Genomic DNA, 277790 nt, shown 5'->3' on the forward strand with positions numbered 1-277790 from the left:
CCCACTTTAAATTTCTATAGCCCACTTTTTATTATCCGGTTTGGTGGGCAGCCAGCAGAGTTGTTTGACAATTTTATACAGCAGAAAATGTTGTTGCTTTGCTGCTCTTATCTGAGCAATTTCAAATTTAAAGAGAGAATTTAAATAATTTCCTCACAGGAGCCATATTTACACTATAATTTTCCATAGTATACCTTTGTCAATTTTTGGCGTAAAGCTGTTTAACTGACGCCTCCTTGGCCTCCATAGTGTATCTGCAACTGCTATTAAACCCAACCCATAATAGTGAGTAAGGAAGAGTGCAGGACAGTATTTTATATTTACTTATTGCTAGGTACTACTTACGCTGTGAAGTCGGGACACATGGGGTTTTCAGAACCAGACAATGAATGAGGAAAAAGACATCCAGTTTTGAAGCTATGTGTAAAGTCTATGTTTAATATTAGCTTTAATGATATACAAAGGGTTGAATATTAGTTTGGTAAAAATGAACAATTGATTAATTACCAAAGCGGCGAGTTTTAGAGGATTTTCATCATAAAAATGTATGGCTGGGCACTATTCAGATGCAATGGATTGAAGGGTTTTGAGGTTTGGAGAAGAGCCAAGGAAAGCTTCTCTTTAAGCCTTAACCAACCACAGTCCCAGAGGCACCAAGTTTTGTTGTTTTTGTGCACAACAAGTGAACACCACGTGATAGGAAATCATTGCTGGTTGTATCAGACTCAAAAGCAAATTATGGAACTACAGAGTCAATATTTGAGCTGTAATCTATATGATAAAAATAAAAATCAGACTGGATAGCAGTTTATGCCAAAATGTGTATTTTTTTTCTGCTATGCAAACATGGGTACAGCTCAGTCCAGACATGGGTTTGACAAGATGAGATCCCTTTCCACAGAGAGAGATAAGAACATGAACATTCCAAACTCTGTGGGTTATACTCGCCAATGAGAGTGCAGTTAACATGAAAGACGTTTCTCCCCTCAAAGCATGGCATAGAGAGTATCTGTTCGTGATGTAATGTAATTCACACAGAAGTATGTGAAAGAGCTGAAGCCATAGGCAATATGTCTCAAAATGTTTCTATGTCTGGAGAGAGGCTGCACTGTAGAATTAATGTGCAGATAAATCTACTCTGGGTGTGCAGATGATACAAGTAAGAAATTAATACATGGGGCATCAGCAACATGATACACCCACTTCCACGAGAATTGGGTCTTGATGTAACAACGCCATAGTCGACTAAAAATATGCCCCGTTGATCGATCACTTGACTAATAAAGGGGGTGTGGCAAAACCTCTCAAAATTATTTAGGATCTGACCATGTATCTGACCCAAGCAGCATGCAAAAGGCTATACTGTAGTTACACTGGAGTTCCCACAAAACTATTACTGAAAATAATGGCAATTTGTGTATCTATAATCTCATGATTCGCCCCAAAATCTTCAACAAACTCACTCCATACCAACTCCTTACTACTGTAGACTAAATCCTTCTAATCTAAATTATACAAGTTAAACTACTATAATCTACAGCCCTACAAGCTCTCCTCCTGCTCCTCCACCGTCTGGCGAACTCCTCTCTGTGTTCCTTTTGGGGACAGGAGTGAGTAGAGCTCTTCACTCTTCACACAGACAGGATTGAACTCTAGCAGCTGCTCCTCTTCTTGTTTGAACCTTTATTCCTCTGGCTCCTCTTTAATCAGCTGAGTCTCTGGGTTTCCCTGGCTCAGACTGGGCTCTGGGATGAACAAACAACTGAACAGAGACCAGAAGATGCTGTCTTCTGGATCTCCTCTTTGCAGCAACACAATTTCTCTTCATACTACGTTATTGTCCTATCAACAAGCGCAAATATCTCATCAGCTGCGGCAGTCAGGCACTCATTTAAAAAGGCTCTCAGCATTTAAGCCTTAAGACATTTTATGATCTAGTTGTGTTCAACTCATTGTCCTGCTTTTGGTGGTGATCGTGCCTTCCGTGACAGGGGCGGCTCCAAGGGGTGGCCTGGGGTGGCAAGGGCCACTCCTGAAATTTGACAGGCCACCCTAGTAGTCAATGTCTGATTGGTCGTTAACTAAAAATTAGCACCGTAATGTTTTCTGCTCGGACTGGATAATTCCTCAGACATATAACCATGCCCTTGTGCATATTGTGAAAGTCACAGTGAAAACAATGCACTCTATGATAATACAGACTGTCACCATTTCAAATCTTTGTAGTTAAATGATCCCTAAATGTATTGAAACAAAATAAACACTCTATGAGCTAAAATCAATTTTTTTGGCGGAGGTAAGGCTTCCTTCTTTGCCCTGCACAATGACAAAAGGCGCATCAGCTCTTCCTCCTGTTCTGCTGCACTGCGCAGGCAGCGTGAGGAAAGACAAACTCATGGAGCTGGAAACTCAGCATTCATTTAAAAGTGAGTATCATGGTCCTTTGCATTATCAGCAAATAGATCAGAGGGACTAGATTTCATAGTGACGAGCAGCTGCTATGAAAAGTGGGGGGACATAAGCATTCATTTTCAAAAGTGGATTCAACGCGTCCCCCCCTTCATGAATGGGTCCAATGCCCATGGCGTATAGGAGTTTGAGTCGTTTCCAATGAGTGACGCCATCGGAGCTTAATGAAACGCAGTTTGGCGGAAATCGGATCAAAACAGCGAGCAGTGTTGAATCAGGGATCGTTTCGTGAGCCATGGCAGAGCCTAATTCTGGGACAGTTCAGAGTTATGTATAGGTTTGTGTTGGAGCTCGTTTTAAATTCGGAAAGCTCTCAAGGAAAATAAAATGGATTTACCAAATTGTCACATTACATGGTGATAACAACATGTTGGAACTGTTACATGCTGTGGGCGTCTAATCTGATCATGTTTTGTGTTCGGATTGTACCGGCTAAAACATATTTATTATTTTATTCAATGATCCCCTTGTAGCATTTGTGTGTTTACTAGATTCATTTACTAGATTTTTTTTTAAATTGTTATCAAACGTTGGCATAGTGGCGCAAATGAAACGCTTTACGAGGCATCGACTCACGTATCTATACAATTGGCTGCATGTTTCGAGATGTCACTGAAACTTAATTTTACTGTCACTGGTTTGTGCTGCGACCTTTGTACGTGGTTTACGGTAATCTCACGCAGGCGGAAGTCAACTTTACAACTTCCTTAGCAACGACGGCACTATGAATGTATGACACCAACGCGTCTATCAGCCATGTTTACAGTTTTAGCGTTGAGGTTTTTTTTTCACTTTTAGGTGCTCCTGATAATATTTGTATTTATCTAAAACATGTTTAAATCTCGGTGCTTAAGTTATTGACCTTTTTCTATGTGTGGCGGGACTCGACTGACCATGGAGTATCTTCCTGTTGTTATTGTGTACTATTTGGGTGCCACTTTGGCTCAACAAACACCCACATATCCTTTCAACATTAGCTCTCAGACCCCAGCCCTCGACTTCAACGTTACCACAGAAGAGTTCACTTCCAGTCCCACTGAAAACGCCACAGTGAACGCTACACTGTCCCCAACGACCACCGACCCCCTTTTCGAAGTCACTGAAGCTGCCACTGACCTGCCTTTGGACGCACCGGGTGAATAGCTTAACTCAACTAAAATGTAGCAACTGTTTCTTATAACCCTTCTTTTCCTGTGTGGAATCTTGCAGGTTGTCTGTGCGACTTGACCCCTGACTTCTGTGACATTGGCTGCTGTTGCGACACAGAAGATTGTGGTGTTGCCAACCTGAGCACAGTATTCACTGGATGTCCTCAAAAACCAATGTAACATTTCAATTATACATATGTATTTTTTTTTTTGCTAAATGCCATGACAAATGTTCAGTTTATTTTTGATCATTTACAGACCTGGAGTTTGTGTGGAGAAATGGCTTATGTTTCGAGCAAATGTGGATTCATCACTTGTCACTGTAACCGACTCCTTGTTTTGTGTCCAGCCTGCAGGTAAACAAATTGACTCTATAGCAACTCAAACACTAGCATAGTTTATTTGTTTTGTATTTTTTCCCAACAGAAAAGCCGGTTTCCTCTACAGAGGCTTCTGCTCACTACCCTGCTTTGGGGTATTCGTACCACTTTGCACCACCAGAACAAATGACAACCACCTTCACTAGAGATTTTTACCGTGTATGCATTGCTCTATTATTGCTTAAAATGCTGTAATTTGAGTGGTAATTTGTTGCATTAATAAATTTATAACTTATTAGGTTGATGATCTGATACTCACATACTTCACGAAGACATCAGCTCGGGGCTCCCTTCGTCAGCCATCTCCTGGTGTTGCATCTACGTTGTGCACTAATCGCAACCCTGCAAGTAAGCCAACCCAAACATGAACATTTTAAACTTGTATTCTCCAGCAAAAACAATTAATGGCCAAATAATTTCACTTGTTTTAATAATACACATACTAATGACCTGAATACAATCTGCCAAATTCTAGAGTTTTTGAGGTCATCAACTTTTTCTTGCTCTCGTGAAGTAAATCTTCAGTCCTGCATCACAGACCCCACTCTCAACGCCCAGTCCTACATCTATGATCTGAATCTGATTAAGGTCGTCATGTTTAGCTTTCTTGCACCAGATATTTCATTTTATTATCAACTCTATTCTGATTAATACATTTGTTTTGTATTTACAGTATCCTATTCTTGAAACTGACCCAGTGACTGACCTACTGGTATGTATCAAACCTTTCAATGTGCTTCACGTTCTCGTGCGTAATTCAACTCTAGGATTTTTTAAATTTCAGATCCCTGTCGTTCCATCATCCAACTGGACTGCACCAAGTAAACTGAACAACTCTTGTGTTGACGTGGTCAAAAGTGTAAATTATTCTCTAGAAATATATAATATTCTCTATATGAAATAACCCATTACATTTCATTATTTTGCTTTCTTTCTTTCCACAGGTGGAATTTGTAATTGGATACACTGAGAGAGGTGAAATCTCATCTTCCAAAGTTAATATTGTTTTAGCAAACTTTGATCACAAACAGTTGCTGTTGCAGACACACTCAGTGCAATTTCAGGTAACAATAACACATTTAAAACAAAAATAACCATGCAGTTACAATACATGCTAAATGTAATCATACATTTTGATTTTCTTCCAGCTCATTACTCAAACACCTCCTGCACCCAGAGAACCAATACCAGCTGTTGGACTCAAACCAGGCTCTCCTGTTATTGGACAACAGTCTGATGACGTCAAGCCTGTGAGTTATTAATCACATTACACTTTTACTTCACAACATATTTTTTGTTTTAATTCCGTTTTCATTGACAGCTCACTGTTATTGGCGTGTCCCAAAATGGTGCGTGCTCTGATCCAAACACAAGGACACCTATCCTCTTCAGGCACAACTCAATAAGTGGTTGTACATTTACGTAAGTTTGTTTGCTTAAAATACTACAGAATAAATATAATGCGTTTTTATTTCTCTGTATTTTTTTTTACCAGTTCCATGGTTAAAAATTGTTCGGATTTGCGCGCAAAGATTTACGACATCCATCGCAGACTCGCTATTCCAGATTCAGTTGCCATGAACTCGGGGTCTCGACCGGACTGGACAAGAATCGTCACTGAAGAATGTCTTATTGATCCAAAGGTACTATATATTTTCAGCCTTCTGACATTTGCAGTACAAAGTAAAGATTCTTACTTCACTGTGGTAGATATACATTTTCACAGCTTTGCATTAATCACAATCTTGAAGTGTTAATAAGAAAACACAAGGATTTGAGTGTTTCCAAACCTAAGTCTAATGCTGGGAATATAATGCAATTCAATACTCTGTTTTCATGAGTGTTAAAGCTGTCACACAAATGTTTTTTTCAGGAGACTTGCGATACTGGCTGCACGCTTCCACACACACTCTCTATCCGACTGCTTTGGGCTCGTCAGGGGCTACTCGAATTTTCTCAAAACTACATCCTGGGAGTCAAATATGTGTTCCAATGTAGGATAATTAAGGTCAGTAGAAATATACTGTCATCCATTTTTTGCCATTTTTATTTATAAGCTTGTAAACCTCTCTCTTTCAGTGTCCTTTCACGACCCTCCTTCCTCTGTCCAATGAAGTGACATTTGTTGACGCCACTCTTTACCCTGAACCCCCTCGAGGTGCAGTACGACCGCAGTGGAAGTTTCCATTTGGTTTCTTCAGCCGAGGCATAGATGAGGTAGATGGACACGTTCTTTCAAACAACAGCGGCTCAAAGAACTTAACATGGATCTTAATAGTCACAATATGGTTTATAACAAGCGTTGTCCTTTAGCATTAGCAAAAGTGACTTTACATTGCTTAAAACTAAAATACAAAACTCATATACATAATTTCTTGACTAAGATACTGTTTTGTACCAACAATGTAGCAGTAATTTATTTTGTACATTTTAAATACATTCAGTTTTTTACAAAATTATTGACTTATTGTGTGTTTTATACATAGTTTCTCTCTTTCCTCTTTTTTATCTTGAAGTCGAGGCTTGTAGTTTCTCTTTTCCTTGTGGCCCGTGGGTTGGACATAGTTGAGAAGGTGGACTATAGCAGCAGGAGTAATGCCTTGTAAACGTGAAGCAGCACCAAGCTGGATGATAACCATGAAATAATGGTTATATAATAATAACTATAGTTAAAAAATTACAAAAGCCATCAACATGTTTTACACTCACAGTGGTTGGTCGGATCCTGTCCAGTATTTCTCGGACCTCGTGAGACAGTGACACAGGCAGAGAGAGGTAGTCTATGTCCGGAGAGAGAGCCATGTTCTCCTCCTTTTGAATCCTCTCAATCTCTTTCTTCTGTTCATTGCAGTGGGGCCTGTAAACAGCTGGGACAACATTAAAGAACATATGTTGTACTGTTGTACAATGAATTAAATTATTTGATAACAAGCAAATGGAAACATCTGTAGTTACCTTCAATCTTGAGTCTCTGGGAAAATTCTATGTAAGGCAAAAGGTGTTCAGGAAAAAGTGAGGATAGCTTTTCAAAGGACACCTCGCTGTACTGCAGAAGTTCAATACCGCTGGAAAAAAAAAAATATTATCACACACACACACCACACACACTCTCTATTATTCAACTAATCAGCTAAATGTCAGCCATTACTCACGTCATAACAGTGCTCTTATTTTCACTTATGTTGATGTTGGGCAGCTTGTGTTTCCATTTGTGAGATGACAGAGACAGTCCATCAAGAGCTGTTAGTGCATCCTGGAGGTGATCTCGAGTTCTCACGGCCTCTTTATAACGGTGCAAGGACACACAGCCCACCTCTTCAAACCCTGACAGACAAAAAAATGGTTCTGATAAGACGTTACAAACTTATGTCCTAAACAAATTCTCTACCTTTGAGAGTCAGACGAAGGTCTGCGTTGTCTGGCCGCAGTGAGGTTCGAAACTCTGCCCGGCTGGTAAACATTCGGTAAGGCTCTGTGACCCCACGGCTGACCAAATCATCAATGAGAACTCCTATGTAGCTCTCAGTGCGAGACAGCGCCAGCGGTGGCTTGGAGAGGGCAGAGCGTGCAGCATTCACACCAGCCCACAATCCCTACAGTACATTGATTGTAAATGCTTTATTAGAATGCTTAAACAGGTAGTCAAAATATTAACTTTATCACTACTGTTTTGACAAAATATTTTAATTATGGTTTAGAACTCATTAGAGTGGACAGACAAAAATGCCCATATTCTGGTATCCCAAAGAAGAGCTCTGAAAATTAGTAGGAGCGTTGTAAAAATAATAAGAATAAGTAAAGGGTAAAGTGTTATAAAGCTACTCTTTAAAGTAGTATTTCTTTCCAAATGTAGTAACTACCCACATCTGCACACACATAATGACCTAGACCACTACCTGAGCAGCAGCCTCTTCATATCCTGTTGTTCCATTTATCTGTCCTGCCAGAAAAAGCCCCTGAGTGCTTTTCACCTGAAGACTAGGGCTGAGCTGAGTGGGACACACAAAGTCATATTGTACGCCATAACCTGTCAAAGAAGAACATGATAAAATAACAATTCAATTTTCTTTCCTCATTGAAAAAGTCCTTTCAACTAACAAATTATAGTTTTGTTGAATAAATGTCACTTGTTTTTTGTGCAACCAGACAATATGTTAAAGTTTTCATTTCATGTGGATAGCCCAATTAATAACAGATATTAACCATAATAAACATGATCAAAACATCTGAATTATGATTCAAGCTGCCCTCCATGTCAGTATTCACCTATGGACTGATTCAAATCCTATTTTGTCACATGAGCGCAATCTTAAACTTAATTGACAGCAAAGAGAAGAATTGTGCATGTGCTAAAAGTGCTGAGGCTGTTCAAACGGTGTACCTGGCGTGTGAATTTGAGCTCTGTGTAAGGCAGGTATCTCTCTGATGAGGCGAAGCTGCATGTCTGGAGGCATGGTCATAGACAGACCCTGAGGATAAACCAGATCAGAGCTCAGCCCCTCTGGCTCCAACCACACCTGGTGACTCCTCCCCGGGAACCGCAGCACACGGGACTCAATTGAAGGGCAATATCTGTGTTGGTACATTAGTTTTCCTTCAGGTGTTTGACGGTAACATTTTTAAGATAATTTTTATTCGTACCTGGGGCCTTTTACATCTTGCTGTATATGGCAGTTAAGATGAATGCTGTCATGCACCACTTGCTCAACAGCAGGATTAGTGTAGGTCAGGTAACATGGCAGCTGCTCCTCTGGCTGTAATGTTTACAGTTCGAAAGATCATTTTCCAACTCTTTTTTTTCTATCTTATTTATAAATGGTCGTGCTTAGTGTGTCTTACTCTGCAGCGGGTTTGAAGATTGAGAAAGCTGAAGGGTGTTGGTTGACTGTCAGGTGGATGATACTTAGCCTCAGAAAAATCCACTGAATCCTTCATAATCCTCGGAGGTGTGCCTGTCCGGAGTCGGCCCATTTTCAGCCCCAGAATCTCCTTCAGTGTGCAGGACAGTCCAGAAGCTGAAGGAGCATCTCCCATTCGCCCCCCAGGAGAGGTGGTACGGCCCACAAAGAGGGACCCAGATAAAAAGGTGCCAGTAGTGAGAACAACAGCGCTTGCAGAGATAGGATGGATTCCCTTTGCTGAAAAATGGTCAAGGTTAGAAAGTCACTATTGAAGAAATTGTAAATATAAACTCTAAAATATATCTAAACCTAATTGTATTCCAGTGACTCTGTGGTGTCCAGGCTTCTCTGTATTTGCTTCTGTTACCAGCAGCTCATCCACAGCACCCTCTAAAAGTGTTAGTTTGGGTGTATTCAACAGTGCAGTCTAAAATTATATCAAAACAAGCCAAATTAATTTTAACATAATAAAAGTAGTTTAAATGCACATGGAACTGAAGCTCTCACCTGAATGAATTCCCTGTAACGCTGCCTGTCTAGTTGGGCCCTAGGACCCCACACAGCTGGACCTTTCCTCCGGTTCAAGATGGAAAAATGAATTCCTGCCCAGTCTCCTGCTCTTCCACACAAGCCGTCTAAAGCATCAACCTCCTTTACGAGATGGCCCTTACCTACTCCTCCCAGAGATGGATTACAAGACAGGGCTCCTATAATGGGGTTAATCGATAGACTCAGTTTGCACTATAACAATAAAATACAAATTCAAATACTCATGACTGAGGCATCTCACCAATGGTTGATATTTTTTGGGTGACCAGGAGTGTTTCAGCTCCCAGTCTGGCAGCTGCTGCTGCTGCCTCGGTGCCTGCATGGCCTCCACCCACCACAATAACATCATAGTGCTGTGTGGCTATGTGACTGGAGTGTCTGTAAACCAGGGACGCACATCTCAGGGAGGCTAGTTTCTTCATGAGCATGTGGCATGCAGCTGCAAAAAAACACAAACACACACACCAAGTAGTACATCAATATGTCTGTGTTATTGCAGGCTATAGGTGTAAATACCTATCCACGTTGGCTGAAACATTGAATTTTCATAAACTCGCATTTGATATACCGGTACGTGGAAACTGGTTAAGAATTAAGTGGACATTGTCTCTAACGATCTACAGTACAAGCAACCGTATAATCTATAGTGGCATTTTTCATTGACTCACTTGTTCAGAATAAAACCGAGAGGTCTCGTTTTGCATGTGTAAAGCGGATGCGCTACAAGGAGGTTGACATAATGACCTCAGATTACAGCCATAATGACGACACTATAAGCGCACCAAGAAATGTTATACTTATTATTGTTTTTATTTTGTGGCATATATATGAAAACATACAATATAAATATACTCTAACAATATAAGTACTAAGCTTTTGTCCCCAAACAAATGTTTGATTCCGCTTTAGACTGCCACGTGTACTGGCCAGGCACATCAATTCATCTCACTGTCAGTGCATTTTAACGTATTTGTGATTCACACGTAAAGCCCGTAAATGTCATTATGAGTTTATAAAAATGTGTCCCGGTGATTCTTGCGTGCATGGGGCCGATGGGGACATGTTGAGGAATGGGTCAAAGGTGGACGTGAACACCCCCTCCCCCTCAGCCTTGTGCCGGTTGGCAGTGAGCAACGCGCGGATTGAGTCAAGCTAACCTACCGAGAGGTGGTGTAGACCGACCGCAGCAGGTTTTCTACAAGAAACCTTAAAGATAAAACTTTGTAAGTTAACAAACAGCAACGCTAGGAAGTTAGTTTTAAAGGGTGCAGCCACGGACATCAAAGTCAAGGCAAAAAAACAGGCTGAGGAAAGTAATTCCACAAGATCTAGCGCCTGAAGCGAGAGTCCGGATCAAAGCTAATGCTAACACGGATAAGCTAACTTGGCTAAAGCTACTGCTAAATAATATATTGAAACTTTGCAATTTTACGATTGCAATTATTTGACAGAACAAGAACCGGATTAGTCTTTTCAATCGCTTGATCAATTCAAATGTTACATATTCTTAAACCTGGGGGATTTGCATTCTAGGCCACAGGCGACCCATATTGAGGTTGTAAGTTTAGCTTTAGCATCTAGTGGGTTGACACCGGCTCAGCAAGTCTGTGTATCTAACTCAGTACGATAGCCTTAAAAAACTTCGAATCGGTAGTTAGTTGGTGTTAAATAGGTTTGCATAAAGTTGTGGCTTTCTAAGCATCGATGCTAAAACAACAACAGACTCCTGGTTCAGGCGGGAGAAAGACGTCAAACGGAACCACAAATCCGGCTGGGATGTCTACCCCTGTCAGCGGCGGGAACAGTGGCAGCAGGACGCCCGCGGGGAGGTAAGCAGCTCCGGAAATTTCTTGTAGGACAGGCCGGGGATTGTCGTGTGACCCGGAGGCCTACCGGTTAGACGCTTTACTAACAGTGGGCGTGGTTGTCAACATGACTTTATTCTGAACCAATGGGGTTGAGTTTAATTTGATTGACAATGAAAAACAACCAATTACCAAGAGTTACTGGTCTGATAACAAATGCAAGATGTAGGCTCGTGTAGCAAATGCTAAAGTACCGAGATCATAAATATATTTTAAAGTTAATTCCTCTTTGTTAGTAACACAATGACAAACAAAAACGGAAACGGTCTTTCACTTCGTAGGCAAGATCTTTTTTAAATACAAGATCTTTGTTTGGATAACACACTGTCCCGTTTGCTCTTTATCTAAGATGGACCGTGTTTACCATGCTCTTGACAGCCCGTTCAGGCTTTGTTTTGAACCCTGTGATAAACGAGGTCTTTTCCGCTGCAAATATGACAATAACGGCAACATGATGGGTTTAGCACATTTTATTACTCCATACCAATCTAGATTTATTGGAAAATTGTAGCTGTTTAACGTTTACGTTTGTTTACGTTTTGATAACATATAAACAGTTTTTCTTTTGTGAGTTTTGAATTTCACATAACATGTGTTTGTGTATATTATATATTATATTATTGAACAGAAAGACAGAATGGTTTATTTATGCATGGAACAGGCTCCAAAACAAGTTTTACTTCTATTTCAAAGCTGACAAACACGTTTATTCTGTCTCCTTCAGGAACAGAAATTCTGCAAAACCCTCCTTTCAGTCCTCTTCTGTAAGTAATTTATTTGCCATAATGAGTCTAAACTAATGTTACTTTTTCTCCGCTATGATGAGATTCTAATTGATTTAAACTGTTTTTGTATGCCTTTTTTATTCTCATTAAATAGGTATTTGAGGGTGTTTACAATAATGCCAGAATGCTTCATTTTCTCACAGCTGTTGTGGTGAGTCTGGTAAAATTTTATACAAAGAAAACACATTTCTGAGTTCAATTTAATCTGTTTGAATTGGCATACTCTTTTTCACAGGGCTCCACTTGTGACATTAGGGTGAAGAATGGCAGTATGTTTGAAGGCATTTTCAAAACCCTTAGCTCTCGAGTGAGTAACACTTTCTTTGGCATGCTATTTCCATGAAATGATTTTGCATTAGCCATGTTTTAACTTTTATCAATTTAGAGTACATTAAATGTGTTATTTTGTACTATTTTTTTTTTAATCTGTAGTGTGAGATAGCTGTGGATGCTGTACATAAACGCACAGAAGATGATGGTTCCACATCAGCCCCCCCTCGAAGAGAAGAAATCACTGACACCATGATCTTCAGCCCTCAAGACCTGGTCACTATGATCTGCAGGGATGTAGACCTCAACTACGCCACAAGAGGTTCGCAATGCAACTAATAACCTTTTAATAATGTGTTTGGAGATAAGTGATTGTGTTCTGTTTTTTAATACATTTTGCATTTGTGCTGTAGATACTTTCACAGACACCGCAATCAGCTCCACTCGTGTCAATGGAGAGCACAAAGAAAAGGTGTTACAAAGATGGGACGCAGGAGACAATAATGGAGAGAGTTACGACCTCGAAAACGACGCTGTGAGTTCATTCGAAACTCTGTTGTCTGCATTTATCCACAATTGAGTTTACTTTCTACACTTGCCATTATCTTTTCTATGATATATAAATATAGATTGGTTTCAAAGTACTATGTACTATGTTATGAATTAAAGTGTGGTTCCCTATTCTGAGCATTTAGAATTATTAGCAAATGTAAACATATTAACACCCAACATGCTGACTGGTTTACATTTACAATATATTGATCTACTATTTACGCAGTCCAATGGATGGGATGCCAACGAGATGTTTCGTTTCAACGAAGTAAAGTATGGAGTCACATCGACATATGATTCCAGCCTCTCAATGTATACGTAAGTTCTGTTTACATGGTTTGCAATCTACTTCCCAGTTCAAAAGAAAGCTTGTAAAGTAAGAAGTTTGTATTGGCTGTTAGTGTTCCTCTAGAAAGAGGGAACTCTGAGATGTTTCGTCAAAGAGAGGCCCGCGCTGCTCGCCTCGCCAGTGAGATTGAGTCCAGTCCTCAGTATCGCCATCGTGTCGGCCTTGAAAACGATGAAGGAAAGAGTGAAGAAGATAAGTACAGCTCTGTGGTGAGGGAAAGCGGTGACCGGGAGAAGGGTCGAGAGAGTCCCCGAGAGCGAGAACGGGGCAGAGACAGTCCTGGAGCAAGCAGCAGGTATTAATTTATTTGTTTTATTGTTAATTACTTTGACATCATGCATATGTGAAAATGTGAAGCATACAAAGCGTCTACAAAGTACTGAGGCAGTTCTCTCCCTAATAGAGAAGGCAAGTACATCCCACTGCACCAGCGCCAGAGGGAAATTAACCGTGATCGGGACAGAGCTGGTGGGCCTTCTCATCGTGGAGGTTACCGATCTACACCTCCATCCTCTTCCTCCTCTTCTCCCAGACCCCCATTACCTTCAGCCACTGGCCCACAGCCTGGCACATCCCCTTCAGAGAGAAGTAGCCCTTTGTCGGGCCGTGGTGGAGCCTATGCTCCACACCATCCCCAGGGCAGTCCCAGCCCAGGCCCTGGCTCTGGACCTGCCAGTCCTTACACTCCTGCTTCACCCGGAGGACCGGCACCCTCCACACCCACTGCTGCAGGTCCAGAGCCAGCCAGCCCTCCTGCTCTCCACACAAACACTGTTCCTCATTCCCACTCACTTCCCCACTCACTGTCGGACGCTGGCCGGCCCGTCAATGGAGGTAAGCTGTAAGCATGTTTGAATAGGAGCTGAGTATAAGCATTTAAATACGAGTTGTGGTTTAATCAAATATTTATTTTACTTTTCCAGTGTCTACAAGAACCTCTCCTAAAGCTCAAAGACCTCCACAGTCTAGTCGATCAGTTCGCACTCCAAATTCTCACTCCCAGTCCACAGGTACAGATCACTCTCAGTACAGCAGCTATTTTCAAATATTAACATTTTAAAAGTTTTTTTCTATTTTTCCTTTTGTAGCTTCTCGCTCTCCTAAATCTGGATCCTCACAAGACCCACCTTATTTGGACACCTCGTCTGTCTCCTTGCTTGCCCAGAAGACCTCAGGTCCTGCACCCCTCTTCACTGTAGATGGTATGAAAATGATTCTGTTTAGTCAACAATGACTTTAGTTCGATTTGCCACCGACTGTTTATGAAAAACTTTTTGGGGGGAAATCTTAACGAGGCATTTGTTTGTACAGTGAATGAGATCCTTTGTGCAGCTGCAAAGGAACGGTCTGCTGAGAGTCCAAACAGCACAGACGATAGCAAAAGTTGTAAAGGTATGCATGAAAAAGGGTTTCAGCTCATTAAAAATTGTATCAACCTCCATTGTCAATTTTTTTGTTTTATTAGGACCATCAGTTCAACAAAGGTCGCAAATTGAGGAGTTGCGCAAATTTGGCAAAGAATTTAGGGTAAGGGCAACAGTCTGCACTGAATACTATATTCAGACTGAAAGTATATTATGCCCCATTCATATATTGTGTTTCCTTATTCTTGACTTATTTTCTTCCAGCTACAACCAAGTGGCGGCAGCTCTCCAGGTTCACCTGCCACAGCGACCCCTCCCACTGTCACTGATGTTAGCCAATCTAGTACAGGAAATTCTCAACTAGACACACCCACTGAGCCCAAATTACAGGCGCCTGCATCTCAACCACTACCCCAAGCATCCCCTGTTCCAGCTGAAGACCCTAAAGACATTGCTGCTACTCCCGGGGCCATGACAACGGCCACCGGCTCTGATTGGCAGTCACCAGCCACCCCTCAACCCGCCAGGACCCCAGGAAGTGACGATAGCAGGTCTGACCCAGAGCGCTCTGAGGGAGTGACTGAGTAAGTCTAAATATTGCCCCAATGTATTAAAATGCCACAAATCTCTCTGACTGTATTTTTAATAATGGGTGTTTATTTTACTTACATTTTTAGCCAAGTAAAGAAATCCACCTTAAATCCAAATGCTAAGGAGTTCAACCCCATTAAAACACAAATGCCAATGGTAGGTATCTTTGTAAATGGGCGGGGAAATGTTAAACGTTCAATTAAAGCTTGAAGTCAAACAAAATGCATGTATTTCAGACAAAACCAAACACGGCACCAACGCCTCCTCGACCCACACCCCCGAGTCCCGGGTTCCTTCAGCACCCCACTGCCGGACAGGGACAACTGTACAATGCTCCCTACCTCTCCTACGTCTCCCAGATCCACTCGGTACCGGTACGTCTGACGTTTCCTCACAGAGACATGTAGACAACGAATGATATACATGGATATGCTTTACAGGCCCCACAGATGTATCAGTACACTATGTCAACAGTTAATCAAGGGAAATTCACCAGAGCCAAAGGTAATGTGCTCGTCAAGCATTGTGTTTTTTTGGTGTGTGTTGGAAACCCATCTTCTCATTTGCTTCATTTATATTTTTTAATTTCATAATTGTGTCTAGGTGCAGTTGTAGCTCAGCGCTCGGATCACACAGCATCCGCAACTCCTCTAATCCAACCTGGTTCAGCCGCTGGAGCTCCTCTGGTGGCATCTCCGTACCCTCAGTCCTACCTGCAGTACAACCCACAGCAGTACGGGCAACAGCAGGTCATCCAGACCATGTCGCCCTACGCCGGTCAGCACATGTACCCCATGTTACAAGGCGGAGCCCGCATGATTGGGCAAGGTGGAAATCCTCACGCACAGGCTTTGGGCCCGCCAGGTGGCCCACAGTTCTCTACACAAGGAGAGGGTCCCCAGGGTCCACAGCAAGGCATTTATGGTGTGTGGAGGTGAACTTGTGTAACAGTTTAGAATTATTTTTGCTAATGTGTTATATCTCTATGAAGCTCCTCAGTCCTTTCCTCACCATTCGGGTCAAGTGCATCAGCCACAGCCCTCTAGCACCCCAACAGGAAACCAGGCCCCTCAACAACATGCTGCTCCCAGCCCCGGACAGGTAAAACATTATATTATAACAATTGTGCTGGTTGGGTTTTTTGATATCCGCATGTATAGGGGAAAAACATGCTATAGTGCTTTCTGTGTCTGTGCTTGGTTTAACCTCATTTAACCTGGATGCTAAATTATGACTCAAATGCTATGGTTGCATATTTATGTACTTCTTGTATTAATTTTAGAATGCCCAGCCTGGTCCTCAGCCTCAGTCCCTGTACCACTCTGGCCCTCTCTCAGCGCCCACCCCTCCCAACATGCCCCCGGGTCACACATCTCCACAAGGATCCTACCCCATTCAGGGCTACAGCATTCACCAAGGGATCCCTCCCACATACCCTTTAAGTCAAATAGCACAGGTATTATTACGCTTCCTATCAAATTGACTAATTTCGTCAATACAAACTGCAGCTGATATCACTTTGTTGTTCAGGCACATGTACAAGGAGCCATGTCTGGTCCCCATCATTCTGGGAGCCACGGACAGCCCCAGTTAGTCATGTTACAGCCTCCTCCTCAGCAAGGTGCCGTTCCCCAGCACCCACAGCACGGGCAGCAAGGAGCACATCAACATTTCTATATAGGGCATCCACAAGGTGAGAAGGAAACTTAACAAAAACACTAGTGTGCAGGTCGTTGAGAAAACATTAAACCAAGTTTCTTTTTCCCACAGCAATGCAGGTACAGACACACCCTACTCAGTTTCATCCACCTGGAAACTGAAGCCCTCTTTCAAACCCTGCCTAAACCCTAAGCTGTCCCAGGAAAGAGTCCCAACAAACCCCCGCTGGATCTGGAGGCAAGACCTAGCATCTACTAAACCAGTATCAGTACCAAGGAGAGCGGAAGACCCCCCTTATCAAGCACCTTATTGTTCTGCTATAATAATTCTTCAATCCAAATCTCAATCTTAGGAAAGGGTTTACCTTTCTGATGCTAATGAAGAAGATGGCAGACAACATCCTGCTCTCCTGTCCATTTCCCCGTTTCAGAAGCATGAGGCCCAATGCTGAGCCGACCAGAAATGCAAAAACACAGACAAAAACAGTGGACACTTTATCTTCCGAAAGTGTTTTTAAGAAACAAGAAAAATAAAAAACCAAGGCGCTCTACCACACAAAGGATTTGAAGAGGGGATTTTTAGCATTTTTTTAATTAGTTCTGTAGTTAAAAACACCCCGACGCCCCTCTGTAGGAAATTTAAAATAAAAATGGACAAGACAAAAAAAATAAAAAACTACAATGACAAAAAAATAAAGTTTAACTCAACTACACCTTTTGTTTATTTTGATTGTTAATTAGTTGGCTCAATTTTCCACATTTGCAATTGACATTTATTCAGGCAGTATGTATTATGTATCTGTGGAAACAAGGTAATTAACCTCCGCAGAGATTTCCCACACATTATCTTGGATTAGCCAGTACAACGTGTGTATTATTTTAAGTGGTCACTAGGGGGACCTAACATTGTCTCTGGGTCAGTGGGACTGGTTTGCCTTGTTTATTTTGGTATTGCATAACATGTCTACGGTAAGTCTCAGTGTGACAGGGCATACAGCTGCTCCCCACATTTCTCCAGTCGGTTCTTGTATTCCAGTTTAGCATAATTTCCTTCTGGGACCCCCTTTGTGCCGTACATGACGCCCCAACAGCAGCAGGCGATCACAGCTGTGCTATCGCTGTCACCTATGAACAAAAGAATTGGAGATAAGAGGTCATGCAATATCACTAAATTGAATTAAAAGGCACAAAATTATGTACTTTGAGCTGCAAATTCCAAATATTTTACTACATTGGGGCTACTGCATTCACAAACACTTTGTACTAGTTAAATCTATAAAACTCATACATCTTCAAGCAATGGCTACAGATGCCCCACTAAAGAATTAAATGTTGGAATAAAAAGTAACCCATTTTAAAAAGGGTCACCTGAGCTGTTGTAAATGTAAAATTGTGTTTCGTACCACCATGAAAAGCCGCCCTATTCATGAGCTCCTCCCAGTCCGCCCCTGCCCCCAGCAAGGCTTCGTATGCGATCATCGGAGCATCGTGACCACTGCGTCCTGCCCAGCCTTTCAAACTGAAGCTCTTGTAGGCTTCATCTCTTTCAGCGGGGCCGTACGCTTCAGGCCAGATAACGGGACCCACCCCGGTCGACAGTCCACGCACATCAAGGTACCTGTGCATAAACATATAGACACTTTCCACACCAACTTGCATTAGTTCAAACACTAAAGGCTTACCACTGCCACTTCTCACTAAAGTAGTCCCAGTCTCGCTCCGTCTCTTCCACAGCAAACTCTCGCCCCTGAACAAAACTCTTAGCGATTGGACAGGCTTCATTGATCAGGCCTAGACCCCAAGTCGTGATCGGTCTTCTCTGGATGGCGTACGCTGTGAACAGGGCAGCAGCAACAGCTCCCAGGAACCCCGTGGGGTGAGGGTGAGTCATTCTGCCTGTCTCAACGGCAACTGCCACCAATGACAGCAGCTGGTCGGGTTTGGGATACCTGTTGGGCATGAATCGAACATGGTCCACTCCACAGAACAAAATGGACATTCATGGGTATTTTATTGCAATCTCCAATCAATAAATAGTAAATCAATAATGAATCTGAATGGTCCAAGTGGCAGAGCTGATAATTACTGCTGCTTAAAGCTTTCAGTTGGATAGTAATATCTCATGAGCCTGTTGTCGTAGATATTGGACTTGACCCAAAATAACTAAAAGTTAAATAGGCCTACATGTAGGATTAAGAATGTCAGATTAAGAACAGGAACCTGGAAAGATTTTGTGAGTGTTTGTACGGAAAAAAAAAGTTGTTGAACTTTACCGTAAACCAATACACATGGACCTCATAGCGGCTCCACAGCCTGTCCCGTCAGGGTTATAGGGCACACGGAAGCCCCCTTCCTCCCCTGGCTTCAGCTGAGATACCCCTGAATAAAAAAAAGTTTATGACATGTGACAGTTGTGATTCTCTAACTCTATAACAATATTTTTACCCAGGATGCTTGACGGTCCTGGTTTCCTCCCGTCCATATCCTTCATCCCCTCCACGTATCGGCCAGCTACTTCATGCAGCAACTCCTCTCCTACTTTACCTGCAAATGGTGGAATTAAGTCTTGTTGTATAAATTACTTAAAACATTTAGTTAAGTAATGGGCCTAATATGAATAATCAATTGACAACATTTAGATTTTAAGTAGGTCAAATCATTTTTAAATCTAGATTTCAGGCTTTGGGGGTTATATTTGTTCTATTTCCTCTAATCTGCATTCTAATTATGTGGCTCTAATTGGATCTGAGATAGTTTTTCCCATTCCCAGGTTTTTGACTTGAGCTGTCAACAAATCCAAGGTAATGTCAAGCTTTAATCTTGTTGATTTGATCGCAGAAAACAAGATGTAGAAGTGAGACACATCAAACGACTCAAAGTTGTTTAAATGTATAATATAATGTATTAGTCTTATACAACAATATAATCACGGTTTTGCAGATACGGTCGCTTTACAATTCCATGCATTCTTTCCATACTCAGTGGTGGTAAACCATTAAAGCCGCAGCTGCCCTGGGATAGACTGGCTGAGGCAGGTTGCCAATCTGCGGTGAGTGAAGTGTCTTGCTTAAGGACACAAACACAGCGGCAGTGGCTCTGGTGCACCTGCTTCTCCCATCTGCACTAGCCAGGCCCGGCCTTGTCTCCTGTGTGTTTGAGGAGGGAAGAAAACTCCAGGAAACCTTGGTTTGACAACTGAACCAGCACTTTGCCCTCACCAGTTGCTAAACCTTCAGCGGTGGCTAAGTGTAGAACCGTGTCATCGCTCACAGGCCAATCTGGAAGCTCAGCCTTAATGTTCTTCACACCACCAAGCTCCTTCAGCTCCTGCAAAGACAAATCTTATTAAGCTATACTGACTATCCAGAGGACGTTTGTCACTTGGGCCCTGGGCCCCCTGCATTGACCTGGTGAATGGCTGGTCCTGACTCATTGTACTCCCACAGCTGGTTCCTGTAACCCAGAGCATCACCGACGCCGCTCAGCAACATGGCGGCTTTGTAGTGCTCCACTGAGGCATGAGTGCTGAGGAGAGCAGACACGTTCATAAAGACTTTCCATAATCATTCTTTCACTTTCGGCTACACATAAACAAAGGTCAGCACAGGCTACTTATTTAGCTCAATTTGCTTATAATACATGGGAGTGTCTACAGAGCCGCGGCGCGCGGCCGAAACTGCTAGGCTATTTCGTGCCGCGGCTCCTGAAACTGCTGGGCTATTTGACCGCACCGGGTTAAGGTTAGCCATGAGGCTATATGGCCGTGCCGCGGATCCTGAAACTGCTAGGCTATTTGAGGCTCTGTAGCCTTTATACAAAGTAATGGGAAAAGCAGCGATAGTTAGTAAAAGAGTAGATTGGGACTAAATAATGATGCAAGGAGGATTTTGAATCACCAAAAACACACCCAGGCCGACCCGTGTCTGTACACATTAAGTGTGCGTTCTTGTGTGGTCTTTACAAACACTTGCTACGATTTGCTAAGTGGCTACAATCCGCTGCTCTCACCGGTTCATCGCAGCGCGTCTCCCGCAGACCGAGCTCCTCCAAGCGGCCACAGGCGTTAGCGGACACCGGTGCTTCGAGACCACGTTACGCTCGTTACACTCCGCACATGTTCAGGACAGTTACACTCTGCAGCAGGAGACTCCGCACATGTTCAGGACAGTTCCCGGGGACAGTTGTGAGTCTATCGCGTGACTCGAGACTCGACATGACAGCAGCTGTGATCCCCTCCTGCCCCTTTTACAGATCACATGAACCTCAACAACTGGGATACTTATTGACTTTCTGTGGTTCATGAATAACACATTCTAGTTTAACAGGGACAAGTGCATATGAATGAAAGCCTGTAATTACCATATAAACATGTCACATTTTAGCAAATACCATTTTCCACTTGTTAGCCTTTATGCAAATGACCTTTCACAGAATTAGAGAGCCTGTTTTTCCCTCTAATTGCAGCAATTTGGATTTTAAATCAACGGTATGACTGCATAGATGGATGAAAATGTTAATATTTCTTTTTACAGATTTGAGTCCGGCATGGATCAATGTGAATTTGTGTTTCAACCTCAGTCAGTTTTGTTAAACCCCCTTCCTATGGCTTTTCTAAATGAGATGTTGATATGATATGTTGATGTAAATATAGGCTCCACAAATATGTATATTAAAATAATTTCCAAAAATGCTAATACATGGTTTAATACAGTGTGTATTAGGTTATACAATGTATTCGTACATTGCTTTATCGTCATTGGGTCCAAACAGTGTCATTTAACATTCATACCTTATTTCATTCCAGGCATAGAAGGCTTCAAATAAAGCAATTACCTCTCGGTGGACACACTGCATTAACAATTATGTTGAATTTGTTCTGCCTAGATAATGGGAATCATGTGCATATTTAGCAGCATAGTCTTGGGGGCTCACAGACGAAACAATGCAAAACAAATGTTGATTATAATTAAGGCTTAAGAAAATATAGTGGTCCTCAAACTGGTATTTTTGTGGTTAAGTCTCAGTGTGACAGGGCATACAGCTGCTCCCCACATTTCTCCAGCCGGTCCTTGTATTCCAGTTTAGCATAATTTCCTTCTGGGACCCCCTTTGTGCCGTACAGGACGCCCCAACAGCAGCAGGCGATCACAGCTGTGCTATCGCTGTCACCTACGAACAGGAAAAAGTCATATTTCACTTACAGCCAAATACAGCCAATTGACAATGTCCTTTGAGTTTTAACACAAACATAAAAGACATTAGTTTTTAAAGTTTCGATCACAGAACACAATTTTGCTCAAAGTGTACACGTTTTCGGGGGATGCAAATTGACTTACCACCATGAAAAGCCGCCCTGTTCATGAGCTCCTCCCAGTTCGCTCCTGCCCCCAGCAAGGCGTCGTATGCGATCATCGGAGCATCATGACCACTGCTTCCTCCCCAGCCGCTGAAACTGAAGCTCTTGTAGGCTTCATCTCTTTCAGCGGGGCCGTACGCGTCGGGCCAGATCACGGGACCCACCCCGCTTGACAGTCCACGCAGATCCAAGTAGCTGTGGTTAAAATGAATAACGTTACAACTTGAATCAGTATAAAAGTGGAGCTAAAGTCGGTACTGAACCATTCTTACCTCTGCCACTTCTCGCTAAAGTAGTCCCAGTCTCTCTCGGTCTCCTTCACAGCAAAGCCTGCGTTCTTCACGAAGCTCTTTGCGACTGGACAGGCTTCATTCAGGAGCCCTGTCCCCCACGACTCCATGGGTCTCCTCTGGACGGCGTACGCTGTGAACAAGGCCGCAGCTACACCCCCCAGGAACCCTGTGGGGTGAGTGTGGGTCATCCTACCCGTCTCCACAGCAACTGCCACCAAAGTCTCTAGCTGCTCCGGGTTTGGATACCTGAAGAGTACTCCGTTATTGCCACTGCACTGCATTGTTTTTAGCCTCATTTAGACTCATACTTTTGCTGTCAGTGCACCAGCAGAAGTAAGAGTTTGCACCCCCTACTGGCCACTGGGTGTTTTGTACGCTCAGAAATAAGGTCCTAATTACTTTGCTGATGTTCGAAACTTATACATTTAACATATCTCTAAGCTGTAAAATATAAGATTTACTGCGAACGGCAAAATATCATGTTTGAATGGAAGTAGTAATTAATAAATTAAGGCATAACATACAGGCAAACCTAAAACAAATACTCCTCCAATCTTATAACAACCTACTTCATATAATAAAAAGACTTTCCATCCAGACCCATATGCTTCAGTTGCTTTGTTTTTGTCTACATTTCTTTAACATTTTCTTTTGTAATAACTCAAACAAAACTATGAGATGATAATATAGCGACAGTTTCCTACCACTCACCTCAGACCAATGCACATGGCTCTCATGGCGGCTCCACATCCTCCTGCTTTGGGACAGTAGGGCACCCGGTAGCCCTCTTTTTGTCCGGGCTTGAGCTGAGATGCACCTTGACAAAAAAAAAAAGACATAAGACTTCACCAAATATCTAAATTCACTTAAAAATATATATTTCTTTTCTCACTATTGACAGTGGTGCGTCCTGGTGCTCTGCCTGACATGTCACACATTCCCTTTTTATACAGAGCAGCCACTTCATGCAGCAGAGCCTCTCCTTCCTTTCCTGGAGACAACATGTTTTAGACCTTGACTGAATCACAATTACAAATTAATTAACACAGGTAAAAAAAAAGACGCACTCATGTTACTTCTAATCATTCTGGATCACTTTTACCTCAGCAGGTCCGCGACGTCACTCACAGGCTGCTTTCTGTGCAGTGCTGAGATGAGACGGAGGAGAGACAGAGGAGGGACAGAAGAGAGACAGAGGAGAGATAGAAGAGGGACAGAAGAGAGACAGAGGAGGGGCAGAGGAGAGACAGAGGAGGGGCAGAGGAGAGACAGAAGAGAGACAGGAGGGGCAGAGATGAGACAGAGGAGAGACAGAGGAGGGACAGAAGAGAGACAGAGGAGAGATAGAAGAGGGACAGAAGAGAGACAGAGGAGAGACAGAGGAGGGACAGAGGAGAGACAGGAGGGACAGAGGAGAGACAGAGGAGGGGCAGAGGAGAGACAGGAGGGGCAGAGATGAGACAGAGGAGAGACAGAGGAGGGACAGAAGAGAGACAGGAGGGACAGAGGAGAGACAGAGGAGAGATAGAAAAGGGGCAGAGGAGGGACAGAGGAGAGACAGGAGGGACAGAGGAGAGACAGAGGAGAGATAGAAAAGGGGCAGAGGAGGGACAGAGGAGAGACAGAGGAGGGACAGAGGAGGGACAGAGGAGAGACAGAGGAGAGACAGAGGAGAGATAGAAAAGGGGCAGAGGAGGGACAGAGGAGAGACAGAGGAGGGACAGAGGAGGGACAGAGGAGAGACAGAGGAGAGACAGAGGAGACTTCACCTGTTGCCAAACCTTCAGCCGTCGCGAGATGCAAAATTGTGTCATCGCTCAGAGGCCAGTCTGGGAGCTTGGCCTTGATTTTCTTCAAACCCCCGAGCTGCTTCAGCTCCTAACAATCCAACATTATAACATCGTCCACAACCTGTTATCTCTCTGAAATAGTACCAACCGCAAGAATGTTTGGTCCAGAGAAATTGAACTCCCAGTCGCCCCTTCTGTATCCCAGAGCATCACCAACACCACTCAGCAACATGGCCGCCTTATAGTGGCCCACCGAGGCGGGGGAAATGACACTGAAAAGACAGGGAAATATAATCAAGAGCGTGTTAATGATCACATGAGTGAAGGGGATGATGACAAAGTTTCCCACTTAGTTTTAATATATCTAGAGCTGTTAATATTATTGGTACATTTACGTATATATTATTTAGATAATATTCCCCTTGAAAGTATAAACTATAGGCCTAAACTATTGTACTGAGCATGTGGAATAGCCTTTCCGGAATTAAATCCAAACTAAAGACCGTAGCCGCGCCTATGACTGAAATACTTTTATCTGTTTTTTAATTTTATGTTATATGTTTTTATGTTTTTATTGTGACTTTCACTGTATTGTGTTGTTTTATGTGTTTTATAATGTCGTAACACAACACAATATTGAACCGGTAAAGCAGTTACTGATACTTCTTACAGATCTTGTCGGTTTACTTAGGTAAGTAATTCATAATACAAAGCTTATATTAAGGTACTTTAGGCCTAATAGCTGACCAAAAACGTTACTTAATTATTTTATTTACAATAAGTCCCACTGAGATTTGGCATCTCTATCAGGGGAGTCCTGGCCCCAAAGGGAAGGAGCTTATACTTATAGTATCGTAGCCCACACAAGAAATACGAGTTTATTTTAGCCAGGCTTCAGCTGGCTTCACGGGGTAAGTTTATCAGACAGTTTAAGTTCTCTATAGCGGACATTGTTGCTAAGATTCTCGCGTCTCACCCGTCCATCCAGGCCAAACGTGCGTCCACTTCCGCAGATGTGAAACTTCCAGAAGAATCTCCCCGAAAATCTATTTCCTGCTTTACAACAACTGTCTTCACGAGCGAGTCACGGCCATGGATCTGGATCTGTTATGGATCTACCGCGTGGATCTATTATAATATCTCTACCGCGGAGAGCCACACAATCACTTCCTCGTTTAGCAGGAACTGAATAAGGAAGTCTCTCCTTTTCAAAATAACGTATTGTAGACTATAAAAAGTCTGGGCCGTGGCTAATGACTAATGACTAACCCTAACCCGGCGCGGTCAAATAGCCCAGCAGTTTCGGGAGCCGCGGCTAGCCTCATGGCTAACCTCAACCCGCGGCAAAATAGATACTTCGAAAAGTCTGATGTGTTTCATGCTCTACAGATGGATCACAGTCATATTTAAAAATTGTAATTCAATAAGAATTTCCATTTTTTATGTATGACCTTTACCACCAGATCCCACCAAATAAGATGTTGTTCCCCAGCTTATTAAACACTGTATGTTTCATGTTAAGCCTACACTGAAGCTGCTTGGGGCTCACATGGTCATAGGCCACATGTGGAAACAAAGAGTGACTAATGATGATTGACCTGCTGCAGGAGATCTGACCTTTAATGAGTCCAGCAGAGAGACACTCGCCAAAGCAGATCATGTTTCCTTTCATTCTTCTAGTTCTTAATGTTTGTTTGTTTGTTTGTTACTTATTTGGTAACCTTTTCGTTAGTAAATTAGGCCTGTCTCAATGTAAGTCTATTAAACTGTTTAACTAACACAAAGGCAAAACAAGTTTATTTGTAGAACACAATTTGTACACAAGGCAATTCAAAGTGCTTCACACAACAGGAACAAATGCAGTCAAAATACAGAAATCACCAAACCGTTTAAGACATAAAAGAGAAGAGTGCAAATTAAATCATTTGAGTCTCATGCACAGCTAAACAAAACTGATTTTAGCTTAGATTTGAACATTGCCAGAGTAAAACCTGTCTCACATCTTCAGGAAGATTGCTCTAGATTTTAGCTGCATAAAACTGATTTTATTAAATGTCATAAAATGTTCAGTCCTGACTCTGGGCATCAGCAGGAGGCCGGTCCATGTTTAGTCCTGACTCTGGCACCAGCAGGAGGCCGGTCCATGTTTAGTCCTGACTCTGGCACCAGCAGGAGGCCGGTCCATGTTTAGTCCTGACTCTGGCACCAGCAGGAGGCCGGTCCATGTTTAGTCCTGACTCTGGCACCAGCAGGAGGCCGGTCCATGTTTAGTCCTGACTCTGGCACCAGCAGGAGGCCGGTCCATGTTTAGTCCTGACTCTGGCACCAGCAGGAGGCCGGTCCATGTTTAGTCCTGACTCTGGCACCAGCAGGAGGCCGGTCCATGTTTAGTCCTGACTCTGGCACCAGCAGGAGACCGGTCCATGTTTAGTCCTGACTCTGGCACCAGCAGGAGGCCGGTCCATGTTTAGTCCTGACTCTGGCACCAGCAGGAGGCCGGTCCATGTTTAGTCCTGACTCTGGCACCAGCAGGAGGCCGGTCCATGTTTAGTCCTGACTCATGTTACAGTCTTCTTCCAAAATTGATTAAATTCATAATTCTTTGTAATATTTCGCAATTGTATTAAACATAAAAAAGCACTCGGCCCTCAGAGGCGACTGTTGTTGTGATTTTGGGCCTTACAAAAATAAATTGATTTCATTTGATTTGACTTGTACATAAGTATTCATAGTCTTTGCTCAATACTTTGTTGAAGCATTATTGGTACTATTACAGCCTCATGTCGTTTTGAGTATAATGCTTTGAAACACCTATTTTTTAGTCAGTTTCTCCCATTGTTCTTTGCAGAACTCAAGCTCCATCAGTTTGGGTGGTGATGGTTCACAGCCATTTACAGATCCCTCCAGAGATGTTCAGTTGGGTTTAAGTCTGGGCTTTGGCCACTCAAGAACATTCACAGAGTCGTCCTGTAGCCACTCCTTTGTTCTCCTGGCTGTGGGCTCAGGGCCATGAAGATGAACCTTCACCCAGTCTGAGGTCCAGAGCTCTGGAGCAGGTTTACATCAAGGATGTCTCTATGCACTGCTGCGTTCATCTTTCTGATCCTGACTAGTCTCTCAGTTCCCCACATCATGACGCTGCCACCACAATGCCTCACTGTAGACCAGGGGTGTCAAACTCATTTGGGCCGCGGGCCGAATTTCGACGCTCAGGCTGGGTCGCGGGCCGAACATAACGTAAAACATAAAACTATTAAAAATATAAGAAATAAATGAAGCAATTGAAGCAATTACTGGATCGATTAAAACAAATTACAAAACGTTTGTTCTCATAAACTGAAATGTATTTAGAAAAACAAGTGTAATTTCACCAATTCTGTGCTTTAGTTTATGTGCATTACAACTTCAGAGTTGATCTACACAGAGATAAACATTTGACTTTATAACAAAATAAACTTCTCAAGATCTAAAAAAACTTTTAAATGTAGTTTTGGCTGTGTGATTTGGCCCGCGGGCCAGAGTTTGACACCTATGCTGTGGAGTACAGGCCATGTGATAAGCTGTGCCTGGTTTCCTCCAGACATGACGCTTACTATTCAAGCCGAAGAGGTAAATCTTTGTGTCATCAGATCAGAGATTTTTGTTTCTCATGGTCTGAGAGTCTTTTAGGTGCATTTTTGCAAAGTCCAGAAGGGCGGCGCCTTCATGTGCCTTGTACTGAGGAGTGGATTCCGTCTGGCCAGTCTACCATACAAGCTTCATTGGTGGAGTTGGTTCTTTTGGAAGGTTCTCCTCTTTCCACATTATGTTCAATCAACTGAATTTACCACAGTTGGACTCCAATCAAGTTGTAGAAGCATCTCAAGGATGATCGGTGGAAAAAGGATGTACATGAGCTCACGAGTGTCATGGCAAACACTGAATTCTCATGTACATGTGCTTTTTTGTATTTATTTTTAATAATGTTGCAAATAATTCAAACAACTTTGTATTGATTGTAGCATTTTGAGGCAAATAATGAATTTAATCCATATTCATATAATAAAATATAATATACTTATATTATATTATATAGTATAGTATCATATTATAGTATATATAACTAATAACTATAAGCAGTTCATTGTGTTGTGATTTGAGCGCACTCCGCCAGATGGCGTAGTTTCTCCACACCACACCAAAAGCACTTCTTGAAAGCTTTATGATTGACGTTATCTGATTGTGAACCTGGTGTCATGAGGTGAGTTCGCCTGGTATTGCAGACAATTTAGTTCAAACAGAGGTGTGGATTATAATGGGAGCTGGAGTTGTCAGGGGAGAGGGGCTGCAGGCGATTTGTCACCGGCTCTGCCTCGAGCCAGAAGAGTGCAGGCAATACGTGGGGCTGATGAAAACAATAACTTTTCTGTGTTTGATTCTAATGACACATAGGGGAGCACCTTTAAAGATCATTTTAAAGTTATAAAATATAGCTTGTAGTGTACATATAGCCTACATACAATATTTGTCTATCTCGTTTTGAATTAACAGCAGCCCCTCTGAAAATGAGCTGGTCTGACTTCTGCAGAGCCAGCTGCTGTAGAGATAGTGAGCCCACTCAGTTGCAAAACATTTTTTGAAAACTGCCTGAGATTAAAACGTTTTGTTTGTTTCATTTTGGCTGTGTTCCTCTAGAGCTCTTTTTGCTATTTCACAACATCAAGGCATCCAATTCAAATTACTACACCCTCCTCTGCTATACTTGAAGAGCCTCTATGTCTGCGAAATCTAGTCGTTTGTTGTTGTTTCCCCATTATGACATATTTAGGCCATGACACTTTCCAGAACATATTTCCTTAGGAAAAAATGCATTTACCATCACCACACATTTCAGCTTTTGCTTCTCTATTTTAAAGCTAAAGGTTATTGCTTTTAGCCTCATTTACCCTGTTTTACTTCACTAACAGAGTGCATCTCCTGACAGCCTCTGCTAGCACCCAAGGGGTTTTCTATACTCAGAACTTGTGGCTTACTTCCATAAAATGTGTCCATGTTTTTTACATGTTCAGAAATATATAAAAAGACCCAAAAGTTACTTCATTCTACAGTAATTCAAATATTGAAATGTTACTTACTTTCATTTTTCACAAAATCCCAATGATGGTGACTGCTTTCAAAAAGGTGATAGCAGCATTAAACCAAAAAAAACAGAAACACAACACTCACTTTTTGCTTGTACGAATTATTACAGAAAAAGAGCTGCAAACAGAGAAGGGGAAACCTATTCTGGTGTTGCACAGCAGCCAAACCAAACGGCATCAAAGATCTTCTCCATTCACTAATTATCAAGCAGGAGACAGTTCTTCTCGTGTGATCAAATCAAATCAAATCATCAAATCAATTTATTTTTGTAAGGCCCAAAATCACAACAACAGTTGCCTCTGAGGGCCACAGGGAGAAATGAATCAACAATGTCTGTGGTGGCGATGAAGTCAGACAATGTCTGTGGTGGCGAGGGACGATGTCCCAGGGTCCTCTGTCCTTAGACTCTCCTTCTCGGCCAGGAAAAACTACAAAAAAAACCTCTTTGGGAAAAAAGCGTAGAAACCTGGAGGAGTTCCAGTGAAGGAGAGATCCGACTCTCACAGACGGACAGACGGACACGAGGGAGACTGGAACTGGAGCCACTCTTCAGGCAGATGAGGGACCGACTGAGGCGAACTGGAGCCACTCTTCAGGCAGATGAGGGACCGTCTGAGTCGAGCTGGACCCACTCCTCAGGCAGATGAGGGACCGTCCACACAGGGCAGGGACCACTTCACCAGGAGAGGGACATCTGGGTCCACAGGTCCTCAGGAGTGAGAGAAAGAAAAAGAAGGCGGTGAACAGTTTGCAAGTGGAATTAAAAATAAATATTGTTTGATAGCATAAGTAGTCAGAAGAAGAGGATAGTGCTCAAGCTGACATACTTCCCCCAGCATAGTTGCTCCTAGGGCAGCGTAGCTAAAGCTGTGGGTTTATGTTTCTGTTCCTAACTAGTCTGACCATAAGCGATTTCGAAGAGGAACGTTTTAAGCCTGGACTTAAATGAAGAGACTGTGTCAGCATATTTAACATGGACAGGAGCTGATTCCATAACACAGGAGCTTGGGAGCTAAACGCTCTACCTCCTACTGTACTTTTAGAGACTCTTGGGACCACCAGAAGGCCAGCATTCTGAGAGCGAAGAGCTCTGTTTGGATGATATGGTTCTATAGCATCTTTGAGGTAGGATGGGGCCATGTCATTTATGGCTTTGTAGGCCAAGAGTAGAATTTTGAATTTGATTCTAGACTCGACGGGGAGCCAGTGAAGAGACTTCAGCACTGGCGTAATGTGCTCTCTTCTTTTTGTTCCTGTTAGTAATCTTGCTGCTGCATTTTGAACCAGTTGAAAGCTTTTTTTGGAGCTTTTAGGACACGCTGCAAGCAGGGAGTTACAGTAGTCTAATCTAGTCGTTACAAATGCATGGATAAGTTTTTCAGCATCGCTTTTAGGCAGGATTCTTCTGATTTTGGCTATGTTGCGCAAATGGAAATAGGCTGTTTTGCAGGCTTGATTTATATGAGCTGTAAATGAGAGCTCCTGGTCAAATAAGACTCCAAGATTTCTTACAGTAGAACTGGAGGCTACACTGACATTGTCCAGTGTGGCTATCTGCTCAGATAGAGCGTCTTGTAGATGTTTAGGGCTAAGCACAATGACCTCGGTTTTTTCAGGGTTAAGAAGCAGGTAGTTAAGTGTCATCCAGGTTTTTATCTCCTTCACACAAGCACTAAGTCTGTCTACTTGATCGCTCTGATCAGGTTTCATTGATAAATACAGCTGAGTGTCATCTGCATAGCAGTGGAAGTTAATGCCATGCTTGATGATTATAATGTTTTAAATGGCCCCTCTCTCTCAGGCCTCAGTGAGCATTAAAGAGCTTCTGCTCTAGAGGGATTGGCTCTGCTCCGCTCAGTGACAGGCAGAAGCAGCAAAGCTGCAGCTCAGGTCCAGTCTGATAGTGGTGAGTGATGGGCTGCAGGGACGGCCACAAGGGACCTCTTTGTGTTGTTAGCTGCTGTGAATCTCTTGAGTAATGGTCAGAGGAAATATCAAAAGGCAAACGACTTAAAATGAAATGTAATTACAAGTCATGAGTATAAGTGAAGCGCTATAGTGTTTCTCAAACTGTGCTACGTGCACCAGGGGTTGTACGCGGGCTGCTTCAAGACCTCAGACTACTTTTAACAAGATATTAAAGACTAAAGACCTTTAGTCATGATTTTTAATCCTATCCAAGATCTGATTTAGTCTGTACTTGTTGAGTGGTTCTTGATGTGAACATTTTGAGAAACACTGCTATAGGTCATGTTTTACAGACCTATAGAACCTACAGAACTCTTAATAGTAATTGGATCTTTAGTATTTAGCGAGCCGCTACACACTAAAGATCCAATTGCTATTAAGAGTTTTGTTGTGATACTTTGTGATCAAAGGCCTAGTTACAAATATTATACTAATGTTTCTGGATTTTAAATCATATTTCACATGAAATTACCATCAGGTGTTTTATAAAGGGTATTTTCCTTTTCCAGTCTGTTGATTGCACCTGTAGCCTTGTAGCAGTTTACTCATGTAATGTTACTCTCAGTATTCTCAAGTTGTATCATTTGCACTCCATTTAAAACATACAATGTCTTTAAATAAGATAACTCAGTTCCGGAAAAGCATCTGTTATGCAGCATGTGTTACTGCCAGTCTTATTCAACCAAAAGGAATGAATCACAGCCTTGAGTTCAACATAATTTCATCTCACAAAAAGGACAAAAAAAAAGAAAAACCCAATTTTTCTTTGCTTCTTGGCTCTCATCTAGCATTAGACCTCTGGCAGAACAGTCCGTGTCAGTGCAGTATTAGGAGTTGACGAGTTAGTCCCAGTGGAGAGAGGCGAAGTTATCAGGTCTTTAGTCCCCAAACGTCTGCTACTTCAACAGCACATCACATAAAGCATTTGCCTGTTATGCACACCCGGCCGCAACGCGCTTAACCAAGAAATAAAGCAAAGAAACAAACAATGTATATCAAAAACACTGTCCAAGCAAAACATAAGAAACCTCTCTGTCTATTCTCTACATAAACATATTATAATTCAACTGTTTTTGCTTGTTCAAATGTAGAAGAGCGGTCCGAAGACGCAGGTTGTGAGTTCACTCCCCCAATTCTTGCCGTTGTCTGTCTCTGAATGTGTTAATTGTGTGTTCAGTTGCTGTCAAAGCTGCACAATCTCTATAATAACAGCGTTACAAGCCCATTAGGCCCGTAGACTTTGCAGAGGTGGAGGAGTTAGCAGGTCTTGTCCATCAGAGCCGAACCACCGAGACCCCCCACTCAAGCTGTAATCACGTAAAGCCCATATCATGTCTCTCCCTTCCCGGCCCCCTCCCGCAATGGGGCTATTACCGTCCCAGTGTTTCCTAGCAACGCTCGGAGGATATTATTGGGGCTGAAGATGGGGAGAGTTAACACTGTTTAGGGGGTGTTGTCGTGTTTATGTGCCTGTAAGTGCAAGTCTGCGTGTGTCTGTAAGGAGTGACATGGTCCAGGATGTGTCAGCAGAGCTCTGTGAACTTTTCCTGCAGCGTGTCGTACGAACCTGTCCTCTGTCCACTAAGGTCAACGAAGAGTTATCACATCGGCAAACAAGACTGCTACGAAACACATTGCAATCGCAGGTTCATTTGACATGTTTTCATCTTGCCATTCAAAAAAGTAATTTTTTCAAGATTTGGTTTAAGGCCTCGCAATTGAACATAATTTAATCAAAATCACAATTTGCAAAGGTGGAATCTTAAATAATAGAAAGTCTTTTACAAAATATCCAGTCTTAGGAAGAGCTAGATAGAAAGCACTTGTTGTACCTGTGGGTCAGACTGAAATTAGTGGGATTATTGTTCGTTTATCAATTCTTATTTCTCTCAATTCTCTTAAATGTTCCTGGATTTTTTTTACAATGTGCACTCAAAACAGAAGCATTCTTTTTTTTTAATCATAAATCTATTTGCAGTCACAGTATTTGTCAGAAAAATCTTGCAGCCCTAATGAGGTTCAGGTAGAGCCGGGCGCTATGACAAAAAATGAGTCACTGTCCTCATGCTGATCAATCAGGATTTTATATTCCATTTGATTTTGTCTTATTAAAAACTAACAAAATGGCTTTCAATTTTAATTTCCTGAACATGAATGATACAAGCTTTTATTAATTGCAAGTATACGCTACATTAACTACACAGACTCAGCTAATTTTTTTTTGTTTTGTTTGTTGGGGCTTAAAGACTGGTAGGATTTATAGAGAACCCCTTAAACTTTACTGCTAAATTATGGGAAAATCTTTATTGTCTCAAAACCTTCCCAAAGCCTCAAAGGTCTGAACTGTGTCAGATTTAACGGCGTGTCACAGGCTTCTGTCTATACAACCGGACAGCTCACAGCTTGTGCAGTGACAAAATGTATGAACGAGTGAAAAGTGAAGCCTTTGTGATCGATAAAGATGTAACGGACCAGAGACAGACTGAAATACAATTCTTCCATTTGAAAAGGTCCAAAATTGAGTTGCCATTTCTATTACTAAAGGATATGTTGTCATTGTATTTGCATTACACGTTTTAAAATGCTTAATTAATTGTTGTATTATTATTTATTTCTTATGTAAGAGAAATGGAATTTGTTTCGCATTTGTATGGTTGTGATGTTACACTGGTTAGAATATGATGGGACTATTATTCTGACTTAACTGAACATAAGTTGGATGCCTGGGAAAAATACCATTGCAAGATATTAGTATACGTATTTTCCGGACTATAAGTCGCACCTTTTTTCATAGTTTTGGCCGGGGTGCGACTTATACATATACTTATACTCCGGAGCGACTTATTGATGTGTGATATGTGATATTATTTGTTATTTTTACACTTGCAACTGCATTTCATACTCAAGTGCAACTTATATATGTTTTTTTCTTCTCTATTATGCATTTTTTGGCTGGTGCGACTTATAGTCCGGTGCGATTTATTGTCCAGAAAATATGGTAGTAGTTTACCTTTTTTTCCACCCCATAATAACCCTGTTGTTCCTTACCAATTATTTAACTGTGTCTTATTATACAAAATCTACATTTATTAGTGTTTTGTTCCTTCACCATAAGCTCTGAGTTGTAGATAGACTGATGCATGTATGTTGAGTAATCTTGATCTATCTTTTTGAAACCTTTTTTTTTTTCCATGGACCACTCCTGAACGACAGGGATTTTAGTAAGTAATTAATCCAGCAATATTAATGTACAGATCTTCTTTGACACATTGTTACGTGTAGTTTCCTCTTTTTCTGACACCTCAGTTCTGCTTTCGTATATTTTCCAATTAAATCCAAATCCCGGTGGACTTTCAACACTGCTGTGTGAATCAAAGCAGTGCCCCTGACATGTCCAATCAATATCCCCTCCACAACAGCCCACTCTGCGCGTCGCTGCACTGTTTCCTGCCAAAGCATTTTCTCTTTTATTCCTTTCTGTCAAGACATTTTCTGAGATTAAAAAGACAATTTGAATTTCATAAACTGATGATGATAAGAGCGAGCTGAGAGAGGCTTATCTCACAGAGCCATCCTTTACGGCATATGTGCTTGTGTTTGCGCTGCCCTCGCCTGCACACAGGATTCATCATAGCACTATTTCTAATCCTTCAACATTTAGGATTTTCATATTATTGCTAAGTTTGCTTATACTATTTTGCTACTATATTTTACTGGATTATTGGAAAAAAATTATATATATATATATCTATGAGGGGAAAAGATGAATAAAGTTGGGCCTTTCAGGAATAGGTTTAGAATGGTCTGGATCTATAACACAACTATAATAAGACCGCATGATGATATTATTAATAAGTATAAGATAAGTATTCTTTGTGTGTAAAATTGCGTTGTCTTTTTTGTGATCATTGAAATCGAGTCCGATATCTTAATTCATTATGAGATAGTAAACATATACATTTCAATTAGAAAGCATCAGTAAAGGATTTTTTGTGACAGCATTTACCCCTAAACTAATATAAGTCGTTGGCAGAGGCAAAGGTTTTCTCTCGTTCTGATTAACATTAACATTAACATTAACATTAACATTAACACCCAGATCAAACGTGACGGATAATTAACTAGACAAACATATTTTCTTCTACAATCCGACGCTGTTTAAGTCTAGATAGCTTTGTCACTGTACAATGATTTCCAACTACAAACCAACGTTGTTTTCTTCTGCCCTTTCTTTTCCCTTTTGCATATATTGCGTATATTTAATAGAATTCAGGTTGTATTGCGGTTCAGTGCACATCACCTGAGGCTGTACGAATGCACTTTTAAAAGGGAAGAAGCCGGGGCGAGCGATGCCACGCTCCCATTACTGAGAACATTTGATTTCTCTGTTTCATACTCACACTTGACTTCGTAATGGCCCGCATGTTTGATAAATAATGAACCCTTTCAAGGATGAACATTTTGCTTTTGGGCTTAATTTGCTTTTTTCTGTTTGCCGGAATCCATTGTTTTGATTTTTCAATATCTGAAGGTTAAGAATTAGAAAAATAGTTTAGACTTTTGTTGTTGCATGCCCTAAATCCAACATTACAAACATTTCTCTGCAGAGGGATCCAGAGGGAAGGACAAGCCTTTGGAATTGATGACAATAATATAATACACCAATATAGTGCAATAAACAAATAACAAAAATGACTTACTGACTAAATAAAGACTTATGCATTTACCACATTTACCTTGTTTACTGTTTAGTAAGCCACACCCCAGAAATGAATAAATGCATTGAAGATACATTACATAAAGGTGCGTTTTGAGACTTTTCCGCACAAATACAGGTTTTTTAATGTCATCAAGATCAATAGGCTTAATACCATACTGTGGAACATTCCAGGTGAAGCAATAACATCTCCATGGAGACAAGAGAAAAGTGCACCTTACTAACATATTCAGACTCAGACACTATAAGCATACATCATTATTAGATTAGATTACTGGTAAATCCTAAAAAAATTAAAACATATTTAGTTGAGAATCTTATAAATGATCATATATAGCCCATGCATTGACTATCTTCAATGAGTTGAAAAATAAAATAAAATCACAATTGCCTTTGCTCACATTATTACTTTCATTGATTTCTGGACATGATCGAAACCATAGTTACACGAACAAGCTTTGTCTTCGGAATGACACATACTGTTCTTCTGTTTATACATATGTTCTATATATCGCCACTCAGAGCCACCAAGGCCACTCTATCCAGGTGGTAAGTCTTCTGTTTGCTTCTACTTTAGCTTTACAAACTGAGCTCTGAACAACAAAAAGCCTTGTGACAATATTCTCTTTGCATGCATAATAATGATAACACTATTGAATTACAGCAGACTGTATAGGGAACGGAAACATTTTAGCAGAAGTAGCAGGTAAAAAACACATCTATGCGCTGAGTATTCCACCTCTTATTGCAGCTTGGGGCGAAAACATTGCACAGTTTCCCTTTATTATGTGGGGCGCGTGCCGGAGCAGAGTTATGAAGTAATAAAATAACGCTGTTGTATACTCTTGCCTGGAGCTTGTGCTTACAGATACTACCCCCAGAATTGTACTTTAGAACACAATTTGGGAAAAAAAACATATTTCATTGTATACATTACTCATTTATGGAACAGGATTAAGTTTAATTAAAGCATACTTGACTTTCTCTGAGACTGAGATGCATAATTTAGAACAAAATGTCAGCAATTTACATTCAGAGTTTGGTGTTGTAAAAGTAGAACTGATAAATAGTTTGGCCATTTTACAGATTAAGAACACGGCCGTTTGAATGTATAATTTATATATTATTTGTAAGCCATTTTTGATCATTAATTTGTTCTTAATGACCATTACTGGGAGGTGGTTTCTGAATCTGTATAGCAAACATTACAAGACAACATATTTTTACATTAATTTAATACTCCTTTTCAAGTCTTTACAAACTCTAGTCCACAAAATCGTTAATTTATCTCCTCCTCCTTTTCCCTGTAAAGCCAGCATTTCCATTTCACGCCGTGTGGTAGAGAGGAACTTAGCACAACATTATCAGGTAGCAGAGGCGTCTCCCGCTGAAAACATGGTGCAGTGGAGAGGTTTTCAGCCTCATCACGCAGCGACCTTGTAGACACATTTCTATTAGACAAAGAACAGAAAAAGCCTGTACATCCAATAATGCAGTGGTGAGCTCGTCCTGAATCCTGCTCTCGACATAAAAACATGGGGGAGATGATTGTGCTTTCAACAGAATTTTCTTTCTTTCTTTATTTGACAGGGACACTGCAATCATACATAGTTACGAAACAAAGCTTGTAGCTGATGTGATGCATACAAAGTTGTGCAGATATAAAAGACATTAAAACACATTTCCATTCTTATAAATGAATCTGTGATACATGTATAAAGCTCATTCTTCCTCACTCACACATTTTCACTCATGCATTATCACTCATTCACTTCCATGTCACTTACAGGTGGGTGCAGTTTTCATGTTCTTTCAGACAGCACTTAAGTCTGGAGGTGAACATTTTTACCTCCAAAATGCACTTTATTTCAAGGTAATGAATTCCAGAGTTTACAGCTCTTACAGGAGAAGGATGATTGTCCAAATGAAGTCTGCACTGTGAGATTTGACCCTTTTGGTTTGAGGAGCCTCTTGTCACTGCTGCTGCTGTTTAGTCTCTGTATTAATGTACTGAGCGGTTCAAGTTATTGATACATTTGAAACATAATTAAAGAAAGCACAGTTTACTGTAACTTTCAAAAAGTAATAAATTAGAATTCTTAAGAATGTGGCAATGGTGAAATCGGACAGGTTTTCTATCCATAATTTTGATTTCCTTGTTGTAAAGTGAACCGATTTTCTTTGTGGCTGAGGGAGCTCTCTCATGCTGTCGTGCAGTATGAGATGTGAGAGAATATCATAGCGTGCATGTACAGCAGGGCCACTTGGTCTGATTAGTTTAAAACAATCTAGATTTATTTGCATTGTTTTGGATATTTTCTTAATTTGTTTGTCAAATTTTAGCTGGGGGTCTAATACCAACCAAAGATATTTGAATTCATCAACCAACTGTATTTTTTCAGTTTGAAGATTGATTAAGTCCTGATAATCAGCGAGAGCCTTTCTAGATTGAAAGCTCCTTACCCTATCTCTAAGGGAGCGCCTAGACACTCATTTCGACCACTTGTAGCCGCCATCTTGTCCTTTCGGTCATTACCCAAACCTCATGACCATAGGTGAGGGTAGGAACATGTCGGTGCACTGTCCAGTAGCCCTCCCATGGACTCTGAGAAGGTCCGGTACTCTGCAACATCAGAGAAATGGAGCATCCAACCCCTCTCGAGGAGATGGGTTCCAGAGCCCGAACTGTGGGTGGAGGTGAGGCCAGCCCCCCGTTCAGAAGCCCCTTATGACGAGTGCTACAACAAGGCTTCAACAGTTACATCGCCTGGATTGGCGTTACCGGTGCCCATCCTAGAGCCAGGCCTGGGGTGGCCGAGCATCTGGTGACAGCCCCACGAGCGACGTGGGGCTGTCCCCCCATGGACCCACCAAGTGCTGGATGATCCGTAAGTAAAGTAAACGTCAGTCCATTTGCTTGCAATGTGCACACTTGAACATTACATTTCAAAATGTTAATCGCTATATATTGGCCCATTGTAAATGTTTATTCAAGTTATTAGTCGAGAGTGCCTGGACCTATGCTCTGAATTGACTTGGAGGATGCCCTTCTGTCAGTTGTCATCTGTGCATAACAAGGTTGATTGTTTTTGCTGGAGTCATTTGCTCTTGTCAGCGCTGTGGAGTGCTCTTGTTGTGGTCAGCTGTTTTCCTGCTCTAGCACTACCACCAGTCGTTCCATGACATGCCTGTTGTGACTATGCATTTCTAATGAGCTAATTTTGAATTTCTCACCTCTTTACCTCGAAACGTTGTGAGAGTATGCACAAGAAGAGCTGTGGACCTTGGTGGCTAGAGTTGCCAATTGCAGTATTATTGTATATGTGGTGTAATCTGCTTTGGCGTGAGCGGAGAGGTTCTTCCCGAGGCTGTTCATGTCTAATGTTAAATCACTCATGCATGTCGCAGCGCTGTACCAACTTGATAGGCCTGGAACATACATGACTGTGAGAGAATCTGTGACAGCCATAGGAGCAGACCTTGAGCGAGAGCATAGGATCAAGGAGCAACTTGAACTGCATGAAGAAAAAAATGCAATCACTTTGATGGATAGTAGTGACTTTTCTGCTTCTCATTTTGATTGACACTTTCATTGAGTAAGGAACAAAGAAATAATTTTAAAAACGCAATAAAAGAACACAGGGGACAGAAATTGTGTCCACTCAATAGACGCACCAGGTGGAAATAGCCTGTTCGCTTGTCCATCAATGACTCAAGAGCCATTAGCTTAATTATAAGGAAGGATGGGAACTACAGCAACTTGACTTCAGCATGCCAGCCAGAGAGGGTTTAGTCAGGGTGTACTAATTTGATGTTAACATAAAAAGACGAAGACGGGAGCGGTTTAATGAGACGGTCTTTTAAATAAGTCCCAGCTCAACAGGCAGTGTTCCAGAAACACACAGAAAGCGACATATTGCATTAAGGCCTTGAGCTTTTCAGCAAATTGAGAGGCAAGACAAAAAAGTAATACAATATATCATAATTACTTAACAAAAACAAGACTCACATGATATACAAAGTACAGACAATAGAGCAAAGGTCAAATTGTGCTTTTGTTTTTTCTAATAAGACAGACGCAAAAACAAAGCAATGCTGGTAGGACGTCCGCCTTCGTCAGAGGTGGCATCCGATCGTGACGTGTGTCTTATCTCTGAGTAATGGTCTCTGGTCTCTGTGTAATGGTCTCGCTTCCTGATTTATTTTTTAAAGTCCTTTATTAGTTTTTAACATATTGTATTTCCATCAAACACACTGCTGAAATCTTTTTTTTAGTTTCTTTTAAGCATGTTTCAGTAATCCTGCTTTCAGTCTGTCTCTGCTGAGCTCAAACACTTGCCCTTTGCTGGTGGCCTGCTTCAGCAAGCTTGAAATCTATCAAGCTCCTCTGTGTTTTTAAAGTCTACACTTCACTGGATCTGTTCCAATCTGTTCTATTTCAGATCATATTTTGCATTGCCTTGACTATGTTTTTCTGACAGCTGCCATTGTAGATGCACACTGCTTTCCCATTCAGTGCGCTGCATAGTGCAGAATTGATGGGTTCTCAATTTCCCGTTGCACGGCAAGAAGATTGATGATTATTTAATAGAGGTTACCAACTGGCATTTAAATCGAAAAATCCTCCTCAACAGAATAATGGGGAGCACAATTGATATAGCGTTGTTTTTGTTTTTGTCCATGTAGCTATTGTTTAACTGTATACGCCAAAATGGAAACTGAATGTAGTTTTTACATTATTGCTCCAACTGTGAAGAGCTTAGCTTTAAGAGATTTAGGACACTTCAACTCAACAACAATTAATACCCTCGGACTCAGAGCCATGTTATTTAAGAAGTGAAAAGTAATCAGTTCAACTGCATACGCATAAGCACATATAAATAAGAGTGCAGCCTGCGGCGTGTTCCTGGTTTTCGATTGTTTACTTGATTTTATTTTTTTTAGATGACAGATACAAACTAAATATTTAGAAGGGTTATAGACTTTTTGCCTGTATTTGTCATCAGACTGTTGTAGCTTTTTCTTATGTCTTACATTTTACTCTTACAGGAGTAAGATGTCTTTATACTTGCCATGGATTCTCATGTATTTTGCCACCCTGATATAATTCACCATGCTGTGATGCAATGTGCATAACCTCTATGGGGTTTTTAAGTGATAATGTCATCACTCTTTCTTCCAGGTCCAGCGTATTCATTATAAAGGCAGATTGGTCATCGTAACCTGCTCCAGGGGTTTTGAATGTATTCATTTTTAGAGATAAATCCATTTTTCCCCATAAATCTAAAATAATAACATATAATTATGATTTAGCAAGAAAACATTTAACTTCCCTAATATGTCTTTAATTCATCAGGATCCCTGTTTCTGCTGTTTTTGAGTCAATATAACTGCAAATTTGGACCCGTGACGACACAATCCCACCGGCCAGTGGTCATGAAGTCTTTAGGTTTATTACCTATTGTTGTATGGTTACATAGTTGAACTTAAATCTCTGATGAATGAGTGTCAGAGTTGGTTGGTGGTCTTGGCACAAAAGAGGACAACATGTGTTATAGTCTGGGTTGTTTTAGTAGTATGTGGGCATCACAATACAGTAACATTAACAAAGAGCATAGCATTCTCCTTCTTATCCTCAAAAGGTTACGTTGAGTTTCCGGGGAATTAACTCAACACAACATCCCCCAGAGTGACAGTAAGTCGTCCGTGGGCGGTTGAAAAGAGAGACGGGATGAGCGGGGGGGGGGGGCGACGGTGGCAGGCAGCGGAGCGCGTGACCATGCACCGTCACACAACACAAGCCGCGCGCGCTAAAGGAATAGAACCGCTATTCCCTCACCCTCCTCCCGCTGTCTGCCCTCTGCTCCCCCGTTTTCATCTCCTCTTGAACTATCTGGGCATTTAATTTTTAATGAAAACGCGCGGGGCTGCCTCGTTTTGTGCTCGCGCGCTCCTCTCTCTCCTCCTCCATCCTCTCCACTCTGCGCTTGTCCGTGCGCCCGCCACCTGTTAGTGAGTCTGGCTCTTCGGTCCGCACTGGGAACCACTTGTTTTATATGAGGAGTTTTAACTGTTGCTGCTAGCACTCAGGTAAGTGCCAATTTATAGTTTTTGGCACGTTTATAATAACAATAATTTTATTTTGACCAGCTTTGTTGTGTTATGTGTATCGTTTTTGTGTGTGTAGGCTGTTATTTTACTTAACTCCAGGCATATTCATCATTATCACAAAGAAGGCAGGTGCAACATGTGTCTTTATGCTTTTTATAGCCCTACCTGATCTGTCACTTCGCTTTCACGTCTTTTACGCACACGCACGCACGCACACACTCGCGCGGGCATAATATGACAATGAAGTTTACTCAGCAGCCAGGCGTCTTAAAATAACTTCTAATTGACAAGGACTCCATGTCACCAAGCTTATGCCATAGATGCGCTGACTACCACGCGTATAATGAGAAAGTGCACACAGAGAGATGCGCTGTACCATCTGCCCGTGTCAGTGCTGGAGCTCGTTATATAAAGGTGAGGCTCTGGTGGACCGCTGAGTGGGACACTGGAGGAAAATGGACAAGTGGGCGCAGGAGATGTGCTGACAAACTACAGGTGATATAACTGTTGTGCTGAGGGTCTGAGGGGGTGCGTAATTTAATTTTAATTTCATCTGAAGGAGCTAAGTGTGGAGAAGGGCGTCACATGTTGCACTGTGGAAAGATATAGATCTCCACCTACAGAAATACAAAGTGCTTTGCTTTCTACATTTACTTTTTTTTTTTTAGATATAACTACTGCCAATTATTTATTTTTTTTTATCACAAATGTAATGTCCAAGTTGCATGCACATCTGACAGATTTTCCTAAACAATGAGATATAATAAACATAAAAAAGAGTCGAGACAGTGTCCTTAATATACAAGGCTCGTATTGGCCATAGGCTCCACAAGAAGAGAGCTTTGTGTTCTAACATCAACACCGTTTACAAAACTTTTATCATTTTTTGCCTATTTCTTATATTGCCAAACCTTTTGTAATACTTACTATGGATGCAATGCATGACCTGTATATGTGACTCCATGCAATTACATAATGTATAACCACAGGGCAGTATGCTGCTGATATGTGCCATGTATATAGAGATCAGATGAAGGAATTATGCATTATGCAGTTCATACTGTTGCTCGAAGGCTGTGGGGATGTGAAAAAATGGACACGGTCAGATTTGTTAAAGAGCATAGAGTATAGAGTGTCACATGACGCGACCATAAGATATGATGAAAGGAGGAGATGAGAAAGACTCCAGCTGCCAGCACGAGGGTGATCAATCATGAGCTTGCTGGGAGCTTCTGCTGGCATCTCCCCCCAGCTGAGTGGCCTCTGCCTGGGCTGTCTCTGCTGGTGGCAGTGCTGGTGCTGCTTGGTGGATGAAGGAGCACCAGCTCTTGGCCACATGTGCCTGCCCTGAGAGGCGACTGACTGTGCACATTATATCAACAAGCAAAACAGCACGCCAGCCTGTGAAAACTCCATTTCCTACAACCAGGGGGATTAATGGCAAGTGAGGCAATGTGGCACGTCTATGTGAAGTGTTTTTCTAGCGATATGTAAATGTGTTGTGGTGTACAATAAAGTGTCAATGCTGGTTTGTCTGAAGATCATTATAGACAGGTAAAAGTTAGTGATTAAATAGTTACATTAATGTTATTACTTGGAACTGTTAGCAGAAACAGTTGAAATTTCCCGCTTAAAACGCCAGTGGTCTTGATCAGTGGATTGTAGATATGAAATATCACACAGAGGCACAGAGAGGTAAATATATTTCCACATTTTCCGCCGAGGCTGACTGTGTCCTATGGGCCTTAGGCTGGAGTGGACAGGGGACAATTGTGGGAGCCAGCATAGGGATGTACAAAGACACATGAGGGGTTCAAATCTGACATATTTTTTTCATTTGTACTTACTAACACTGTAAGACAAATGAAATCAGTCAGAGAAGTAGGTGATGGACACAGTTCATCTAAATCTTTTTCATCTTGAGATACTCCAAATGACAAATGCTCCTTTGTCTTCCAAAACAAATGTTTTACAAATTACAAGTCAAAAGTATACACTACCTCTTCATTATTATCTTTAGTTGAACATAAATCTTTAGAAAACAGATGACTAACAACAATGTTTTGCGTCCCCATGGCTGACATTTTCATTAATGTAACCCCACTAAACAACAGCAGCAAATGACATATAACTGTGACATTAACTATTAATGATATACACAAACTAAATAAAGCGTTATTTTTGCGTCAAAAATACACTCAAAACAGCGGATTGTTTTGTTTCAACCACTTTTCACTAAAGCGTGAATGAACAAAGTCGGAATCCATCCCGTTTGTAAGTGTGATATACCACACCTAAAGTAAAGTTATATCATAAATGCGCAATCAAATATTTGGGGGTTTTGTCCTTTTTTGGCCAAAGAGGCACTGACACAGAGCTTAATTAAGCCACGTGAACTCTGACCAGCTCAGGGCTTCAAAAGTCATTAAAGCAGCCACATTATGCCACATTTGAACCCTGTTAAAAGCTCAATGGTGTTATAAGGGTTTTCCCTAAAATTCCCGTTTTCACCCCTGCTCACATTATTTGAACACAACTGTTGCGAAGGTGTAGGTAGAAAAACAACATAGTTCTTAAATGACCGATATGTCAAAATGTGATCTTGTCTCGTTCTCATTGACCCAATCTTGTACCTTGTCTCGTCTTGTGGGAATTCTATCTTGTCCCTATTAATTACCAGAAAAAACATACAATTCTTGAGTGGGCTCTCCGTGGACACAAGATGTCCAGCTCTGATGCTATCACTCTGCAACAGAGGTCTGTCAAAGTCCTTTCATTCAGCGGAGTGTGTGAAGTTTGCAGCTGGTGCACAGTGGCACTGTGCTGGATAAATCTGTTTCATGCCGAGCCAGTGAAAAGCTGGCTGAGGCTCAGTGTTGTCCTCACAGCGAGAGGCCAAAGTGAACATGACAGTCGACCCTCACCGTCTGTAATTCAGATGAAGGTCAACAGTCAGAGACACCCACTTGCTCCATGTCCCATGGTCTGGGACTGGTCTGGGTCTGTGTCTGGCATCAAATTCATCTGTTTACGAATGGGCGCAGTTGATAGAGAATATAGCAGACTGGTCCACTTGTTGAGCCCAGTTTCAATCACTGACAAGACTAAGCTTGAAAGTCATAAACAAACAAATATCCCTGTGTGTTTACAGTGCAAACATTGCCACAGAATGTATTGATTAGACCAGCGTGAGCAGTTAGCATCCAGGAGAGCTGTTGCTCAGAGGGAGCACAACTCCTCTGGGCTTTTGTCCTCACAAAACCAAAGCAGCAACATATTTTTGCATTGTGATACCTTACATTAACCTTATGGTTGTGCAATAAACAAAGAGAACTGTGGAGTTCATTAGTGAGATGTGAAAACGCTGTTTAGTGCACAGTACAATTTAGATCCAGGAATATTTAAAGATAGAGATAATAAATAAAACTAAATGTTATGATGTCTGAATCTTGTTTGAGATCCAATATTGTGTCTATCTTCAATATCGTGTAATACAATATTTCTAATTTGTGGTTGATACCACACTGGTGTATTGTATTGTATGTACTATTATGTTGTATTGAATAATAAGGCATGTGTTTAATGCTGAAGAGAATTCACTTTTTAACAGTGCAGCTTGTTCATAGCATCAGCAAAAATACCCACAATGTGAAATACAATATTGGGCAATACAACAGTATACAACAGTTGAAATAGAGTGATTGTTAATTCAGGGCCACAGGCAAACATTGGAAATAAGAATTTGTTATTTGTCTGTTGAAATAAAGTTTGTTAATATTTATGGCAGGTCTATGCTCAAACAAAACACAAGATCAAAATGCCAGAAGATTATCGTCCCAGTGAAGAATGACCTTGTGAAATGAATATGTTGTTGTGGCATTGTTTCAATTCTGCAATGTCAAAAGATTTATTTCATTTCAGTGTTGCATTCATTTTGAACCAAGATTGATGCTGTGAGAGAGTGACCCCTGCACAAAGCCTTCTCCAGCTCGTCCCAAACACTCTCACTGGGTTCAGATCGGTATTAGATTAGTTTCTGCTTCTCCTTGACCCTTCTCAAACACACTGACATCTTTTCCATGACCACGGGTTTTGTCTTTCCACATGGTTGTTTCAGAATTGAGAAGCCAGTACTCATGCATCTCGTACCTCTTTACTTAGTTTTATCCAGATGATGACCTGTTTTTTCTTTGGAAAGGCAGTGTACTTTAGGTTGCATTAAACTTATATACAAATAGACTTATTCTCTTATTCTCAGGCGCTACTGTTACTGGTGAAAAGTGCAATCATTGTGATAGTAATTGGCCAATGCCTAACCATTGTGCTTTGTTAAGGGAAATATGTGTATCTGAAGGTACAACTACCATTATAAGTTTGGCGGTGGTTCGATTGGTGTGAAAATTCACACGGTTGTGTTTTTTACATTTGTGATGTGTGAATAGTTGTGTACATGGGCGTGTTTCAGAAATGTGCATATCCACTGACTTCCAATACAAAGTCTTTTTTGACCCCCCTCTCGAAATCAATCTAAAATGACTTGGTTTGGGGGGTGGGGCGGTGAATAAGGTGCAGGAAATGTGTGTGACATTCGGCATTTAGGAATTAGGTATAAAAAATCTGTATTAAAACTATGCTTTTAACATGGAAGTCTATGGGAGGAATCAGTTTGGAAAAATATGTATTTGTTCAAACTGATTGTATACCAAAACAAGCTTTTAATAAATGGGGATTGCTAAAATAGGCAAACAAACTGGCTTACTGCAAAAACTAAAACGTTCCCCAAAGTCCGTGTTCCTACTGTCATTCCACTCACATTGATTGTAGTCAGAGTTTAAAAATAATCATTAATATTGAACTATCGCATATAATTCCAATTTGCTGTACATGGTATTGGGCATAAACTGGGTTAATTATTTATGGTGGTGTATGAACTCAATTGTCAATCAAAAGAGGATCCCTTCAAAGAATATTGGAAAAATAAAAACTGAAAACTGAAATACAAATTTTGTACCAAATCCCAAAATTGATAATGGGTTTTATATATATATATATATATATATATATATATATATATATATATATATATATATATATATATATATATATATATATATATATATATATATATATATATATATATATATATATATATATATATATATATATATATATATATAGTACCTCAATGCCAATATTTTCGCTGATTATCAATATTGTTAGGCTGGTCACAGGGATCATAGTCAGAGGTTAAAAAAAGTATTGCTATGAAACTATTAATATTTATTTTAAAAGAAAGTAAAGTAAACTCATTCAACTGAAGGATAAATAAATAAATATATTTGAATTTGTATGAAAAAATCCTAGTGTGACTTTTTTTTCTTTTCTTAATTGACTGATTGATTATAGTCCATATTCCCACTGATTATCCCCCATTGTAGAGTGAAAATTATAGCACTATAATCGAATGATCACAGTAAGTTGTTTGTGACAAAAAACTGCCATCTAAGGGGTTAATGCATTTTGGGTAATAAGGGTCATAAAGCCAACAATTTAAACTAATTTAGTTAATTTTATTGTATTTCTGTAATTTCTTTGTGATTTGAATGCATTTTTCCTGCTGTGTGAAGCACTTTGAATTGCCTTGTGTATGAAATGTGCTCTACAAATAAACTTGCCTTGCCTTGCCTCACAATTTTATGGAAACACTCCCAGTGTATTCCTTTTTCTAACAAGCACAAGAGTTAAGCAATATGTTCTCAGTGTGTATTTAATAAAACTATATGTTTTCTTGTTTTCATAGACAAATTATAGACCCGAGTTTTAGTCATTCACAGCAACCAACTGAACAGTAAAAAGGTGTTGCCATTGCTATCTTGTTAGCAATGATTTTAAAAATGTTGTCGGAGTCAAGTCAGCCTTACAACAGTATTTATTATGAGATATTATGAGATAGAAAGCTCAAGTCTTGCAGCACAAGGCTAAAAACCTGTGGCGTTTGTCAGTCACAGGACTCTCGTCTCATTTCCATTTACATCCTTTAACATTTGTCTAATAATTGCCAGTGTGTCACACTTATCTGGGATTGTTAGGCACTTCAAATAACATTCATGCTTCAGAAGTTCGCCCACTATTTCTTGAGGGCTAAAGGGAGACCCTACCCCCAGTTTCCCTTATATTGTCTCCTTACTGATAAGTTGAGGATGTTCAGATGTGCTTTATTGAAATGCTAATTTGTGCGCATCCTTTGCGGTATTTTGTCATTTTGTGGGTAATATCTCTATTCTTTAAAGAGTCATAATTATGATGAAGGGTGTTTCTGTGTGTGAGTGATAAAAGCTTCCTCTAACAAGCTCTGCTTTTTCACCGTATGCCAATGAGACAGTTCAATTAGACGTGATGATATCTGGTGTACAACAGAACGAACTCACCAGGCTCTCTCTAAATCTGTATTTTCTGTTGAAGATTGCAGACACTTAAAGTCCTCATCTCACCGGGCAGGGTATTTCCATCTTTGAATATATTCATTATTGAGGATCAAAAATGCTAAAAAATCTTTGATGTTTAGCACAACAAAATTCCCACGTTTAAAGAGAATATTTGTGCATTTCGAGATACATTGTGGGTGTTTAGTTTTGAGTCTTTCACTGCTTTAACAGTAATTGTTTGTGTCTCTGTGTTGCAGCCCTATGACTGTGCGCAAAGGAAAGTCCTTAGCCGTCTCCATCCAGGAGCACATGGCCATCGATGTCTGCCCAGGCCCCATCCGTCCAATTCGGCAGATCTCTGCCTACTTTCCCCGGTTGTCACCCACTTCCTCCTTTTCAGAGCCTGTGTCGCCAAGTCATGGCGCTGCGCCCGCAACTCTGAGCCCGGGCGGCACTGGAGCTCATGGGGGCATGGCTCCAGGAGCAGGAGTTGGATCTAGCAGGAGTCTATTGTCGCCTCTGTTACCGGGGGCAGCGGGTGGGGGGGGCTCGCTGTCCGCCATGAGCAGTGTGGACACCTCCATCGAGATCGACAGCTGTGACAGCGACGATAACAGTGAGTCATCAGCATAGGTTTCACCTGTGGCATTTTAATAAAGCTCCTGCTGAAGTCCAGATGGGAAACGTCACAAGGTTTGCAAAGATAGAGCGGCTCTGGCTCAAAGACAGAGCAGAGATGGCTGTGACTGTGGCAGTAAAGGATGTGCATCCTCTGGCTCGAACACTGCAGCCTTCCAGAGAGACCAGTAATCAGCTGTTAGGCCTGCAGCTGTTTAGCCTGGATTAGCATGCAGCAGTGCATTTACACCCTCCACTGTTTCACTCTGTGAGCTTAAGTCTCATAGTCAAACACAGAAGAGCCTCATGATGCAGGCATCTGGGAGAATGTTGTAGTTGTCATGGTGATGAGATGCACCTGAGCCCAGCCTCGAGATACAAACAAATCACCTGCAACCAAAACACATCTTAACTTCAGAGCAACATCCTGAAATGTATCTGGCTTCATCAACAGACAGATCTTTGGCCATTAGCATAAATAGCCGCAGGTTCCATCTGTTATCTTCAGCCAAATCTGTTACTTTTTTTCTACATTTTTATCCTCGCTTTATTAATATGTTGTTTGTGTACTAAAACAGATCTGATGTTGCAATGCAGGCATACAAACTCTGATAAACGGAAGACATTTAGCCTGATTAAAACTGGGTTCTTATTAGAATTTAGAATTTGTAGCAGTACTGGAGAGGTGGATTTGTCACACTGACTTTTTAGTTACTCTGACTTAATTACATAACCCAATACTTAGATAGTCACTCACAGTTCGTGAGGTCTTACCATGCGCAAGTCGAACCGTCCATTCGTTTTTCCTTCTATATCTCTTCTTCCCACACACAGGTAGTACTAAATCACTACAAAAGCAATTAGCAAACTTACTGACTCGTAATTGCTTTCCAGCTGCCTTGGGGACACTTGAGTTTGACCTGCTTTACGAAAGGGCAACCAGCTCATTACACTGCACAGTACTAAAAGCAAAGGTATGTTAAATTTGGAGCCAAAACTTTGTGTACAATTTTGTGTAATCTGCACCTTGTCCTCAACCCCCTGTTTCTGTCACTTACTAATCAGCTGTTTTCTCTTGTCTTTGCCTCCATAAGGGTCTGAAGCCCATGGATTTTAATGGTTTAGCTGATCCTTATGTCAAACTGCATCTGCTGCCAGGAGCCTGCAAGGTTTCTGTTTTTATCATTAGCACATTGACATTAGCGGTTGAATATGAAATCCATTCTAAACTGTACAAAACTGTTAATTAACTGTATTTTTCCCAACATTGAATGAGCGATAGGCATACTTCATGGTCAAGGTTTTCTAAGTATTTTTATTGTCTAATTGCTAACCGCTTGACTAATAATCTTATTATGCACTGACAATACAGAAAAGTGAGTGATTTTTTTTAATTAAAGTAGCATAGAAGTAATCCTCTACATCATTTTTTTTCTTTACTGAGTCACACTGAACGCTACAGCAGGGAAGTGTCTGAGATGTTTATTTGATTGACATGAAGTGTGCACTTTGTACGTATAAAGAGAGTGTGCTCATGTGTACCAAAGAGTTAACTGCAGCATGAAACATAAAACTTTGGCAGCACTGACTTATCACAAACATGTTTGAAAAGTGGTTTTCTCGAGCCGTATAAATTGTTCATGTTGTTGTACATAAGAAATTTAAAATTCAAAAGCAGTGGCCGACAAAATGGACTGATGTGAAAACTGAGATTTAGAAAGTGATACATTTTTCTTTGCAACTGACACCTTTATGCAGTATGTTGCCTTATTTTACTGAAGTCACGCTTCTTGTTTTGGTATAACAGTGTGATTGTAGGTTATCATTAACAGACCAATCAAAACTGTTGAAACAGATAATAAAAACTATTCATATGGGAACTGTGTCCCTCTAACCTTAGCTGGCTCAATTTACCCAATACCCCAATTTAGACAACCTGACTTAACTTTATTAAATTAATTACCGTCAGTTCCATTGAATGTTCCAGGCTAAGATCCTTTAGAATTTAGTGTAATCATGTATTTATTGTAACAGGGCAATGATGGGAAAAGAGTGGTTGATATAAAGCTGTTTTATACCTGATGGACATGAAAAAGACATTAGTCATTGAGGGGCTGGTGGGACATGCTCAGAAATGACAACAGAGAGAGGATATAAAGGGTGACTGAGGGTGTGCTCCTGTCCCAACTTTGCTACTTGAATAGCTGTAAATGTGGGACAAGTGGCACAAGATGGACTAGTAAAATGTAATCTTGTATTATTGTGTACTTCTTAAAACCTGGGCTTAATGCAAAAAAGAGGCCCTCCAAAAAATAAGCATTTATCACATAGACATAGATAATAAGATGTTTTTTTATGGGAGCCCAGATGTTTCTTTTTCTTTTTTCAACACTCTGGTTTGTGATGACAAGAAATAGATATTTTTAGAGGATTATGACTGTGAAAACCAGTAAGCACTTAGTACTGTCTGTGTTCTTTGTTTCCATTAGGCCAATAAACTGAAAACAAAGATTGTCCGCAACACTTTGAACCCGGTATGGAACGAGACGCTGACCTATTGTGGGATCACCGAGGAAGACATGTACCGCAAAACACTAAGGTCGGTAAATGTTTGTGAAAGTCTTTTTTGGTCCTGTTTACCTGTCCTTTTTAAACCACTACAAAGCTGACTTTTCTTTACTGAAGATGCATTATCACCCACACCTGTCCATCTTCTTGTTTAAAAGCCTCTAAAGGGTCCTCCAACACAACAAAAGATCTCCACTATCTTCTCCTAAACCTGAACCTCTGCCTCGTTTCACTTCTGCTTGAACAGCGTTGACACATTTGGGTCAGACAAAGCACTGCGGGGCGTTTCATTTGGCTGACCCCCTCTAGAGGTGACAAAGCTGTGAATTGTCTCTAAAAGTTTTGGTGTGATTTTAATAGGAACTTGATATCTCCGAGGTACACTGGAAAAATCGTCCAGGTTCCGCGAGATTGTATCAGTGAAATGTGTAGACGTCACATACTACGCTCACGTTTAAAATAGAAATTTATTTTAGACAAAGATTCAATATGCTCTTCAGGGATCATCAGTCACGCGCAGTGTGGATTTATGGGAAAATGTGGGGCTCGCCTCAAGGAAAGCTTTCCGTTCTTGAGTGTCTTGAGCAACATATGGGAAAAACCAGGAGGAAATGCATCAAAGTGAAGCAGAGGTTTTGATTCCCTCCACAGCGGCCGACCAGAACACAGCATAATGGGAAGATTTACCCCTGGTAAAAATGAAATTGCTTTCAGTGTCGCACAAATATGTCAACAACACATTGTACAGTACATGCAACAGAACTGCGAATATCTTCAATATTGGACGTTTAAAAGAGTGCTTGTCATGATACTAACTTGATTTTAAAACAAGGGCTGGCTATTCAAACCTGATTTCAATACTACAATGATAATTAAAAACACTTTCTTTCTTTGTTTCTTTCTTTTCTTTTCTTTTTTACAATAGAATTAGATCTAATCTGATTTAGATCAAGACCAGCCTCAAACTATTCAGGAAAGGTTCAAATTCTAACTCTTGTTCAAATTCGTGTTTAGTTTCAATATCATTTTTAGAATCATTTAGTATTTGAATATCATTTTTGACAACCACAGCCAACATCTGATATCTTGTCGTTAGAGTAAAACATTTTGTTAATGAGACACACTGCATTGTCATTGAAAATTATATGAGCTGAGGGCCACAGATGAAATGACAATTAAAAAAATGATAAAAAATATTGCATTTGTCATAGTTATGAAGGCCTGGAACATTCATTTTAGGTCTGCATAACATCAAAATGTTATTTAGCTTGTATATAGAATTTTTCAAATTGTACTGTCAAAAGTACTACTTTTGTTTTCATTTGGTACATTTTTGCCGAAAGCCTGAGGACCAACAAAAATTGGCTTGTTTTTTGTATCTTTAGCTAAGGTTGCAGGGACGAGTTTACCTGGTGCATGTTTTGTTGAGTTGATGGGGGAAACCAGAGTGCCCAGAGGAAACCCACCTAGACATCTCCACACAGAATCGCTCGGTCGAAGCTGTGATCTTCTTGCTGTGAGGTGAGAGTGAGAGCCACCATGCCTCCCCTTTGCAGAGTTGGGCTGGAAACCCCAAGGTCAAAGTGGGAAACACCCCCAAAGGTGGTAGAGAATGATGGAGGCAAGAGCCTGTGGGACTTCCAGATACAGACCAACCAGACAATGTGGTGGTGGATAAACAGCAGAGGAAAGCTGTGGTGTTTGACGTGGCAATAACAAGTGATGGCAACATCAGGAAAAAGGAACATGATGAACTGGGGGAGAACGAAGAAGAGCTGGAAAAAGCGAGGAAGGTGAAGACAAAAGTAATGCCCGTGGTCATCGGAGCAGTCAGGAAGTGACCTCCACTGGAGGAGTGGCTACAGCAGATCCCTGGAAAAACATCAGACATCTCAGTCCAGAAAAGTGCAGTGCAGGAACAGCAAAGATACTGCCCAGAACCCTCAAGCTCCCAGGCCTCTGGTAGAGGACCCAAGCTTAGAAAAAGGGACGAGACCACCCGCGGAAAAGCTGTTGTAAATTTGCTTCAGCCAGGCTTTATATAATCACTCCTTGTAAGGGAATCAATTTGCTTCCATTATATACTCAACAGTTCTGGCTCTGAAATGCCAGTGAATGTGACTAAACATAATTTGTGACATTATAGTAGGAAACACATTATAACAACACTGGGTATCGCACTTGACTCAATGACCTATGATAATATCACTCTCGGGGCCGGTTCGCGCTGCTGTCGCTCTCATCCATCGCGCCCGCGACGTGTCCACTTCCTCTTTCCTCTGTCGCCTTTTGTTTTTGCTGCTGTTCTGTTTTGCAGTCTTGTCCTCTAATTCTCATTCATACGTTAGCCAAAACCTTTAGCAGAATTAAAAATCTGAAGCAAAGACATTACTTCACTTAATGGCAGTTGGCAGTGCACTCTCCAGACGACATGTTTCTGGGCAGCATCCTTCTGTTAGTGGTAGCTGTAGGATATGCAAGTAACAAGTAGTAGAAGTACAAGTAGCTAGTTAGTATTAGCACTATACTTGTTCATGATGGCGCAGTAGTTACCATTCTCGCCTCACAACCACCAGGTTTCCTCTAAGTCTTCTATTCCAAGGCTTTGTTTTGCCTGGAATTTTTCACAGTAAAACGTCATGGAGACAAGCAATGCCATCAAGTCAAGTCGTTTCTGGCATTAATAACACCTGTAATTTAATAAATGAAATATATTTACCGTGATGTGGTACATATTCATGGTACGGCTAAAAGGGTATTTGAATAGAGCAATAACTTTTTGCCTTGAAAGAAAAAAAAACAAAAAAACAAAACACTTTAGTTCAATAATCATAAAATTTCTGCCCCAAATGATTGGAACTTTAAGGGTCTCTTTTATTGTAAACTCTCGAATGTGTGAAAGATTTAATGTTTAATCTATTTTGTATCGTTCTGCTCTTTAGCCTCACAAAAAGGTCGTCGTTGTAAATGAAATTTGGTTCTCAGTCGACCTACCGGGATAAATAAAGGTTATGTAAATATGAAAGTAAGTTAATCTGTCATTGTAATGGTTGCTAGTGGTAGTGCAGTGGCTGTTGCATTTAACCATTTGCAACATCAATTCTGTAGCTCTCCTTTCCTCTGTTCAGCGCCTGTGCATTTGTTATGTTGCCAGTCCTATCTCTGCCTCCAATGCGCACATTTAAATTAGGTTCAAGTTACATAAAGGAGGCTCCATTTCTTCCATGACAATTGCTTTTTTCATCTCGCCCCTTCATGCTGCTAGTTCTTATTTACATACAACGCAGGAGAAACAACAGCTCTCTTGGCCCCATGGAAATCATAGCATACTGATTCTTGACTCCATTTCACTCTCACGTCCTTATTTGCATAATTGGGCACGTATCTTATTGCTATAATAATCAGTTTAGTATTCGCTGTGCCAAAGCAAACATGGCACCATACCACATCAGCACCAAAATAAAGGCCACGCACTCTTGATATTTTCTTGGACTGTTTTTAGCTTCCATTACAACACGCATTGATTTATTCCCACCCAGTGTTGCATTCATTTTTTCACCATGTTGCTCTGATAATGGGATAGTCTGACCACTGCGCAAAGCCTTCTCCAGCTCATACCAAAGATTCTCAATGGGGATTAAGGTCTGGACTCTACAATTAGAGCCTGATGAACCCATTATCAGCTTAGAACACAGTATGACGTTAGGGAAGACAAGAATCCATCGATGGAATAACCTGGTCTTTCAGTACATTCAGGAAGTCAGCTGACCCCATTCTTTGGGTATATGATGTTTCTTAACTTAGACCTGCCCATTAGACCACATGACCTTCTTTACGGTCTCTTGCAAACTGCCTTTTGTTTAACTGACTCGTGGTTTTACAACGGCTACACAGCTGTTCAGTTCCCTTTGCGTCGTGCATGTGGAAATGCTCTCACTTTCACTATTAAACCCTGAGTTCTGCCATTTTCCCCCCTACGATTTGATTTGGACGAATGTTTAAGTGATCGTTCAGATCGTTCAGTATTCTATTGTATGTGATTGTGTTGTGTCCGTTTTTAACCTATGTTCCTGGAAGACGATGATTCCTCCACGATCCATCCGGTTTTTAATAACAGTTCTTAAGTAGTAGTAGTTTCTCCAATCTCTTTAGCTGTTATCTCTGCTCGACGCATACCAATGATTTAACCCTTTTTAACCAGGCTAACATTTGAACATGATGGTTTCAGAAATGAGACGTTACTCATTGCGTCAGCTTGGGTTAAATAACCAGCTGACATCTAATCACCCATGCAGTAATTATGCAAAAAGAAAGCTTGTACCTATTAACTCTTAATTTAAATCCAGGTGACTTTTTCTTTTTTTTTTGGCCAGGCAGTGTACAGTACCAGTAAATGCTTTTACACATCTTTGGTGACTTCAGCTTGTACACGTGTTTCAGAGGTTTGGTTGGTTGAATGTCATGTTATGCACCTTCTCCGCACTTGCTTTCCCAGAGGAGGAGGAAGAGAAGGTTGTATTTACTATGGCGCCCACATACAAACAGCTGGTACAGATGTAATTCAGGTCAGGTTTGTGTCAACTGTTGCCTTCCATCTATTATTGTCTCACTGCATCATTGCACTTAATTAAATGAGTCAGGGACAGCATTGTATTATTAGCGGTGCATGGTTTCCATTCATGACGGACAAGGGTCAATGACCCTTGTCCGTCATGATTACATTATTATACCAAGGGACGTGGAGTGTTTGGGATGCAAGCAACGCCACAGAGTTAGTCGTAGCTTTTGAATTGGTTTCAAGATGGCTGTTGTTTATGTTTGAAAAATGAGATGGATAGCCAATAGAATTCCTGATTAATCCTCTCAAGAGTAAGGGTTGGTCTGACCCGCAGTCTGTGAGGATTTAGTCTCTCCTTTAATTAGTTGAAATAGAGTGTGGAAGAAACTGGTCACTAATTCTGGATGTACAAGTAAAATGTAAACGGTTTGGTGAAACTTGTGAAAACGTTTTAAGATTTGTTTGTAGTCTATCACATTGTGAAACAGATGTTATTAGTCAGATTAGATGATCTGTAGTCAAATAGGTGAAAATTCATGTCATTATAAGACAATGAACAAAGTGGACATGATTATACTTAATAACTGTATTTTTTTTTTGACCATAAGTACTTCCTGGTTGGATGTAAGCAGCAGGTGTTACATAGAGGTAATGCCACAATTGTTACCTAGCAACCATATTGTAAGCAAGGGCCAAAATCCATATAAATTACACAATAGTTATGATTGAACACTTGAAATGATGTTTTAAACTGTCAGAAAATGTTGTCCTTTTCTGTAAATTGTCCCTGAAATGTTGACGGAATGTCATTTAATTTAGAACATCTTAACCTGTAATTTTCAAATTTTCTTAACAAATTGCAACTTGACTGATGTAAAACTATGATCAATATTTCTTACTATACCACCTAGTAATAATTGGAAAAAACTTGAAAACATCATATGCACTTTAATGTTCTGGGTTGTTATAAAGAATAAAAGCAATTTAAAAGATTTCCAATCCTGTTTTGCTCTGGATTTAGTCCTGATTTTGTCCTGATATTTGAAGAATAGAGTCCATTCAACAGTCTGAATGATAATTGCGTCCTTGAGTGGGAGAACATTTCTGGTATGAAACACTGACTCTCTACCTGTGTCATTAAACATTTCTGCTCTTCTTATGTTTATTCATGTTTTCCCTGTTTTCTCTCTCTCCTCTGCTCCCTGACCCACCCCTCTCCCAGGGTGTCTGTGTGTGATGAAGACAAGCTGACACATAATGAGTTCATTGGGGAGTCGCGGGTGGCCCTGCGCCGCGTGAAGCCTGACCAGACCAAACACTTCAACATCTGTCTGGAGCACCCTCCTCCCGTGAGAAACAGCCTCTCCTGCATCCGAGACAGCCTCATCATTAAAACTAAATGAGAACTTACGAGAGCGTCTTAGCTCCATTTGAATGAAACACTTCCAACAGAGCTACTTAAAAGTCACTCAATATGACTCACTAAATCACAGTTGCCTTGGGTCCCATTAAAAAGATGACCAGAGGGACAAAATATACTTTAAAAAACTGCTCCTTTTGCAGGAAATTAGGGGTTAATTACTCACCCAAACCAACAACCAATCACTACAAATGATTAGAAAATATTTTTTAATTGTTGAAAATTGCTACAGAGGAAGAGGCTTGTATTTTTATAGGAAAAGGTCAAAAGAAAACACAAATGTCTATATAAAGAAAAGGTCATTAGCACAAAGAGGTTAACAATGTTTTCTTTGTTTTTCTTCTTTGTTATTCAAACGCATTAATGAGAGCCTCATGTGGTTTTTATTTGAACTAAAAAACAAAACTAATAGGATGTCCGCATAACAATGTACACAGAATATAGTGAAGTCTAGTGACATAAATAAGAGATAAACCACAACAGAATATCTGTCTAGAAATAGCTTTTTGTGTCGGCTAAATGTCAGGTGGGTCACTTGTGAGAAAGGCTGCTCGGAGAGTACAAGAATAAAAGGAGGAAGCGTCGATAGTGGGATCGAGAGGGACTGAGAAACAAATGGATTAAAAAATAAAAGCGCTGCAGAGAGGGGGCAGGAACAGAGGGCAGGAGCGGGTGAAAGGGACCATGCCGTGCTGTGTTCTTGTTCTTTGGGAGAAGCCTGGGGCTGTCAGATTTACTGTGGGGCCACTGGCTTTGAGAGATCAAATATACCACACTGCAGTATCAACACTCCATTTATCTCATGTATTAACTGTCATATAGTTTATACATTTGCAGCATTGGCTATTTGATGAATTGGATTATATAAATAAAATGCAATGTACTGTAAGATAATTGAAATAACGATGCCGTTTTCAATCTAGTCTTGTACAAGTCAATTTAGGTGTTTTAGGCTTTGTTATTAGTTCACAAAGGTTAAACCCTTTCTATTTAAACGTTCAGCTATCAGAAAAAAAAAAACATTGTATATGTAAATGTATCTGCAAATTAGGGGTATATAATTTTGTTTGGTATTGCTAAAATATAGTACAAATGAGATCAGGTCATCTTGACCCGAAGATAGCAGGAGGGAAACATGGCTTTAGAACAGCTTTATCAGACGGTAAAATGAAGCTCACCTACATCCAGGGGCAGCTCATTCAATTCAGCCTTAGCTGGAGCCAGCAGCAGCACAGACCTACTAAAATATAAATGCATCCCACAGTACCAAGGTTGGGCACATCACACTTTGGATTGCTTCATAATATACACTTACATTGTGTTGATTCTTTTTTACAACAATATATTGTTCTCAGCAACATTTAGTGTGAATCGTGTGCAGCCAAACTCTCCTGGTTGCTCTGCTAGGTTCAGGGGCCTGTCTGCTCTTTCATGTGTGGTGTTATAAATCCACTCACATATTCTTGTTGTGCCTCCAGCTGCCTTCACCAACTGCCATGAGCTCCGCACTGCGAGGAATCTCCTGCTACTTGAGAGAGGTGACCAACTCATTTGTCTGTTTTTTCTGCCTTTAACTTAAGATTCATGCCAGTATTTTAATGCATCTCTGACTCTGCAGAAAGGTGCATGTCCACAATAATGCACTGCTTTGTCTTGTTTTTTATCTATTTCCAACATAGATTAGAAAAAGATCATCCTTTTAGTGTACTCTGATACTCGTCAATATTAAAGAGAAAGTTATTCCTCTGGTCACATTTTTTATATATACAGTACATGTGTAAAAACTATTTCTAGTGATAAAAAAGTATGAACATGGAATTTCATACAGGCCAACTAACCAAAACAGGAATTTGGTAAATTAGCAGAGTGTTCACCTATCTGGCTCTTGTGTCCTTGTACAAGACACATTAACCTGCCTTGTGTAATGGGTGACTGGTTCCTTGAATTATGGCACTTGACTGACCAATGGAGGTAGAAATGGCTTAATAACTGTAACCATTGTAAAAGCGAGCATTAGTCTGGCCTGATAATCTAGCCACTGCCATTTAGAACTAATCAATGCAGATTAAAAAGCTCTTGTAGGAATTAAAAATAGCCACTGGCATGTCATTTGAAGTGGGTGTACTCTTGGTTCCTTCACATCTCCCTGAGATGACTTTGCTGCTGCTGCTCCTCCATCACACTTGTGCTAAAGGTCAAACCGGGGCTCAAGTTGTCGCTCTCAGCTCAACAGATGCAACAGATGTGCTTCTGTTTGTTTCCCACTTCAAGGTTGTTAGATGCCTCCTCCTCTCATCTCCCTGCAAACTCTTTTGTCTCCCTTATTTTCTTTCACATCCGCCCACAAATTTATCTTTCTCACCATCTTTCCCATTCGTCAGTATGTGTGCCTGGCGTTCCATTGATGCCTGTTTATTCCCACCTATTTAATGAGTCGAAGTCTATCGATCTACGAAGGGCTGAGCCGTTTTAGTGCCGGATACCTGCTGCAAATTATCCACACTAATTGCAACTTTGAAAGTGTCTCGCTCATTGACAGCAGATGGTTTGGCTTGCTGTTGGCGAGTAATGATATTTCTCCACAACACACACACACACACACACACCAACAACAGCACATGCCAAGATTTGAAGAGGAAATTAGTGAAAGAAAATGTCCATTGTGACAAAACAATTTGGTGGTGGCCCGGGCCATGTGGTGTATTGATTGCTTTAGTCAGATCCTGCTCACCCCTGAAGATAAGACTTAATGAGAGATTGAGAGATACAGACGACAGAACACACGTGGCGTTGGGGATGAGTGATGGCACATGAAAATGACATTAAAGGCAATAAAAGCATAATTTCACTGTAGCGTTATAATAACTCAGCGCACCTGCAGTGAGGATGAACTGCCAAAGAACGGACACGTGCCGTCCTCCTATAAATAACATGTATGTCTGTGCGCGCTATTGGCCCGGAGTATGAGTCATGGGGCTACGAGAACATCGGCTTCCTCCTCGCCCTCTGTCGCTTTTTTCATCTGTCACTTCTGATCTGCCCGCTTGTCACGCCTGTTGTCAAATGCTGCGCTAACAGTTTGTCGTCTGATGAAATGCATTGTCCAGGAGTACAGGGAGGAATTGAAGTGGAAAGCGATAGATCGAGGAGGGTTACTTGGAAGTTACACATTGGTCTTGTACATTGCACCACGGGGAGAAAACGACGGCGCAGACACACAGTACATCTGGGTTTGTTGTGGGAAGGAAATCAAATTACCTCTGCTGTTTGACAGTTTTCCCCTCCAGCTTAGAGGAGCAAAGAGATATTCAAAACTGAGTCATTGTCAAGCGAAACCTTCCTATTTTTTACACTGAAATTAAACTGAAGCTCATTATTTATGGCTCAATTACAACCAAAATAAATACTTGCTGAAGATTATTTGGAATTCTTTATCCAGGCCTCTGACTCATGCAAGAGGATCTTAGCCATCTGTAAATCGGGCGTAAAACAGGACTAAAAGTTTGCTATTTCCGGCAATTTTGTCAATATTCAAACTGTAAGAGAGAGATAGCAGCGGCAGTAGAAGCATTTGAAGTAAAGGTGCAAAGAATGCCTGTGGGCAAATCCATCCATCAGCATTTTCTACTTCTAGTGGAGTGTTCAAAGTTCAAAGACACACCAAATAAAAACAGATCGGCAGAGCAGGAAATATGAGCTGATGATGTAAATGTGGAGCGTTGCGGTACAGCGAGCAAACAGCAATAAATGCTCATAACGAATGACTTGTCAGTAACAAGCCAAGGACAAAAATATTAGGCCTATATGGAATATTAAATCATTAAAAATAGATTTGCAGAGGGGTTTTAAAAGGATTATGTGTCATTTCAGCAGACTGACTCAGAATCAGAATCAGAAAGGGGTTTATTGCCAGTGAACAGAATTCACAAACTAGGTGCTTGCTTTGGCATGAAGGTGCAACATACAACAATGAATATATAATAGTAATAAATAATAATAATAATAATAATAATAATAATAATAATAATAATAATAATAATAATAAATAAATAAATAATAGTGGCAAAATATATGGAAAGAGTATGCATAAAATTTTGAATTTACAAATCAAATCAAATAGACTTGGTCTGAATATATACACAATTTACGGTTATCGATGTGCAATAAGTGGTTATTGGTTTGAATGATAGTTAAAGTGGCAGGTGATAAGTCCTCAAAATATGTCTAGATATCAATGAAAGAACTGTAAAAAATTTTAATTTCTTGTCTGGATACACTTTAACATTTGGAAACATGGCCACCGTTTTCCAGAGCCTCTTGAGAACAACATGTTTGCTGTGGATGTGTAGATAGTAGATACGTTTGGCATATACTGTAAGTCTCTACTAAAGCTGTTCAATCTCAAACTCAGAGCAGATGGAGAGACAGGGAGACACAAGCCTCTGTTCAGCCTGTCCAAATGTACATAGTCAAGACGCAAGGCTTCAATGAATCACTGTCTTTTTTGAGCTGGGCTGATATACAAGCCAGTGACAGACAGTAAAAATCATTTTGTCTGACATTAGTGAGCGTCCCCTGATTCATGAGGCCAAACAACATGGCAGTTTGATTCTGTCAAATGATTTGCTTCAAACAGAACTTGCTGTAAAGGCATCTACAGTTTGAGCCTGTAAGGGATCTGGAATACTACTGCTGTTGTGGTTTATGGTTACACGGACAAGACAATCCAAGTTTGCGTTATTGTTTGATGATCAACAATCCTTTTTTTCCATTATTGTCTATTTCTGTTTTGACATGTGTTCTTTCCTATTTCCAGTGGGAGACAGAGCAGCAGAGGAGTCTGGAGGAGAGAGGGCGTCTGTTGCTCTGCTTGCAGTACCTTCCCCCAGACGCAGAGGGCGACACGAAAGGGGACAGGGCTCGCGGAGGGCTGTGTGTCGGGGTCAAGCGCTGTGCACACCTTGCGGCGATGGACGTGAATGGCTTTTCAGATCCTTATGTCAAAACGTGAGTAATTCAATGAGAAAGATTATAACACAAATGATTATTATCCAAACAAATATCAAAGCATTTTCTTTTTGGGGACTCTCAATTTGAACATTTTGGAATGTCTATGCCACACTTGATTTTCCAAACACTTAGACTAAACATGTTGAAATAGAACACACATGCACACACAAATAAAAACAATAACGGAGGTAAATAAACAATGGCATTCATGCATTTGGACAGTGTGACTATTTAGACAATAGACATATAACAGGTGTTTTCTAATTCATATTTGTTTGATGGGAGGGTCCTGTGGGAAATATTTGTATCCGATTTACTTCAAGTGACAGTTTGTTGAGAACATTTTAACGGACACGAAGCGTACAGGAAATAGCGCTGATATCTAAAACAATGGCTTCAATAAGCATCATTTGATGGAAAATGCAGAGACAATTTATACGCAACAGACATAATTTTCTGATGTTTAATTAATAGTTTTAGTAAATAAAGGTGTTATGAAGTTATTATTTGTCAAATCATAAGTAAAAAGTTACATAGTTACATCACCAAAATTGTCAAACCAGGGAAAAATAGGCAAATGTTTTGGTGAAAATCCAGTGTAACGTGTCATTTGTGGCAAGTGATCGCAGATAGAATTCGCTGCACTGGACCTCTTGTGTCTGATGGGGCTCTAAGCATCAGCCCAATCTGCTTATATATGTCATATTAACCAAGTTTACGAAGTTGATTTGAACTGAACTGTAAAACCAAGTGTGCGTACTACAATAAAATACTACTATGGGTCTTTTTGGTCACATAAAGACCTTTTGAACTGTATGCTGCGTCTCATAATTCCTCCTAAAGACACGGCTCACAAAACCTGATTGAGTGCCACCGGGTCCATATATGTCCCATTCTCTCATGCTCTGCTCCACCATCATTTCGCATCTCTACCTGTGTCTGAGCCGTAATGGCCGCCAGCTCATATTGACCCCATGAATCATCGGCCTGCATTCTTGAGTGACAGACGGCGCCCGAATGTAACTGAGACAAATGAGGGCAGCTGTCGCACAAGTGGGACCCATTGTGACACTGCCTAGCCGTTCATCATTGCAGAGTTTGCATTGATAGCCTTCATGCAGGTGATGTAACGGTATGGACACTGGCGAGACACGAGCTGAATGCGATCGTTAGGGCCACGGAAAGGATCTCTGCCGCCTCATTAAGCGCTGCTGAAAAAGGGCGACGGTGTGCTTGATCGTGGCGTGTTGTTGTCGTGGACGGTCACAGAGGTCCAAGTGTTAAATGATGAAACCTGGGAGAGAATGGACAAATAAAGGTGACATTGGTGACCCCGGCAGTCAGGAAAAACAGTGTGCGTGTTAGGACTGAGGAAAGGTTTTTTTTAAACATTGAAGACCATTTTTGCAGATGACGAAACCCCTTTGAAATCTATTGTAAAGAAAAAAAATATCTGCAATGAATGAATAGCTAAATTAAACATTCACGTTGATAAATAATTGTCAATAAAGTTAAATATATATCATTATGCTTCATGGCAACTAAAATCATACAACAAATAAGAGTAAGAATGAGAATATAAGTGCAAATAAAATGTACAGACAATGGACATCGAGCCCAAATATATGAGCCATCTTTTTTTATTGTTCAGAGATAAAAATAGGGTTGGAATGATTATTTTCAAGTTAATGTGTAACTCCTTCCCTTTTTGCAGCTTTCCATCAGCTAACAGAACACAGTCAACTCATAAATTTATTTTACTTCTGCATTTGAACGATAAATACTACATATGACGCAATTAAAGGCGTGAAAAGCTTGTCCTTAAAGCCAAGCTGCAATCTTTAATCTACATCTGCAAATTTCATGTCAGATAGATCAACCGAGCTCCACTGTACCTTCAAAACTTTCCTTGAATGTTTGACTGCTCCTAGGCACACGGCAATTGGATTTAAAAACAGCAAGTGGAAATGAAATGGAGTGGAAGTTGAAAGAAAAATGTCTGTTCACCCCCAGAAACTGTCCTGGACCACGTTTAAAACATTCATACCAACTATTATTCCTGTATGAAGTGGCAGCATGTCATTTTTCTTCCAATAACATGACATTTAACGCCAATGTTATGCCTGTAATAAGAGTAATCGACTGACACTATTCTTAGCCTGCCTGTACCTTCTCCACTTATCCGCAGTATAAGCAGCCTGTTCCCTTTTGGGAGCACGTATTTTGCCTTTGGTGCATAATTTTTATTTTTTGGTTCCCAGATGCTCAGTTGTGTTTGGGAGTGTGTGGGAGCATATGGTCCTCGAGCTGAAGGTGGTGGGTGGAAAGCAAATGTGTGCCTTGGTTTTTATCCAGCTGGTTTTAAGACGAGCAGAATTTAACAAAAGACCGTGATGAGGTGGCGTGGGAATTACTGATAAGTTTAGTGCGTCACAAGCATAAATAACCCCCAACATCGTCATAAACAAGGCTCACAGTCTTGTATTTCCAGGAAGGTTAAGCAGGCAAGTAAGATACAAGTTCTTAAAGGAGACACATTGTGAGTCAGCAGTGTTTAGTCAATGTTTTATTTCAATTGATTCCTGCATATTTGACTCATCCTGTATTGTCCTGTATCTGGGGCGTGATTGCTCAGAAAAGTCATGTTTTCACCTACCCTCTATCCCCACTAGGGCTGTGTTCAAAATATCTGAGTCACAGTAGCGATATTTTTTTTAATTTAAAAAATATTTATTTATTTTTTTTTAGATTTTTGTGGCCCGTAGGCTTTAAACGAGGTGGAATAGTACTTTTGATCTGCTGTTCGTGCTGCGCTCCTCTTGGCCAAGGTGAGAAGGAGCTGTGGACCTGATCAGAAGCTGGTCTGTGAAGAAGATGCTGCTGCAGCATGTTCATAATAATGATAATAATAATAAATCTTTTATTTATATAGCGCTTTTCAGGGACCCAAAAACGCTTGACATATACAAAAAATGGGGGGTATTTACAGACAGGGGGGACAGCACGTACAATACACAATAATGAACAGATAAAATAAACAAGACAGGAGAGGTAGAAAGAAAATGATGGGGATGTAACGGGGGGTAGAAGTGTAGACAGTGAGGTAGAGGAGGCTAGGGGTAGGGGAGGTCATAGGCTTGGGTGAAGAGATATGTTTTTAGGCGGGATTTAAATGTTGTGAGTGAGGGAGAGTGGCGGACAGGTTGGGGGAGGGAGTCGGGGTGCTGCTCGGGAGAACGCTCTGTCACCAAAAGTTTTGAGTCGGGATGTTGGTGCAGCCAGGGTGAGAGAGGAGGAGGATCGGAGAGCTCGGGAGGGGCGGTGGGGGATGAGGAGGTCAGACAGGTAGGGGGGAGCAAGGTGGTGGAGAGCTTTGAAGGTGAGGAGGAGTATTTTGAAGTTGATGCGCTGCTTGATGGGAAGCCAATGGAGAGAGCGGAGAATGGGAGTGATGTGTTCACGGGACCGGGTGTGGGTGAGGAGGCGGGTGTGGGTGAGGAGGCGGGTGTGGGTGAGGAGGCGGGTGTGGGTGAGGAGGCGGTCAGCGGAGTTTTGGACCATTTGGAGTCTGTGGAGGGAATGGGAGGCGATGCCAGTGAGGAGGGAGTTGCAGTAGTCGAGGCGGGAGGAGATGAAGGCATGGATGAGGGATTCAGCAGCGGGGAGGGTGAGGCAGTGTCGGATTTTGGCGATGCGGCGGAGGTGGAAGTATGAGGTCTTGACGATGTGGCTGACATGGGGAGTGAAGGAGAGGGTGGGGTCCATGATGACACCGAGAATGCGAACCAGGGTGGAGGGGGTGATGGTCGAGGTGTCGATGGTGAGTGAAAAGGGACCAGTTTTATTGAGAGTGAATTTGGTGCCAATGAGGAGGTCTGTTCTGTCACTGTTGTTCAGACCAGGCCAAGAAACATGCAATACTTTACTAGAATGTGTTCCTTATATTTCTGTTTGGATCAGTTGGTTGGATGTATGAAGTTATTAGAGCAGAATGGATTTATTAATAAGTGCTTTGTGGATAAACATGACATTTTCATACATTTTCTTATTCAGAGTAAAAACATTAGCCATTTTGTACATTTTTAGGACCCTTTTTTTCAAAAATGTATCGGGATACGTATCGTATCGCGAGGGTCTTGGCAATACCCAGCCCTAATCCCCTCCCACCCGGACGTGTGAGGAGCAGTGAGGAGAAGGATGTGTGAGAAGAAGTGAGGAGAAGGATGTGTGAGGAGCAGTGAGGAGAAGCACGTGTGAGGAGCAGTGAGGAGAAGCACGTGTGAGGAGCAGTGAGGAGAACCACGTGTGAGGAGCAGTGAGGAGAAGGAGGTAGGAGGAACAGTGAGGAGAAGCACGTGTGAGGAGCAGTGAGGAGAAGGACACGTGAGGAGCAGTGAGGAGAAGAACGTGTGAGGAGCAGTGAGGAGAAGGAGGTAGGAGGAACAGTGAGGAGAAGCACGTGTGAGGAGCAGTGAGGAGAAGGACACGTGAGGAGCAGTGAGGAGAAGAACGTGTGAGGAGCAGTGAGGAGAAGGACACGTGAGGAGCAGTGAGGAGAAGAACGTGTGAGGAGCAGTGAGGGGAAGGACACGTGAGGAGCAGTGAGGAGAAGGATGTGTGAGGAGCAGTGAGGAGAAGGACACGTGAGGAGCAGTGAGGAGAAGGATGTGTGAGGAGCAGTGAGGAGAAGGAGGTAGGAGAAGCAGTGAGGAGAAGAACGTGTGAGGAGCAGTGAGGAGAAGGACACGTGAGGAGCAGTGAGGAGAAGAACGTGTGAGGAGCAGTGAGGAGAAGCACGTGTGAGGAGCAGTGAGGAGAAGGACACGTGAGGAGCAGTGAGGAGAAGGACACGTGAGGAGCAGTGAGGAGAAGGACACGTGAGGAGCAGTGAGGAGAAGGACGTGTGAGGAGCAGTGAGGAGAAGGAGGTGTGAGGAGCAGTGAGGAGAAGGACACGTGAGGAGCAATGAGGAGAAGGACACGTGAGGAGCAGTGAGGAGAAGGAGGTGTGAGGAGCAGTGAGGAGAAGGAGGTGTGAGGAGCAGTGAGGAGAAGGAGGTGTGAGGAGCAGTGAGGAGAAGGAGGTGTGAGGAGCAGTGAGGAGAAGGAGGTGTGAGGAGCAGTGAGGAGAAGGAGGTGTGAGGAGCAGTGAGGAGAAGGAGGTGTGAGGAGCAGTGAGGAGAAGGAGGTGTGAGGAGCAGTGAGGAGAAGGAGGTGTGAATCCTCCTGACCTGCAGCAGAAACAGTCAGATGATTTCAACCTTTTAATCTTTACAATGAACGTTTTCCATAAATATCACAGGAGATTGTACGAGAGTGAAACGAGCCACAGCGTGAAGCGGCTCCATGACACAGACACATGGACAGAGCAGATTTGGATCCAGCAGCAGCAGCATCTGCCGTGAGGAGCTCTGAGCTCTTAACAGACTGTGTGCCAATCAGATGTGAATTTATGTTGTTTCTCTAGGTGCTGTGACCCTAAAAAAAAAAAAAAAATCATACTTCTATAAAGATTTGCAGATTGTTGTATTGTGTAAAGTCTGCCATGGCAGCATAAGTTTAAATTCATTACAAACTCATGGTGCTGAGATCGGCTGTGTTCGGAAACATTCAGCAAAATCTGTGCAGTGCATTGTGGGACGCCTCAGGGCTCATTAACGCTGCTTAGGAACGGCCTGAGGTTCCTAATCCTCCTGATGCTAAAATAGCTATGAAACATAATATCTGACTGGGGTCAACGATAAGGAAAGGAGGCTTATTGCACCAATTTGGGCGGAGCCATTCACTCACCAGATTTACCCTAAACAAGGTGGGGGGGAGTGTCTTGCCTAAAGTTATGGATCAGATCTATAGAAAGGCGAGCCAGTAAGAATGCTTTTGAAGTTCTTGTTTTTTTTTATTTCCATTAAATTTGGATAAATTCCAAACAGCAGGGTAATGCAATGACAAAAACACGCTGCACCTTCAGTACATTCTCTGTCTGGCGCTTCCGTTGTTCCTGAGCCGTTGACGATGTGACATTCCTCTCGTCTCAAACAGGTATCTCAAACCAGACGTGCATAAGAAGTCCAAGCACAAAACAGCGGTGATAAAGAAGACTCTGAACCCGGAGTTTAATGAGGTACGATGGACTGTGTATATGACAGAGACGGCTCATTTGGACACATAATAGTCTATACATCCTTTGCACCGTTTCTGAATATACCCTTAAACAGCCCATTAAACAGTGCATTGAACATACTCTTGTCTCATTAGTGAGGCTGGAACATGTGTCATCTGCTGATCTTTGACCTGTTTCTCCGTTTGTTTTTCATCAGGAGTTCTTTTATGAAATTTCCTTTTCGGAGTTGGCCACGAAAACGCTGGAAGTCACAGTGTGGGACTACGACCTGGGGAAGTCCAATGATTTCATAGGTGAGGGCAATTACATCTCCCCCGTCTCAAGATGTGCTGGTTAAGACTTTGATCGAAACCACGGGCTGTGACACATGCCACAGCCTAGTCATCTTGAAGGGGCTCATTTGTGCCATATTGTCCCAAAGGTTGTATAATTTTGGATTTAATGATCCTCACGTGACAGAAGGTGAACGTCAGATCTATTTTAAGACACTTGTAACGACAAACTCAAAAGTTCAAATCACTTTTTACAGTTCAAATCACATTTTTAATTAGGATTTTCTTACACTTTGTTCTAATTATTATTGCTTTGTTTCATCATAGGAGAAATGGATAAGGCCTGTGCTTAATATTAATCATAGTTTTCAGCCAGTCAAGTTTGTGAAGAAATATTTAAATACAGGGAGTTCTGCTGAGTTATAAAACAGTTATGAAAAGTGATGTGCAAGGAGCTGTGTTAATGTAACAGCTGCAGCCCGAGTCCAACCAGGAAGTAAAATGATAAACTTCACCAAAATGTTCAAAGATGTTTGGCAAACTTTTAAATATAATTTTTGATCCCTGCCTTTACCCCAGTCATATACATTTTTAAATCTAATAAAAGCCTCACCGGAGTGACACAGATGACTCATTTTGTAACAATGGAGCAACCTAGTTCCTGTAAATAGATAAAACAGCACTGATTTCACGCCTTTCCTTTGAAGGCATTAAGCCTGTTTGATGTCAGAGGCTGTCGGATGAAAATGTTAAAAATCCCTTTGTGCTTGTGGCAATTCTCAGAAATAATGTAGTGGAGGGTTTTGCCTGATTGTGGTGGCAGAAGTTTTAAAATGAATTAAAATTAAGTTAATTTTACATCCCTCTCTAAAAGAAACATTATAGAAATACTTGGAAAAAAATCAAATACCAAATACAGATTCTATAATAGAAATACAGATTCAAAATATCCTTTAAAAGTGTGTACAAAATTCAAAATTCCAGATCGGGGGCAAAGGCAAAATTCAAGTGAATGTTGCTCAAGAAAATTATGTTTTTAATGAGTTACAATAGCTACATTAGGATTAACCACAGGATTTCACTAGATATGACAAGAGGGGTTTGGGAAATGATAACCGCTCAGATACATGTACGTGAAATCAAAGCCGAGTTTAAATATATTTACAATTATTTGCTGCTATTTTACATTGACTGTTTACTTAATTCATTCTCGAGATTGTGATTAGCACTAATTTACGGTACGTTTTTTAGATTTTACTGGACAAATACTTACAGAAATGTTGACCACACAATAGTTTATAATTTCAACTACAGATATATTACATAATTAATGCAAATAATACTTTTGTGAAGATGAAATACAATTTTGACGCTAGTAAATAGCATATTTTTTCAATCCTTTGCATTAGAAAAGCAGACTTAACCGACATGTCTTCCCTAGAAATATTTTTTATAAATATGACACTCATTCATAACATTGTTAGATCTGATCAATTAATAGTTGAAATGATGTTACATTGTGCAATAATAGTGTGATGTAATTTATAGCAGTTATCGGTCAAATGTGGTCAAACTTTCTGGAGTCTGGACTGTAACCAACCAGTCTGAAAACACAGTCGCATAAAACGAGTAATAAGTATATATGAGGACGGCTTTCGGAAACATTTGTGGTTTGGCATAAATAAATCCATTGGGGAACTAAACAAAAACCCAGCGATAATCTTTTAACAATGATGTTTTCTAGGCGGCGTGTCCTTAGGGTGCCACTCACAAGGCGAGGCTCTGCAGCACTGGATAGACTGTCTGAAGAACAAGGGCAAGAAGGTGGAACGGTGGCACACGCTGACCAATGACCTGCCTGGATCCACCACACAGGAATGAACCCTGGCCTTTCGTTGTGTCGTCCTGACCCTTGACCCAGAGGAGGACATGCGAGACCAGAGACATTTCCGTCGCATGCGTGGAGGCCAGAGTGCATGACTTGAGGGCGTTTCAGATCCTGCCGACTTTGTGTCAAACCAGAGTGAACCTCGGGGATAAATTAGGTTAGTTTATTGATTGATTGGTGGAGATTTCTACCGTGGGTGTAATTTTAATTTAAACATTCTCCACACATTGGCAAACAACAAATGTTAATAACCAAACCCAAAATGGTATTTATTCTGCCATGTCTGATCAAACACGACTGGTTCCTATGAAATTACACTATTTTGTTTATTCAATTCTGACACTCCAGTATACATACATCCTTTGCAATAATGTTTTGACTAATGCTTCCGAATATTTCAAGTGGTCTTAACACGGTTTTGTATGTATAAATCAGATTGGACTTTCAAACAGCACAAACAGAATATGGCTGTATTTTGGATTTTCGGTGTTAAAGCTTTGTGTTTTTGCATGTTTGTTGTTGACTGAGGAGAGTAAAAATGCTAATTTGGGATCAGATGTTAACATTGTGCTTTCCCTGTTTACTGTGTTTGTAGTTGGCGTTACAGCATCTGTAAAGACATGAAAGCCTTTTATAACTGACGTCTTAATGCTGAAATGTTTGTTGATGCGTTGACATTTTCTGTGGCTTTAAGCGGGGGCACAGGGCAAGGCGATTTTGAATGGTACAAACAGATGATGCTACTTTTGTGTGGTAAAAGAGGCATGCTGAAAAAAACTGTGGTGTTAACTGTTTATATGTAAATATACAGTAATTTGTATTTCAACTCTGGTCTGCTTGTTTTTTGAAAGTGCATGATGAGCTCAACTCTCTCAATGCGCGTGGTTCTAATGAAGCTCTACTGCCATCTAGAGTTGAGAATAGAAAAGACATTATCACACTAAAATGAACTGAATACATGTGCAGTGAGTAATGGTATTCAAGTAAAAGCAATAATGTAAGAACGCTTGCAAAGAGCTATTCACTTTGAGTAAAAGCAAACAATAGATTCATTGACACAATGTTATATCGAATATCGTTGGGTTACGAGTGTCATCGAAGAATTCATTAATACACACAATTGAAACTATTAATGTTATATTGATATATAAAATAGTGAGATATAATCTGTTGAGCTGCTTCTCTACATACTCTAACATGAGAAAAATAAATAAATCACTGTGTGATGTCCCTGTTACAGTAACAGTGCCCTTGCCTTTCTGAGGTGTGGATGGATGACTGAAAATGAATTGAAACCAATGAATTGAAACCAAGTAAAAGTAGGTATATGAATGAAATGAAGTCAATTAGTACAAGTACTGCTGACAATTTGAATGTAACGGTGCGATGTATATATATTTATACACATCACAAGTGTTTTAGTGCTCAAAAATGAAAAACAACTATCCATTGATCTGACTCATAAATCATAGCTTGATGGTGTCATTTGCTTGTCTCCGTGGGGATCATGGATGTATTATATTATGTGGGGATAGATGAAATGTAATACCATTGTGGGCAAGCAGAAAAATTACATAGTGCACCTTGAAGTAAGCTACCCGAAGTACTAGTTACTTTTTAATGCATTTTGATAGCAACCAGATAAATTAAATGGTGTACAGTTGAATAGTTATTTTAAACCACAGTCAGTATATTCTCTGAGGCAGAAGTGCTGTCCAGTGTGTTTGTGGGTGTAGAAAAAAGCAGTAACTATGAAGCCAATTACAGTTGAGCAAGTGCAATCCTACAAGTACCTTGGGACCACCATTGACTGTAAATTAAACTCTGAAGAGAACAGCGAGGGGGTGTGTAAAAAGGGTCAACAGTGACTACATTGTTTGAGGAAACTGGTACACTTTCATATTGGTAGAACCATAATGACTAAGTTTTGCTCTATCATGCTTTTATTGAAACAGTTCTATCTTGAGTGTCATGGTTTGGTCAGGAGGTCCAGAGGAGTTGCTTAGGCACTTTACACCTCTGCCCTCTGGACGGAGGCTTAGCTTTGTTCCCACTGCGGTCACTTTAATGAACAAAACCTAGATTGCGCCGTTTTTTCTTCATCCAATCTTCTAACCCTAACCCTTTTACTGGGTAATACTGATATATACTAATAGTGAGCGTCTTTGAGCACGTAACCTTTACTTTTATTATTATACTGATTACTGACTGATTATACTGACTGACTGACTGTGTGTTTGTGAGGGATGCCATGTCTGTTTTCACTGCAGAACAAATCTACCTGTGGCAGGACAGCCTGCAGGCGGGCCCCTGCCCGGGCCCCCTGCCTGGGCCCCCTGCCCGGGCTCCTGCCACTGCTTAGACACCCCTGATAGGTGAATCTTACCTTTCTGTGAACCCTTTTCGTGAAGTCAATTACAATTACAAGCAGCCTACAGGATAAAAAAAGTAAAATTTCCACCAAAAATCTACTTAATGACAGTAACATGGGCATTTGTAATCAGTTACCTACATTCCCCCTTTGAGAAACTGTGAATATATTCATTTTCACATAATTTATTTAAAAAAGTCTTGACTCTTTGCTATAATTTTGTACTTTTGCATTCATGAGCGAGATGTTCTGAAAATGGAGAAGGCTGATAGAATTTCTATTGTCTGGTAAAAAACTAGAACAGCATGCTTCTTTGTCCTCTGCAGGACAGTTTAGGAAAAAGTACATGGAGTGAAGGCAATATGAGAAAAATGACACCCATTGGAAAAAATAACGATGTGTTGCTTGTTCCCATTGAGGGGTTTGTTGCAGCTGCTGTGGAGAAGCAATTTTGAACCCAGCTCATGAGACTTTACAGCATTTAGATGTAAAAGGTAGTAGCTCATGGAGAAAAACAAGGATCCAAACCAATTACACAGCACATAAGTGGATGTAGCTTTCAACAGGATGGAACCTTAAACTCTATAGCCCATTGAGAGGGAGGACCAGCCTACATGAAGCATTATTGCACAGATGAAGCCTTTCAATGAAAGTCGGCCTTTCCATTTACTATCAGCTAAATGGTAAGTTTACACCACTCTTCGCAGCACTGTTGTCGTGATGCCTAGATGTAAGCATAACACATCATCACCAACAATGTAGTCCCCATGACCTGTTGGAAGTACTCTAGCTCTAATTCCAGTCCAGAGCGCCTTATAGTTTTACTACAAATACATACACTCCACGAGCGCCTAGCAGCCCAAATGAACACACTGCTAAGGCGCGGAACTCACCTTGAATGGCTAACCGAAGGGCATATGATCCTGATCCAGAAGGATCCCTCATAGGGTACAGTCCCGTCCAACTATTGGCCAATAACCTGTCTCTCCACAGCATGGAAGCTCCTGTCGGGCGTAATGGCGGCTAAGATAAGTGGGCATATGGATCAATACATGAGCACTGCTCAGAAAGGCATCAGCAAAAATACCAGAGGTGCAAAACATCAGCTCCTGGTAGACAGAACAGTTGCATGGGATTGTAGAACCCGACACACCCACCTGGGCACTGCCTGGATTGATTACAAGAAAGCATATGACTCAATGCCACACACTTGGATCATTGAATGCTTGGAGTTGTACAACATCAATAGGGCTCTAAGAGCCTTCCTAGGGAACACCACCTTTGAGAGCAAGTGTCCGTCAAATGTGGCATATACCAAGATGATGTGCTGTCCCCACCGCTGTTCTGAATAGGTCAGAACCCCCTCAGTCAAGACTGGCTATGGATACAGGAACAGGGCCGTCATTCGGACTAGAGAAGTGTGGTCGGATGATGACTAAGAGAGGGAAGGTAGTCCACACAGAGGGGTCTCACTCCCAGAAGGAACGATGGCAGACATTGAGAACAGTTCCAAGTATTTTTTGGTAATCCCACAGGCAAATGGTAACCTCGAAGAGGTAACAAGGAAAGCGGGTACAGCTAAATACTTACGAGTGAGGCAAGTCCTCAGAAGCCAGCTTAATAGTAAGAACAAGTCCCGGGCAATCAACAGCCAGTGATCAGATACCCTGCAGGAATAATCAATTGGCCAAAGGAGGAGATACACACCTCAGATGTTAAGACACGAAAGCTCCTGACCATGGAGGGTTCCATCCCAAATCCAGCACCCTGAGACTGTACACTAGCTGTAAGGAAGGAGGCCGGGGACTAGTGAGCATGAGAGCAGCTATCCAGGACGAAACGTCCAAGATCCATAAGTACATCAAGGACAAGGCTCCTCCCCATATCGGTGGTGCTCGTAGTGATCGGAGCACTTGGGGCAGTGACCCCCAAACTGGAGGAATGGCTTGAGCAGATCCCAGGAAAAAAAAAAAATCTGAGTTTGGTGCACTTTAATCACTGTTCTGCTCTACAGTCCAAATATGATGCCGGGCCCTTCCCAAATAACCACCACACACCAATCAAATGTTTTGTTTTTCTGCCAAATACCAAAAAGGCAACAATCCAAAACAAAAGACCCTTTATATAAGAAGAGTGATATTAAATGTGCAAAAGAGCTTAAACCTTATGTGGCTCATTTTATCTGATGGCTCAAGTTACTCGACTTCACTCTGATACAAAGGGTTAGGACTATATACATCCTACACTACCATCACAAGCCCGCGCTGGGCCACAGCCTAGTACTGATGCTGAGGGATTGGAAGGTATATTGACCTGTTAGCCGCTCCCTATTTTGTTATTAATTGCTATGACAATGGTGCTGTAGTTTCATCACTATGAAACCCCTGAAGAGCCCTGGGCTATGCACTGTATTGACCTACAATAGTCTAATTTCACCGCGGTCAAAGCCTATGCTACAAAAGATTTTTCATATTTGTGAAGGGTAAGTAAAGGAAGAGGTACCGTGTGATTGTTGTCCCATATAAAGGTCACAAAGGTCAAAACAGTCATACAAAAACAAAACCTTTTAACCCCAACTCTAAACAGGCACATTTAGGCCTACGACAAACTTATGATGCTGCCTAGTGTATTACTATAATTTTAGCATCTCTTTAAATTTTAACTTTAAGATAATCTTGTGAAAAAAAATGCTTATTTTAACTAAATGCAATGATATACAATATCCACTTCAATAAGAACAGTTTTATTTCAGTCATTCTCTGTCCCACAGCTTTATTCACCTTTGCCCTTTGTCAATCTAGTAGTGATTCCCAGATGATTTCTGCACTAGAATCTCTTATAAAAGGCAATTGTTTTTAGCTAGGATGATTGAGTCACCAGTATGTCCACGGTTGAGCGTAAATGGAACTAGCACAATCTTGCCATAACTCCAAAGTCCTTTAATAGATAAAGCAATTATATACTTTATTGAAAAAAACAACAACTACAAAAACAAATACTGTCCATGCATGTGTCTTTATTGTCAATGTGCTGCATTGTTTTCCAAGTGCCAGCTTACAATTTCGTCATTTTGATCCAATCATATATGAATTAAAAAAATCCACAACATGCTATTAACCACAAAGATTTTAACCTGCTAAAACAATGACTTTCAAGGCTAACCAACAGTGTCTACTTAAGCTAAATTATGTCAACTAGAATGCACAATAAAGATTAACATTAGCAATATTTAGTACAATCGAGTAATATGTTTAGTATAAACATAAGAAAAAGCCATATTAATAGCTGTCAAATGGGCTTGGAGTGCTAGGTTTGAATAGTTTCATTGAAAATCCAGAATACATAAGAGGTTTTGCATTTGATGAACCATTCGTCCAAGTCCCAGTAGTTTCACATCACAGTGAATATTACACAAAAGATCGGTGGCTATTCAATAATTTAGGATTCAAAGACAGCAGTACAGTGAACTGGCTACTCCAAAGTAATGATACTAAAACAGGCAAATCGCCAATACATTTCGGTTAAAACCCCTTTCTCAAATGGAAAAGAAAAAAGAATTGCAAACTTAACATCGCGATTGTACCAGACTAAAGCTACAGCCACAAAGATACAGAATAAATGACAGCACAAGCCATTTAATTTGTTAACCAAATAGTACGATGCCCATATAAGTACCATATCACCATCTTTTTACTGAGACACAGTGGTTAAAGAGCAACACTTACAAATGACAGATCCAAAATCTTAAATTTAAAAGTGTTTTCTTACAAATATATCAAAAGCTAGGGTATAATACGTGTTAAGTGTTTTTACACAGAGACCATGTTGTTGCTACAGTGGTTTACAGTTCACAGTGGTATCCAGAAGACGAGGAAAGCACAATTTTCCTCAGAAATAGAAATTTGGTAAGTTGACAGTAAAGAGATTATGAAAAGTAGCCTAGAATTCTTTGAAATGACATCCCATAATCATCTAATTTTCATTTCAGAGCTCATTTCGAATCCTCATTCAGCATCCATTTCATCATCTTCTGCTGCAGCCATTTCTCAGAAAATAGGAGTAGACAAATTAAACGGTGAACTTTCTTCTGCTCAAAGCAACAAATCCCAAAGCCGTCCTGTGTAAGTGAAGGGATTTCATGGCGAGCTGGAGCATCCTGGTGGTGCAGTGAAGGAGACTTGGCAGACATTTTGAGTTTGTATGTGGCACTAAAGCTGGAGGCTTTCATCCTTCCTCTGTCCTCATTTATAGTCCTGTTTGGTCAGTACAGATGTCTGTGGAGATACTCCTAATATGACCAGATTATGAAAAGTCACACCTAAACCTCCGGGCAGACAAACCTCCCTGACTCACAGCAGCTGTGGGTTTGCATGTGTTTTTCCTCCATTTGCAAAAGTGACTGGACTGATTAAGGTAACAGGAATATTAGTAAGCACTGATTAATAGGTGTCACATCCAGGTAATGACTAGGTGGTAAGACGGTAGTGCAGGTGTGGGCCAGGTTGTCTGATGCCTTATCCTGTTTCATCGAGGAACGAAACTCAGGTTTTCACATTTACTGTGAAAAAAAGAAAAGGAAGCACATTAGTGAAAGCTATATATTGTGTAATATTGATATATAAACTTTCACAAACCGCAGGGGACAGTTATATAAGCAGGACAACAAGGACAGTCAAGTCCTAGAGCCCTTATACTCAAATCATCTTCACAAATGCTCAAGTCATCAAGTTAATGAGGACCTCGACCAACTTAATGAGCCCAACAGGCGCTGCCTGTGCATTGAAGACATCATGACTGACTCAAACTAAAACATATTTAAATATCATTTTCTTATATTCAAACATTAACTAACCTGATGGAAGGCACTAAAATAATCACTTTTTGGTTACATGAATCCCTTTATTTACTAGGAACATTCAAAGTACAGACACTTGTCTTGTGAGCTTTAACACTGATACATCATACACAAACGGTACAAGAACAATGATATTTTCCAAGTGAGTTGTGAAAGAACAGAACAGACTACACAGATCACTGGTATTGTGGCAGTCACTCAAAGCTGTGCAAGCAGAATTTCAAATATTATAGAAATTCTCTCTTGCACTAACAACAAAGCTCCTGAGGAGTAGTGTTGCACATTAATTGCCATGGGTTTGTACCAACAGATTCAAATACTTATTGACGACAGATTGTACAAAAATAAATTTGTCCTTTGAATTTACAATAACAAACAATGACAGTAATGTTTTTGGGTCAAGGCCTTAAAGGACATTCACAGGGAAAGCTATGTAGGCTTCAGCATGTTATGCCGCAATTATTTTGTAAATCTTACAAAATAATTGCAAACGAGGGAGAGATATTGCTTTTAAAAAGGTCAGATTTGGGAGACTCACTAGCCAAGTTGACGATGCAGGCGACGATAATGACCGTCCCTCCTACTAGAGACACCATGGCGAGCATCTTTGCGACCCGTCCCAGGCGCACCGCCCCATCCAGGTTTCCCTGCTCCAGACTGTTTTTAGACTACAAGAGGAGCAGAGCATTTGTCAGCTTTAGTCCAAGGCGTATGCACTACACACAGTGCAGTCTAAAAATACACACAGTGAAAAATATGCTTACCATAATAGAGTAGACAAAGCCCACAATGTTAATGGGCCACACGGGGCAGAAGCAGGCCAGCACAGAGAGCAGCAGGTAGTCTTTAACCTTGGTCCGGTCTAAAGGGGGGTTGGTGGCGATGCTTGAGTGACGCGAAAGAGATGGCCGGGGCGAAAAAGATGTGTAGCCAACAGATCCTGCTCTGCTGCCCTTGCGGGTTTTGCCCTGGTGGGAATAAGAGATGGAGTGCTGTCTCTTTGGAGGAGAGGAGATGACGGGAGACGTGCAGTCTGAAGGGTGAATCCCATTACCTACACACAGGACAGTAAGGACATGCAGTTAGAAACAAGAGCGTTTACATGCCGCCTTATAAACCCCATGTGCCACAAGTTGGACTTTCTTCAAGGTATAAACAGCTGTGTAACCACCCACCACAATAATGAGGGCAAACTCAGTCACTCACCATTCCTGAGCTTCTCGTTGATAACTATGACGAGCTCGCCTTTGGATTTGCTGTGGGGCAGCCGAATGTTGGCCGGACTAGTACTATTGATGAGCTGTTCCTCTATCACCGGTGGGCATGGTACAGAAATGGGGGATTGGCTGGGCAGGGAGCCGGGTTCCTGGTCTAGAAATGACGGCTGCTCCTCTTCAGGCCAAATGGCAGAGGATGGCTCCATGTTCACAGACGTCATGACTTTTTACCCTTTCCTTTTGCTCCCAAACCCGAGTCTTTGAATGCACCTGGGAGGCAAAAACACATTGGACATCCGACTCTTTCAAGACTCAAAATGCACAGGCTTTACGTCACAATAGTCAGCCCGAGTGTGTAAACAAAACGCCTCTGCTGAACAATAAGCTAAATGCCTATAATGACTTTATGACTAAAGCATGACAGATGGAGATTTCTTAACAACCGTGGCCAGTGTCTCCCTGCAGGTGTGCACATAGTCCAGCATTATTTCATGTGTACACATAGATAAGTGGCATATGGCGGCTGGCTGGTTGTTGTGCACGGAACAATATGGTGGGGAATACTCGCTGGACTGGATAATGAACAAAAGGGAAAGCAGAGTCAAAGGAGCGGTCTGATGCTCGTTCATTTACCCGCGGTTGAACCACTGAACGTGACAAAATGCATAAGCAGCAGAAAAAAAAAAAACACACACAATTTGAACCAGTCGATATTTACACAGCACAAATTGTTGCACGTTACAAAATACACGTCATGCAGCGGTGATAGTAAACACTGACCTTTTTTAATCCGGATTTTCTTTTTTCTTTTTTTAACACCGTCGTAGCATCTCTCGCTGTTTCATGGCGCAATTCTTAAGGGAATAAAATCTTGGCTCAAAAGCGGCGAATCATCATCATCATCACCACCACCACCACCACCTTCACGGTCGAGCGCCGCAATGTTTTCGCCAACAAATCCAGGGATGTCCCTTTGTGCTGCGGCGGGAGGACAGTCGTTTGTGTCGTTCACGGAGCTGTAAATCGGATGGGAGTCTCCTGCTGGCAAGAGTATCCGAGAGGAGGGAGGGAGGAGGAGGAGGTGCGCGAAATGAAAAGTGAAATCTACAAGACGTGCGGTCTGGAGCGAGGGGGAGGCGCGCGTCTCTCTCCTCGACCCGCTGTCCTCAGAAGCACTCACGCGCCATCGGCCGGTCCAGCGCACTGTTGTGGTTGAACTAAGATAATCATTACTCAAATTGACATTACGCAATCTCTTCTCTTACTATGGAATTAATAGTGCATCGTTCAGGTACAGTTTGGACAAACCCGGATCATAGAAATGAGTCAAAAACAAAACACATAGAAGCGTATGTCAAATAATGTTTACTACAGGCAAGAGGGCGCCATCAATGGTAAATAGGTGTAACAACAAAACATCAGCACAATTGTCATGATTAAAAAAATTGTCATAATGTTAAAATACTAAAAAAATAAAATACACAAAAAAAGCAACACTTATTTGCCCATGGCGCTCAGGATGTTTGCCTGAAAAAGCAGAAGGAAAATATGAGTTTATAGGAGGATATTGCACTTTGATGGATTTAACAAGCCAATGAGATTTGTAAATGTACCTTCATAAATGATGAAAACCTCTTCCCTGTCAAACCCTCAACGTCTCCCAAGTCTTCCACCTGAAAAACAGCATGACTGTGATTTAGACAACACAAATCAAGCTGTGGCAAGGGAAAATATGAATGCACAAAAGCTTACCTTTGTGAAGTCTCCATGGATCTCCCGCCAGCCCAGAATGAGCTTGGCCTTTTTGTCCCCAATCTGCTGCAGAGTCTTGAGCTCCTTGAGGGATCCACTGTTGAGAATCTGCAGGATTTTCTTTCGGGACTGTTCCAAGACGGTCACATCTAGATGGGATTCCCAGCCTTTCTCCATGATGTTCTCTTTTCCATCGAGCTACATGGGAAACAATTATGATAGTTACCTATATCCATAATATATTAAGTATGTGGAATACTTAATGTCACTTGAATATTTAACAATAGCCAGCATAATAAATACATTTTTACAAAACTTTATGAAAGACATTTTTAGTTTTAGCAAATGTTTTCCAAAAACGGTGTCCAGATGAAAATGGAATCATCTTTCACAATTAAATCTACACTGTTCTACAATATGTTTGGAGCCATTTAAGTTTGGACTGAACTGAAAATCTCAATTTGACAAATTAAAGATGGTCCCTTAAGGCTAATTCATACTTCATCCGTATCGTTTCCTCAGGCTGCGAGAACAAGCAGTTTGCTTGGGCTTTGGCAGTCACACTGCAACAGAAGCACCGCAGCAGAACTCCTCTAGGACCCGCCCCCTGTGAGCCCCAACAACTGTTTCCACGCTGTTGCTATGGAGATAATCACTGACAGGTCAGTTGATATCGTTTAGCCAATCAGAGCCCTCTTGACAGACCATATTGCCAAACAAAGTTCTGCTTAGCTGATGTGTCAGGAGTCTTACAGCCCGAGGTGCACCAACAAACGTCATGCTTTTTATTCAAGTATGAATTGGCCTTTAAAGTTCTACGGGGGTGTAAGACAAGTTGGCATGTATCAGATCTTTTCACTTCAGTTAAGTTCAGCTCAGCACAATACTCAAGACTTGACTGCTGACCTTAAGGTTGTCTGAGAGTTTCTCCTTCTTCACACACACAGACTGTTTTTTGACAATGGCCAGCTGCTGAAGAGGCTGAAGTTGGGCAACTGCAAAGGAACAAACAATGTTGTGTTATAGTACATCTACGGTGTGCATTAACTTAATTTATGGGTTACTGTACAGGTACAGACCTTGTAATGGTTGCACTACAGCTTTTTGTTTATTTGCTTTGGTGTCCAATAAAGGTTTTCTTTGTAGAGGTGCAATATTGTTCTTAAAGCTGGACTGTGGGCTTATTCCAGAGTCTTCACCAGTAAGTCGACCGATCAAGAGGGCTTTACTCTCAAACTCTCGTTGTTTCTCCTTTAACTCCTGTGGACAAATACAAATCATCACTAGAACATCTCTGGTGCAAAGAAATGCCTAAACATTTTGAAGGCCCTTTATTTAATGCATTTGTTCCTGTTGTGTGAAGCACTTTGAATTGCCTTCTGTGTTTAACAAATAAACTTGCCTTATAGTATACTGTCCTTTTTTGCCATTAATCATAAAGACTAATCTTTTTCACTAGTGACACTTGTGCTACCTTTTTCTAAATTCAGTCACACTTACTGGTGTATTATTGCAGAGAATAATGTAGAACCAGCATGTGCCACTTATAACGATCCTGATGCATTACCGCCAATGACAAGGCAATTATGCAAACGCTTCCTTAATTGTATTAGTGTGCATTTGAAGCACGTGTAGTGATGTTCAGCCACTGAACGACCCATGTTCAATTACCCATGTTCACACAGCCTTCTGACCTTGCACCGCATCTACAAAGTTTGGATCACACAGTCAGAGCAGGAGCGCCATCAGATTTTGGAGAAGCAAAGACGCGACTTTCTGGCAGAAAGTTTTTTCCCCACACATGGTCCATGTCTACAATACTGCATATGCAACCGTTTTACTCGCAAAATATGATATCAATAAAAAAAACATATCCCAGCAACAGTGGCACTTCCATTTGAAACTTTGAATGATTTGCTTCCCATCCACACATTTATGTGGTTTATTATAAAACATAAGTTTCCTTGTGGTAGTTCCCTTTCACCTGTATTTCTTTGCGAGACTGAGCCACATCTTTAAGCATATTGAGTCGGTCTTTGTCTTGGCAGCTCATCATCAGCTTCTCCAGGGCAATCAGTCTGTCCATCACAGACGGCTCCGCAAGACTACGGAAAGAAAGAGAGGTACATTTGTGAATACAATACTTTATAAAATACAAATTCCCCAAGACAACCCTAGTGGAAGATACCAGTTCATTAAGGGTCAGATTCAACAGGTGACAATGACAAGCAATTTACATGCCTCCTTCTACATACAGAGCAGTTAACCATATGACTGTAGCTTCAATGGATAAAGAGTCATGCCAACACAATGATACATGTAGAATAGAACTTGTGCTGTCTGTTGTTGCACTATCCCAGCATGCACCATTTATCATTTTTTTTTAATCTTATAGTAAATTTAAATGTTTTTCTTCAATGCATGCCCTTTCTGATTTCATACTTGTTTTATTATTGCTCATCGTTTTATGTTGCACCGAATCACCAAATTAAGTTCCTAGGTTTATGAATTTTGTTCATTGGCAATAAAGGTTGTAGATTATTTTCGTGAACCAAGATTTACAAATGATTGAGGGAAGAAAACAAGAGCATTTCCCTGGATTGACAAAGCATCAGATTGATGAGAAGTGGATTTCTACAACTATACAGATTAGCAGCGAGTCAAGCCTCACATTAATGAAGCTTAAAATGTATTTCTGCATCAATTTGGGGAATGATTTACCCATTAAACGATTAAGATTGTTATTGGCCATTCCATTAATTATGAATGAATTATTTCAGCACGAAAGTAATTTCAAGAGAAAAATTATTACAAATGCTACTCGAAATATGTTTGTATAATTGACTGCTTAATAATATCACAAACTAAAGCCAAATTTCAGGTTTGTTGCGTATCATGCTGCCATTTCTTCCCTGCAGTAATGGCATACAGTACACATTTTTGTCACATGGGTGAAGGAGCTCCATTACAATTCTTCTCTCAAATAATTCTCATAGCAGGACAAATTGACATCTCAGCATGACATTTCACCTGTGGCTATGTGTTGATGAAGAGGGCTCAGCTTTTGTCTCTTCTTTTGGCCTTTTCTTCTGTGGCCCTGATCCAGAACTGCCTTCCTCCTGGTCTTCTCTGATTCGCTTCACTGGCGATTAGGACAGAGGGGAAATTAAACATTCATTATTTGGAGCACTTCCACTTTTGGAAGTGAGCGCAAAGGTGGCAACAGTGAAAGGCTGTAGTGACCGACTTACAGGAAAGGCCTGAAAAGCGTTGCACATTCAAAATTAATGAATAGTAAGCATTCATGAGGCGCAGTCATCTGCCTGCAATAATTCTTCTATACATGTCGGTGTAGTCCCCTCATTCGTCCAGGAGTATTCCCTTGTAGAAAAAGATTTAGTAGTCATCTGGACTCTTTAGGATTTCACCCCCCCTAAAATACAGTCCAGATGACAACTGAATCTTTTTCTACAATTCTCCTATATTTAACAACTGTGCCGCCTACTGGCTGCCAATTTTAAAACATGGATAAACCAAATGATAAAACATCTTTGGATTCTCGAGTGTTCTCCACAAACCAATCTGTGTCTAATAGATGCTTAAAAGTATTGATGGAATCATCAGGAGCATTCTGGGTATTTGTTCATGTACTCACCTTGACTATTGGGCACCGTCACGGTTTCTCTGGTAAATGGCTTGTTAACAATAAGCTTGGATTTGGCTGCAAAGTTCAGTGCACTGAAAGTGTCAAAATAGTATTGGTACTCCGGGGCAATGTTTGTAATCATGACGGAGTGTGCAGAGCCACCCAGAGAGTCCTGTAAGAGTCGGGTGAGTTTACTGTCTCTGTACGGCACACGGCCCAATGTGCCAGAGTTCAGGGAATCCACCACTTTGCTCAGAGTGAAGAGGGACAAGTTGATGGCACCACTTTCCTTGAGACGAATGCCTTGATTGCCAGTACGACGGTTGTCCTCTGACCCCGCCAAGTCCACCAAGTACAACTTTCCAGTCTGCCGTCTATGAGATGGAGCATGCTGCGTTCTCACCACCTTAATAATTTCAAACAGGTTGCAGAGGTGACAATTATACATTAAAAGTTTTGTTAATTGTGCTAAAATGAAATAGAACTAGTAAAACATTAGTATTTAGAAAACAGCATTTCTCTGATCCCATGATAGCAGATGAGATTGTGGCAGAGAATTAGTTTCAGCAGCAACTACCAAATCCCAGCCTACTGCACAAGGCTACGACCTGTTAAGATGCCGTTTGACCATACTCTAAGCAGAGTTAAGTTACAAAGAATATGAATATGATGACACACCTTAATAAGGAGGATTGCATGGCTACGACTAGAGCGCTGGTTTAGCTTTGTAGATGCAGTTGTACGATTAAGAGTTGCAGGAACAAAGTGTTTATCGAATTCAGCAAAGGACAAGATGGTCGTGTGAGTGAGGCCCGGAATAAGGATATTCTTGTCCTTGTCTTCTCTAATTGGCAGGTCTTGGGAGTTTGGTGATAAAAGGTCCAGTACCTTGTACAATGCAATGAACTTTAATATGACAGAATACATTTTGTAATAAATATGTAATGTTAAAAATGTTTATTCCTTTACCTTTTCATTGTATATCTCCAAATAAGACATTCCAATACGGTAGTCCCATCCGTCTTCCTCGTTCTTTGCCTGGACCAATTTACAAACCTCACGAACAGCCCTGGGAATCACTCCTGGGTCTTCTGAGCTGCCCAGCATGGTGTGAGTTTTGCCTTTTGACAAGAATTAGGAAATACAATTATGCATCAAAATTATAACTATTGCCATTTATTTTCAAAGATCAGGGTTGTCATGGTTTAGTCTTGCTTTAGTGCTCAGACGTGGTCTAGACTAGTCCCGTTAAAGATGTGGTTTAATTAAGCCTAATATCATTCTAACTTAGTCCATGAACTTTTGTCCTACTTAATAACTACACTCCTGAGGCCTGTACTCATCCTTGATACATTTCTCTTGCCTAGATTGACAAACCAAGACATGCTCATCTCTGGATAAGTTATACTGTAACGCAGGTACACAACTCGTGCCATCAACCAAAGATTTACTCAATAAATCTGTGTGCGGTCACAGAGCAGGGGGAATTAGCGCCAATATGACCTATGGAGAAGGAACCCCTGTACATTTTAATAGTGTGTTTAATGGTAATATTCAATCTACGAATCACCTGCATAATCTAGGAGTAGCCTATTTAACTATCCCTTTATAAATCTATGTGCATTGATATGAAAGAATACAAGCAGTCATTTATTTCAATATTTGCTGAAATACTGCTCGTCTCGCTCTACACTGTCCGCTCTCTCGGACGGGTTTCTTCCGATTGGTCAAAGTGTCATCTTCTTACATTATTCTGCTACTTAACCTGGGCTGGAGCAGGAGCATGTTGCCATAGAGATTGGACCCTGATAGAAAGTTAACTGGATTTGTGAGGTTACCTCACTAACCCTCCAATTCAGCTTTATAGTACAGACCTCTGGTCTTGTTCTGGTAGACATGGCGGGTTTAGTCTTAGTTATAACTTAGTCTCATCCTGGATCCACACTAGTTTATGTCTGGTAGTTGATCGACTCTTGGTTTGGCTCGACTTAGTCCTGTTTTGAGGGATGAGACAGAACTAAAGTTATATTTTTTAGTTCACAGAAAATAACTATATATTTTGGAATGGAACTGCACCACGGAGTCGTCTATGGATTTTACAGGGCTAAAAGTGCAGTGCGGTTTTGTAAAACCTGGGCCCCAGGAAAATATACTATCAAATCAATATACCTGCTCCAGTAGGTCCATATGCAAAAACACTTGCATTCTGTCCATTTAGTATATGTGGGAGAATTGGTTTCACTGATGAGAGGAAAACTTCTTGTTGTGTAGTCTTTTCTCCGTGAAAAACATCAAAACTAAACAAAACATGAAAAAACAGGTTAATTTTTAACATGATATGCTAGATTATTTCAGTCAGGCAAAAACAACGCACTGATATTTGACGGTTTCTGTGGCGTTTCTCCAGTTGGTAATTTCCAGGTTTTGAGAGTCTATGCCTCTCACACAGGGCCCTTCGTCTTTTTCATCAGGTTTAGCCATGTAAGGCCTCAGACGTACAGCCACACGCACACGGGAGGTCTTCTTCGACCCTCCGTCTGATACAGGTACACGCTGAGCCATACTTCACTTCTCAAAGCCCGAAATCTGTGTGTGAATGAAACATAACAAAATAACATATTAAAGCCAAAAAATGTAGGCTGTAGCTAGCTAGTCAGCTAAGATGACATTGTTTGGTATCGTTTTCCGCAGCTGATAGCTGTGAGATAATCATTGTTGCTACTTTAACAAATGTAGGTGCACGTGTAGGTTGCCAACAAAAGTACTACGTAATCAAGACTTTGAACATGTCTTACCGATTTTTCAGAATTTTTTGCTTGCTCTTTTCTATTCTTGTTTAATTCCAATATGTAAACATTGCCTACTCCGCGTTAAATGGCGACGAGGCGACAGTAGCTTTAACTGAAAACTTTTCAAACGAGGAGCGCAGCGACCGGAAACGGCGATTAACCAATCAGATTCCGCTGACGACCAGGCGTCATTTTCCTTTATTTGTTTTTGTGGATTAAAAAAATATGTCAGTATTTTTTTGTACGATTCAGTTTAATTAATGTCAACACTTGATACATTCATTTTTTAAATTAACGAGTATCTGCCACGAAGGGCTTGGACATCTCCCGGAAGTAGCTTCAAGTGACCGTAGATCTGTAAACGAAATTATTTTCTCTTGTGGGTTCTTGGCTTGGCGGGAGTGATCCAGATGCTTTATTCACCAGGCCCATGCGCCCTGGTTGAACCGAACACTTAGAGCGCGCAACGTCGCCGCTGCAGTGCTTCCTCCTTTTCAAAATGGCGCTTTGTTTATATGTTCGTAATATCGTTTATGACCTGTAACGAGCCTCATGCATTTTCTTGCCATATTGCGTGAAAACAATTATTTGATACTTCATTTTAACACAGAAGTAAAGCCGAAGATCAGGTGATTATTGAAACAATTTCATGCATTAGCTAGCTAAAACTACTAACAACTTATTCTTGAAAATAGCTTTGCAAAGGCCTGAAATTGGAGTATAATTCAGTTTGGTTTCCTGTTTTCTGTGATTACGCCTGTAACATGACGTACATATGTTTGTATATTTATTTAAAAAGCTTAAGTTTCCTAGAACATGTGATTCTGACATAGTTTGTTCTGTGTTTTACTCACGGTTCTACTTTTTCTTAGTGTACACAGCACCCAAATGATGCAAGCTGAGGCCATTGACTCGACAGTGAGAGAGGGCATTGAGGCTCTTGGCGTAAAGGACACAGATCAATCAGAAGGATTTAAAGAAGAGGATGCAGACACGGATATTAAAGTAGTCCTAGAGGAAGATACACATTCTAAAGAGAAAGGTACGGTAATACATTACATTCATCCACTCAACTCATATGACAGCTGACATTATTATTCTATATACACTTGAACGTGGAGTACTAACTAACATGATCATTCAGTAGAAATAGACAATGCTCCACAATAATATGTACTGTATAGCGAGTGCAATTATTAATATATATATTGTTGAATTTATTAAGCACTCTACCTTCTTTTACCTCCATAGATGAAGAAACAGATGCTTTAGATGGGAACTATAAAGATGATGCACAGGTGGACAATATAGATTCAAAACAGGCCGATAAGGACACAGATGAATGGGAAATTCCTTATAGTGATGAAGAAATGGAAGATTCTAAATCCTGGATACCTCCTCCGTCAGAAATCAAGAGACTGTATGAGCTCCTTGCCAAAGGGGAAATGCTAGAAATGAACTTTGTGCCTCTTCCAAGAAGGCCACCAACACCTGAACGAACACCTTCACCTGAGAGAGACAATGAAGATGAAGCAGCAAAGGAAAGAGAGAGAGAGGAGAGGGATCGCAAGTCTGTATCCAATTATTTACATTTTTACAATGTTGTGAAACTGTTGTTTCAATGGAAACTAAAGTTTGAAAATATTTTTTCAGGCCCATGACTCCAACAGAATTTGACTTTGATGAGGAGCAGTTAAAAGGAACCCCCAAAAATGCCTTCATGAACAGACGCAGAACTCCAGGTTGCACTCACATCTTTTACTTCTATTTTCAGTTTTTTTAGATCTGAGGAGAAGGCAGTTTTTGGAAAGGAGAAAGTCCTCAAATTATGAAACAAATCAGTTTTTGTATTAGTATTTTACCTGCCCTGATCTCTATTAGAGGTCTTTTTTTGTAATGTACGCTAAAATTCTGTAATCGATGTCTTGTAAGAGTGACATTGGTAATGTTTAATTACGTTAACCGTTGTCCTTTATTACGTAGGGTCATCGGCACGCTCATCTGTGAAACGAGAAGCAAGATTGGACAAAGTTTTATCAGACATGAAGCGACATCGAAAGATTGAAGAGCAGATTTTGCGCACTGGACGTGATCTCTTCAAATGCGAGAAAAAGCTGGAAGAAGCATTGTCTCCTAACTCACAGAAAGAACGGGATAAGGAAAGAGAGCGAGATAGCAACCCCAACACCATCTTCTCCCCAAGGCAGAGAAGATACTGAATCATTTAATGGAACTTAAATTTTTATGAAATAATTTTTGTGTTTTGTATGATGGCCATAGTTATTACTCTAGATAAATAAAACATCCTTTTTCATAAGAGCAGTTGTATATTTTTATATCAAGTGCATTTAAAAGGTCAACAACCAGTGGATTTTTAGCATTGAATTAATTGTTCATAGCTGTTGTCAACTCTAGCTCCCTCTAGTGTTCTTGTGTCAATTCTAATTTTAACCAGGGACAAAAAAAGACAGGCAGTCAGGACAGAAGTATATTTTTGCCAAGTTTGAGTAACAATATAGCCTTCACATAAGGCTCAGAAGCATAGAGTATATATGTATGCATACATATGCATTCAAACCACAAACCAAATAAATAAATACTTACAAATAAATAACAAGCAATTTGTGGAATATATAGTACATCCGTTGATATTATTTTGTATTGGCCAAAAGCAGTAGGTTATGAACCATGGAAGAGGGAAATGGATATTGGTATTCAACATGCCCACATCCGTCAAGGTTTAGGCACGCAGTCTCGATGGTTGCTGAGCTTAGTTTTCATTTAGTCCCCCCCCCCCATTTCCAGGACAGTGTAGCTGCTTTAAATGAACCTAAAACAAGTAATCAAGTGCATTCACAAAACATTTGGCTGAAACATGGCTCAATGATCTGAGCACTTAATACAGTATTGAAGGCTAAAACATGTCAGTAGTTTAAATTCATTGAGCTACATTAAAATAATAGACAATGAACATATGCGCTGCATGTCGATGCAAAACTATTTTGTTTCCCTTCAACATGGAATACTTCATGTCCTCAAACAATGGTAATAATACTCAAAAGAATTCAGGCAGATTACATGATTATTTTTCAATTAACACAGCACTAAACCTAAAAACATACTTGAAAACTGCTGCTACTGTGCATCATTTGCTTTTATGCAGAACACTGTGGATGCCAGTAATCGGAATGGAGTAATATCTACACTGAAACAATACAAAAGAAGTGGTGCAAATATCTGGAATTTGCATACACTAGTAAAACTGAATGTACTATAACGTAAAATGCATAAACAAGACAAAAATAACACTGATGTGGAAATAGGGACAATTTCAAAACAGCTATGTACACTAGTCACATGTTCCAGTGTGAGGATTCTTTCATCTCTCCTCGCAGGATAAAAAAATAAATAAATATAAACAAAGTAGATAATTGAAATGTGAAAAAGGGATAAGGCAGCAGGACACAGTCTTATGAGATTATTCCCTAATGATGAACGTCAGTCTGCAGGTTGGTTACATTTTGTTTAGAGTGACAGTGACTACATAGAGGATACAGATAATAAACACTAACAAGTCAAAAATACTGCTTAGCCATGAGGTTTTTTTTTATTTTTTGAAGGACTGATTCATTACTAATTTGAATTAGGCCTTCCATCTACAGCAGGGGTGGCCAAACTTTTTAAAATTAAAAACTGTAGATTGGAACATATTTAAAGCAGAAGGCCACAGACCAGTGCTCAACACAGTGGATCATTAAGATTGAAAAGCTTGAAACATTAATTTAAGGTCTTAAATTCAATCCAATTCATTAATTTCCAGTAAAATATATTGTGAGCCAATTCCGCACGAGGCCTTAGGGCCAACAGATTAATCGGAGGGCCACATTTGGCTCCCATGACAGTTTGGACACCCCTGATCTACAGAAAATGTACTAGCATACAGTATAATACATTCCTATTCTGCTCGTTCTATGCTTCACAGCAGAAAGGATTCATTTGATCTAGATGAGGGAAATAGCCACCTACCCTTGCTATACAGGAGATTCCTCTTAAGTCAGTGCATGATCCTGTCGGTCACAGTGCCCGATGACATCTTTAAACACTGAGTGTACAATGCCTTTTGATTATTAGAACCTTTCTAGCTGAAGTCTCTGAAGGCCAGGAATCTAATCATTATATTCAGTGACTACTGGCTGACATGACTTCAGGAGGAAATAGCTGGTAGCTTTATATTGCTACTTATGTCAAGTCTAACTTTACTTTCATACTTCCTTTACATATTCATTGGTACATTCGCCTCTTCCCTCCCCTCCCCTCCCTCCCCTCTCAGTGAGTTGTCAGCTCGGGCTCTGTGGGCTGCGTGCTGTAGCCATTAGCTGGCTGAGGCAGAGCGGTACCCTCCATTTTTTGTTGTTCTTTTGGTGTGCCCGATGTCCTTGGAGGTATCCGAGAGCGTGAGGTTCCTGTGAATAGTCGCAGGGCGCCCCGGCAGATGAGCGAGAACCAGTAGAGCTGGGGCGCCATAAGTAGAGCAGCACCAAGGTTACAGTGCCACGGCACAGACAGCGGCACCATGTAGAATGGGATTGAGGCGTACCTGGAACCAATGGGCAAGACAGAGACTTGTCAAACTGAATATCATTAAAAATAAAATACAGGACAAAAAGCTTTATTTGGTTCAACCGCAGATTAAGAGAAAACAGATAAGATAAGTCTGATAAGAAAAACCCTGTTTCTACCACAGTACTAGTCTGTTCAGTTCAACAAGGGTTACCTTGCTCTTTCACATACTGCAGTTCATCATCAGAAGCAGATAAATTACTCGAGAAATCCTACTTGCGTGGCAAAAATGGTATAAGTGCAGGAGAGTTAGAGCAATAGAAAGCCACAAGCAAGCTGCGAAGAGTGACTTATCTGCTTTGTATGTAATACTTTTGAACAACAAATTTCACATCTTTCATAACACTGAAAGCATCTGCACTAATTTGTAAGCTATATGTTACAGTTAGAATTGTTGGTGTGCAATAAATGTCCATGCAGCAAGCTCGATCTCCATATATTTGGACTAGTCAAAATAGCATTATTTTCTACGGGGACCGAACAACAGATTGATGTTGAATTTTCTGAATGATACTTTGTGGTAGAAGCTGGTGTCAAGACGTACCTTCCGTAAACGTAGTAGAGGTAAGGGAAGAGGAGGACTCGACAGATGAAAAAAGTGATCAGCATTAGAGCCCCATTCACTTTGTGCAGGAGAGTGTGTTGTTGTTTATACTGAGAGCAGAAACAACCAAGACGACAAGAGAGAGACAGAAAGGAAAAGAAGCAACCAGTACAGTATGTTGAGAGCCAACATTGTTAATCACATTTGTCATTATAAAGTTACCAAGCATTGTTATACTACATGTATAAGACTACGACACAAAGTATATGAACAGTACTATATATATCTAGCACCTCAAGGAACTCCCGATGCATTTATAATATTTCTTCTCATTTTTATCTAATAATTTGATGACATTTTTGAAAGATCTTTTCGGAAGAACACGACTAAATTAAACTCTTTAGAGCAGACGGAGGCCTGCATACTTCAAATATAAGGAAATGTCTCATTCTCTGATTCTAATATCTTAAGAAATAATGTTTAATAAAAAGTTAAATTAGATGAACGAAGGGTTTTATGACAACCCACGTACAAACAAAGCTTTAAAGCAGACCTATTGTTCTTTTGTCTTCTATATCATTCAAATATATGACGCCCGTAGATCATTATGTTGTATTTTGGACATCTAAAAAGACCAGCTTAAAAAACAAGTCTGCTGATTTACTGGATGAAAACTGCTGCGCTGATTTGCATCGGCCCCTTTACCGTTGCCTTTGGAGAGTTGCAAACACTATAATGAACAGAGGCTTTAACAAGGTTAAACAATAATATGGTTAAAAGATCCTAAATGTGGATTTTGCATAATAAGTCTCCTTTAAAACAAAAAAAGGATTTATTCATTTGGATTATATCTTGATTTGTACAGCTGCTAATACTTCAAGTTGAAAAGCATCCAGTTTGCTGCCTTGTCTCCATACATGTTCACCATTATGGCTTCATCTACAAGGCTTTCTGCCGTTAATGTTTATCTCCCTGTTGCACGCTGTTGTCAGGGACAAGAGAAACAAGGTGCTAGAAGGGGGAGGGACAGGCTGATATTGAATCTGCTGAGCATCCCACCTAAATACTAGGGGCTATATTCAGAGGCAAAACAGCTGTGGGAGCCTTATAGGGGACAGGCGTAAAGCAGGGATGACTTTTAGCCTCAACACTCACACACACTGCCCTAACTATAATACATAGAAATTACCAGTTGCCATTTGTTTTAAAAAGGCGCAATAGACGATTTTTCGGTTATTTGAGAACGCAGGCGGAAGTGCGCATGCGCACTCCCCCGTGCGGACTGATACATCACACGTGCGTTTGTTTATTAGCGCGACGGATCGCATCGTATCTCTAGTCTCCCGTAGATTTCCGTCTTCTTCTGAGTCAGCTCGAAATGTCTTTCTCCGTCTTCATTATGTCCCGTACACTGAGGGAACTATATTATGATAGATCAATGCGCTTAGACACGCGGAAACGTGGGACGAGCCGCACGCGGCTGCAGGTGAGCGATAGGTGCGTTTTATGATTGATACGTGGCAAGACTAATTGGCAGTCCACGCCAAGAGGAAATAAGACTCAGATTTGGGCCAGAAAAATCGTCCATTCAACCTTTAAGTATAAATGAAAATGCTGCATTAAAAAAGGAAAATAAAATTAATCATATTACAAAAGAAAAGGAAGGAGGACAGTACACAATCACCGGTCTAAGTCATGCCCATGCAAAAACAAAACACTTACAAAAGTTACTTACCTGGATGAGTATTTTTCCTAAGCAGACAGATGGAGTGCTGAGCTCAGCCATGAACAGTAAACCTTGAAAGTAATCTCCCCTTCCTTGCCGCCAAAACTATAGAATGTTGAAGGCAAAAAAAAAAGGCAAAGACAAAATTGATCAGAATAGATGCAATAAAATAAAATGTAAAGCCTACATAATCAAATAACTAATGTTCAAACATAAGAAGAGTGCTTGTTACCACAGAGACAGGGAAGCAGACGGTGACCATGACAATATGGTGCAGCACCATGAGGAACTCCCGACGCAGATAACTAGTCAACGCAGAGCTCATGGCCCGTGGCACGGCTGCAGCCTCCTCGTGCCCTTTGACCTGGATCTTGTACCAGTAGCACATGAACATGGCGTAGATGTCGTACACAAAGTAGGGAACCGCAAAAATGATGTAAGTGCTTGTCAACCAGTGTCTGTGGGAAGAAACACATTTAAAGTTTTTTTCCTAGACATTCCAAATTTGCAGCACTCATTAAGACTGGCTTACTGGTCCTCTAAGACGTCTTCACAAGACGAAGCAATAATGTACCCAGCTGAGGAAGCCATGACTGCCTGGACTGATGACACCAACCTACAAATACAATGACCAGAAATAAACAAAGCATTGACCAAGAGACAGGTTTGAACAGATTCTGGTCCTTGTCCATATCTTATCATGCCTTACCTGGCTGACACAATGACTGCATCTTTTTCACTCCATCTCAGCATGGGGAATGACTTTAGGCATTGTTTAGACAGAAGGAAAAGTCCTGGGAAGAACACGGAGCCGGCAGCTAGAACAGTCAGCATGGTGCCCGGTAGTCGTTTGGCGAGGCAGCGAGCTCAGTGAGCAATATGATTAAGACCCAATGCTGTCTTCTCTGTAAAAAGAAGAGAAAAAAAAAGACCAGTAAAAACAAAGTCCCTGTTGATAATCGCTCAATGGAAACTTTTATCTGCCCAGGTTTGGCGTGATCAGCAAAAAGTGTGCTCAACTAAACGCATGACACCATAAGATAAACCTGGATTGAATACAAGCTGCGGTAAAAATGTAAAACACTGAACAAAATGGGAAATTGGATGAGGAGGATACGTTATCTGGTGAGCACAGAGCAGGGTGTCAAAGGGCCCTCTGTTAGCGTTCAATGCAACGTCCATATTGTATACAAGCCGACTCATTAAAACTCCAAGTGTACAACAAAAATACATACTGCAATATTTTAAAATCTTGAATATCAAAATTTCAATACAAAATCTCAAACTATATCTTGTTAATATTGTTACATGAATACAGTATACAACGTGAGGTCTCATGTCCACCTAATAATTGTCATGGTAAACTAAAATGCTTTCCACTGGCTGCAGTGTGGTGAACTGCAGTAGTTTACCATATTCAGGCCAATCTGGAACATACAGCAGGGAGTTAAAAGCAAAATCCAGATGTCTACAAGGCAACGTTCAACCTTTTAGACTAGACACACGACCACAGCAAACTTAACTAAACTTAGCTGCAGATCTAACGACTAAAGCTAAAATGTTTTACACCAAACAATATATTTGAATTGATTATCCCAAAGACCGTATCTATCCAATTCCCAGTTCTAAAAAACATAGAAAATTACATTGCAATGTTCACCCAAACAGATTACTAAATTTACTGTTGGATGGAAACTACTTGCTGACAATTGAGTTTTAAAGCACCGCATCAAAACGCTTTACCAAAAGGAGGCTGCCAATGTAAACGTCATTGCCTGCAAGAGATATGACTAACCAAAGGGATAGTTACCATATGTTTACCTTCATCAATTTACAATAGTATAAACTCTTGAGAAATAAATACCGTTTACATTTGTGTTAGAAACAATGGCAGTTCCAGAACGTTACACAAACCATTGGGCATTGCAGACACTTCGGTTAGCGTATTTGTTTATAGCATGTAGCATTAGCTAGCGGATCATGCACCGTTAGCTAGCGGACACTGCAAGCTAAATATTGAAGGAGAAATGTTCAAAAACGAACTTACACAGAGCCTCTGGGAAGTCTAGTTAGTCCAGCCAAAGGATATAATTAAAGATGTCCCGGTGTTCTCTGCCTCGATGCTCCGCATGTTTAAGTGACCGCCTCAATATCTGCAGCGTAGCACAAACAAGCTAACGCTAGCATGCAGCAGGTCAGACTAAAATCTAAAAACAGCTTACTGTGAGCACCTGACACAGGCTAGTAAATTCATATTAGTATCTATTAAGTCAAAGGAGTTTGGTCACAGTCTGTAAATCCTGCACACTGATCCAGTCGCTATGCCATGTCCTCTGTCTGAGCACTGTGCTCTGGTCTGAGCAGAGCTGCGGCAGAGCTGCCGTTGACTCGACACTGCTGCGCAAGCCACTTCCTCTCCTCCAGCCGCATGTCATCACTCACTGCACTGCATTTTGTAGTGGACTTTGTCGTTTTCTGAGGCCTCATTACATGAGTTTTCTCATTTGGATATCATTATATTGAGGGGGGCGTTTCTAAAAGTGTTGAAGGCATAAACATCACAAATAGTGTAAACTAGCAGTAAAAAAAGAAAGAAATGTTTCTTAACTATACTGCTCTAAAGGTCATTTCAGGTTACCTTACAAATTTCTAATTATTTATGCAGCAAACTCATTTTATTGATTGCATAAGTGTATGCAATAAATGCTCTTGAATGGTCTAAACAGGGGTGTCCAAACTTTTTTTAAACAGAGAGCAATGACAATGAAGTGAATCATTTCAAATATTGCATTTGACATAGTTTTGATGGGCCTCCACACCTTTAATACGACTTGGAACATTAATATTAGGTCAAATCAAAATGTTGGAATTTTTAAAACGTTACGGTAAAAAGTGCTACTAAGGTCTTAAGGTCACATTAGTGCCATAGTTTGGACACCCCTGGTCTAAAACTACTGTATGACATGGAATCACTGTTTGCAAAGTGCTGATGAAAAAATAAAAAAACAATAACCATCACAATATAAACATTGGCCATTTCCTTGTTTTACTTTAAATTGTCCAAATTACAAAATAACATGAGCTCTACTTTATCTACAAAATAACATGACTATTTTTTAATTGTTGCATTTTTTACCTCTAACTATACCCTTTAGACATGCATACTGTTGAGAAATACAAAAATATAAATATAAATACAGTACATACCATTGATAATCTTAATGAATTCATGACTAAGTTGATCTTTCGTTAACAAATTCATATGCTGCAAATTACAATAAGGCAGAAAGATTTGCAATATCTGTACAGACTCAAAGAGGTATCATTTTTCTTGATGTAATCCTAATATAGTATTACTATTGTTAATCCAAATACATCAAGGAATCTAACAGGGAGGATATCAGAAAAAACAACGACTCTGCAAATAAAATAACATGAACACAGCTAAATTAAAACCACTCCAGTACAAAACCAGGATTTATCCTCATCATCATTGTGCCGTCTTATCCAGCACTACAGTTTTACATTGTCCTTCTCTCTGACACCAAACTCACAGTAAAACCCAATACAAAACAAATAAAATGTGATAGATGATCACATGATTAAAAACATTTAAAAGAGAATACCAAATCTAATGCATAACTGTAATTATTTAACTGGTACACAGGTGGGGGGGGACTATGGCAACAACAAGTACAATCAACTGAACAGCTGTCATTTTTAAATACATAAACTTTTTTTTTTTGCCATGACAGTTTTCCTTCTTTTTTAACAAGTGGCATGGCTGCATTAGCTTGTTTGCATGCAAAGGTAGTATCAAGTGTCAAGGCTGCCATGTCAGAAGCAAAACAACTGATAAACAGAAATGTATTTTTAATGGACAGATCTAGAGGGGAAGACTCAGAGCAAAAAAAACCCACAAAATCACAGATGTTTCCCAATCTGTGCTGGATAAAACAATATAATTCTTAAGGTGCTTAAATCCCCTGAAACAACCCTCAAATATCTCTACCTTTAAAAAAATAACTGCAGATCCCAAAATGCATAAAGACCAGTGGCCACTTGTGTCTCTACAGTTTTACAAACAGACCATTTAAAAGCTCTAGTCAGGCAACAATAGCCTACATCATGAACACCTTTCACATCTTGAATTGTATTAAATCTATCACTCACTCACCAATTGTAAATGAACTGCAAAAATGAAGACCAGAGAGCCTGAAAGCACTTTTTGGGCCTGGAAGCAGCCTATGCACACATCAGGAGTGAAGGCATAACAGAGTGGTCTAAGTGATCGTGACAACATCATTATTATGTACATTTGTGTTGTTTTAACACATTCAAGATGAAAATTTACCAGTTAATTTCCGTTATCATAAATTCAGGTTGTTGTTAGTGTTAAAGTAACTGCTTAAAATTGTGTTTCTTTAAATACCGTACATTTTTAGAATACTTTACGGCCCTATTTATCGGTATAAATGTTTTCAATTTTTTTTTTTGCTAAACATGATCTCACATTGCATCATGAAACCTCTTAATTCTCCTTATGCTTTCACCAAACATTACCAAAGTTAACATCAGAAAACTATAACAGGGGCAAACCCTTCCTCTGACTGGGAACAGGGGATGACATTGCTCTGTGCTGCTAACTCTGTGACTGGGATACAGCAATACTCGAGCAGTCTGTAACCAGCAAATCAACCACAGTGCCACCAGTGACATACACAGGATGGGCAGTCACCATGTTGCTGAGCGACACTGAGCTGGAGCCCACTGGGCTGGGGACTGCCTGGTCGTGGGTGCCCATGTGCCCTTGAAGCTGGGTTGGTGTCTTGCAGTGGACACCACACAAGTGGCACACAAGTACTCCACCTGAAGTTGTGCCACCAAAACCCCCAGGACTGTCCTTCCACTCCTGGCCATGGTGCTTTTGAGCATGGACACGGAGATAAGTCAGTGTTGTAAAGCCTGGAGGCAAAAAGCAATAGGCAAAAATTATTTTTTATTAGTTTAAAATGTATCCAATGAACAAATAGAATAGAATTAGGATTTACTGCGGTTGCACAGGTGGCAGACGTGGTGCTGTGACTGATTGTGCACCCTCATGTGATCTGTGATGTATGCAGCAGAGAGGAGCTTTCCACATATGTGACATGGGACCTTCTCTTCATGACGAATCATGTGTGCACGCAAGCGATCCTTTGTTGCAAAGCTCGACTCACAGGTCTGGAAATAAAAACGTTAATGTTAAGAGGGATTCAGTAGCTACAAATTACAAAATCTATTAGTAATTCAACTTTTCATTAAATGTGTTAAGAAGTACCATCATGTCTGCATAAAATTCAAGCAAGAAAAAATGGACACACCGGGCATTTGAAAGGTCGCTCTGATGAGTGCACCTGTCGGAGATGACTGTTGAGGTGGTCAGGCCTGTGGGAAGAAGAAAAACAGGTTGTGTGTCATTACCTCACACTTACAGCAATGACAACAACTGACTTACCTGGAGAACGCTTTGCTGCATTGAGGGCAGACATAAGGTTTTTCAACCCCGCCTTGATGCGAGCGCACATGGTGGCTCATGCGGTCCTTCCTCTTAAAGCGCTGCTGGCAGATGGGACAGGAGAAGGGCTTTTCATCAGAGTGGGACAGGCGATGGCGGTTGAGATGGTACACATCACGAAATGCCTTTCCACAATTCTCACAGGCATGGTTCTTCTTTACTGGGTTTGTATTTGTATTTGATGGACGCTAAACAATTGAAAACAGATAACACATGTTTATTTACATACAGAGTTAACACAACAAACCAAAATAGGCCATGCACTGACAAATGTTTAACTAGACAGTTACAGAGACCATGCAAGAGAGCATAAGGGAGCACGTTGTTAAAGTTATGTCACTCCAAGAGGCAAGCTTTTATTCAAATATTTTGTCCTCAAAAATTTTGTTTGTACCCAGATCGTATGACATAGCAGGTGGAGGCATGCACAAACTACATAACGATAAGCCTTAAACAGACACTCCCCATGGCCAGACTGCTTAAAGACATGCTTTGAGATTTAGGGTTGACAACAGTCATTGTGACAAAGCCCTGACCCACCTGTACTGTCGTCCCTGTAGCCATGACGACAGCAGCAGGAGGCGGAGCATGGGGGATAATATTGGCCACTACGTTTGCAATGGCAACCCCTTCACCGTCCTGACTAATGAGGGTGGGGTGCTGGACTCCCGTCAGCACGTCGGGAGGGTCGAGAGTGGGAGGTACAGAGAGGTGTAGCAGGGACAGGGGCACTGTGGTCCTCTCCGTCCTCCCATCGCCCCCCACCGCCACCACCGACGGGACGACCGCTGCCACCTGGCCCACCACTGCCTCTTTTGCTCCCTCCGCTTGCTCTCTGGCCCTGTCCTTCATGCGTACCCCGGTGTGGACTGACTGGTGCCGCCGCAGATTGTAGTTGTTCTTGAACTGCTTGTTGCAAATGGCACAGACATGGGCAACGCGTGCCGGGCGGGACACGGGCTTCACTAAATCAGGAACAGGAAGAGACAAGATTACAACTGTTCCACATTTTAATACTGTCATAGTGAGCAGTTCAGAGCAGACCTTTTACATATGCTTTCAAAATCCCAATATACCCGCTTTCCTGCACATTATGCAGTTGAAAATAGCAATTGCCAAACAAATGATGTAGAGTAGTAATAACAACTAAAAACTAGAACTTTTTGGAGTTGGAATGTTGGAGTTTGCAGCAAGTATAACTGCAGTTAGCACCCTGATGTTGGGCACAGGGGTCTCTCACCTGGCATGGGTTCCTCATTGAGCGCAGCAGTGTCCACAGTAGAAGGAGGCTGCACTATGTGGTCTGTGGGTGGGGTTTGGGGAGAACTCGTCTGCGCTGGCATAAGCTCTGATTGGAGACTCCCATCCCCTTGATTTTGGGTGGGAGTATTCTGGAGGGGCAAGTAAAAGGCCATCATCAATATAAACACCACTCTTGAGTCAGAGCCTTATCAGAGATGCAAAGAAAACACGGACATTTTGAGACCACTGGCATATGCAAAATGACACTATAGGAGTAATGCGGATTTTTTTTGCATGATGCGATGGGGAGAAAAATTACGACTTATTCAAACCTACCTGGAAGAGAAAATTGCTCCAAGCAGCATCCATTTTGCGCCACAACGACGAAGATTATCGAGTTAGCTTCTGATTTAGATGACAAAAGAGTTGCATTGAAATATCCCTCGTCCACTGGAAATCCGAAGCCTAGAAACTCTCCATTCAGCAGCAGAGACGAGAGCTCCGCGCGTTTTAGTTGTGAAAAAAAGTCGTTTGGTAAAATTGTTGTACGTTTTAGTCGTTGAGGTAGCTGCAGTCAATTACATGCACGCAGCTGTTGTTTAGGCTGCAAAGCACAACTATAATAGCATTCTTCTCTCACTTTGTTTATCCAAGTTTCATAAAAACAACACAAATCGTAATAACCAACGTGCCACAATAAGCATTGCCCTAAACCCTAACTAAAACCAAAATCTAGTCAATTAGGAGAAATATAACCAAAACGTGAAAACATGAGTTTAAGCTACAGAACAAGTATGGGTGATAATAACCGCATTTGCGTGCACAGCAGCCTGGCATGCTTAGTTTGGAGAATGTCTGAGTCTTTTTGTCCTGGTTCCTCGATAGGCCTCTTGGGTGTATGTCGAAGCCTCGGTGTCGAGTCAAGCCCTGACCCCGGCTGGAGGCCTTCTCTCCGGGCCGCAGCCTCGCTTCTCACCTCGGCCGTTCAGCAGCGAGGATGTCATCTTTCTTTTTTTATCGCCCGCTCTCCCTCCTCCCTCCCCGTGTCTTTCTTCCTTTTCTTTTTTAATTCCTCTGTCTTCTCCCCCTCCTCTCCGTTTCTCGCCCTCCTCTCCGTTTCTCGCCCCGCTATGTCCCACTTGCTCTTAAAGGGATCGTCCCTGATTTCCGCCACCCTCCCGCCGTCCTCTCGGTGCCTCCCTAGGATTCTCTGCCGACTTTAAATGCGATACTGCGCTCTCTCACCGTCAGTCCCCGTCTCTCTCCCCGCTGGATGGAGAAAGAAACAAACATCCATTGACTTCCATTGAACCATTGAACAAGGGCGGCGTGATCGACGCATCTTAAAGGGCGGTACTGCCCTTCTGTACAGGTTATTACACGTCTAAACAAAACAAATGGCTGGTTTTCAGATTCCATAATGGGAAGATGTCATACTCGCAATATATATCTGCTGCAATTATTTAAATCTTTTGCAAAACAACAAGAATACCATCTTTGATTAGTTTTCACTTCAGATTTCGGTCTTCTCTGAGATGTTAATGCTCCAGGATTAATTCAATTATGAATGTATAAATTCTAATTACAAAATGTTTCTAAAAAAATAATATTTTGTTCATGTTTTGATAAAAACATGATAAAAGTATAAATTGCATAATACACCATTTTGCAAATTATCTAACAACAACCAATATATATACATATATATATATATATATATGTATGCAATGCTTCAACCACAATTTATAATAGTGTACATTATCTACTAATGAAATGAATGTCCGAAATTGTAACTAGAAAATAAAAAGTTTTCCTAGCAATGTGAGCTGAGAATAATGGGCTTTGTTTATAGTTTAGTTCAAGTAAAAAGAAAACAAAAAGTCGTGTTAATATCAATTTATTATCTTTTTAAAATCAATTCTAATCACCTCATTCCTTTTCCAATAGTGTTAAGACATCACTCCAACTCTTCAATGCGGAATTACTTCTGATAGTAGCATCTGCGCTTCTAAATTCTCCTTGTTTGACCTTCAAGTATGAGTGGGCTGGAAAAAAGGTCCTCACTCCTGACACAAGTGACACCTGACAATGACAAATCCATCTGAATAAATTGTAAAAAGATTAAAAACTACCACATTGTTTTCTCCAACTAAAACTGTGAGGCCACCCAGAATCCCTCAGCTTGGTTTATATAAGGATTTTATGCATGCACTTGAGATCCCAACCAAGCAAGTAGATTATACAGGGAAATGTCTTTAGCTGGTGTTTCTGAGTCATACAAACAGCAAGAGTATCTTTTTCTTGTAACATAAAAAAAAACATAGTCCTTCAAGTATTTGAAGTATGAGAGAAGGAACCTTGTCAAACACTGGTTGGTCTCAGGTGCTGGGATAGGGCTGTGTCGGTCACTGCTGCTGTGTAACACAAGGGGGCGCAAAAGCACAGCAGCTCAGTCCAGGCCCCTACACCACGCTGTCACAGTCTTTCAAATATCAGATCAACTAGGATTGCTCACTTCATCTTCACCAACGGAGGTTTACAGACAGTAAAATACAAATAAAAAACAGCATTTACATTCCAGTGGCTAATTGTAAAATGTTCTTATCTTATCTTATCTTTCTTTCCACTGAGTTCATGTAATAGTGGAAAAGTCCTCTCCTGAGGCCATTGATGTGTCTTTTAAAATGTGGCTTCACTGCTTTGACGGCTTCATTAATTATTATCAATAAGCTGTTATTAATAATCATTAACTCTGTGAACAAACAAAACCTGACAGCTCGTCTACGTATTTTAACTCTTGTCCCACTGCAGGAGTCAAAAGTTGGCCACTTGGTTGCCTGCAGAAAACCATGAACATGTACTGTATACAACAAACACATTAGGCATAATTATAATATTGACAACTGTAGAAAATGCAGTTTGAGTTTGCTAAATCTTGGATTCAATATTCATGTTGATTTATCAAAATTACTATCATTATCTGTGTTATGCTATAAAACCAAAGACTTGAGCTTGTATTTTAGTATTTCCATAAATATATACAGTACAATAAGGTCAAAACTGTGGGACACACAATTGTAAAGGTCAGTGAAACTTGTACAGTATATTTCAGGTGTGTTTGATCATGTTTACAAATGTCTTGCACATCTATCTCATGCATTGGAGTGATTTTAGTAGACACGCATGTTTTGATATTCAGTATGTCATGATGCCAAAAAGGGATATCTTTACTTTTGTACATCTTTCACATAAAATTATTATCCTTATCACATTTGCACTATTAAATCAGCCTCTTCCTTAATTGACATTCTGCACTGAATCAAATAGAACTGTTTGATGGCACAACATCCCTTTAAGAGCTGCATAAAGGCATTGGTGATGATCGAAGTAACTTGTTTGTTTTTTGCTATTAAAAATCAATAATTGTTAAACACAAAAAAAAGTGTTTCTGGTATTTCCAGTATATGATTGACAAGAGTTAAGCAAGCCATTTTTGTTGGTGCTTTCCGTTCCTGGAGCTTGATAGTGAGAATTTGCTAAATATATCTGGACACTACAGACTACATACATACATACACATTGCCGATCGAGTATTCCTGTTTCCATCATTGTTCTCAGTCTTTCTCCATTCCAGCAAAGAACATCATAGAAGACTTTTCTGCCCACAACTCTCTCCGCGCTCAGCGACAAAATGATGAGCTCAAAACAGTTAACACAAACCTCTTCATCTAAGCTCACTGGAATTCTTCACAGACGGTCAGAACTTTTCCATTTCTGACTAATGTAGTGTAGAGAATGGATAAACGCCTCTCTCTCAAGTCTAAATGAGCAGGTCACATCTTTGTTTCAGTTTGTCATCATCCAGTTTTCACTATGTGCATCTTTGAAATTAAAATGTCCCCAGAGTGCTCACTGCATGGCCAAATGACAAACTACTACGTTTTGGATGCATACTAAACCTCAGTACAAACTATGGATCTTTTGTACCCTGAAAAGCACGAGAGTGAGTTCCATTGGCTTTGCAGTGAGCACCTTTTAAATATTATACCTCATCTGGTCTGGGACAAATGGCAAGCTGAAAATCTTCAGATGTGACAAGTGTGGGCTACCTTGCTTCCTCATGCTCCTGCTCAAAGGCCTGTCTAGGAGTAAGACAGGTGGGAGCCGTTTGAGATGTGAGAAGTGACAGATGTGCTTCGGCTCAAGACTCCATCACTGCCCCCTGCGCCCCCGGGACCCCCCCCTGAGGCCGTCCTCCTCAGCGGCTGAGGGCTGTTCCTCAGGGCAATCAAACTAGGGGCACCTCGCACCCCCAGGCCCCCACTGCCCCCTACGCCACCATAAATGCCCCCCTGTGACGAAGAGGAGGAAGATGAAGAGGAGGACGGGCCCGAGATGGAGGGGGGAGCGGGCGGTGGGGGCGGGAGCATGGCCAGAGACTGTGAGGAGGAGCGCGAGGGCAGGTGGTGTGAAAAGGGCACGGGGTGAGGGTGCACACCCCAATCCCTCTCCTTCTCGCGCTCACGCTCGCGATCCCTTTCCCGCTCGCGGTACAGCTGTGGTGTGCTCTGATGGTGGTAGTGCTGAGGCAGCTGGTGGCGCTGGTGGTGGGAGGAAGACGAGGAGGATGATGAGGAGGAGGAAGCTGAAGAGCGAGATGAATGGTGTACTTCTCTCCCCTCTCTGCCCAAAGCCAGGGCCAGGGCGTGCGAAGAGGACTCACTCCTGCGCTCTCCTCCCCCACTGCAGCCACTGTTGTGGCTGCGTCGCGAGTGTTGCAGTGGCTGAGCGGAGGAGTTCTGGGGGTGCAGGCCGTGACTCCAGTGGCCTCCTGATCGGGACCCAGAGGGAGGGGCATTGGGGTATCCTTGTTTGGAGTACGCATCACCAGGGATCCCAGACAGAGCCATGCTAGTAAAGCCTAAACGCAAGCTTTCTGAATCGAAGGCCTCGATCTCACTGGCCTGCCTCTCCAGAAGAGTGCGAATTCTATCGGAGCGCTCATTTTGCAAAGACAGCATCTCCTCCTCAATCTACAGAAAAAGATGGGGAAAGTACCAAGGTACAAATACATTACTTAAAATCTATTATGTGTACATCAGTCAATTTTCTGAGATATTTTTTACATTACTACATTTGAGGTATCTTTACTTTCTACTCCACAATTAAAAGTACTTTATGTTTCATTGGGGTTTGAGACTGAAAGGAAAGGGGTAAAAGGGTTATTTTTAGCATGCTCATGGTGACGTCTTGTCTAAAGGTTTTGAGCAAACATACAGTATAAATAAAAGTAACTAGATTAATTAAGGTGTTGATTCAGTAGCTTTGTCAAGTCAGAAGTCTTTGTCAAGCTCACCACCTTTGACACTTTCATAATTCCCTAAATCTGTGTAAATTACCATTTCTTTGTCTTACTCTTAAACTCTCCTGGTACCACATAACAAAATCTACTTTACACACACCCACAAAGTGTGCATGGATAGATTAACATGAAGTGTCTAACCCTCTGTTCCAGCAGGACGCGGCGGATGGACACTCTCTGCTCCAGGTCCTTCACCTCTCTCTCATGCTGATTGTCAGTGTGGATTTTGATTTTACTCTGGTAAGCGTTCAGCAGCTCCAGTTCCTGTTGCAACTGCATCCTCAGAACCTTATACTCGGCTTCTTGGGTCTCATCCAGCCGTAACTAAAGGGAAAAAGCACATGGAGTACGATGAAGGCAGCTATAGTTTTGAAAGACATTCTTAAAACTGTATCAAAAGGATTGAAGAGAAAAGGTGACGCACAAGAGCAGGCAGTGGATAAGGTCCAATTTGAGCAATTTGTTCTTGCTGGATTACACATATATGTGTATATATAATATTATAGATGCACAGGTACAATTTAGAGCTAGTATCTATTATGTTAAGGTTGTATGGGAAACATTCTTAATAGACTTACCGCCAGGGCTTATTTGGTAAATATGTAGTTATTGGAACTGGTGTCCTGAGTTCTTTAGCACATGAAGTGTTTGGGATGCAATTTAGAGTGACTTGCTGCAAACGTTATATATTTGTAGCACATAATATATGACTTAGTGTTGGTACTCGCAAACCTTTATAATCAAAAAACATTTTTATTAATTGATTTATCGGACAGTGAAAGTACAACAAATGTTTCTTACTTGGAAAGAGGAGTCGCTAGTGTTTGCCACAGGACGGATGGAGAATAGAAGATACATTTACCCGTTTGGTTGCTTTACAATTCTAGTCTGTTAACTCTGTTAAGCAATAAACTGACTTAGATGGCAGTAAAAAATAAATATATAATTTAATTATTAAGCCTTTTTATAAATATATTCATGACATAATATGTCATGAATATATATGTCATGAATGTCATATTATGACATGACATTCAGGGGAACCATTGGAGGGCCTTTTGGGAGGTGCTTTAATGAAGACCCAGGAGGAAGCTGGCTGTGGGGCAGACAGGGTGCAGTCAGAGGGGCTTGTGGGTGGCAGTCCCGGGCCAGGCAGTGATGTGTGGTGTACGTGTGAAAGGAACGACAACTCCTTGCCTTACTCACAGCCTGAGTGGACAGCATGTCATTGATGGAGTGGTCATACTGCTCAGCCAGTATGGCCAGCTTACGAGTCTGCTCATCTTTGAGGCGCTTCAGTACGGCTTTGTGGTCGGCCTTGGGCGTGTTCTCCAGCAGGTGGTTCCTCAGCGCCTTGTACTGGCGTGTCTGTATCTTACACGTGTCCTGGAACTGCCGCTTTATTTGGAGTTCTTTTGACTGAGGAAAGAGAGGAGAAATGATGCAGCGGAGCTAAACCTCCTGTGGCCAGCATACGTCTAAAGTCTAAAACACATTTTAAGCTCTTCTGCACATTATTATACAATTTCTACATTAAGATGCGAGTAGTACGATGCCAAAAATGGCCATGGATTTTTTCTGTATTCTTTTGACAACTATTCTCGGCACTAATTGAACAAGAGTTACGCTAAAAGTCTAGAGTCTTGCTAAGACACTGGCCCTTCATTAGTAAATGTACAACACAGGATAGGCATGTAATTAATATGGGATTATACTTACGGTTATGGTTAAATCAAAAGCGGCTTGTGTTATTTTGATGGATGGTGAGACGGGAAGACAACATAAACAGGTGTATAACAGGGGAACAATAACATGAAAAAACTATAAAAAATGATGAACTAAAATCATAAAAACAAGACAATGATTTTAACACATTTATTTTTTGTTTGAAAAGATATGATTAAGTATGACATTTAATCTCTAAAATTCCATAGGCACACATAGCCAAACACTACGTCTACTACCAAATAGTGAAAAAACAAATGGCTGAATGCTATGTATATTGCATAAATCATATGCATAAAAATGTACGGTGGGAAATTGACACACTAACACTTAAATGGTATCACAGAACAGAATACAAACATGTAAACATAAACAGAGGAAGGAAACACAAAGCAAGGGGATACATTCAAACAAAACAAAACTCAAACCAAAAGTCATTTTTAAAGCTTAAGTCCTTAAATATATGTCTGAAAAAACTAGGGTCATTACCCTGTAGGATCTATGTAAATATCTGTTCACCAGGTACTTTGCTTAGAAATGTATGACTTAAAATGTCTTCCTGAAATGTGTTCCCGTAATCTGGAATGCTCGGGTTATTGAAATTGATCATCATATTTCAAAAATGTTATCTAATTACTGCTCTCACAATTATACATTTGTTTCTAAAAGGTAGCTGCTTATGTCAAATTTCACATTCAGTAGTTCTATCAATCTTTGGACTCAATAGTTAGTGGTCACATGAGATTGTCAATATGGCTTCATATTTTACTGCTACGCTGAAATAATCATCTTTCTATAGATAACTATTTCTACTACTCCCGTGAATTAGGGAATGATCACTCAAACAAGAGCTGTGCAAATGTATGATATTAGGCACTTAACCATTTATGGTTTTCATAAGTTCAATAACATATTTAAAGATTGTTGTATAAAGTGCAATAAAACATCTACAATAATGTTAGCTGAGGACATTACCATGTCATCTCTATACAATATACAACTAAACTACTTTATTGGTTCTTTGTGCTAAGTACACACATCTTAGGTTTTCTATTTCTATCAAAATCAGCAATACCCAATAGGGTTATTGGACTTTAACAAAGTTCTTTTAGTGTTCAGGAGTGATAGAAAAATCCTTTGTCATGAGCGTCACAGCTTTGGGAAGTGAAAATGTAGCCGGGGAGCGATTCAACAATATGATCTAGCACTGCAGCTACTGTGTACTTTAAAGTAAAATACAGTATAATGAAATACAATTGCACAAATTGGTCAAAATAACCATATAAATCTTTGTCTGACAAATAAACAAAATCAAATAAAAAAAATATAATAACTTTTACAAAAAGCACAATAAAGTAACAATAAAACTTAATTGCAAGTTGTACAGTAACTGGATTAACAGTTTTACAACCGCACAGCTTGTTACCATTCATTTGTATGTAAATACTAGTTTCCACAAGCCAAAATAACTTGGCTCGTGTTCACCCACAAATGTGTTTAAATGTTGAAAACTCTAGGACATCATGTAACAACACACACAGGCCCAATGACACAAACAGAAAAATTATCATAATGGGCTCACACATGCCTTTGGTACATTATTCTCTACTGAAATATTCCTCATAACGGGCTCCTGTTTGACTACCGCCATGGTCGGACTTTACCCCGTACGAACCTCCCGGAGGAAGTTCTCCTCAGACCACTTTCCCATCGGGTGTAATCTCGAAACAGGCGATTCCTCTCCTCCCTCCTTTTACGCTCCCTCTCCCTACTTTGCCTCTCTCTCTGCATCTGCTCTCTAACCTCACGTGGCAACAGGCGTGGCAATCTGCTCGGAGATTCCTTCTTTAAGAGGCCTAGACTTTGGAGTTTAATTTGACAACTAGGGGGTAGCTTTTTCACCAACCTTAGCACCAGTCTTACCACTGCAGAGTTGGCCAGGTCTGCTAAAACTCCAATGGGGCGTCTGATGAAACGCTTTATCCAAATAAGGCATTTGGTCAAGGGAGAGTTGTTGCTGCAGTGAGCCTGAGATTCCAAAGGTACACTTTTGATAGATACAGGAATTTTAGATTGACGCGCACCCCAGTTACGTCCTGCTTTGGGAAACATCTCATAGAGGTTTCGTTCTGCCATTCCTCCCAGAAAAAGCTGACTAATAGCAAAGAGTGGCCGCGGCAAACGGAAAAGGACACGCATGCAGAGGCGGTTCACTTTGCGAGGTGCATTTTGGAAAAAGTCTCGAGCTGGCCGGACAACCAGGACCACCACTAAATATAGTGAGAGGAACAGGGAGGGTGTACTGAGGAAGGACACAGAGATTAGAATCACAGGGACATAATAAATGCCCAGACTAAAGGAGAGGGCCAGACTGAAGAGACCACTGGCCCACAGACTGAGCCACAGAAAAGTGGACAGAGATAGGGCAAAGCACGAGCGAAGGAACAGGTAGGAGAACAGAAGAGCCAGCACTGCAAGCTCAGCCGACAGCAGTAGAGAGGAGAGTGAGGGCAGAGGAGGGGAGCGCCTCAGAGAGAGGAGAAAGACAGAGAGTATCAGCAGCGTGAGATTTGAAGGGTGCGTTGCGGCCGAGAAGGACAGCAGGAGACACAAGGCGTGAGACAGGAGAGAGGGCAGAGAGGTCTCAGCAGGTGGAGGAGGTGCAGTAGGTAACACAGGGATTGGCTCCAGCTCATCTGTGCTGTCAGGAAAGTAAAACTCCGAGAGATCGTCAATATCTCTCTCACAATGCCGCCGCCGTTCTAGAGCTAAAGATGAGAACAGCTCTGATGGACAGCCATCAGCCACTCCCCTACCCTCCTCTTCCTCAGAGTCCAATTGTTCTGATTTAGAACCGCCACACTGAACACCATCTACTTCTCTCAAATCTGTCCCTTCATCCTCAACTTCCCACTGTCCTCTTTCATTCTCAATTTCACTTAACTTTGGTTTAATATCATCTACTTCATCTAAGAAGCCAACCACAGAGCCACTTGCTTCCTCTGCCTCAGCTGCCACAGCTCTGTAGTCTTCAGTGTCTTTACCATCAAACTCTTTTTCTAGTTCATCTCTCTCCTGTTCCTCGTCCATCTCCTCCTCCGCGGGCCAAACCTCAGCCGACCTCTGGTCTGTGTGACCCTCTCCCTCGTCAGCAGACACTGGGCTCTCACTCACTTTCAAGCTCTTGGGCTGTTGGCGGACCTCCACTGCGTGTTTCTGGCGTAGCTCCTGTTCACGCCTCTTGTTATATTCCATCTGGTTGGTGAGCTCAGTCTGATGCTGGGTGCGGATCAGATCGGCCCGAGTGCGCTGCACCAAACTGAGCTGACGGAACTCCAGCTCCTGGGTGGACTCATGATGGCGCAGCAGCATGGCACACTCCAAGTCCTTCAGTGTCTGCTTCTTGTTCAGTTCCTAGAGGATCATAAGGACAATTATGATGTAACCAAATGAAAAACAGGTTTTTGTAAGTCTACCCTGTAGAAACTTCACATTACCTCTCGAAGCAGATCCTGCTCGAGGTTGTGTCGAGCCAACAACATCTTCCTCTTGTATTGGCGAGACTGGAGTTCATAATACTGTCTCTGCCTTCGGAGCAGGCCCGCCTCTTCTTCAGCTTGTAACTGCTGTAAACACTCCTTCTGATGCACCAGCCATTCCTGCTTCTCACGCTTTGGCGTTGACTGGTTCTCGTTCAGTTCCTAAATTTTAAAAGATCTTGTTAGATTTAGTTGTTTTTGCATTTGTATTGAATAACTTAAGGAGTACCTCTTTAAGCTGCTCCTTTCGCTGGCGATATTGTCTCTTCTGGGACTCCAGAAGACCGGTTAGCTCCTTCTTCTGCTGTCCCAGTATGTGCTGCTGGAACTTCTTCTCTTCTGTCAGAACTGCTTTTGTCTGTAGAACCATACCAATACATATTTTAGCTCACAGGGAAGTACTTGAGCTTGCATTCCCTGTTTTAAAAGTATAATTACTATGAATAGTATTAATATTCATAATAGTGTGAAGTGTCTAGGTAAGGACAAAACGATCAGAACTTTTTTCCAACATTACGAATGGTGGATGAAAGCTCCACTGTCACCATTTAAAGACTTGTTTTCTCACCTCCTTTTCTAAAATGGCCTGGTGTTTCTTGGACAGTTTCTCTCCCTCCATAGAGAAGTTGTTCCTCTGATTCTCCAGCTCTTTGTCCAGTCTCAATTGGTGCTCATCCATTTCAGCCTTCAATTTGTTCTCAAGGCCCATCAACTGCTTCTGGTGCTGGCGCCTCATACGTTTATACCTGTGGACAGACAAGTGGCATTATTACGAGAAAAAAAAAAAACGTGATAAGTTGAATTTGTGTTTACTAGTGACAATAATCATACCCAGACATCTGTTCTCTGAGAGCCGACCCCTGCTCATGCTCCTGGATCTGACGTGTGACTAGTGAAGCTGTTCTGATTGTGGCAAAGTGGTCTCTCCGCCGGCGTCTTCCACCCCCTCCTCCTCCACCTCCACCACCTCCTCCTCCACCACCCCCTCCTCCTCCCGAAGCCTCTCGCTGGGGGTCAACTTCAGGTTGGTATGGGTCATCATAGATATTATCATGGCTCTGTTTTGAGAGTACAAGAAATATGTGTTACGTGGTCATAACTCTAAGCAATTAAACCAGCAGAGGGCAGTAGAGGCACAACCATAATGTCCATGGCAAGTCTAAAACACATTGTTAAGGCATTGCAATTAAAGTCATTTGCAGATCGTAATGATCAGTGTGTGGCTTTTAAATTGACATGCCCCATCAGCTAATACTGTGGTAGCAAAAGCATGTGCTGTATGGAGATTTTGGGGAAAATAAATAAAACTTAGATGACACTCACTTAAGTCTCTTGTCAGTGCTCACAAACCTTTAAGTTAGGTGACATGAAGAAATTACAAAAACAATTGTAACCCCATATATAAATATAGGCTTTTCATGATAACAAATGATGATGTGTGATATATTGCTACAAATATTGCTCACTATAAATAAATAATCATTTTGGAACTACTTGAAGCACCTGATTTTCAAACCACAAAAAGAGGATGTTTTAAATCTATTCGACCAATTCCTAGTGCTTACAAACCTTGCTTACTAAACTTTGGTACATTGCTAATATTCACATGCATTATATTACAGGCTGGTGCAAAACTTTAGACGTTTTTTTCAGACAGCGAAGTGAAACTACCCGCCAAAGCGGTCTCATTTTGTCAAAAAGTGTGGCTTTTACAGTATTACAGATAGTATTAGTGCTCACCAGAGGCTTGTGCAAAACAGAGCTGTTGGAGGTGACCGTGTGCTCTCCCTCCTGCATCATGGCCATCTCGCCGCTGTCGTCGGAGCCGTCAGCCAGGCTGTTGACGGAGCTGCTTTGGGAGCTGGCGCTGATCGACATGGACGGCAGAGAATGAGAGCTCTCCATGCTATTTACTGTACCAGTGCGTAGCATGTACTGCTCCACATCCTGAAGGACAAAACAAAGCGGTGAGATGAACATATAACACACAAGGGGAAACACCAACGTAGCATTATTTTTGCTTTGATTATTGTCTTTTTTCAGAAAAAACGTTAGTTGGATTACAACTGTTCATGCTTTTAATCATTACACCACATTCTTACCTCTTCATCATCACCTCCTTCTGGGGCTGGTCCATTGTGTGCCTCGTGAAAAAGAATTTTCTTCATCTTTCGATACTGAAGGTTGTCCAACTCTCGAACTGCATCCTTTGTACGTGCAATAAGATCCATCACAGCTGTAATAGGGCGCTCTCTGCATAGGAAGTGGTGCTGAAGGAAAGATTAACACATTTATTTACACATAGAAGATTCATGTTGCATTTCAGAGGTAAATAAATCTGTCAGATTTTAGGGGTATTGTATTCTTAAATAAATTGATGGATTTTGTAAACATGCACTTGTACTGGGTATAATTCTAGCCATTGTATTCAGCTACAATTAAAATAAGAGTTGTTGAGTACAGTACAAGTCCCGTTTGTCCCAATGCACAGCTGCCTCACCTCGGTCTCTGCTCCTCTCGCTCTACAAACACATTTAACCACACTCCATGACCTGCTCAGATTGGTCAGAGCTCAAGAGAATGTGCGTATTTCCGTTTAATAAATCAAGTTTTGTATGAAAGTTTTGTATGAAAGAAACTAAAATTGCATGAAAAAGTAACTAGTACTTTGAGTGATATTATTCATGCAACTTTAGAATTTTCCAGGAGTACTTGAGTAAATGTTTAGACAGTCTATCTATAGTCTATCTAACATTTTCTGTACTTTTTCCACCACTGCCTGTCCCACTCAAGAGGACGACAGACTGGGTATAGGAGGAGAAAAAGCAGCGAAAAAAGTGTAAAATGTGTAGAATGCATGACTTATATACAGTCACAAATTAGAGGACATACGGTTTTCATCTTAAATGTTGTAATCATTTAGCAGTCCATAAAACATTCAGACTTCAAACTTTCTTCACTTTTTGATTAAATTCAGCTGAGGGAACTCTTAAGCACATTTTGTGGGAATGTCAGAAAATCCAGAATTTATGTCTTAAAACGACTGAGGAAGCAATATAATATTAAAATATAGACAACAGCATTACTATTACTATACTTAGTATTATTACATCAATTTAGTCATATTTCAAAGAATATATACAAATCATTTTGATTTATAACCAAAACAATAATACTGTTGAACGGACAGTTCAACAGATTATGATTGATGCACAAATGCACTAGAAGTGATATCACTGGAGGGACAGCAGCTAGATTAGCCAATAAAGAGGCAGATTATATGGACAGATGGGAACCATTATATCAGTTTCTACTCAATCCTCAATTTAAAATACATGAGAAAAATGAGAATTTACAGTATTTTTGTGTTGATCTTAGTGAATATAATGGCAAAACGTGCAGTGGCAATAATGTGCTTATCTTTTAGAAATAAACTGTGAAAAAAATTAAAAATTAAACTGTTGAAATGTCTTTGTGTACAAAGGCTTTGCACAAAGGCAAAGAGATTTTAGATACAACATTAAAGTCTGTCTGTACCTTGAGCAGCACATCAGAGGTAGGTCTGTCTGGGACAAGTTTCTGCAAACAGGAATCCACAAAATTGCGGAAGTAGTCTGACCTAAAAAATTTAAACAAAAATTAAATAGTATGTATGATCACTCGATACTAGTGTATACATATGAACTAAAATGTAAAAACTAAAAGTAAATGGTGGGCCAACAGCCCTTTCATGCAGATGATAGATCTCCATCATGGGAGGACTTTGTTTTCTTCGGCCATGATCTACATTTATCGTGGGATTTTTTCTAAGCCTTTTTTTTTTTTAGGCAAAAACAGCAGACTGGTATTACATGGCGTGTCCCCTGCCAATAGTGCATCTGGAAATATTATTCCACCCACTTGAGTTCCAACACCTGCAGTGCACCCAACCATAACCAAAAATATACTACCTGTACCGGTCATTGCTTAATTATGTTTCATGCTTTTCGTGCTTTACCCTGAATAACTGATGCTCTCGGCCCACCACCTAAAGTGGGTTTTAAATATTACATGAACTGGGCTGTACCCGATTTTTTTTCATGAATAAACCTTAACCGCAGAACAGATACATAGTAAAATAATTTCTTAGGGTCAAACCAGAAAGCGCTGTTAGCATGCTAGCATGACAAAACTCTTCTCGGGCCTCTGAAAGTTGTAAAAAGCGCTTATAAATGAATTGCTGTGAAAATATGTATGCGACAAATTAAGAATTCTTAAGAAAGAAAACAGCAGCTTTAAAAAATAATTAGAGACATGCAATTTCTCTCACCAGTGATTTGACAGCAACACAGGGCTCTCATTCTGGGCGATGTGGTATAAGGCACTCATGGCATTCATGTTGAACAGAGGAGGCTTCCTTTCGGCTGTACAGTGACCAACCACGAGGGAGAGGGACAAAGAGATAAAAGGATAAAGACAAAGGCCATTTCTGAAAAGAACAATAGCATTATATTATATGTTAAAGAATAGTAGATGATTTACCCAGCTCTATGCAGGTAATGCCAAGTGACCACACATCCACCTTTCCATCGTACTGACCCTCATCCATGGCTAGGATTACCTCCGGAGCCATCCTGCAACAGACAAACAACATCCACTTTGAGCTTTCTCTCACGACCAGAAAACCCCATCTAATCTAAACCACATCAACAGAGACAACTACAACAAACACACAATACACAGACAGATGAAAGACTTCAAAGGGCATTGTGTAAACAGGATCTTATGGAAAACATGTCCTCACATAGTAAATAGAGTAAAGGTTTATAAGTCCTTCAGCTAAGCAAATAATCATAATAAAGTTGATAGCTGAAGGTTAAAACAACCCATGCTTTGAGAAGCAAGTCCAAATATTTGTAATAGAACAAAAAAGTGAAAATGACTCATCAACTGCAAGCGTCCCGGCTAAACTTTTTAGTCACATTTATGACATTGTAAGAAAATGCACATCTCACCAGTAAGGTGTCCCCACAAAGGAGTTGGCAGGAGCAACTATAGAGGCCGATCCAAAGTCTCCCAGTTTGACCTGGCCCGGCTCCGTTAGCAAGATGTTTCCTGCCTTCACGTCCCTGAAAAACAATTAAATGAAAGGGAACAATGTAAGGAAATATGGTGGTTACATGGTTGTAATGCAGTCCTTTGATTAAAATTGGGGAGGGGCGCACTAGAGAGAAAAGACATACCTGTGAATCATGTTGTGAGAATGAAGATACACCAGGCCCTGCAATGCACCGTGGATGATGGCAGCAATTTCCACTTCCTGAAGGGGTTTCTTGTGAACTGTGTGAACGAGAACAAAAGTGTTAGCTATAACATCTGAACAAAGTGAACTGGTCATTGATTTACTTTGATTTTCCCTTTACCTTCTAAAAGGTCAGAGGCTGAGCCCAGGCAGTATTCCATCACCAGCTACAAAAAAAAAAGACATTTCAAAGATGTTAGAGGAAGCCTGACAATACAGTCCACCTTTAAATGAGCAATTGAAAGAATTTGGTTTTATACCAATGGTTGTCCGACAGTATAATCCAAGAAGAACTTTTAAAAATGTTGTTTTTCACAACATAAATTTGTAAAGTAACAGAAATATGAAGAAACATAGTGCCATTTTAAGATGCAATACTTGTCAATGCAGTGAATCACAGTCCAACATCAGGTTTGTGAAACAGATGGGCATTAGGAACACACTGACCCATGCTGTGTGCTCTTTTAGGTAGCAGCCTCGATACTCCACGGTGTTGGGGTGCCGCAGCTTCTGGAGGAACTTCACTTCTTTGATGATGTCTTGCCATTTCTGAGATAAAAAAATTAAAAAAAGATATTACAAGCCTGTCTGATATACTTCATACAGTATCTGTTAAATTGAAGTGTTGCTGGACCTCATTGGACTGCTTGCCACTGTATGACATCTTTTTGATGGCCACCACCTCATTGGTCCGGATGTCATGGGCCTGATAACAAATGAAACATGCATGAACAATAGTTAATATACTCAACCTTCTTGCCACATTTAATCAGGTAAGGCTCTGATTATGCAACATTGTTAAATGCCGATTGTCACCCATTGTGTCTATTGCAATTCTATATTTGATGTTCTTCTCCTTGATAAGATGTAATGTTAATATTATGTCAAAAATTATTGTGACTTTTTTGACAATATAAAATCGGTGGTATTATTTTTGGTGACAAACCACAGTAAATGTAAAATATCTTTTAAAAAAAATACACAAGAAAGAAACTGGGTTACAGCTAGATATAAAGTATTCAATCAAAATGAAGCAGATAAGAAAACATATTAAAATGTTACACATAAAATAGTACATACAAAGTATACTGCCCCAAAGCTCCCATGGCCTATTTCCCTCAGGTCTGTGAAGAGCTTCTCAGGGTCCTCCCTGCAGAACAGCTCCGCCACCTCCGGGTCCTTCAGGCTCCCGGCCCGGACACTCGCAGGCATGACCAGCGCCTGGGGAAGAGTGGCCAGACACAGTACATTTAATTGTCAACCATTATATCGTCAACTATTTTAATGAATCATTATCCAAGTGCCAATGCAGGGAAAGTCTTTCTGCATTGTATTGTCAACAAGTGTAAAACACAGTCTCTACTTAAAAAAGGTAAATATAATGAATCTTTTTTCCCCAACAGCAGGACAAAAATAACTTGCTTACAAGTGTGCAACACTGTTCTAAATATGTGTAATAACAGGGTATTTCTTTAGGCAAAATGTAGGCAATGGTTTCTGTGACACAGAGGAAGGAAACAGTTCCTGATGCAACAATAACACTAACTTAAGCAATTTCACAAACTGTAGGAAATGCAGAAGAATGGTTTAACATATTTTACAGTTGGATGCATCAGGAGAACTTGATGTGTGTAATTTGTGGGCTTCTCTGCAACATCACCTCGTCTATAGTAGTTTCAAGTGAATTAAGTTTAGGAGGCTTTGCAATTGGCTTGTCAATTAGGCTATCTTTGCTTTTGCTCATGATTTGCACGATGTGTTCTGACGCAGACAACGTCCCAAAACTGGCTGAATGTGCAGGCTTCTACAAGCCTACATGTCAATGTCAATGAAACAAGCCCTGCGAACAACGAAGCTCTTAAAGCTTCCTGAGGGACAGGGCCATATGCCTGCCACTGGTCTCTAAATGATTTATAACATGTCTTACCGTGGCCTTTGGGATCCACTGTAGCTAGCACTGGGCTAGCTACCCGGCCTGGTAGAAAATAGGTCTCACTCCCCTCTCCTCGGCGCTGGTAGTGGTCTATTCAACAAGAATAAACCACATTGTGACTGCGGATGTTTTCACTCGAATCCCTCTCCATCCTTGTGCCTTCAGTCAAATGCAGCACCAGCGCGTCTACAGGATCCGACATGGGTAAAGTGGCAGTCAGATGAAATGACAGCTCTCTGACAGACGCCTGTTAGCTGATGTAGCCGCTTAGCTTTCTTTAAGAGCAGCAGCTTCTTCCACAGAAATCACAGACCGCTATAGCCGCTGTTAGCCACAACGCTAACCGAATAACGCAACGCCGAGGGAGACGCTGCCAAAGCAGAGTGCGTTCATCCACGTTTGTGCATCTGCTCCGAGCTCCACTTCACATTGTCATTACTGAATCATTGTCGGCATTTTTCATTTTCAGTCCGTGTTACCCCCATTTTGCTGGAGTCTGATGGTTTTTGTTCAGGACCTCATCATGGCGGCGCGGGGCGAGCCGAGGAAACCGGAAACTGACTTCTTCTCCACTTCTGCTCTAGGACTTGACATCCTCGTGCTCTTGGCTCCCCTAAGCGTTAAAATGTATCATTAATGCACATTGTAAATAAAGAATGTTGTTGTTGTCGTTGTCGTTGTTGTTGTTGTTTATTTATTTCCCGTCATCTGTAGAGATTCTCAGCCACCCAGGAAGGCCCTGTATATGTTTTACATTTGTCCCCATTCATATGTCACGTTTTGTTTTTAATTACACAAGAAATTTTACATTTTATTTAATCAATTTAAGATAATGAATACAAAATACTTAATATTAATAATATCTTTATTTGAAAAGGCAAAAGAAAAAAGAAACGTGGAGCAGTAGAAAGTATTATATTTATCTTTCAAATGTAGAGAAGTCAAAGTAATACAATTCAACTCAAGCAAAGTACTGATACTCAAAAACTGCACTTACTTAATACGCAGACAATTATACGTATGTAAATTTACTGACCACTTCTGATATAGACTATGGTTAAATGCACATGTCATGGTAAAATCTATAATGACTTGATTCTCAAGCAACTTTTTTTCTAGCATTTTGCCCCTGAAGGGACTTTGTGTTCTTTCTGAGCTCCTAATCTCCTTATCCAAATTCATCAAACTTTTCCTTTTTCCTGTGTCTGTCTTATTCTTTTAATCTTTTTGCCAAAACACTTAATGCTCTAAAATCCCCTTCAGCCTGATGTTGACGTGTTGATCTTCTGTATATATCTATAGGCAGCATCTTTTATAAGACACAGCTGGCCCATTAAAAGAAAAAAGAAAAACAAATATTGTTGCCTGTCAGAGGGATTAGGCATACATGTCTTATGCAAACAGATTTTTGACAAATTTACATAACTGGGGCCACAGCGGTCACTGCACAGCGGCAAAAGAGGATCAAGTGTTCATTTTTGCTGATTTTGAAAAAAAATTATAATTTGAGCCATAATCTGCATGTCTGACTGACCCTGGTGCGAGAATATTTAATCCTGATTTATATATGCTCCTGCTGACCATGCACGGGTAATTACACATTGTAACACGTAGTTGTAATTTATCTGAATATGTACATTTATTTGAATTACCTTTTGCAGAATCCCATGTTAAAACTTATATATAAGTCCATCCATCCATCCATCCATCTTCTGCCGCTTTATCCGGGGCCGGGTCGCGGGGGCAGCAGTCTGAGCAGGGACTCCCAGACTTCCTTCTCCCCAGACACTTCCTCTAACTCCTCCGGGGGGATCCCGAGGCGTTCCCAGGCCAGCCGAGAAACATAGTCTCTCCAGCGTGTCCTGGGTCTTCCCCGGGGCCTCTTCCCGGTGGGACATGCCTGAAACACCTCCCCAGGAAGGCGCCCAGGAGGCATCCGGAACAGATGCCCGAGCCACCTCAGCTGGCTCCTCTCGACGTGGAGGAGCAGCGGCTCTACTCCGAGCTCCCCCCGTGTGGCTCCTCACCTCACCTTATCTCTAAGGGAGCGCCCAGCCACACGGCGGAGGAAACTCATTTCGACCGCTTGTATCCGCGATCTTGTTCTTTCGGTCACTACCCAAAGCTCATGATCATAGGTGAGGTCAGAACGTAGACCGACCGGTAAATAGAGAGCTTTGCCTTTCGGCTCAGCTCCCTCTTCACCACAACGGTCCGATGCAGCGACTGCATCACTGCAGCCGCTGCACCGATCCGCCTGTCGATCTCACGCTCCATCCTTCCCTCACTCGTGAACAAGACCCCGAGATACTTGAACTCCTCCACTTGGGGCAAGGACACCCCACCCACCTGGAGAGGGCAAGCCACCTTTTTCCGGTCGAGAACCATGGCCTCGGATTTGGAGGTGCTGATTCTCATCCCAGCCGCTTCACACTCGGCTGCAAACCGTCCCAGTGCATGTTGCAGGTCCGGGTTTGATGGAGCCATCAGGACAACATCGTCTGCAAACAGCAGAGATGAGATCCTGTGGTCCCCAAACCGGACACCCTCCGACCCCTGACTGCGCCTAGAAATTCTGTCCATAAAAATTATGAACAGAACTGGTGACAAAGGGCAGCCCTGGCGGAGTCCAACATGCACTGGGAACAGGTCTGACTTACTGCCGGCAATGCGAACACAGCTCCTGCTCCGGTCATACAGGGACCGGACAGCCCTGAGCAAAGGGCCCCGGACCCCGTACTCCCGGAGCACCCCCCAAAGGACACCCCGAGGGACACGGTCGAAAGCCTTCTCCAGATCCACAAAGCACATGTGGACTGGTTGGGCAAACTCCCATGAACCCTCGAGCACCCAATGGAGGGTATAGAGCTGGTCCAGTGTTCCACGACCGGGACGAAAACCACTCTGCTCCTCCTGAATACGAGGTTCGACTATCGGTCGGATTCTCCTCTCCAGTACCTTGGAATAGACCTTACCTGGGAGGCTGAGGAGTGTGATCCCTCTGTAGTTGGAACACACCCTCCGGTCCCCCTTCTTGAACAGAGGGACCACCACCCCGGTCTGCCAGTCCAGAGGCACGGTCCCCGAACGCCATGCGATGTTGCAGAGACGTGTCAACCAAGACAGTCCTACAACATCCAGATACTTTAGGTACTCAGGGCGAATCTCATCCACCCCCGGAGCCCTGCCACCGAGGAGTTTGCGAACAACCTCAGTGACTTCAGCTTGGGTGATGGATGAGCCAGCCCCTGAGTCCCCGGTCTCTACTTCCTCTTCGGAAGACGTGACTGAGGGATTAAGGAGATCCTCAAAGTATTCCTTCCACCGTCCGACGACATCCCCAGTCGAGGTCAGCAGGCCTCCACCCGCACCGTATATAAGTATATATAAGTATACTGTAATAATGTTCAGAACAGCACTTATCAAATGGACATATAATCTATGACTGAACATAATTTATTCTTTAAATTCAAATTATGAGTATTATATTTCCTCTAAATGTAAAAATTAAAATAAACAAAAGATGCTGTGTAAAATAAGGTTTATTAACACATTTCAGTATTTTCTTCCTCTGCTGATTATTAATTTCCTGTAAACTAAGAAAAGCTGCTGTAAATAAGAACAATAGAGGTCACGTCCTCAAACGAGTGAAGAGTCAAATGTCAGCCAGTTTGGCCTGGAGCATCAGGACTCCTCCCTCCGTCTATACAGTCCTGCATGCAGCCACTCCTCTCCTCACCTCACCATCCCATCTGCTCTGGACGCACAGTGTCCCGCCGCACGCCACAAATCAGGGATCAAGGCAAGGAGGTCGCACAGACAGAGGACTAATCTGGAATTGAGCGGTTTGTTCTCTCACACTGCTGGTGCAGTGCGAAACGCCTGACAAGTGAACAAAAATCACCAGAAGTAGGTAAGAAACTTTATCTATGAATCAATTGATAGTTATTTTCAAATCAAAATACGGATTTGTGTAAACTAACTGCAGTTTGATGACACTAAAGAATAATTAATTTCCAAGTTTATTACTTATTTAAAAGCTAGAAATACATTTAAAAATGAACTATTATTTACAATTTATAGTTCATTTAAAAAAAAAATAGCAATAAACTATGCCTAAATCATTTTGGAAAATTTTATGAACTCTTTCTTTTATAATGTATACTGTATTGTTGTACAGGATGGTAAATTATCCAAGAAATAGGCAAACAGCACTTTTTCTTAACTCATCTTTTTTCATCTTAGAGATGAGTTTAGGAGCTGCATGCATTTTCTTGCGCGGGGGGAAAAATGCTGTAAGTATGACATTTATTTTATAGATAATAATATAATGAAAACAACTAATGCATGAAATGACAGGGTTGTTGCTTTGTCACAATGCAATTTTAAATCACATGGGATTTCTTTAGAAGAACACACTAAATACAGAGAGTTTTAATATAACGCTTTGTTGCTGTTGTTGTTGTTGTTGTTGTTATTATTATTGCAGGAACGATCATTGGCAGAAGAGGAAATTGATGGTAAGTAAGTTAGTGATGTTAGTGGAGTTAAGTTAGTTATTAGATTATTGTTGAATGGGATTCAGGAATTATTTTAGAATGATTATTGTGGACATGCCAGAAACAATTATACTATATGGATTCAAATGATATTACAAGTATTAATAAACATTTTAAGTCAGTTTAACAAAAAGAAAAAAGAAATATAGCCGCAAGCGGCAATGATCGGCCCTCGCCACGCCGCCGCCACGCCGCAAGAGGAGGGGGCGCTAACGCGCCCCAATTGTCCTTTTATCACGCCTACAGCTGAATCTGAAGTGCTCGTTTAGTGCGTACTTTTGCACGGGCTTTGCCCGTTTACAACGGTAAAGTTCCATTTTCCTACTACTAATTAGTATGCACGGGGCGTGCGTGAGTGAAGGAGTGCGTTAGTGAGTGTTTGGAAGTGGGCGAGCGCTAATAGGCCTCTCGCCAGCTTGTGGCGCTCGGGCCTAAATATAGCCGCAAGCGGCAATGATCGGCCCTCGCCACGCTGCCGCCACACCGCCGCCACGCCGCAAGAGGAGGGGGCGTGGCTAACGCTCCCCAATTGTCCTTTTATTACGCCTACTGCTGAATCTGTGACGCTCTCACATCTTCTCCCCTTTGTTTTACCATCAAAAAGCAATTTTATTTTGAATTCTTGGTAAAATGTGCGGCTTTGCCGCACAGACACCGTGACTCTTTGAATAAAAATGTGGATAACTTTTGATGGTCCACACCTGAAGATGAGTCTCACCAAATTTCACATTGATAGGGCTAACGCCCTGGGAGGAGTTGTTGAAAGTATAAAGTGTAAACATGTTCTGGTGATTTCCCCATTGGAATAACATGGGAGGTTTCGGTCATCGCTACAGCAAAGCCATAACAATTATGACATGGGTCTTATTGACTTTTTTGATGGGGCCAAAATTGAGTTTTGTGTCAAATTTCAGATAATTTCGCAAAACTAAACATTTAACCTCCATATAAAATCTGTAGGGGGCGCTGTGGCGCCAAATTAATTAATTTCACTTCAAGTAGGTTTAGGGCAAAGAGTTTAGCAACTGATTCTAATTTGACGCAATTCGGACTTTATCTGCGCAAACAGCAGAAATGTTAAATTTGGGAGATTTCTGAAATTCTAGCTAAATTCACTTGACTATTTCTGTCATAGCAGGAGTAAGTATGCATGATCCATGCCTTCGGCATGGGCTAGTTCACTGTACTTGCCAGGGGCGACGGGGTACCAAACATGCGGGCTGCGCCTGCATATTTGGTCAGACAGTTGCAACACTGCCTTCGGCAGCGTTGCAGGAGCAATAGGCCCTCCACCCTGCTGGGGCTCGGGCCTAAGAATAATATTCCGATGCGAAAACAATGTTTCCTATTTTTCAAAAATCATAAACTATACATTTTCGGAAAGCGCTCGTGCTTTCCTACCTCATGGTGTGGGTCCCTGGTCACTGACGGGTACTTTCCTTAATTTTGAGTGGGCTCCGCCCACTTTGTGTTTTTGGCCCTCTATACAGTAATAATGTTCAATTTTTGCATTACATGCTTATATGCACGGAACATGCAAGAGATGGGGAACGTATTCGTGAGCTACTTAGCGCAAATGAGTGCTTTATATGGGGATGACGACCGCGAAGAGGTCGTCATCCCAATGTAAAGTGCTCGTTTAGTGCGCACTTTTGCACGGGCTTCGCCCGTTTACAACGGTAATGTTCCATTTTCCTACTACTAATTAGTATGCACGGGGCGTGCGTGAGTGAAGGAGTGCATTAGTGAGTGTTTGGAAGTGGGCGAGCGCTTCGCGCTCGATTTCGTGCGCACTACGTGCGCACTTTCGCAGCCGTGCTTCGCACGACCTTACGAGATTAATAGGCCTCTCGCCAGCTTGTGGCGCTCGGGCCTAAAAATGTAGATGGTTGTTAGTTATTTATGAAGATGTACAAATACGTGTATCTTGACTGTATGTCTGTATTGTATCAATGTGTCAACACAGAGCTGCGCGATGCTTTCAATGAGTTTGACAAAGACAAGGACGGCCTGATCACCTGCAAGGACCTGGGCAATCTCATGCGGACCATGGGCTACATGCCTACTGAGATGGAACTGATTGAGTTGAGCCAAAACATAAATATGAATCGTATGTTAACGTTGTTTTATAATACATGATATGCATGAACCCGACAAGTTTGATCAACCCTCACGACTCATTTCTCACAGTTGGTGGAAGAGTGGACTTTGAGGACTTTGTAGAACTCATGACCCCAAAACTTTTGGCAGAAACAGCAGGCATGATCGGAATGAAAGAGCTCAAAGATGCATTCAGAGAGGTAAAGATCTTATAAGATGATATAAGGTCTTTGTTAACTGTCGTATCCAACAAAAATGCCATGTGCAATGTATTATCATAGGATATCATTTGTATCCTAATTATATATATCTTTTGCATAGTTTGACATGGATGGAGATGGAGAAATTACAACTGAGGAGCTGCGGTCGGCAATGTGCAAGTTAATGGGTGAACACATGAGTCAGAAAGAGATTGACACTATAGTGAAGGAAGCAGATGACAACGGGGACGGAACAGTAGACTTTGAAGGTGATTTGCTCCCCTGGCTAAAATGCTAAAACCAAATATTAGCGTAATTGTTATATTTATATTATTATTATTTTTTTTTTTTTTTGCAGAGTTTGTCAGAATGATGATGATGCAGTGAAAGATACAGAGAAACCAACAAGCTACACTTTCACTTTAGTCACATCCATTTTTAATATTGTTATTCATTGTGGCTACTTTTCCTGTTAATTGTTGATACAGTCAAGTCTTTGTCCATACTGTTAGGTTAATGCTGCAAGGAAAATCTCTGTGAGAATTCCACAGCTATTCACTTATTGTAAATACTCTATGTGTATATTTTTAAAAGAAAAGTAATGGAGAACAATGTTTTGTTTATTTGAAAGCTTAAAGTTGTGTTGACGAGAGCTGCATACTGTATGCATATTGTTCATAATATATGGTTGATTCAAACTTTTGTGTGATGTTCCTTTTTACTTAAATCAATTTCCTTTAAGATTTTCAGAAAATTACAGTCCCCTATCACGACGACGGTTAAATCTGTTAGAACTAGCTGAAAGGAGGTAAATGTTAGAAACATACAGAATACAGAATATGCTCATAAATTGTCATAGTCTCCCTTTTTTGACATTGTGCCAGACGCCAACAGGTTGGAGCAAATCAACATACAAAGGATGTGAAAAGGGTAGTGTAGCCGGAAACTAATGCAAAGACGATTTTTGAATTATGAGGACAAGTTGTAAAATATAAGTAGAAAACCAATATGCATAAGACAGCAAATTCTCAAAATATAACAACAATTTAGATAGTTGGTGTTCTTGACCTAAACAAATCCAGAGTTGCGCAATACATGAGCGAAAGAGCGCTTCAATAGGAAAACATATATTAATAAATAATATCTTATAATTGTACATAACTTCTGATTGCCATACATATGGAATACAGTGCATCAATGAATGGCTCACCACACCTGAGCAGAGCTTTGCCATCTGTCTGTAGCACTTTGCTGATGAAATGCTTAAGGGGACTTATTTGTCTATATTTGTCTGTAATGAATAAACAGAAACTTGACCTGTGTGCGACCCTTTTCAGACCTTAGAATAACTTTGACTTTGCACGCGATTTGATCACATCTGAGTCACTGAACAGATGTCAAAGGTCAAAGAAGAGCCATGATGTAATGTGGACTGGCCAACCTGATCTGCCTTTGATGCCCCTAGTATCCACCATCGACCTTTATCGAATTAATCCACAGTAATCTCTGTCCCAGTCTCTCTGCGACTCTTGGGAAACAGCTTGTTGTGATGCACAAAATGAGTATTGCAGGTCCTTTGCATTGACAATGATTAGTATGCTGAATATGTGTGATGAGGACAGTCCTAATCCTTCTGTGAAGGGGTCACTGCTGGATAACCTTGGCTTGGACTCAAGTCGTCTCTGTCTGTTTAGATCACCCTGAATGTCTTTTATAATATACTGTATTTAGGAACTGTTATGTAAATCATGCCTATAATCACACATCTGCGTACATGTTATTCATTAATCCATTACATCATTGGGTCTGATAGAGTTCATTTCTGCAGAATCAAGAAGTTTGGAAAGATTTAATTTACAAAAGCCTCTAACTTGGGAGGTGCTCAAATTAATACATAATTGCAGCCTTGGACAGACTATACTGTTTTGTATACACAGAGTTCAGCTGCAGAGTTTGTCTCACTCCAACTATTGCCACCAGCGCAAAACAGAATCACGGTAAATACTCCAAACAAATCTGAGCGCCTACATGCCTCAGGCCCCACTTTGGTTACCCTGTTCCAATATAGGGACTGGATTTAATTTTCTTCTTTCTGAAACATTAATTATACACTGTAATTAACCTGTCCCCCTCCGGGACCTGAGCACACACAGACAAGTACAAGCTTTCCTTGTACTTAAACTGTACATATTTCCATTGCTCCTTAAAGGTTAATTATTGTTAAAAAGTCAAATAATGTGTGTCTGATGTTAGTGATCTTAAAGTGATCAAAAACAATTATTGTGAATTTACTGCTGAAAGTATTTCAAGAACCTCTTTGGACTAAAGGTATTTGCCCTGAGTTGTTCCTCTTACCTAGAAGACAGTGGTTCTCAAAGTGGGGTTCAGGGACCCTTGGAGGTCCAATTGTGATAACATTGATCACTTGAATATTATTATCTGTGATGGAAACAACTATACCAATGATATAGGGACTATGAAAAAATAATCTTTCAAAACTAATCAATAAAAAAATGGTTAACAACAGAGAGGGTCCTTGGGATATTTTCATAGATATTGGGTCTCTCTTGTTTAAGCACACAGGGCTGAATTATTTTTGATCTTCATGTTTTAATTACATTACATTACATTACATTACAGTAAAGGGGACGCTTTGACGCTGCAGTGTGACGCTCCTTGACACTTTTCCTTTTCTGTCGCTTTGACTCTACCTTTGACAAACGGAAGCCGAGCGGGAACACGTTTTCGCGAACGCCGCCACCCATGTGCGTGCGGCGCAGACCCCAGAACGGTACAGAGTAAATATCATTCTGTTTGAGTTTAAATGTATTTTTTCATGCACACAAACATATCACAGCATCGTCGTATGCAATCTTTGTGAATACTAGATTATACAACCAAAACTGTTCTAGCTAGTAAGTTAGCATTGCTAAGTTTGTTTGTTTGATAGCAAAGTTGTAACGCTTCCAACGCGCAACCGTTATATTATAGTGTTTATTATAGAATCTGGTTTGTAAAGGTTTCCCGTTTTCTGCCCGCCCAGGTCAAGTATCCACTGATGTTGGCCGCATGTGGAAGACGGACATCTGCTTTGTTGACCCGTGCAGACTTTTGCCTCAGGACCTACCACACATCTTTTACAACTCCCTTCTCAAAAACTCAAACGCCTTCCCTGCTCAGTCCACCTGCTGCGTTTCCTGCATGCCATAGTTCCCAGTTTTGTCATCACAACAAAAAGATGGAGCTGAAGGAGGTCGTGCAAATACTGGAGCAACTTGCCCCTTTATCTTTGGCTGAGTCATGGGACAATGTTGGCCTGCTGGTTGAACCAAGCTTACCACGGCCCATTAAAACCATTCTACTTACAAATGACCTTACTGATGCTGTCATGGGAGAAGCAGAAACCCTCAGCTGTGACCTCCTTATCTCATATCACCCTCCTTTATTTCAACCAATCAAGCGCCTGGTTCAAAAAGACTGGAAGCAGCGATTGGCCATGCGAGCTGTGGAGGCCAGGATGGCTGTTTTCTCCCCCCACACTTCATGGGACAGCGTCAGAGGAGGCGTGAATGACTGGCTTATAGGAGGTCTTGGTAAGAGGTCATTGCATGGAAAATGTGTCACACAAGCTACAGCATTTGCATATTTGATGATTGTTTAGGCAAAGTGGTGATCTCCTCCACCTTAGTCCCGTGAGTATATTTTTGTCCCTTATCATGTATCTGTGTGTTCCTTAGGTAGTGGCCATGTGACTGTTCTCAGCCAGGCCCTCTGTAGTGGCCCCCCGACTCACAGAGTGGAGTTCACTGTGAGGAGTGATGAGGCTCTAAATGCTGTAATGGAAGAACTGAAAGCCTGTGATAGTTCAACAACTCTCCAGTATTCTAGCAACAGGTGGTAATACCTTAAATACATTGGTTCTACAACATAGACTCACATTTGTTGCTCATGAAGTATATAGTGAGTGTGTGAAGTATATATCAGTATTGTGATATATCGTGATGAACCCCTTGGCAACACGTGTATCGATACAGAAATGCGTTTCGTAATACTTTTAAACATCAAAAAGTCATTATAAATTGCAGAGTTCTACACTTCTGAACCTACAGACTGAATCTGAGGAGCTGAAAGTGTGACTTAATCATAGGATAGTTGTATTCTGATACTGAGGACATTGTGAACATGGAATTCTAATGCATTTTGTTATTCTACTTAATAAAAACATAATTTTAGTAAACTTTTAACACCGGTTTTAAGGGATGTCCATGAATCGGGACGTATATCGTATCAAGTTCTGTTTCATATCATGGAGCTTGTATCATGATATGTATAGTATCTTGAGGTACTAGGCAATACCCAGCCCTAGTGTGAAGGTCCCAAGACCACGGTTTGCCACTTCAGTGCATTCAGCGATATGAGCTTGCTAATGTGTAGTAATTGCAATTGTAGTCATAACTTATTAAAGATGGGCTGCATTGTCGGTTAATAAGTTGAAACACAGGATTTAAAACAATGAAAATGCATAGATTGATAAAGATGTTTGTGTTATCCCTCATTCGTCCAGGAGTGCTCCAAATATTCAGTTGTAGTCATCTGGACTCGAATCCAGATGACTCAAGTCCAGATGACTACAACTGAATCTTTTTCTACAATAGATTGATAAAGTATAAGTTTAAGCTTTGCAATTATTCTAAATCAGAATTACTGACCTTTTTAAAGTTATTTGTGTATATTGCCTGTTGTTTCATTAGGTCAGAGAACAGTGGAATCCACGTCAGCTTTACCTGCAGTGACTCTGCCCTGCCCCACTGTGTCCAGACTGTGTTAGGACACACAGTGCTCAGCCAGTCACTTACAGTCTCAAAGTTAGAAAAGGTACAGTCAAATCTACACATTGTTGTTGATGACAAGTACTTGCCTGGCTCACATCTCTCCTGTCACCTGGTACAGCTTCCTCTCCCCGGGCACGGCCAAGGGCGCATGAGCGTTTTGGACCAGCCTGTAACCGTAGCAACAGCGGTGGATAAAATGAAAATACATTTGAGTTTAAGTCACCTTCGTTTGGCTCTGGGAGTGGGACAAACTCTAGGTTTGAATCGGATCAAATGAAACATACAATACAGAATCGTTACAAAATAATTTTTCTAATATGTAATTACTAACCAAAGTTTAAATCCAAAACTTATTTTTACAGAGTCTTCGGTGTGTACGGTGGCTGTTTGTGCAGGATCTGGAGCTTCAGTTCTAAATGGCGTGAAAGCAGATCTCTATGTTACAGGTTAGATTATAAAATTAATTTTTAAGTAATCAAAATCTTTGAAAATCAATCATCTCAGCTGTAAGTGGGTCAGTGCTCCAAATTAAAGAACTAATCCAAACTATAACAAAGTTATATCAAGAAAAGCTTGAACAGAATAAATTCTATTGTTTCTATTCCTGTTATTAGGTGAAATGTCTCATCATGAAGTCCTGAATGCTGTGGCCAAAGGAACCAGCGTCATTCTAAGTGACCATAGCAACAGTGAGCGTGGGTTTCTGTCAGTCTTCAGGGAGCGCCTGGCTGTTCGTCTCCCTGAAACTGTGTCTGTGCTGGTGTCCCAGGCCGACAGAGACCCCCTGCAGGTGGTCTGAAATGTCTAAATAAAAGTAATTTTCTGAAACACATGGAGTAGAGGTGAATAATGTATTCATGTAATTATATTTGTGCATTGGACATGTTTTGTGGCAACACACTATTAACACAGATTATTTTTGATACATAGAAATAATCCAAAGCACCTTGGGTGACCTAAAGGTGTTGACACAGTGCGATGAAAACAATTAATTAAATTAATCCGGTCAGATAAAAATAGTTCTAGTAAATGGATAGAGTAAATATTGAATACAGATCCTCTCCTACATTAACAATTTAAACAATAATTTAATCAAATTTTCAATTTGAATAAAAAAATATTTTCATTTAATATAATCAATATAATTATGCATATCAATTTCAGAAATGTATAAGCATAATTACCTTATAATTATCATTAGCCTTAAATATATAGAATACCCTATATGCAATGTACCACAATGTCCATTATAACTTAAACAAGCAATATTCAAATAAAATGTGTTATCTCTTCAAGTTAGTTTACATTATTCAAATGTATTGATACAATTTGTAACAGATTTATGGAGAGTGTATGGATGGCACAAGCTGACCTTTAGCCCATTTGGTAAATAAACATGAACTGAGATCAAACTAGTTGGCGCACACATGTAAATGTGCCTACACTATCCAGCCCCTTTCAATGTGATAATGGTAAAACAACAAATCCCCAATCGTCATTATGGGCCGTTTACCACACACTTGTCTGTTCGTAAATACATTGGGATTTGCACACACCTCGCTGCCCCCTGTCAACATAATGACTTTACTCTCAGTATGGGCTTCACGCCTCCACTTCCCCTCGGTCCTTTGCAGCTTGTATCCCTGTTGTGTCGCATGCACTGCATACACACAAATGGGAAAGCCAAACAACAACTACAACAACAACAACAACAACAACAACAGTGATACATTAGTCCTGTAAAGTGATCACAGCTGTCCTTGTTAAACTGTCAGGATGGGAGCAGGTAGATTTTCAACGTCTGCGTTTCTAAAAGACAGGAAATCCGTATGAAACAAATAAAACCGGACATTAGAGTTGCAGCATTTAAGTTTCAAAGCAGTGATGTAACACTAATCCCTAGAATCAGTGCAATAATGACATGTTTCCGACTTATGTGGTTTGGATGTGAATACTAAAAAAATATTTTGAGGAACAAAATATCATCAGTCCAGAAATACCCTGATACAGTTGATTGGAAAGATTTTCAGCTGATTTAGTAGCCCATCCATTTTCTACCGCTTGTTCCCTTTCGGGGTCGCGGGTGACTGGAGCCTATCCCAGTTCAGGCCTTAGGCGGGGTACACCCTGGACAGTGGCAAACTTGTCGCAGGGCCGACACAGAGACATAACAGACAGTTCATTCTCAAATTCATTCACTAGGGCCAATTTAGAGTCACCAATTTTTACCTAACACATGCATGTTTTTAGACGGTGGGAGGAAGCCGGAGAACCCGGAGAGAATACAATCCTGAAATACAACAGCAAATAGGACAAAATTACATGAGAATGACTAATTTAGTCCAAAGAAGCTTTTTACAAGTTTACCGCATAATACAATGTTTTGTGTGTTGCGTGTTTTGTGTTTGTTTTGTTAAATGTTTTATTCCTTACATTTACCCTCTATTACAAACTCAGACGTGTGGTGTAGGGGCCAAATTGCCACCATAGACCAAACTGCTCTTTCCGACCTACATCTGAGTGTTGACTCCCTGCTGAGAAAGCCTAACAGACAGAGGAAGAAACATGTCATCAAGTCATCAGGCCTCAGCAGGAGTCCTCGCTGTAAACACCCGCTATAACAGGTACCATTCAAAACACTGGCCTCTATTTTTAGGACTTTTTGGAAATGACTCTTGTTGTATGTAGTTATGCAGATAATATTCACACTATATTAATATGACACGTTCCTTTTACATTATAAGAACATCTGCAACAATATTATGGATTTGTGTGTGTTATTGAATAGAGATACAGGTAATGCAAATTAACAAATCTATTATGATCTACTCTTTTCGCATAGATTTGAGAAGTCTGTAAAACTCCATACATCCAGGAGAGTTTCATAGCGAAAGGGTTTCAAAATATAGTCAGCTCATCAAGTTATCTTAACTATCTTAAGTTGATCTTTAGTGTGAAATAGATAATTTGTCATGTATACAACAAAAATCTATTTGAAACCAATTCCCATTCTGTCAAAATGAAAGGCTTTGTGATGATAACTTTATTCATCATGAGTAAATGATTAAGGTAATGCACTAATAGCAGTTGTTACCAACCAAATTATATAATTACAGTTTGTTGTTTGTTGAGCATGCCTTATGATGGAGGGTGGGATGTGCATCGTCAGGCTTTGCAAATGCAATTGTGAAAAAGGGACCATTTGGCTTCATGTGTGAAGTTACACACACCTATATAACAGAGGCCCTCAGCACTGTGGCCATTCAAAGTGAAGACAACTGAAGCGATCACAAGGAATAACCTGTGGTTTGACAAAGGATTTCCTGGAAGAAGTGATGTACTTTTGCCGAATTTGAGGAAAAGGAGATCCAGTCAAAGGAAAAATGCTGAGCGTGGAAATGTACCCCAGTTTGGGCTTGGGATCTCAAAGAATTGGGGACTGCTTTTACAGAGGTGAGTTTTTACGATTCATTAATTTCATTGAATCCCTTGCCTGGCATTTTGATCTCAACATTTGATGTTTCCTTTTTCCTAGAGCGGGACCCAGCTGCCCATATGCCCCTTTACTCTTCAGCCTGTGATGTTGTGGCCAAAACCTTCTCGCAAAGACTACTTCCTCCTCCAACTGCCCCCAGTGATTCTGCCCCCAGCCAACTGACCAAGGGCCAAGAGGAGATCAAGATGGAGCTGGAGAATGCCTCTTTATGGAAAAGGTTTAGCTCTGTGGGAACAGAAATGATCATTACCAAGAAGGGCAGGTAGATCCAATAAACATTAACCATGCACAATTGTAATACTCTTGACTTCAACTCACGACTTTGATGGTTTCTCCCTAAAGACGGCTGTTTCCAGGGTTGAAGCTGGTACTGTCGGGCCTAAATCCATCCCTTCGATACATCCTGCTCTTAGACATAGTTCCCGTGGACAACTCCAGGTATCGATTCCAAGGCGGCGGATGGCAGGCAGTAGGTGGTGCCGAGGCCAGATTACCCGACCGTGTATTCATCCACCCAGACTCGCCCGCTACTGGGGCTCACTGGCAGAGCCGCACCATCTCCTTCCACTATGCCAAGCTCACCAACAACACTCTGGACTCACAGGGACATGTGAGTGGGCATGGAAACATCAATTGATTTAATGTCTTGCTTTGAGCTGAATTGTTATTTATGTTTCTACAGATAATACTTCACTCTCTGCATCGCTACCAGCCTAGAATTCACATTGTTGAAGCGAGAGACATCATGAGATGGGGTGGCGGACAGAAAACCTTTGTGTTCCCTGAGACGCAGTTTATCACAGTCACGGCCTACCAAAACAATAAGGTAAGAGTCAATCCTTTTTAATTAGAATTGATTATCATGATGCAAAAACTGAAAACTGACCTACCAAATTTCAGATTACAGAGCTGAAAATCAACTCAAATCCATTTGCGAAAGGCTTTAGAGAGGACGGCATGAACAGCAAAAAGTAATTATTTAAGAAGTCCATTTATTGTTCCTAAATATTACATTGCAGTGAAATATCTCGGCTAAATGTTTTTGTTTTTTCCAGACAAAGAGATGCAAGGCAGAAGCGTAAAATAGACCAAATTACGGAAACATTGGATATTGGTAAATAAACCGCCTGAACTATCATAAATATCATATGGTAAAATGTTTAAAACCTGCACTTTTTCATACTATCTTTTCATATTACAGTGAATTGTGATCCATGTGATTCGACAGAGGTTCTGCCCCAGTCCACAGTGACCTCCACTCCCCCTCCAGACCTGCAGAGCCTGGACCTTTCCTGTCTACCTTCTCTGCCTGACCCCCGCTGCGGGTACAGGACAGAGGACACACCCTACCAAGACACCCTCGTCCCAGAGCAGACCCTGGACCTGGGACATGCTTTTATGACTGATGTCAATATCCCCCTGACCAATGGGATACAGGACACAGGAGGGAGTGAGGTGTCCAACGGTCTGATTGAAAAGTGAGTTTTGATTCATTTGAATTGAGACACAATAATACTACTGTACATTATTATTTTAGGAATGAGAAACAATTCTAAACCTGGACTAGTAAATATTTCTTGTGACTATATAATTTGTATATGATAGCGTCACTTCTGACTGTAAATAATCCTAAATAATCCTATAGTTATAAAGTATTTACTTTGCACAAAATAACTTTGCAGATGTTTTTTTCTACACAGTCCTGAAGCTCAGCTTGGAGACCCAGCCTACAACTCCAGCTTCCCCCCTCCTGCCCTCCCTCCCCAGGCCTCCTCATACCCATCCCTCTCCATCCCAGACTCCTCAGACAACACTGGTAACACCCAGTCCTCTCTCCCCCCTCCTCTCGACTACCCCACCATGCTGGCCTCCTCTCCCACTCTGCCCCCCTCCTCCACCACTACCCCGGCCCTGCAGCAGACCACCTTCACCTTCCCTACCCCACCCCATTCAAACTCCTCCTCCTCCCCACAACCTCTCACTGACACCCCTCCAGCTAACTCCTATCACTGCACCCTTGACAACCCAGTTGACCCTTCTTATTCAGATTCTAATCCTGCCTGTGATTCTGGCTTGCATGATCAAATATCTGCTCACTCTTTGCTCAATCAAACCATAACCGAGCCCATGATTGTGAATGACTCCACCCCTCCAGAATTTACATATCAAAATTTCCTTCCCACAAATCCACCCCCTATTCAAGCACTCCCAAATCAAAACCAACTTTCAACTTCTTCATTGTCCTGCTCTCTTTCTTCATATGCTAATCATACATCTTTTGCCTACACTCCACACATGCAAAATCTGGCCTTCCCAAATATGGCTCCAAATTCCTCCCATCCTGGTCACCCTGTCTTGCACCTTCCAAATCTGAGCCACCAACCACAAACCTTTCCCCCGTCCTCTTTCCCCCATTCAGCATCCACACTGCCCCATCCGCAATTTCAACACATGCCTGCTCCACCCAACCCCCAGGTCCTACCAAATGCACAAGCCCCCTCCACCGCGGCTTCCTATCTTCCCGTTGACCTAGGCGTAATCCCTCAGTTCAGCTCTGGCGCCCCCTATCGTCCAGACAGAATGCGGCACCATCCGTCTCTTCTGCCCCAGCTGGATCTTAGCACAGCACCCACAAACCCAACAATGTATTCTTCCTTTCCCTCTTACCCCCTGAGGCTCCTACAATCCCAGGAGGCACACCCATCGCTCTCCCTTCCTCTGAGGCATCTGTACGGTCCCACCCAAGGGTCCTATCTGGACATGGGAGCGAGAGCTGTGTTTTAAAATCTATGTGCATTTTGATGTCTTTAATAGCGCTTTTTGAAAAAATGTGTGTTGCCATCTGTAGTTTGAACTTGTGTGTTTTTTTTTAACTGGTTAGCAGTTCTCATTTCTGAGGCTTTACATTGTATATATTTGGTGATATATTTTCTTCTAATTTTCCATTTGAAAAATAAAAACGTCTCAACTTCAAGCTTTTTGAATTATTAATTGTAACTCTATTAAGATATGTGTTTTTATATTTGTATCTTAGAATTAGATGTTTGTAGAACTATATAAAAGGTGCACGATGTAACCTTTCTATTGGGGGTGCCACCATAGAGATGTTATTAATTTGCATGGAATGTTCCACAGTATGGTCTCAAACGTATCTGAAATGCATGTATTCAATTTGATTAATATTGATTTTATTTATTCCAAAATAAGTCCAAAAACCTGTATTCTTACTGTGAACAGGGTCTCTTCTCCACATAGCTGACCTGTAATTTGGCCTGGGGACGTCTCCTGCTTATCCCCATGGAGATAGATACTGTGGAACATTCCTGATAAAGAAATCAAATCTCCATGAAGAAAAGCAGGTGGCAGGCCCATCACCGCAAAAGGGTTTAATAGTGTTTAAATTACACACTACTAAACTCTTCACACGTCCATAGCATTAACATCTTAGTGAAGTGAAATATAAACTGATAAACCAACACTTCCATATCTTTCAGAACATCTTTGTAAAGGTCTAAACCTCAGGGTTCATAAAATGCCTAAATAATTACAGCCAGTGCAATTTTAATGCCATTTGATTGGTTTGATTGACTTATATTGTGTAGCCCTACGTTTACGAATGGTACTAACCAGAATTAAGAGTAAACATACAGAACATGTCTGAGTGTTGTTATATTAGGGCCCAGACTGATGGACAGGAAGTGTAGAAGTACCAAAGAGCTGATGCCAAGGTTCAACTTTGTTCAAATTTTAAACAGGTCATTTATTAACTAGATGACAGACAGGATTCTGGGTCACACTAGTCCCACACTGGAACACACAGACATCTCCAGTCAAACTGTGACAGAATCACACCTGAGATCTCACCATGCTGGGCTCTTGTGCACTTCTCTCCTTGCCTCTCCTCTTGCCCCTTAGGTTGATGAGTACAGCTGCTGCCAGGACGATGGTGGCAGCCCGAGACCTGGAACCTTTATCTACCACTTTGGCCTTTGAGGACCCCAGGGCGTTTCAGGTGAAGACGATGGGAGAGCTGCTGCGTGCACTGGGGGTCTATCGCCTCTGCTCCTTCCCTTTGCTGGTCAACCACTGTGGCGCGGTAAGAAAACAGATCAGTGGTGCAAAAAGTGACAGATCTGTAGTGCAAAAAAAATTAAAAATATTAAAATGTCAATGTAATAGGTTCATGAAATCAAAATATTCAGTGGTTTGGTACTGATTTACAAATTCATTTTAGATTATTTCAATTTTGAATCTATGGAATCCAGTGGAGTTAAGATTTATTTAATTTAGTGCATTTATCTTATTGTAAAAGGGAGATAATCTTACTTGAAAAAAAAACAAATAAATTGAAAAAGGTCAAAATTGTATCTTAAGACAAGTACAAATTCAGGTAAAATCAGTGAAATACTCAAACTGACCCAGAAACAAGATATGAAAATGTGTCCAAAGTAGACATGACATCCCCATTTACTGTATAAAAAAGAAAAAGCTAGAAAATAAAAATATGCATATGTCTTTAGAAATATCAGTGAAAGCTGTAATTCTCTAGCAGCAGCAGCAGCAGCATGTACTTTCTACTTGCTACACAACAGTCTGCATCACTCTCCACTGGTTCTTGCGTCTGCTTCAGTTGATGTCCATTGCCCGGAGTCTCCTGGGAAAGAGGGGCTTTTCCTTGTTTGTCAAACCCACGGTGTATGCACAGTTTGTGGCTGGAGAGAATGAGACGGAGATATCCCATTCCATGGAGAAGATGAGTTTGTTGGGACTGAGGCCGATGTTGGCAGTTCCCATTGAGGAAGATCTGGGCGAAAGCACTGGGTGCGTAGTGCATTATTATTTACAGTGGCTTCTACATACTCAATTGACAGCTTGTAAGGCACATTGCATCAAATAGCAACATTTTGTTCAAATTGTACACCTTTTATAAAGTTGGATATTTTATTTGATAATGTAAGTTAAAGGACTTTCCAACAAATGGTATAATTGTAATACAAGATTTCTGAAATAGATGCAAAAAAGTACTTCAACTGGTTTATCTGTACTCAACCTCATGTACTTTAGCGTGCATGTGAGTGCATGTGTTTGTATGTGTGGGTGTGTGTGTCTTGAGGACGGGATGTTTCTGCTGTGTGGGTCAGGTTGTTGTGGGGAGGTTGCATGGCATGTGGGATTGATTTGGAAGCAATTTATGTCACATTTTTTGAATGAAAAGTGATGCTTGATTGAGAAGATACATCATAATAAAGGTCCTAATAGGCATTATGACATATGGTTGAGTATTGTAATAACACGTGTAATAAAGGTTATTAAATAAATTGACAGAGAGAAGAGGTACGAGGACAACATGGAGGCCATGCTGGAGTGTGTCCAGATGTCCCACTGCAACGCATGGAGCAAAGACCCGATGATGCAGCTGAAGGTCACTGCTCTGCTCAGTCCAGAGTTGTGTGTAAGGCAACAAATATCTGTTTTCATAATATTTAATTAATATCTATGCATTTCAATAACTCTTTCCATGCACCAATTAGTTATGTTACCAACACTGAATGCTTGTCCAGCTATCTTTTGAGGGCAAAGATAAGCAGCTGTAAAAACAAGCTACAATTCCCATCAAATCTATCAACCACTTTGTTCTGTTCTGTAAAGGTGAAGCTCACTACCCTTATGGCACAACAGCCCTATGACCTCAATCTGCTGGTGCGAGCCATGGATGGAGAGGTAATGTCAACTGCATGTTATTCATTTGAACTTGTCCTAGTTTATGGTCCATTTTCCTCAAAAACATTTCAGCCAATCAGTCTGCATGGTTTAGATGAGCAGGAGAATGCACACTTACTTTGTGGACTGAGAAGACTTGCCAAAATTGCAGAGGTAAAACGAGACCATACAAATAAAACACGTCTAAAATATGTGCGTTTTTATTCTTATTTTTTATTGACAGTGACTTACATTATACTGCAGGAAAGTGTAAACAAAGTGCGAGTCTTGGTTGATGCAGAGTACACCTACATGAACCCGGCCCTCTCTCTGGTCACCATGGCGATGATGAAAAAGTTCAACAAAAATGGTGCCTGGATTTGGAACACGTATCAGTGTTATCTCAAGGTAATGTGAGTCCATTCTGAGCACACTTAAAATAGCCGTTTTAGTTTAATAAAAGTATTTCTAAAATTATTCTATTATATCAGGAGTCCAGGTATCTGATTCAAGAAGCTATCAGTCTTTCAAAAAAGGAAGGGTTCTGCCTGGGGGTCAAACTGGTGAGAGGAGCCTATATGGATAAAGAGAGGAAACTGGCACAGAAGGAAGGCAGACATGACCCTATTCATAACTCCTGGGAAGATACAAACGACAGGTAAATGTTGTCAAATACTGGATTTTGACCCACAAACCCCATTAACTGATTTTAACTGTTTAACTGTGTACTCCAGTAATATTGTTAAGGGAATGGCCAATGGGGATACTAATATACAAGTTGAAATTTGATTTGTGTGCAGTTATAATGGCTCACTTAATGCCATGCTGGAGGTCATCTCCGTACAACCAGACCACTACAGAATCATTGTGGCAACACACAACGAGGAGTCAGTCAGACTGGCTGCACAAAGGTTAGGCCACCTTGAATTTTCCCCTTCCCTTGGGTGGGCTCTATGCACCAATTTGTATAGCATGTTTTCTGTATTGTACTTACAGGATGGAAGCGCTGGGCATTGACAAAGCTGCCGGCTCAGTTTGTTTTGGTCAACTGCTGGGCATGTGTGACCACGTCTCCCTCACGCTGGGTGAGCACATTGCTGTATTAAATATGTTTAGAGAAATAGGAGCCATTTGCATTCTAAAATTACATGCCTAACATTGCAGCTAAAGAGGGTTACGCCATTTACAAGTCTGTACCGTACGGCTCAGTGGATGACACACTGCAGTACCTGCTGCGCCGGGCTCAGGAGAACCGCACTGTGCTGCAGGGAATCCGCAAAGAGCGAGACCTCCTGAGGCAGGAGCTGCAAAGACGACTGCGACAAAAACTCAACACTGCATAGGCCACAAAAAACGTTTTTTTTCCCCCTTGGAAGGTCTTTTCAGTATTGGGTTGAAACCAATGTGCTGTGCACCAGTGTAGTGCTGCAGAAGCCAGTCTAAAATTGTAAAATGAATGTATCTACTTTTACTTAAGAATTAAGAGTACTTTTCCCACCACGAGTTGTTAATAAAAAGCAAAACAAAAAACTCAGAAGGAAATTGTTTATTATTTTTGTGTGAAATTGACTTATTCATTTACTGACAGCAAGTAACCAACTCAGCAATAATCCTTTAGACCTTAAAAAGCACTTCACTTCAAATATCACCTTTGGATGGCTACAATGAAAAGGGCACACTGCAGTGCCTAAAGCAGAGGGTTGAAGTAGGAAGGAACAGCAATGAAATTAAATCAGTAATTGCTCTGGTTTTGGTTTCTGTACCCCCCTCTCTGATAGCCACCCTGATAGCCACCCTGAAAGCCACCCTGTTTCTGCTGATAAGATCCTTTTTGATCTGTAAAACAAATCATTATCCAAATAAGTAAGGTGATAATGCGTGAACACAAACAAGAAATAAATGACTCCATACCTCTCTGATAGCCTTGTTTCTGTTGGTAGCCTCCTTTTTGATCTGTGACACAAAATGTTTCCTTTAACAATTACATTCAAATGACAAAACAAAAAAGGACAAACGGTACATACCTCTGTTGAAGTAACCTCCGTAGACTCCTTGTTTCAGGTCGAACACGCGTTCGTTGTTTTCCACGAGGCTGCCCAGTTTCTCTGCGAGCTGCAGCGCCATGTTCTGCAGAGACGTGGGCTCTGTGCGGTGCATCACCACTGTCTGAGTGGGCTGGTCCAGAGAGGCCTGCGTGTACAGAACAAGCATTTAGCATTTTACACAGGACTGATGAGCGAGAAGGCAGTAAATGTTCGGAGTTGGGCTTCGAACTCCTGACAGTGCGGCCGGCTGCGGCCTGGCATGTGTGCTGTGCTTTAACCACTCGACCACTGGGCAGCACATTAATGTATGTTTAAGATGGGACAATGTTAGGAAACAGACTTGACTCACCATCAACTCCTCATTGATGATCATTTTACTGATGATGCTGTGCACTGTGGGGATTTCCAACTCAAACATTTCTGACAGAGTTTCCATCCTGCAGGAGAATCACAGTTACAAACAACGTAAAAACTCAATCTCTAAATAAAGTTGATATCTGCATACCTGATGGAGTCATACACGCTGCTGTATGTGAACAAGTATGTCCTCAGTGACTCCTCCTGGATTTTTCTGTAACATCACACAAATCACCAAGACAAACGTATATCCCAATTCAAATTACAACATTTCAGAAAGCAAACTAAAGTTTACTTTACTCACCTAACGAGCATTTCTCGGACTCTCTGCGTCTCAGGAAACAGGTCCCACACCTTGCTGTTCATCTTCTCATTAATAATAAAGGAGTGACAGGTTCTCCAGTCTCCCATCTTCATGGCTTTACTGGCAGCCACCACATGCTCCCTCATGCTCTCTGGGGGTCCTAAAAGTACAGACAATTGTAAGTTTCACACCCATTTCTTTGAACTGTAGTAGAGCTGTAATCGGGCCATAAGTTAGACCCGACTGGCCCCGAAGCCCGACAGAACTCGCCCTGAACCAGACAAGTAAACTTGAAGTGTGTATGCAGCAAATGGAACACGAATGAAACTCGTGCACAGCTTCTTTGCCTTTAGTCAAGAATGACATGACTGCGAAATTTACCGCGCAAGGCTTTGAGCCGAGCCTGAGCTCATGTAAAATTATAAATATTAGGCCTCACCCGGGTCCCGGCAAAGATCTCCAGCTCTAAACTGTAGTGGTGTGACACGTACCGAGCAGAGGCTGTCGCTCTCCCACTCGGAGCTGGTGGTGGAACTGCTTGCTTATCATTCTCCTGCGGGCATCAAACTCGTGGGCGGCCATGTAAGGGATCTCCAGCAGCATAGCAGAAACCAGGTACACACACTCCAGCAGCTCCAGGTTTATGTGCATGTGGAAGGGCACCTGACAATCAAAGAGCGTTAATATCAGTTCTGTCAGTTTTCTCTTGAAATCATTATCACTCAAACAATACATATTAACCTTAATTTGTAATCTTATTAATCTTGATTAGGGTCATTTTGACCATTTTAAAATAAATGACTTCACAAGATAGTACACACATGTTGCCTTTTTTTAAATAAAAGAAAACAAGTGAATACAAAATAAACCTGCAATTTGTGAGTTCAAACTCTTTGAGTGCTACACAAATCAATCTTGCGTGAGCCAGGTTGGCCCTTTGTAGTACTTTGGCATGAACGAGTATTTTTTACTGAAAATGGTCAAAGTCTAACAATTGATTTTTGATATTAAACCAAAATCTCTCAATTTTGACACTAGTCAATGAGATAGTAAACATTTATATCTTCTGACATAATTTGACAAATTTGCAATCCATTACAGTACAGCTTGATGAATGCTTAAATTAGAAATATTCTGTTCTTTATTATATATGAGGGGCATTTGGGGCAGCGTGCAGGGTTATAGAATTTGATGGATTTAAAAAAAAAAAAAATTCCCCCCCTGGCCGAGAAAGAGGGTCTAAGGACAGGGGACCCTTCTTTAACACATTTTATTTGATCTATATTGCCTTTATTACTGTTCCTTTTTGTATGTTGCACCAAATCACCAAAGCAAGTTCCTATCCTGTGAATTTTGTTCACAGACAATGGCAATAAGTGTTTTCTGATTAGGCCAAAAAAAATTAAAAATAGTTTGTGCCCAGTAACCCGACCGACCTGAATTTCAAAATTAAAAAAAACCCAGACCACCCACCCACCCACCCACACACACCCACACCCACCCACCCCCACACCCACACCCACACACCCCCACACCCACACCCACACACACCCACACACACCCACACACACCCACACACACCCACACACACCCACACACACACACACACACACACACACACACACACACACACACACACACACACACACACACACACACACACACACACACACACACACACACACACACACACACACACACACACACACACACACACACACACACACACACACACACACACACACACACACACACACACACACACACACACACACACACACACACACACACACACACACACACACACACACACACACACACACACACACACACACACACACACACACACACACACACACACACACACACACACACACACACACACACACACACACACACACACACACACACACACACACACACACACACACACACACACACACACACACACACACTTTTTTATCATCATATTTCCTCGTGGCGTGGATAAATCATTTGTCCTGCCACGTATCAATCATAAAACGCACCTACCGCTCACCTGCAGCCGCATGCGGTTCGTCGCGTGCCTAAGCGCATGGATCTATCATAATATAGTTCCCTCAGTGTACGGGACAAAATGAAGACTGAGAAAGACAGTTCGAGCTGACGCAGAAGTGGACAGAAATCTACGGGAGACAAGAGATGCGATGCGCTCTGTTGCGCTAATAAACATACGCACGTGTGTGTTGTATCAGTCCGCACGGGGGAGTGCGCATGCGCACTTCCGCCTGCGTTCTCAAATCGCCGAAAAATTGTCCATTGCGCCTTTAAGTCACTAAAAGTAATCCAACAGAAATTACTGCCGTAATTTGATTATTTTATTGAACCATGCAACTTGGACTGGCGTGACCACAGTGCAAACGTCTGATGTTGATCAGAGTGGTCCAAGGGACCACTCTGTGTGCGTGTGCTCGGACACATGAAGAATTAGAGGGAACATTTGTGACCGTTTACCCTACAGCAGCTTTGAGCTGCGGAGAATATAATCTGATTCTGACTGTGCATTTGGTGGTTTGGAGGACAAAAAACCTTTTACTCAAACAAAGAGCAGGCTGTAGTTTGGCAGATCGGTTCGTAGACATTTTGTCTAGTTGCCAAACTTCATTAATTTGACACTTGACGTCTCTGCGGTGCCAAAATGGCCCAATACGTTTCTTTACTGTACTTTATAACCACTTATGGCTTTGTCTGTCTCATTTCTCTTCATGTTTGGGCTCCATTTTCCTCATGTGGTCTCGTCTATGTGTGGTTGAACGTTTGCCTCTTCCTGGCTTTGGTCCAAAGTCCAAACATTTGCTTTCACACTGCACTGGGCCAACTAGACCTTGGTTCAAACAGAGACTGCGTTTTGCCTTTGGACCAACCCAAACGCTAAAATTTTGGCTAAAATGCCAAAAGGCACAAGTGTGAAAGCAACCTTAGTTGACATGTGAAAATGCCTTACTCCTCCAAGTCAACATTATACTAACAAGATTAATATTCTGAATTCAAGACATTTAAATGTGTATAAACATGAACTGCAAAAAAGAATAAATCCAGAGAGACAGAGAGACAAAGACAGAGAACATACTTGTCTTCTCTTTTCAATTTTCTCCTGCTCGGCGTTCCTCTCCTGCATGTTCCTCATGAGCAGCCCCTGACCTAAGAGTTCTTTGGCACGGCCTGATGACTGGATGTCCAACAAAGCATTATGGGCATCTTTAATCATGCCTTGGCGGAAAGCGCAGATTCCAAGTTGGACCATAGTTCTGTTGTAGAGGATCTAGAGAGGGCAAATATGTGACATTTACCATATAAAAACTATGGGGTACATTTTAAAGTGCCACACCTGCACAGGCGGGTCAGCATGCTGAATGTTGTCCTGCAGGTGGCTCATGAGCATCAGGTCTCGAGCCTGGTACCATCGGGAGTGCAGTGCATGATGGTAGATGTGACAAAGGATGGCACATGTACGGATACGGTCAGTGCGATCCTTTGAATAAATGAATTTGCAGAGCCGGTCCATGATCACAGCGCTATCCTCGCCTTCACTCTCTTCTTGGTCTTGTTCAGACTGCAATTCACACAGAAATGTAAGAAAATGCTCACAGAACACATTTTGTCAGTTTCTCACCTTAGTCTCTCCCTGGAGGCCGAGACTGCGTCTGTGAGCCTTATAGTCAAACTTGTAGTATGTATGCATGATCCTCCGCAGATACACGCGGCAAATCTCCTCAGTGCTCCCCTTGTTTTCTAAGTATCCGAGCAGGCGGTCAATGATGCCACAGACCCGTCCCTCGTCCTTCAGATTATCCACATATTCTGAGCGATAAATACAAAATATTCACTTGTAGAGAAAGAAAGCGGCAGTGGCTGTACAACATGCAGCACAAGAAAATAAAAAAACTGTACTTTTCGAACTTAAGCAGCTCTAATAATAAATAAAATAAATATCTTCAAAACACTGTTTTATTACAATCAGACTCTTATTCATGGAGAAATTGTCTAATGAAGTGAATCTAGATGCAGCTAAATACAAAAAGACACACGCGGAGCGCAGAAATGCAATATACGTCTGCAGTTTACAACCCGCTTCATTGAAATGAGACTTTATTGGCACGACCTAACCCACGGGTCAAAAGACTGCGAGTTAAATGCACCATGAGCCTCCTAGTTCAAACGACAACCGGCGTGTGATTATTGTGTCCCATATTTCTGTGGGCACCTGCAACTTATTGACAGGTGCGGCCCGTATTTGTACAATTTATTTTTCTTTGTAAATTTAGTTGGCACGGCTTTATTCGAGAGTGCTGTATAGCCCGAAAAGTACGGTACATCTCCATACCTTGGGAGTGTGGATCTGTGTTCTGCATGATTTTAGTAAACTCTTCATCCATCCTTTCCACAAGAGTTAAAATACAGCCCCTCACCCTGAAAGGCTGTTGAAGTTCCAATTGTTATGTTTTTTTTTAATGTTGCTTTTCGAACTAGAACAGAATCTCTGATAAATGAATTACCTGGTCAGAGATTGCAAGGTTCTCACTGTCCTCAGCTATATTCTCTCCAATAAACATGTTGTTGTTTTCAAAAAGAATGTCCAGGAGCTCATCAATGCACTCCAAGCACTTCTTCCACATGTCAGCCTGGAAGTAAAAAAAAAGCTTCAGCTTTCCAAATAGTGCTTCAATAATACAGGGTGCAATCCTTTAGCCATAGACAAATGTAGAAGTGTATCGTATGAGTGTAAGGCTGGATAGTTTTTCTCTAGACTCAAGTTCATTAACACCTGCTCGTTAATGTCCAATGTTATGCAAAAATATTTCACACTTTTAATTAAGTTACAACTATGTAAAACGTGCTTGTGTAACATCTGAGCTATTATAATTTAAACAAATGTGCAAACAAATGAACCAGACTAGAGTCCCATGTAGGCCTATGAGACATGAGTGCTGTTTGTGCAGTGCATTTTGTGGCTAGTTCACGCTGATATTTAAAGCAAAGCATCAAAAGTTGGCCCCAGCACTCAGATCTTTCGATCAGTACCAAAGAGGAACAGAGATTCAGTGCACAGCCATATAATATATAACATATAATATAACATTTTGTTATATAATATAACCAACCTTCATGAATGCTGCCAAATTGGGATTGTAGTCATACAGAGAAGCAATGATGTTGAACTTGATTTTAACCAGGATTCCCTGACCCAAGTTATGCTCTCCTGAGATGCCTGACAGGGCATGAAGTAACTCAATTTGAGCAGCTCTGTTGAAGAGATTTGTAAGACAGTGTGTCAAATTAAATATGCACATTTTAATACGCATTAATATCATATCGCATAGTTACCTGTCTGTGCCCTTTTTCCCTCTTGCTTGTAGAATCTCCGTCAGTTTTTTAACCACAACAGTAGTATTGATTTCAGTGCCCTTGGCAAACATCTTAGGCTTTTCCTGAAATAAATCATCCCAAATAATCAAAATGGTTATTCAAGAATGTAAAACCGGATCGCATGTTATAGAGTAGTAGGCTATTCATATAGTTCCAGTTCAACTGTCGAGCAAAAGTATTTATCCATAAGCCTACAACGAAACAATGGAACTTCAGCATCACCTTGACAAGGGGGACGCCACCCTTTACTTCCTGCCAGCCTCCCTCCCCCTCCTCTCCTTCCCCCTCCTCAGGTTCCTCGTCAATACGGTCCTTCTTCTTAATCTTCTTCTTTCTTCCAACCTTCCTTTCTGAGCCCTTCTCACTCTCCTGGGTCCTATTGGCCAACAATTAAACATTTAAAATTCATCTTCATAAAACTGCAATTGCAAACAAATACAAATCAGTAATACACATACTTCTTGAGAAAGACACATGCCATTGAAGAGCTCTTTTCTTCCCCTTCGTCTGAGCTCTCACTGCCACTGCCAACAGTGTCTGAACCCCAGCCTTCATCGTCATCGTCGTCACTAGATGAAGACTCATCCTTTTTAAAATGAAAGAGAATTTAACCTCCAGAAAATATATAATTCATCCAACTTTTTAACTTTAAATTGGCAATTACGCCTGATCCTTTGGCCCCTTTGAGGAACTTGCTGGCATCTGGAATTCCCTCAGGTTTTTTCTTTAAGAAGCTCTGTGCGTTGAGCCTTTCCGCAGAGTCATCCGAATCACTTCCAGAAGAGTCCCCTGCAAGATTTCAGATTTAAGTATTTTTAATTTTTTTTATTTTAAATTAATTACATTGAGCATTGACTGAATTTTACCAGAATCAGCAGCTTCTTTTTCCTCCTCTTCATCTGCAGATTCTTGGGGGTTCTAATAAACAAAATACTATAGTTTGTATATAATCCAAAGAATAACATTTTAGAAAAGGAAATATAACCTACCTCTTTGTAAGCAGTTATTTCCGTTTCATAGTCTCGGTTGTATTTGCGAATCTTTTGACGCAATGTACTTAGGGCCTTCGCATTATTTTTATTCATTTTTTTCTTGCCCTCCTTGTCCTCCCAAAGCTGTGAAGATGTTTTAACAACAATAAATAGTAAAATAGTGTATAAAAGCAATACTATGGTAATTAAATTCTAGGGAAATGTGAACCTGGTTAAGGTAATCCTCTAGGTCTGCCAGGAGGCGGATGTAGAAAGAAGGAACTCCCTCTTTGTCCACAATATTTTTGCTTTTTGTAAAGGCTCGACATAATTGCTCAAACTCCTCCAGACATTTAGACATGTCACGGATCTTCATGGCATTTCGAATTGTCTTGATGAGATTTGTCAGCTCTTCAAACCTGGTATTTGAATACACAGAAATGAACACAATTGGAAAAACTGGAAATAATATACAGTCTACTAAGTAAAGTGGAAATTGGTAAATACTTCATTAAGTAAAGTACAAATTAGAATCTAGCAAACCTTTTGTCCTTTGCGCTGCGCACGATCCGCTTTGTGTCCTCCTCATCATCACTAAGCAGCAAAGCCCTGTCAAAAACACAAAACTATTGTTATATACATTAGCAATAACTGGAGGATATATGCATGAGTATATGTATAGACTATAAACAGACTGCTTGAAGGTGGTTCCAGGTTGTTTGGGGGTGATCTCATCAGCGGACGCGGATTCCTCTGACTCGCTGTCAGAGCCGGTGGCAAAGAAACGTGACATTTCTGATAAAGGGCCTTAGTCTATAAAAACATCAGATAAGAAAAACGTTACATTCATTAACTTTTATTTACATTACATACAACTATTAAGCTGTACGATAGCTAGAATTTCACCTTTTAAACAAGGGCATAAATGGCAACATTCTGCAAATGTATTGCATGTACATGCTGTAACCTCTTGTAAATTGCAAGTAGTACATTGGCTTTAAGCTAGAATAACTTTTTAAAAATAGGTTTCATATTGAAAACAATTAAGTTGCTAAGCAATTGACAACATTCAACCCATGCAAATCATAATGACGTAACAAAAGTGGTTAAAATTGTTAACAGAAAAGATTACGGTAAATTGGGACGTTGTACCCGATTTGACCAATCCCAAACCTTATGCCACCGCTAATCGAGGATAACAGATGGTTTGGACAAACAAGTGAATGAGCGAGTATTTTAATTGAATACAACATTAAAAGTTTTAACATGAATCCAAATTGACATTCTTTAACTAAATTAAGCAAGAAAAGCAGAACAACAACATAAATATGGCGAAGCTAATAGCGAAGCTAACATTAGCTATAAGCTAACCCACCAGTCCGCATGTTAGATCCGCAAGATTACCACCATATAAAGTTGCTCTTTTTCCTCAATGAAGGATAAACATCTCGTAACACACTCACCTAGGTCTTAGCAAAACGGGTCCTGGTGAGTATGTGTTGCTCTTCAGCAGTTATTATATCCAGTTTTGCAGTTAAAAGACCACAAATTAGGCGTGCTATAGCTTTGCCGGGCGCCTGGGTCAGGTAAAGGAAGTGCGTCACAAAGAGGCGGCGTCTGTACGTTATTTTGAGGGATGCCGCCAACTAGTGGGGGGCGGATAATGTATTGGATCCATGAATATAATGGATCCATGATCCATGGCGGAGTAAAGTCTTCTTTGGTGTTTTATTGCGTTGTGCTACATTACCGCCAGATAATCTTCACATAACCCTGTGTTATTTAACACTTGGATACCAACCGCCATAAAACCAAAGAAGACGTACTTAACAAAAATAAATTAAATTTCTACAAGTCTATACTAAAATTTTAAATTGTTTATAGAAATAAGTAAATGAAATATAACAACCAAACAAGAGAGCAAACATATTTATTGAGCCAAATATAGTTATGCAAATAAACATCTCCCCAATTACAATCTATTGCTTTGTATAGAAACAAAGAAGAACAGAAGGGGAAAAAACCTGTACAGGAATACTGTACTGTAAGATTTTATTTGCCAATATTGTACATATTTATTAAAAAATAACAATGTTTGTTGTCATTAGTTAAAATTGTTTCCATGTTATAATACAATTAAATTATATAAACATCCCAATTATTTAGGATGCTGGATCTTCTGTTTTGCTCCATTTCAGAAGTTCTGGGAAAATTAAATATTAGTCAAGAGTATATCATCTTCAATAATGAATAGTTCATTAGAAATAATACCTTCTTTTAATTGCTTAATTTCATCATCTTTCAATTTCAGTTGTTCCTCAAGTGAACAGCAGGTGGCACAACCTGTTGATGGTATGAATTATTGTTGTGATAAATGAATAAATAAATACAATTTATCTCAATAAAATACCTTTTTTATACAGCCTAATTTCTTCATCTTTCAATTGGAGTTGTTCCTCAAGTGAACTGCAGGTGGCACAGCGTGTAGGTGATGCTATTGTATTATAAAATTGGAACTAATTACTGATAAATAATTTCTGAATAACTGATTGAATAATAACTGATTGACATTTACAACCTACCATGGCACGGAGGTCTGGTAATGGGGGCCTTCAAACTGGTGGCTGGTGATCTCAAAGTACTGACCTTGCTGGTTGGGTCACAACTTGCTGTAGCATTAGATGACGGTATTGCAGCATCTACAAATAAGCAGATTAAACCTTAAGAAAATGAGTGAAGAGTAAGTGATTGAAGAGCACAGTCTACCATGTTTTGAAGGTTTGTCAGGTAAAGTTCTCTTGCTGTGGGAAGGAGGCTTCAGGCTTTTGGCTTTAGCTGTATCAGAAAGCGCTGCAGAATCTTCAACATTATTGGATGGCAAAGAAGTATCTGAAAAGTTATATCACACAAAGCTTCACATAATAACTAACTACTTAAATGAATAATAAAATCGATCAGTCAATAAACAAATTACCTATTTTTTTCTTCTTTGAAGCTGCAAAGGCATCGGTTCTGGGTAAATTATGCCTCTTGGCAGGTAAAGTGGTCTTGGCCACAGGGTTTATGCCTATGTAAAATAGTATGTTTGTTATAGATCGGAAGGAACAAACACAGACACATTTTCATGTACCTCCAACAGTGCTTTTTGCCCGAGGTGGTTTGAGGCTGTGTCCTGCTCTCTGGTTGGCTGAGGGTATGCTGCTTACTGCTGGCTTTCGTAGGCCAGATACAGGCTTTAGTACAGAAGCAGCTAAAACATAAACTGAATAATTACGTAACACATTGCAAGTCTGAAACACACAGATTATAGTTGCAAAAATATACAACAGTCACATTACAAAACAGCAATTTTATCAATTCCAGACAAAAAAGAAAAGAAAAGGGCAGATTCAAAACAAAATGAGTCAATAAAACTGGTCAATCTCTAGTATTCAAATTGAGTCTCCTTACCGGCTGTTGTGGATCTCAAATTATAGGAGCTCGTCATTTCTGTGGTCTTGGACAAAGACATGAAATGTATTATAACCACACTTAATGTAAAAGATTCATTATGGTCATCATAATAAACCATACCTGTTGAAGTATATGAACAGTGTTTGTTTTCATTGGATGGCCAGAAGTTGGTATGTCATGACGTTTTGGAAGCAAGGACCCAGGCTTGAATTTTGAGAGTAGAGATGGCGGTTTTATGGGAAGAATATTTGGTTTTGTAGCAGGATGGGGAATAAAAGTCTTACGGTCAAACATCAGAACAGCAGTTTTTTTGGATCCTTCTCCATATAGCACCTTCTGTGCCGCGGTAGTTTTGCCATTTCTTTCTACAGTAAAATTAAAAGTCTTAATAGTAGGCATTGGTGTTGACGCATGCAGAGGGTCAGGTTTTGAATCTAATGTGTTATCCAAACTGAAAATGTGACTCTCAGATGATGAGTCACCGAGAGGGGGATCATTGTTTAAAGAATCCTTCGCTTCACCGCTGCCAGCTTTGCTTCCCAGTGAACCAGCGTTTTCTTCTACAGGTGTGTTGGCATTAAAAGTGGTGTCTCGAGGCTCAACTGGTTTGGCATAAAAATCCGAGGCTGCATGTGCATTTGCCTCCAATGTCTTTGGAGAATCAGGCTCTGCAGTGCTCACATTTTTGACTGGGGAAAGTGAGGATGTTAAAAATGTGACTTGCTGCTTGTCACCCCTTGCAATTGTTTCTGTGCAAGTTATTGTCCCATTCAGTTTGTTTTCAAATGTGTTTTGAAGACTTGCGATTCTCGCACCAACTTGAAGAGAGTCTTTTTCAAATGTTTGATTTTGCATTGCACAATTTTGGTTCAATTTTGAACCTGAGCAGTTGTCATTCAAAACAAGGGAAGACTCCGGGTTCACCTGCTCTGTGCTCACATTAGGGTTTTCATTTTTTGATGTGAATGAACTGCAACTATTTGATGTTGGAAGGTCCAATGTCCTGTTCTGTAGGACTGATGCTTGTGCTGCAACGTCAGTTGACCCTTGAACAGTAGAAAATGTGCTGCTTAAAGCTTTGTTTTGATTTCCCCCAGGGATAAAACGTGGCTCATCTTCAGGTGAAGCTTTAACAGGTTCAACTTGAAGCTCAGAAGTGACATTCTTTGATGATTGACATTCTTCACACTGAACAGATGTATTAGACTTACTTAAATCACAGGTAATGTTTACCGGATGGGTTCCAGCAGATGGTTGATGCTTATCTGTCTTTTGTGTATCATTTTCTGATGAAGATTTACTGCTTTCTAAAGTACTGCTCATAGAAATATCCTGGGTAGCTTGAAGCTGTGCCTTTTTACCGTCTTCCACAATGCTATCAGACACTCCACTCCCTGAACTTATTGAATGGGTTAAATTGCCAGTGAAAGTTGTTGACATTTTGTCCAGAGAACATTGGCTTACGTCTAGTTTTGCAGTTTTTGCTGACAAAATGTCACTTGTTTCTAGAGGTCTCTTTTTGGATAAGAAATCATCAGAAGTCTCCATGGTTGGGGTTTCATTTTCAGACACAACATAACTTGTATCAGGCTTGGGGGTTAGCGTGAGGCTCTCCTTTGGCTTTGAACAGATTTCCATATTTTTTTCAGCATGTTTTTGAAGCGTGTCCGTTTTGCAAATAGGAGTATCATGTGGACTATTTGAACATAAACCATGTCTTGTCAGAAGCAGAGTGGAATCACAAGTATCATCCAAAAGTGTCATTTCGGGGAGTATTTCATCTTGCAGCCAATGAATAGGGGTCAGACATTGCTTTGAGTGGAGGTTTACATTTAAACCTGGCCGAGGTTTTGTCCACTCTTTAGTAATAACTGGAGTGTTTCTTGTAATATTCGTAGGTGAGTCACATGTTTCGTCAAGTAAGGTGATTTCAACGAGGTTTTCATTCTGCATTGAACAGGCATTGTCGTCTTTCTCTCCTAGGGATAATGTTGAAGCACTTTCTGGTTTAGCTGGGCCATTATCAAAAGATAAAATTGGTAGTGGAGAGGGACGTTTATTGCCAATATTGAGATACTTCAAAATGGGAGTAAGAGCAGACTGCAGACCAGACAAACGTGGCTTCGCCTTGTCTTTACAGCGTGATGTTGGAGTTGCTGGGCCAGTTAAACCTGAAACTGATGCAGGGGGGAAATTCTCACAACATTCCTCATCCTCTTGTTTCTGATTGCTGCAAGATGAGTATTCTACAGTCTCATTGGCCATGCTGCATTAATACTTCACCCAAATACGCTTTCTAGTATATTCAGGTGATTGTAGTCTTCCAGTTAAAATCTTTATGGACTTGCTGCCTACAAATGATACATAATAGAAATACATTATCAATATGATTAGTTGTGCAAAGTTCCACGCATTTTACTGGCACGTTAGAGATCTAGCTAACGGCTAATATTATTACATTTGCGTATATTTCGGTACAGCAGTTTTGTCAATATTTAACAAAGCTGTAAGATTTACGTAAATGTCAATAACGTTCTAACAATGGATCGACACAGATATGGCTGCTAATCTATCAGTCTGTCATTAAACAAAAAAACTATTCAGATGTAGTACGATATAGCGTTAATATTTGCTTGTAGCTCTATCATCAACGTTACTTAAAGTTAGTTAAACGTAGCTTCACGTCATATTCGAACATGGTAAGCTAACACTGGCTTGGTACTTACCATTTCAACACCTGGATAACTTTGTATAACTTTGATTGTAGGAGCCTAAAAACATAGCGTCGTATCGTTGTTTAGTCGCCAGTAAAAAGTATAAGTATCAAATGCGACAGCGATGAGTTTTGAATCTGCGTCACGTGCACAAGCTTCGCCAATCACAGCCCGGGACGGTCTTATTCTACGTTCAGTCGAGTCGACACGAGAAGCCCACACTGCGCCAAGCTGTTCTCCAAAACACTGCAGTCCATTTTCGCAAGACACATATTCAATTCAATTTATTTTTGTAAGGCCCAAAATCACAAATAACACGCTCATTGGTAATATAGCATGTAAATTAATGCAAATTTAATCAAACATTAAAATGACCCATTTACAGAGACTTTTATTTTACTTTATAGACAAACCACACATAATATGTTGCAAAACAAAAACGCAATGTTTATTATTGAAAAAAATCCAATGCTTGATTTGATCTTTTCCCTTTGGGACAACAACAACAGACTTCAGCATTTATCTTTTTAACAATATAAGAAGTGGAAATTAATTAGAATTTTTACAATTTACAAAATACATATTTCAAATGTATATCTTACAGCAAATTTAGAAAATGTACACATTTACTCTTTTGTGGTTTTCTTCAGCTTACTTTTGAGTTCAGACATCAATGGATTTCCAAAACTGTAGAAAACAAACCAGATATAGAAGTGAAACAGGAAATAGTTCTAAGCAATCTAAAGTATATGACATTTATACTTTTGTTTGTATTAAGAGTATTAAATAGATGACATTTACCCAGGGTGACTTGGAGGCATCCATTTAGGTCTTTGTTGTGAGTCCTCTTGTTTTAGTTTATCATCGTCCTCCTCCACTGGTTTTGTCTCCTATTAGTACCATCAAATGTGCAATTAAAATGTACACATTTAACAAACAAAAAATATTAAAACCTAACCATTCTCATACCCGAGTAGCTGTTTCAATTTCCTCTTCAGTTTTCTTAGTCTTTTTTAAAACAGGGAAACCAGTTCCAAGGCCTAAAAAACAAAACAAATGATACCATATTAATTATAGGCTGTGTTTGTTATATATCTTGACAATCAACTCTTGAACCTGGTAGTTTGACTCGGATGCCCAATCCGCTCATAGGAACACCAGCAGGAACATGCTCCAGATGTTTTGGAGGTGAGGGTTCAAGTGATGGTTTATGCAGCAATAAACGAAAATCTTTTGGTGGTCTAACGCTGGGATTTTTTACCGCAATTCTTGACTTTTGTGGAGTAAAGTCTAACTTGCCTACATCTGTCTGTAAAGAAAAAAAATATCAACCTTTATTTCACATGTAAACAACAGAATAGATTCAGGTTTGGACAAAGAAAATACCTTATCAATATCTTCCACTCTTTCAAACTCCTGCAACGCTTCCACTTTTGACTTCTCTTGTAAGGTCAGCTGACATCCTTCAGTTGGTGTTACAGTCATGTGCAGTGTATGTTCTATTTCAATTAGAGAATCAGATTGATCCTTTGTCAATAACTCAGATTCAGAGAGCATTTGTAATGTTGTAACTGGCTCATCATCGGTCTGAATTGAAAATGTACTGCCGTTTTGCATTACCAGACTCGATATAGACACTAGAACGTCGATATTTCGGGACGTTATAGCTTCTCCATCGTCATCTGTGCTTTCTAGTGTCGCATCTAAGCTCTCACTCCATGGTGTTTCTAACTCTGGTTCTGCTACGGAACATTCACTTAGGTCCTCAGATTTGCTAAATGTGCAACCTGCTGTCGGTAATTCTTGTTCATTGTGTTTGAGTGATGCCCCCTTGTCCAACGACTGTTCAAAAAATTCTGACTCAGCTGTAGATGAATATTCATTGACGTCGAATGCTATGCTTAACTCATGCATTGACTCTGCTTTCTCCTCTTCTGGCAGGTCACACTGACTGTCTTCACGCCCTTGGTCTTCTCCTCTCACTTCGAAGTCGCTCACCATCGAAGTCTGCTGGATCCACAAGTCAAGAATTTCATCCTCGATCACTTCGCCGCTCATCAGCTGCTCTAAAATACATCTCTGGTGTACATCTTCGACGGATAAAGCGTTTGCTGAGATGTCACGGTGGACAGCATCAGCAAGAACATTCGACACAATTGTAGAATCTTCATCTGAAGCTTGTAATCTCACGTTTTCACTTTTCACCGTCACGACTTGTTCCTCAAACGTAAACAAGCCGTCTTCTGTGTCCGAAAGACAGTCCATGCTTGCAGTTTGCGTCTCTGCTCCCTGTACGTTGCTTTCATTTTTAGATGTCGATTGATCCAAAAAGATATAATTCTGAAATTCTGTTGGACTGTCTTGGATGTCTGCACCATCCACAACGTCACAAGTTTCCCTCATTTCAAATTCAATCTCCCTCGCCTCTTCTTTTAGATCTTCCTCTTTCTCCTCCACATCTTCTTCTAAGACAAAAAAGCTTTCAAACGTCATGTCTGCTAGTCGGGTCGTCTCGGCAATATGCTCCTCCAAACTGTTCTTGACGAGTTCTGTTTCCATAAAATCTTCCAATCTGCCCTCTCCTTTGCCAGAGCCACTGTTTTGAAGACATTTTGCTTCTCCACACTCCGCCTCTTCTTGTAAAAGGGTGGTCTGGCTTTCCCTGCAATTTCCTTCTTCCAGGAACCTTTGTGTAGCACTTCCACTGTCGGACTCATTGTTGTAGTCAGGAACTTCCTCACTACTTTCCTTAAATGAATATGCACGCTCTTTCCCTTCCCACTCGCCCATGGGGATATTTTTAAGTGCACTGGCAGGTTCCTGTGTAAACCCTCCTTCATTTTTGATTGCAACGCAAAACTTTCCCATGGAACGGTCGATTTCTTTGGAGACTTCAACAGGATCTGCTGTATCAGAAATGCCTTCGAGAGCTAAATCAAATCTAGAAGAGTGTGTTTCTAGACCAGCTTCAATATTGCGCGTTAAATCTTCTGTTATAGAATTATTCTTGTCACTTTCTTTTTCCATAATATCTTGTTCCGGTTTGCTAGGCGTCTTATTTTCGGCGTCATCATATCCAGATTCCTCGTTCCTATCAATGGCCGTGTGTTCTTCCTGTTCGCTCGTGCATGGCTCACCCTCTTGTATAATGAGAGTGTCATCGGTGCCCAGTACGTCATAACACAGTATTCTCAAAGGTTCTATCTCCAAAACCAAATCATCTTTCTTTGCATCTTCCACTTCTTCAGAGCCGCTTTCATCATCGGCCGTTCCCAAAGTATATGTATTTTGTTGAGTCATATCTTGATCGATATTTAGGGCTGGACGTGCTACCGTTGAATTGTCTCCATCCACATTATCGAGTGTTGCGTTTAGGTTTGTCATCGCGACGTCATTTTCTGCAATTGCATTTTGGTCTTTCTTAAATTCTTTTTTGCCATTTTGCGGTTCAAGATTTGCAGATTCATCACTTGTATAAGCCACCGTGAGCTCGTGTTTGACCTGACTTTCATCCTCCTCCGGTACAACGACATAATTGTTATTATCAGCCATTGGAGACTCAACACTAGACAGTCTTTCCAGGCAATTCAAGCTGGGATTTTCTTCCATGTCCGGGTTATTCTGCATCACGACCGCATCATCTTTTTTGCCTTCATAACTTTCCCTATTGTCATCCTGTCGGCTCATATCATCCAAAACCAAAGAAAAATGTAATTTATTCATATCTTCTTTGTACATCTCATTCAAATCCTCGTCGCTTCCGTCCGTCACCTCAATTGTCATCTCTATTTCATTGTGTTGCTCTTCATCAATCATAATCTTTACTTTATTTTCTTCCTCTCCCTTCATTGCATTTGTGTCGTCATCATCATATTTAACAGATTCTTCAGTATTGTCACACTCTACATGTTCCAGTTTCTCCTCCAAAGCCATATTGTCACTTTGTTTTCCATCACGTCGTTCACAAGGCTCTTGTTCAGCCGTTCTTGTGTCTAATTCGCTAGCGATTCCTGCCTCCACAACCAAATTAGGTTTTTTAAGTTCATTGAAACTTTCATTTGGTTGCTCTTTGGTTTGTGGTTTGTCAGCCTTCCTGTCAGATGCCTCTATGTCTATATTTATAATTTCCTCCGCACTGTTAACGAGTATCATTGGCATCGGCTCTTCGGCTTTCATTGTTATGTCACCGCTTTGGTCATGGTTGTTCATTGCTGTTAAAGTAACGGGCAGGTGAGCAGCAACATCGATCCCCGTTTCTATCTCTTCCTCTCTTACACCATCTTCTCTCTCACTTATTTTCTCATCCTCTTCGACTACGTCCTGCCTCTTTTCTGTTTGCAGCTCTGATCCCGAGTCCCAAAAAGCTACAGGCCGCGTAGAGCCAACAGAGGAAACGGGAACAAAAACCTCTTCTCCCTCCTCAGTTGCAGTAGAGAAGTTGTCTCTTTCATGACGGCTGTCCAATAGCTCATCATTAACAGAGTTGGTGCTGTTTGTGTCATTTATTTCAGTGCCAGGAGGTTCTGGTCTGAGAAATCTGCCCACAATATCTGTTATGTAGTTCTGTGGAGAGAAAAAGAATTCAGAAAAGCAGTTTACAATCATCATTTACTGGAATAAATACTTCTGTGTTTTAAATTATGTCCTGTATTTTAATTTGGAGCACACATTTGGAAGTTATTGTTATATATGTTGAGAAGCCATCAGTCAATAATGGCTCACAGACATCATTAAATCCACATCTCGTAACTTCTCGTATTTTAAACTAAAATAAAAGCATGTTTTCATTGGACTGAAAAACATAGAAACACATGCATCCTTAATGTGAGCGCGCTTGCATCTCCACAAACCTGACTCCACCTGCTTGTCTTCATGGAAAAGTTGTTTCAATGGCCAGTATTTACTCAAACTGTTGTACATGTAAGGCCCTCTGCAGTTTGAGTATTTTGTTTATTTAGAGATGAATCTAACAATGCTTTGGGGATTATTTGGAACTACTTTATCCATGGCTTAAGTCTCATTTTGCGTCATGTTTAGTCCTACTTTAGGTCTGATAGTTTCGATCTGGTTTACATCTGGTGGTTCTCGGAAATCCAAAGAATATCTTCGATGGGACTTAGTGTTAAAAGGTTGAGAAGCCTTTGGGATTCATTTCACATTATGTCATGTTCAGAAATATGGTTTTAACTTTCTATTTACACAAAATCGTGCGGATGAGACCTCCAGAAAGTTATGCCGTGCTGCTTTATGCCGTGCTGCTTTAAATGGGCCACAGTTGGAATCATTTCTGAATGACACATTGCACACATAATACAACATAAGCCCACTGTCATATTTAGATAGTTTGCGCAGTAATATCATCCAAATGGGAATGTCTCCCTCTAGCGGGCAAAAGGAAACTAAACACAATTATAACAAATTTCAAACTAGTTCAATTTCAAACGCAATGCCGTGTTTGGTTACTATAGTTTTGGATTTAACATAGATCCATACCATTTCTGACCAGAATAAAGGCAAATGTATACTTATTTTTTGTGGATAAGAAAAGGGAGATGAAAATACTTCACCCAATATATCTTAATTAGGTAGCTTAAATTTAATTAGGTGGCTTATAACTTGTATATTTAATGTGTTGCTGCTCAGCTCACCCAGAAAGTCCAAAAAGTCCTCCCAGCCCCGGGGCCGCCTGGATCGTCCATGCCTCTTCTTCTGCGCCGCAAACGGAAGATAACAACAACAACAAGGCTAACTCAACTTTGCGAGCTAAACTTTGGGAGTTAACTGCTAAAAGATGATTGTCTTAGCGATGCAAAAGGCGAGACGATGGTGAGATCATTAGCAGGCTCAGCTGAGTTCCTCGTTATGACATGTCCGGGTGAAACTTGTATGATTTGATGAGGAAGAGAAGTGTCGCTTCATCATCATCATCACACTCATGGAGCTCGAATACATCATCACGCTTCTATTGCTGTACACTCACATAATTAAGGTCGAGATATATATTTTTAGATGAATTAATCAACCATTATTCTTTGTTTTGATAGGTATTGCTATATGTTTCAAACGTTTCTCAATTTTAATACTCTTTTAAATTATTTTACCTATGACAAGTTGGCCTACTCAAACACTAAAATGCAGTTAAGATATTTTGAATTTTGCCATCAATTACGAAAATGTTATCACATAATGGCATATTTTTTAGGTTCACTAGGAAATTACACAGCAAACACTGGGCAAAAAGTCATCTGTCACATTTTTTTTTCATTTGACAAATACAAATATCAAAAAGCTGTTTCTATGTGTTGACTATTTTCAACGTTTTCTCCACAAATACCGTCTCGATTGGTGTAAAACTAGCTGTACAACAGGTATAAATACACCCAATGCAGTCAAAAATTTGAAAATTGTGAAAACTTTGTCATACTTTCTTACAGCGGTGATTCCTCCTCATTAGTTTCCTCAAAGTTGTATTTTGATTGATTCCTGCATGTTTGGATAATCCTGTACTGTCCTGCAACTGAGGCTTGAGTGCTCAGAAAATTCCTGTTTTCATCCCCTGTTCCTGTTTCACATCCCTGTACTTAGTGGGATTATTTAAGAGAAAATTGAGACTTGAGTGATACACGTAGAGTTCTAAAATGTCACATAGCCCCTTTACGGTAAAGTGTTACTTCAGGAAGTCAGGAAGTCAATGAACCTGTTTCTATCATTAAGCTGTTTTGGATCAGTGTTTACATTAAGCAAAATTTAAAATGGTGTTATAGTTAAATTCTACGAACCAGAAAACCCCCCAGATATGTCTCCTTTAAGATGCACTATGTAATTGCTTGTCTCTATGGAGTTGTTATTGCTTTGCCTAGAAAGTTCCACAGCATGGCATTTAACTTCGCTATCTCCATGGAGACACCACCAGGCCAGGTTACAGGTTAGATCTGTGGAGAGGGGAATTTGGGAATGTTTTTGAAGGGCATATTTGAGCAATATAAACACCTGTAAATTACTAAAGGGAAGATAGGCAAGTTTAATACCATGCTGTGGAATATTCAAGGGAAGCAGAATTTAGTTTTGAAATCTCCAGTCACGTCTATTGTTACCATATTTCACCATGTTCTCAGGAAGTTACAAAACATTTGAATTTATTCTTATGTTAGCTAAGTTTACTATTAATTTCCACCATGCACAGCATCTATTTGACTAAGCCTATCGTGGGCTGAGTGCAAAATGGAAAAAACAGAAGTCATGAAGTCTGAAATGAGAAGTTGTTTCAGGGTTGTGGTTGACCAATAACTGACTTTAGATCGGGGTGTTTAGTATGTGAACAACTGCAAATAAAATGCACCACGATTCAGGCTACAGTTTATTTGCAAATGAGAATAAAGAATAATAATACAAAAATACAGCTTAACATTTTTAAAAATCATGATATTGGAAATGGCGATTAGACAAGAGGAGGTAATAAATAGGGCGTGTAACAATATTAAAATGAAAAGATAAAACACTAAATGTCAGACCTAATCTTTTAGAAATACCAAACAATAACGCTTCTGACGTGAGGGCTATCACATTGATGAAGACATTTCCTCATTTGGTTCTGAAAAAGAAGAAACATGATAAGTTGAAGAGGAACTTGATATTCTGTGGATATTGCTGCAGAGTTGTTAGTTGTGTCACCTGTCCAGCTTCTGTACACAGGAAGCTTGAGTGCAGGGTGTGAAACCTCCACACACACACGCAGGCGCTCCCTCTCAACCTCCCGAGGGCCGCTGACTGTCAGGCTCACTCTGTTGATGTGCAACGCGCCCGGGTCCAGCTCGTCTTTATCAGTGTCTTCATCCAAATCAGACTTTGTGTCGTCGTCTTGACTTATGTTGTTGTTCTCTCCATCAGCTTTCTCATCGATGTACTTTATGCCCTCAGTGTGGGGGTCTGTGACCGCCGCATCAGTTTCTGTGACGTCAAAAATGGACAAATTAACACTATGTTCGGCTTGAATTGAATTTTTTGTGGAAGTTTACATTTAATCCCTAAATTAGGTATGTTAAGAGACTAGTATTGACACCATAGTGAAATCTCAAACTTTACTTTGATACTAAGAAATAGTTTTGATACTACTACTAAACCACAATGATGATTTAAAAAGTGTTTTTTTAAGACAATAGACTATAATTTTGGTGGCCTTGCACTAGTTCTGATAAAGCTCAAGATCATCATATTTTTTTGACAACCCTACAAGATAAATTATAAAAAAGATTAAGTTCCTACAGATTTCCTTGTTTGAAGAATTTTATTTGATACAATATTTGGAGGATTTTTTTTTTTTTTTACCTCGTTAATTAATTTGACCATGTTACCAGATAAGATGAACATTAGACTATGGTCTTCTCATCTATTGTGGAGCTAGTTATGGTGCTGTGTGCTGTGCACTGTATAAAAGACATTTACTTATCGCATGTCCGTCTCTTCGCTTCTTTTCGGGCAGGCTCTGTGGACCTGTGGATCTTTCCAGCGCACACACACTTTTCAGTTCCCTCTGTCCATTATCTCCAATATCTTCTGTCTCATAAGATACCAGTGGTAAGAATGTAGCGCCCCCTGCTGCCCACACTAACTTGGCTTTGGGATGTCCCCCCTTCAGGAGGAGGGAGAAAACCCCCACGCCTTCACTGGTCCAGCACACAGAAATTGATGGAGGAATATACGGAGCCCCTGTGGAAAGTTGAATCATAAAAGGTGAGTAAAATTGTATTTTAAACTTTAAAGTGTTTTAAACGTGTCATACCAGAGTCAACATTTCTCCACAGTTTCTCGATGGGCTCTGGCAGTGAACAGTGCCGTACTCTGCAGATGATCCCGGCTTCTCTCTGCTGCTTGTCCTGACTGGTTGGTCTTCTCAGAGTGGCTGTGGCTTTATAGAGATGAGGCTGAGTTTGCAAAGGACCAAAAAACTCTCCCCCTTTGACTAGCTCCTCCTCACGGTCGTCCTGCAGGCCTTCCCTCATTTTCAGCCACACCACAGACACATTTGGCGGGTAGAAGTTGGAGATTTCACATCCCAGGGTTATGCTTTGGTCTGACTTAATGGTACTGATGATTTCGGACACACGTGGTCTCTTTATAAAGCCTTTTGGAAAAAATACATGTCAATATTTGATCAAAACACATCAATTTACTGTTACAAAGTGGGTTTACAGTATTTATACTATTCAAGATTATATGGAAATAGTTATATTGACTGTATTATGTTTATGCTCTTTTGCGTTTTAGAACAGATACAGATAATACAAAAAAACAGTACAATATCCTTTTTTGGCTATGTTGCCCACCCCTTATTTAAAAGTGCACTATGTAACTTTTCCGGTGTAGCGTCCTCCACCTGCTTCTCTAAATGGAAATGTTATTAAATGCCTGATTAGGTATGTCAAGGTTAATCGGTTAATCAATAATTGTGACTATTAAGGTCACATTATAATCGTACAAACTAAGAAAATAATAAACAAGATCTATTTAGAAGCAAAAACATGTTATTTCTTTTCAATCTATACAACAATAAAGTAAGCCTGAATGTAAAAAGACTGTTTATGTTAAAAGCAAGTGGCAGATCCTTCCAACAGAAAAGTTACACCTTTAATTTATCTTTCTGTGCTTTCATCAATCCTCTTGTTTCTCACCTCTTGTCTCCCGGGTTACAGGTTGCTTCAGTGCAATGTGATGAACACTGACCCATACTTTGGTGCTGCCCTTCTCCAGCTCAGAGCGGGGGAGCTTGCACTGACTGTACGCAGAAAAGAAGCCTTCAGAGTTGGGGCGAGGAGAGGACGACGCCTGGGAGGCCACGGGGCTCAGCTCGCCGCCTTGACAGAACCAGCGGAAAGTGATGACATCCGGATGGAAATGTGAGGCACGCACTGTCATGCTGATCACGTCTGAAACACACAAATCCTACTGTGTTTGAATAGAATATGAAGAATATGATCATCACTGGCACATAACTTTCTTTTTGCATTCTTAATGGCCTAGATTTGGAGAGATTCAAACAAAGACAAGATGCGTTAACGCTTAGACCCCAGCAGGGTATGATGAGTGATGAGGAGGGGTGCAGAGCAGGATATGAGATAAGAATCTTAGGAAAAAAAATCAACTAAACAAAGAAGATGCTGGGGTGGAGGAGGTTTTTTTTTAATGGACATCATTTATTTCATTACCTTATACATACTTATATACTCACATATCCGCGTACTTATGTTTACTTACCTCAATGCAATGCAGAGAATAATGGGGAATGTGCTAAAGAACTGTGACCATAAACAATCTTTTGACTTTCGTACCAGCAGAGGTCAGCTTTACCTCACTTTCTGAACGGACCTCACCTGGATCGTTTGGCGTCTCCGACAGTTGGATTTCAGAAACGTCCGGAACAGCTAGAAAGAGAACAAAACACAGTCAGTTAAAAAGACAACGCACCCTCGATCACTCAAAGCCAAGTCTCTCACAGAGAATGGTGAATTTCTCTGACACCCTTTCTTCCACTATCTTGTCTTTTCCAACGTAGGACACCTGGCACTTGAAGACCGCTCCCTTGTGGATGGAGATCTGCGGGACGAAGGTGAGTGCAGAGATGAGCTGCTGGATGCTGCTCTTGGATGAGTGAAGCGGGGCCTGGGTGTGCAGTTTGTAGTAACCCATCTCGGCGCTAGAAGGCAGAAGCGGGCCCTTTTCTGATGCTGGGGAGGTGAGCGTTAAACCATAGGGAAGATGGATGGTGGTTAGAGGGGTATAGAGGCAGTTAAAGTTAGTTTTCTGTGGAGCTTTAAGTGTTAGAGACATCAACATGACAGACAAAATATATTAGTTTCAGGAGCTTTATGATGTACAATCCTCAGTCTGTGATGCTGTTGAATAGTACCTGTTATGGAGGTGTCAAAGATGGGGGTGTCATTGAGAAACCATGCAGTTTGGACCCGGTCGACCCTCCTTCCCTCAACGCTAATGGTGACTCTGCCCTTTTGGCCCACAATCACACGAGGAGGCAAAATAATCCCTGAGATGCTTAATGATTTTTTTTTTTCTGGACACCAACATCAAAAGAAGACAGAAAATTAAAAGTGAGGCAAAAAAGAATATGAACTAAATATATTACTTTAAAAAAAATATTTAGTTTGATAAGCCATATCTCACTTTATTCACTCCGGTTATTATTTTTTCAATATAACAGTAAAGGATCAAAAAAGCTATTTGTTCAATAACAACAGATAGGAATAAAAAGAAAAAAAACTGACCATCTCTTCTCCTCCAAGAAAATCCAAAACAAAGTAGAAAAACCAGAACAAGTGAAATGACCATCAGTGCCACAGATGCTTTGGCAGATTTAGTCAGAACAGGAGAGTCATCTGTAGGTGAGATGTAGTTAGGACATTGTGTTTTGTTGACATTTAGTTACTGGTTTGGGGACATGTTTGTTACCTTGGCAATCAAGTTGGTCCAGATTCTCCGAGGCTTTTGTTCCCTGTAACACTCCGGGCTGATTTACCGTACACTCCACCTCCCCACCCTGCTGCCTCTGCGTTGGGCTTAATGTATAAAAACGTCTTGTTGTGTAAGTCCCATCTGGATTTTGGTCTATTGTGGGGTGTTCGGGCATGGAAGTACCATTTTGAAGCCAGGTTACTGACACTTCTTCGGGGTAGAAACTTTCAATGTCACAGTAGATTGTCAGAGGATTTTTGCTGGAGGACGAGGGCACAGCTGACATTCTTACAGCAGGAATGTCTTAACAAAGATAAATGGATGTCAGAAGTACTTGCATAATGCTCATTAAAATACCATACATTCTTTAAACTTACAAGAGATATTCAGTTTAAACTGAACTTGTTGTTCCACACCACTATGCAACACTTTACAGCCAAAGGTGACATTTTGGTCATCTCTGGAAGGCCAAATAGTCAGATTCCCGTCAGCCCTGTAGTAGCCATCAGAAGTCTCTTCACCTTCAATTTGGTGCGGTTGCTGGAGCTCTTGTCCGTTTTTCGTCCAGGACAAATAGATGGGAGGAGGATAATAATCAAATACACTGCATTTTAGGTGGCTTTCTCTCTCCAGAGCGACCCATTGCTGAGGAATGTCCAAAGTGGGAGATGCTAGGAAAAGAGTGACAATAGCAATAGTTCAATCAATCTAATAATAAAATCAATTCAGAATTCAATTAAGATAAACAAATAACTTTGTGAGCCTATTTTTGAATTCTTCTGTAGAATTAGAGTGTTTGAATAAGATTTTAGAAAGAGATTATATGAATGTTGTATTGAGAAGTGAGTGAGGCCTTTGTTTAAAATGTTCAGTGTAAAAAATATGAGTACTATTCCATTATGATTTCACATTTAGGAAATGTCCAAGCAATTACAGTCTACATTTGACTTTGTTACAACTGAACATCTGCTTTGCATATACTCACCCACGATATTGAAGGTAACATTATCCTCGTGCAGCTGTGTGGCGTTGTAGATGACTGTGCATTCATACACTCCCTGCTGGATGAGACTGGCCTTTAAAATGGTCAGTGAGAAGTCTCCTTTGACAAAGTCTGTCACATCCCATCTGAAACCCTCTTTTATTTGGGACACAGACTCTCCGAATGAGGCAATTTCAGAGCCATTTTTCACCCAGCTTGCTTGAATAAAAGACTCGTTTATCTTGTCCTTTATAAAAGCAGGAAACGTTGCGTTGCATGGAAGAGTTGTGACCGTGTTTGGGCTGGCCTGGATTTCAGCTGCAGATGCTGTAATGTAAAAATATAGAACCATAAAAGTGTTTTACCCATTATAAACTATCACAAAGACTAATAAGCTAACATAAACTAAATTGCCTTGGTCAAGTTTGTTAGTTCAAGTTGCATCCTTTATACATTTCAGTTGACATGGGCCAAAGGTATAATATAATCTTTCATTTTGTCCTTTTCAAATGGTAATCTTAACTATGGCACCTTGAGACAGTCCAAATAAAAGGCCTTTCAATCTGGTCTATTCACACAATGAGCTTAATTAGTAACCAGCTCAATAAACACTTGTGGCCAGGTAAAGAGCTAAGGCTGTGGAAAGTTTTCAGTTCATGTGTTTTACTTTCTGATTGACAGACAATGCAGGTGGTTGAGGAAAGAGGATATTGCCAATAACTGGTTCTACCAGCGAAGTCTGGCTAATACAAATAACAAAAGCTTTGTCTATGGTCGGATACCTATAATTAATTTCTTCCTATTCTGTTTTTTCCCCACACGTGATTGATTCAGAGAATAATAAAACAGAACAAGCAAACAAAAACACACAACAGTGTTGACATAAATATACAGCAAATTATAAATTAAACAAGAAAAGGTCTTCCTTATTTCTCACAAGTGCATAGAAATGCTCAGCAGGATGACCAATAATCAACTTTCACTTGCAGCACTGGTCATACTGGGAATTATGTTTCCAAGACAAATGATCTCTCTAAAAAACTATTGTAAGTGCTGCTGATGTCAACATGCTGTGTGTTGGGAAAAAAAAAGCTCCCTCTCAACAATGCAATTCAACCATGGCCCAGGAACTACCTTTAACAACAATAAAAGCTGTGTTAGGCCAGTGTCTCACAAAACTATCATAGCAACTGTAATGTTATGTTATAAAGTTGAACCAGTACTCACCACATTTAATGACAGCCAAGGCGACGCTGAAAATGAGGACTTTACACCCCATGTCCAGGCTTGTGTTTAATCCTTATCACTCGGCCTTTTCCCCTTCTTATATAGAGCTAAGAGGTGATGGTGGGCGGGTTTGTCTCACCCGATTGTAAATAAGAAATATGGACCCTGTGCTTGGAAGGAGGCCCCTGATAATAAACGATCCAGTGGGAGAGGAAACAGAAAAGGAGATGTGCCCGGACGCACAAATGAAGAAAAAGCGGTTACTTAAAATTCAGACGGGACTCTGTCCAAGGTTTGGGGGAACTACTTTACATTGGCGCAGTGTTGCCATGAACAAACGGACAGGGTGATCCCACTGAGCTAGTGTGGGCAAACAGTGAGGCGTGACTATGGTTCTTTTCTGTAAGCACACTGTGCCATTTAGTTGGAAATAAGATGTGAACGAATATTCTAAATGATAGAATTTAGCTGCTTTTGTGAATGCTTTCTAACTCCCTTTGGCCATTATTGGGCACTTTGATTGCAGTTAATCTTTAGCCAGAACAAATACGTGTAGTTAAGCTGAAAATGGCCATATGTGTGAGTGTCATTAACCTTATTATTGGTTGTTGAAGTTCTTTGACAAAGCTTTGAATGAGAAGATCAAGAGGTAATTCTCACAGAAGATTACACGCAGTGTAAACAAACATCAAACATTGGCTTTTGTGTTGTTCTCATGCCTCTCATAACACGCCTTCCCTTAGTAGACACACTCAACTTGAGAAGTCAACTTGAGTAATGCTTTTCTAAGATGTGTTTGTTTTCGATGCTTTGTCCATGTGCTTTGGTTTCACAGGTTTTCTTTTGTTTCATTATTGACATTTGAGAGCTTTGATCCAGTTGAAAGATTAACTTCTCTTTAAATATTTTTTTTTTTTTTTGCTGGGGTAACAAAGAAATAACTCTGTGAGCATGACAGTTGTCATGCTCCTGTTCCTGTTGTGGGGGACTTTTGGAATTTTCTTTTTGGATGTGATCTAAAGAAGTTTGGTCACATTCCACAGTAGAAGTAAATATTCCACAGTCCAAAGTTTCCTTCTCACTGTCTTGCAGTGTTGGCCTGAAATAATTATTTTGTTTTGTAATGATTCTGGACCGGTTTGTGTTATTCTGTGTGAGAAGGCGTGGTCGGAGGCGGCACTGACAGAGGTCATAAAGGAACGTTAAACAAACTTTGATGTCAGTGCTACACTATGGCGCTATCAACAATATGGATGTTCCTTATTTTACTTACACAGAATATAGGTACTTTTTAATTCACAATTTTTACTGTAATGTTATTTTATTCATGTCAACGTATTTCTATCAATATGAGGTTTTTATGTCTGTCCATCTCAATTTTAAAAGTACTGACACTTGTTTGCTTCTGTTCAACAGGCTTAAATGGCCAGGGTAAGTTGTTTTTTATTTTTTTAACACAAACTGCTTATTACTTAAATTGCTTACAATTGAATGAGGTAATGGTAATCAAATGGTTAAAGACTAACTTAATATGATCAGAATGCGGAGAGGCTCCTTTGAACACACGGATAGTCGGAGGTGAAAATGCCACTGCAGGAGCCTGGCCGTGGCAGGTCAGCATACACTACAGCGGGGCCCACATTTGTGGAGGAACCATCATCAACACACAGTGGGTGTTGACAGCAGCTCACTGTATTGTATCGTAAGTTATATTTTCATACATGCACTGTATTACAGATGTCAATGTCATTTTTTTGGTTAGGATTATTGGAAGAATAAAAGTTGTAATTTTACATTTTACAAAAAAGTATAATAATTACAGTGATTTAACACATTTGACACATACCCATATCTAGGCTTTATTATGTTACCATTTTTGCTAAATCTTGACTTTTTATTTTGATATTATTTAAGCAGATAAATTACTTTGGGAGAAGAGATAACATTTAACTCAGATATTGTAGTAATTTTCACAAAAATAAATACATTATAAAATAAATTATAAAAAATATATTTCTTGAAACGTACATTTCTCTACACATTCTTCTCTAGACCTTCTCTAGCTCTCTATCGTCTGTATTTTGGGAAACAAACACAGAAAGGTTCAAATCCCAATGAAGTGGACAGGGAGGTGTCTCAGATCGAAGTTCATCCAGACTACAACAGAACAACAATCGACAATGACATTGCCCTGATGAAACTCAGCAGCCTCATCACTTACAGCAACTACATCAGACCTGTGTGCCTCGCTGCCAGCTCCAGCCTCTTCCATAACGACACCAAATGCTGGGGCACAGGCTGGGGCCGCCTTTCCAAAGATGATAATTGTCCCACTACTGGATAATATAGTTGGAAAGTTAATGCACAGATCATTTACATAATCTTTTTTGTTTCACAGAACCTTTGGTCGCCCATGACATACTACAACAAGTTCAAATTCCTGTGATTGGAAAAAGTATGTGTTCTTGTTACTACAATTTGGTTCAAGGTGCCAATATCACATCCAACATGCTGTGTGCCGGTGAACTCGGGAAAGGAATTTGCCAGGTCTGATTTCAAAATGTGTTTTTCTGCGTTTACTGTATTTAACCATGCTTATTTCTTCAGGGTGACTCAGGTGGGCCTGTGCAGTGTAAACAAGGCTCAAAGTGGATCCAGGCTGGGATAGCCAGTTTTGGCATCCCCTGTGCCATCGGTTTTCCAGAAGTCTTTGCCAGAGTCTCTGAATTTCAGTCCTGGATCACAGGTCATGTGGGCGGTGCAAACGTTAAATTTGTGGAGTTCACCTCCAGTGGCACTGACCCAGACAGCAGCTTTGTGTGTCCCACATTCACTTCTAACACTTCCACAACTACAGCTCCTCCAAACAGGGCCTCGTCATCAGAGTTGACATTCACTGCCTTTGTCTCAACAATTTTAATGCTGCATCTTTTGTTCTCCTAGGACCCAAAAAATATTATTTGTTATTTGGGCTGATTGGGACAAGTGTGGGAAGACATCTGTAAAACAAAGTAAAACAACACACTCAGAATATTCTAAACTTTTAAAAACGTCTCTCACCGTAAGTGGCAGTATAATGACCTCAAATGTGAACACAACTCTGTAAAGAAAAACATATAATTGTGGTTTAGACAATCCAAAATGGGTGACGCTAGGTCCTGTGAGGCTACAGTTTCTTTAGAAAGCATCAAACAACTAGATAAAGATAGATAAATATCCAATTAAGTTATTTTATCTACATTCATTCATATTGACATAACCTGATCACCTGTATTAAAAAAAACCTTGAATAACATTGTAACAGTGTGTGCATGATTTATTATTTTTCCTTATAAACTTGCTGCACATTCATGATTGTGCACTGTATTGATCAGGTGGATATTTTATTTTGGTCATTTGGTTTGGAATTTGAGTATATTTTTGGTCTGTGGTGAATAATGCCACGTCTGATAAGGGAATCCTTCAGGCTCGGGTCCAGACCAAACTGACTAAGGGTGCATCCGAGTTTCACAAGGGCACTAAGCCATTCGATTCCATTAAGTGTCATTTTTTTATGTGTCTCAAATGTGAGTGCAAACACTTTTAAATGCGTGTGGACCCCTGTAGACCTCGGCTTGGACTCCTTTACCTGTTCAGACCTCTTAAGCAGAACTGTGTATCCGCAAATGTTGCAACCGATGTTCAGCTTTTGTGTCACCGCCTGATTTAAATATCTGTTAAGTGAAGTATGTACAATTATTAATTTGCTTTTTCTTTTTTAAATTAGGCCTACTGTTTTTTGTTACAACCCTCTGTCAGAGAATAATATTGCATTGTCTGTTTTTCACATTTTAGAGTGACATTTATAGAACAATCCATTGCATCCTTAAAGGAGTACAAGGTAACATTTTGGCTGTATTAAACATCTTTGTAAGTCATTGTTAAATATGTATTTTGGGGCAATTGAAGTGTCCGGCGGCAAAACCAGCTTTAAAACATTTGTCGACGTTGACCTGAAGACTCTTCTGAAAAACCTCTGCTCTTTTTTATATATATGGCAATGTTTTGTATGTGATTTTACCGTTTTATTTCAAGAAAGAAAGAAAGAAAAAGAAAGAAAAGAAACAAGGGAACGAGCCAAGGTTTACTTTAAAACAGGGGTCCCCAACCTTTTTTGCACCACGGACCGGCAAAATGTAGGTTTTGTTTTCACGGACCGGTGTGCCAGTTTATGTCGCGGTCAGGTTAATTTGTACGGAGGTGGGCGGGGCTTAGGCTTCCATTCGATTCAGCTCGGAAGGCGCGTATGTACCATGCATGGATCTATTATAATATCATGTACCATGGTATGTACATTATTAAAGGCGCAATGGACGATTTTTCGGTGATTTGAGAACGCAGGCGGAAGAGCGCATGCGCTCTCCCCCGTGCGGACTGATACAACACACACGTGCGTTTGTTTATTAGCGCGACGGATCCATCGCATCTCTCGTCTCCTGTAGATTTCTGTCCACTTCTGCGTCAGCTCGAACTGTCTTTCTCCGTCTTCATTTTGCCCCGTACACTGAGGGAACTATATTATGATAGATCAATGCGCTTAGGCACGTGGAAACGTGGGGACGAACCGCACGCGGCTGCAGGTGAGCGGTAGGTGCGTTTTATGATTGATACGTGGCAAGACTAATCGGCCGTCCACGCCACGAGGAAATACTTAGATTTGTGCCAAAAAAAATCGTCCATTCAACCTTTAAGTGTACCTTTCCAAAAGATCTGAATTGGAGTAACATAATGTACAGTTACACGTGTCCTCACTGTTCTTCTGACTAGTGGAAGCTCATCACATAAATATGGCAAAAATAAGTGCATAAAAATTACGACTCACCACACGCTGAATGAGTGGGAGCCCTGCGCTTATTTCTCTGCAATGAGACGGTCCCATCTTTAGTGATGGAGACAATGACACCCGCAGTGTGTTTAAGTCCAGTTCGCTCCGTAGTTTTGTCTTTTTGCCGTCACGGCGCGGGAAGTAGCGCTCAAACTCTTGTAAAAGTAAAAACAGGTGATCATGTAGCAGTTGCAGAATGCTGGCCGAGGTGACGTGTCCAAAATCCCCGCTGGCTCCTCGTCTGCTCCTCACTTGGTCTTTTCCCCTTTGCAAAAATGCTCTTAAAAGACTTTTGTTTTTCACTCATTTTCGTGAGCTTTTGGTTCTACTTTTGGGCAGCGCGTTTGATGCGACGCATCCGCGATGACGTATCATGTATAATGCACGTATCAGTTATGTTCTCACGCAGGACAAGAGCAGAGATATAATATACTTGCCATTATATTTAATGGATTTCATTGGCAATTTCCTATAAGGCTTTTCATGATATATCCACAGACGAGCTTATTAGTGTCATGAGGGACAGGCCAAAGTTACGTCGTAGAAGATGCGTCACTGGTAGATTATTTCCAGTGTTTGTGCGGCCCGGTAGCAAACACGTTGCGGACCGGTACCGGTCCCCGGCCCGGTGGTTGGGGACCCCTGCTTTAAAACATTTTTTATAGGACGGGTGGGTATCAAATTTCAAAATGATACATTATTTAGCTAATTATTTCAGAATAATGGATTGTTTATTCTTTGCATATTTAAACATAATATACTGTAGGTTACATGAAAATTCTAAATAATTACATAGAAATAAATACACATAAAAAAAAGTTAATATTCAATTTAAGTAATTTGTCAATTCTGTTTCCACTCCAGAAAATGTACTGTAAAAGCAGACCTCCCTCCACATACTGTATATTCTAATTATTGAACATTGTATCTTTTTATACTAATAGAAAGAGCCCTGTGAGTCATATGACCATGTTTTGTGTCTTAAAAAGCTTTTATCCATCCATCCATCCATCCATCGTCTTCTGTTTATCTGGGGCCGGGTCGCGGGGCCAGCTGTCTAAGCAGGGACTCCCAGACTTCCCTCTCCCCAGACACTTCCTCCAACTCCTACGTGGGGATCCTGAGGCGTTCCCAGGCCAGCCGAGAGACACAGTCGATATTTTATCCAGACCTTAAAACTTTAGTCAGTGCTGTTTGGTACAAAATGATTGGCCCATCTGCTGTGCTAATGCAGCACTTAAAATGAGTCCCAAAAATATGATTTCTGAATTCAAGGACAGTTCTCTGGGCTGAGGTGCAACGTTAAATCAAAAAGTTTCTGTCTAAAAAATGTTTGAGCATCAGCAAAACATCAAACCTTTTACTCAGTATTTAAAACAATACTTATGCTATAAGTGACCAAAGCCTGGGGTTTCTCAGTGCGTTTCCTCTGTCAGTCTGTCCAAACAGGAAGTAAAAGTGTGGCTATGTATGCTATGTGTCATGTGCTTTCTTAGGACAGTTGGCATGCATGTTTCACTCAGAACTGGTATCTGAATTCAGTACCATATTAAAGTAAATTATTCACAAAGAAAAATGTATTACAATAATAATATCCAAGAAGGAGTTGTTGACCTATTTTGTGTGCTTAGTTGTTTTCTTTCTATTTACAGCTAAACGTCTTGTTTTTAAAGTGCTAATAACTTTGGATGCTAAATTGAATACTTCATTGCACATAATTCACTTAAAGGGTTGGCCCAGATCAACACAAACCTGTGAGCACAATACATAAGAACTCATTTAGCATGCAATAATATTTAATACAATACATACAGCACTTTAGGGTGTGTGCAATACATATACGATAGGGTATGATTGTCAAGGCAAACAGCCCAGCCCTACTTCTCATGTCTTTCTTCTCTCTTCTCTCTCTTCTCTCCCACTTTCCTTTTTATCTTTAGTTAATTCCTAGTCCAGTTAGGCTATCTCCAGCCAGCAGATGGGGCCCTAGGCAGATTAAGCTGCAGCACTGATTATGCTCAGGTATAGGAGCGCATGAATGCACAGGGAAACACAAAGATGCAACGGTGAGTGGATTTACCAGTAAGAAAAAACTTATTTTAATCAAACCTGCTCAAAACAATATTAGAGCCCTAGGCAGTTACAGAGTTTCTATCAGTAGGATACGAAGTCATGATAATTTGGCTTCATCTTAAGTTTTTAGTAAAATCATTAAATTGAATCATTGATAGGCTTGTAGTTAAGTGTTGTAATTTGTCAATTTACCCTACTTAATAACTATACATATTTAGGGTAGTAACTTGTCCATTTAGATTTAAGACAAGACATTTATGTAATGAAAGATATAATTTAATGCTAAAAGTTGGGAAATAGTTATTTAACCTAAAAGGACATTTAGATGTATCTGCTTTATCCAGAGTCCACTAATCCAGACCAAATGATAAAACTACTCAAAACAATGTATTTATTTATTCATTGAGAATTGAAATCAATTGAAAATAACTTTTCCGTTTTAACTATTGCTTTTTTAAACATAAAACAACAACAAAAATAACAACATGTTTTCATGTTGTGGAGGGAGGTGAGAGGCATTCTACTACAGACACTTGTGGGTCTTTCAGACCTGACGATGGCCCCAACAAATCAGTTGAGAGAATACTTAATTCTCACATTGGCCTACATTTTACAGAAACTTGCATCTTGCAATGTAAAATCTCATTCAAGATGAAAGAGTGAAGCTATGTTTACAGTGACAAGATTTCATTCTTGTTAAAGGCTATATAAATACAAACCAAAATGTTTGCACGTGAAGACGTGCACACAGTAACAACACAAGCAGGTTCAGGTTGGTAATACTTTATTCGTTGGTAAAAATATGAATCTCATATTTGATGGAAAGATACCAGGGAATAACAGGCACAACATGTGTAAAAACAGTGTAATCGTCACCTGCAAAGAAATAAAAGGGAATGGAGGAAGCACTTTTTCAGGAGGAAGTTTCACTTTCTGTTATGTAAGTGCAGTTCTTTTGATGCTATATTGTTGTTATGTTGATGTTGCCTGTTGCAGTTTATGTGTACCGGTAGATACTGAATTAACAGTCAAGAGTGGGAAATTGAGCTGTAGTCATGTTTAATAAGCGTGGTTTTCCACAAAGAGTGATTCTCCACCAGCTGCACTGGATGCAGAAGAAGCATATTTGCCCTGGCAGGCTTGGGAGTTGGCCTGTGAATAAGAGAGATACAAAATAAAAGTCTGTGGTGTCAAATGACAAATTATACAAAAATAGTTTGGCTAATATACACACCAGAGCTCTCTTCACAAACTCCTCTTGACAGGCCTTCCCGTTCTCCTTTTTGCCACCCCATGCTTTGAGTGCAGAGGCCTGCAGGGCACGGCCATAAGAGAAGGTAAGGGCCCAGGGCTTGCCCAGGGGGCATGCATTGATGGCATTCAGGTTAATTGAGGCCTCCTCCTCAGACTGGCCACCAGACAGGAAAGTGACGCCTAAAATAAACAAAATACAAAAAAAACTTTATGGTGCAATACAACCTTGAATATACCTAATTTCATCTGATCTCAGAACCTCAGCAGTTTAGGGCCTGGTCTGTACTGGGAACACCAAGTGATGCAGTTGGGTGCTCTAGTCTAGTGCGTACTTAGACTAATATGAAATGTGTGTTTGAGTGAGTGACTGGTGGTACTTTAAGTGCCAATGGAGCAGATTAGCAGTTTCTTTCATGTCACTCCAACCCAAGGCAGCTGTGGCTAAAGTAGAAGCTTACTGAACGTGATCGAGTAATGGTATGTACAGTACTTTGAGTGTTTTGAAAACTGCTTTATAGATCCAACGTATTATAATTATGATTATCAAACTGAAAAAGTATGGTTGCTGATTTGCGTACACATTTTTTTGCTGTTGACAATTTAAAAAATAAAATAATTATTGAAAAAAAAAACTGAATGTTGAAAAGTATGTGAGGTGTTCTCACCAGGGACTGCAGGGGGCACTGTGCGGCGCAGTGCAGTGACTGTTGCCATAGCGATCTCCTGGTTGCTGAATTTGTGTGAGCAAGAGTGTCCTGCTGTCACCATGTTGGGCTTAAGAAGTGTGCCCTCCAGGTAGACGTGGTGGTCGGACAGGGCCTTGTACATAGCAGCCAGCACCTTCTCAGTGACGTACTGGCAACGCTTCAGGTCATGATCACCATCAGGCAGAATCTCAGGCTCCACAATGGGGACAATGCCATGCTAGGGTTAAACAAAAGCATAGAATAGACTTAAGGTGGTGTTCAGTCATGAGAGGTCTTCAGTTATAACATTTGCTTATGTTACCATCTGGCAGATGCTGGCATAGCGGGCCAGGACATTGGCATTTTCAATGATGGCCAACCTCGAGGGAGTAGTTGGTGTAATCTTCAGGACACAACGCCACTTGGCAAAGTCGGCACCATCCTTCTTGTACTGTGCACAGCGCTCATACAGACCATCCAGACCTGTCAGGAAGAACAAGAAACTCATTGTGACACAGTGTAGTATTCTGTGACAATACATTTGGTAAGATCAGAATGATTTATTTTGCGTTGTGTGTTACAGCAGGGGTTCCCAAACGTTTCAGGCCGAGACCCCCAAAATGAATGTGCATCAGATCGGACCCGAAATGCCAATTGAAATTGTATCTGAAATCATTTTAAGTTGTGTAACATTTAAAAATTAGGTTTCCATTTATTGGAGTGGCTTAATGTTGGTATAGTCCCTCATTCATTGTGTTCCATTGTAGAAAACGATTCAGTTGTAGTCATCTGGAAACATGACTACAACTGAATCTTTTTCTACAATGACTTAAAGGTGCCATAACATGCTTTTTTCACGTTTCGTAGTCTATCCTAAGTGAATAACTGATAATAATAAGTGTTGTGCAACACCCATAACATAATAGTTAAGAAATATCACCCAGACCTTGGACCCCCTCACCAACCCGGAAATGCAAACGGCTTGGTTTGATATTCGCCCCCACCCTTGCGAAGAGCGATCTGGCTCCCCCGCCCAACCCGTGACGTAGTCTCAGAGCGCGTGTGTGCCCCGCCCAACCCGTGACGTAGTGTGTCCCCCACAGCTGTCTGCTCCGCAGTGCGCAGCTCCGCGCGAATGAGTGAGAAATGATAGAACTTCAGATCAACACTACTTTGAGACTAAATAAATCTGGTGTTTATTCTACAGCGTGCGCAGAACAGATACATCTATATATATATATATATATATATATATATATATACATCTATATATATATATATATATATATATATATATATATATATATATATATATATATATAAAAGTTATGTCCATCGCGCTCTTATTTCCTAGTTTTTCGGTATCGGATAGAACTTCTCTCCGTTTATTTTCCCGGTTGCTGCATCAATTGCCACATCAACCTTCACCATTGTGATAATAGTAAAGAGTGCGATATCATTAATGAAGTTTTGGGCTTCTTTGAGCCGTGTTTCGTTGTAAATCGAAGCAGAAAAACTCCGGGGCTTGTAGGGAGACACAGACTGCAGCAGCGCAGGGAAGGGGGCGGGAGGCGCCAGGCGGGAGGGGGAGGCGGGTGGAGAGGGGGGAGGGGGAGGGGGAGGGGGGATGATGACGCGTGCCTGTGATTATGACGCGGTCCTGTGAACACCCCCCGTCAACTTGGAGATTCGAGGAAAGGAGATAGTCTGTAATATAGCTAAACACTGTGGGAATCAATCAAAAAAACACTCTGGGTACATATATGAAGCACAAATAGCAATGTAAGAAGGTCAAAAGCTCTGAAAAGTCAATTTTGCATGTTATGGGACCTTTAATGTGTTATTTTAAGTTATTTCACTGAAATGTACAGTTTTTCAATTAAAAAAAAGAAAATGCTTATAATCAAGAGATTAATAATGAATTAATCAATTATTTATTAAATTAATGAAGAAATACTCATCATTTTATAATTGCATCTCCCATCTCGCAACCCCCAGCTCATGCCTCGCGACCCCCCCGAGGGGTCCTGACCCCCACTTTGGGAACCATTGTGTTACAATACCATGTCTTACCCTGGGTGGTTGTCTCGCCGTTGGTTCCTGCCAAAGGTACAACACCTTTGTCCACTTTGATGCCCACCACCATGTTTCTCTCCTTCAGATACTGGGTGAAGACTTTGCCATCATCAGTTTTCTGGTACATGGTCTCGTGGAAGAGGATGACACCACCAATGCAGGGGCTGACACGTTCGTCAGCAGTGAAGAGCAGCTGACGGTACAGCCTCCTGTTCTCCTCTGTGTTCTCAGCGTTGATGCTCTGGAAGCGCTTGGCCACACTGCCTAAAGATTATAACACGGAATATCCTATAAATGCACTGTAGATGATGGCTATGGATGAAAGAGTGAGCACTTCTTAATTTAGATTGGGGGGCCCATGTAGGACTGTATAGTCTAGACTAGACTAGACTAACTAGTGATATCTACAAACTATGTCACTAATATTTCTTTGTTTACCAGTAGATTCATCAGCAGCAAGGATCCCTTTGCCGGGTGCAACAATCCTATGAGCGATATCACTGAGCTCCTTCTTCTGCTCCGGAGTGAGGAAGGGGTATGCGTGTGGCATCTTGACTCTTCATGGGACAGAGGGCACAAAAAGTAAGATATTTAGTTCTGCAAGCCACTGACAGAAAAAACGTTCACAAGTTCTTATCATACTAAAAGATTAGGCTCAATGAGTCTAAATTTGTGAAACACAATTTCATAGAAACCAATGTGGGTTTCTTTTCAAAGGAAGTGATGCAACACATGCATGAAGTAGAGACATGTTTCTGTTTTTGCATCAGGTTAGCAGTTGTTTGTGACACGACAACTGGTGCAATACAGACTTGCACATACAAGCTAATTTAGGGCACAATGTGGAGCATCTCTGGGGTCTTTTCGCAGCCCCTCCCCCAAAATGATGACTGGCATCCCAGTGACCTATTGCATTTCCAACGCCTTCAGTGACCTTTTGCAGAGCCACTTCACTGCCCCCCTCCCCTCCTGCTATCTACAGTTCACTCCCATCTGGTGGGCCTGCTTTACTATCAGCAGATGCATGGACTAAATATAAATGGTTCAGTGGCTTAGCTGAAAGGTGTTGTATAAGAAAATGTAGGCTACTTCACAGGAAGTCACTTATAATGTTGTAAAATATATTATGTAGAAATATAAACTAGACAATTATTGTGGAATTACATTTGAAAAATTAGATGAAATGTTTAGTTTTTGCCTAAATAATGTTTTTGTAACTCTATAGTTATCTGTCTTGGGTATAGGATGCTCTGTGTAATGTGTGAAAATGTTTGAGTTGGAAACACCACAACAAGCACAATGAGTAACTGGTTTGCAGTTTTAAAAAGAGCATTCTTTCTTTTTCAAATTAGCAGACGACACACAAGAAAGTTTTACTTACTTGGTCATAGATTTTGACAGTACTTTCAATTTCAAAAGGGTCAGTAATAAAAATAGTGACTAAAAGAGAAGTGGAAACTTTGCATGACTAACAGGATAAAGCAACAACACTGTGACAAACACTATGCTTTGTTACAAGAACCACAAAACCACTGTCGAACACATGCAAGATAAATTTATCAAGTGTATTTTGGGGGAAGAGCCAGTATTCACACCATGTGGACGCCTACATGTACAGACACATATTTTAATACTAAGTCCAAAATATCCCTACATTAAACATAGATACATTAAACATTTGTTGATATGCATTTGTTTTACCTTTGGCTATTGAAGCAGTGCTGAGAGGATAGAGAGGAGATCAGGCCTTCGTCTGCGACAACCCACTAGTCGGCTGGCTCTTGTATTTATCCTGCCATTGTGACCCCTCACATTTCAGCTGCCGAGCTATAAAAAGAACAGGACGCAACCAGAGATAGCCCATGACATTCAGGAAGACTGTGGCTGGAGTAGCATGATGGCGCGTCCAAGGAAAGGGCAAAGAGTGGTGAGGTAAATGACAAATAAAATATTAACCCAAGTGCAAGTGTTACAAGTATAAGCCAAAGGAAATATTATAAATCTTTAATGTGTGTGGTCTGTTGGGCTCTAGTCCCATTTTGTTTAGTATATCAAAGCATTTAAAGTGTCTGAAAAGATATGTTCTGAAGTGTAATCTTCCTTCACAGAGGTAAAAAACATGTAACCAAATAACTAAACTGCTCACGGAAATCAAACCCACAACCAGTCGCACAAAACATGGATTCTTGACCTTTAGATGACCTTTTTGTGCCATCTTCCCTCAGTACAAAAGGGTTGAGACTCAAATAACACTTATAAAAGACTGATTAATTTGTAAGTAGATTACTGGGTCATGCATACATCATACTGCATTTACGTTATCATCTGTGCCGCAGAAAGCTCACTTCCTGCGTTGAGGTCACCTACATGAAAGGGGTTTGTAATTAGCTTTAAGTACTCACACACATATTATGAACTTATTCTCACTATTTGGTTTTAAAAGCAGTTTGGTAATTTATAGTTTTATATAATTTTCCAAAGTTTTCAAAAAAGTATTAAAAGAGAAGCTTGTTTTCTTAACATTCACTGAGTGACTGAGTGAATACATTTAACAGGATAATGTTCATGAAAAACAATTGTTTTAAAACAATGAAGTTACTGTCACTTGGAGCAAAAGGAATAATATATTGTAAGTGTAACATATTGGGTAAAACATTAACAATTACATATACATTATAATGTTAATGGACAGTGTTAAGTGAAATGCTGAAGCATAAAATATGCCTTTATATGGTGAAATCAACGGACAAATTAGATTCTACATTTGCTGGAAACTCCACCTACAAAGAGTTCCTCAAACTGGCCCCTTAGCAATGAAAAAGAATCATCCCCTCTTTTGTCACAGCACAGATGTGATGTGGAACTGTCTACGAAGGTTTCACAAGAGATCAACACAATGTATGGGATCAAAACTATAATCATTTTTTCAGGTAGGACATTTTGCCCTTGAAATATACAACATATGTTCTATTTAATGTTTAGTGTTATCATTAACCTACACTAAAGCCTATTCATGCTATATATTTACAGGTCTACTTATCTTCTTATGTCATACCACTCGCTACGTGTATAAATTTAGACTTATTTAATTTCATATAATGTAAAATAACACAATTACCAGGAGGGTGCACCATTTCCTCTACTTGGGCTCAGAATTACTGCTATATTTCAAAGTTCTATCTTAAGAAATAATTAAGCCAAGATGTTGAACTTTACAACACCAACTTTTTTAGAAGATCAATAGAAAACTGGAGTGATGGGATTCATTAAAGTCCATGTATACGTTTAAACTACTGGTATTATTATTAATTGAAATTAATGCACTTCTTTAACCCATTCATTCAATCAATCAATCAATCAATCAATCAATCAATCAAATCAAAATTAAAGAAGTAGCTTTTAAAACACACCGACCCTCAACACAAGCACACACAAGAATAAACTGATATATATATATAATACTATATTTATATATATAATATTTAAATAAAAGTCACAGTCAAAGAGGGAATTGGCCCAATGATTTTAGAGCGCTCTGTCATAACAGCAGACGGTTTCTGTTCTGCAATGTGATGGAATGAAGCCAGTAGATAAAGGACATTACATTTTCGACAAAGGCACAATAGAAAATGCAAAAAATGCGCTCTTTGTAAGCTTTGTTTCTATATGTACTTCCTCTTGCCTTGGTGGAAAGCTTTATTAAGCTGTCAAAAAGGCTATTATAAAAACGTATAATTTCAAAGTCACTGGGATAGGCTCCAGTCACCCGCGACCCCTAATGGGAACAAGCTGTAGAAAATGAATGAAAGGACTAATTCATGTATTTATTTATTTATTTGACTACAAGAGGAGTTTTTGCACCGCATTAACCCCTTTCAGTTTCTTTTACTTTTTTCAGTACTTTTACTTAGTACCAGCACCCATTTGATGCGTGTTCACACAGAAAAGGATCTAGGGACCGACCACTCAGACCAGGAAACTCAAGTACATGTAGCCCTACTAAAACTGCATTTGTCCAATACTACTCAGACTTATACAAACTTTATGATCCATAAGAGAAATAACTTGGACGCAGTAGCACAAAAAAACAGTTTTAAGCAATTCTTAATTAGTAAATACTTACTGATTTAAATTACATTTTCATGTAAGTCTCATTTAAGTTGTTTTAATGTTCCATTACACTAAACAGATGCAAATTTTAAAGCTCCCGTGTGTGCTGACTAGTTGTGTGAAGCGGGACTGGAGGATTATACTTATACTTATGTGTGAAAACAACTAATGTGCATATTTGTGTCCTTTTTCTTGTCTTTAGTGTTGCAGAGCGTCGGTAGTTTTAACATTGAACCTGGGGCTTGGAAGTCTTTCATTAACGATGCAGCAGGATTTGGACACAAGGTGATTCAGAAACGAAATGGGTAAGTGAGAACAATAAAGTCATATTACAAGAAATACTTGAGATGTGACTGTCTATATGGATGTTTCTCCACAGCCTGCTGGTCAGCGCTCCTTTCAAGCAGTATTCAAGACAAGGACGAGGGCAGATATACAAGTGTTTACCTGCGAGTAAGAACTGCAGAGAAATATCTGTTACATGTATGTGTCAACCATTTCTTTTATCACATTTCCCCTCCACAATGACCTAAACTGACCTAACTTTGGTATATTTTAGAATATTTTCAGTAAAGTGGCATTCAAATAAAGTTGATGGTGGTGGTGATGATGATGATTATTCACTGCTCATTAATACTATCTCTATGTTCACAGTGCCAGATTTTGCGGTCAACACCTCTCTTGGTTTGTCAATGGCATTTGACCCTAGTAGTGAAAAGTCTCTGGTAAATTATTAAAGCTATGTTCTTAAGTATTCTGTAAGTGATATGTTTAAATTGTGTTACTGCATTTTCTTACATGTTGCTTTGGTTTAGTGAGTTACATATGGTAGAAGTTAAATCTGGCTGCTGGACTTGCTTCCTCTTAGTTGCATCACATTTGTATGTCAAGGGAAGACAAGTTTATTTATAGAGGACAAGTTGTACATAAAGTAATTCAAAGTGCTTTACGTAACATGAAAAGAAATGTTGAAATTAGAATACAAACTGACATAAATAACAACTATAAACTATAAATAATCATGATAAAATTAACTTTAAAAGAGAAGAGTGCAGATAAAATCTCTTCTGTCATGTGCACAGCTAAACAGAACTGTTTTAGTCTACATTTGAAAAATGTCAGAGCAGAAGTCTGTCTCACATCTTCAGGAAGACTGTTCCAGATTTTAGCTGCATAAAACTGAAATGCAGATTTCTTCATGTTTAGTCCTAACTCTGGCACCAGCAGGAGGCCGGTCCATGTTTAGTCCTGACTCTGGCACCAGCAGGAGGCTGGTCCATGTTTAGTCCTGACTCTGGCACCAGCAGGAGGCCGGTCCATGTTGAGTCCTGACTCTGGCACCAGCAGGAGGCCGGTCCATGTTTAGTCCTGACTCTGGCACCAGCAGGAGGCCGGTCCATGTTTAGTCCTGACTCTGGCACCAGCAGGAGGCCGGTCCATGTTTAGTCCTGACTCTAGGCACCAGCAGGAGGCCGGTCCATGTTTAGTCCTGACTCTGGCACCAGCAGGAGGCCGGTCCATGTTTAGTCCTGACTCTGGCACCAGCAGGAGGCCGGTCCATGTTTAGTCCTGACTCTGGCACCAGCAGGAGGCCGGTCCATGTTTAGTCCTGACTCTGGCACCAGCAGGAGGCCGGTCCATGTTTAGTCCTGACTCTAGGCACCAGCAGGAGGCCGGTCCATGTTTAGTCCTGACTCTGGCACCAGCAGGAGGCCGGTCCATGTTTAGTCCTGACTCTGGCACCAGCAGGAGGCCGGTCCATGTTTAGTCCTGACTCTGGCACCAGCAGGAGGCCGGTCCATGTTTAGTCCTGACTCTGGCACCAGCAGGAGGCCGGTCCATGTTTAGTCCTGACTCTGGCACCAGCAGGAGGCCGGTCCATGTTTAGTCCTGTACTTTGGTGCCAGGACCCGAGCAGCAGCGTTCTGGATGTACTGCAGTTGTTTTACAGCTCGTTTGGAGAGGTCAGTGAGCAGCCGTTACAGTAGTCTAATCTACTGGAGACAAATGCATTGATAAGTCTCTTCAAAATTTGGTTTAGATATTATAACTTCGATTTTGGCTATGTTTTTTAGATGGTAAAAGGAAGCTGATGTTATTAATTTAATGTAGCTATTAAAGTTCAAGTTTTTATTACCCCCAGATTAACTGGGTTAACTTGATTTGTAGGTTTTAGAGCAAGAGACTGGAGGTAACTTATTTTTGGATTAATTATTCTATTTTATAATAAAAGTTCGGTGCAGATGGCAGATTCCTTAAATGATAAAATAAATTACTATTTCCAGTATTGTAGCATCAATGGTAATAATGAAGACCTCTCCATCAGGTTTGTGGGCCAACCATCCCAAAGGATTGCAGAAGCATTACCATGTACAATGGTCTATGCTTGGAAATGGATCAAAGTAACATTCTCAGAAGAACCACTCCAAGTTCAACTGCAGGTATGTTGACTCATGACTGCCCTGGACAAGTGCATGATTCAGGAATGATTTATTTGTGTTTGGTATGCTTTTGTCTCACCAGATTGCCCAAGCCAACCAGCAGACATTGCATTTCTGTTGGACGGTTCAGGCAGTGTAAACGCGGCTGATTTCACAAAAATGAAGAACTTTGTTGTCAATGTGATCAACTCATTTCTTGGAAAAGATTCAAAGGTGAGACAAATAATTATTACAGAATAGGTTGTGTTCATGTGACACCATTCTAAGGGTTAGTGTTAGGTAGTGTAAAACTGATGAGCCATAATTCATATCTGTAATAACTGGGTCCATACATAAAAATGACAAAGTTCAGTGTCATCACTTTCAGGCTGAATAAACAAGTTTTTTCAGAAAGTGGTGCATTTTTTTAACTCTAAGGTGGGATTGTTGTCTGTTGAAAGGACAAACAAATTATGTGAAGATTATTATTGTTAATATTCATATTTATTTCTTTTCAGTTTTCCATCGTACAGTTTTCACATGTGTTTGAAATTAGTTATTATTTCAATACATTTCAAGTCAGTGGATCTTGGCAGTCACAAATAAATAATATACGACAACTACAAGGAGGAACCTATACAGCTACTGCAATAAAGAGAGTTGTGTAAGTAACACTGATTGATGTCAGTTTTCACTCATTATACATTATTTTAATATATATAAACAGATATATGTACAGATGAATGATGAAATATTATCTTTCAGAAATGAAGTCTTCATATCATCAAACGGTAATCGGCCAAAGGCAAATAATGTATTGATTGTCATTACTGATGGAGAGTCCAACGATCGTAATTACTTACCTGGAGCTAGAGATGCAGCAAACCAAAAAAACATTATTACATTTGCAATTGGGGTAAGATATAAATTCTGACTTCAAAAAATAGATTGACACATTTTGTTTTAATCATCATCTCACATTGTCAAACTTATAGGTTGGGGATTCGTTCAAAAATGTGAAAGCGTTAAATGAGCTTGAAACCATTGCATCATCCAAAAGTAATGTCTTTCGAGTTGACGGTTTTGATGCCCTTGATCAAATAAGACGGACTTTGCAGGAAAAAATCTTCTCTATTGAAGGTAAAGAGGACCATGTATTCAGTGCTTTGCATTGGGCATATGTTTGTGTTATAGTCATATACTAATATATATAACTACAAATGCATTTCAAACATTTTATCCAGGAACTCAAACAGGTGGGGAGACTTTGAAAATGGAAATGTCTCAGTTTGGCTTTGGTGCAGCCTTTTCTAGAGAGGTAACAGTCCATTGCCTTTTTATTGAGTATACAAGACTCTAAATATTAAATTAATATTAGATATTGTTGTCTTATCTTTAGGGATTCCAAATCACAGCTGTTGGTGCCAATGAGTGGAAAGGAGCGTTAATGAAGTACACCCGCTCTGGTGTACTGACGAGTTCGTATGAGCCTGAAGACATTGAAAATGACAGTTATCTGGGTTTGTATTGTTGAAAGAGCAATGTGTCAATACTGTGTATTTCCAGATGGTTTGACACTTTTGTGTTGTAGGTTATTCCATTGCTATTGCAAATACTCTGAAAGGGACATTTACAGCTGTTGGTGCACCACGATATCAACACAGAGGCATTGTGAAGTATGTTTCCAGCATTAACAATCAGCAAACGATCGATCCGAAGGATTGGCAGGTATGTAGTCACTGTTAAGAATAGAATCATTATAATGATCACTTACTAAACTGCTGTTGTCACTGTTGCTACAGTTTCAGAGTGGCGAATATTTTGGGGCGGAAGTTTGTACAATGGATGTCAATAATGATGGCTACACTGACTTGCTCCTGATATCAGCACCAATGTATACGGAGAGAGACAGGGAAGGAAGAGTCTATGTCTGCGATGTAACTGATTGGGTAATAGATAAATGATCTTCTATTTAAGGAATAATAAAAAATTAAATAATAATATGAAAAATTAAATAATCTTATGTTTTTATTAGAATGTGGAATGTCACTTTGAATCTCCGTTAATCCTGAAGGGGGCACCAGAAAAAGGGAGGTTTGGGTCATCTTTGGCTGTATTGCCAGATCTGAACTCAGACAATTTAGCTGATTTTGCTGTTGGAGCCCCTATGGAGAATGGTGGTGAAGGCACTATTTATATTTACCATGGCTCCGGGTTTAGGAGGATTAATCCTACCTGTTCACAGGTAAGCAAAATCCAAGGTTTGTTTTGTGGTGGCAAAAATCTCTAGATAAGACAAAGAAGCAAGTTGTCTCCTTTCAAAAGTAAACTGTTTAATCTTGTGGCTGAATCAGAAAGAAACTCGAGTGGACTCGGCCATTCTCATAGAAGGCCAAGTCCACGCGTCTGTCTCTTGCCTGCTTCCCAAAATGTCTGTCTCCCAAATCCTTCCGTCCCACCTCTGTCCCCTTCCTTAAATCACCGATGGTCACATGACCAAACACACACAGAAGTTCCCGGTCACTGGTCTCTCAGGTACAAAGGAACCAAGGAGCAAATGGGACATCAAAGACACAGTGGTTTCAGGAAGGAGACAGTACATAACATTTGCATTAATTCAATTCACATGTCTTGTCTAGTGTGAAACATAACGTGGGACTTCCTAGCCACTCCAGGGAGTCCGGACATGTAAATTTCCAGGCCAAAAGGGGTTGTCAGGCTGTTAGAACTAAATCTGATTAGAAATAGAATTGAAAGTTAAAAAGTAAAGGGCCAGATTATATTTTTTCCACAACAGTTTCTAGACTAAACAGTCTAGAAGTACCATTATACTATACTAGTATTTCTCACAGTAACAAACCCATAAATAGGAATACCTAACCTGTTAAAATATAGAATAATTTTCCAAAATACACTGCCTGTCCAAAAAAAAGTTGCCACTTGGATTAAACTAAGCAAATACAGTAGGGCCGAGCCTCCTACTGGAGAACTGCTGCAGGTGATGATCTTTCAGCTGCAACACAGTATTTAAACCCAACTGATGCAGCGAGTGTCTTCTGAAACAACCATGTGGAAAGACATAGACAAGATCAGTGTGTTTGAGAAGGGTCAAATCATTGGCATCAAGCAGAGAAAACATCTAAGGAGAAGGAGAAACTAATGTACTGCAGATCTGAACCCCAGTGAGAGTGTTGGGACGAGCTGGAGAAGGCTTTGTGCAGTGGTCTCTGTCTCACAGCATCAATACAAGATCAACTGGTGAAAAATAATGCAACACTGGATGGAAATAAATCTTTTAATACTGCAGAAGCTTATTGAAACTATGTGTGCTGCAATTAAAGCTAAAGGAGGTCCTACTAAATGGAGCGGGTGACATCACTAATGTCTGCAACTGCTCATCCTCTAGACTGCGACTGTAATTATTTGTGATTTATTTACTGTTGTATTTATTAGGTTAGTGGAACCTTTTTAACAATGGTGCATGATTTGAATTTGTTTTTGTTAATAGATTGATTCACAAATCATTTGCATACAACAAGCTTTTTTGGAATAGATAAATTCCATAATGATCTTTTTTCTTCTTCTAGAGAATTACTGCCTCTGAAGTGAGCTCAGGTTTGACTTTCTTTGGCACATCAATCAGTCCGACATCATTGGACCTCAGCGGTGATGGCCTGCCAGATTTGATGGTTGGTTCAAAAGGGGCTGTTGTCCTTCTCAGGTACATGCAAGTACTTACTATCTATAGTAATATATGCTGGATATAGGTGGATAAAAAATATTTATTTGGTCCCAAAAATGATATAATATATCCAATGATTACATAGGTGACTGCCTCTCACCTTTAGTATTATTTCAATAGAGCCACTGGCTATTGGTTTAAAAAAATCATCCCCATATAAAAGTATTTCATCAGATAGCCTTCTATCAGAGGATGATGTGCTTCTCGCAGTAACCAACCCAGAATAGGAATACTTAACCTGTTAATATATGAAGAATAATTTTCCAAAATATCTGCGTGTTTCACTAGTAAGGACCACAACCCCAGCTACGAGGTTAAATGTTTATTGACACACGAGAAACATGAACAACACAGAAATGGATGCCGTTTTGGGGCTTCTGGCAATGAGGGCCTCGGTCCCCCCATTTGGGAGATCGATTAGAATAATTAGAACAATTAAAAAGAGCATGGGAGGGAGGGGCACGACGTCATGAACACAGATGTAGGTGATCCGGATGCTTAGATAGTGATAACAAACTTATCTTCATGTAATAAACTAGTCTATGTTTATGTGCATAGGTTTTATATCAGAGCACTACAGGCTTGTGGAGCTGCAGTGCCTCACAGTTGGGATATATGTTTAAAATGATATATGTGTTGGGTGCACTTGTGTTGGAGATTTATAGTATTTTCTCATTGTAGTCATCACCCTGGGCTACATGAGTGTGTCAGGCTGTAGTTGTGTTACTCGGCTGTAAGAAGTGGAATGAGTTGTATGGATGATGACGTGTGTAAAACATCGCTTTTTGGCTGTGCCAAACACAATCCAGGCGTCAGGAGCTGAGTGGAAGTGCAGACTGCAGACAGATGGTTTGTGTTCTGTGTGTTGTGGTGGCTGGATCAATGCTCGTTTGGGGCGTAGGGTGTAGACAAAGGATTCACGCTGACAAAGCTCTGCAAACTTTTCAAGGTAGTTTATTTACAGAGAAAGCAGTGTCAAATACAGGACAGCAGAAAACAGCGCCCTGGGTCCGCTGGTGATCAGGAAGACGAACCTCGTCTCTGGGCGTATCTCGCCTTTATATACTGAAAACGCACAAAGACCGATAAACAATATCTGACAGGTATGACCCTATCCATGTACCAACGGATTAGCCAATGAGAGAGCAAGATGTAAAGGTATCCTTATTTGGGTAGCACCAGGGGAGAAGTTACAGAAATGAGATTATGCGCTTACACAGATGTACACAAGGCATCTCAAGGCCTCGCAGCCAATGGAGACATCTCCCATTCGGTAGTTAATCAGATGTGGGCCCCTTACATTCCGTGGAATAGACATTTTGGTAGAAACACACATATTCCTAAAAGCCAGTCTCAGAATGAGGCCTAACTTTGCATGGACCTAGTTTTAATACACTTCATATTCCTCCTTTCTGAGTGATTAAGCTCAGATCAATTAATTAATTAGACACAATCAGCGACAAGCGAGAGCAAAAACCTGCTTGTCGATGCTTACTTTTGTTTAGCAGGAAAAATTATCTCGCGGCACCAACCGTCAGTTGTTCTGACCGATCTTGGCTACCACCCCTTCTGGCTGTCCTTGATCGTGTTATCTAGCGACCTAAACAGCCTCACTTCTTTGATTATCATTAAATTTAAGAGTAAATTTGTATTTAGTCTTAAGTTATTATCCAATTGAATCAATCCTTAATCGCTACTGTGTGAGGATATTCGTGTCGCCGCACAACCTAAACATCAGCACTGGATTATCAACAACACCTCAACACATCAACACATGAGTATAATTTATTTCATCAACCCTTTACTTATTTAACCAAATAATTTATTTAAACCTTTTAACATTCTATTATAACTCTTTTCACCACTCCTCTCAGCGATGATTATGTTGTCTTCAAAGGTGTTGGTATGGTGTGACGTTTGGCTCCAGCGTTCTCTTCTGATATTCTCAATGTCCACTCCAGTTATTGTTATTGTCCATGTCCATTGTCCCTTTTTAACAGCATTTCAGCATCGTCCTGGGAACAAAAATAACTGAACAGTATCTTGTAGCTTGCGATCTTTTCATGTAAAAACATCCTCTAAAAAGTATTTTTTTATTTTTTATGTGAACAGAATATAGATATATATATATATATAAGTGTGATAATATAATGGTTTACCAAATTTAATAAGTAAAACAATCCATGGAATGTATACAACAAAAACAATAGAAAATAAATGTAAAAATGTATGTAATGTAATGTAATGTACTGTAATGTACTCCTCCCTTAAACCAGAACACTCCTTCTATGTGAGTGATAGGCTAACCATCATTCATGATCATGTGCATGCATCCCCTTTAAGGAACCATCACCATGAATGATAACTCCTGTTGAGTTAATCTAATTTACTATTAACTAATTCTAAACCCCATTTCCATTTTAGCTGTTGATGTAATAGTCAATGTTCTTGCTGTTTTAACAGACAACTTCATCTTTGCTGTTGTCCTAGTTAATGTTGATGTCAACGTTGACTTTCACTCACAGAGTCATCTTGTGCTTAATCATTAATGTAATCATTAATGCAAATATTTCTAAACAGCACCAATCTATAATTTTGTCTTCCCCTATAACTTTCTTATGCAAAACGCCGTTCCTAATTTCTTCTAATCTAAATATTTCTCCCATTATTATAAAGAATATATCTTCTCTGATTATTTCCTCTTCAGTATTTTCCCTTAATTCAAGATTTCCCCTCTTTAGTCACTACTAAATTTAGCTTCCTATTTGGTTTTGACCCCAGTTATCAAATCAACTTCGTCAGTGGAAGTTGCTTAAACCCTTAGTTTAGAGATTAATTTCTGTTCCAATTGTCACCACTGTTTTCCCCCATTTCAGACCGATTTGTCTGCAATGTCTGTAGAAAATTCTCGTCAAATGTTCCCTCATATATTAACATCTGTTTGCATCTTGTTCTCTAATAGCTTTAAACTATGGTTCTTACCACTAGTGCAAACGCTGCGTTGACATATGTCCCCGTCACCACTCATGTGGTTTCATTTGAAATTGTAACTCACTTGAATGTTGTCAGTGTCAGTGGAAGCTCTTCTCCCAGTTTAAACCTCTATTTTGCTAGATTATTTTCCAAAAGTCCATTTCTAATTTGTTTCCTACATTAATCTAGTCTTTAATCTAGTTTAATCCCCTTAAATCCTATTGAACACCAATTTGATCTAATTTGATTAAATTTCTAGACTTATTCAGTTTTTTATTATTCACAAATTCTGTCTTTCACCAGAAAGATTCTGTTTGACAGTCTCCACCTCCTTATGATTGTCTACACAAAACTTCACTACACACAAACTTGGCAACAGATTATGCATCTCTTCTGTTCAAGTTTTGAAAGTAGTTCAAAGTAAATATTGTCTCTGGTTGGTGTCTAATTGTCTCTTAACCTCCTCCTTGCACCATGCGCTAAGCCATGTGCTTCAAGAATAATTAGAACCAACAGTCTAAAATCAAATCTTTAAAATCTTTAAAATCAAAATCATCTTTAAAATGTAATGTTTTCTTTCAAATTCACCTCATGTGTGACTTAAAGAACTTCACCTCGCTGCATTTTCACCGGTCACAAGGTTTGCAGCTTCTTCGGCTGTTCTGTTTACTTTGTGAGACTTTTAACTCTTAATTTATGTAGTACATTTAGCTATAGCTATTTATTTATTTATTATTATTATATTTTCCAATTCTTCTTGCAGTATAGTAACTTCTTCTGAGACTTTGTCTCCCTTTTTCCCAATAGTTTCTGTAACACTTGATAGAGTCTTTATGGCACATTTCTTGATTCAGTGAATAATTATCATGTCATCCATGTCTTTGAATAATCGTCCTTTTCAGATTCTTGTTCAATTTCAGCCACATTTTTTCTTCAAAATGTTTAGACTCTGTTTTAGTCCCATGGCCAGTCTTTCATCAATTGTAATCTTCATGAATCCTTGATCTTCCTCTCGGATCTTCAGGGCATCTGTTAAACCCCAAACCCCAGGCCCCTGTAAGGGTTTACCGGGCCTCTCTGTCGTATGGCTGGTCCGTTGTATCTTCCTACGAACCCGCTTCTGAAACCTCCTCTGCATTCTCCTCTGAAGCTTCCTCTTTCTTTCCTGCACTCACGGGCGTAATGACCAAGCCGTCCGCAATTGTAACATTCTGCTGAAGATCTCTTCGGGTTTCCCTTATTGAAATTACCTCTGTTGTAGTTTTCTCTGCCTCTATCTCCCCAGGTTTGTTGCTGGTTAAAGGCTGGTTTGGTGAAGACAGTCTGTGGTCCCCATGACCCTGTCTGTGGTGGCAGATTCTGAACCTGGTTTGGTTGTGTTTGAGGCAATGGCTGGTTCACTTGAGGATGATTTTGTATCACCATCGCTTGTCTCTTTTCTTTCTTCTTAGTGTCAACCAAATGCACTTGATCTAGCTTTTCCATCACCTCTTGGTCTTGTACCTTTTTCCGATATAGCTCCACGTGATGAGCTATGTGGTCTGAATAAACACTAATTGTCATGCTTCCAAGGCCAACCACTTTTTCCAATTTCCTTCTTACTGGTATCGGCAAGCCTTTCTGAATTTTAGCTCGCAGAATTGATTTCTCCATTTGATTCAACTCTGGATTGTTGCCAGTGACATTTCTCCACACTTGATAAGCTTTTGATACGTATACTCTCGGATTCTCCTCCTGTCCAAGTGGTTGAATAATGATATTATCTGGATGAACGTTTGTTGGAAACATCTCACTTAATGTTCTCCATATTGTCCCTTTTCGAGCGACGAACAGCTCTGCGTCGTACACTGCTGTCTTCGCATATTGGTTCAGTCCTGCTTTTGTCAAGACTTCTTGCATCCCTGCCATGCCAAGAATAGTTGCTAGTAGTCTCTTCATATCTCCCATTGCAGCTTGTGTCCCCACTAGCATCTCCTCCAGTTTAGCTATCCAGGGGTGTGCACCATCTTGGAGTATGGGCAACTTTTCCATCAAATCCGACATATCGACATTTTGCCATGGTTTGTATTCCAAACGTTGTCCTTTTATTATTATTGGGCACATCCTCTGGTTTATTCCCTTTAACAATGTTCTGTTGTGCAGTTCATAATGCGAAAGCTCTGAGAATGAAAGTCGATGTTTTCTAGATGCCTTCGGTCTGTTCTCTGCATCTCTCCAGGATGTTGAATCAGAATCATCACTCTGATCTTGAGTCTCTTCATTTGAATCCGATCCATCTTCTGACTCTTCATCGCTGTCCGCTGTTTCAGTGTCATTGTTCTCCTTTTGTGTTTTGTATGTCACCTTTAATGACTTCTTTCCTTTCTTCTCCGCGGCAGCCAAAACTCTCTTCACAGCTGGATCGTATCCATTCGCTGCTCCTTCTTCTTCATCACTTTTGTCATTTTTGGTGGACAATTTTCTGAGTTTTTGTTCCACGGTTTTTGAGCTTGACTTCTTCTTGTTTTTGAGTTTTTGATACATTGTTACAGTTGTTGTAGCTTTACCAGTCTCTATTACTTGTTCATTTTCATCTTCAATTTTGTATCTTCCATCTTGAGTCATCACTTGGAGCTGTGGATATTCTTTTGCAATATCCTGTAATTTCTCGTAAGGTGGAGGCATCTTCACTGTTGCCTGCGTATTTGAGGATGATCTATTGATCTCTTCCCTCACTTTGTCCACTATTGGCATGTTCTTTTCACTCTCCATCTTCATTTTATCTCTTCGTTCTTTGTTTTTGAACCATTTTACAACTTCGTTTTCGAACAGTTGCATCACTTCCAATTCAATTCTTCTCTTCTCTTTGCATTTCCGTCCAATTCTTCCTCTCTTTTGGTTGGCTTTGTATGTTTCGATCAACACCTGTAGTATTTTAATTACGTCCTTCACAAGATGATTGTTTATCTGCACCAAATCCACTGTAGTATTTAGTCTTGATGTCGCCATCATGCTATATTTTCTTTCTTTAGATTTATTTTATTTTATTTTGTTAAATTCATTTACCTCACTTCCCAAGTTATTTAGCTGCTTGGTAAAAACTTCAAAGACCGTTTGCCAATCTCAGCAGATGTGAAAGAAATTGGTGTTCAATGTCAATCAAAAATCTGAATTATAACTAAAGAGTAAAAATAAATCCAATGTCTATCAAAAACCAAAGTTATTTTTATCTAACTAAAGAGTAACAATAAACAAATTCAAAATTATACCTTATCCAATTAACCTTAAGATATGAGAAAATCAAAGCTATATTTTTATTCAATTGAAGTTAAATTTCAGCAAAATCTCAGGATACGCAGTGGACCAACTAAAAATGTAAAATTCTTAATTGTAGTACTATGTCTTATCGCATGGTAAACACCAACAATCAGAAATCGGTGACCAATGTCAATCAGATCTAAGTTATTTTCTATCTGACTTAACGATACACAATTCCAAAATGTATCTTATTCGACTCAAATTAGGATATTGTATCACTGGTTATTCAAATTATGATATATATATATATATATATATATATATATATATATATATATATAACTTATTTTTTATCCGATTAAGTAGCATAAAAACAATTCTCTTAACTCACAATGGACCACGCCAATGCAACGGTTCTCAATTATAAAGATACGCCTTATCTTATGTAATTATGTGTACCCCCAAAAATCAGTCATTGCCAAGTTTTTGTATAACAGAAGTATGTGATTATAAATGTGTAATTACACAGTCTTTTTTAATGCAAGAGTTTGTGAATAGAAACAAACTGGCCTTTTCCAAGGTCTTCTCCTCCAGTTGACGGCTTGGTTTCGTCAAACTGTTCTGCTCCGTTTCCTGTTTCCTTCTGTCACTCCGATCTCGTATGTTGTCGCAATAACAGAAAAGAAAAAACAGTGATTAGTTCACGTTAATCCTTTGCCAATTCAGGTTATTTCAAACAATTATCATAACATAATTTTCATCATGAATAATTTTCTTAATCATCCAATAAAGTATCTTATTTTTGTAATACCATCATTCGTCCTTCACTTATCTATTTATTTATTTATTAATTCATTAATTTCTTTCTATTTTCTCGTTAATTAACCTCTTTTTATCTCCAACTTCCAGCCTGTGATAACAAACGGTCGAGATTGCCTCTTAGTCCGATGTATCTAACAATCTGCTTTTTTCTCTCTCTCTTTTCCTGCTACTTCTTCGCACCCTGCTCTGCCTCACACACATGTAGGAGGAGCCAATAGCTCCGCCCCCAATAGCGTTAACCTGCTCAGTCTTTCTTCCTGTCCTCTGTCTGGGCACTTCCGCCGTGCCTTCACTCTTTCTCTGTCTTTCTTCACACCCTGAAGGAGGAGCTAAACTCCGCCCCCGACTTCTAAAAACTATCTCAAACGCGGTCCAGTTGTCCCCCTTGAAACATCTCTTAACAGACTCCACAGAGCGAAGAAATTAATATAAAAATGACCGACAAAAACGACTCCACACTCCGGATCAGCACTCACACATAGACAACATCCGCTGCTCAACTTAAAGTAAATTTCTTTTTACTTAAAGTTAAACTTCACGTTTCTTCAAACTTAGAAAGACTATCTGTGTCCTCTCTCAGACCGCACCCTAAAAACACAATTTTACTCTGCAAACAAAGAAACGCACAAAGACAAAATAACCTTCGAGTTCCAGCCTCAAGGATAACTAACCAAAAAAACAAAATCCCACATAAAAACCAACAAACAAACAACAAACTCGAGTAACGTAAAACTTATTTTCATGCTTTTTAATCTCAACTTCAAACTGTAACAGCGCTAAAAACTAAATCTTCTCTCTTCAGTTTAGCAATTTGCTCCCTTCCCCTTTCTCTCCGACACTCACTGACACACAAAAACGCAGCAGCAGAAAGGAAAACAAAAAAGGTGGGGGCTTAGCGCCTGGAGCTCTCATACTTTAAACTTTAAACAGTAACGTTACTTCTCAAAACACAAAGACCCATTCTGAGGGTCAAACTGTCCCCGGGGCACTACTTTATTATCTTCTTTTTCTTTCAACTTAAAACTTCGGCGTTTCTTCGAACTTGAAGAAACTGTTCCCAGGTACTTTTTATTCTCTTTTCAACACAACCACCTTAGGAACAATAATGCATTTATTTTTTCTCTCTCTCCTGGCCAGGGTTAACATCTACTACCGTAACGACTTTACGTCACGTCTTCCTCTCTCTCTTCCCCTCTCTTCTCTCCTTCTCTCTCTGCTCGGCACACACAGACACACAGAACTGCAGGCCGCACACACGGAGCAGAAACGAGAAATGAGCAAAGGTGGGGGCTAGATCTCACCTCTCTGCCGTTTTATTTCTGACAGGTTCTTTCCGTTAACCGTCTATATTTTCAGTTTTAGTTCAAAATACATTTTTGGACACGTATATCATCACTTAGATACTAGTCTGACTCTTCACCGAGGCCTATGGTAAATAATGCTAAATCTAGGGTCTTTGATCACTACGTCTCCTCAGTATTTAGACAAAAACAATTTATCTTTCCAAATTCAACTAACACATTTTTAAACGTGTCCCCCTTTCCCACACACGCGCCTCACCGAGCATCACCTCCACACAGCTCTTTAACGGAAACAGGCATAGGACAACAGCACTCACACAGCATCAAACCAAAGGTCGAAAGGTAAAACTCACCTAGGCCAATGATTTTCTGCTGTTTAGAGGCTTCGATCCAGTCTGCAATCCGTCCCGATTTCGTGACGCCATTTTGTGGTGGCTGGATCAATGCTCGTTTGGGGCGTCGGGTGTAGACAAAGGATTCACGCTGACAAAGCTCTGCAAACTTTTCAAGGTAGTTTATTTACAGAGAAAGCAGTGTCAAATACAGGACAGCAGAAAACAGCGCCCTGGGTCCGCTGGTGATCAGGAAGACGAACCTCGTCTCTGGGCGTATCTCGCCTTTATATACTGAAAACGCACAAAGACCGATAAACAATATCTGACAGGTATGACCCTATCCATGTACCAACGGATTAGCCAATGAGAGAGCAAGATGTAAAGGTATCCTTATTTGGGTAGCACCAGGGGAGAAGTTACAGAAATGAGATCATGCGCTTACACAGATGTACACAAGGCATCTCAAGGCCTCGCAGCCAATGGAGACATCTCCCATTCGGTAGTTAATCAGATGTGGGCCCCTTACATTCCGTGGAATAGACATTTTGGTAGAAACACACATATTCCTAAAAGCCAGTCTCAGAATGAGGCCTAACTTTGCATGGACCTAGTTTTAATACACTTCAGTGTTCTACTGAGTTTGTCCAAGGGATGACAAAAAGGTTAGAATCGGTGCATAAAACTTAAGTGCACACAATGAGCACGTAAGAAAAACAACTTGGATGAGCAGAACGTGTGAACATAACAGCTGCTCCTGTCTGCGGGCGGCTGTGGCACGGAGCACGGCAGCTGTTTGAGCCCATGTTGCACTACGGCTGCACCATGGAGAAAGTAAAGCGTTTATCCAACAGTTTGAATGATGTGTAACAGGAAAGGTGCTGCTAAACTGCAGAGTCTTTGTCTTGTAATCAGCACACGTAAGACATCGTTTTAAAGGCCAATAAACACTTTAATATCTACTGCAGGCTTTTTTTGTCGTTCTAAACTGTCAACTCATCCAATCCCGTTCTTTGGCGCCCTGGCCGTGGTGCTGAAAGCGAACAAATTTTTTGGGTAGTGGCCAATTTTACATGAAACTAACGTTGTGGGAGTTTGGGCATCACTAGAAACTCTAGAAATGTACTGTTCACAAGTCAAACATTTATTTGAAAAAGTGTAATTGTTTCCTTTTAACAATCATTTTTACAGACTGTGTTAGTCAGTGTTGGATTCAATATAACTGAGAAAACAAGACAGGACGTGGTCGTATGAAGAAGAATTTATTTCCCTAACAATTACAGACTAAAGCAAATTGTTCAGCGTAAACTATCACTCTGTCACTTACATTATCACTCATGTGTATGATAATTCCTTAATTTGCATTTAAAAAAAAACATTTTTCATTCTTGTGTCTCAGGTCCAAACCAATTGTAAAAGTCGATGCTACGATTTCCTTCACGCCAGAGCTGATCCCAACTCAGAACCCAGACTGTTCCAAACCTATTGAAGCCATAGCTGCTGTCTGCTTCACTATGTCCAAAGTCACTAGACTAGATCAAGGTATTCATTTAAGTTTGAGTAATTCGCTTTTAAATATTCGCTGAATATGTCGGTGTAATCCCTCATTCGTCCAGGAGTGTTCCATTGTAGAAAAAGCTTCAGTTGTAGTCATCTGGACTCAGTTAGAAAAAATAGACGTTTCGGCTCTCATCCAAGAGTCATTGTCAATAAAATAATTTAGGTCTAAATTCTAAATGCTAAATTCTCTTATTGACAATGACTATTGGATGAGAGCCGAAACGTCTATTTTTTCTAACTGAGTCCAGATGACTACAACTGAAGCTTTTTCTACATTCGCTGAATATATGTGTTTTTCAGCTCAGGCCAATCTCAATTATACTTTTACTTTTGATGCAACTCGCACTGTCCCACATCACCGGGCATTCATCAAGGAGAAAGAACAAAAGACAACAGGAAATCTCACCATTTCATTGGACCGTCAGCAGTGTGTTAATATCAATTTCTTTATACAGGTTAGAAATGTTCATTCATATACCACTGGATACTGTGTGTTGTTCTATTAATATTGAGTATTCTTTACTTGCAGTCCTGCCCTGAAGACGCTCTCAATCCTCTTTACAATGAAATGCATTTCACATTTGAAAGCTTCCTTCCAAGTCTCACTCCAAGTCTCTCTCAACAGTCACCCACAACAATGAACAAATATGTACGTGGGATTGATATATTACACTCTAACATAGCTTATATTTCATCCAAATATTATCATTTCAGTTGGGGTTTGAGATCAATTGTGGGACGGATGAGACGTGTACAGACAACCTCATAGTGGACTTAAACTTCACCAAGTACACAGTTTTTCTTATGTAGTATCCAGTCTTTTGGAATATTACTATTTTAGTTACTTAATAATCATTTTGACTTTATAGATCTTCTGTGGTCCAAGTAGGCATTGATGAGTTGTTCAATGTAACAGTTTCCTTACACAATAGAGAGGAAAATTCCTACTACACCAGAGTCATCCTGACATATCCTGCTGGCCTCTCCTACCGGAAGTTCACTGGGCTTCAAGTAAGTAGTTTGCCTGATAATAATTAAAAATGTTATTATTCCTAGTTATTTCTTCATTCATTTATTTTTGTATAGGGGAGAATTGACTGTAACTCCGTGGACAGTGAAGACACTTTGACACGAGGAAGGACAGAATGCTTTATTGATAAACCTATTTTTAAGAGCAATGCAAAGGTTTGTAAATCATTTCTCATGTAACCTCCACCATCAGTTGCCTATAATTTATTTGGTATTGTTTCTAGGCCTTTTTTGTTGTCTCATATGGATTTAACGCCAACAGTCAACTTGAGAGGAGGATTTTTATCACTGCAAATGCAACCAGGTGCAATTTACTGTAGCATCAACAAAAATAACACCATATATAACCATAAAGTCACCTACATTTTTATTTGTGTCCTTTACTTGTAGTGGGAATGAGCAGTCGTCCCAAACATCCCAGCGATACAAAATGAGAGAAATTGATGTTAAATACAGCATTTCAATGACAATTGGAAGGTTGGGTGCATTTAGTACAAAATGCTTTCATTATTATAATGATTTTTTCCTGACATAAAATCTCTTTAGTTCACACAGCTACACCAATTTTACACATGGTAAAAATGATCTGCAGAAGCCAGTCAATCAGTCAATTAAGGTAAAATACAAAGATTTTGGGGTGCGTATGCACATTTTCATATTATAAAATGCTCCTTTTTGCAGGTTACAAATGAGATCAGAGCATTGAATTTCTCTGTGGTGATCCGAGTGCCAATAAAGCTTGGCCAAAAGGACATCTGGGTGGATTCTGATTCTTTGGAGGTAAAACAAAGTAGAGAAAGACATTTACTGCTACCGATGTAGTTGATATCAAGGGCATTTACCCGATAGTTAATATAAAGGTCATATAGTGTGTCATCCATTGAAATTCTTTCAAATATAAAGATAGTTTTAAGAAATCGTTTATTTTTTCAATAAAACTTCTTTCACTTTTCATTGTACTGCACTTGAGATGGATCTAAATTGTTTTCAGATTGCAGACTGTCAAAAAGACAGGGATGAAGAGCCAACTCTGGCAGATTTTGTTCCACAAATACAGGAGAACATGTTTGTGGTCAGTATCAATCTGTCATAATCAGTATGGTAACATTAAAATTAAAGTTGAAGATAAAATCCAATCATTTGTGTATGTATTTGACATTTCAACCACAAACAGAACTGCAGTGTGGCCAAATGCAGGGTTTTCAGGTGTACTCGCTTCATGGGGCGAATGGAGAGTAAAGATTACATCATCTCTGCAAATCTCAGCTCAGGATGGATTGAGCAGGTCCTTACTCCGTAGAACACATACAAACAAATGAAATATGACCTGATTGAAGCCATTGTTCCCTGATAAACATTTACTTTACACAGATTGGACTAAATTCTGCCAAGTTTTCCCTCATCAGCACAGCCATTCTGGATTACGACACAAGCAGGTTTATTTTCTATTCGTCTAAAAACAACCCCATCAAGGTACAGTCTCCTCTTTATTGGCAACTTTGAAAATATTTTTTATCAGGAATATTTTTTGAAAATCTAACACACACAGATTGAAGCAGAGGTAGAAGTCTATACTGAGGTGGACTTCACCAAAGAAATCATTGGAGGCTCAGTGGGAGCTCTGGCACTGGTGTTGTTACTTACTGCAGTCTTGTACAAGGTAGGTAGAATAACAACTATGGAAAAAAACAAAACACTATTACACATTCCGACATTGTATCTGCATCTGTTCTACAGGCTGGATTTTTCAAGAGTAAATACCAGCAGATGATTGCTGATGAGGCCCAAGGACAGGAAGGGGCTCTGGATGGTGCTCCAGAATAACCACTCGCATGATTTAACATAGCCTATAATATAATAATGTTCTATGTATTTACAAAACAGTTCATTTAGCCTAATTTGTATGCAGTTTTTCAAACTTTTATGAAAACGGGCCTACTTAAAGGTGGTATGGACGATTTTTTTCAGCAAATTTTTTATCATATTTCCTCGTGGCGTGGATAAATCATTTGTCCTGCCACATATCAATCATAAAACCCACCTACCGCTCACCTGCAGCCGCGTCAGGCTCGTCCCCACGTTTCCGCGTGCCTAAGCGCATGGATCTATCATAATATAGTTCCCTCAGTGTACGGGGCAAAATGAAGACGGAGAAAGACAGAAATCTACAGGAGACGAGAGATGCGATGCGCTCCGTTGCGCTAATAAACAAACGCACGTGTGTGTTGTATCAGTCCGCACGGGGATGTGCGCATGCGCACTTCCGCCTGCGTTCTCAAATCGCCGAAAAATCGTCCATACCGCCTTTAAGGTATTATAATGTAAACTTTTTCATGTCTAAATTTCCAATAAATACACTTTTTTGTTAAACTAAGTACTTAGATCATTTGTGTTTTTCTATTGTTTTAAAAATATTCATTTTAAATTAAACCTGAATTTGTGGTCGCACAGAAGTGCTTCACTTTTTTCCCTTTCACTCCTAAACTTTTGATAGAGTGGCATGGAGTCAAGCACAAAATGTAAGCCCATTAGACCTAAAGTTGTGGCGTGAGCGTGATGTGGCAGGGTGGGCTTTAATCAAGCAACCAGCAGGCGGCGCCAGAGCCAAAACGCATAAAAGCCGGAGGTCACTTGATGAATGTTATATTGTCTGACTCACACACTCATCTGGGTGCATAACTATCTCTTTTACCATAAATAAAAGTAGTCCCAGGCAAATAAATTCAAGGCCTTTATTTCAGAATAAAGAAAACAGAAACCTCAGAATAAAAAAAAAAAACTAATTGTTCTCTTAAATAACTTAAAAAACTAAAATGTGCAAACAGAGCATTGACTTAACATTCTCTCATCTTTGTTCTTTAAATAAGGAGGTCCCAGCCCCAAAAAAATGAAGGCCTACTTTTCCAGAAAAAAAGTCCACATCTTCAGAAATCAAGTGGCTTTTTAGGGGGTGAAATGCAAACAGAACTGAGTCTTTTCTCTGAACTTTTCTCTTTTAATTATTTTTCTTTTACTTTTCTTATAGGGTCCTGGACCTTTAATGAGAAAAATGAGCATGTGGCTGACCTGCCAGTAATTTATATCTTGGTTGGAATGAAGTTAGTGCCATTCTCAGGCGCATATCTAGGTGTTCATTGTTGATCCTAGAACGGTACTTGTTTTTGACAATGTTCATAGTGGAAAAAGCTGACTCACAGCTGTAAGTCGATCCAAACATAGTCAAGGTGAACAGTGCTACTTTGGTTAAACCAGGGAACACACTCTCAGAAACAGTCTGTAACCAGAAAATAGCAGGGTCAGTTGTCTCAAAATGCTCTCTTAATGCAGCATTTCCCTCAGATCAATGAGCTCAAGCTGTAGAGATCCTGCATGTGCCACTGAGTCGCTTCCTTCCAAAATCCTCTGACTTCTCTGATGAGGAAAGGATTCTGAATCAACAGGAGGAGCTGCTGCCCAAGGTTGAAGCTGTTGAACCTGTTGCTGAAATTGCTAATCAGCTTGTCAATGAAGTCAACATAGGGGCCTCTTCTCGGTGGGACATGCCTGAAACACCTCCTGAGGGAGGCGCCCAGGAGGCATCCGGAACAGATGCCCGAGCCACCTCAGCTGGCTCCTCTCGATGTGGAGGAGCAGCGGCTCTACTCCGAGCTCCCCCCATGTGGCCGAGCTCCTCACCTTATCTCTAAGGGAGCGCCCAGCCACCCGGCGGAGGAAACTCATTTTGACCGCTTGTATCCGCGATCTTGTTCTTTCGGTCACTACCCAAAGCTCATGACCATAGGTGAGAGTAGGAACGTAGACCGACCGGTAAATAGAGAGCTTTGCCTTTCGGCTCAGCTCCCTCTTCACCACAACGGTCCGATGCAGCGACTGCATCACTGCAGCCGCTGCACCGATCCGCCTGTCAATCTCACGCTCCATCCTTCCCTCACTCGTGAACAAGACCCCGAGATACTTGAACTCCTCCACTTGGGGCAAGGACTCCCCACCCACCTGGAGAGGGCATGCCACCTTTTTCCGGTCGAGAACCATGGCCTCGGATTTGGAGGTGCTGATTCTCATCCCAGCCGCTTCACACTCGGCTGCAAACCGTCCCAGTGCATGTTGCAGGTCCGGGTTTGATGGAGCCATCAGGACAACATTGTCTGCAAACAGCAGAGATGGAATCCTGTGGTCCCCAAACCGGACACCCTCCGACCCCTGACTGCGCCTAGAAATTCTGTCCATAAAAATTATGGACATAACCGATGACAAAGGGCAGCCCTGGCGGAGTCCAACATGCACTGGGAACAGGTCTGACTTACTGCCGGCGATGCGAACACAGCTCCTGCTCCGGTCATACAGGGACCGGACAGCCCTGAGCAAAGGGCCCCGGACCCTGTACTCCCGGAGCACCCCCCAAAGGACCCAACTCACCACCAGGTGGTGATCGGTTGACAACTCTGCCCCTCTCTTCACCCGAGTGTCCAAGACACGCGGCCGGAGGTCAGATGACACGACAACAAAGTCGATCATTGACCTCCGGCCTAGGGTGTCCTGGTGCCATGTGCACTGATGGACACCCTTGTGCTTGAACATGGTGTTCGTTATGGACAATCCGTGGCTAGCACAGAAGTCCAATAACTGAACACCGCTCGGGTTCAGATCGGGGAAGCCGTTCTTCCCGATCACCCCTCTCCAGGTGTCACTGTCATTGCCCAGGTGGGCGTTGAAGTCCCCCAGTAGAACAATGGAGTCCCCGGTCGGTGCACTGTCCAGTACCCCTCCCAAGGACTCCAAGAAGGCCTGGTACTCTGCACTGCTGTTCGGCCCGTAGGCCGCCACAACAGTGAGAGACCTGTCCCCCACCCGAAGGCGAAGGGACGCGACTCTCTCGTTCACTGGGGTAAACTCCAACACGTGGCGGCTGAGCTGAGGGGCTATCAGCAAGCCCACACCAGCCCGCTGCCTCTCCCCGTGGGCAACACCAGAGAAGTGGAGCGTCCAGCCCCTCTCGAGGAGATGGGTTCCAGAGCCCAAACTGTGCGTGGAGGTGAGGCCGACTATATCTAGTCGGTATCGCTCAACCTCCCGCACAAGCTCAGGCTCTTTCCCCCCCAGCGAGGAAAGAGTTCCTCAAACTGGCCCCTTAGCAATGAAAAAGAATCATCCCCTCTTTTGTCACAGCACAGATGTGATGTGGAACTGTCTACGAAGGTTTCACAAGAGATCAACACAATGTATGGGATCAAAACTATAATCATTTTTTCAGGTAGGACATTTTGCCCTTGAAATATACAACATATGTTCTATTTAATGTTTAGTGTTATCATTAACCTACACTAAAGCCTATTCATGCTATATATTTACAGGTCTACTTATCTTCTTATGTCATACCACTCGCTACGTGTATAAATTTAGACTTATTTAATTTCATATAATGTAAAATAACACAATTACCAGGAGGGAGCACCATTTCCTCTACTTGGGCTCAGAATTACTGCTATATTTCAAAGTTCTATCTTAAGAAATAATTAAGCCAAGATGTTGAACTTTACAACACCAACTTTTTTTAGAAGATCAATAGAAAACTGGAGTGATGGGATTCATTAAAGTCCATGTATACGTTTAAACTACGGTACTAGTATTGTTATTAATTGAAATGAATGCACTCCTTTCACCCATTTGATGCGTGTTCACACAGAAAAGGATCTAGGGACCGACCACTCAGACCAGGAAACTCAAGTACATGTAGCCCTACTAAAACTGCATTTGTCCAATACTACTCAGACTTATACAAACTTTATGATCCATAAGAGAAATAACTTGGACGCAGTAGCACAAAAAAACAGTTTTAAGCAATTCTTAATTAGTAAATACTTACTGATTTAAATTACATTTTCATGTAAGTCTCATTTAAGTTGTTTTAATGTTCCATTACACTAAACAGATGCAAATTTTAAAGCTCCCGTGTGTGCTGACTAGTTGTGTGAAGCGGGACTGGAGGATTATACTTATACTTATGTGTGAAAACAACTAATGTGCATATTTGTGTCCTTTTTCTTGTCTTTAGTGTTGCAGAGCGTCGGTAGTTTTAACATTGAACCTGGGGCTTGGAAGTCTTTCATTAACGATGCAGCAGGATTTGGACACAAGGTGATTCAGAAACGAAATGGGTAAGTGAGAACAATAAAGTCATATTACAAGAAATACTTGAGATGTGACTGTCTATATGGATGTTTCTCCACAGCCTGCTGGTCAGCGCTCCTTTCAAGCAGTATTCAAGACAAGGACGAGGGCAGATATACAAGTGTTTACCTGCGAGTAAGAACTGCAGAGAAATATCTGTTACATGTATGTGTCAACCATTTCTTTTATCACATTTCCCCTCCACAATGACCTAAACTGACCTAACTTTGGTATATTTTAGAATATTTTCAGTAAAGTGGCATTCAAATAAAGTTGATGGTGGTGGTGATGATGATGATTATTCACTGCTCATTAATACTATCTCTATGTTCACAGTGCCAGATTTTGCGGTCAACACCTCTCTTGGTTTGTCAATGGCATTTGACCCTAGTAGTGAAAAGTCTCTGGTAAATTATTAAAGCTATGTTCTTAAGTATTCTGTAAGTGATATGTTTAAATTGTGTTACTGCATTTTCTTACATGTTGCTTTGGTTTAGTGAGTTACATATGGTAGAAGTTAAATCTGGCTGCTGGACTTGCTTCCTCTTAGTTGCATCACATTTGTATGTCAAGGGAAGACAAGTTTATTTATAGAGGACAAGTTGTACATAAAGTAATTCAAAGTGCTTTACGTAACATGAAAAGAAATGTTGAAATTAGAATACAAACCGACATAAATAACAACTATAAACTATAAATAATCATGATAAAATTAACTTTAAAAGAGAAGAGTGCAGATAAAATCTCTTCTGTCATGTGCACAGCTAAACAGAACTGTTTTAGTCTACATTTGAAAAATGTCAGAGCAGAAGTCTGTCTCACATCTTCAGGAAGACTGTTCCAGATTTTAGCTGCATAAAACTGAAATGCAGATTTCTTCATGTTTAGTCCTAACTCTGGCACCAGCAGGAGGCCGGTCCATGTTTAGTCCTGACTCTGGCACCAGCAGGAGGCTGGTCCATGTTTAGTCCTGACTCAAGCAACAGCAGGAGGCCGGTCCATGATGTTTAGTCCTGTACTTTGGTGCTAGGCCATGGAGAGACTTGTACACAAGCAGAGCTGCTTTAAAGTCTATTCTCTGAGCCACAGGAGCCAGTGCAGAGACCTGAGCACAGGACTAATGTGATGGTACTTCCTGGTTCTAGTCAGGACCTGAGCAGCAGCGTTCTGGATGAACTGCAGCTGTTTTACAGCTTGTTTGGAGAGGCCAGTGAGCAGGTCGTTACAGAAGTCTAATCTACTGGAGGCAAACACATTGAAAAGTCTCTCCAAGTCTGGTTTAGACTGGTTTAGATGGTTTTAGATGGTAAAAGGAAACTGATGTTATTAATTTAATGTAGCTGTTAAAGTTCATGTTTTTATCACCCCCAGATTAACTGGGTTAACTTGATTTGTAGGTTTTAGATCAGGGGTGGGCAATTTTTTTCCTCCGAGGGCCATATTCGAATCCAGGCAAGTAGCGAAGGGCCGGCCCGCGATCATTGGTGTGAAAAAAAAAAAAAATCCCAAAAAATTAAATATCAAATAAAATATCACTTTTCTGTCAAATATAGGCTATTGAATCTATTATTTAATTCATTTCACATCATATTTATAAAGGATACAAGTCCAGACGGATGCCTGAGGGCAGAAAAAAAAAAAAAAGAAAGCTTGGCGGGCCGGATTGAAAGGCCCGGCGGGCCGGATGTGGCCCGCGGGCCATAGTTTGCCCACCACTGTTTTAGAGCAAGAGACTGGAGGTAACTTATTTTTGGATTAATTATTCTATTTTATAATAAAAGTTCGGTGCAGATGGCAGATTCCTTAAATGATAAAATAAATTACTATTTCCAGTATTGTAGCATCAATGATAATAATGAAGACTTCTCCATCAGGTTTGTGGGCCAACCATCCCAAAGGATTGCAGAAGCATTACCATGTACAATGGTCTATGCTTGGAAATGGATCAAAGTAACATTCTCAGAAGAACCACTCCAAGTTCAACTGCAGGTATGTTGACTCATGACTGCCCTGGACAAGTGCATGATTCAGGAATGATTTATTTGTGTTTGGTATGCTTTTGTCTCACCAGATTGCCCAAGCCAACCAGCAGACATTGCATTTCTGTTGGACGGTTCAGGCAGTGTAAACGCAGCTGATTTCACAAAAATGAAGAACTTTGTTGTCAATGTGATCAACTCATTTCTTGGAAAAGATTCAAAGGTGAGACAAATAATTATTACAGAATAGGTTGTGTTCATGTGACACCATTCTAAGGGTTAGTGTTAGGTAGTGTAAAACTGATGAGCCATAATTCATATCTGTAATAACTGGGTCCATACATAAAAATGACAAAGTTCAGTGTCATCACTTTCAGGCTGAATAAACAAGTTTTTTCAGAAAGTGGTGCATTTTTTTAACTCTAAGGTGGGATTGTTGTCTGTTGAAAGGACAAACAAATTATGTGAAGATTATTATTGTTAATATTCATATTTATTTCTTTTCAGTTTTCCATCGTACAGTTTTCACATGTGTTTGAAATTAGTTATTATTTCAATACATTTCAAGTCAGTGGATCTTGGCAGTCACAAATAAATAATATACGACAACTACAAGGAGGAACCTATACAGCTACTGCAATAAAGAGAGTTGTGTAAGTAACACTGATTGATGTCAGTTTTCACTCATTATACATTATTTTAATATATATAAACAGATATATGTACAGATGAATGATGAAATATTATCTTTCAGAAATGAAGTCTTCATATCATCAAACGGTAATCGGCCAAAGGCAAATAATGTATTGATTGTCATTACTGATGGAGAGTCCAACGATCGTAATTACTTACCTGGAGCTAGAGATGCAGCAAACCAAAAAAACATTATTACATTTGCAATTGGGGTAAGATATAAATTCTGACTTCAAAAAATAGATTGACACATTTTGTTTTAATCATCATCTCACATTGTCAAACTTATAGGTTGGGGATTCGTTCAAAAATGTGAAAGCGTTAAATGAGCTTGAAACCATTGCATCATCCAAAAGTAATGTCTTTCGAGTTGACGGTTTTGATGCCCTTGATCAAATAAGACGGACTTTGCAGGAAAAAATCTTCTCTATTGAAGGTAAAGAGGACCATGTATTCAGTGCTTTGCATTGGGCATATGTTTGTGTTATAGTCATATACTAATATATATAACTACAAATGCATTTCAAACATTTTATCCAGGAACTCAAACAGGTGGGGAGACTTTGAAAATGGAAATGTCTCAGTTTGGCTTTGGTGCAGCCTTTTCTAGAGAGGTAACAGTCCATTTTTTATTGAGTATACAAGACTCTAAATATTAAATTAATATTAGATATTGTTGTCTTATCTTTAGGGATTCCAAATCACAGCTGTTGGTGCCAATGAGTGGAAAGGAGCGTTAATGAAGTACACCCGCTCTGGTGTACTGACGAGTTCGTATGAGCCTGAAGACATTGAAAATGACAGTTATCTGGGTTTGTATTGTTGAAAGAGCAATGTGTCAATACTGTGTATTTCCAGATGGTTTGACACTTTTGTGTTGTAGGTTATTCCATTGCTATTGCAAATACTCTGAAAGGGACATTTACAGCTGTTGGTGCACCACGATATCAACACAGAGGCATTGTGAAGTATGTTTCCAGCATTAACAATCAGCAAACGATCGATCCGAAGGATTGGCAGGTATGTAGTCACTGTTAAGAATAGAATCATTATAATGATCACTTACTAAACTGCTGTTGTCACTGTTGCTACAGTTTCAGAGTGGCGAATATTTTGGGGCGGAAGTTTGTACAATGGATGTCAATAATGATGGCTACACTGACTTGCTCCTGATATCAGCACCAATGTATACGGAGAGAGACAGGGAAGGAAGAGTCTATGTCTGCGATGTAACTGATTGGGTAATAGATAAATGATCTTCTATTTAAGTAATAATAAAAAATTAAATAATAATATGAAAAATTAAATAATCTTATGTTTTTATTAGAATGTGGAATGTCACTTTGAATCTCCGTTAATCCTGAAGGGGGCACCAGAAAAAGGGAGGTTTGGGTCATCTTTGGCTGTATTGCCAGATCTGAACTCAGACAATTTAGCTGATTTTGCTGTTGGAGCCCCTATGGAGAATGGTGGTGAAGGCACTATTTATATTTACCATGGCTCCGGGTTTAGGAGGATTAATCCTACCTGTTCACAGGTAAGCAAAATCCAAGGTTTGTTTCTAGACTAAACAGTCTAGAAGTACCATTATACTATACTAGTATTTCTCACAGTAACAAACCCATAAATAGGAATACCTAACCTGTTAAAATATAGAATAATTTTCCAAAATACACTGCCTGTCCAAAAAAAAGTTGCCACTTGGATTAAACTAAGCAAATACAGTAGGGCCGAGCCTCCTACTGGAGAACTGCTGCAGGTGATGATCTTTCAGCTGCAACACAGTATTTAAACCCAACTGATGCAGCGAGTGTCTTCTGAAACAACCATGTGGAAAGACATAGACAAGATCAGTGTGTTTGAGAAGGGTCAAATCATTGGCATCAAGCAGAGAAAACATCTAAGGAGAAGGAGAAACTAATGTACTGCAGATCTGAACCCCAGTGAGAGTGTTGGGACGAGCTGGAGAAGGCTTTGTGCAGTGGTCTCTGTCTCACAGCATCAATACAAGATCAACTGGTGAAAAATAATGCAACACTGGATGGAAATAAATCTTTTAATACTGCAGAAGCTTATTGAAACTATGTGTGCTGCAATCAAAGCTAAAGGAGGTCCTACTAAATGGAGCGGGTGCTCATTTGTTTTACGGTGACATGCAGTGTATCTGGGTTTCATAGTGTCACCTCTTTTTAGAATCAATGGTGACATCACTAATGTCTGCAACTGCTCATCCTCTAGACTGCGACTGTAATTATTTGTGATTTATTTACTGTTGTATTTATTAGGTTAGTGGAACCTTTTTAACAATGGTGCATGATTTGAATTTGTTTTTGTTAATAGATTGATTCACAAATCATTTGCATACAACAAGCTTTTTTGGAATAGATAAATTCCATAATGATCTTTTTTCTTCTTCTAGAGAATTACTGCCTCTGAAGTGAGCTCAGGTTTGACTTTCTTTGGCACATCAATCAGTCCGACATCATTGGACCTCAGCGGTGATGGCCTGCCAGATTTGATGGTTGGTTCAAAAGGGGCTGTTGTCCTTCTCAGGTACATGCAAGTACTTACTATCTATAGTAATATATGCTGGATATAGGTGGATAAAAAAATATTTATTTGGTCCCAAAAATTATATAATATATCCAATGATTACATAGGTGACTGCCTCTCACCTTTAGTATTATTTCAATAGAGCCACTGGCTATTGGTTTAAAAAAATCATCCCCATATAAAAGTATTTCATCAGATAGCCTTCTATCAGAGGATGATGTGCTTCTCGCAGTAACCAACCCAGAATAGGAATACTTAACCTGTTAATATATGAAGAATAATTTTCCAAAATATCTGCGTGTTTCACTAGTAAGGACCACAACCCCAGCTACGAGGTTAAATGTTTATTGACACACGAGAAACATGAACAACACAGAAATGGATGCCGTTTTGGGGCTTCTGGCAATGAGGGCCTCGGTCCCCCCATTTGGGAGATCGATTAGAATAATTAGAACAATTAAAAAGAGCATGGGAGGGAGGGGCACGACGTTATGAACACAGATGTAGGTGATACGGATGCTTAGATAGTGATAACAAACTTATCTTCATGTAATAAACTAGTCTATGTTTATGTGCATAGGTTTTATATCAGAGCACTACAGGCTTGTGGAGCTGCAGTGCCTCACAGTTGGGATATATGTGTAAAATGATATATGTGTTGGGTGCACTTGTGTTGGAGATTTATAGTATTTTCTCATTGTAGTCATCACCCTGGGCTACATGAGTATGTCAGGCTGTAGTTGTGTTACTCGGCTGTAAGAAGTGGAATGAGTTGTATGGATGATGACGTGTGTAAAACATCGCTTTTTGGCTGTGCCAAACACAATCCAGGCGTCAGGAGCTGAGTGGAAGTGCAGACTGCAGACAGATGGTTTGTGTTCTGTGTGTTCTACTGAGTTTGTCCAAGGGATGACAAAAAGGTTAGAATCGGTGCATAAAACTTAAGTGCACACAATGAGCACGTAAGAAAAACAACTTGGATGAGCAGAACGTGTGAACATAACAGCGAGGCTGCTGCTCCTGTCTGCGGGCGGCTGTGGCACGGAGCACGGCAGCTGTTTGAGCCCATGTTGCACTACGGCTGCACCATGGAGAAAGTAAAGCGTTTATCCAACAGTTTGAATGATGTGTAACAGGAAAGGTGCTGCTAAACTGCAGAGTCTTTGTCTTGTAATCAGCACACGTAAGACATCGTTTTAAAGGCCAATAAACACTTTAATATCTACTGCAGGCTTTTTTGTCGTTCTAAACTGTCAACTCATCCAATCCCGTTCTTTGGCGCCCTGGCCGTGGTGCTGAAAGCGAACTAATTTTTTGGGTAGTGGCCAATTTTACATGAAACTCTAGAAATGTACTGTTCACAAGTCAAACATTTATTTGAAAAAGTGTAATTGTTTCCTTTTAACAATCATTTTTACAGACTGTGTTAGTCAGTGTTGGATTCAATATAACTGAGAAAACAAGACAGGACGTGGTCGTATGAAGAAGAATTTATTTCCCTAACAATTACAGACTAAAGCAAATTGTTCAGCGTAAACTATCACTCTGTCACTTACATTATCACTCATGTGTATGATAATTCCTTAATTTGCATTTAAAAAAAAACATTTTTCATTCTTGTGTCTCAGGTCCAAACCAATTGTAAAAGTCGATGCTACGATTTCCTTCACGCCAGAGCTGATCCCAACTCAGAACCCAGACTGTTCCAAACCTATTGAAGCCATAGCTGCTGTCTGCTTCACTATGTCCAAAGTCACTAGACTAGATCAAGGTATTCATTTAAGTTTGAGTAATTCGCTTTTAAATATTCGCTGAATATGTCGGTGTAATCCCTCATTCGTCCAGGAGTGTTCCATTGTAGAAAAAGCTTCAGTTGTAGTCATCTGGACTCAGTTAGAAAAAATAGACGTTTCGGCTCTCATCCAAGAGTCATTGTCAATAAAATAATTTAGGTCTAAATTCTAAATGCTAAATTCTCTTATTGACAATGACTATTGGATGAGAGCCGAAACGTCTATTTTTTCTAACTGAGTCCAGATGACTACAACTGAAGCTTTTTCTACATTCGCTGAATATATGTGTTTTTCAGCTCAGGCCAATCTCAATTATACTTTTACTTTTGATGCAACTCGCACTGTCCCACATCACCGGGCATTCATCAAGGAGAAAGAACAAAAGACAACAGGAAATCTCACCATTTCATTGGACCGTCAGCAGTGTGTTAATATCAATTTCTTTATACAGGTTAGAAATGTTCATTCATATACCACTGGATACTGTGTGTTGTTCTATTAATATTGAGTATTCTTTACTTGCAGTCCTGCCCTGAAGACGCTCTCAATCCTCTTTACAATGAAATGCATTTCACATTTGAAAGCTTCCTTCCAAGTCTCACTCCAAGTCTCTCTCAACAGTCACCCACAACAATGAACAAATATGTACGTGGGATTGATATATTACACTCTAACATAGCTTATATTTCATCCAAATATTATCATTTCAGTTGGGGTTTGAGATCAATTGTGGGACGGATGAGACGTGTACAGACAACCTCATAGTGGACTTAAACTTCACCAAGTACACAGTTTTTCTTATGTAGTATCCAGTCTTTTGGAATATTACTATTTTAGTTACTTAATAATCATTTTGACTTTATAGATCTTCTGTGGTCCAAGTAGGCATTGATGAGTTGTTCAATGTAACAGTTTCCTTACACAATAGAGAGGAAAATTCCTACTACACCAGAGTCATCCTGACATATCCTGCTGGCCTCTCCTACCGGAAGTTCACTGGGCTTCAAGTAAGTAGTTTGCCTGATAATAATTAAAAATGTTATTATTCCTAGTTATTTCTTCATTCATTTATTTTTGTATAGGGGAGAATTGACTGTAACTCCGTGGACAGTGAAGACACTTTGACACGAGGAAGGACAGAATGCTTTATTGATAAACCTATTTTTAAGAGCAATGCAAAGGTTTGTAAATCATTTCTCATGTAACCTCCACCATCAGTTGCCCATTGTTGTCTCATATGGATTTAACGCCAACAGTCAACTTGAGAGGAGGATTTTTATCACTGCAAATGCAACCAGGTGCAATTTACTGTAGCATCAACAAAAATAACACCATATATAACCATAAAGTCACCTACATTTTTATTTGTGTCCTTTACTTGTAGTGGGAATGAGCAGTCGTCCCAAACATCCCAGCGATACAAAATGAGAGAAATTGATGTTAAATACAGCATTTCAATGACAATTGGAAGGTTGGGTGCATTTAGTACAAAATGCTTTCAAATATAAAGATAGTTTTAAGAAATCGTTTATTTTTTCAATAAAACTTCTTTCACTTTTCATTGTACTGCACTTGAGATGGATCGAAATTGTTTTCAGATTGCAGACTGTCAAAAAGACAGGGATGAAGAGCCAACTCTGGCAGATTTTGTTCCACAAATACAGGAGAACATGTTTGTGGTCAGTATCAATCTGTCATAATCAGTATGGTAACATTAAAATTAAAGTTGAAGATAAAATCCAATCATTTGTGTATGTATTTGACATTTCAACCACAAACAGAACTGCAGTGTGGCCAAATGCAGGGTTTTCAGGTGTACTCGCTTCATGGGGCGAATGGAGAGTAAAGATTACATCATCTCTGCAAATCTCAGCTCAGGATGGATTGAGCAGGTCCTTACTCCGTAGAACACATACAAACAAATGAAATATGACCTGATTGAAGCCATTGTTCCCTGATAAACATTTACTTTACACAGATTGGACTAAATTCTGCCAAGTTTTCCCTCATCAGCACAGCCATTCTGGATTACGACACAAGCAGGTTTATTTTCTATTCGTCTAAAAACAACCCCATCAAGGTACAGTCTCCTCTTTATTGGCAACTTTGAAAATATTTTTTATCAGGAATATTTTTTGAAAATCTAACACACACAGATTGAAGCAGAGGTAGAAGTCTATACTGAGGTGGACTTCACCAAAGAAATCATTGGAGGCTCAGTGGGAGCTCTGGCACTGGTGTTGTTACTTACTGCAGTCTTGTACAAGGTAGGTAGAATAACAACTATGGAAAAAAACAAAACACTATTACACATTCCGACATTGTATCTGCATCTGTTCTACAGGCTGGATTTTTCAAGAGTAAATACCAGCAGATGATTGCTGATGAGGCCCAAGGACAGGAAGGGGCTCTGGATGGTGCTCCAGAATAACCACTCGCATGATTTAACATAGCCTATAATATAATAATGTTCTATGTATTTACAAAACAGTTCATTTAGCCTAATTTGTATGCAGTTTTTCAAACTTTTATGAAAACGGGCCTACTTAAAGGTGGTATGGACGATTTTTTTCAGCAAATTTTTTATCATATTTCCTCGTGGCGTGGATAAATCATTTGTCCTGCCACATATCAATCATAAAACCCACCTACCGCTCACCTGCAGCCGCGTCAGGCTCGTCCCCACGTTTCCGCGTGCCTAAGCGCATGGATCTATCATAATATAGTTCCCTCAGTGTACGGGGCAAAATGAAGACGGAGAAAGACAGAAATCTACAGGAGATGAGAGATGCGATGCGCTCCGTTGCGCTAATAAACAAACGCACGTGTGTGTTGTATCAGTCCGCACGGGGATGTGCGCATGCGCACTTCCGCCTGCGTTCTCAAATCGCCGAAAAATCGTCCATACCGCCTTTAAGGTATTATAATGTAAACTTTTTCATGTCTAAATTTCCAATAAATACACTTTTTTGTTAAACTAAGTACTTAGATCATTTGTGTTTTTCTATTGTTTTAAAAATATTCATTTTAAATTAAACCTGAATTTGTGGTCGCACAGAAGTGCTTCACTTTTTTCCCTTTCACTCCTAAACTTTTGATAGAGTGGCATGGAGTCAAGCACAAAATGTAAGCCCATTAGACCTAAAGTTGTGGCGTGAGCGTGATGTGGCAGGGTGGGCTTTAATCAAGCAACCAGCAGGCGGCGCCAGAGCCAAAACGCATAAAAGCCGGAGGTCACTTGATGAATGTTATATTGTCTGACTCACACACTCATCTGGGTGCATAACTATCTCTTTTACCATAAATAAAAGTAGTCCCAGGCAAATAAATTCAAGGCCTTTATTTCAGAATAAAGAAAACAGAAACCTCAGAATAAAAAAAAAAAACTAATTGTTCTCTTAAATAACTTAAAAAACTAAAATGTGCAAACAGAGCATTGACTTAACATTCTCTCATCTTTGTTCTTTAAATAAGGAGGTCCCAGCCCCAAAAAAATGAAGGCCTACTTTTCCAGAAAAAAAGTCCACATCTTCAGAAATCAAGTGGCTTTTTAGGGGGTGAAATGCAAACAGAACTGAGTCTTTTCTCTGAACTTTTCTCTTTTAATTATTTTTCTTTTACTTTTCTTATAGGGTCCTGGACCTTTAATGAGAAAAATGAGCATGTGGCTGACCTGCCAGTAATTTATATCTTGGTTGGAATGAAGTTAGTGCCATTCTCAGGCGCATATCTAGGTGTTCATTGTTGATCCTAGAACGGTACTTGTTTTTGACAATGTTCATAGTGGAAAAAGCTGACTCACAGCTGTAAGTCGATCCAAACATAGTCAAGGTGAACAGTGCTACTTTGGTTAAACCAGGGAACACACTCTCAGAAACAGTCTGTAACCAGAAAATAGCAGGGTCAGTTGTCTCAAAATGCTCTCTTAATGCAGCATTTCCCTCAGATCAATGAGCTCAAGCTGTAGAGATCCTGCATGTGCCACTGAGTCGCTTCCTTCCAAAATCCTCTGACTTCTCTGATGAGGAAAGGATTCTGAATCAACAGGAGGAGCTGCTGCCCAAGGTTGAAGCTGTTGAACCTGTTGCTGAAATTGCTAATCAGCTTGTCAATGAAGTCAACATAGGGGCCTCTTCTCGGTGGGACATGCCTGAAACACCTCCTGAGGGAGGCGCCCAGGAGGCATCCGGAACAGATGCCCGAGCCACCTCAGCTGGCTCCTCTCGATGTGGAGGAGCAGCGGCTCTACTCCGAGCTCCCCCCATGTGGCCGAGCTCCTCACCTTATCTCTAAGGGAGCGCCCAGCCACCCGGCGGAGGAAACTCATTTTGACCGCTTGTATCCGCGATCTTGTTCTTTCGGTCACTACCCAAAGCTCATGACCATAGGTGAGAGTAGGAACGTAGACCGACCGGTAAATAGAGAGCTTTGCCTTTCGGCTCAGCTCCCTCTTCACCACAACGGTCCGATGCAGCGACTGCATCACTGCAGCCGCTGCACCGATCCGCCTGTCAATCTCACGCTCCATCCTTCCCTCACTCGTGAACAAGACCCCGAGATACTTGAACTCCTCCACTTGGGGCAAGGACTCCCCACCCACCTGGAGAGGGCATGCCACCTTTTTCCGGTCGAGAACCATGGCCTCGGATTTGGAGGTGCTGATTCTCATCCCAGCCGCTTCACACTCGGCTGCAAACCGTCCCAGTGCATGTTGCAGGTCCGGGTTTGATGGAGCCATCAGGACAACATTGTCTGCAAACAGCAGAGATGGAATCCTGTGGTCCCCAAACCGGACACCCTCCGACCCCTGACTGCGCCTAGAAATTCTGTCCATAAAAATTATGGACATAACCGATGACAAAGGGCAGCCCTGGCGGAGTCCAACATGCACTGGGAACAGGTCTGACTTACTGCCGGCGATGCGAACACAGCTCCTGCTCCGGTCATACAGGGACCGGACAGCCCTGAGCAAAGGGCCCCGGACCCTGTACTCCCGGAGCACCCCCCAAAGGACCCAACTCACCACCAGGTGGTGATCGGTTGACAACTCTGCCCCTCTCTTCACCCGAGTGTCCAAGACACGCGGCCGGAGGTCAGATGACACGACAACAAAGTCGATCATTGACCTCCGGCCTAGGGTGTCCTGGTGCCACGTGCACTGATGGACACCCTTGTGCTTGAACATGGTGTTCGTTATGGACAATCCGTGGCTAGCACAGAAGTCCAATAACTGAACACCGCTCGGGTTCAGATCGGGGAAGCCGTTCTTCCCGATCACCCCTCTCCAGGTGTCACTGTCATTGCCCAGGTGGGCGTTGAAGTCCCCCAGTAGAACAATGGAGTCCCCGGTCGGTGCACTGTCCAGTACCCCTCCCAAGGACTCCAAGAAGGCCTGGTACTCTGCACTGCTGTTCGGCCCGTAGGCCGCCACAACAGTGAGAGACCTGTCCCCCACCCGAAGGCGAAGGGACGCGACTCTCTCGTTCACTGGGGTAAACTCCAACACGTGGCGGCTGAGCTGAGGGGCTATCAGCAAGCCCACACCAGCCCGCTGCCTCTCCCCGCGGGCAACACCAGAGAAGTGGAGCGTCCAGCCCCTCTCGAGGAGATGGGTTCCAGAGCCCAAACTGTGCGTGGAGGTGAGGCCGACTATATCTAGTCGGTATCGCTCAACCTCCCGCACAAGCTCAGGCTCTTTCCCCCCCAGCGAGGTGACATTCCATGTCCCCAGAGTTAGTCTCTGTGTCTGGAGATCTGGTCGCCGAGGCCCCTGCCGTCGACTGCCGCCCAGATCTCTCTGCACCCCTTATGGATCCTCCTGCGGGTGGTGGGCCCACAGGAGGGCGGCCCCACGTCGCTCTTTCGGGCTGTGCCCGGCCGGGCCCCGGGGGGAAAGACCCGGCCACCAGGCGCTCGCCATCGAGCACCCATCCCAGGCCTGGCTCCAGGATGGGGCCCCGGAGACGCCGATCCGGGCGACGTAAACGGCCTTGTTCTTGAACTCATCATAATGGGCTTCTGATTTAAATGTTTTAAAACAAATATTGTAAAACTAATATTGAAGAATACATTTAAGAGGAATGAAGTTACTGTCACTTGGAGCAAAAGGAATAATATATTGTAAGTGTAACATATTGGGTAAAGCATTAACAATTACATATACATTATAATGTTAATGGACAGTGTTAAGTGAAATGCTGAAGCATAAAATATGCCTTTATATGGTGAAATCAACGGACAAATTTAGATTCTACATTTGCTGGAAACTCCACCTACAAAGAGTTCCTCAAACTGGCCCCTTAGCAATGAAAAAGAATCATCCCCTCTTTTGTCACAGCACAGATGTGATGTGGAACTGTCTACGAAGGTTTCACAAGAGATCAACACAATGTATGGGATCAAAACTATAATCATTTTTTCAGGTAGGACATTTTGCCCTTGAAATATACAACATATGTTCTATTTAATGTTTAGTGTTATCATTAACCTACACTAAAGCCTATTCATGCTATATATTTACAGGTCTACTTATCTTCTTATGTCATACCACTCGCTACGTGTATAAATTTAGACTTATTTAATTTCATATAATGTAAAATAACACAATTACCAGGAGGGAGCACCATTTCCTCTACTTGGGCTCAGAATTACTGCTATATTTCAAAGTTCTATCTTAAGAAATAATTAAGCCAAGATGTTGAACTTTACAACACCAACTTTTTTTAGAAGATCAATAGAAAACTGGAGTGATGGGATTCATTAAAGTCCATGTATACGTTTAAACTACGGTACTAGTATTGTTATTAATTGAAATGAATGCACTCCTTTCACCCATTTGATGCGTGTTCACACAGAAAAGGATCTAGGGACCGACCACTCAGACCAGGAAACTCAAGTACATGTAGCCCTACTAAAACTGCATTTGTCCAATACTACTCAGACTTATACAAACTTTATGATCCATAAGAGAAATAACTTGGACGCAGTAGCACAAAAAAACAGTTTTAAGCAATTCTTAATTAGTAAATACTTACTGATTTAAATTACATTTTCATGTAAGTCTCATTTAAGTTGTTTTAATGTTCCATTACACTAAACAGATGCAAATTTTAAAGCTCCCGTGTGTGCTGACTAGTTGTGTGAAGCGGGACTGGAGGATTATACTTATACTTATGTGTGAAAACAACTAATGTGCATATTTGTGTCCTTTTTCTTGTCTTTAGTGTTGCAGAGCGTCGGTAGTTTTAACATTGAACCTGGGGCTTGGAAGTCTTTCATTAACGATGCAGCAGGATTTGGACACAAGGTGATTCAGAAACGAAATGGGTAAGTGAGAACAATAAAGTCATATTACAAGAAATACTTGAGATGTGACTGTCTATATGGATGTTTCTCCACAGCCTGCTGGTCAGCGCTCCTTTCAAGCAGTATTCAAGACAAGGACGAGGGCAGATATACAAGTGTTTACCTGCGAGTAAGAACTGCAGAGAAATATCTGTTACATGTATGTGTCAACCATTTCTTTTATCACATTTCCCCTCCACAATGACCTAAACTGACCTAACTTTGGTATATTTTAGAATATTTTCAGTAAAGTGGCATTCAAATAAAGTTGATGGTGGTGGTGATGATGATGATTATTCACTGCTCATTAATACTATCTCTATGTTCACAGTGCCAGATTTTGCGGTCAACACCTCTCTTGGTTTGTCAATGGCATTTGACCCTAGTAGTGAAAAGTCTCTGGTAAATTATTAAAGCTATGTTCTTAAGTATTCTGTAAGTGATATGTTTAAATTGTGTTACTGCATTTTCTTACATGTTGCTTTGGTTTAGTGAGTTACATATGGTAGAAGTTAAATCTGGCTGCTGGACTTGCTTCCTCTTAGTTGCATCACATTTGTATGTCAAGGGAAGACAAGTTTATTTATAGAGGACAAGTTGTACATAAAGTAATTCAAAGTGCTTTACGTAACATGAAAAGAAATGTTGAAATTAGAATACAAACCGACATAAATAACAACTATAAACTATAAATAATCATGATAAAATTAACTTTAAAAGAGAAGAGTGCAGATAAAATCTCTTCTGTCATGTGCACAGCTAAACAGAACTGTTTTAGTCTACATTTGAAAAATGTCAGAGCAGAAGTCTGTCTCACATCTTCAGGAAGACTGTTCCAGATTTTAGCTGCATAAAACTGAAATGCAGATTTCTTCATGTTTAGTCCTAACTCTGGCACCAGCAGGAGGCCGGTCCATGTTTAGTCCTGACTCTGGCACCAGCAGGAGGCTGGTCCATGTTTAGTCCTGACTCAAGCAACAGCAGGAGGCCGGTCCATGATGTTTAGTCCTGTACTTTGGTGCTAGGCCATGGAGAGACTTGTACACAAGTAGAGCTGCTTTAAAGTCTATTCTCTGAGCCACAGGAGCCAGTGCAGAGACCTGAGCACAGGACTAATGTGATGGTACTTCCTGGTTCTAGTCAGGACCTGAGCAGCAGCGTTCTGGATGAACTGCAGCTGTTTTACAGCTTGTTTGGAGAGGCCAGTGAGCAGGTCGTTACAGAAGTCTAATCTACTGGAGGCAAACACATTGAAAAGTCTCTCCAAGTCTGGTTTAGACTGGTTTAGATGGTTTTAGATGGTAAAAGGAAACTGATGTTATTAATTTAATGTAGCTGTTAAAGTTCATGTTTTTATCACCCCCAGATTAACTGGGTTAACTTGATTTGTAGGTTTTAGATCAGGGGTGGGCAATTTTTTTCCTCCGAGGGCCATATTCGAATCCAGGCAAGTAGCGAAGGGCCGGCCCGCGATCATTGGTGTGAAAAAAAAAAAAAATCCCAAAAAATTAAATATCAAATAAAATATCACTTTTCTGTCAAATATAGGCTATTGAATCTATTATTTAATTCATTTCACATCATATTTATAAAGGATACAAGTCCAGACGGATGCCTGAGGGCAGAAAAAAAAAAAAAAGAAAGCTTGGCGGGCCGGATTGAAAGGCCCGGCGGGCCGGATGTGGCCCGCGGGCCATAGTTTGCCCACCACTGTTTTAGAGCAAGAGACTGGAGGTAACTTATTTTTGGATTAATTATTCTATTTTATAATAAAAGTTCGGTGCAGATGGCAGATTCCTTAAATGATAAAATAAATTACTATTTCCAGTATTGTAGCATCAATGATAATAATGAAGACTTCTCCATCAGGTTTGTGGGCCAACCATCCCAAAGGATTGCAGAAGCATTACCATGTACAATGGTCTATGCTTGGAAATGGATCAAAGTAACATTCTCAGAAGAACCACTCCAAGTTCAACTGCAGGTATGTTGACTCATGACTGCCCTGGACAAGTGCATGATTCAGGAATGATTTATTTGTGTTTGGTATGCTTTTGTCTCACCAGATTGCCCAAGCCAACCAGCAGACATTGCATTTCTGTTGGACGGTTCAGGCAGTGTAAACGCAGCTGATTTCACAAAAATGAAGAACTTTGTTGTCAATGTGATCAACTCATTTCTTGGAAAAGATTCAAAGGTGAGACAAATAATTATTACAGAATAGGTTGTGTTCATGTGACACCATTCTAAGGGTTAGTGTTAGGTAGTGTAAAACTGATGAGCCATAATTCATATCTGTAATAACTGGGTCCATACATAAAAATGACAAAGTTCAGTGTCATCACTTTCAGGCTGAATAAACAAGTTTTTTCAGAAAGTGGTGCATTTTTTTAACTCTAAGGTGGGATTGTTGTCTGTTGAAAGGACAAACAAATTATGTGAAGATTATTATTGTTAATATTCATATTTATTTCTTTTCAGTTTTCCATCGTACAGTTTTCACATGTGTTTGAAATTAGTTATTATTTCAATACATTTCAAGTCAGTGGATCTTGGCAGTCACAAATAAATAATATACGACAACTACAAGGAGGAACCTATACAGCTACTGCAATAAAGAGAGTTGTGTAAGTAACACTGATTGATGTCAGTTTTCACTCATTATACATTATTTTAATATATATAAACAGATATATGTACAGATGAATCATGAAATATTATCTTTCAGAAATGAAGTCTTCATATCATCAAACGGTAATCGGCCAAAGGCAAATAATGTATTGATTGTCATTACTGATGGAGAGTCCAACGATCGTAATTACTTACCTGGAGCTAGAGATGCAGCAAACCAAAAAAACATTATTACATTTGCAATTGGGGTAAGATATAAATTCTGACTTCAAAAAATAGATTGACACATTTTGTTTTAATCATCATCTCACATTGTCAAACTTATAGGTTGGGGATTCGTTCAAAAATGTGAAAGCGTTAAATGAGCTTGAAACCATTGCATCATCCAAAAGTAATGTCTTTCGAGTTGACGGTTTTGATGCCCTTGATCAAATAAGACGGACTTTGCAGGAAAAAATCTTCTCTATTGAAGGTAAAGAGGACCATGTATTCAGTGCTTTGCATTGGGCATATGTTTGTGTTATAGTCATATACTAATATATATAACTACAAATGCATTTCAAACATTTTATCCAGGAACTCAAACAGGTGGGGAGACTTTGAAAATGGAAATGTCTCAGTTTGGCTTTGGTGCAGCCTTTTCTAGAGAGGTAACAGTCCATTGCCTTTTTATTGAGTATACAAGACTCTAAATATTAAATTAATATTAGATATTGTTGTCTTATCTTTAGGGATTCCAAATCACAGCTGTTGGTGCCAATGAGTGGAAAGGAGCGTTAATGAAGTACACCCGCTCTGGTGTACTGACGAGTTCGTATGAGCCTGAAGACATTGAAAATGACAGTTATCTGGGTTTGTATTGTTGAAAGAGCAATGTGTCAATACTGTGTATTTCCAGATGGTTTGACACTTTTGTGTTGTAGGTTATTCCATTGCTATTGCAAATACTCTGAAAGGGACATTTACAGCTGTTGGTGCACCACGATATCAACACAGAGGCATTGTGAAGTATGTTTCCAGCATTAACAATCAGCAAACGATCGATCCGAAGGATTGGCAGGTATGTAGTCACTGTTAAGAATAGAATCATTATAATGATCACTTACTAAACTGCTGTTGTCACTGTTGCTACAGTTTCAGAGTGGCGAATATTTTGGGGCGGAAGTTTGTACAATGGATGTCAATAATGATGGCTACACTGACTTGCTCCTGATATCAGCACCAATGTATACGGAGAGAGACAGGGAAGGAAGAGTCTATGTCTGCGATGTAACTGATTGGGTAATAGATAAATGATCTTCTATTTAAGTAATAATAAAAAATTAAATAATAATATGAAAAATTAAATAATCTTATGTTTTTATTAGAATGTGGAATGTCACTTTGAATCTCCGTTAATCCTGAAGGGGGCACCAGAAAAAGGGAGGTTTGGGTCATCTTTGGCTGTATTGCCAGATCTGAACTCAGACAATTTAGCTGATTTTGCTGTTGGAGCCCCTATGGAGAATGGGGGTGAAGGCACTATTTATATTTACCATGGCTCCGGGTTTAGGAGGATTAATCCTACCTGTTCACAGGTAAGCAAAATCCAAGGTTTGTTTCTAGACTAAACAGTCTAGAAGTACCATTATACTATACTAGTATTTCTCACAGTAACAAACCCATAAATAGGAATACCTAACCTGTTAAAATATAGAATAATTTTCCAAAATACACTGCCTGTCCAAAAAAAAGTTGCCACTTGGATTAAACTAAGCAAATACAGTAGGGCCGAGCCTCCTACTGGAGAACTGCTGCAGGTGATGATCTTTCAGCTGCAACACAGTATTTAAACCCAACTGATGCAGCGAGTGTCTTCTGAAACAACCATGTGGAAAGACATAGACAAGATCAGTGTGTTTGAGAAGGGTCAAATCATTGGCATCAAGCAGAGAAAACATCTAAGGAGAAGGAGAAACTAATGTACTGCAGATCTGAACCCCAGTGAGAGTGTTGGGACGAGCTGGAGAAGGCTTTGTGCAGTGGTCTCTGTCTCACAGCATCAATACAAGATCAACTGGTGAAAAATAATGCAACACTGGATGGAAATAAATCTTTTAATACTGCAGAAGCTTATTGAAACTATGTGTGCTGCAATCAAAGCTAAAGGAGGTCCTACTAAATGGAGCGGGTGCTCATTTGTTTTACGGTGACATGCAGTGTATCTGGGTTTCATAGTGTCACCTCTTTTTAGAATCAATGGTGACATCACTAATGTCTGCAACTGCTCATCCTCTAGACTGCGACTGTAATTATTTGTGATTTATTTACTGTTGTATTTATTAGGTTAGTGGAACCTTTTTAACAATGGTGCATGATTTGAATTTGTTTTTGTTAATAGATTGATTCACAAATCATTTGCATACAACAAGCTTTTTTGGAATAGATAAATTCCATAATGATCTTTTTTCTTCTTCTAGAGAATTACTGCCTCTGAAGTGAGCTCAGGTTTGACTTTCTTTGGCACATCAATCAGTCCGACATCATTGGACCTCAGCGGTGATGGCCTGCCAGATTTGATGGTTGGTTCAAAAGGGGCTGTTGTCCTTCTCAGGTACATGCAAGTACTTACTATCTATAGTAATATATGCTGGATATAGGTGGATAAAAAAATATTTATTTGGTCCCAAAAATTATATAATATATCCAATGATTACATAGGTGACTGCCTCTCACCTTTAGTATTATTTCAATAGAGCCACTGGCTATTGGTTTAAAAAAATCATCCCCATATAAAAGTATTTCATCAGATAGCCTTCTATCAGAGGATGATGTGCTTCTCGCAGTAACCAACCCAGAATAGGAATACTTAACCTGTTAATATATGAAGAATAATTTTCCAAAATATCTGCGTGTTTCACTAGTAAGGACCACAACCCCAGCTACGAGGTTAAATGTTTATTGACACACGAGAAACATGAACAACACAGAAATGGATGCCGTTTTGGGGCTTCTGGCAATGAGGGCCTCGGTCCCCCCATTTGGGAGATCGATTAGAATAATTAGAACAATTAAAAAGAGCATGGGAGGGAGGGGCACGACGTTATGAACACAGATGTAGGTGATACGGATGCTTAGATAGTGATAACAAACTTATCTTCATGTAATAAACTAGTCTATGTTTATGTGCATAGGTTTTATATCAGAGCACTACAGGCTTGTGGAGCTGCAGTGCCTCACAGTTGGGATATATGTGTAAAATGATATATGTGTTGGGTGCACTTGTGTTGGAGATTTATAGTATTTTCTCATTGTAGTCATCACCCTGGGCTACATGAGTATGTCAGGCTGTAGTTGTGTTACTCGGCTGTAAGAAGTGGAATGAGTTGTATGGATGATGACGTGTGTAAAACATCGCTTTTTGGCTGTGCCAAACACAATCCAGGCGTCAGGAGCTGAGTGGAAGTGCAGACTGCAGACAGATGGTTTGTGTTCTGTGTGTTCTACTGAGTTTGTCCAAGGGATGACAAAAAGGTTAGAATCGGTGCATAAAACTTAAGTGCACACAATGAGCACGTAAGAAAAACAACTTGGATGAGCAGAACGTGTGAACATAACAGCGAGGCTGCTGCTCCTGTCTGCGGGCGGCTGTGGCACGGAGCACGGCAGCTGTTTGAGCCCATGTTGCACTACGGCTGCACCATGGAGAAAGTAAAGCGTTTATCCAACAGTTTGAATGATGTGTAACAGGAAAGGTGCTGCTAAACTGCAGAGTCTTTGTCTTGTAATCAGCACACGTAAGACATCGTTTTAAAGGCCAATAAACACTTTAATATCTACTGCAGGCTTTTTTGTCGTTCTAAACTGTCAACTCATCCAATCCCGTTCTTTGGCGCCCTGGCCGTGGTGCTGAAAGCGAACTAATTTTTTGGGTAGTGGCCAATTTTACATGAAACTCTAGAAATGTACTGTTCACAAGTCAAACATTTATTTGAAAAAGTGTAATTGTTTCCTTTTAACAATCATTTTTACAGACTGTGTTAGTCAGTGTTGGATTCAATATAACTGAGAAAACAAGACAGGACGTGGTCGTATGAAGAAGAATTTATTTCCCTAACAATTACAGACTAAAGCAAATTGTTCAGCGTAAACTATCACTCTGTCACTTACATTATCACTCATGTGTATGATAATTCCTTAATTTGCATTTAAAAAAAAACATTTTTCATTCTTGTGTCTCAGGTCCAAACCAATTGTAAAAGTCGATGCTACGATTTCCTTCACGCCAGAGCTGATCCCAACTCAGAACCCAGACTGTTCCAAACCTATTGAAGCCATAGCTGCTGTCTGCTTCACTATGTCCAAAGTCACTAGACTAGATCAAGGTATTCATTTAAGTTTGAGTAATTCGCTTTTAAATATTCGCTGAATATGTCGGTGTAATCCCTCATTCGTCCAGGAGTGTTCCATTGTAGAAAAAGCTTCAGTTGTAGTCATCTGGACTCAGTTAGAAAAAATAGACGTTTCGGCTCTCATCCAAGAGTCATTGTCAATAAAATAATTTAGGTCTAAATTCTAAATGCTAAATTCTCTTATTGACAATGACTATTGGATGAGAGCCGAAACGTCTATTTTTTCTAACTGAGTCCAGATGACTACAACTGAAGCTTTTTCTACATTCGCTGAATATATGTGTTTTTCAGCTCAGGCCAATCTCAATTATACTTTTACTTTTGATGCAACTCGCACTGTCCCACATCACCGGGCATTCATCAAGGAGAAAGAACAAAAGACAACAGGAAATCTCACCATTTCATTGGACCGTCAGCAGTGTGTTAATATCAATTTCTTTATACAGGTTAGAAATGTTCATTCATATACCACTGGATACTGTGTGTTGTTCTATTAATATTGAGTATTCTTTACTTGCAGTCCTGCCCTGAAGACGCTCTCAATCCTCTTTACAATGAAATGCATTTCACATTTGAAAGCTTCCTTCCAAGTCTCACTCCAAGTCTCTCTCAACAGTCACCCACAACAATGAACAAATATGTACGTGGGATTGATATATTACACTCTAACATAGCTTATATTTCATCCAAATATTATCATTTCAGTTGGGGTTTGAGATCAATTGTGGGACGGATGAGACGTGTACAGACAACCTCATAGTGGACTTAAACTTCACCAAGTACACAGTTTTTCTTATGTAGTATCCAGTCTTTTGGAATATTACTATTTTAGTTACTTAATAATCATTTTGACTTTATAGATCTTCTGTGGTCCAAGTAGGCATTGATGAGTTGTTCAATGTAACAGTTTCCTTACACAATAGAGAGGAAAATTCCTACTACACCAGAGTCATCCTGACATATCCTGCTGGCCTCTCCTACCGGAAGTTCACTGGGCTTCAAGTAAGTAGTTTGCCTGATAATAATTAAAAATGTTATTATTCCTAGTTATTTCTTCATTCATTTATTTTTGTATAGGGGAGAATTGACTGTAACTCCGTGGACAGTGAAGACACTTTGACACGAGGAAGGACAGAATGCTTTATTGATAAACCTATTTTTAAGAGCAATGCAAAGGTTTGTAAATCATTTCTCATGTAACCTCCACCATCAGTTGCCCATTGTTGTCTCATATGGATTTAACGCCAACAGTCAACTTGAGAGGAGGATTTTTATCACTGCAAATGCAACCAGGTGCAATTTACTGTAGCATCAACAAAAATAACACCATATATAACCATAAAGTCACCTACATTTTTATTTGTGTCCTTTACTTGTAGTGGGAATGAGCAGTCGTCCCAAACATCCCAGCGATACAAAATGAGAGAAATTGATGTTAAATACAGCATTTCAATGACAATTGGAAGGTTGGGTGCATTTAGTACAAAATGCTTTCATTATTATAATGATTTTTTCCTGACATAAAATCTCTTTAGTTCACACAGCTACACCAATTTTACACATGGTAAAAATGATCTGCAGAAGCCAGTCAATCAGTCAATTAAGGTAAAATACAAAGATTTTGGGGTGCGTATGCACATTTTCATATTATAAAATGCTCCTTTTTGCAGGTTACAAATGAGATCAGAGCATTGAATTTCTCTGTGGTGATCCGAGTGCCAATAAAGCTTGGCCAAAAGGACATCTGGGTGGATTCTGATTCTTTGGAGGTAAAACAAAGTAGAGAAAGACATGTACTGCTACTGATGTAGTTGATATCAAGGGCATTTACCCGGTAGTTAATATAAAGGTCATATAGTGTGTCATCCATTGAAATTCTTTCAAATATAAAGATAGTTTTAAGAAATCGTTTATTTTTTCAATAAAACTTCTTTCACTTTTCATTGTACTGCACTTGAGATGGATCGAAATTGTTTTCAGATTGCAGACTGTCAAAAAGACAGGGATGAAGAGCCAACTCTGGCAGATTTTGTTCCACAAATACAGGAGAACAAGTTTGTGGTCAGTATCAATCTGTCATAATCAGTATGGTAACATTAAAATTAAAGTTGAAGATAAAATCCAATCATTTGTGTATGTATTTGACATTTCAACCACAAACAGAACTGCAGTGTGGCCAAATGCAGGGTTTTCAGGTGTACTCGCTTCATGGGGCGAATGGAGAGTAAAGATTACATCATCTCTGCAAATCTCAGCTCAGGATGGATTGAGCAGGTCCTTACTCCGTAGAACACATACAAACAAATTAAATATGACCTGATTGAAGCCATTGTTCCCTGATAAACATTTACTTTACACAGATTGGACTAAATTCTGCCAAGTTTTCCCTCATCAGCACAGCCATTCTGGATTACGACACAAGCAGGTTTATTTTCTATTCGTCTAAAAACAACCCCATCAAGGTACAGTCTCCTCTTTATTGGCAACTTTGAAAATATTTTTTATCAGGAATATTTTTTGAAAATCTAACACACACAGATTGAAGCAGAGGTAGAAGTCTATACTGAGGTGGACTTCACCAAAGAAATCATTGGAGGCTCAGTGGGAGCTCTGGCACTGGTGTTGTTACTTACTGCAGTCTTGTACAAGGTAGGTAGAATAACAACTATGGAAAAAAACAAAACACTATTACACATTCCGACATTGTATCTGCATCTGTTCTACAGGCTGGATTTTTCAAGAGTAAATACCAGCAGATGATTGCTGATGAGGCCCAAGGACAGGAAGGGGCTCTGGATGGTGCTCCAGAATAACCACTCGCATGATTTAACATCACTTCTTCACTTTTTTCCCTTTCACTCCTAAACTTTTGATAGAGTGGCATGGAGTCATGCACAAAATGTAAGCCCATTAGACCTAAAGTTGTGGCGTGAGCGTGATGTGGCAGGGTGGGCTTTAATCAAGCAACCAGCAGGCGGCGCCAGAGCCAAAACGCATAAAAGCCGGAGGTCACTTGATGAATGTTATACTGTCTGACTCACACACTCATCTGCTGTGTTGGCTTGTTGTGCCCCTGCTCCCCATATGCCAGGTAGTATCATTATGGGTTTTATCTCAAAATGTTTGGATTACTAAGTATTAATATACTAATATATAGGTTACACCTGGCTGAGAGCTCGTCCTTGGCCTCCCTCAGCGCTCCACTGTTTACAATGGTCATGGTGGCTAGCAGCACTGCAGGGCAGTTTCTCTAGAAGATGTTTGGGTAGCATTTAGGGATGCATACCTAAACCCACGTTCAGGTTCAAGTCCGGATTCAAATCCAGAGGTTTAGGTTCAGGTCCGGACCTAATGAACTCATGCCATTTTTGCATAATGTTATAACCGCATAACACAAGACACTTGGCTCAGTTAAGTTGAAGACACATGAACAAGGACGACTATCAAACACAAGGCTTAACTGCAGACTGAAATAAACTCAATTTATCTGGTTTATTCACTGTTTATTAACAGAAGTTACAACTTACAAATCACAAGCTGCTAGCTAACACACATTCATGTGTTTTACTAGAGGAACAACTTCCGAACAAGAGCAAGTTGAGTATTGGTTTTGGGGCAGCTGTTTCAGCTGATACTATGTTTGTAAGTGTATTACTGGTTTGACTGGGCTGTTCCCACACTTGAAGTTTAATGCCTTTAGATACATTTCCACTCTGTAATTTTGCAGATCCATTGGCATCAAAGTCATGTGAAAACCTTCAAAAACTAGCATAACAGTCAACTAGAACCACTATAAATCAATCAACTTAGCAGTATCAAAAATAGAATATGAAAATATTTTACACTACACACAATACATCATATTAACAGCATTAAACACAAGACCATATTTAACAACTGTAGAATACAAATACTATTACAAAATATAAGCTCCAATTAATGAATCCAGCAATTAAACAATATTACTTTGACTTAGTATTTATTTATGTGTATAAATATGTAGGGGAATGGAGATGGACATTCCACGGCCAGATAACAGAAAATCTCTCTTTGAACATTGGGGGTTTTTCGTTCTCCCTCTGTCCCTCACCGCAGGGAGCCGCTGTGACTTGTGTGATAACAGATCTTCTCCCCACAGTCTTACAGGAGGACGCCCCGATGAAAACTATGTTTTATGTGATTATGCCATGAATCTTTGTCCGAATCAACTCCGTACACCGCATGTTTCACCTTGTGTTACGTATTTTTCCACTGTTTAAGATTTTATATTCCCAATGCTTTAACTCGAGTGCCCATTACAGATGAAAGAAGATGTAAAATGTATCTACCTCAAGAAATAATGTGTACAAACTGCCCAAAAATGTTTAACGTGTAAATGTTAAAACAGGGTTTAAATGTTTTGCCATTATTTACGTTACTCTAGCTTTATTTTCTCGACCAGGAAATGTTAAACGGGAAGTCTGCGCAGTAGCGCCTGCCCCTTTCGCTCCCAGCATGCCCTGCGGGCCAGGTATCAAAAGGACGCTCCAAGCTAGAAACCTTCTCTTCTCTTCTCATCCCCTTTGTCTTTTCTCTTGGGAGCCGTCTCCACGGACGAGCCTTTCACTTTTTCCTTTGTCTCAACAAAAATCCGTCCGTCACGTGGTCGACAAGGCCATGCCAGCCCTGGACTCTGAAACCACCTGAAACCACCTGGAACCACCTGGAACTAAGCTTAAGCGCTAAACCGGACAGAGACTTTCTTTGCTACTTCGTTTCTTTTCTTTTTGAAGTAATCTACGCCGTTTACGTGGATCAGCGCTACGCTCTCATCTGAGTAAAGGCCGCGTGAGGAGCTAACACGCCGCTAAAGCGTTCTACCGCTAAGGAACTCTCGGATATCGCCTCCGTTGCCACCGGCGCCAAGGACCTCACAGCCGCCGCTGCCTTCCTCGCTCCACGGCCAGCACACCGCTCCACGGCCAGCACACCGCTCCACGGCCAGCACACCGCCCCACGGCCGCCGCCCGCTTCACGAACCTTCGCCGCCACACCGCTACACGCGACGCCTCGCTACGGACCTCGTCCGCGGACAAGGACCAGCCGGACCGAGTCTCTACAAACCGTAAGCCGAGTTCAGTGTGCCGTTCTTTTGTGGCGTGGTTTGGGTAGAGCTCAGCTGTCCCTCCTCCCTTTTAGCTTCTCACTTTCCCCCTTTTTGATATAGATTAGCATAGACACGTTTGATTATCAAAGGCAAAACCCTGGTTTAACATTATCTGCATGAAATTTGCTGTCAAATCTGATATAACATCACCTGTGATTTACCTGTGCACATTTCTGCTCCGGTGTTTTTGATTGCCCTTTGGATAAATAAACTACACGAAAGAGTTATTGACTATTGTTTGTTTGAATAGACTATGTGTAAGTCCCTGAATCGTGAAACACCCTTCAGACCTTTTTAACGAGCGCGATTAAGGACCGTATCTTAGCTCTTTGGGTTTTACCCTGGTGCCCCGTCTTGTCTCGTTTCTGCTAAGAAATCTCCCTTAATCATAAACTGAATACATGTAGTTTGAGACCCTACAAATATGTATATTGCACATTAACCCACTGAAATAAATGCTACATCACACCACAACATAACAGTTATTTTATCCATATTGTGTGCGGTCTCTGGGGCGGAGCTAAGAGCGGGCTCAGGAGACGAGGTAGTTTTTGATGTTCCTGTTCCATCACCATGGTTACGGCCAACAGTAACCAACTCTGTTCAAGAAATAAAGTGACAACTTGTGAGCACTAAACCAGCATTACTAACCTGAGCGAGAAGTTACAATATTTACACCCAAACCAACCACCAGCTCCTTTAACAAGCGTCTTAAACTAACTCACGGAGCGGCACAAGCGGCGACGCACGTGGCGGCTTAAAACGCTTCAATTAAGCCAGTGTTCTTCCCTAATGTTCGGTCTCTCGCGTCTTTAAACTCATTGCGCCGGCTTCAACTTCTGCCACGGGGAAGACGCGTGTGTCGCTGATGGCTCCGGGCGCGCCATTGACAGCGATGTCAGTGTTTACGTCTTTTCCAGTGCGAATTTCGCGATCTATGGAAGGTTTCAGATGGTTTAGATTCTAGAACGTAAAGGGTATAGAATGTGAGTGGTATATTTTTAATGAGTCCAGAACCGAATCACCGGGGTTTCGGTTTTTTGGGACCTGAACCGAAACGTTTTTACAAGTCCGGATCCGGTCCGTCGTAGCGGTACGCATCCCTAGTAGCATGTCATTGCTGTAGCTTGGGCCTATTAACCTGGACTGTTTATGTGTCTAGCAGGGGTAGGTTTAAGGAATATGTGGTATATTCTGAATATTGTTTTATACTGACATGAAGTGACGTTATGCGGAAGCACGGGGGCATGTTGGGTATTCAGTAAATGTTGTTGTTGAAGCACGCAGTGGTCCCACGTATATTAATGTTCAACACTTGAACACGACATGGTGTCAGAAGTGCTGTGTTGCTTATAACAACCGAAAAATAAAAGGGTCAAACGTGAGGAAGAGGGAAAGGTGCAAGGTGCGCCCACAATGTCAAATAACGATGGAAACGACCAGCCGAGGGCAGGAGTTAGCGCGGTGGCTAGCACTCCCAGCGCAACATTCAGCATCCAGCCACCGGAGCCCTTTGATTTCTCAAAACCACAAGAATGGACAAAGTGGGTCCGTCACTTTGAAAGATTTCGCCCGGCGAGTAATCTGTGAGTTCAGAGGAGAATCAAGTGAATACTCTAATATACTGTATGGGAGACGAAGCAGATCACATTTTGAGAGGACTAAAACTAAGTGACGCAGATCAGCGGGAGTATGATAAACTCTGAGACGGCTTCCACAACTTTTTCATAGTCAAGAAAAATGTGGTCTACGAGCGAGCACGGTTTAATATGCGCAAACAAGAGCCAAATTAGACCGTTGGCGTGTTCGCAACTGCCCTACATGCATTAGCGGAGCACTGCAACTATGGACCGCTCCATGACGAACTAATAAGAGACAGAATAGTAGTGGGCTTGGCCGACACAAGGCTGTGTGAACGCATGCAGATGGAAAAGGATTTGAACACGACAATAGTCGGAAAAAGACATTAATATTGCCAGGCAGTCTGAGGAGATCAAAAAACAACAGTCTGCTTTGAGAAGTGAAACAAACATGATGCAAATGAATGCCAGCTCAGTTGACAGAGTGGTCAAAAGTATGACAAGTCAAAGTTCAACAAGTTTAAAACAAACCAACAACAGTACAGCAAAAGCCAAAGCAATTAGTGCAACAAGTGCGGAGGCTCTCCACATCCAAAACACAAGTGCCCAACTAATGATGCAAAATGTCATGCATGTGGAAAGAAAGGTCACTACCAGCGTGTTTGCAGACAAACTAAGACAATACAAAGTATTTTGGAGAAAGAGGAGCAAGGCTTCTTCCTTAGCTCAGTGTCCACCAACAACCAGGCATGGACAGCTACAGGTGAGAGACACCCAAATCGCTTTTAAACTTGACACTGGAGCAGATGTGACTGCAATGTTTGACTCAGACTTAAACAAAATATTTGCAAATGCAAAAAGACCAATACACCACTTGACGTTGCAGGATTTACAGAGTTACAACCCAACTACGGAGCAAAGCAAACTATAGAAAAGGTCTATGTTGTTAAAAATCTTACTACTCCACTTTTAGTTACCTTTTTGGGTCACATCATCACTGACACCGGTATCAGCCCAAATCTAGCAAAAACGGAGTCAATCTCAGAAATGACAGTCCCAACTAATGTGTCAGAGCTACGCAGTTTTCTGGGCATGGTAAACCAAGTGGGCAAGTTCATCCCTCATTTGGCAGAAAAAGGTTTAAGAGATCTTTTGTCTAAGAAGAATGCTTGCTACTGGGGTGGGAGGTGTTCTCTTGCAGCTGTGGGAGGAAGGATGACGGCCAGTGACTTATGCTTCAAGGTCACTGTCTCCTACAGAACAACGTTATGCTCAAGTGGAGAAGGAGGCATTGGCTTCTACATGGGCATGTGAGCGATTCCGTGATTTTCTGATCGGCAAACACTTTTGTCTTGAAACAGATCACAAACCTCTTGTTTCTTTACTGGGGGGACACAACTCTGGATCTTCTACCACCCAGAATCCAGCGATTCAGAAGGGGACTAATGCGCTACATGTATAGTGTTCAGTACGCTCCAAATAAATCGCTCTGGACAGCTGATACGTTGTCCCGCTCACCATAATAAACTCAAATGACTCAATCTGACAGAGAACTATTGGAGAACACAGACATATTTGTGGACAGCATTTTTGCAAACATGCTCGTCATTTCATCATATATGCAGACACTCAAAGAACAATTGAAAAGTGACAGTGTGTGCGCTCGTGTAATGGACATGTGCACCCAAGGTTGGCCAGACCATGCAAAACAAGAGCCGTTATTGAAAAACAGCTATGCGTAATGATGCATTGCTAAAATTACATGAAGGACATCAAGGTGTTTTGAAATGCAAAGCTCGTGCACGCCAAACTGTATGGTGGCCTGGATTGAGCCAACAAGTAATAGAAATGATGCTCAAATGCAGGGCCTTCATTCAAGAAAGACACAACCATAGTGAGCCGCTCATGCCAACTGAATGTCCTGACCGCCCGTGGCAAAGAGTGGATACAGATCTTTTTGAGCTGGGAGGAAAAACTTACCTTCTTTCTGTGGACTATCAATCCAGGTTTGTGGAGATCGTGCTCTTAAACAAAACAAAATCTAATGATGTTATAAACCACCTGAAATCGTTCTTTGCTTGTCACGGCATTCCCGAGGGCCAGAGTTTTCCGGACAAACATTTGCAGACTTTGCAGCAGCTTATAGATTTAAACATGCCACAAGCAGCCCCAGATGTCCTCAAAGTAACGGGGAGGCGAAACGTGCTGTACAGACTGTGAAAAATCTTTAAAAAAAAACGACAAACCGACTTAACTCTGCTTGCCTACAGAGCTACACCTCTTAAAAACGGATACAGCCCTGCAGAACTTCTGATAGGCCGACGTCTGCGAACAACTGTGCCAACACTTCCTTCGCAGTTGATTTCTACGCTGCCAGATAGTTCTACCATTGCTCAAAAGGAAAGGGAGAAGAGGGTGTTGGATCTTACAAACTTAACAGCAGTGGCGGCTGGTTGTACAAATTATTGGGGGGGCTATTTGACATGACCGTGTTTTTATTTTTTTTAAATGTCCAAAATAGAAATTTCTAACATTGACTGTATGGATACATATTTTAAAAACACATTTACAACTGAATTAATTAAGTAAACACACTTTATTTCCACTTTTGTTAATGATAAGTTAGAAGTTAAGCGATACTTAATGCTTAGCGTTAGCCTTATGCAAGAAATAAACAAAAAAAAACTGCGTGTTTGTTGTCATGGTAACGTAGCACGGGGTTTGACAGATCAAATGTCTCAGCCGCTTTCAACCCGAATAAAGCCAGCAAACAGTTGAGCAGCTCATTTTGAGTCGTTTTGGACGTACCTTTTGTCACAGACGTCTGTAGATGCAATTTTAAGACGTAAACACGGAAAACACGGCGTGTGTGGCACTTCCCGCGCACATGCCTCAGTCTCTAGCGTAAAAAGTGTAGCTCCATGGCGTAACTACTAAGTTCAAAAGGGCGCTTTCTGGAGCGCCTATCAGTCGCTATTTTCCTATGGAGAAAGCCATAGTGACGTAGTCACTTTTGATTGTGATTTGATTGGCTAAAAATCCCCATTGATTTTCTATGGGGCTCTGGGGCGCTATTCAAACCGCCCCACGGCTACGTAGAAAAGTGACGCAGGCTGCGCCAGGCAGCAGACCACGCGCCGCGCAAACAAAGTATACATCTATATCTATTTATAGATATATATGGATGTATATTATTATTTTAAACATTTACACTAATAAGAATATAGGATATTTTTGAATAAATTATATTGTTTTTGTGAACACTGATGTTAGAACTAGATCAGGAAGAGTGGTGGTTAAACCTAAAAGACTGGACTTATGATGTACTATATATGTTGAAAAATTCAAAACAAATCTGATGTTCTAAAACTGTTAATAAGAGATAATATTGTTTGAGGCAAGTGCTGATTTAAAAAAATAAATAAAATGAAAAGAACATGACATAATATAGTTGCACATTTGATTTGTAAGTGTTATTGGTCCACGAGGGTGTTTATTAAACAAAAGTATTATTTTTTGTTTTGTTAAAAAGGGAGATTATGGCGTAATGTGACGTTATGCAAAAGCATGGGGCATGTTGGATATTCAATAAATGTTGTTGAAGCACGCAGTGGTCCCACGTATATATTAATGTTCAACACAAGAACACGACAGAATATTCCCTTTTATTCTGAGGCGCTGTAATTTAGATGCTAACAGCTTTTGGTTATAATTTAAAGGTCTATCCTGATAATTTGTCCATATCCACATGGCAACAATGAGAACTGAAAGGAGAAAAGAGAACTGCGAGGGCAAGCAAGGTATGGAGGTGAGAAAGGAGTTGCGCGTTGATATGGCCATGGTATAAGTCAGGGGTGTCAAACTCATTTGGGCCGCGGGCCGAATTTCGACGCTCAGGCTGGGTCGCGGGCCGAACATAACATAAAACATAAAACTATTAAAAATATAAGAAATAAATAGCTTTATATAGCCTACGCTGTTTTGAAGCAATTACTGGATCGATAAAAAAAATTACAAAACATTTGTTCTCATAAACTGAAATGTATTTAGAAAAACAAGTGTAATTTCACCAATTCTGTGCTTCAGTTTATGTGCATTACAACTTCAGAGTTGACCTACAGTTCTACACAGAGATAAACATTTGACTTTATAACAAAATAAACTTCTCAAGATCTAAAAAACCTTTTAAATGTACGTCTGTGTAGTTATCTGTACACCTGAACTGACACACCACTTCTGCTCAAAAGTGCTTAAAGTGCACTTCTCCCTCGGCAGTTCACACGGCAGTGCAGCAGAGCCCGTGATTCTATGAATCGATTTTTTTTTTTTTAGATATAAATTTGAAATGTTCGGATTGTTGGATTAAAACGTCTAGAACGGATTTGGCCCGCGGGCCAGAATTTGACACCTATGGTATAAGTAGCTTAAACAAACTGAATCATATTTGACTGTTGTGTTGCTTAGCACATGTGAGAGATCACAGCTTTTATTTAACCTTCATCATCATTGACCTGTTACGATCAATACTGACAGAGGTATCAAAGTAGTGTAAAAACCCACTAGTGTAAAAATATCTATACTTAAAATCTTTCCAAAAAAGGCTGTTCACTGTTCATATTTTTGGGTTTCTGCACATATATTTACTATTCATATTAGTTCAGCAGAGGTTGAAAGAAATGAATGATGACCAACAAATGGTTCATAGTCGAGTCAATGCATTTTTATTTAAAAAAAGAATAATTTATATTAGTATAGCTATATTTTCCATCGACCAACCACGGAAGCTCCAAAGTCTGTTCCTAACAGACAGGATGACTCACTCCCCACCCTCTTACTATAGAGTCATCCCCTTAATATCCCATCATTCTCTCTTTCTTCCCCGTGAGGACCTCAACATTGAAACTCTTGTAGCATTTTGGGCCAGACAGCTATCTTCTGTTTAAGAGTCTCCTTCACTCCGGAACTCCTCCAGGTTTCTACTTTTTCTCAAGGAGGTTTTTTGTAGTTTTTCCTGGCCGAGAAGGAGGGTCTAAGCCCCCTATCCTTAGACTCTAAGGACAGGGGACTCTGGAACATCGTACCTCGTCCCCACAGACATTGTTTAATCCGTTTTTCACTGTCGCCCTCAGAGGCAACTGTTGTTGTGATTTTGGGCATTACAAAAATAAATGGAATTGAATTGAAATAAACACACACCGGCATATCAACCACGCATGTACAGTTAGGGAAATGAGCTGCTATGCTGGAGAACGTGCTGCTAAGCTGGAGAACGTGCTGCTATGCTGGAGAACGTGCTGCTATGCTGGAGAACGTACTGCTATGCTGGAGAACGTGCTGCTATGCTGGAGAACGTGCTGCTAAGCTGGAGAACGTGCTGCTATGCTGGAGAACGTGCTGCTATGCTGGAGAACGTGCTGCTAAGCTGGAGAACGTGCTGCTATGCTGGAGAACGTGCTGCTATGCTGGAGAACGTGCTGCTATGCTGGAGAACGTGCTGCTAAGCTGGAGAACGTGCTGCTATGCTGGAGAACGTGCTGCTATGCTGGAGAACGTGCTGCTAAGCTGGAGAACGTGCTGCTATGCTGGAGAACGTGCTGCTATGCTGGAGAACGTGCTGCTATGCTGGAGAACGTGCTGCTAAGCTGGAGAACGTGCTGCTATGCTGGAGAACGTGCTGCTATGCTGGAGAACGTGCTGCTATGCTGGAGAACGTGCTGCTAAGCTGGAGAACGTGCTGCTATGCTGGCGAACGTGCTGCTATGCTGGAGAACGTGCTGCTATGCTGGAGAACGTGCTGCTATGCTGGAGAACGTGCTGCTATGCTGGAGAACGTGCTGCTAAGCTGGAGAACGTGCTGCTATGCTGGAGAACGTGCTGCTATGCTGGAGAACGTGCTGCTATGCTGGAGAACGTGCTGCTAAGCTGGAGAACGTGCTGCTATGCTGGAGAACGTGCTGCTATGCTGGAGAACGTGCTGCTATGCTGGAGAACGTGCTGCTATGCTGGAGAACGTGCTGCTATGCTGGAGAACGTGCTGCTATGCTGGAGAACGAGGCTGCAGGTGTGCAGTAGGTGCATCCTATGATTGACATGTGAATGAACAACTCGGCTGTCCACGCCATGAGGAAATTAGACTCAGATTTGGCGCCAAAAAATGCTCCATAATTCTTTTAATTTATCCTGTCTAAAAAAATGTAATGTTTCATTAAGTCTCGACAGGGAAATTCAGCGACATCGCCCTGCCTGAAACATGCATTCAATTCTAATAAATTGGACTATGTTAATGCTTAAAATCAATATTTATTTATTTTTAAATGAGAAAACATTTTCAAAAATAATGACAACATTATGACACATCTTTGAACAATGAACATTGAACACAGTTAGACTATTTAAGGTGACAATGCACTGAGGTAGGTCTTAATACAAAAACAGTAACATGGGGAAGCTAAACAGAAGTAGTAGGCCTAAAGATGAGCCAGCCGAGTTTCCTCCTGAGGCTGTCGTATTCACTGCAGAAGCAGATGACATGTCTCCCACAGTTTCCCTTATGAATGAGGCAAATTGTGACGTTCTTGCAAAGACATGAATGTCAGAGCGAAGTGTTTTAGCTCCTGTCACGGTGACCACAGCCGCCTGAAACCACGAGGAACCGGACTGGCACAAAAGAGCGCCACCCTGGTCTCCCTAAAGTCACAGAGAAACAGTCATTAGAAAAATCTGGAATATGATTCAGGTTATATGTTTTATGAATTATATTATGAATCACATATTTCACAAATTGCTAAATCAGCAAGATATTTTTTGTATTGAAAATTCACTTCATCGATCCACAACTGGCACTTTTTGTTTTGATGGTGCTTCCATTAAGTATGAACAGCTTGTAAAAAATGGCAAAATAAAACCCCCAAAAAGGTTGATTCAGGCTATGTTTTTGTTTCCATCAGCTAAAACCACTTGAAATTGCAAAGCCATCTATTGTTTTACCTGTTGAACATCCATGGAAGATGTACAGATATTTCCCAGGTCAGAAACACTCTCACAACTTGACACATGAGTTTCCATATCTCTTAGAGTTGGTTTATTTTCTAAAAAAAAATATAAAAATATTAAGGCATGTATTAGATAGCGTGTTGCAACAGTTATCAAGCATAAGTAAAGGTTAATAAATTAGAGTGGCTAAAAAATTCATACCAGTGGTCCTGCTTTCAACTCTGAAGCCTGAAATCCAGCACTGACTGCCAACTGGGAAGGTAGTGATGTTGCTAGTGTCGACACACACAGGCTGGATATAACTGGTGTAGCTAACCGATGTGGCCAACTTCATAAGTGCAATGCTGGATCCTGACGAATCACCACTCACTACAATGTCCACAACACCCACAGAGCTGTTCTCATTGTGTCCAAAAGACACAGTCCAATCTCGAAGATTCAGATTTGAGCTGGAATGAAAAATAATAATCATTGTTTGTTTTTCATTGCTCATTATCGTAGCATACAATGCTATGTTCTGGGCGGGATACTGACTGAGAAATGCATTCTGCAGATGTAAGGACAAAGTTGTCAGCAATCAGAGTGCCTCCACAAACGTAAGCGCCATTTTTATGAATAATGACCATCCAGGGCCACATTTGAGAGTTACTATTCTCATTCCTCAGAGGATGACTGGGAGCAACGCCACATGATGAGCCTATGAAGAAAAAAATATGTTTATTTTTTTAATACTACAAAAGTATGTATATTACTGAAAAAAACACTCACGAACTGGACTTGAATTAAGAATGGCACTCATTTGTAGAGGCAGACCAGGACAGGTGGCGCTAGTGTCACGATCTGGTCCACTGGACATGAACTGGACAAAGCCTGGCTGATCTGAGCTGATATGAGAGTTGATCCAGGACTGGTAGTTTGACACTCTGGAGTAGACTCCTGGCAGATTGGCACGTGCGCAGCCAAAACCAAAGCTAACAACACCAGACTGCACCCAGACAGAGCCCTGTTTACTGACCATGGGACCTCCAGAGTCGCCCTAAAACACAGAAGTACACGTGTGAGACGGTGTGTTCTGCTTACAACATGTTGGTCCAATAAAACCAACACAATACCTGACAGGAGTCTTTTCCTCCAGCCAGAAGACCTGCACAGATCATGTTGTCTGTGATTGTGCCCACTCCGTTCAGGCAGTTACACTGACGGTTTCCCACAACAGGCACTTCCACTTCCTGTAGAGTTTCGGGAAATGGGAGTGGCTCTGAGAAGAGAAAGAGCGTCGGTCACTCATTACCTGACACGTGATGAAGAGTGTGTTTGTGCAGATTCAAGTGAAGCTGTACATCAGACTGACCTCCCTCTCTGATGGAGCCCCAGCCAGTGACCCAGCTATCAGTGCCACTGTTGAACACACTGTCAGTGGCTGCCAGACACACCGGCCTGATGTAGTCACTGAAGGTGACTGCTGAGGACAGTCTGAGCAGAGCAACGTCGTTGTCACTGGTAAAACTGTCATAATTTGGATGTAAAATGATTTTTGACACGGATTTGGAAACTTCATTTGGGTTTGTGCCTTGAAGGTTCTCTCGACCGAGGGAAATCTGCCATCCAAAAGCACTGGTGCTGAAGAAGAAGTAACAGACCATTTTCAACACTTAAAATAAGACACAGCGGACATTTTTTCCTTGTTTAACAATAACAAACACGGCACCATAAGATCCCCTGACCAGACACATGGTCTTCAATAAAATAAAAACTCACTGACCTGGAGAAACAGTGGGCAGCGGACATGATCCATTCTCGGTTGATGAGGGATCCACCACAAATGTGTTGGCCAAACCTCTGCAGACTGACCTGCCAGGGCCAACTTCCAGTCGGAGCATCTTCACCTCCAACTATCCTGGTATTCAGAGGAGTGATGCCACACACTGGGGAAAAAAAGAAAAACGTTTTCAAAGCTTCAGGGCCATGTCTCAACTGCAAACGCAGTACATCCTGGACACTCCTTATTGGTGTTCAACTACACCTCCCATTTTCCCTGCCACCTTAATTAGACTTAGGAATGTGACAGGATAGCCTGCAGGCGGGCCCCTGCCACTGCTTAGACATCCCTGATAGGTGAATCGATCTAGAGTAGCTCCATAAATTGCCGTCGGGTGACGTCAGTTATCCTCTGACCTCACACACTTCCTGGTTGCTGGGTGCTCCACATCGCTTCTCAGTCCAGTGATCCGCGGTGCTACCATGGGCCCGCGTGGTGTGCGACCTCCGGGCGGCTACGCGGCGTAAAGCCTCACTGTCAAAGTGCTAGCCGCGCCATGTTGCATCCATCCCGTTTCAGGTGCCCGGAGAAGACCCTGTCTTGCCTTTTTGTGAACTCTTGTCTTAGAACTTGTCTCAAACTGAATGGACTATGAAAACCACGGACTGTGAAACCATCAACGATTGTAATAATAAATGATCATTAACTTAAACCTTGCCTCTGTCGTGCCAACAACGAACGTGCGTGCCTTAGATTAGTCCTGAGCCAGCACCTCAGGTGGCGTTGTTGGTAATGTGTGTATGTAAACAGTGTACAAAATAGAGTAAAATAGTGAACAGGCCAGTCCAATTTGCTACAGAAAGTTAATTCAACACTACACAACTCTCTCAATCTACTTTTACCTACCTAACTCTATATCCACTTTTCATCTCCAAGAACTATGCTACAAGCGGAGGGTCCATCTCTACAGGAATCCTGTTCTCAGCATTTATTAGCCTTATTGTTCCCTGATCGTCCCTCACCTAAAATGTTGTGGAGGAATGTTTTGCTTATTCTTATTTCCTAATTAGAAACAAAAGCAAAACGAATGTTTGTAAAAGCAGTAGAGGAGGCTCACAATCTGCACTGGAATCCAGCAGTTCTGCCTCTGTGGTGTCCGGCTCTGGGTCTGTGGTTGTTTCCTGTGGTGGAGCAGTTGTAGTGATCAGAGGAGGAGGCAGACCAGGACAGGTGGCGCTAGTGTCACGATCTGGTCCACTGGACATGAACTGGACAAAGCCTGGCTGATCTGAGCTGATATGAGAGTTGATCCAGGACTGGTAGTTTGACACTCTGGAGTAGACTCCTGGCAGATTGGCACGTGCGCAGCCAAAACCAAAGCTAACAACACCAGACTGCACCCAGACAGAGCCCTGTTTACTGACCATGGGACCTCCAGAGTCGCCCTAAAACACAGAAGTACACGTGTGAGACGGTGTGTTCTGCTTACAACATGTTGGTCCAATAAAACCAACACAATACCTGACAGGAGTCTTTTCCTCCAGCCAGAAGACCTGCACAGATCATGTTGTCTGTGATTGTGCCCACTCCGTTCAGGCAGTTACACTGACGGTTTCCCACAACAGGCACCTCCACTTCCTGCAGAGTTTTGGGAAATGGGAGTGGCTCTGAGAAGAGAAAGAGCGTCGGTCATTCATTACCTGACGCGTGATGAAGAGTGTGTTTGTGCAGATTCAAGTGAAGCTGTACATCAGACTGACCTCCCTCTCTGATGGAGCCCCAGCCAGTGACCCAGCTATCAGTGCCACTGTTGAACACACTGTCAGTGGCTGCCAGACACACCGGCCTGATGTAGTCAGTGAAGGTGACTGCTGAGGACAGTCTGAGCAGAGCAACGTCGTTGTCACTGGTAAAACTGTCATAATTTGGATGTAAAATGATTGTTGACACTGATTTGGAAACTTCATTTGGGTTTGTGCCTTGAAGGTTCTCTCGACCGAGGGAAATCTGCCATCCAAAAGCACTGGTGCTGAAGAAGAAGTAACAGACCATTTTCAACACTTGTAAATGAGACACAGCGGACATTTTTTCCTCGTTTAACAATAACAAACACGGCACCATAAGATCCCCTGACCAGACACATGGTCTTCAATAAAATAAAAACTCACTGACCTGGAGAAACAGTGGGCAGCGGACATGATCCATTCTCGGTTGATGAGGGATCCACCACAAATGTGTTGGCCAAACCTCTGCAAACTGACCTGCCAGGGCCAACTTCCAGTTGGAGCATCTTCACCTCCAACTATCCTGGTATTCAGAGGAGTGATGCCACACACTGGGGAAAAAAAACTTTTTCAATGTTTCAGGGCCATGTCTCAACTTCAAACGCAGTACATCTTAGACACTCCTTATTGGTGTTCAACTACACCTCCCATTTTCCCTGCCACCTTAATTAGACTTAGGAAGTTAATTCAACACTACACAACTCTCTCAACCTACTTTTACCTACCTAACTCTATATCCACTTTTCATCTCCAAGAACTATGCTACAAGCGGAGGGTCCATCTCTACAGGCATCCTGTTCTCAGCATTTATTAGCCTTATTGTTCCCTGATCGTCCCTCACCTAAAATGTTGTGGAGGAATGTTTTGCTTATTCTTATTTCCTAATTAGAAACAAAAGCAAAACGAATGTTTGTAAAAGCAGTAGAGGAGGCTCACAATCTGCACTGGAATCCAGCAGTTCTGCCTCTGTGGTGTCCGGCTCTGGGTCTGTGGTTGTTTCCTGTGGTGGAGCAGTTGTAGTGATCAGAGGAGGAGGCAGACCAGGACAGGTGGCGCTAGTGTCACGATCTGGTCCACTGGACATGAACTGGACAAAGCCTGGCTGATCTGAGCTGATATGAGAGTTGATCCAGGACTGGTAGTTTGACACTCTGGAGTAGACTCCTGGCAGATTGGCACGTGCGCAGCCAAAACCAAAGCTAACAACACCAGACTGCACCCAGACAGAGCCCTGTTTACTGACCATGGGACCTCCAGAGTCGCCCTAAAACACAGAAGTACACGTGTGAGACGGTGTGTTCTGCTTACAACATGTTGGTCCAATAAAACCAACACAATACCTGGCAGGAGTCTTTTCCTCCAGCCAGAAGACCTGCACAGATCATGTTGTCTGTGATTGTGCCCACTCCGTTCAGGCAGTTACACTGACGGTTTCCCACAACAGGCACCTCCACTTCCTGCAGAGTTTCGGGAAATGGGAGTGGCTCTGAGAAGAGAAAGAGCGTCGGTCATTCATTACCTGACACGTGATGAAGAGTGTGTTTGTGCAGATTCAAGTGAAGCTGTACATCAGACTGACCTCCCTCTCTGATGGAGCCCCAGCCAGTGACCCAGCTATCAGTGCCACTGTTGAACACACTGTCAGTGGCTGCCAGACACACCGGCCTGATGTAGTCAGTGAAGGTGACTGCTGAGGACAGTCTGAGCAGAGCAACGTCGTTGTCACTGGTAAAACTGTCATAATTTGGATGTAAAATGATTGTTGACACTGATTTGGAAACTTCATTTGGGTTTGTGCCTTGAAGGTTCTCTCGACCGAGGGAAATCTGCCATCCAAAAGCACTGGTGCTGAAGAAGAAGTAACAGACCATTTTCAACACTTGTAAATGAGACACAGCGGACATTTTTTCCTCATTTAACAATAACAACCACGGCACCATAAGATCCCCTGACCAGAAACATGGTCCTCAATAAAATAAAAACTCACTGACCTGGAGAAACAGTGGGCAGCGGACATGATCCATTCTCGGTTGATGAGGGATCCACCACAAATGTGTTGGCCAAACCTCTGCAGACTGACCTGCCAGGGCCAACTTCCAGTTGGAGCATCTTCACCTCCAACTATCCTGGTATTCAGAGGAGTGATGCCACACACTGGGGAAAAAAAAAGTTTTCAAAGTTTCAGGGCCATGTCTCAACTTCAAACGCAGTACATCTTAGACACTCCTTATTGGTGTTCAACTACACCTCCCATTTTCCCTGCCACCTTAATTAGACTTAGGAAGTTAATTCAACACTACACAACTCTCTCAACCTACTTTTACCTACCTAACTCTATATCCACTGTTCATCTCCAAGAACTATGCTACAAGCGGAGGGTACATCTCTACAGGCATCCTGTTCTCAGCATTTATTAGCCTTATTGTTCCCTGATCGTCCCTCACCTAAAATGTTGTGGAGGAATGTTTTGCTTATTCTTATTTCCTAATTAGAAACAAAAGCAAAACGAATGTTTGTAAAAGCAGTAGAGGAGGCTCACAATCTGCACTGGAATCCAGCAGTTCTGTCTCTGTGGTGTCCGGCTCTGGGGCTGTGGTTGTTTCCTGTGGTGGAGCAGTTGTAGTGATCAGAGGAGGAGGCAGACCAGGACAGGTGGCGCTAGTGTCACGATCTGGGCCACTGGACATGAACTGGACAAAGCCTGGCTGATCTGAGCTGATATGAGAGTTGATCCAGGACTGGTAGTTTGACACTCTGGAGTAGACTCCTGGCAGATTGGCACGTGCGCAGCCAAAACCAAAGCTAACAACACCAGACTGCACCCAGACAGAGCCCTGTTTACTGACCATGGGACCTCCAGAGTCGCCCTAAAACACAGAAGTACACGTGTGAGACGGTGTGTTCTGCTTACAACATGTTGGTCCAATAAAACCAACACAATACCTGGCAGGAGTCTTTTCCTCCAGCCAGAAGACCTGCACAGATCATGTTGTCTGTGATTGTGCCCACTCCGTTCAGGCAGTTACACTGACGGTTTCCCACAACAGGCACTTCCACTTCCTGTAGAGTTTCGGGAAATGGGAGTGGCTCTGAGAAGAGAAAGAGCGTCGGTCACTCATTACCTGACACGTGATGAAGAGTGTGTTTGTGCAGATTCAAGTGAAGCTGTACATCAGACTGACCTCCCTCTCTGATGGAGCCCCAGCCAGTGACCCAGCTATCAGTGCCACTGTTGAACACACTGTCAGTGGCTGCCAGACACACCGGCCTGATGTAGTCAGTGAAGGTGACTGCTGAGGACAGTCTGAGCAGAGCAACGTCGTTGTCACTGGTAAAACTGTCATAATTTGGATGTAAAATGATTTTTGACACGGATTTGGAAACTTCATTTGGGTTTGTGCCTTGAAGGTTCTCTCGACCGAGGGAAATCTGCCATCCAAAAGCACTGGTGCTGAAGAAGAAGTAACAGACCATTTTCAACACTTGTAAATGAGACACAGCGGACATTTTTTCCTTGTTTAACAATAACAAACACGGCACCATAAGATCCCCTGACCAGACACATGGTCTTCAATTAAAATAAAAACTCACTGACCTGGAGAAACAGTGGGCAGCGGACATGATCCATTCTCGGTTGATGAGGGATCCACCACAAATGTGTTGGCCAAACCTCTGCAGACTGACCTGCCAGGGCCAACTTCCAGTCGGAGCATCTTCACCTCCAACTATCCTGGTATTCAGAGGAGTGATGCCACACACTGGGGAAAAAAAGAAAAACGTTTTCAAAGCTTCAGGGCCATGTCTCAACTGCAAACGCAGTACATCCTGGACACTCCTTATTGGTGTTCAACTACACCTCCCATTTTCCCTGCCACCTTAATTAGACTTAGGAATGTGACAGGATAGCCTGCAGGCGGGCCCCTGCCACTGCTTAGACATCCCTGATAGGTGAATCGATCTAGAGTAGCTCCATAAATTGCCGTCGGGTGACGTCAGTTATCCTCTGACCTCACACACTTCCTGGTTGCTGGGTGCTCCACATCGCTTCTCAGTCCAGTGATCCACGGTGCTACCATGGGCCCGCGTGGTGTGCGACCTCCGGGCGGCTACGCGGCGTAAAGCCTCACTGTCAAAGTGCTAGCTGCGCCATGTTGCATCCATCCCATTTCAGGTGCCCGGAGAAGACCCTGTCTTGCCTTTTTGTGAACTCTTGTCTTAGAACTTGTCTCAAACTGAATGGACTATGAAAACCACGGACTGTGAAACCATCAACGATTGTAATAATAAATGATCATTAACTTAAACCTTGCCTCTGTCGTGCCAACAACGAACGTGCGTGCCTTAGATTAGTCCTGAGCCAGCACCTCAGGTGGCGTTGTTGGTAATGTGTGTATGTAAACAGTGTACAAAATAGAGTAAAATAGTGAACAGGCCAGTCCAATTTGCTACAGAAAGTTAATTCAACACTACACAACTCTCTCAATCTACTTTTACCTACCTAACTCTATATCCACTTTTCATCTCCAAGAACTATGCTACAAGCGGAGGGTCCATCTCTACAGGAATCCTGTTCTCAGCATTTATTAGCCTTATTGTTCCCTGATCGTCCCTCACCTAAAATGTTGTGGAGGAATGTTTTGCTTATTCTTATTTCCTAATTAGAAACAAAAGCAAAACGAATGTTTGTAAAAGCAGTAGAGGAGGCTCACAATCTGCACTGGAATCCAGCAGTTCTGCCTCTGTGGTGTCCGGCTCTGGGTCTGTGGTTGTTTCCTGTGGTGGAGCAGTTGTAGTGATCAGAGGAGGAGGCAGACCAGGACAGGTGGCGCTAGTGTCACGATCTGGGCCACTGGACATGAACTGGACAAAGCCTGGCTGATCTGAGCTGATATGAGAGTTGATCCAGGACTGGTAGTTTGACACTCTGGAGTAGACTCCTGGCAGATTGGCACGTGCGCAGCCAAAACCAAAGCTAACAACACCAGACTGCACCCAGACAGAGCCCTGTTTACTGACCATGGGACCTCCAGAGTCGCCCTAAAACACAGAAGTACACGTGTGAGACGGTGTGTTCTGCTTACAACATGTTGGTCCAATAAAACCAACACAATACCTGACAGGAGTCTTTTCCTCCAGCCAGAAGACCTGCACAGATCATGTTGTCTGTGATTGTGCCCACTCCGTTCAGGCAGTTACACTGACGGTTTCCCACAACAGGCACCTCCACTTCCTGCAGAGTTTCGGGAAATGGGAGTGGCTCTGAGAAGAGAAAGAGCGTCGGTCATTCATTACCTGACACGTGATGAAGAGTGTGTTTGTGCAGATTCAAGTGAAGCTGTACATCAGACTGACCTCCCTCTCTGATGGAGCCCCAGCCAGTGACCCAGCTATCAGTGCCACTGTTGAACACACTGTCAGTGGCTGCCAGACACACCGGCCTGATGTAGTCAGTGAAGGTGACTGCTGAGGACAGTCTGAGCAGAGCAACGTCGTTGTCACTGGTAAAACTGTCATAATTTGGATGTAAAATGATTTTTGACACGGATTTGGAAACTTCATTTGGGTTTGTGCCTTGAAGGTTCTCTCGACCGAGGGAAATCTGCCATCCAAAAGCACTGGTGCTGAAGAAGAAGTAACAGACCATTTTCAACACTTAAAATAAGACACAGCGGACATTTTTTCCTTGTTTAACAATAACAAACACGGCACCATAAGATCCCCTGACCAGACACATGGTCTTCAATTAAAATAAAAACTCACTGACCTGGAGAAACAGTGGGCAGCGGACATGATCCATTCTCGGTTGATGAGGGATCCACCACAAATGTGTTGGCCAAACCTCTGCAGACTGACCTGCCAGGGCCAACTTCCAGTCGGAGCATCTTCACCTCCAACTATCCTGGTATTCAGAGGAGTGATGCCACACACTGGGGAAAAAAAGAAAAACGTTTTCAAAGCTTCAGGGCCATGTCTCAACTGCAAACGCAGTACATCCTGGACACTCCTTATTGGTGTTCAACTACACCTCCCATTTTCCCTGCCACCTTAATTAGACTTAGGAATGTGACAGGATAGCCTGCAGGCGGGCCCCTGCCACTGCTTAGACATCCCTGATAGGTGAATCGATCTAGAGTAGCTCCATAAATTGCCGTCGGGTGACGTCAGTTATCCTCTGACCTCACACACTTCCTGGTTGCTGGGTGCTCCACATCGCTTCTCAGTCCAGTGATCCGCGGTGCTACCATGGGCCCGCGTGGTGTGCGACCTCCGGGCGGCTACGCGGCGTAAAGCCTCACTGTCAAAGCGCTAGCCGCGCCATGTTGCATCCATCCCGTTTCAGGTGCCCGGAGAAGACCCTGTCTTGCCTTTTTGTGAACTCTTGTCTTAGAACTTGTCTCAAACTGAATGGACTATGAAAACCACGGACTGTGAAACCATCAACGATTGTAATAATAAATGATCATTAACTTAAACCTTGCCTCTGTCGTGCCAACAACGAACGTGCGTGCCTTAGATTAGTCCTGAGCCAGCACCTCAGGTGGCGTTGTTGGTAATGTGTGTATGTAAACAGTGTACAAAATAGAGTAAAATAGTGAACAGGCCAGTCCAATTTGCTACAGAAAGTTAATTCAACACTACACAACTCTCTCAATCTACTTTTACCTACCTAACTCTATATCCACTTTTCATCTCCAAGAACTATGCTACAAGCGGAGGGTCCATCTCTACAGGAATCCTGTTCTCAGCATTTATTAGCCTTATTGTTCCCTGATCGTCCCTCACCTAAAATGTTGTGGAGGAATGTTTTGCTTATTCTTATTTCCTAATTAGAAACAAAAGCAAAACGAATGTTTGTAAAAGCAGTAGAGGAGGCTCACAATCTGCACTGGAATCCAGCAGTTCTGCCTCTGTGGTGTCCGGCTCTGGGTCTGTGGTTGTTTCCTGTGGTGGAGCAGTTGTAGTGATCAGAGGAGGAGGCAGACCAGGACAGGTGGCGCTAGTGTCACGATCTGGTCCACTGGACATGAACTGGACAAAGCCTGGCTGATCTGAGCTGATATGAGAGTTGATCCAGGACTGGTAGTTTGACACTCTGGAGTAGACTCCTGGCAGATTGGCACGTGCGCAGCCAAAACCAAAGCTAACAACACCAGACTGCACCCAGACAGAGCCCTGTTTACTGACCATGGGACCTCCAGAGTCGCCCTAAAACACAGAAGTACACGTGTGAGACGGTGTGTTCTGCTTACAACATGTTGGTCCAATAAAACCAACACAATACCTGACAGGAGTCTTTTCCTCCAGCCAGAAGACCTGCACAGATCATGTTGTCTGTGATTGTGCCCACTCCGTTCAGGCAGTTACACTGACGGTTTCCCACAACAGGCACTTCCACTTCCTGCAGAGTTTTGGGAAATGGGAGTGGCTCTGAGAAGAGAAAGAGCGTCGGTCATTCATTACCTGACACGTGATGAAGAGTGTGTTTGTGCAGATTCAAGTGAAGCTGTACATCAGACTGACCTCCCTCTCTGATGGAGCCCCAGCCAGTGACCCAGCTATCAGTGCCACTGTTGAACACACTGTCAGTGGCTGCCAGACACACCGGCCTGATGTAGTCAGTGAAGGTGACTGCTGAGGACAGTCTGAGCAGAGCAACGTCGTTGTCACTGGTAAAACTGTCATAATTTGGATGTAAAATGATTTTTGACACGGATTTGGAAACTTCATTTGGGTTTGTGCCTTGAAGGTTCTCTCGACCGAGGGAAATCTGCCATCCAAAAGCACTGGTGCTGAAGAAGAAGTAACAGACCATTTTCAACACTTGTAAATGAGACACAGCGGACATTTTTTCCTTGTTTAACAATAACAAACACGGCACCATAAGATCCCCTGACCAGACACATGGTCTTCAATTAAAATAAAAACTCACTGACCTGGAGAAACAGTGGGCAGCGGACATGATCCATTCTCGGTTGATGAGGGATCCACCACAAATGTGTTGGCCAAACCTCTGCAGACTGACCTGCCAGGGCCAACTTCCAGTCGGAGCATCTTCACCTCCAACTATCCTGGTATTCAGAGGAGTGATGCCACACACTGGGGAAAAAAAGAAAAACGTTTTCAAAGCTTCAGGGCCATGTCTCAACTGCAAACGCAGTACATCCTGGACACTCCTTATTGGTGTTCAACTACACCTCCCATTTTCCCTGCCACCTTAATTAGACTTAGGAATGTGACAGGATAGCCTGCAGGCGGGCCCCTGCCACTGCTTAGACATCCCTGATAGGTGAATCGATCTAGAGTAGCTCCATAAATTGCCGTCGGGTGACGTCAGTTATCCTCTGACCTCACACACTTCCTGGTTGCTGGGTGCTCCACATCGCTTCTCAGTCCAGTGATCCACGGTGCTACCATGGGCCCGCGTGGTGTGCGACCTCCGGGCGGCTACGCGGCGTAAAGCCTCACTGTCAAAGTGCTAGCTGCGCCATGTTGCATCCATCCCATTTCAGGTGCCCGGAGAAGACCCTGTCTTGCCTTTTTGTGAACTCTTGTCTTAGAACTTGTCTCAAACTGAATGGACTATGAAAACCACGGACTGTGAAACCATCAACGATTGTAATAATAAATGATCATTAACTTAAACCTTGCCTCTGTCGTGCCAACAACGAACGTGCGTGCCTTAGATTAGTCCTGAGCCAGCACCTCAGGTGGCGTTGTTGGTAATGTGTGTATGTAAACAGTGTACAAAATAGAGTAAAATAGTGAACAGGCCAGTCCAATTTGCTACAGAAAGTTAATTCAACACTACACAACTCTCTCAATCTACTTTTACCTACCTAACTCTATATCCACTTTTCATCTCCAAGAACTATGCTACAAGCGGAGGGTCCATCTCTACAGGAATCCTGTTCTCAGCATTTATTAGCCTTATTGTTCCCTGATCGTCCCTCACCTAAAATGTTGTGGAGGAATGTTTTGCTTATTCTTATTTCCTAATTAGAAACAAAAGCAAAACGAATGTTTGTAAAAGCAGTAGAGGAGGCTCACAATCTGCACTGGAATCCAGCAGTTCTGCCTCTGTGGTGTCCGGCTCTGGGTCTGTGGTTGTTTCCTGTGGTGGAGCAGTTGTAGTGATCAGAGGAGGAGGCAGACCAGGACAGGTGGCGCTAGTGTCACGATCTGGGCCACTGGACATGAACTGGACAAAGCCTGGCTGATCTGAGCTGATATGAGAGTTGATCCAGGACTGGTAGTTTGACACTCTGGAGTAGACTCCTGGCAGATTGGCACGTGCGCAGCCAAAACCAAAGCTAACAACACCAGACTGCACCCAGACAGAGCCCTGTTTACTGACCATGGGACCTCCAGAGTCGCCCTAAAACACAGAAGTACACGTGTGAGACGGTGTGTTCTGCTTACAACATGTTGGTCCAATAAAACCAACACAATACCTGACAGGAGTCTTTTCCTCCAGCCAGAAGACCTGCACAGATCATGTTGTCTGTGATTGTGCCCACTCCGTTCAGGCAGTTACACTGACGGTTTCCCACAACAGGCACCTCCACTTCCTGCAGAGTTTCGGGAAATGGGAGTGGCTCTGAGAAGAGAAAGAGCGTCGGTCATTCATTACCTGACACGTGATGAAGAGTGTGTTTGTGCAGATTCAAGTGAAGCTGTACATCAGACTGACCTCCCTCTCTGATGGAGCCCCAGCCAGTGACCCAGCTATCAGTGCCACTGTTGAACACACTGTCAGTGGCTGCCAGACACACCGGCCTGATGTAGTCAGTGAAGGTGACTGCTGAGGACAGTCTGAGCAGAGCAACGTCGTTGTCACTGGTAAAACTGTCATAATTTGGATGTAAAATGATTTTTGACACGGATTTGGAAACTTCATTTGGGTTTGTGCCTTGAAGGTTCTCTCGACCGAGGGAAATCTGCCATCCAAAAGCACTGGTGCTGAAGAAGAAGTAACAGACCATTTTCAACACTTAAAATAAGACACAGCGGACATTTTTTCCTTGTTTAACAATAACAAACACGGCACCATAAGATCCCCTGACCAGACACATGGTCTTCAATTAAAATAAAAACTCACTGACCTGGAGAAACAGTGGGCAGCGGACATGATCCATTCTCGGTTGATGAGGGATCCACCACAAATGTGTTGGCCAAACCTCTGCAGACTGACCTGCCAGGGCCAACTTCCAGTCGGAGCATCTTCACCTCCAACTATCCTGGTATTCAGAGGAGTGATGCCACACACTGGGGAAAAAAAGAAAAACGTTTTCAAAGCTTCAGGGCCATGTCTCAACTGCAAACGCAGTACATCCTGGACACTCCTTATTGGTGTTCAACTACACCTCCCATTTTCCCTGCCACCTTAATTAGACTTAGGAATGTGACAGGATAGCCTGCAGGCGGGCCCCTGCCACTGCTTAGACATCCCTGATAGGTGAATCGATCTAGAGTAGCTCCATAAATTGCCGTCGGGTGACGTCAGTTATCCTCTGACCTCACACACTTCCTGGTTGCTGGGTGCTCCACATCGCTTCTCAGTCCAGTGATCCACGGTGCTACCATGGGCCCGCGTGGTGTGCGACCTCCGGGCGGCTACGCGGCGTAAAGCCTCACTGTCAAAGCGCTAGCCGCGCCATGTTGCATCCATCCCGTTTCAGGTGCCCGGAGAAGACCCTGTCTTGCCTTTTTGTGAACTCTTGTCTTAGAACTTGTCTCAAACTGAATGGACTATGAAAACCACGGACTGTGAAACCATCAACGATTGTAATAATAAATGATCATTAACTTAAACCTTGCCTCTGTCGTGCCAACAACGAACGTGCGTGCCTTAGATTAGTCCTGAGCCAGCACCTCAGGTGGCGTTGTTGGTAATGTGTGTATGTAAACAGTGTACAAAATAGAGTAAAATAGTGAACAGGCCAGTCCAATTTGCTACAGAAAGTTAATTCAACACTACACAACTCTCTCAATCTACTTTTACCTACCTAACTCTATATCCACTTTTCATCTCCAAGAACTATGCTACAAGCGGAGGGTCCATCTCTACAGGAATCCTGTTCTCAGCATTTATTAGCCTTATTGTTCCCTGATCGTCCCTCACCTAAAATGTTGTGGAGGAATGTTTTGCTTATTCTTATTTCCTAATTAGAAACAAAAGCAAAACGAATGTTTGTAAAAGCAGTAGAGGAGGCTCACAATCTGCACTGGAATCCAGCAGTTCTGCCTCTGTGGTGTCCGGCTCTGGGTCTGTGGTTGTTTCCTGTGGTGGAGCAGTTGTAGTGATCAGAGGAGGAGGCAGACCAGGACAGGTGGCGCTAGTGTCACGATCTGGTCCACTGGACATGAACTGGACAAAGCCTGGCTGATCTGAGCTGATATGAGAGTTGATCCAGGACTGGTAGTTTGACACTCTGGAGTAGACTCCTGGCAGATTGGCACGTGCGCAGCCAAAACCAAAGCTAACAACACCAGACTGCACCCAGACAGAGCCCTGTTTACTGACCATGGGACCTCCAGAGTCGCCCTAAAACACAGAAGTACACGTGTGAGACGGTGTGTTCTGCTTACAACATGTTGGTCCAATAAAACCAACACAATACCTGACAGGAGTCTTTTCCTCCAGCCAGAAGACCTGCACAGATCATGTTGTCTGTGATTGTGCCCACTCCGTTCAGGCAGTTACACTGACGGTTTCCCACAACAGGCACCTCCACTTCCTGCAGAGTTTTGGGAAATGGGAGTGGCTCTGAGAAGAGAAAGAGCGTCGGTCATTCATTACCTGACACGTGATGAAGAGTGTGTTTGTGCAGATTCAAGTGAAGCTGTACATCAGACTGACCTCCCTCTCTGATGGAGCCCCAGCCAGTGACCCAGCTATCAGTGCCACTGTTGAACACACTGTCAGTGGCTGCCAGACACACCGGCCTGATGTAGTCAGTGAAGGTGACTGCTGAGGACAGTCTGAGCAGAGCAACGTCGTTGTCACTGGTAAAACTGTCATAATTTGGATGGATCCTTATCCTTTTTACAGTCTTTGTGATCTCATTCGGGTTTGAACCAAGTAGGTTTTCACGACCAAGGGAAACTCTCCATCTTCGTCTGTTCGTGCTGAAGGACATTGTATTTCTATTAAAAAGTCTTAACCTTAATGTCATCAACTTGAATACTTCAGAACACCTACGTACTTTGGAAAGCAATGAGCTGCCGTCAAGATCCACTCTTGATTGATGAGGGATCCACCACAAATGTGTTGGCCAAACCTCTGCAGACTGACCTGCCAGGGCCAACTTCCAGCTGGAGCATCTTCACCTCCAACTATTTTGGTGTTGAGAGGAGTAGTACCACAAACTGAACACAGGAAAGCAATTTGCTTTGTTAAATTAGTTTGTTGTTTTTATTGGCCTGAGCCAGGTAACTTGCAAGGGTCATTGGCGTTCGTTTTATACCCTATCTAGTTATCCTAATACATCCATCCTCGGACTGACTCAACAGTGCCACCTATAAGTGGAGCCCTATGGGGATGGGGATTAGGTCAATTTTGGCCATGAGACAAAATTTAATTGGAAAACTGCCCAACGATGAACAAGAGGCCTAAGCCATTATTGATAATTTTTTTGTCGCCACTTGGGCTGAATGAGGTCACACTTGTCACATTACAAGACATTGAAAGAGACATTTAAATAAAATAATCAACATACATTTATTGTCAAAAAAAAGATTCAGTTGTAGTCATCTAAACTAGTTTCAAGTCTCGGTGGACAGGGCCTACCCAGAACAGGATACAGTGATCCCTCGTTTATCGCGGGGGTTACGTTCCAAAACGAACCCGCAATAGTCGAAATCCGCGAAGTAGAAACCTTTATTTTTTTACAGTTATTATACAATGAAATACTCCATGAAACATTGAAGCTCACACGTGCACTTTCACCTTCCTCTCACACGCGCGCTCTCACCGGCCTCGCCTCTCACACGCGCGCTCTCACCGGCCACTCACACGCGCGCTCTCACCGGCCACTCACACGCGCGCTCTCACCGGCCACTCACACGCGCGCTCTCACACGCGCGCTCTCACCGGCCTCTCACACGCGCGCTCTCACCGGCCACTCACACGCGCGCTCTCACCGGCCACTCACACGCGCGCTCTCACACGCGCGCTCTCACCGGCCTCTCACACGCGCGCTCTCACCGGCCTCTCACACGCGCGCTCTCACCGGCCTCTCACACGCGCGCTCTCACCGGCCTCGCAAACTTCAATTTGGTTTTACGTACGTGTACATATTAATCCATAACATTATTGACACACAGGTAGAGAAGACGCGGAGAGACTGTTTAGCCTGTGTTTAGCCAATCAGAATGCAGAACACAATGCTTGATGAAAATCCGCGAAGCAGCTAGACCGCGAAAAGTGAACCGCGTTATAGCGAGGGATCACTGTAAATATCTGAGTTCCCAGTCCTGATTCGCAGATTGAGAATCACTCTTGGATGAGAGTCGAAACGTATGACTACAACTCTTGGATGAGAGTCCAGATGACTACAACTGAATCTTTTTCTACAATGAAACACTCCTGGACAAATGACACATACATTTTTTAAATATTTCTCATGGTTCCACTTAGCATGCCGACAAAAAACATGTTATTTATATGTGATGTGTCTCTGCATTTTGTATATAATTATTGATAATGATGAAGCATTTCTAAAAGCCTCACAAATGTATGAAGCATTGTAATAATATAAGAGTGTGACATCAAGTCACATGGTTATCGTTATTATTATTTATACAGTTATTATTTTGTTCATTAATGTTTCTTTAACTTTCATATTTACAATCCGTCGAATTATATAATGCAGTTTGAAGACTATAGTAGATTCCAGCTTGTGCCTGTCACAGGGGGATGAGTTATAGAGTTTAAGCAGCAGACTCAGACTGTATACTATAGTGCTTCTGAATTGCAGCTGTAGCCCGGTGAGGTGAATTGGAATAGAAATAATTAAAAATAAAATGAATAATAAATGATAATCAAAATAATGAATAATTAAAAGTAGGGGCGAAGTATTTGGAGCCTAAGCTAAGTTGGTGAGGTCATTTGACAGAGGTGGAAGAGCTGAATATGCCAACAAGATGAGCTGAGAGACAAGCTTGACTGACAAAATGAAGTCAGTGTGTCAACACTGAAAATGGTACACAATAAGTGACACTTACAAAAACAATGCTGAGTCTAAAATTTTGATAGCTTAATTGGAAGAAAATGTCAAAGGGGGTATAGACAGGAAAGTTATGTGTTTGTGATGTTGATCTAGACGACTGGGAAAAACCCAGAATAATATAGCTACGTACAGATAGAGTGCAGCACATGCCCTAAAACTATGGGGGGTATAAGGTTTGTATGTTCATATTTTTGGATGTTAAAATGGGCTGCAATTTCTCCGTCTTTGTTTTTCTTTAAGCAAGAACCTCTGTGGGTTTGGAGCCATGATCTGGGACACTGGTTAGCAGGATTTTTTTTTAATAAAAACTGGCTTTTTTGTGTGTGTGTTTTGGATACAAAGCGATAGTAGTACATTTTTCAACCAAATGTTTCATTTGTGCACACTGTCTGCATGTAATCATGCAGTAGGAGGGCAGATAGGGGCGCGGGTGGTGGTCAGACGGGGAGAATGCTATGCCGGGAGGTCATAAGTCAGCGGCAGACAGTCCACGATGATGTCGATCATCACCTGCGGCTTTAATTGCCACTTTTTGGCTCGAGCCTTTCATGGAATGGAATGCGACGAGTCTTTGTTCTTGCCATGGTTTCTTATTATTATTATAGTTTTGCATGGTAAAATTTTGCCACAACATTTTGACCCCCTAACATTGATGAATGTCACTCATGGGGACAAAGACGCGATCGGCTCGGCCCGAACTCCAATAAAATGGAGGTTGCGAGAACGCCCGTCACAACAGTGCCGACTAGTTCAAAAAAGAAAAAACATGAAACGCTTAATCTTTGGCCTAGGCACATGAGACTTGGGACAGTGATAGAGCTACCTTTGACCTCTGACCTTTGACAAGTAAAACGCACCTGGCAGCATCGCTGTATGATAAACAGGAAGTCAGCCATATAGAATCAAAGTGGCACTTCCACGCTTGACTTTTTTTTTTCAAAATCGTACTCACAACAACACCTTTTGCATCTAAAGACACTGAAATTTAATAAATATCCAAAAGAATGTTGATATTCTTTACGGTCTCCGCGTAACACGCCCACAAAAAAGGCTTAATTTTCAGTGTTTTCAAGGACAAGTCACACCTTTTGGAAATGATCTACGGAGCTCATATTTCACTCACTAATGCATTTTTATGGTCTGAGTGGAAATAAATACCCATGTAACAAATTTACTCTATAGCGCCCCCTACCCATTGTGTGAAAAACTCAACATTGTCTGATTTGTTCTCCTTAAGACGCCATGAAAAAAGTGCATTGCAGATATTGTGTATTTTCACAATTGGCCAGCAGAGGCGCAATGAATGCCTTCATCACTTCCTCTTCCGCTTTTATTTTGATGGGACATTTCCTCTCGTGCCGCATTAGAATTATTAGGAGAGAGAGAGGGTGGGAGAGAGAGGGAGAGAGAGGGTGGGAGATTGTAGGATTTTTGACGCGTTTCCACTCTGTAGCCCGGGTCATTTTGTAGTCTCACTCCATTTATGTAGTTCCTCCTCTTTATTTTCCTGCCTCTGGACAGGCGGGAAGGCGGTCACGCGGGAGGCGAGAGCCATCATCGCCACTGCCGCGGCTATAATTTTACAAGATTTTGACATGTGAATGTGCTCCCTTCTTGATAGTAGAAAAAACTTCAGTTGTAGTCATCTGGACTCAGTTTGAAAAAAATAGACGTTTCGACTCTCATCCAAGAGTCATTGTCAATAAAAGAATTTAGATCGAGAACTCCGATATTAATACTGTTCTGTGGTAAGACCCGCCCATTGGGAGGAACCTTCCTGAAGTAGAAAGAGTGACTCTAGTCACTCTTTCTACTTCAGGAAGGTTGACTCTTGGATGAGAGTCGAAACGTCTATTTTTTTCAAACTGAGTCCAGATGACTACAACTGAAGTTTTTTCTACTATGGAACACGCCTGGACGAATGAGGGATTACACCGACATACTCCCTTCTTGATAATATAAGTCATACACTGTAAAAATAGCGTAACTGAAAATAAATAAATGTAGTAACAAGTGAATGACAATCGTCTAAATGTAACTGTAGGCTTTAATATACAAAATAAAGCAATTTCAGCCATGTATTTGTTAGGGCTAGAACAATACATAGTTTTATAATATACTGTCATGCAGATTTGTTGTGATACATGTATCTTGTACATTAATAAAGCTGCAGTGAATGACTTCTGCAGGACAGGAGAGGGCAGCACTGTATATTGAAGTGCTTAAAGATCCCATATCATGCTATTTTTCCGTTTCGTAGTCTACCCTAAGGGCATATTTGATAATAATAAGTGTTGTGCAACATCCATAACATAATAGTGTTACAGTAGGTACAGACTGCATCCTGGAATATGGGCTGAAACAGCGTGCTGTGTGCATGAGTTACGCAGGGTAGCCCCTGTTCGGCTGCTCATCCGAGGAGAAGGATAGAGACTGTTCTCTCGCTATAGACTGCAGGAAACAATCCAAAAAACACTTTTGAGAGATATATATGAGGTACCAATAGCACTGTAAGAAGGTTAAAAGCTCTGAAAAGTTGATTTTCCATGATATGAGACCTTGAATTTGCCAAACGCTATGACATAATAAAATATTTGTAAAATTTGTGAAAATGCACTTTTACAAAAGGCCCAACTGTTGTACCGTTAGTTTCCAACCTTTGGAAACTTGATTTATGGATTTCTATTCTCACACTTCGGTTCTGAAGACCCACAGGTGAAAATGTTTTTGTGTGTGTTTGTTTTATGTTTCCTTTTTGTTGATTTTTGTTAAAAAAAAAGACAGAGTTTTTAACCCATGCACTCTTTGAGGGTAGCAGTTCTTTCAGTGCAATGTATTATACTTCCTCATCATTTTAAATCATATTGTTTAGCAATATAAATTTGAATAATTTGGTCATTTGAATAATTTGGTAAAGTATTGACATTCTTATTAATATTATATTGTAATACATTGAGATTGCAACACATATTTTATTATTATTATCAATATCGTTATAATTATTATAATAATAATTATTATACATTATTATGTATAACATTAAAATGTAATCTACAATAGCATTCGTATTATTAATAATAATAATAAATCATAATTTTCACTTACCATCAAGCTGAGCCTCTGATTCTGAAAAAAAAAAAAAAAAGACAAATTATGTTGGTGACAAGAGGTTTATGTTGAAACCACAGATTGTAATATTATTTCTAATGAGTATAGTTTTAAAATTACCCTTCTCATAATCATTGTTCATTTGCATGGAGAAACATTTCAAAATGCATGAAATCAGTAATAAAACATTATGACAAAGTTTGGTTGGAAGGCTTACCTGTGCTGAGGCATCCCAGCATCAGTATGCAGATCCATCTGTTCAAAGCCATGGCGCGATGCTCATCACTCACATACATGGGCTTTATATAGGTTTGAGCTGTACCTGTAGGGAGGTGTCATACTCCTCGACGCACCCACCCATACAGCCCAACATGTGCTAAGACATTAATGCCATTTCCTTGTTCCGTTTATTCACAATGTAAAGCCCCTTATTACACACACACACACACACACACACACATACACACACACATATATACATATATATATACATATATATATATATATATATATATATATACATATATATTCCATATACATTATATATATATATATATATATATATATATATATATATATATATATATATATATATATATATATATATATATATATAACATATCGAAAACAGAAGTTGAAGAATTTGGGATTTGTGGATGAGAAATGAATTGAAAAAGTGGGTGTATTGTGTTGTATTTTAACTGTTATAACTGAACAAGGCTGGGAGTTGTTGTGAATACGCTAACGTTTGTTTTAGCGGTATCAGACTGTGTTGTTTTACGTGTTGCAACTGAACAAGGCTGGGCTATGTATCAATCTTTGTGGAGCCTTGAGTCATGTCTGAAAGATTAGTTCATGGGTTCAATTCAACATTGTAAGAACTTTTTAAAATTCAAATATATAGTATTTCAGTATCTTTTTGTCTGCTCCTTTATTGTGATGCTCCATGGGGAATTATTTGTCAATTTGCAGAATGTTTTGTAAGACAAAGTATTTTGTTTTATCTTATTCCTCACTATCGCATCGACATTTAATAGAGCATAGACTTTCACAGTTGTTGTCAGCCCAAGTCAGAGGTCTGTGCTGTACCAGTACCATATGTTTGAGGATCCCTTAACCATGTATGTGTGAACAGCTAAACATTCATGAGCAAATTCAGTGACTTTTCTTCTGATGATAAATGCATTAGTGTAATTAAATCGATTTATTACTCAAAATAGATATGCTCTGAGATTTACTGATCTTTTCAATCATGGGGTGACACAATGGTGACAGCTTTTATGTAACATGGTCAAAGTAAAAACAATGGACAATGCAGTATGTGCCTGGTGCATTTTTGTGTCACTGTTTCGACATATGTTACGCAATGACCCATGCATCATTGACAGGGAAGTTAAGTCACACCTCCATCAGTCATCTTCATAGACATACCCTAAAAATAGGTTATAATAATATTTTTTTATTCTGTGTATATAATAATTTACTCAGAAACATTTGATCATTCTGTATCTATGATGTATTTCTAGAATGTAATAAAGCATTAATGGACTGGAAAAGGAAAATATCAATGCTAGTTAGGCGCATAACGTAATCTTTTGAATGTTAGGTTTACGTAAACACATTTTTCATAGGTGAGGCATCCGTCCACAGCCTTTATTCATTTCTGGAACAGAAAAGCAGTAGACAATAAGTGTGAAAAATGGGTTGTTTTAGCTATTGTTGAAGTATCAATCAATCAATCAATCAATCAGTCAATCAATCAATCAATCAATCAATCAGCACAATTCGTACAAAAAAGTACAGTATGTGTCCAAAGTGAGTCATATACAAATTGTTGTATAACTCCTTTTGCATGTGAAATGTAATATTTTAAATCTCTTATTAGGCAAGGCAAGTTAATTTGTAGAGCACATTCATACACAAGGCAATTCAAAGTGCTTCACACAACAGGAAAAAAATGCATTCAAATCACAAAGAATTTACAGAAATCACAAAAGTTTAAGAAACAAAGGATTTTTTTTTGCACTCTTCTCTTTTAAGTCATATGCACAGCTAAACAAAACAGTTTTTAGCTTGGATTTGAACATTGTCAGAATAGAAGCCTGTTCACATCTGTTCCAGACTGTTCCAGATTTTAGCTGCATAAAACTGAAACGCAGATTCCCCATGTTTAGTCCTGAATCTGGCACCAGCAGGAGGCCGGTCCCTGAGGTCCTCACAGTCCGAGATGGTTCATATGGCACTAACATATCCGAGATGTACTTTGGTGCTAGGCCATGGAGAGACTTCTACACAAGCAAAGCCAGTGCAGAGACCTGAGAACAGGACTATTGTGATTGTACTTCCTGGTCCTAGTCAGGACAGCAGCGTTCTGAATGAACTTAACTGTTTTACAGATATTCAAGTCTGAGTCCATTATTACCCTCAGATTTCTAACTTGGTTTGTCGGTTTTAGAGCGAGACTCTCGCTAACATTTTCTCTTCGTTTCTGTGGGACAAAAACGATTATTTCAGTCTTGTCTGAGTTCAGCTGGAGAAAGTTGTTTTGCATTCACACACTGATCTGTTGGATGCAGTGACAGAGTGAATTGACTGGTCCATATTCACCTGCCGACAGTGAAACATAGATCTGAGTGTCGTCTGCATGATTGTGATAGGACACATTTTCGCTGCGTATCAACTGACCTATCGGCAGCATGTAGAGGTTGAACAGAAGGGGACCCTGAAAAATATCAAATCAATTGTTTATTAAGAGGAAATCTGCGAGCTGTTGGTAAACAACCTTTTCAAGGACTTTGCCCAAAATGGTAGATTAGAGATGGGCCGGTAATTACTCTATTCTATTATTCAAGACTCTTCTTTAGGAGAGGCTTTATGACCGCAGTTTTCAAAGACATTGGGAATGTTCCAGATTGAAGTGACATGTTAACTATGTGTGGCAGTATGAGGTTGTGCCAAAATTCGCCATCCAGTAGGTGGCGCGAAAGCGTATAAAAGCGCCTCGTCTTCTTCTCTCTCTCACTGCGGCTCGTGCCTTTCCGGTCCTGTTTACGCCCTGTCCTCGCTGCGCCAGGTAGTATTCTCTCAGTTGACAAAACTAACCACCTTAGTCTATTGCTTAATGCGTGTATTGTTTTAGTGCCGCTGTGTGGCTTAGCCCCGTCGCTCACCGCTTCATTGTGCTCGTTGGGGTCCGATATGTCAGCTATGATGCGGTCAGCCCTCACCCGTCACGGGTGTGCGTTCAAGAGCCATTACAGAAAGTAGGTGCTGCCTCGGTACGGAGAATGACAATTATGTCTCCCCCTGCACAGCTCCATGCCCTCTCTTCCACAGCCGGACAATGGCCCACCCCCGTTCCTCTTCACACCTCTGCTCCGGCCCATCAGCTCCCCACTTCGCCTGGACTCACCCATCCCCCCAGCACACAGTCCCCCTGCCATCCACTGACTGTCACAGCAGCACAGGTGAGGAGTGAGCTGAAGAGGATTAAAGTGAGGAAGACAGCAGGACCTGACGGCATCAGCCCCAGGCTCCTTAAGTCCTGTGCAGATGAACTGTGTTGAGTTATGGAGCATGTCTTCAACATGAGCCTGAAGCTGGTACCACAGGTCTGGAAGACCTCCTGTCTGGTACCTGTGCCCAAGACACCGCGCGCCAAAGACCTGAACAGCTTCAGGCCGGTGGCTCTCACGTCCCACCTGATGAAGACACTGGAGCGGCTGGTCCTGGACCACCTCCGCTCCACCGTGAGCTCAGCCATGGACCCGCTGCAGTTTGCATACCGGCCTGGCATTGGAGTGGAGGACGCCGTCATCTCCCTGCTGCACCCCTCTCTCTCTCACCTGGAGAAGCCTGGCAGCTCTGTGAAAATCCTGTTCTTTGATCTCTCCAGCGCCTTCAACACCATCCAGCCGCTGCTCCTGAGGGACAAACTGGAGACGGCTGGAGTGGAGTATGACCTCGCAGAGTGGATCCTGGACTACCTCACGGACCGACCCCAGTTTGTGAGAGCCTGGGACTGTGTGTCTGACACTTGGACCTGCAGTGGGGGCGCCCCAGGGCACCGTTCTCACGCCCTTTCTCTTCACCCTCTACACTGCAGACCTCAGGCACGATAAGGACAGCTGTGTCCTGCAGAAGTTCTCTGACAACTCTGCCATCATCGGACTCATCACGGACAACGATGATGAGTACAGAGGACTGGTGCAGGACTTTGTGGACTGGTGTCAGCGGAACCACCTCCTCATCAACGCGGGAAAGACCAAGGAGATGGTGGTGGACTTCCGTAGAAGCCACTCTGCTGCCCCCTCGCCAGTGAACATCCAGGGACGGGACATTGAGAGAGTGACTCATACAAGTACCTGGGTGTTCATCTGAACCACAAACTGGACTGGACTCATAACACAGATGCACTGTACAGGAAGAGCCAGAGTCGGCTCTACCTCCTGAGGAGACTCAGGTCTTTTGGAGTGACAGGGCCACTCCTGAAAACCTTCTATGACTCTGTGGTGGCATCAGCTCCTGTATGGTGTGGCCTGCTGGAGCAGCAGCATCACAGAGAGGGAGAGGAAGAAGCTGGACAGAGTCATCAAGAAGTCCAGCTCCGTCCTGGGCTGTGCTCTGGACTCTGGTGCAGGAGGTGGGGGACAGAAGGGTCCTGGCTAGATTCACATCTATCTGGACCATGAGTCTCACCCCCTGCAGGACACTCTGTCCGCTCTGGAGAGCAGCTTCAGTGAGAGACTGATCCACCCTCGCTAGCCCTGAACATGTGCAATACTGATTTAATCATGTGCAATACTGTCATATTCATGTGCAATACAAAATTAACCATGTGCAATATCGTCATATTCATGTGCAATTACTGTCATACTCACAAGCAATTAAGGCCATATTCATGTGCATACAACTGATGTAAATAAGAGTGCCTTATTTTGTTTTATTTTGTTTACTTACTAACTATTTGTATTACCTAGTCTTATGCTAGCTAGTTTTACTTTATTTTATTTTATTCTATTATTGTTATTTTATTATTATCTTACGAACGAAATTTCCCCTTGTGTGGACATTAAAGAATTATCTTATCTTATGTGTCTTTGAGCTAATTCTACTGTAGTGACCAGGATCGATGCTCCCGTGAGGCCGTCGTGTGTAAAGAAAGGACCCACGCTGACAAAGCTCTGTACCTTCAAAGTTAGTTTATTACAGAAATCGCAGTGTCAGATACAGGACAGAAAAACAGCCCCGGGTCATCCAGAAGAATCAGAAGACAATGCCGTTTTAGCCTTTGGGGTGGATTTTTATACCTCCACACACAAATACCTCTATTTCATACATGACAGGCATGAGCTTATCCATGTACCAGCGGTTTAGCCAATAAGATAACAAGATGTAAAGAATATCCATATTTGGGTAGAATGAGGACCGAAAAGCCCTCCTCTGTAAAACTGGAGATGTCTCCCATCTTGGTAATCAATCAGATGTGGGCCCCTTACATTCCGTGGAATACACATTTTGGTAGAAACACACACATTCCTAAAAGCCAGCCTCAGAAGGAGGCCTAACCTTGCATGGGCCTAGTTTTAATACACTTCACTACCTTCTTGTATTCAGGCTTCGGGGTTGAGCCACCGGCCAGTCGCTGCCTTGTCTTTACTGCAATGCCTTGCCTTTACTGCCTCTTCTACGCTGCCTTGCCTTTACTGCAATGTCTCTTCTACATTGTCCTGCATCTATAATAAATCAATGTAATTTAACTGAATGGCCTCCTTTTTAGTCAATGAATGAAATGTTTTTAATATGGTCCTGGGCCCAATAATGTCCAGGTGGCGTTGTTAGTCTTTTAAAATGTGTATCAGAAAGCGTCTTCAGCGGGCGCCCACCTGCAAACTGCTCAGCACAGACTACAGCATGTAGATGAACTCAGACTGGTAATGATCTCCTGGACAGTTTTGTCTGTTACAGGTACAAAGTGAGTTAGCTCTCAAGTGTCTAGGTGGTTTTAGGGTGATTTTTTGCTTTGTGGGATTTATAGCATTTATAATGCCCTGAACTTTGTCATTAAAGAATAATGCAAACTCATTACACTTGGATGTGGAAATTAGTTCTAACAGCAGCTGAGCTGGAGGGTTTGTTAATCTGTTTGCTGTGGCACACGGGTTGTTACTGCAGCTTTCAATTATTTCAGAAAAATATCTTTCCCTAGTTCTACATGGAATTAGGTTGTACATGTTCAGCTTCTCTTTGTAAATCTCTTTTTGAACCTGAGCTTTGACTAGCGCCATTTCCGTTTGGCCCTGCGGCACTCCCTTTTCTGTGCCCCGACTGAATCATCATTTCTCCATGGCGCCTTCTGCTTATTTTTAACCATTTTAGCCTTCTTAGGGGCAATGGTGTCCAGAACATTCAAAACACTAGATGTAACTAGAGTTCAACAAATCATTCACATTTTCAAAGTTTATCATTTCCATAAACAGTGCACCTGTGTTATAATTTATGTGTCTCATCCAAACAACTGCAGGACCAGCCGGTGGTTTGGGAAAAACACCGGCTGTCAAGGAAGAGAACATCATCAAGCTCTTCAGCGTTTCTGTCACAAATATTATCAACATGCACATTGAAATCACCTGTAATGACCAAACCAATTACAGACTAAGACTTAACCACATTTTGTTACAGCCTTATTCTAAAATCGATTAAAGTCATGATTTGCCTAAAGAAATCTAAAAATCATACCCTATAATGACAACTTGAAAGAAGGTTGTTTGAATTCTTAGCAAAATTATTGAAAATAATAAACAAAAAAGAGCACTTGATACACAAGTATTCACAGTGTTTGCTATGCTACTCAAAATTGAGCTCAGGTACATAATTTTTCAACTGATCATCCTTGAGATGCTTCTACAAGTTGATTGGAATCCAACTGTGGTAAATTCAGTTGATTACACACCTGTATATATAAGGTCCCATAGTTAACAGTGATGTAAGAGCACAAATCAAGCCAAGGAACTGTCTGTACACCTCCGAGACAGGATTGTATCAATGCACAGATCTGGGCAAGGGTACAGAAATACTTCTGCAGCATTGAAGGTTCCTATAAGCACAGTGGCCTCCATCATCTATAAATGGAAACATCAAGACTCTTCTTAGAGCTTGTGACCAAGAACCCAATGGTCACTACAAGCGTGCCTCTGTGGAGAGAGGAGAACCTTCCAGAAGAACCATCTCTGCAGCACTCACCAATCAAGCCGACAGAAGCCACTCACTCCTCAGCAAAAGGCACATGAAAGCCCGTCTGGACTTTGAAAGAAGGCATCTGAAGGACTCTCAGACCATGAGAAAAAAATCTCTAATCTGATGAAACAAAGCGAGCATCATATCTCGAGCAGCATCATGCTGTGGGAATGTTTTTCAGCTGGGAACTGCAGGAACTGGGAGAGTATTCAGGATCAACAGAAAGATGAACTGTCATGGAATGAGACATACACCGATGCTATTCCTTAACACATAGAGAACACAATTCAACTTAGAATATGAAACGACACAGAAATATCAGACGTTTGTATGGCAAGCTTGGGAGAAAACGCCGGGACGGGGTCACGCAGGCTGTTGTAAGCAGCCTGTGTTCACAAGGAGGGGCTGAATGCTGGAGAAAATGTGGAAACCAGGAGGCAAACCATTATCATGTGTTTTGGAACTGTCACATCATTAAAAAATACTGGACAGAAATCAATAAAGCAATGCAGATTGTCTTTAACACCATCATCCCCTTTAACTTTGGAATTATGTACTTGGGCCTCAAACCTCCCACAATGGACACAAAGGAAGACTATCTGTGGACTATACTCCTGGCGGCTGGGAAGAAAGCGCTTACACAAAACTCAAACCGCTCCAACGCCACAGGACTGGATAAATAACATAACAGACATACGCAAAATGGAACAAATAACCTCAGGACTCAACTTAAAAAAATAGACAAATTTAAAAGACAATGGTCAAAATGGGACAATTATCTATCTATACTATATATATATATATATATGTGGGGATTTATGTATGGATACGTATACCAATGAAATGTCATTCTATTTATTTATTTATTCTTTCCCTTTTTGTCTGATGCTACTCCCTTATTCTCAACCTTTGCTCCTAAAACTTAAGCCTCACCAAGTCCAGCACGCTCTTGAGTTTTTTAATTTATTATTAACATTATTATTTATTTTATTTTTATTTCCCATATAATTTGTTTTGCTTCTGTTAGTTTGTTTTGTTTTGTTTTAAGTGTTGAGTTTGTGTATGTTTTATCTTCTGATGAAAAATAAAATAGTAAAAAAAAAAGAAAACCTGCTCCAGAGCACTCTGGAGCAGGTTTTCTTCAGACTGGGAAAAGGGTTCATCTTCCAACCCAACAAACGCTAACCAACCAAACCTACTGACGTTGGGAACGTCTGCACCGAATACATAAAATACAATGTCAAGCTTGTATTATACTCAAAAAGACAATAGTGTCAAAAGTACCAGTATTCAAAGTATACAAAGTATTGAACAAAGGCTGTGAACACTTTGGTCTTCTTTCACCTTGTCCATATTGTTAGTAGAATTTTGAGTCAAATAATACTTTTAATCAATTTTGGAATAAGGCTGTAACTTAACATTGTGGCAAGTTATACTGTGAACATTTGCACTATAGTATTAGACGTGCATTAGGACAGGTGCAAAATTGTTTTAGTAGGATTAATGTAGTATAAAACTATAATTTAGATTGAGACTGGAAAAGTGTAATCAAGAAAACAAACATATCACATTTTAATATATTTAAAAATTAAGTCCAGCAAAATAAAGACCCCAATATAGTTTGACATAATAATATACCTCTCCAATGTACATGTGTACAATTATTTATCAATAGAATTACTTTATTTGTGCCAGCCAGGCTACAATCCTAAATAGGACATAAAAAGACAATATAAATATAACGTTGAACGCATGGAAGTGGACATTTTGAAATGTTTATGTGAAACAGTACAATTATAGGTGACGACGGAGAAGGCAATATCCTATTGTCTGACCATACAATAATACTTGGTGCTTGGCTCCATCTACTGGTAAAACTGCAATTTACACTTCTGAAAGTTTGATTTTGGAAAGCGATGTTATCTATATTTGTGACGGTCTTCTCACAATAATAATGCAGTAGAAGTCACAAATTTCATTTTTTGTTTTGCTTTATGCAGCCTTCTTCATTTCATCTAGTGCTCGTCTTCTCTTTAAATTAGTGAAGAGCAATGCAAAGTTTATAGCATAGGTTGACACGCAAACCATGCAGAAATCTCCCAGAACAAAGAGTAGAATAGATGCTAAATAGAGGGACCCGGCCACAGACACCCAAGAGGCCAAGACCAAGACGACTGCTGCTCTCTGAGATAATGATAAACCTGACAACAACAAAATAACAGTATTAGGCAACATATTTAAAATTCAGAAATTGATGGATGTTGCTTTAGGTCAGGTAAATACTGATCTTGCCTGCTCGACAACATTGTAATTTGCAGAATAACAGACTAACCCAGTCCCAGCTGTAAAGTGTAGAATATGATGCCAAGTACACTGTTGGGCTGGTTCAGAGGACTGTCTTGGCCCACAAAGATCTGCACCAACCCGAAACCACGTCCCCACCTGAAAATGGAGCAGAAATCCATGAACATTTGCAAAAGTTGAATTGCACATTTATCATTTTATCATATTTTTCTTCAAATCACACCGTTTAAATATAGCTGAGTCATAAGTGATTACATTTCCTTTGCTCCTTGATGGAGAGCTATAGAGCCCAAACTTAAAACTTATAATCACGTAAAGCGGTAAACATTTGATTTACCTGGAAGTAAACACTTTGGAGCAGCTCACATACTGCCCTAAATCACACATTGCTCTGTAGTCTGGATTACTTTCCCGGGACAGCTCGACGTGGAGAGCGTAAATGGACAAAATGAACCCCAAAACGCAAAGTATTATACGTGCTTTCCGCTCCCACGTAGGCAGGCCTTGGGCACCAACAACCACCATGTTTCTCCAAACAAAGCAGCTTTGTATAAAAAAGATAAGGCTTAAAAAAGAGGTCTGTTTAAAGAAGGCAGTCCTGCACTCCCACCGTTTTCCGTATCGTTTCCAAAATCTCACAGAAGTGCCAACAATTGTTGTCAATTTTGATTGGTCAGAGCATTCTATCCATGAATTTGATTGGTGGGCTTGAAGAGCTGTTGAAACTCTGGACTTTAATCATCCGTGTGTAAGATTCAAGAGATCCCAAAGTCCATGTTTGGTATCGATGAGTTTTATTCAATACGTTTTGTTTTTTGTTAGTTCCGTTATCAATTTTTACCAAAAGTAATTCAATGGAAAATACACCGACTTTCTAAAATCACAATAGGATAGTGTTTGGCATAAAGTCCTGCCTTCCATTGAGACAGACGTTCCAATTGGTCAGTCACTGAGACACCTCTTGATTTCATTGGTTCATGGCATGTGGCACTCAAATGTGACGCGGAACTGTTCAAGGAAGCGGTGGACAAAAACAGGAACGCTGTAGCATAGGATTAATAACAACGTCGGATCATGTGGTGGGCGCATAAGGTGAAAATCAATTTATATTCTTGTAATACGTGTGTTTTAATTAGTATGTCTGGCTTAGTAGGAAAAAAGACAACATGGTCACAGCTTGAACAAAAAAGGTTCATAGGAAGCCTTCTGTTCAGATATCGCAGTCTACGCCCCTGCGTCTAGTGGGTAAGGCTGTCTTTCCCCCCTCTACGAATTAAAGTTCTTTCATTTTCCCAGAGAAATACAGCACTAATACGTCTGAATGTAAACATGTTTAACCAAAAGCTACAGGTGAGCAGGCCTAACGGGATCGGGATGCATAGCTGGTTACACATCACGCCCTCTTTGTTGTTTCTTTTTGTCCAAATCTGCTATCGTTTTGTTAAAATAAAACATTAAATTAGAAAACACTATGCAGTTTGTAGGCTATTGTCTCTCAGCTTTTAGGTTCTAGATCCCACACCTTGTCAAAAATAATGATCATGTGTTGAACGAGTTGCAATTGCCCTTAACGATTAATTATTTTAAGGTTATCAAGCAGTAATATTGCTAAATATTATATTAAGTGAAGTAGCTTACATGAATAATTATTTTAAAAAATAAAATGTCCCATTGTCAACAGAAATATGTCAACTAAGGACAGAGGAGAAGACAAGAATGTTCAACCCAAGGCCATGTCGCCTGAGAGGATGAACAAAAATAGAGAAAACACAGCATCCACCAGCACTGATGCCAGCACAACAGCAAAGAACCTGGCTCTACTCAAAGCACACTCTCTCGATGTGAAGTTTGACGTTGGTGAAGAGTATGACATTATTGAAACAATTGGTACTGGTGCTTATGGGGTTGTTTCATCGGCCAGGAGACGAGACAATGGTAAGGTGGAAATAAATTATTTGTTTGATAGTTGTTTATAATTATACCTTAAAACCTGTACCTTTTGTATACCTTTTTACAGGTCAGCAGGTTGCAATAAAGAAAATTTCGAATGCCTTTGAAGTTGTGACAAATGCCAAACGGACATTGCGAGAGCTAAAGATACTTAAACATTTTAAACATGACAACATTATTGCCATCAAAGACATTCTCCAGCCTAACCTTCCGCACTCTGCCTTCAAGTCTGTGTGAGTATTATAAAATCAGCTTATGATCCATTAGAATCATAATTTATTTTATTTAGTATTTGATTGTCATTTTTCACTTCACTATTTTGCTCCATTGTTTTTGCAGGTATGTGGTGCTTGACCTCATGGAGAGCGATTTGCACCAGATCATACACTCTGGCCAGCCTCTGACACCAGAGCACACGCGCTACTTTCTCTACCAGCTCCTTCGTGGCCTTAAGTACGTGCACTCTGCCAATGTCATCCATCGGGACCTCAAACCCTCCAACCTTTTAGTCAATGAAAACTGTGAGTTGAAGATTGGTGATTTTGGCATGGCTCGTGGCCTCAGCTCTCACCCTGAGGAGTCCCATTCTTTTATGACTGAATATGTGGCAACTCGCTGGTATCGTGCTCCAGAGCTGCTTCTCTCACTCAATCACTACACTCTGGCTATTGATCTATGGTCTGTTGGGTGTATTTTTGCTGAAATGCTGGGGCGGAAGCAGCTGTTTCCAGGGAAACACTATGTCCACCAACTCCAGCTCATTTTATCTGTGTTGGGAACTCCTCCTGAGGGTTTGATGAGTGCCATAAGGGCTGACAGGGTGCGATCCTATGTTCAGAGTCTTCCATCTCGGTCCGCTGTGCCCTTGGACAAACTGTACCCACAGGCTGAACCTGAGGCTTTGGATCTGTTGCGCGCAATGCTGCGCTTTGACCCTCGTGAGAGGATAAGTGTGACACAAGCACTGGAACATCCGTACCTCTCCAAGTACCACGACCCCGATGACGAACCAATTTGTGTGCCAGCATTTGACTTTGAGTTTGATAAGCTTCCAATGAACAAAGAACAAATAAAAGAAGCAATTTTGATGGAGATTCAAGACTTTCACCGCAACAAACAGGGCTGCCGTCAGAGGTTGCAGTTCAGGCCTTTAGTGAGGGCAAATGGTGGTGGTGCAGCTCATAGTGTTAACCAATGTAATTCTCAGGTCACAACCATCACAGCAGCTATGGTTCCCACTGCACAACAAGACAATACAGTTAAATCTCAACAGGAGCAAGCACCAGCTAAAGAGAACCACACATTTACATTAAACAAGCCTAGCTCTCTATTAGAAGCAGCCCAGGCTCATGTGAAACATAACCTGCCTCTCCTCACAAAGACCGAGAGTGGCCCAGTTGACGTGGACATGCCCAGTGCCAGCTCAGATAGCGGTCAACCAGAGACCATAGATCTGACTACGCCAGTGTCTAATCAGGAGGCTGCAGCAGAAACTATGAGAGACAATGAGACACAGGAGAGACTGGCCAGCTGCCAGGACTCTGTGACTCAGCCCACCCAGAGCCAGCCTATGACCCAAGCCCCCACCTCCATTTCTGCAATGCCAGCATCAACACTTGGGACTTTACCCACCACTGTGCCTTCACTGTCTCTGACTTCAGCACAGGTGCAGTCTCTGTCCCAGTCACTATCGCAGTCACTATCCAAGAACACACGGCCTCTGCCAAATGCAGGGGAAGGAACCAGAAAAGAAGGCGCAATTTCAGAAGACACCAAAGCTGCGCTTAAAGCAGCCATTTTGAAATCAGCTCTTAGAAATAAAGCCAGAGGTGGTAAGTCTGCTGTTGTTTCAAGTAAAATCTCATCTATACTATATTACATTTGAAGCAAAGTCATAGGTACATACAACACAATATAGTACATTTGATTAGTATGTATAAGGTTCCATTACAAAACATTTTCATTTATGAAACTGATATGGTTTCCCACATATCAAAATATCTTTTTGTTCCATGTGCATTCAAACATGTTTTTATGAATACAAGTTTATACTTTAGTTTATTTTTAAGTTTCATCCAACAACGCTATGTCATTCTAATTTCATAACACAGAATTAAGTAAATGTAGTGAAATCACTGTGGTCTTTGCAGAAGGAACTTCATCTCTACTGGGCATTGATGCCAGTTCAGGAGGTGTGTCATGTGCGTCGTCCCTCTCAGAGTCTCGCCGGCCTGTCACCGCTCAGGAGCGTCAGCGAGAACGAGAGGAAAAGAGAAGAAAGCGCCAAGAACGGGCCAGAGAGCGGGAGAGAAAACTGAAGGAGAAGGAGCGGAGAGAGGGGAAGCAGGGCGACTCACTAGGCGGCGTCCTGCTCAGCGATAATGATAAAAGCCTGTTGCAACGTTGGGCAAAAATGATAGACAGACGTAGTGATAAGTCAAACTGCACTAGTAATGATGGGACAACATCTAAAGACTGCAATGTGAGCTTTAATGTTACCATGAAGGATAACTCTCAAGGAGCACTGAATACAATGGACAAGGAGCTAATGAAGATGCCATCTCACGATCAACCTAACCAGACT

The 277790-nt window shown here is 41.1% G+C and overlaps 28 protein-coding genes and 2 long non-coding RNA genes across 38 annotated transcripts in view; 12 read left to right on the forward strand and 18 right to left on the reverse strand.

Moving 5' to 3' along the window:
• Nucleotides 1–3284: 3284 nt before the first annotated feature.
• LOC140369304 (tectonic-3-like) lies at nucleotides 3285–6349 on the forward strand. The gene is made up of 14 exons (XM_072456599.1): nucleotides 3285–3604; nucleotides 3679–3793; nucleotides 3876–3973; nucleotides 4044–4156; nucleotides 4237–4345; nucleotides 4473–4585; nucleotides 4671–4709; nucleotides 4782–4856; nucleotides 4942–5061; nucleotides 5146–5247; nucleotides 5319–5419; nucleotides 5493–5640; nucleotides 5871–6005; nucleotides 6077–6349. The coding sequence occupies exons 1-14, from the start codon at nucleotides 3340–3342 to the stop codon at nucleotides 6308–6310; spliced, it is 1767 nt and encodes a 588-aa protein (XP_072312700.1). The 5' UTR covers nucleotides 3285–3339; the 3' UTR covers nucleotides 6311–6349.
• Nucleotides 6350–6387: 38 nt separating this feature from the next.
• mto1 (mitochondrial tRNA translation optimization 1) lies at nucleotides 6388–11356 on the reverse strand. 2 transcript variants are annotated; one of them, XM_072456598.1, is made up of 13 exons: nucleotides 11232–11356; nucleotides 9689–9886; nucleotides 9406–9605; nucleotides 9208–9325; nucleotides 8837–9135; nucleotides 8639–8751; nucleotides 8379–8569; nucleotides 7894–8024; nucleotides 7386–7590; nucleotides 7150–7321; nucleotides 6953–7062; nucleotides 6707–6864; nucleotides 6388–6621 (listed from the first exon to the last, which is right to left on the reverse strand). In XM_072456598.1, exons 2-13 carry the CDS (start codon nucleotides 9873–9875, stop codon nucleotides 6454–6456), a joined length of 2052 nt encoding a protein of 683 aa, XP_072312699.1. In that variant the 5' UTR covers nucleotides 9876–9886; nucleotides 11232–11356; the 3' UTR covers nucleotides 6388–6453. The 2 variants fall into 2 exon arrangements, with proteins under 2 accessions (XP_072312699.1, XP_072312698.1); XM_072456597.1 differs by lacking the exon at nucleotides 11232–11356 and adding an exon at nucleotides 10609–10878.
• atxn2l (ataxin 2-like) lies at nucleotides 10897–17594 on the forward strand. The gene is made up of 22 exons (XM_072456594.1): nucleotides 10897–11276; nucleotides 12037–12076; nucleotides 12192–12248; nucleotides 12333–12404; nucleotides 12530–12689; nucleotides 12781–12902; nucleotides 13146–13237; nucleotides 13321–13563; nucleotides 13672–14102; nucleotides 14192–14278; nucleotides 14357–14470; nucleotides 14580–14660; nucleotides 14734–14795; nucleotides 14897–15216; nucleotides 15310–15379; nucleotides 15460–15597; nucleotides 15664–15727; nucleotides 15827–16147; nucleotides 16215–16324; nucleotides 16506–16679; nucleotides 16754–16916; nucleotides 16994–17594. The coding sequence occupies exons 1-22, from the start codon at nucleotides 11152–11154 to the stop codon at nucleotides 17041–17043; spliced, it is 3096 nt and encodes a 1031-aa protein (XP_072312695.1). The 5' UTR covers nucleotides 10897–11151; the 3' UTR covers nucleotides 17044–17594.
• Nucleotides 17595–17752: 158 nt separating this feature from the next.
• On the reverse strand, nucleotides 17753–21063 carry LOC140369307 (ADP-ribosylhydrolase ARH1-like). The gene is made up of 8 exons (XM_072456603.1): nucleotides 20890–21063; nucleotides 20289–20406; nucleotides 20100–20208; nucleotides 19327–19425; nucleotides 19155–19260; nucleotides 18564–18830; nucleotides 18285–18499; nucleotides 17753–18006 (listed from the first exon to the last, which is right to left on the reverse strand). The coding sequence occupies exons 1-8, from the start codon at nucleotides 20895–20897 to the stop codon at nucleotides 17858–17860; spliced, it is 1071 nt and encodes a 356-aa protein (XP_072312704.1). The 5' UTR covers nucleotides 20898–21063; the 3' UTR covers nucleotides 17753–17857.
• A 793-nt stretch (nucleotides 21064–21856) lies between these two features.
• LOC140369306 (ADP-ribosylhydrolase ARH1-like) lies at nucleotides 21857–25319 on the reverse strand. Its single transcript, XM_072456602.1, has 8 exons — nucleotides 25297–25319; nucleotides 24469–24592; nucleotides 24300–24408; nucleotides 23423–23521; nucleotides 23242–23347; nucleotides 22510–22776; nucleotides 22218–22432; nucleotides 21857–22050 (listed from the first exon to the last, which is right to left on the reverse strand). Exons 1-8 carry the CDS (start codon nucleotides 25302–25304, stop codon nucleotides 21902–21904), a joined length of 1077 nt encoding a protein of 358 aa, XP_072312703.1. The 5' UTR covers nucleotides 25305–25319; the 3' UTR covers nucleotides 21857–21901.
• A 5921-nt stretch (nucleotides 25320–31240) lies between these two features.
• Nucleotides 31241–71942, forward strand: LOC140369305 (double C2-like domain-containing protein alpha). 2 transcript variants are annotated; one of them, XM_072456601.1, is made up of 11 exons: nucleotides 31241–31347; nucleotides 48920–49278; nucleotides 50175–50254; nucleotides 50375–50449; nucleotides 51770–51879; nucleotides 57629–57755; nucleotides 59305–59364; nucleotides 62643–62833; nucleotides 68875–68956; nucleotides 69153–69249; nucleotides 70973–71942. In XM_072456601.1, exons 2-11 carry the CDS (start codon nucleotides 48924–48926, stop codon nucleotides 71107–71109), a joined length of 1314 nt encoding a protein of 437 aa, XP_072312702.1. In that variant the 5' UTR covers nucleotides 31241–31347; nucleotides 48920–48923; the 3' UTR covers nucleotides 71110–71942. The 2 variants fall into 2 exon arrangements, with proteins under 2 accessions (XP_072312702.1, XP_072312701.1); XM_072456600.1 differs by lacking the exon at nucleotides 31241–31347 and adding an exon at nucleotides 41903–42216.
• Nucleotides 71943–76490: 4548 nt separating this feature from the next.
• On the reverse strand, nucleotides 76491–79828 carry prrt2 (proline-rich transmembrane protein 2). Its single transcript, XM_072456364.1, has 4 exons — nucleotides 79549–79828; nucleotides 79107–79396; nucleotides 78881–79010; nucleotides 76491–78045 (listed from the first exon to the last, which is right to left on the reverse strand). Exons 1-4 carry the CDS (start codon nucleotides 79778–79780, stop codon nucleotides 78029–78031), a joined length of 669 nt encoding a protein of 222 aa, XP_072312465.1. The 5' UTR covers nucleotides 79781–79828; the 3' UTR covers nucleotides 76491–78028.
• A 1199-nt stretch (nucleotides 79829–81027) lies between these two features.
• On the reverse strand, nucleotides 81028–87907 carry kif22 (kinesin family member 22). The gene is made up of 13 exons (XM_072456606.1): nucleotides 87753–87907; nucleotides 87332–87543; nucleotides 87127–87254; nucleotides 85927–86078; nucleotides 85636–85845; nucleotides 84967–85363; nucleotides 84352–84453; nucleotides 83296–83435; nucleotides 82391–82571; nucleotides 82218–82306; nucleotides 81312–81509; nucleotides 81173–81232; nucleotides 81028–81086 (listed from the first exon to the last, which is right to left on the reverse strand). The coding sequence occupies exons 2-13, from the start codon at nucleotides 87517–87519 to the stop codon at nucleotides 81057–81059; spliced, it is 1875 nt and encodes a 624-aa protein (XP_072312707.1). The 5' UTR covers nucleotides 87520–87543; nucleotides 87753–87907; the 3' UTR covers nucleotides 81028–81056.
• A 268-nt stretch (nucleotides 87908–88175) lies between these two features.
• On the forward strand, nucleotides 88176–90155 carry pagr1 (PAXIP1 associated glutamate-rich protein 1). Its single transcript, XM_072455546.1, has 5 exons — nucleotides 88176–88375; nucleotides 88619–88788; nucleotides 88998–89316; nucleotides 89400–89488; nucleotides 89730–90155. The coding sequence occupies exons 1-5, from the start codon at nucleotides 88299–88301 to the stop codon at nucleotides 89963–89965; spliced, it is 891 nt and encodes a 296-aa protein (XP_072311647.1). The 5' UTR covers nucleotides 88176–88298; the 3' UTR covers nucleotides 89966–90155.
• Nucleotides 90156–90218: 63 nt separating this feature from the next.
• tlcd3bb (TLC domain containing 3Bb) lies at nucleotides 90219–97008 on the reverse strand. The gene is made up of 7 exons (XM_072455545.1): nucleotides 96680–97008; nucleotides 95346–95539; nucleotides 95169–95252; nucleotides 94869–95094; nucleotides 94646–94741; nucleotides 92911–93020; nucleotides 90219–92343 (listed from the first exon to the last, which is right to left on the reverse strand). Exons 2-7 carry the CDS (start codon nucleotides 95468–95470, stop codon nucleotides 92073–92075), a joined length of 912 nt encoding a protein of 303 aa, XP_072311646.1. The 5' UTR covers nucleotides 95471–95539; nucleotides 96680–97008; the 3' UTR covers nucleotides 90219–92072.
• Nucleotides 97009–97664: 656 nt separating this feature from the next.
• Nucleotides 97665–102558, reverse strand: mazb (MYC-associated zinc finger protein b (purine-binding transcription factor)). Its single transcript, XM_072455719.1, has 7 exons — nucleotides 101772–102558; nucleotides 101434–101584; nucleotides 100734–101158; nucleotides 100134–100381; nucleotides 100000–100063; nucleotides 99688–99859; nucleotides 97665–99601 (listed from the first exon to the last, which is right to left on the reverse strand). Exons 1-7 carry the CDS (start codon nucleotides 101802–101804, stop codon nucleotides 99279–99281), a joined length of 1416 nt encoding a protein of 471 aa, XP_072311820.1. The 5' UTR covers nucleotides 101805–102558; the 3' UTR covers nucleotides 97665–99278.
• A 760-nt stretch (nucleotides 102559–103318) lies between these two features.
• On the reverse strand, nucleotides 103319–119840 carry taok2b (TAO kinase 2b). 2 transcript variants are annotated; one of them, XM_072456386.1, is made up of 20 exons: nucleotides 119270–119840; nucleotides 118423–118563; nucleotides 117977–118048; nucleotides 117790–117891; nucleotides 117464–117509; nucleotides 117284–117380; nucleotides 117056–117169; nucleotides 116583–116674; nucleotides 116371–116464; nucleotides 115599–115680; nucleotides 114164–114331; nucleotides 113802–114008; nucleotides 112893–113119; nucleotides 112630–112807; nucleotides 112291–112419; nucleotides 112020–112223; nucleotides 111697–111936; nucleotides 108004–108216; nucleotides 106939–107121; nucleotides 103319–106468 (listed from the first exon to the last, which is right to left on the reverse strand). In XM_072456386.1, the coding sequence occupies exons 2-20, from the start codon at nucleotides 118552–118554 to the stop codon at nucleotides 105578–105580; spliced, it is 3471 nt and encodes a 1156-aa protein (XP_072312487.1). In that variant the 5' UTR covers nucleotides 118555–118563; nucleotides 119270–119840; the 3' UTR covers nucleotides 103319–105577. The 2 variants fall into 2 exon arrangements, with proteins under 2 accessions (XP_072312487.1, XP_072312486.1); XM_072456385.1 differs by lacking the exons at nucleotides 103319–106468; nucleotides 106939–107121; nucleotides 108004–108216 and having other exon boundaries at nucleotides 108659–111936.
• Nucleotides 119841–123497: 3657 nt separating this feature from the next.
• cabp5a (calcium binding protein 5a) lies at nucleotides 123498–126835 on the forward strand. The gene is made up of 6 exons (XM_072455993.1): nucleotides 123498–123570; nucleotides 123765–123795; nucleotides 125801–125944; nucleotides 126025–126134; nucleotides 126256–126403; nucleotides 126493–126835. Exons 1-6 carry the CDS (start codon nucleotides 123523–123525, stop codon nucleotides 126519–126521), a joined length of 510 nt encoding a protein of 169 aa, XP_072312094.1. The 5' UTR covers nucleotides 123498–123522; the 3' UTR covers nucleotides 126522–126835.
• Nucleotides 126836–128859: 2024 nt separating this feature from the next.
• On the forward strand, nucleotides 128860–131800 carry nif3l1 (NIF3 NGG1 interacting factor 3-like 1 (S. cerevisiae)). Of its 2 annotated transcripts, none has more exons than XM_072456479.1 (7): nucleotides 128860–128925; nucleotides 129178–129727; nucleotides 129872–130028; nucleotides 130886–131009; nucleotides 131085–131223; nucleotides 131329–131412; nucleotides 131581–131800. In XM_072456479.1, exons 2-7 carry the CDS (start codon nucleotides 129193–129195, stop codon nucleotides 131763–131765), a joined length of 1224 nt encoding a protein of 407 aa, XP_072312580.1. In that variant the 5' UTR covers nucleotides 128860–128925; nucleotides 129178–129192; the 3' UTR covers nucleotides 131766–131800. The 2 variants fall into 2 exon arrangements, with proteins under 2 accessions (XP_072312580.1, XP_072312579.1); XM_072456478.1 differs by lacking the exon at nucleotides 128860–128925 and adding an exon at nucleotides 128988–129011.
• A 2489-nt stretch (nucleotides 131801–134289) lies between these two features.
• On the forward strand, nucleotides 134290–137326 carry tbx6 (T-box transcription factor 6). Its single transcript, XM_072456679.1, has 8 exons — nucleotides 134290–134419; nucleotides 134502–134724; nucleotides 134805–135072; nucleotides 135145–135288; nucleotides 135363–135433; nucleotides 135518–135576; nucleotides 135664–135940; nucleotides 136163–137326. Exons 1-8 carry the CDS (start codon nucleotides 134350–134352, stop codon nucleotides 137244–137246), a joined length of 2196 nt encoding a protein of 731 aa, XP_072312780.1. The 5' UTR covers nucleotides 134290–134349; the 3' UTR covers nucleotides 137247–137326.
• Nucleotides 137327–138327: 1001 nt separating this feature from the next.
• Nucleotides 138328–141516, forward strand: prodh2 (proline dehydrogenase 2). Its single transcript, XM_072456617.1, has 10 exons — nucleotides 138328–138558; nucleotides 139093–139283; nucleotides 139788–139914; nucleotides 140112–140183; nucleotides 140256–140336; nucleotides 140427–140570; nucleotides 140654–140820; nucleotides 140963–141073; nucleotides 141159–141247; nucleotides 141327–141516. The coding sequence occupies exons 1-10, from the start codon at nucleotides 138328–138330 to the stop codon at nucleotides 141503–141505; spliced, it is 1392 nt and encodes a 463-aa protein (XP_072312718.1). The 3' UTR covers nucleotides 141506–141516.
• A 361-nt stretch (nucleotides 141517–141877) lies between these two features.
• Nucleotides 141878–150855, reverse strand: eif3c (eukaryotic translation initiation factor 3, subunit C). 2 transcript variants are annotated; one of them, XM_072455553.1, is made up of 23 exons: nucleotides 150709–150855; nucleotides 149941–150058; nucleotides 149789–149854; nucleotides 149475–149664; nucleotides 149264–149389; nucleotides 149141–149192; nucleotides 148939–149063; nucleotides 148733–148860; nucleotides 148497–148650; nucleotides 148233–148336; nucleotides 148010–148151; nucleotides 147404–147529; nucleotides 147232–147325; nucleotides 146521–146708; nucleotides 146236–146460; nucleotides 145978–146169; nucleotides 143360–143531; nucleotides 142869–143028; nucleotides 142713–142778; nucleotides 142557–142644; nucleotides 142187–142352; nucleotides 142074–142115; nucleotides 141878–141998 (listed from the first exon to the last, which is right to left on the reverse strand). In XM_072455553.1, the coding sequence occupies exons 2-23, from the start codon at nucleotides 150036–150038 to the stop codon at nucleotides 141895–141897; spliced, it is 2808 nt and encodes a 935-aa protein (XP_072311654.1). In that variant the 5' UTR covers nucleotides 150039–150058; nucleotides 150709–150855; the 3' UTR covers nucleotides 141878–141894. The 2 variants fall into 2 exon arrangements, with proteins under 2 accessions (XP_072311654.1, XP_072311653.1); XM_072455552.1 differs by having other exon boundaries at nucleotides 141880–142115.
• A 498-nt stretch (nucleotides 150856–151353) lies between these two features.
• On the reverse strand, nucleotides 151354–151740 carry LOC140369563 (uncharacterized). The gene is made up of 3 exons (XR_011928234.1): nucleotides 151656–151740; nucleotides 151517–151588; nucleotides 151354–151448 (listed from the first exon to the last, which is right to left on the reverse strand). It is a non-coding gene; the product is annotated as an uncharacterized lncRNA (long non-coding RNA).
• Nucleotides 151741–151826: 86 nt separating this feature from the next.
• Nucleotides 151827–152606, reverse strand: LOC140369282 (uncharacterized). 2 transcript variants are annotated; one of them, XR_011928227.1, is made up of 4 exons: nucleotides 152376–152606; nucleotides 152220–152312; nucleotides 152012–152134; nucleotides 151827–151944 (listed from the first exon to the last, which is right to left on the reverse strand). It is a non-coding gene; the product is annotated as an uncharacterized lncRNA (long non-coding RNA). The 2 variants fall into 2 exon arrangements; XR_011928226.1 differs by lacking the exon at nucleotides 152376–152606 and having other exon boundaries at nucleotides 152220–152343.
• A 3207-nt stretch (nucleotides 152607–155813) lies between these two features.
• Nucleotides 155814–161316, reverse strand: LOC140369248 (uncharacterized). The gene is made up of 6 exons (XM_072456521.1): nucleotides 161061–161316; nucleotides 156799–159975; nucleotides 156529–156721; nucleotides 156382–156452; nucleotides 156214–156302; nucleotides 155814–156099 (listed from the first exon to the last, which is right to left on the reverse strand). The coding sequence occupies exons 1-6, from the start codon at nucleotides 161109–161111 to the stop codon at nucleotides 156039–156041; spliced, it is 3642 nt and encodes a 1213-aa protein (XP_072312622.1). The 5' UTR covers nucleotides 161112–161316; the 3' UTR covers nucleotides 155814–156038.
• Nucleotides 161317–162756: 1440 nt separating this feature from the next.
• LOC140369071 (uncharacterized) lies at nucleotides 162757–169306 on the reverse strand. Of its 2 annotated transcripts, none has more exons than XM_072456299.1 (13): nucleotides 169085–169306; nucleotides 167861–168184; nucleotides 167253–167546; nucleotides 166873–167178; nucleotides 166689–166799; nucleotides 166316–166477; nucleotides 165903–166133; nucleotides 165780–165830; nucleotides 165081–165335; nucleotides 164192–164533; nucleotides 163855–164118; nucleotides 163084–163359; nucleotides 162757–163003 (listed from the first exon to the last, which is right to left on the reverse strand). In XM_072456299.1, the coding sequence occupies exons 1-13, from the start codon at nucleotides 169134–169136 to the stop codon at nucleotides 162972–162974; spliced, it is 2700 nt and encodes an 899-aa protein (XP_072312400.1). In that variant the 5' UTR covers nucleotides 169137–169306; the 3' UTR covers nucleotides 162757–162971. The 2 variants fall into 2 exon arrangements, with proteins under 2 accessions (XP_072312400.1, XP_072312399.1); XM_072456298.1 differs by having other exon boundaries at nucleotides 165903–166217; nucleotides 169085–169305.
• Nucleotides 169307–170433: 1127 nt separating this feature from the next.
• LOC140368757 (chymotrypsin-like protease CTRL-1) lies at nucleotides 170434–172251 on the forward strand. The gene is given in 5 exon segments (XM_072455818.1): nucleotides 170434–170515; nucleotides 170624–170786; nucleotides 171137–171411; nucleotides 171483–171631; nucleotides 171692–172251. Coding segments are annotated over 5 exon segments (1005 nt in total). The 3' UTR covers nucleotides 172028–172251.
• Nucleotides 172252–176788: 4537 nt separating this feature from the next.
• Nucleotides 176789–181899, reverse strand: aldoab (aldolase a, fructose-bisphosphate, b). Its single transcript, XM_072456577.1, has 7 exons — nucleotides 181739–181899; nucleotides 180476–180594; nucleotides 180035–180301; nucleotides 178284–178444; nucleotides 177941–178199; nucleotides 177256–177455; nucleotides 176789–177173 (listed from the first exon to the last, which is right to left on the reverse strand). The coding sequence occupies exons 2-7, from the start codon at nucleotides 180585–180587 to the stop codon at nucleotides 177081–177083; spliced, it is 1092 nt and encodes a 363-aa protein (XP_072312678.1). The 5' UTR covers nucleotides 180588–180594; nucleotides 181739–181899; the 3' UTR covers nucleotides 176789–177080.
• Nucleotides 181900–184315: 2416 nt separating this feature from the next.
• On the forward strand, nucleotides 184316–217497 carry itgam.1 (integrin, alpha M (complement component 3 receptor 3 subunit), tandem duplicate 1). Its single transcript, XM_072455819.1, is given in 57 exon segments — nucleotides 184316–184452; nucleotides 184527–184630; nucleotides 184802–184872; nucleotides 186474–186588; nucleotides 186671–186801; nucleotides 187086–187231; nucleotides 187333–187483; nucleotides 187563–187707; nucleotides 187812–187885; nucleotides 187967–188087; nucleotides 188159–188295; nucleotides 188370–188516; nucleotides 188603–188812; nucleotides 190155–190288; nucleotides 200374–200516; nucleotides 200835–200989; nucleotides 201064–201183; nucleotides 201249–201322; nucleotides 201404–201545; nucleotides 201621–201719; nucleotides 201788–201867; nucleotides 201954–202040; nucleotides 202110–202179; nucleotides 202245–202343; nucleotides 202555–202635; nucleotides 202738–202848; nucleotides 202935–203036; nucleotides 203113–203223; nucleotides 203301–203373; nucleotides 204589–204635; nucleotides 206730–206814; nucleotides 207616–207718; nucleotides 207793–207896; nucleotides 208068–208138; nucleotides 209606–209720; nucleotides 209803–209933; nucleotides 210218–210363; nucleotides 210465–210615; nucleotides 210695–210839; nucleotides 210944–211017; nucleotides 211095–211215; nucleotides 211287–211423; nucleotides 211498–211644; nucleotides 211731–211940; nucleotides 212823–212956; nucleotides 214585–214727; nucleotides 215046–215200; nucleotides 215275–215394; nucleotides 215460–215533; nucleotides 215615–215756; nucleotides 215832–215950; nucleotides 215982–216047; nucleotides 216134–216428; nucleotides 216531–216641; nucleotides 216728–216829; nucleotides 216906–217016; nucleotides 217094–217497. Coding segments are annotated over 57 exon segments (6816 nt in total). The 3' UTR covers nucleotides 217181–217497.
• A 3592-nt stretch (nucleotides 217498–221089) lies between these two features.
• Nucleotides 221090–231942, forward strand: LOC140369074 (integrin alpha-M). Its single transcript, XM_072456303.1, has 30 exons — nucleotides 221090–221171; nucleotides 221973–222075; nucleotides 222150–222253; nucleotides 222425–222495; nucleotides 223963–224077; nucleotides 224160–224290; nucleotides 224575–224720; nucleotides 224822–224972; nucleotides 225052–225196; nucleotides 225301–225374; nucleotides 225456–225576; nucleotides 225648–225784; nucleotides 225859–226005; nucleotides 226092–226301; nucleotides 227184–227317; nucleotides 228946–229088; nucleotides 229407–229561; nucleotides 229636–229755; nucleotides 229821–229894; nucleotides 229976–230117; nucleotides 230193–230291; nucleotides 230329–230408; nucleotides 230495–230581; nucleotides 230651–230720; nucleotides 230786–230884; nucleotides 231096–231176; nucleotides 231279–231389; nucleotides 231476–231577; nucleotides 231654–231764; nucleotides 231842–231942. The coding sequence occupies exons 1-30, from the start codon at nucleotides 221138–221140 to the stop codon at nucleotides 231926–231928; spliced, it is 3384 nt and encodes a 1127-aa protein (XP_072312404.1). The 5' UTR covers nucleotides 221090–221137; the 3' UTR covers nucleotides 231929–231942.
• Nucleotides 231943–242206: 10264 nt separating this feature from the next.
• LOC140368891 (polyserase-2-like) lies at nucleotides 242207–244754 on the reverse strand. The gene is made up of 8 exons (XM_072456054.1): nucleotides 244597–244754; nucleotides 244186–244454; nucleotides 243947–244092; nucleotides 243603–243870; nucleotides 243369–243531; nucleotides 243036–243283; nucleotides 242829–242929; nucleotides 242207–242528 (listed from the first exon to the last, which is right to left on the reverse strand). Exons 1-8 carry the CDS (start codon nucleotides 244620–244622, stop codon nucleotides 242262–242264), a joined length of 1488 nt encoding a protein of 495 aa, XP_072312155.1. The 5' UTR covers nucleotides 244623–244754; the 3' UTR covers nucleotides 242207–242261.
• Nucleotides 244755–245574: 820 nt separating this feature from the next.
• On the reverse strand, nucleotides 245575–250127 carry LOC140368759 (transmembrane protease serine 9-like). The gene is made up of 13 exons (XM_072455820.1): nucleotides 249973–250127; nucleotides 249560–249828; nucleotides 249321–249466; nucleotides 248917–249244; nucleotides 248369–248531; nucleotides 247957–248225; nucleotides 247718–247863; nucleotides 247314–247641; nucleotides 246766–246928; nucleotides 246354–246622; nucleotides 246115–246260; nucleotides 245711–246038; nucleotides 245575–245615 (listed from the first exon to the last, which is right to left on the reverse strand). The coding sequence occupies exons 1-13, from the start codon at nucleotides 249996–249998 to the stop codon at nucleotides 245575–245577; spliced, it is 2622 nt and encodes an 873-aa protein (XP_072311921.1). The 5' UTR covers nucleotides 249999–250127.
• Nucleotides 250128–250167: 40 nt separating this feature from the next.
• Nucleotides 250168–258517, reverse strand: LOC140368760 (transmembrane protease serine 9-like). Its single transcript, XM_072455821.1, has 16 exons — nucleotides 258238–258517; nucleotides 257999–258144; nucleotides 257595–257922; nucleotides 256481–256643; nucleotides 256069–256337; nucleotides 255830–255975; nucleotides 255426–255753; nucleotides 254312–254474; nucleotides 253899–254167; nucleotides 253660–253805; nucleotides 253256–253583; nucleotides 252142–252304; nucleotides 251730–251998; nucleotides 251491–251636; nucleotides 251087–251414; nucleotides 250168–250184 (listed from the first exon to the last, which is right to left on the reverse strand). The coding sequence occupies exons 1-16, from the start codon at nucleotides 258515–258517 to the stop codon at nucleotides 250168–250170; spliced, it is 3489 nt and encodes a 1162-aa protein (XP_072311922.1).
• Nucleotides 258518–272778: 14261 nt separating this feature from the next.
• On the reverse strand, nucleotides 272779–273848 carry vkorc1 (vitamin K epoxide reductase complex, subunit 1). Its single transcript, XM_072456056.1, has 3 exons — nucleotides 273594–273848; nucleotides 273285–273394; nucleotides 272779–273153 (listed from the first exon to the last, which is right to left on the reverse strand). Exons 1-3 carry the CDS (start codon nucleotides 273779–273781, stop codon nucleotides 272945–272947), a joined length of 507 nt encoding a protein of 168 aa, XP_072312157.1. The 5' UTR covers nucleotides 273782–273848; the 3' UTR covers nucleotides 272779–272944.
• Nucleotides 273849–274234: 386 nt separating this feature from the next.
• The window catches only part of mapk7 (mitogen-activated protein kinase 7), a 5231-nt gene continuing 1675 nt past the window's right edge, over nucleotides 274235–277790 (forward strand). The window contains exons 1-5 of one of the 2 annotated variants that reach the window (XM_072456051.1): nucleotides 274235–274348; nucleotides 274938–275191; nucleotides 275274–275439; nucleotides 275546–277038; nucleotides 277357–277790. The exon at nucleotides 277357–277790 is cut by the window's right edge and continues 573 nt beyond it. In XM_072456051.1, coding sequence (XP_072312152.1) covers nucleotides 274942–275191; nucleotides 275274–275439; nucleotides 275546–277038; nucleotides 277357–277790 — 2343 coding nt within the window. In that variant the 5' untranslated portion in view covers nucleotides 274235–274348; nucleotides 274938–274941. The remainder of the gene's footprint in view (nucleotides 274349–274937; nucleotides 275192–275273; nucleotides 275440–275545; nucleotides 277039–277356) is intronic. The other variant, XM_072456052.1, reaches the window with a different exon arrangement.

This window comes from Eucyclogobius newberryi, unplaced genomic scaffold (assembly GCF_026437365.1).
Source record: "Eucyclogobius newberryi isolate DKJ021-1_F unplaced genomic scaffold, fEucNew1.0.hap1 SCAF_20, whole genome shotgun sequence".
In the NCBI taxonomy this organism is placed as follows: domain Eukaryota; kingdom Metazoa; phylum Chordata; class Actinopteri; order Gobiiformes; family Gobiidae; genus Eucyclogobius; species Eucyclogobius newberryi.

Excerpts from the sequence above, each read along its gene's own strand:
- LOC140369304 (XM_072456599.1), top strand. The coding sequence starts at position 3,340 with ATGTGTGGCGGGACTCGACTGACCATGGAGTATCTTCCTGTTGTTATT. Across the intron at positions 4,710-4,781 it reads ACCCAGTGACTGACCTACTG|ATCCCTGTCGTTCCATCATC; the intron begins GTATGTATCAAA and ends TTTAAATTTCAG. Across the intron at positions 5,062-5,145 it reads CACACTCAGTGCAATTTCAG|CTCATTACTCAAACACCTCC; the intron begins GTAACAATAACA and ends ATTTTCTTCCAG.
- mto1 (XM_072456598.1), bottom strand. The coding sequence starts at position 9,875 with ATGCTCATGAAGAAACTAGCCTCCCTGAGATGTGCGTCCCTGGTTTAC. Across the intron at positions 8,752-8,836 it reads ATCTTCAAACCCGCTGCAGA|CCAGAGGAGCAGCTGCCATG; the intron begins GTAAGACACACT and ends TAAACATTACAG. Across the intron at positions 8,025-8,378 it reads AGCTCAAATTCACACGCCAG|GTTATGGCGTACAATATGAC; the intron begins GTACACCGTTTG and ends CTTCTTTGACAG.
- atxn2l (XM_072456594.1), top strand. The coding sequence starts at position 11,152 with ATGCTAAAACAACAACAGACTCCTGGTTCAGGCGGGAGAAAGACGTCA. Across the intron at positions 12,405-12,529 it reads TCAAAACCCTTAGCTCTCGA|TGTGAGATAGCTGTGGATGC; the intron begins GTGAGTAACACT and ends TTTAATCTGTAG. Across the intron at positions 12,690-12,780 it reads CCTCAACTACGCCACAAGAG|ATACTTTCACAGACACCGCA; the intron begins GTTCGCAATGCA and ends TTTGTGCTGTAG.
- LOC140369307 (XM_072456603.1), bottom strand. Across the intron at positions 18,831-19,154 it reads TCCATGTGTATTGGTTTACG|GTATCCCAAACCCGACCAGC; the intron begins GTAAAGTTCAAC and ends CATGCCCAACAG. Across the intron at positions 18,500-18,563 it reads TTTAGTGAGAAGTGGCAGTG|GTACCTTGATGTGCGTGGAC; the intron begins GTAAGCCTTTAG and ends GTTTATGCACAG.
- LOC140369306 (XM_072456602.1), bottom strand. Across the intron at positions 24,409-24,468 it reads CTGGACCAAACATTCTTGCG|GAGCTGAAGCAGCTCGGGGG; the intron begins GTTGGTACTATT and ends TTGGATTGTTAG. Across the intron at positions 22,433-22,509 it reads TTTAGCGAGAAGTGGCAGAG|CTACTTGGATCTGCGTGGAC; the intron begins GTAAGAATGGTT and ends TTTTAACCACAG.
- LOC140369305 (XM_072456601.1), top strand. The coding sequence starts at position 48,924 with ATGACTGTGCGCAAAGGAAAGTCCTTAGCCGTCTCCATCCAGGAGCAC. Across the intron at positions 59,365-62,642 it reads TCTCCTGCTACTTGAGAGAG|TGGGAGACAGAGCAGCAGAG; the intron begins GTGACCAACTCA and ends TCCTATTTCCAG. Across the intron at positions 68,957-69,152 it reads TGAACCCGGAGTTTAATGAG|GAGTTCTTTTATGAAATTTC; the intron begins GTACGATGGACT and ends GTTTTTCATCAG.
- prrt2 (XM_072456364.1), bottom strand. The coding sequence starts at position 79,780 with ATGACGTCTGTGAACATGGAGCCATCCTCTGCCATTTGGCCTGAAGAG. Across the intron at positions 79,397-79,548 it reads CAACGAGAAGCTCAGGAATG|GTAATGGGATTCACCCTTCA; the intron begins GTGAGTGACTGA and ends TCCTGTGTGTAG. Across the intron at positions 79,011-79,106 it reads GCTTTGTCTACTCTATTATG|TCTAAAAACAGTCTGGAGCA; the intron begins GTAAGCATATTT and ends CTCCTCTTGTAG.
- kif22 (XM_072456606.1), bottom strand. The coding sequence starts at position 87,519 with ATGGCTCAGCGTGTACCTGTATCAGACGGAGGGTCGAAGAAGACCTCC. Across the intron at positions 87,255-87,331 it reads ACAGAAACCGTCAAATATCA|TTTTGATGTTTTTCACGGAG; the intron begins GTGCGTTGTTTT and ends TGTTTTGTTTAG. Across the intron at positions 86,079-87,126 it reads ATATGGACCTACTGGAGCAG|GCAAAACTCACACCATGCTG; the intron begins GTATATTGATTT and ends TCTTGTCAAAAG.
- pagr1 (XM_072455546.1), top strand. The coding sequence starts at position 88,299 with ATGCATTTTCTTGCCATATTGCGTGAAAACAATTATTTGATACTTCAT. Across the intron at positions 88,376-88,618 it reads GAAGTAAAGCCGAAGATCAG|TGTACACAGCACCCAAATGA; the intron begins GTGATTATTGAA and ends ACTTTTTCTTAG. Across the intron at positions 89,489-89,729 it reads GAACAGACGCAGAACTCCAG|GGTCATCGGCACGCTCATCT; the intron begins GTTGCACTCACA and ends TTTATTACGTAG.
- tlcd3bb (XM_072455545.1), bottom strand. The coding sequence starts at position 95,470 with ATGCTGACTGTTCTAGCTGCCGGCTCCGTGTTCTTCCCAGGACTTTTC. Across the intron at positions 95,095-95,168 it reads GAAGACGTCTTAGAGGACCA|ACACTGGTTGACAAGCACTT; the intron begins GTAAGCCAGTCT and ends TTCTTCCCACAG. Across the intron at positions 93,021-94,645 it reads TAGGAAAAATACTCATCCAG|TATAAACAACAACACACTCT; the intron begins GTAAGTAACTTT and ends TTCTGCTCTCAG.
- mazb (XM_072455719.1), bottom strand. The coding sequence starts at position 101,804 with ATGGATGCTGCTTGGAGCAATTTTCTCTTCCAG. Across the intron at positions 101,159-101,433 it reads CAATGAGGAACCCATGCCAG|TGAAGCCCGTGTCCCGCCCG; the intron begins GTGAGAGACCCC and ends TTCCTGATTTAG. Across the intron at positions 100,382-100,733 it reads CTACAGGGACGACAGTACAG|CGTCCATCAAATACAAATAC; the intron begins GTGGGTCAGGGC and ends TCAATTGTTTAG.
- taok2b (XM_072456385.1), bottom strand. The coding sequence starts at position 118,554 with ATGCCTGCGAGTGTCCGGGCCGGGAGCCTGAAGGACCCGGAGGTGGCG. Across the intron at positions 116,675-117,055 it reads TTTGTGGGGACACCTTACTG|GATGGCTCCGGAGGTAATCC; the intron begins GTGAGATGTGCA and ends TGTCTGTTGCAG. Across the intron at positions 111,937-112,019 it reads AGCAGGATCTGCTTCGAGAG|GAACTGAACAAGAAGCAGAC; the intron begins GTAATGTGAAGT and ends ATGATCCTCTAG.
- cabp5a (XM_072455993.1), top strand. The coding sequence starts at position 123,523 with ATGAGTTTAGGAGCTGCATGCATTTTCTTGCGCGGGGGGAAAAATGCT. Across the intron at positions 123,571-123,764 it reads TGCGCGGGGGGAAAAATGCT|GAACGATCATTGGCAGAAGA; the intron begins GTAAGTATGACA and ends TTATTATTGCAG. Across the intron at positions 123,796-125,800 it reads GGCAGAAGAGGAAATTGATG|AGCTGCGCGATGCTTTCAAT; the intron begins GTAAGTAAGTTA and ends GTGTCAACACAG.
- nif3l1 (XM_072456479.1), top strand. The coding sequence starts at position 129,193 with ATGTTGGCCGCATGTGGAAGACGGACATCTGCTTTGTTGACCCGTGCA. Across the intron at positions 131,010-131,084 it reads CAGTCTCAAAGTTAGAAAAG|CTTCCTCTCCCCGGGCACGG; the intron begins GTACAGTCAAAT and ends CACCTGGTACAG. Across the intron at positions 131,224-131,328 it reads GGGAGTGGGACAAACTCTAG|AGTCTTCGGTGTGTACGGTG; the intron begins GTTTGAATCGGA and ends TTATTTTTACAG.
- tbx6 (XM_072456679.1), top strand. The coding sequence starts at position 134,350 with ATGCTGAGCGTGGAAATGTACCCCAGTTTGGGCTTGGGATCTCAAAGA. Across the intron at positions 134,420-134,501 it reads TGGGGACTGCTTTTACAGAG|AGCGGGACCCAGCTGCCCAT; the intron begins GTGAGTTTTTAC and ends CCTTTTTCCTAG. Across the intron at positions 135,941-136,162 it reads TCCAACGGTCTGATTGAAAA|TCCTGAAGCTCAGCTTGGAG; the intron begins GTGAGTTTTGAT and ends TTTTCTACACAG.
- prodh2 (XM_072456617.1), top strand. The coding sequence starts at position 138,328 with ATGCTGGGCTCTTGTGCACTTCTCTCCTTGCCTCTCCTCTTGCCCCTT. Across the intron at positions 140,571-140,653 it reads CGTATCAGTGTTATCTCAAG|GAGTCCAGGTATCTGATTCA; the intron begins GTAATGTGAGTC and ends CTATTATATCAG. Across the intron at positions 141,074-141,158 it reads GTCAGACTGGCTGCACAAAG|GATGGAAGCGCTGGGCATTG; the intron begins GTTAGGCCACCT and ends TTGTACTTACAG.
- eif3c (XM_072455552.1), bottom strand. The coding sequence starts at position 150,038 with ATGTCACGTTTCTTTGCCACCGGCTCTGACAGCGAGTCAGAGGAATCC. Across the intron at positions 149,855-149,940 it reads CCTGGAACCACCTTCAAGCA|GGCTTTGCTGCTTAGTGATG; the intron begins GTCTGTTTATAG and ends TGTTTTTGACAG. Across the intron at positions 143,532-145,977 it reads AAATTGAAAAGAGAAGACAA|GTGCCCTTCCACATGCACAT; the intron begins GTATGTTCTCTG and ends TTTGATTGTCAG.
- LOC140369248 (XM_072456521.1), bottom strand. The coding sequence starts at position 161,111 with ATGGACGATCCAGGCGGCCCCGGGGCTGGGAGGACTTTTTGGACTTTC. Across the intron at positions 156,453-156,528 it reads CATCCGAGTCAAACTACCAG|GCCTTGGAACTGGTTTCCCT; the intron begins GTTCAAGAGTTG and ends TTTGTTTTTTAG. Across the intron at positions 156,100-156,213 it reads ATGCCTCCAAGTCACCCTGG|TTTTGGAAATCCATTGATGT; the intron begins GTAAATGTCATC and ends TGTTTTCTACAG.
- LOC140369071 (XM_072456298.1), bottom strand. The coding sequence starts at position 169,136 with ATGGGGTGTAAAGTCCTCATTTTCAGCGTCGCCTTGGCTGTCATTAAA. Across the intron at positions 167,179-167,252 it reads GTTTAAACTGAATATCTCTT|ACATTCCTGCTGTAAGAATG; the intron begins GTAAGTTTAAAG and ends ATCTTTGTTAAG. Across the intron at positions 165,831-165,902 it reads AGAGAAATTCACCATTCTCT|CTGTTCCGGACGTTTCTGAA; the intron begins GTGAGAGACTTG and ends TTCTCTTTCTAG.
- aldoab (XM_072456577.1), bottom strand. The coding sequence starts at position 180,587 with ATGCCACACGCATACCCCTTCCTCACTCCGGAGCAGAAGAAGGAGCTC. Across the intron at positions 180,302-180,475 it reads TGCTGCTGATGAATCTACTG|GCAGTGTGGCCAAGCGCTTC; the intron begins GTAAACAAAGAA and ends TATAATCTTTAG. Across the intron at positions 177,174-177,255 it reads AGTTTGTGAAGAGAGCTCTG|GCCAACTCCCAAGCCTGCCA; the intron begins GTGTGTATATTA and ends TCTTATTCACAG.
- LOC140369074 (XM_072456303.1), top strand. The coding sequence starts at position 221,138 with ATGTATGGGATCAAAACTATAATCATTTTTTCAG. Across the intron at positions 222,254-222,424 it reads CAGAGAAATATCTGTTACAT|TGCCAGATTTTGCGGTCAAC; the intron begins GTATGTGTCAAC and ends CTATGTTCACAG. Across the intron at positions 229,756-229,820 it reads CCACAACAATGAACAAATAT|TTGGGGTTTGAGATCAATTG; the intron begins GTACGTGGGATT and ends TTATCATTTCAG.
- LOC140368891 (XM_072456054.1), bottom strand. The coding sequence starts at position 244,622 with ATGTCCGCTGCCCACTGTTTCTCCAG. Across the intron at positions 244,455-244,596 it reads GCTGCCCACTGTTTCTCCAG|CACCAGTGCTTTTGGATGGC; the intron begins GTCAGTGAGTTT and ends CTTCTTCTTCAG. Across the intron at positions 243,532-243,602 it reads TCTTAATTCAAGTCCAGTTC|GCTCATCATGTGGCGTTGCT; the intron begins GTGAGTGTTTTT and ends TTTTCTTCATAG.
- LOC140368759 (XM_072455820.1), bottom strand. The coding sequence starts at position 249,998 with ATGTCCGCTGCCCACTGTTTCTCCAG. Across the intron at positions 249,467-249,559 it reads GGGCTCCATCAGAGAGGGAG|AGCCACTCCCATTTCCCGAA; the intron begins GTCAGTCTGATG and ends TTCTCTTCTCAG. Across the intron at positions 246,623-246,765 it reads GCTGCCCACTGTTTCTCCAG|CACCAGTGCTTTTGGATGGC; the intron begins GTCAGTGAGTTT and ends CTTCTTCTTCAG.
- LOC140368760 (XM_072455821.1), bottom strand. The coding sequence starts at position 258,517 with ATGTCCTTCAGCACGAACAGACGAAGATGGAGAGTTTCCCTTGGTCGT. Across the intron at positions 254,475-255,425 it reads GCTGGATTCCAGTGCAGATT|TGTGTGGCATCACTCCTCTG; the intron begins GTGAGCCTCCTC and ends TTTTTTCCCCAG. Across the intron at positions 252,305-253,255 it reads GCTGGATTCCAGTGCAGATT|TGTGTGGCATCACTCCTCTG; the intron begins GTGAGCCTCCTC and ends TTTTTTCCCCAG.
- vkorc1 (XM_072456056.1), bottom strand. The coding sequence starts at position 273,781 with ATGGTGGTTGTTGGTGCCCAAGGCCTGCCTACGTGGGAGCGGAAAGCA. Across the intron at positions 273,395-273,593 it reads TCCAAAGTGTTTACTTCCAG|GTGGGGACGTGGTTTCGGGT; the intron begins GTAAATCAAATG and ends CTCCATTTTCAG. Across the intron at positions 273,154-273,284 it reads CACTTTACAGCTGGGACTGG|GTTTATCATTATCTCAGAGA; the intron begins GTTAGTCTGTTA and ends TGTTGTTGTCAG.